Source organism: Eupeodes corollae, chromosome 3, assembly GCF_945859685.1.
Source record: "Eupeodes corollae chromosome 3, idEupCoro1.1, whole genome shotgun sequence".
NCBI classification, from domain to species: domain Eukaryota; kingdom Metazoa; phylum Arthropoda; class Insecta; order Diptera; family Syrphidae; genus Eupeodes; species Eupeodes corollae.
The window spans coordinates 135247798-135470921 of NC_079149.1; the positions used below are offsets into that span (position 1 = coordinate 135247798).

The following is a 223124-nucleotide window of genomic DNA, read 5'->3' on the forward strand; positions in this document are numbered from 1 at the left end:
TTTAAGTATAACATTTCATGAGACACGAACAAAAATTTAAAACAAATTAAAAAGGATTCTCCATTTAATTATAACACAATATGACAATAAGATTAATGTTTCATTGAGATATAATAAAGTTCGATATAAGATACTGACGGGCTGCCAAAGTTGTAGGTGGAAGATAGTATTAAAAAACGATTAAGACAAAAACTGTTGCAAAGTTATATGCTTGACAATTTTGAAAATATTTCTTAGAAAAAGCGATTTTAGTGACCTTTTCAGATCTTATGATGCTTTTAACGCAATGTTTAGAACACCAAAAGCTTAACTTATAAACTAGTTTCAAGCTTACTAACTTTCATTTTGAGATGAAAATCTTATTTTATTGAACTTACAGAACTATCAATTTATTTTTAATTCTGGAATATTAAGAAAAAACTAAAAAAAAACTTCGTTAAATCAAAAACGTTTTGAAATTTTTAAGCCTTTAAATCCCTCGGTTGAATTTGCAATTTATCTAAATGCCTTTTGTGAAGGCCCATATCCAAAAAAACAACCTGAACGAACTTAATTGATAAACTACATGATTTCCCCGAAATCCAGCCAATATTTTTTAATTTATTTTGTTGTTTTATTTTATTAATTTTATTTATAAAAAGTGGTATCACTAATTTGTATTATGAATTCCAAATTCAGAAACAACATTGCTTTGCTGTAAAGATTCTTAATTGCCTTTATGGCCACCACCGCCGCCCCGCCTGCCACGCTCGCTCCTCTGTTTACATTTCCAATTCAATACTTCTACGTCTACCCCACTAAAAGTGTAGACTGGAAGTTACTATTCGAGTAATTGACATTCCTTAAGCACTCATAACGTTTAACAAAACATCAAAAACATTACTTTGTGAAATGCACAGCAATCATGTAAAGTGCAAGCTTATACATTTGTTCCATCAGAGTTCTTTGATGAACCATCTTTTAAAAAACCAGCATCTATGTAGGGTAGGTAGGTATACCAAACAGTAAAATCCAGTTTTGATTTGATGGTGATCCACCTTTCAATACAGCCAAGTCAAGAACTCGTGCTCCGCTAACACTTCACAACATATACCTAGTATCTACCTATTTTTGAGAGCAACAGGCTTCGTGACATACATAAAAATGTGCATAGTAGTTGAAGCTTGTTCCACAAAACAAATCTCAAACCGGCCTTCTTCTTCTGATGCATTGTCCAATCTCCAATGCAAAAAAGATACTCCAAAACTCCAAAGTATCTATCTTTTGGTCTAATGCATTTCAAAGGTGTACCATCATCATCAGCTGTAAACCTGCAGTGAGTATATCTGCTCTCCAATTCCAATCCTAGCGAGCGCTAATTCTAAACCCATTAATCTAACTGATATTGGATATACGAGTACTCGTAGCGTTCGCTCGTAGTATCGAAAACTCTCCACTCACTTGTGCAGCTTGGGTAGATTGGAATTGGAAAGTATCTATGATTTTTGTTCTCTCTTTTGTTGTGGATAAATTTTAACTTGTATCTGAGTGAGTACTGAACTGACTTTGGCCATCATCATCATCATCATCATCTCCACCAGCCACACAGCTCCTACCATCCTATACCTTACTATAGCAATAGCAAAGCAAGTCCAAGCAGAAGCACTGACATCGGCAAAGGCAACTAGCACTGGCTCTGGCAACTTCGACTACGAGTATATTGGCGGCGCGAAGCAAATGATTCCGATGGAGTATCTCCGACAATTTAGTCACCTGTAAAGGTTCCAACGTGCCACATCGTACATGGTGGTTGGCTCTTGCTCTTCTTTGCGTTATTCGTTCAAAATTGTGTTTTGTCTTTGGGTTTTTGTGTTCGTTTTTATCGTCTCTGTGTCGTGAATATTGTTGTTTTTATTTTCTTTAGTTTTTTAAATTTATTTAAAAAAAAACCTATTTTGTTTAAACAACTTCAATCGGGTGCTGTTTTCATACGATTGGATTCGATTTGATTTGTTTTTCTATTAATTAACGTATCATACCGTTATACCGCACGAAAGTTAAAGCGATATTATTTATAATCATTGGTGCGAGACAACTCGATTTAATAAGCCAGTCAGTCGACCAACTGCATTTAAGTGAAATTTTCAATTAAAAAAAAATGTAAATTAAGAAAAAAAGAAGAGAAAAATAATATTTATTAATAAATAAAGTTATAATTATTTTGTCTTATCATAACTTTACGGTCATTTTGTATCTTTGTGAATCCGTTAAATTTTTTGAAAAAAAAATTAGTTATCCAATTGGCCATCATCAACATCTTCATCGGTTTGTTTTTCATTTTGTTACCATTCTTCATATCTTCAAAAAATAATAATAAATTAATCTTCTTCTGTGTGCTTCTTTTTTTTCCAGTGGCTTTTGGCCTAACAGTTGTTTTTTGAATTTTTAAAATTTATTTTTTGTTTTGTTTGTTTTAAGTTTTTGTTTTTTAAAAAAAGTGCAACGAACAGGTGTCAAATTTTTTTCGTTTTTCACCTCGAATCACCCTCAACTCAATAAACCGCCAAAATAAAAGAAACCAAATTATTAAACGAACCAACGAAGAAATAAAAGAAACAGTTTATCGCTTGGTCTGTTCGGTGTATGGAACGTGTGGGCGAAAGAGTTCCCCATCATCATCTCTATTGAGCAAGGTGCGTATCTTTAGATCTGTTTGTTATTCATGGGATGTCAGAAAGGGTCAACAGGGTTTTTTGTTTTTAAATTCCGTTTTCAAATTCTTACTAAACTACGTACGTATGGGAAGTTCTATGGTCATAAACAAAAGACCCTGTTCTTAAAATGTTTTGAGGTGATGATGGTTGGTAGTTTGTGTCTTCTTCGACGGATTGTTCTGTTTATCATCATCGCCCATTCAGACAGACATTTCTTGGGTTTCCAGAGAATATATAAATAGGTGTATAAAAGGTATTGAGAGACGAATGGTGGTTGTAGATTGTTTGAAAATGCCATAGGTATAGAACGAAGACGGAGAGGTATAGAATAGGTACCTAACTTGTTACGAAAACCTGCCATCACACTTTACATTTATTTATATGCAAAGGTCATTCACTGTTTTCGGTTTTGTTTAGTTTGTCTGTCTAACTATACGACCACAATGACGCGACGAGCGATTCGGAACTCAAAGAGAAAGACAATTTTTTAAAAGCGAACATCGATTTTCGTTCCGGCTTTTTTGGTGATGCGGTTCGTTTTGTTTATACTTTTCGGAACAAAATTCGCACAAACGTTAAGTGTGTCACAGTGTCAATGCACTTGCACTGGAATTTGTCCTGATGTTTTAGGGAATCGATGCTTTGATGTGGGTGCATCTTTAATGTTGCCTTTTGAAGTTCTTTGTTGTGTGTTTTGGGTGGAGGTGAATTAATATTTAATATTCATTTAAGTCAGTTAAAAGAATATTTAAATTGGGTATTTTGTAACTAGAATTTTTTGTTTTAAAATAGTGAAGATATTTTTAATGTCAAACACAATTTCTAACTTGAAATTATCAATGTTAATGACATTGAAACGTTTATTTCAATCAACTTAAAGTTCAACCGTAAATAACCTTTAAAAAATTCTACAGTATTTTTCAATACACAATTTCTTATTGAATTGCCTGCTATTTTGGTAGCTGTCACTTTTGAAGCATTTATTTGTTTGACATTTAAATGAAAAACAACAAGCCATTAATACAAATGGAACAATGCACGCTTCATCGACGAATTGAAATTATTAAGATTAACTACTAAGATAGTAAAAATCCTATATTTTGTAATAAAAAGTTTCCTGAACGTGTCATTTCCTAAAGGGGTGATTACAATTGGCCACTAAGACTGTGATTTTTGCAAATGTACTAATTCATCATGCAACAATTTCCTGAAAAGGATGTGATGCTGCTTTTTTTTAAATATCAATTTGAAAACTTCTATCCTGAAACTGACTGCTAAATTTTTCCAAATTTACTTATTACTTGTGTTTCAAGTTATTTGTCACTTATTTACAAAATGCTTAAACTTAAAAAATTAAATTTCAAGAATTATTTTAATGTTTAAGGACAATCAGTCCTTAATGTAATCAACATGGAAACGGCTTATGTGGAAAAAAAAATTAAAAATTTGAACTTTTTAGGGCATTCAATTCCTTATACAATATTTTGAGATTTTAAAATAAAATATTGTTAGGTAAGGAATTAATTTTTTTAAGCTTAAGAATATACTATTTCTAGCCAAAAATTGGAGAAGTATCCTTAAAGTGTGTCATTTTAACAACTATGGTTCATATATAGAGAAAGGCAGAATTTCAGTTTTCCTAACCAAGCTCATAAACATAAAAATAATAGCTTCAAAATTTAATAAAATTTAATAAATTTCAAATGTCATTTTTCTAAGTGAAAAAGATGATCTTTCAATATTGGTCAAACTATGTGAGAATTGACAATTTTTTATCAATTAAAAAAGGGGATGATTTTATCCAAATATTAGAAATTTTTGTTGGTAGAAAAACGGCTAACAACTGTCCACAATTGTTTTTCTTCAAATTACAAATTGTCTGTTTACACAGTTGGTTGAAGATTTCAGAACAGATGACAGTGAATATCAAAATTTATTTTAGAAATGAAAATAATATTCATCTATGTAAATATTTCTAAATATTTTTCAAAAATTAAAATCATAAAATGGCTACTTAAATTTTAAGTTATTTCTTAATTACGGTTTTTCAAATTTTGGTTTGTTTGATTCGTTTTTCTTCAAGAACCGTCATTCGTCTGTGAGTTGAATGTGTTAATATTTTACTATTTACAAGAACGGTTTAAATACTTGGGAAACTGATAACTACTTAAATACTTTCTTTACTATTTTGTAGCACTTAATTAACATTGCACTTTAATTTTTTTTAAATAAAAAAAGCATTTAAAGGATACTTTTATCTTATAAACCAGCAAACGTAGTGCAAAATATTAACACCAATTTTAATGGAAGTAACCAAATTTGTTAAAATTAAACAACTAACTAGCTGTTCTAAAACTTTGAGTTAACGAACAAAATAATTATTTCCTTGTATTGAAAGCTGTGCATCTGAACACATCTAAGAAGTGACAGTTCACGAAAAGAACCAAACAAACCTTAATCTGGGAAACAGACCTATTATTTTGAAATGTCAAAGGGAAGCAATAACGAAGCAGGCAACGATTGTTGTGGCAGAATATTTGTTGGAGTCCAGTGAAGAGGAAGATGAGTTGCCACAGAAGAGACGTTGATTTCGTTATTTTGTTAGAAGGTGACTTCTTATTTATTTCTATTTTCGTAGTTCTTAAAAATCCTGTAAATTTTTGCTGTCCAGCTTACAGAAAATTGGTTAACATTTTAGGCGAAAATCCTTTCGATATTTTCCATCTGATCATCTATGTAAATATTTCTAAATATTTTACAAAAATTAAAATTATAAAATGGCTTCTTGATGTTCCAAGCTACGTTTCTCCAAATTTTAGATTGTTCGATTCGTTTTTCTTTAAGAACTGTCATTCATCTGTGAGTTAGACGTGTTAATATTTTACTATTTACAAGAACGATTTAAATAACCTCTAAGTTTCTAAAAACTTAGGAAGCTTATAACTACTTAAATACTTTCTTTACTATTTTGTAGCACTTAATTTACATTACATTTTAGATTAAAAAAATAAAGAAAAAAGCATTAAAAGGATATATTTAAAATCCAGTAAACGTAGTGCCAAATATTCACTCGCAATTTAATATTTATAGTTTTTACGTGAATTTTCTCAAAAATGTATCTAATATCTTCCAATTTTAATGGAAGTTAGCAAATTTGTAAAAATTAAACAACTAACCAGCTGTTCCAAAACTTTGAGTTAACAACCAAAATAATTATTTCCTTGTATTGAAAACTGTGCATCTGTACACATCTAAGAAGTGACAGTTCATGAAAAGAACCAAACAAACCTTAATCTGGGAAACAGACCTATTATTTTGAAATGTCAAAGGAAAACAATAACAAAGCAGCCAACGATTGTTTTGGCCGAATATTTGTTGGAGTCCAGTGAAGAGGAAGATGAGTTGCACAGAAGAGACGTTGACTTCTTTTTCGTTGTTTTTCCAGACAGTGACTTCTTATTTATTTATATTTTCGTAGTTTTTAAAAATCCTGTAAATTTTTGCTGTCCAGCTTACAGAAAATTGGTTAACATTTTAGGCGAAAATGCTTTCGATATTTTTCATCTGATCATCTATGTAAATATTTCTAAATATTTTACAAAAATTAAAATTATAAATTGGCTTCTTGATGTTCCAAGCTACGTTTCTCCAAATTTTAGTTTGTTCGATTCGTTTTTCTTCAAGAACTGTCATTCATCTGTGAGTTAGACGTGTTAATATTTTACTATTAACAAGAACGATTTAAATAACCTATAAGGTCCTAAATACTTAGGAAACTGATAACTACTTGAATATTTTGTAGCACTCAATTAACATTGCACTTTAATTTTTTTTAAATAAAAAAAGCATTTAAAGGATACTTTTATCTGAAAATCCAGCAAACGTAGAGCAAAATATTCACACGCAATTTTATATTCATAGTTTTTACGTAAATTATCTCAAACCTTTATCTAATATCTTCCAATTTTAATGGAAGTAAGCAAATTTGTAAAAATTAAACAACTAACCAGCTGTTCCAAAACTTTGAGTGAACGAACAAAATAATTATTCCCTTTGCTTTGAAAACTGTGCATCTGAAAACATCTAAGAAGTGACAGTTCATGAAAAGAAGCAAACAAACCTTAACCGGGAAACAGACCTATTATTTTGAAATGTCAAAAACCCAGAAGTCAGTAAGTTACTAATCTAGTTTAGTTATTTACTTATTTTGTGATTTTAATTTGAATAATTTGTTAAGAGACACTATAAGATGCTCAATTTATTAAAAATTATCAGAACCATCTTTTGTTTTCTAAGTAACTCACTAAAATGGCTTAATCATATTATATAACCGTTTAAATCTTAAATTCGCCTCAAAGTCTCTTTTAAAATTAAGCATTCTATTCGTCCTGTTTTTTTCTGGAATATTGTCAAGGCTACATACAAATTTAAATAAAAATACACCATCATACATTTTTATGCTTGGGTGTGTCATTTTTGTTTAGATAAGTTCTCTTTAACTGTTGACAAAATATCGCTCGTGCGTTTAATGCCTCAGCTTCAGCTTAAAAACATCCATATATTTTACTTGACACTTTACTTTCGCACTGGCAAAAGTTTTGACAGGACATTAATAGATATATTATTCATGATTTCGTGATGTTGGACTTCTTATATACTGTTAAGATAATTATTCTTATTCAGCTATCCAAAAGTTTTCTCAAGTAGAAAAATTGCCATTTCAATTAAGTTACACTCCGACTGTATCCTGGCATAAACATGTAGTCAAAAGATAAACTGGCTATCAAATCAGTCCAATTCCAAAACTTATCCCATATATTTATTAACCTTTCAGATGAAGTATAAGCTTAAGTAGTATATTTTATCTCATTTTAATGTTCTACATGTTGTAAATAAATATTTATCGAAGTCAAAAAACCATACTACACAAAATCGAAATAAGAGTTGATTGATAACTTCCTTTCTCTTAATTTTTGTGCGTTTTTTAAGGATCGGATAAGTTTTTGTCATTTGTTACGGTCGTAAACATAAGTTGACATAATACTCAACTCAAATAAGCAGTAACAAAAGAAACTATAGCTGAATTAATAAATCAAATATTTATGAGAATTCGATATGTTATAAAATTATGTATTATTATCTTGAAAATATATATTTTATATCATCATCAAAATAAAAGTGTGTACTTTTTCTATGAATTATATTGAAGGAGCAGAAATAAAAAAGTATGAATATTAAATTGATTCGAAATTGTATCGTTTTGTGTTCTAGTTTTTGTTTTGCTCCTCCTTTATTGTGCAGGTTTCTTGTTGCAAAATATTAATGACACTATACAAATAATACATTTGGAAAAATTGATATTTAAATGATATGTTATCGTAATCTAGGCAGCAAAGATTTTATTTATGATTAATAAATTAATCGTCAATAGTTTTGTGTCTATGGTTTGTTTTTAATGAGTTTTTAACTGCTGTACAAAAATTTGCTTTTATTTTTATATGAAATTTTAAAGTGAGCTGAGTTTTTGTATTTATTTTCAATATAATGTTCATTAGAAAGAATGTCTACATTTTATTTTCAAATCAGGATGAATAATGTTTAATCGAAAATAATTAGCCTGTTTTTAAGTTCCCATTGAAACCAAATGGAAATTTTTGACATTTCTCGACGCACGTTTCGAAGTTCCTAGAATCTGTTCGAACGTCAGGAAATCAACTTTCAATATATTTGTTCTTATATAATTTTTAATTGAAAAAATGAAAGTTTTAGTTGTATTTTAGTAACAAAAAGTAATATTTTCTTCAACATAATTTTATACTACAAAAAATAACGTTCTTAACATCTAACATTAGCCGCGTTTTATTATCACCGTGATCTGATCCGGATCAGATCATGATAATAAAACAGCATTGGATCATCATATTTTTTATTATTTAAAGTTTGGTAGCAGTGTCAAATTTGTTCTTTCAAAAGTGACATTTCGAAGCAAAAAAAATATAAACAAATACCCAAAATGGAAGCTGCTGTGGTTGATCGAAGTATTCATTTTAATTTTTATTTCTTTTCTCTATTAAAAACTTTTATAATTTGCAGTTTTTATTTGAAAGTGATGAAAGCGAAGAATCAAACAATTCAATTTTATCCCTATTGAATCTTATCGATGATGGTTCAAGTTCCAGTTGTAGCTCCACAACTTCTGAAAATGTGCAAATCACAAAAATAAAAAAAATTTGAAAATACTTTTGGCTCAACTTTCCATTACCGCAGCACGAATTTCGACTCGCGGTTTTCTTTATTCGATAGATATGTGCAAATAAATAATAACTATAGCAATTTTAGAGCGAGGAAACATTTATTTCTATTTTTAATTAATTTTTAAAGTTCACTTTTTTCCATACAAAACACTCAAAAATGGTTGATTTTGACATTTCTTTCCTGTTTTTTGTTCAGTGTTGCCATACTTGTTTTTTTTTCTTGGTAATTTCTTTTATTTTAGTGCTCAAATGGAAAAGTACTTTGCATATACCCAAACTCGCACCCACCCCAAATCCTATAGTGACCCCAAGCAGGGGGGTTGCAGGGGGAAGCATGCCCCCCCTTACAAACCTAGCTGTTAGTACGCCGTGCTATTAATTAAAAAAAACTTGTTTTAGGCTCAAAAAATGCAATACAAAAAAAGTAGGGTTAAGTCCGAAAAAGAAAATATTTTTTTTTATGACTTAAAGTTGTTTCCTCGCCCTAATATTTAAAACATGTTCTATTGAGACCCCTACCTAACTGTACAAAAAAAATCAGAAGGAAATTCGTGCTGCGGTAATGGAAAGTCGCCCCATTAGAACTCAGAACCGTCTAAACCATCTCAATAAAGAGAGTAGTTCTGAAATGACAGTGGTTTGTATGTAACACTTCAAAGAATTTCGAGAGAAAATCATACAAAATTCTTAAAAGTGTTACATAAAACCCACCGTCATTTCAAAACTACTCTCTTCTTTGGGATGGTTCAAACGGTTCGGAGTTTTAATTTATGTCTGCTAACTGATTCCGTAAACTCTATTAAATTCAAAAAATTATTTCAAAAAATTTTCATCAAAAAATTGTTTTAACTTTTTTTTTGAGAATCAAAAAATGTTGAAAATACTTTTACATGGGAATTTTTTGAAATCATTCTTTAAATTAAAAATGGTTGTAAGAAACACTTAAATTAGAACTCAGAACCGTCTGAACCATCTCAATTAAGAGAGTAGTTTTGAAATGACAGTGGTTTGTATGTAACACTTCCAAGAATTTCGAGAGAAAATCATACAAAATTCTTAAAAGTGTTACATACAACCCACCGTCATTTCAAAACTACTCTCTTCTTTGGGATGGTTCAAACGGTTCTGAGTTCTAATTTATGTCACCTAAGTGTTTCTTACAACCATTTTCAATTAAAAGAATGATTTCAAAAAATTCCCATGTAAAAGTATTTTCAACATTTTTTTCTGCTGCAGCTTTCTCGATTTTATTTATGTTTTTTGACATTTAAAGCAGGGTTGCCCATAGAACATTTTGCTCAATGATTTTTTTTGTTCCTTTTTTTTGGGGAAAATAATACCCATAAATTATGTCAAATATACATTTTTTTTGGACTTAATTATTTGAATTTCACCAATTAATTAGTTTCGTTAAAATATCTAATTATTTCATGGATTATATTCCAAATAAATAAGTATAAAGCTACTCGCTTTTTATTTAAAAAATATTTTATTTCAGTCAAATTAAAATGTTTATATGGCAATACAGGTTTTATTTAATTTGTTTGCAATGACACCAACATTTACATGTGAAATTACAATGATAGAGCGCTCCTTGTTGTGAAAAAAAGAATTAAATTTTGGATCTCAAATTGAGATCCAAACACAAAGCAGGATCTTGTGTTGTTGTTGTAATGCATGTAAATCCAAGATCCGGATCAGATCATGGTGATAATAAAACGCGGCTATTATTATCGAAATTTTTAGAAAAATCATCGAATATTGCTTGACGTAAAATAAAAACCTAAAGAGTAATACTAATACAAATTGGTAAAAAATGTTTTCTACTCAAATTTTTCATGAGCGTTAAAAGATATTTATTTCAAATTTGTCTCATCTTGTATATCCAAAATTTTTTTTTAAATTTGGTGAACATTTTTGAAAAATTTATTTGACAGAAGGAACTGATGTTATCATCAAATATTTTGCAAACAATAATCCAACTGACAGTGATTTTTGCAAAAAAGTTCTACCAAAATATACTGAGTTTGTGAAACTCCTCAAATTTGTTTTCTAAAAAATTTCTTTCAATTCCGAGTAATGTTTAATTTGGTGAACATTTTTGAAAAATCAATTTGACAGATGTTTACATCAAATATTTTGCAAACAAGCAACAAGGTATTACTCCGAATATTAAGTAAGATATTGAAAAGAATACAACAAAAAAGTTCTACCAAAATATACAAAGTTTGTGAAACTCCTAAAGTTTGTTTTCAAAAAATTTCTTTCGTTTCAGAGTAATTTTTAATAAGGAGTGTTTTTGTTAAAATGTATATAACTTTGAAGTTAAATAAAACAAAGGCAATCTTTCAAAATGTGTGAATATGGTATATTGGTAATAAGTCGGTAAATTTTGTCCTCCAAAGCGATCAATCGTTTCAGGCTTATCAGCCTAGACTTAACCATTTTTTCCACAGAAATAAAATCAAGGGGTGGTGTTAAATCACAGGATCTTGTAGGCATTTTCACGGCCCCGTGACGTGAAACTGTGCGGTTACTAAAAGTTTCCTCTAATAAATCATTTGTGGCATTAGTTGTGTAACATGCTACAACGACCGTCCTGTTGAAGCTGGTGCACATCATGGTTGTTCAATTGATGAACAAAAAAAATCAGTTTTCGTGGCTCTTAGCGGTCACAATTGAGTGACACGTTCGGGTCAGCATTTGTTTTTAAGAATAACGGACCTATTGTTCCACTTAACAGTCACTTGAGAATTATCATCACTTCAAATAAGTTTCCATTAAACCAAAAGTGAGCTTCATCGCTACACAAAATTCGCACACTACGTATATCCAACCTAACTATGATTTTCAGTATAAATTTGTACAATCTGAAACCGTTGCCCAGCCCAGGTGCAAGTTTATTCATTTGCCAAATGTCAAAACAAACTAAAAAAGAGGCTGGGATGCAACCCACACTGATAACCTTTGAAGGTTTTCTTGTGGGTTAAAAAAGTTGATAGTTGAATTATTCTAGAAAAAATTTAAAATCACCAACAATATTTTTCATATAAAGAAATAGTTTAGTTTGAAAAACTAGTTCTGTTAAATAGATTTTTAGCCGAAAACATGTTTTTACTAATTATAGTAGCATTTCTTAAATTATTACAAATTGGATGAATGAAATTAATTTGAGAGATATCAAGAACCGAACATCAATTTCAGTTCTGTGAATGTTGACTACAATATTTTTTAAAAGATAAAAGTAGTTTAAAACTTATATCTCAAAGTTTCGAAAAGATATTTGAGTCGAAATCAATTTGTATTAACTTTTGTTAAATGCTCTTTTAAATTTTAATTTTTTGTAAGAAAACTTTTAATTCGATTTTTCTCAAAATTTTACTGAATGTTTACAACAATATTTTTTAAAAGATAAAAGTAGTTTAACGTCAATATTCCAAATTTTTGAAAAAATTATTTGATTCGAAAATCAATTTTTACCAACTTTTATTAATTTTTTGTTTAGGTTTTTTAATTTTTTGTAAAAGAACTGTCTATTCGATTTTTCTCAAAAATTTTCCAAATGTTGAAAACAATATTTCTTATAAGTGAAAATCATTTGGAAGCCATAATCTCAAATTTTTGAAAAGATATTTGAATCAATTCAATTTTTATCTACTTGATTTATAAAGAAAACCGTTAATTGGAAGTTTTGCAAAAAATATACCTCTTTGATATCATGTTACAATATATTATATAAAATTAAATTCAAGTCTCTAGCGTTTTTGGTTCGTAAGATATTTAGGGTTAACCAAAATGTTGAGCTTTTTTTTAAACTGCTTTGGTAATAAAACCACGCACGCAATTTTCTTGAGAGCCCTTTTTGAATCTTTTTGCCTTATTTTCAGTATAACAAAATTTATTTGAAGTCGGTATCTCTTCTGGTTCTTAAGCTATGGACAACGAAAAAACGTCGCGAAGGTACGTACACACGCACACACAAACATCTTTCTAAAAATCTTTTATTTCGACTCTAGGGATCTTGAAACGTCGAGAAATGTCATAATTTTCAATTTTACATATAGGACCCATCACAATAACTTCCTATGGGATGTTAGTAAATCAGTTGACAGCTGTCAAGAAAACCTGCCAGCTCAAAACTATTTTCCTCTAAAAAAACGCTCGTCGTATTCTACCTACAAAAGAAGTGCATTGCACTAATGTTCTTACAAAATTTGAAACAGTCTCAAAGACTTCGATCATTTTTTTTTCATTTAAACAGTCTTAAGATCAAAAATTTTGTGTACGAACACTCCAGAATTAATTTGAAAATAAACCTCATACTCAAAATGATTTAATGTTTTTGGCGACCTGTATTATCATTGACTATTCAGTTTTCACATCAAGACAAAGTTAATTTGTTGTAGCAATCGGTTTTAAAGCCCTAGAGCAAAAACCCTAATTCTACAAAAATTCTGTATGTTTTATAAATAAATCGTATACAAGCGTATCTAAATTTAAAAGTCCCATCATTTTTTTATTTCGGATTAATCCTTTACCTAGTTTTGTTCTTTGCAAAATAAAACTCTTTTTAACTTGACATCAAAGCAATTGCTGCTCTAATCCAACCTTTTCTTTCTTTTTTATTAAAGTTAAAAGTGACATTCGAGTTATTAAAACTTTTTAGAGTCAAAAGTCCAGATTCTCAAATATTGTCCTTCTTTATAAATACATATATTGTATATCTAAGGAACATAGAACATGAGTAGCACCTACGTCAGACACATTCAATCTTAATTTTTCATATATCTTTTTATTATGGTGTGTTGTGTATATCCTGTCATCCTTATACACAAAGTCATGATATAGTTATGAAAACTTTAAAATTATTTTTCAAACAAGAGTATTATAAGTCTCTATATATCTACATACATAATCATATGTATGCACGAAGGAAGTACGTGTTGGTCTATATCCAAAAACTCGTAATAGAATCTATGTTTTTAATATCCATCTGAAAGTTAAAGTTTTTGATATATCATATATTTCTATATCTAAACTTCATGAAACTTAATGAACTTACTGGGGAATAACTTATGAACTTCTTTAATAGGTATATAGTGAGTTGAATTTGAATCATAGAATTTAAATGCAATTATTGTTCTTTAGGGTTTTAAATTTATATGAATGTAATTGTATTGTACAAACCACAAAAACACTTTTAGTGCTGATGCATATTACAGTCCCTTGTTACCGGAGGGTAAATATGTGATTTAATTTTGGTTCGAATAAATTTGCATAAGAAATGTGTCTTGTTGTGTTTAATATTACAAATTAGTGTCTTTCACATCCACAAGTTAGATTTCTGTTCCAAATTTTAACTCTCGAAGGTAGAGATTCGTTTCTCAGCCGCACATGAAGAATGCTTTGCTGAGCAACTTTATTATTATTATTATTTAATCAATCAAAGTACATTAATATCTCCTGCGAAATCCTTAACATATTAAGAGTAATCATAATACTTCAAGTATCGGGTCTTTTTAAGGATTGAGAACTTTTAATCATAATACAAGACGGAAATATTTTGTAACAATTGTAAATTAGTAGATAAATCAATATGACTTTCAGCATACACACAATTTTCCAATTGGCTACGAGTTACATTATTCATCCGATAAACCCGACTTTTCACAACTTTTTTTTAATAAATCTGACCTTGTCAATAGTTGCTTTTATATTGGTCTCAAGTGCTTCAATACCTGCTTCTTTGCAGCCAACGTGTAAACTGCAAGAAACATAAATTTTTGATGGATATGTTAGTGATTTATTAATGGCTTGAAGATTTTTTTCGCTCCATTTAATAGGTTAGGTTAGGTTATAGTGGCTGTCCAAGCTGGAAACGGACACACTTAGGCCAGTTTATTGGCCCTTTGTAATACCGCATGAATCTTGAGGCTTTCTTCTAAGCTCAATGGAACCAGTTTGAGTCCCTTACAAAAAGTGAGAGGCTGATTATGCTGATATGATTTAGACCGTTTAGATCGTTAAAGATGAATTTTCCTAGGTAATTCTTGCATTTTCGAGCCAGAGCAGGGCGTGTGCAGAGAAGATGAAGAACTTCTTCCTCTTCCTCGTCCATACAGCTTCTGCAAAAGTCATTTGAGAATACGCCTTGTCTCGTGGCATGCTTTCCTACTAGACAGTGTCTGGTTATGACACCTATTATCGAACTTATATGTGATCTGCTTCGAGAGATCAAGCACCTTGAACGTTTAAAATCTCGTGTTGGTCAGATGTTTTTTGTGACCTGACACGTGGTGAAGTTGTTCCACCTGGTGCCTGCCCTCTTCACAGCGGCTTGCATTAGCAAGAGTTTACAAGTAGCGATTGGTATGCCAGTACGTGCCAAACGTGGTAGGATGGGCTATACTGTACCGTTCCTGGCGAGTTCATCTGCCTTACAGTTACCTGGAATGTCTCTATGGCTCGGCACCGAACAAAGGTGAATATTAAACTGTTGTGCCATCTCCATTAGAGATAGTTGATAGTTATGGACTTTTATAGAGTTTGTAGAAACAGAGTCCAGAGATTTGATAGCGGCCTGGCTTCACGTTTACTTTGAGCCAGGACAAGACTTCACACTACACATCTCCACCAAGCCCTTCTTTTGTTTTTGACCCATCTGAATAAAAATGGATTGACTCATCCTCCAATAATGTCCTATCCTCCCAGAAAGATCTGGGTGGTATTGAAGGATTTCATGTACCACTAGGTTCTAGAGGAGAGAGGATAGAACACCACCTTGTGGTGTCCCTCTATTAACTAATCGTCTGCCAGAAGAGTTGCCCAGTTTTTAGTTAATTATTCTGCTAGTAAACATTAAATGAACTAACTCTCGAAGCGAACTCTCTACATTAAGAGATGTTAGTGCAGATGTGTCCACGTTGTTGAAGGCACCTTCGATGTCAGTAAAAGCAATCATAGTGAACTCTTTATGATGGAAGGAATATTACGTACTAAAGTGAGTAACTTTGTTTCCACCGATTTACCTTTACAGTAGGCAATTTGAGACGAAGATAGAAGTCTTGTATCAATACTTGCCCTTAAATGGATATCAATCAATCTTTCCAAGGTCTCAAGAAGGAATGATGAGAGACTTATAGGTCGTTGGTCTTTGGGTTTGACTTGCGAGCATTTACCTGCTTTGGGTATAAAAATAAATTTAACTTCTCTTCATGCCGAGGGAAAATGAACCGGGTAAAGACAGCTGGTAAAAATTGGCTTAAGGATTGTTGCAATTTTATCAGAAGTCTTTTGTCTTATTCCATCTGGTCCTTCAGATTTAAATGGTTTGAATCTGTTCAGAGCTCATTGTTGCTTGTCTCTTGTGATCAGACCTCGTGGATATGTTGTATTGGGACTTAAACGTATATAACTGTTGCAAGTTTTGGTAAGAGAACTACCAGGAAAATGAGTATCCAATAGTAAGTTCAGCGATTCATTACTTGAATTTGTTCAGGAGCCGTCTGCATTTTTCAAGCAGCTTGGCATCGATTTAATACTTGAAAGAATTTTCCATAACCTAGAGGCTTCAGAAGTTTTTTCTATCGTGCCACAGAAGGATCGCCAAGAAGATCGCATAGATTTCCTTAGTGCATTCTTGTAAATTCTTAGGAATTCTTTGTAAAAGTCCAAGTGAGAGGCTAGTCTTGCGGCTTTGGCTCGGTTGCAGAGTTTTCTGCATTTCCATTTAATAAGAACTTCTCAAACTAATTTTTTTTCAAAGTTAATTTCCAAAATTTGGTGCCTATTTTTAGCAGCAAACGATTCATAATCAATTGCAAAATTTTAGTGGACTGAAACTACATACAAAAACCATCGGAACATCTAATTTAACTCACAAAATACCCTTTATATTGAATTTCGAAAAAAATAGAGGAAAAATACTCTAAATTACGGTACTATTTCTTAACTATTCAATTAACTAACAACTGTCACCTAGAAACAGTTGGGATATTCACCTTCGTAAATTAACCAATTGTGTACAAAAACGATTATTCATGAACGAGATTTATTAATTTGGATAGAAGTTTTATAAGTAAATCAGCTGCTGTCATTGCTTTGGATATTTTTTTTATTTCAAAACACAACATTATTTGACAGATTACGTAAGTGGCAGACATCGCAAACTAATCTAGAATCGATCGGGGTTTTTTAAGGTTCCGCACGGAATATCGTAATTTGACATATTTCTGAACAATTCTAAATCTCAAAGTCACAATAACGTTTGAAAAAGTTTGCACAAATAAATTTAATACTTTTCCACAGCGAAATCCTTGAACAATTTAATCGAATTTACATAAATCATTTCCCAATTATTATTTGACAGTTCATTAACAAAATGAAAAAACTTATCCTCATGTTTAACTTTTTTATTGCAATGTCTTCTCAAAGAAATATATGTAAGTCTTTAAATTACCTACAGAAAGACCCTAAAGCAAGTTGTATAAATTATTATTTTTAGAAACCTTATTGAAATTGGTCTACAAAATAATTACAAATGTATATGAACCCCTCGTCCTTATGCCAACAAGTTCATAATACTTCAACTTTTGAAAAACTAACTCAAATACGGGTGAGTTAGTTTCTAGCATTAGGTTTTTTTTTTCGAAATTCGGATTACGAGAACAATGATACTTTTTTTCCATTTTTTCCAAAAAAAAAAATAAAAACAAAACTTTAAATTTACTCACTGCCACTTGTTGCAAGCTAAATGCGCCCTAATTAAAAAAACAAATCCCTATGCTCTCTCGTTGTTTTTGTTGCTGTGGATGATGTTATTTTTCAAAGTAGACCAACCACATCAAACATAATCTGTTTGTGTCCCTAATTAGGGAAAACAAAAAGGGGCTCTCCTTCACTTCAAAAAATGTTAAAAAAAAGTCGCAAGTACTTGCACAAGAAGGTAAATAAATTAAATTAACCAAAGTGCACTGACAGTAAAAACAAAATAAAAATAAAGAAATAAATCCACGTACCTACTTAGTATACTTATACCCAGTGTAAACTAGGTACATCTACGTAACGTATACTACTTATCAGGCTTCCGAGTCTTTTATCTACGTGGGACGTATACTACTTTACGTTGAGATATTAACTATGCTATATATCATAACTCATACCAACTAAACCGTGAAAAGGAGTATTCTGCCCCCCCTTATTTGATGTATTGCTCTTATGTGTGAACCTAATTCATCCCTAGTTCCTAGAATCTGTCGCTGTTCCATATGCATTTGCAATGGTTATGAAAATGAATCCTTACAGAAAGAAATGCCTCCCTTCTCGTATCACAGACAAAACAACGTAACTTGTTGTGGAAAAAAGAGGAGCAGCATATTATTTAAAATAAAACATCGTATCTTAATAAATTTTATAATTTAGTTTTACATAAAAGTACATGTGCATACGGTTGCCGTTGTCTGTACGTCTACGAGTGCAAGTATATTTTTATGTACGTATGTACATATAACGGTATCTTAAAAATAGATTATGTCACGTTTATAATAATTTGGTTTTCGATATCATTTATTTTTTGCTGTTCTTGTTGTTGGTTTTGTTATGGTTGCTGTTTTTGCTTAACCTCACTTTATCTATCGTTTTCACTGTAATGAAATCGTGCTCCTTTGCGTCCTTTTTAAATTAAGTCGCGTTCTGGTTCGTTCCCCATTCCAACCAATCGAGCTAAAGTACATTCTATGTCACTGGATTTAAGTTAAGTTCTAGTTATAAAGCTCATTGTTTTAATTGAGGTTCGAAGTTTCTTTACTTGTTAACAATTGTCAAATTTAACAGTTTTGACAGATCTGTCAGTGCTATGACAATAGCTGTCAATGAGCTGACAGTAGCCGAATAGCACAAGGTTGTATTGATTTGTTTCCAATTTTTGCTAACACTAGAAGAAACTGTCAATTGGGCAGGTTCTGATGACATAAGTGACTTGAAGGTAAGACAAGTATTTAGTATCTGATTAGCGTGCTGCCAAAAAACTGACTTATAACTGTAAGACAAAATTGAGAAGTTAACTGGAAAATAAGTCAAGAAAAATCTTTCTTAGAATCGAGTCAAGTCTATACTTATGTAAGTCAAAATCACAGCTGATCATGTTAAGGAATTCAAATAAAAGCAGAACTTTATTATTCTGTCATTTATATGTTGTATGCAGAATTCCATTTAATGTTCTGTGTCAAAAGGTTTTTTGTCAAATTTTAAAAGAAATACAATACAAAATATAACTTTAAGGATAATATTTTTAGTACTTTTGGTAACGATCAACTACTGTAAAGTCCAAAGTTCGAATTTTTTGACAATTGAAAATAAATTTATTGGCTTGGTCTAAATTTAACTCCCAACTTTTGTCATAAACCTGCTCAATAGCTGTCAATGAGCCGAAAATAGCCAAATGTCTATCAATTAAATATTACTTATCCACACGATTTTTTTCTACTCGAAGATTTCTTATAAATATATGACAGTTAAGAATCGTTTAGCAATAAATTATCAGTTATCTTAAAGAATGACATTTTACAATTTCAAACGTCACATATCTTCTGAAAATGGCTGACAATTACGTTTCTAGAAAGATTTGCACGCAAAATTGTTAGTTCACACGATTATAAGACATTTGGGACAGTGTTTTACTGACAGATCTAGACAATATTTTATGATCTGGTAACAATTAAGAAGTGACATTTGAAAAATAGACTTAAAGGGGATTTTGTTTTAATGGAATTTTACAAAATAAATTGATGTTACAAAGATGATACTATTTATTTTAAAATGGCGGCTGTGCAGCATTGTTGCGATGACGTCTCCTTATTTTAAGGGTAAGGCTAGACTTAAAACTCCTGCAATCATAATGATGCAATGAATTATTTTTGATAATATAAAATAGCAGCTACAAAAGCATGTAGAAGTTTTTCCATACATGTATATGTGAATTGTTTCGCCCTAATTCCAATTTTAAAGTTGAATAGATTATTTTTTGAAATATTAAGTACACAAATAATCCCTTGCACTTTCAAAGACAATATTTTTTTCAAAATATGTTCAATATTAATAAGAAGTTGGTTACAAATTGTATGAGTTATGAGTTAAAAAGTACAATTATTAACGGATTTGAAGTTTTGAGTATAAGAAAATCGTGAACAATTTTACAAAACCATTAATATTTAAATTCGAAAACCAAATTTTTGGAGTTCTTTTCTTTTTGAGGTGAAATTGAAATTGAAGGCGGGGGAATAGAAAGAAAGTGGAACGATTATGTTCCGAATTATGAAATCATAAGGGACTGGCTTTCATCATTGAAACCAATCATTCGTATTATTTTACTGGTTGGTTAAAGGTATCATTTAAAGTTGCTCTCAATGAACAAAAATGTCCTCATCGGAATCAAGGACTTCCTGATTTAAATGAAGTATTTGAGGGAAGAGTTAATCATTGAAAGTAAAACTGACAGCTCCTAAACTGAAACGCTTTTAGTTGAACGATTTTCTTTCGAAATATGAACTGAAAAATTAGTTCTTCATTTAAGAATATTTTATCATTGAAAAATTCAAAATTAATTTGAAGAAAAGTTTTGGGTTAAAACAATTTTGTTTTAGTTAGACAAAATCTACAACTCATTAGCTTCATTTTGACATCAATCATTTTGTTTACTCTTTTAATTGCTCTGAAATCTCGAACCAAAATTTTCAATGATAGCTAAAACTGGCTCTTTACGATCACCAATGATTTCACTTAAATTCAAATCACAAAATACGAGCTCTAAACTTCAGAAATAACCTAAGTCTTTTCGAGTTTCTGACATTTCGAATAAATAGGTCGGTTCAACAGATTTAGGTTTGTTTGTTTTGTTTTTTATTCCCAAAATGTCACTTCTTAGACTTGTTCAGGTTTATAGTAAATCAAAATACCTATTTTTCTTTTTAGAAGTAGTCACTAAATCAATAGATGTTCAAATGGTAGACATGTGCATTCACTAAATCAATAAGCCCTCAACAAAAGGTTATTTAAAAATGTTGCCTAGAGCCTTTAAATTCAGAATATAGGTTAGGTAGATTGTGCCAACAAAAAGAAAAGCTTCAACTTCAATCAAATGACGTAGAGTGTATTAAAATTTTTCCAGTTCCAATTCAAGGACGCGCATTTTCTAAGGATCCTTGCTGTGGTCTTCACTTCATCGTCATCGTTGTAAAGTCATAAAAGATTATTATTTTCATATAATTTTTGTCGTGTTGCACGCTGCTGGTGCTGCATCAATGTTCCAGTGTTCAGCACTGTGCCTCTGAGATGAAGATGATGTTATCTACCGTCTGATAGGGGTCAACGATTGTCGTTAGCATAAAGTTTATTTTTATTCCAATCCCTTTGCTTCGCTTCGCTTCTCTTCCCTTTGCTTTCTTTTCAGTCCATCTATGACGACAACGAGAACGACAACGCCTTCAACGTTTCACATATGTACCTTCTATAAAATGTATGTTGTTGAAGAGAACGGGGTTAAAAAATTAAAAATGCAAGGACAAGAGCATTTGAGAAGGAAATGGGACACAAAAAGCGTTTTAACATGTTTTTGTTCAAGTTTTTTAACTCAGTTTTCTTCTTGGGTTTTTATTTTTTGAATATTTTCTTTTAATACAAATTGAGTGCTGTTGGGATTTGGGTTTGAGTTTGAGTTTGGGTATGATGATGTCCTTGATCTGTGTACTGTACACGCGATGGGTCCGGTCTGTTGTTGGGATGTTACCCGGTCCTAGCTCTGGCTCATCTGCTTCTATCTTTACAAAAGAAAGAAAACAGAATAGAACTTTCGTTCGTTTCGTTGATGGACAAATGAGTTCCTATTAGCAGCACACCTGAAATCACCTCTCTTCTCTATATCTCTAGGTGATGTGACGTAGTCGTTGTTGTAGTCGTCGTCGTTGTCGAGGACGTGGACTTCCTTGAACTAAATTGTTCCCAAGTCGACAATTCATTCTTATGTTGAGGTGGTAGCAGTTGTTGTAGAATGTAGATAGGTGTATCTATCTAATTCTGAGTGTGACACAAAACTGCTACTTTTTGAATAGAAATGCGCTCAGGTTCCTTTTCTTTCTTTAAAGGACCTTAGTGATGTGGGCTTGGGCTCTGATGATGCTAGTCCTGAGAAATTTGTCACAAGTTACCTTGTGAACGAAAACGGTGAACCCCATTCACAATTGTCTGGTGTGTTACCGTTTTCAGTAATTATGGGGTGGTAACTCGCACTTTGCAGAATCTTTACATCTCAGAAAATAAAAATATTTAAAAAAGCAAGGCAAAGAAAAAATAAGCCTAAGAGATGAATAATTATAAGAGGACTTTATAAGTTGGTTCTTTTCGACTTTCGTTCTTTCTTTTTGGCTATATATTGGTGTTTTTCACATATTTTTCTAGCATCATCACTCATCTGATTTTCCAAAGTGGGTGAAACGTTTGAGAAAAAAACTTTTTTATTTAGTTTGACTAGAAAGTTTCCTTTTTATCCTCTGAGTCACTGTACTTATATTCCTATGTATAGATAGAAGGATACCTTCCAAAGTGAAAACTTTCAATTGGATAAAGAAGAATTTAACCCCACAATTCACCGAGAAAACACATCAGATAAATGCGAAGTGAACGGAATGGAAAAGTCATCAGCATCTTCCCTTATGAAATTAACATTTTAATATTTAATTAGGCAAAAGCTCTGCGCGCGAACAACGGACAAAAGTTGAACGACGAACGTGAGCGTCTTAAGTTTTTGTGCAAATATGCGCTGCAAATTGGATTTAAGGACTTTTTATTATATATATATTGGCTATAGCTAGGTTATATGCATATAGGTAGTAAAAGCCATCAAGATAGGTCATATAGGTAAGAGGATTTCTTTTTTTTCATATCATTTAGTCTCTGATATGTCCTGACTTTTGACATTACTATATGCAAGATGTATTCGACTTCGGATACATTAGTTTTATTATTGAGTCAACTTATTTGAGGACGGACAAGACGACCGACGAGACAACCGACGACGAGGGAAGTTTAATAATTGAAGGGATGGTATTGAATTGATTTCTAGTATGACCTTAAAGCTTTGACAACTTAAGATTCTGATTTATGAAGTGAACGTGAAAGAGTTAAGGAATTATTTTTTGGAAAAAATATGTGCTGCAGAGATAAAATAATGTGTTGACATAAAACATGAAAAATGTTTATTTTTTGTTTGTATTTTTAAGAGCTGTTAACGTATTGGAATCATTAAACTGATTTGAATAATCTAGACTGAAATATTCATATGTATGTATGGTTTTGAAGCTTGCCTTTAAGAATCATAACATAATTTAATTTAATAGAACATTTTTGCAGCGAAAACTAGCCATGTATTAAAGTACGTAAATTTATATGTTTTTTTGTTAACCAAATTTATGTCTAGACGTGCAAACGTGTTTTCGTTTCATGAGATTGGTCAATATATTAAGTAAGTGAGAATTTATTAAATTAATATTTATCTCGAATTAAAAGTTTAACTAGGGCAGTTATTACAAAAGAGTAAAACTTGAATTGGATTTGACATTCGCATGGTTCCTAAAATATATAGTTTATTAAGAATAAATTATATATGTATGTACTTAATATACAGTTTAGCAATTTTTATTTGACATAGATATGTAAATCTTACTGTCACTTTTGGTTTTTTGAAAACTAAACTTTTATTGAGACTAAGTTTGGTTTTGAAGGCGTTTAATGGACTTCCAAACTTCTTTCAAATACATATTTATGCAAAATACAACATAAATGACGTTCAGTTATAGTTAACATTTTTGTAATTATAGGACTGATTAAATCTTAAAGAATTAATTGTTTAAGTTTTCTACTGTCGGATGTGGTGATAAATTATAAAAATATTAATATAATTTGCTTTTTATTTTGTTCGCCAAAAATATTTGTCGCTTTAAATAAACATAGGATTCTTTTTGTTTTGTTAAAATTGGACTTATGGATACCTCTGTGAAAATAAGAATTTAAGAATATATTCTTCAATTTGGGGAATATTTATTATTTTGTTTCTATGTTTTTTTCAATTCAAGCCAAATTCTGTATTTTATCTCTTAGAAATAAATTGTAACGTAAAATAGAATGTGGATACTTCAAAAGTAAGAAAAAGTAAGTACAGAATATTCTGGCTATCCAAGAAGCTCAATTTCTCTTGGCTCAGAGAAAACCTGATATCGACCACCGATACACGTACATACTTCTCAATTTCTTAAGCTGTCAAAAAATCATGGGACTCTGGCTCAATAAACTCAATAACAGTCGAAAATCGCTGATCATCTCTTGAGGAGATGGTGGTGCAGTGAATCCAGTTTCAAAAGAATTACATCAATAAATTTAAAATTTCTTTGGACAAAGTCGATTTTTGATTTTTTTAAAGTGTCTTTCGTTGGAAAGCAAAGGGTCTGAAGTCAACAATAGTCTGTTTAACAAATCGGTGTTTGTTGGCGTCCTTGATATTTTTCTTGTGTTATTTTGCTTGTATTTGGACTGTCTACTGCTTCCATCAAAGCCTCCTTTGCCGATTAGAGTAAGATGACCTAAATCTAGAATTTATTTAGCCACAATGAAACTATATTTTTAAAAAGACGAACACGAAATTATTCTACCTCATGAGGTTTTATTCAGACGAGTGATACTATTATATTGGCAACGGAAATTATCGGTTGCAACAAACACGAAACACTTTTTTATTAACACAGCTAAAAAATGAAGGGACAAGGTTTACAACATATTACAAAAATTTGTTTTTTAATTTTTTTATTACCGAAATCATTCTCCAAATTTTCCAAAATTTATCGTTGGGATTCTACGATGCATTCAGCTGTATGATTAAGAAGCCTTTGAAGAGAAACTTTACCTAATGAATCCGATATTTTTATCGTTTGAAGTGCTGGGTAACATTTTTGTTAGGCTTTAGGAACTTGTACATAGCTTGGAAAAACATTGACTTCAGTTTTTTGGTTAACCAAGTTTCTGAAAATTTGGTATTGATGTTTTGACAATTTTGCCTCAACCAAAAGCTTCAAAGAAATTTTTTAAGGCACAAGCGATAATAGATATCATATTGTTGAATCTAAAAAAAGTGGAAATCAGTGTTTTATTGCGGGTCCAAATTTTTAGATTTGCGGCAATCTGCGCTCAAGAAGTCATATATATTCTGAAAGAAGGAAAATAGCACTAAATTTTGATGCATGACCGACATTTGATGGTTTTTTTATTCAGAAAAACACACAAAATAAGAAAGAAAGACGCGACTGAGAGCCAAAAACTGATTATTAATGAGAAATCTTACTGTCACTTAACTGTCCCGTTCTCATATATAAATTCTGCGTTAAAAATAAACAATTTGATTAACCTTTAAATTTTGACTCTTGACCTATGGGAGGAACCACAGTGCGGTGCTGATTTTGGATAGGATAAGGGTTGAGGTGTAGTTCAAAACTCATCTTGTTTGCGTATCACATATTCCAAGGAATTGCAAAGCCGACGAACTTGCAAAAAATGGACCAATTTTAACTTTTATAGGCAACAAATCCAACATCGGTATAACGCTAGCTAATTTTAAAGTTATGCTTAAGCATAGGTTTGTTTTACACCTAATGGGTAGGCAAGCTTTTCGACTTGGCGATCCAGCAAACAAGTTTTACTGAAGCTGCATGGATAGAGAAGTAGAAGAGATAGTGTCTCACTATCTATGTTCATGTCTTGCCCTGCCAAAAAGACCTTGGAGACTTTTACTTTAATGATCTAAGAAATTCCAACATCTATTGTCAGAAATGCTTTATAGCGAGCTCTAACAAGTTCAATGGGTAAGGTTGATCTTAAGATCCACGTGGACCAACTATTGGGCTAACTGTGTTTGTTTTCTCGTCAACAACCACTTTAGGCAAACCTAATCTACTATCATTATTTTTTTAAAGATACATGATTCAGAACCAATTTTAACCAATTTATTGCTTTGCATTGCAAGTTAATGATATCAGTTCGATTTGTCAATTTATTGACGTTTCAAGGTCATAGAATACATGTGTACAGGAAGTACTTTCAAAAAATTTTATTGTGGTTTTTTAAATAAAAAGTTGAAAATTTAGTTTATCCCAAATATTTTACGAATAAAAAATCATTAATGAACATTGTGACGTGATACCAAATAGAGTAAGATCTAAATAAAACTAACCATAAATAAGTAAAAAAGCTAACAGAACCATGTTTTGACTTCTAGGAAATATTTTATTAAAAAAAACAAATCGTCAGATTTTATTACAAAAATAAAAATCTAAAACAAATTCCTGCCATAAAATGGTAAGAACTGATTTTTTGAATCAAATATCTTGAGAAAAGAAAATTATTTTTACTTAAAACTTAATTCATCCTACATAAGATAATGCTAACAGTTGGCAAAAAAATATCTAACTGAAATTTATCTTCTGCAAAGACTTAAAACCTACGAAAAACTACTTGAAATTGGTAAAATTTGATTTTAAATTCAAATATCTTCAGAAGAATGAAAGTTATTGACTTCAAATATTTCATCTTGTACAAAATACTGTTTTAAGCATTTTAATTAAATTTGTTAAGAAATTCAAGTGACAGTATTTTTTACATATATTAAAGTGCTACCAAAAATATTACTTAACTAATTTAACACCTTGAAGATCACGACAGAAAACAATTTTCGATTGTATATTTTTTTAAGTACCTTAAATCGCAATTATCAGTATTTGCAAGTTTTTAAGATTATCAAATATAAATTTTTCTACCACTTTTAGCAGATGTCCAACTGGTGCCTTCATCGAAGTAAGCAAATCTTCTAACGGTTATGCTGTTTTTGTTTTAAGCTTTACTTTTGTAATGTGTTAAGTAATAACTCGGCTAATTTTTTTTAAATTTGGAGGATTAACAAATAGCATCCTGAGCAAATATGGATTTAAGTCTTAAAGACCACGATTTTCAACTTAAAAAAAAGGAACAACTTCAATAACCTCCAAACAACATTCAAAATCTGTTTATATTTACTAACTAAAGTAGCAAGTAAGCCTTTAGTTGGACCTCAACTCTTAAACTATTTTAACTACTGATAGGCCCTCAGACCTGTTAAGTCCGTTGGGGACCCCTTAAAGGGCATAGGGCCTCTACTGAGCTTACGCGCCATCGTGTACGGTTTCCGGAGATGTGTTTCAGCCCCTCCAACTCTTGCCTAGTGACGCTGATTCCGCCTCGATTGTCCTGCACCATGTGCTTCTCGGTCGTCCAGCTCTTCTTCCTTCTTGTGTGAGCGGATTCCAATGCATTGCTTGGCCTGCAAAGCAGTCGTTATCTTTTCGAAGCGTATGTTCCATCCATTGCCACTTACGTCTTCGTACTATAGATTCTATAGGTTCCTGACCAGTACTTCTATGAAGGACCTTATTTGAAATACGGTTTGGACAGAAAATCCTCAAGATGTTACAAAGACATCACGAAGGTTTGCAGCTTTCTTGTTATGGCTTAACTAACCTTCCAAGTGCTGCACCCATAAAGAAGCACAGATTTGACATTTGTGCGAAACAGTCGTAGCTTTGTTCTTAACCTGATAGAGTTGTTCCTCCAAATTTTTGCCAGCGTATCGAAAGCCGGTTTTGCTTTGCCGATGCGGCAGATGCCTTCTTGTTCGGTTCCGCCTTCAATATGGAAACGATGCTTCCAAGGTATTGAAAGCCCTCCACTTTTTCCAGCGGTTGCGAGAAAATATTTATTTGAAAGGATAGTCGGGTTCCGAAGCTGATCACTTTTGTTTTGCCGGAATTAATTTTCAGTCCACAACTTCTGCTTCTCTCTCCAAACTTTTTGCCATTTGATGCAGATCCATGATCCTATGAGAGAGTAAGCAAACATCGTCCGTCAAAGTCCATTGGATCCCTCCGCTACCTGACAGAGCTGAGCGCAGTACATCGGTTATCACCAACAAAAACAATATTGGCGACAGAATGCAGCCCTGTCTTACTCCGTTTTGGATTTCAAAATCATCTGACAATTTACCATCGTGTTGAACGCGACACTTGAATCCATCATATGCTGCTTTAATAATAGCAATTAGATTTTCTGGGATGCCTCTCCTCCGCAAAGCTAACCAGATATACTCTCTGTTAACGCTATCCAAGGCCTTCTCGAAGTCGATGAACAGCAGGTGTAGTGGTGATCGATATTCAACGCACTGCTCAATAATGATCCGCACTGTGTTAATATGATCAATACAGGAAGATCCAGCGAGGAATCCTGCTTGTTCGGCATCGAGTGTGACCTCAAGGTGTTCTTTGATGCGTTCCAGTATAACTTTTACTACTATTTTGGCAATGGCTCCTAGAACGCAATTTCCTCTCCAGTTTTCGCACTTTGTAAGATCTCCTTTTTTTGGGAGCTTACTGATAATATGCACTCTTATTATTATCTATGAAAAATTTAAATTGTAAAAAACGTATTGGTTTGAAAATATTCATAACCTTTAGTAAAAAGAAAAATAAAGAAATGCTCATACGCCACAGTGACCTTCCACAAACCAAATCTTTTCACTTTCTTAAATATTAATTGGAATTTAAGTTCAACTTAATATTTGTTGTACTTACGTATATTTTTGTAACTCAAAAATTTTATCGTCAAATAAAAGTGGAAGAAAAAACTATCACTTAAGTTCAATAAATCGGCAATCTTACTTCAATACATTTAAATTGCCACACTTATAGTTCTCTTGAAAATACACAAAACATAAAACCTCCCTCTTAACATTGATCTCTCTTATTATTCAACTACTGGAAAATAAATTCCATATTACATTCAGACATATACATAAGTTAGAAGTAGGTCAGGTTTACACATCCCTCGACACTGGCACTGGGGCTAGAATGTATAAATACTTTTTCCTCGGTTGACAAGTTTAAGTTCCGTATTTTTTCTAAAAATATATCCAGAACATGTTCCTCCTTCCTGACGATACATCCAAACATACCTAGAATATGCATAACCATGTTATGCAAAAAGAAGGTGGGAATAGTCTTATTTTTCTTTTTTACTTTTATCAGTTTGGTCCGAATTTATTTATTTGGCCCGAATTTCAATTTCACTGCCACAAAGTGGGAGGGAACACTATATTTGCCACTCCATGCCACGCCACCATTGCCACATGACATTGATTTACCTAATGCATGGTGGTGGATGGAGTCTGGAGTCCCCAAACAATTTCGAATGGTGTCACAGTCCAAGTTCTATTTTGTTTTGTGTTTTTTCTGCTCTCATAGTGAATTGAAAAGTATCAAGAGTGCTGTTGTACAATGTTCAAGTATAAAGCTTGACGAAGTTTTTCATATTGCTTTATTTTTTGCCATACATAAGGATTCTCATCATCATTTGATTGATATCTTAACTTCGACATCATTGCTTTCACCGCCCGCCGCCGCCGCACGAACCAGTACAAAACCGCATCACATCACCGCACCCGCACACATCTTTTGAATCAATATTGAGTCGATTTGCCTAACATTTAGATACGTGAAACGGGCTGATGACATCGCATTACGGCACCTAAGTTTTAGGCGGCATTTGTACCTACTCATGTATACGTATGCGGATGTGGAGTGAACCATGAAAATCGATTGTCCAGTACAGTCCTGCCTCCTTCTGACCCAGAAACCAACTAACCAACAGACGAACTTTCTCCATTACGCAATAACCGCAAAACATTTTTGGATAAAACCCCCATATCATCATGCGGGTTGATGAAGGGAATTTTTATTTTTATAAGAGCTCCGGCTATGGATAGGGCTACGGATACGGCATACAGCTACATAATAGTTGTTCATCCTGTCCACTAAATGTATTGTCTTCATATGAAAACCATGAAGCAATGACCCAAAATGCCAATTTAACTCTATTTTGCCTATATTCACAGGGTGTTTCAGTAGTATACTAATAAAAAATGTACCACTTTTCTGAGAGTCTAAAATAAAATACTTACGTCTTGATTTTTTAAAAAACAGAATTTGAATTTCTAATGTATCAAAAATAATTTATGAATTTTCCTTTATTTAAAAATTAGCCCTGAAATTAAGGATTTTGGTTTCTTGTACTAAATTTTTAATTTAGTTCTTCGAAGGAAGCTTCTTATGAAAAATAAAAGAGCCTTTAAATATTGATTCTTCTATTCAAAAATTCTGTACAAAAATTCCAAACACTTTTGGAGATTGTCGTTCGAAATTGTGTCATATATTTTTCTTTGAACATAATTTTTGAATAAAAGAGTCAAAATTAAAATTTACTAAAATCTTTTCTTACGCACTAAATTTTTTCTGTTTTAATTTCGAATTTGACTAAATGTATTTACTTTTTGGCTTTTTAGACACAATGTTCAGTAATTTAGGACAGAATATTAGAGCAAAAGCATTTTTAGTTGTTTGTACTAAATTTTTAAATTTAGTCCTTTAGTGCAAGAGATAAAGTTTCTGATCTTCTTCTTGAATAGGACTAAAAAGAATCTTCAAATTTTATTTCTTTTGTTCAAATTCTGGCCAAAATAAAGAGTTCCAAATTTGGAACTGCAAACTTTTTTTTTTAGAATTTAAAAACACTACGAAGTCAATTTTAAAATACTTTAATGAAGAATCAAATTTACAAAGAATTTTTCGAGCACATTTCCAAATAGAAATGCTAAAACTAAGTCCTTGCTTACTAAAGGGTGTTTTTAGAGGCATATAACTTTGACATGAAATTTACTTTATAAGACACATAATTTTTCTGGTACTATGATTTAAATTTGTGGTCCGGCAGATCACCAACATTGCTGGTTTGGAAGCAGTCTGATTGTTGATGACTTTTGTAACCGAATATTGATCCATTGTTTTAGGCTTATCGGCGAAAAAACCAAGCTACGTTACGTCCTTGAGGCCATTTCCAGGTTTTTTAAGGAATTAAGAACCGATTGTTCCATTAACTCGTTAAGCACATAAAAGAGTCGGATTTTGTAGATGATATGTACACTTGAGGATTTTCATCAGCCAAAGTCAGGCAGTTTTGTTTTTTTTGACGTATCCAATTCAACCAAAATTTAGTTTTATCGCTAAACTTAATTCACGTGATACGTTTTTCGAACAGATCCATGATTTTCAAAATAGAATTGTAGCTCAGGCGTCAGTCAATTCTTGTTGAAATGCCAAACTAAAATTAAAATAAATCACTAGACAGTTGACAGTTCTATAACTCTAAAAATAATACCTTTTGTACCAAATTATAAGTCAATTCCTTGGTAACTTCTTACCATTTGATTCCATTTTAGAAACAACGATGAATTGGAACACGTCTAAATAGCGACAGTTCGTGAAAAAAAGGAAATCAAACAAACCTTAATCGGGGGAAAGGGCTTCTTAATTTGAAATGTCAGAAACTTAAACGTCATTTGAAAGATACGGTAGCCATTTTGTTCAACTTTAAAAAGTTCTAATATCACTAAAAATTAGTACTCCTATTTATTTACTGGATTTAATACCAAGTTTAAGGTGATATGATTTTGAAAATCAGAAGAAGGATAGTTCAGAATTTTGTTTATAAAATGATCCATAAAATAACATAAGGTTATTTAAATTTTGGACATCCTGTAGAATTATGTTGTAATCTACGGTACTGTAGCTAAGCAGCCTTTTACACCCGACGACGACGACGACGACGTAGACCAAAAGGCCTAAACTAACAATTTTATTTTGGGCGACACGTCGTCAATTGGCATACGTGCAATTACGGTTTCAGCATTTTCCCCAATGGAATGTGTGTGTTTGTGTGTGTGTAGTTGTCGTCCTCCTTCTATTTTCTATTTTACTATGTTTTTTCTTTCTTTTTGTTGTATTACAGCCAACTAGTCGATTCGTATGGGTCTATATGAGAATATATCCTTTTGGTCCTTTCTGTAACGCTCTGGTTTTCTTCTATTTTTATGGTTCACTTTGGCATATCATACAGACACAGACAGAGAAAGAGAAAGAGAGAGAGACAGGGAGGAAGAAGTGGGAGCTACTGTGGCTGTGCTATAGTGCATCTAGAGATTAAGTACCTCCTGGCTCGTATAACCTTCTAGAGAGCTTTTATCATTGTATAGCTGGTTTTTGATAGGATATATGAGTAGATAGGATAACGTCACGATTCGGTTTCTTTTTTATTTTTTCGTATGTCCTTTTCCTTTATTTTGCTTTTTTATTTTTGTTGGCAATTTCGCTGAGAAAGGAGGAAACGAACTTATATTATGATGATGTTGTATTACATCTTTCATCGATTTACTTTGAAAACTGCAGGAATATACTATCCGCGAGTTCTTGAGCTTCTGAAAACAGATATGTGATCTGATCCGGGTGCTCTGTCCTGATGCCGCTGCTGCTCCTGCTGCATTGGCGAAAGGATGCATTTATTGGTTATAACCTGTTTATCACTATATACCTTTTATAAAATGGGTGCTCATAAATATTTTGTATTTAATTTAAAATAATAAAAAAAAACCGTTTAGGTTCTTTTTATAGACTTGATATATTCTACTAAGGTAGTTGTCAAAATATTAAAATGTATACGTGTATCTAGTTATGAAAGTATGAAGTGTTATTTGATGGATATAAGGATAAAAAAGTTGAGTACTCATATGAGTAGGTGAAGAATTTTTCTTTACCATTTTTCTTATCATCATAATATGTGAGATGATAGTAATTTTTGAATTGAATCATTACTGCTTGAGATATTGTTTTTTAGTGCACGTAAAACGGTTCAAGAAGTATCGGTTTTTGAAAGAAAGTGCGTTTGCATGAAGGAAACTATTTTTATAGCCCGTATGTATTTTTCTGAATATGTTTCTTGGAAAACGTTAAATATTACAAAATGATAAATGTTATTATAGTTAAAATATCAGAAACCGATATTAAAGTTTAAGTTTAGCACATAAGAAACATTTCAAAATTAACAACAAAATATTAATGAATGTTAATAGAATGTAATGTGTGTAAAGAGGTAGCAAAAGCAGCTCATATTTCAAATAAAAACTTCATGAAATAAACAATTTGAAAAAAAGTAAAAAGAAGGCTTATAATTTTCCATTGTCATTAAGGAGGTTAAGCCATTCTAGAATTAATTATTCCCCTTAAACCTCAAAAGTTGTGTCCCAAAAAATGAGTTGTAGGAGCACCAGCCCAGATATGGGAGTTATACTCAAGCTTTGGACGTACATTTATAAGTCTTGTAGATAACAGCCAGATCAGAGGCCGAGAAACAACAACCCAATGCTGCTTTAACGATACAAGGCAGCATTGGGTTTTCGAAGCATTAAATTCCACGCGGTTTCTTATTCCCCATTGTTCAATGCTGTTTAGGTAGGAATTTTATGAGATTATCATATTTTGTCGTTGCATGTGAATCTGAAATGAAATGACGAATATGAAAAGCTAAAAGTACTATCGTCAGCGAAACAATGTATTGGATTAGAAGTTGCAGACAGGAGATCATTAATAAAAATGAGAAAAAGTGTAGGAGATAGGACAGAGCCCTAGGGCACACCAGCATCTATTTAGTGGTTTTCAGACTTGAATTCATTCAATACAACTTGTATTGAACGATTCGAAAGGTAATTACTAATTCAATGAAGGAGGGATTCATGAAAACCGAAAGCACGCATTTTCGATAAGAGAGCCTGATGCCAAACCCTAGCAAATGCTTTTCAAATATCAAGTGCAATAATCTTACTTTCCTGCAAAACGAAGTAAAGGTTTGCTCTACTGATCGGTGAGATGAACCACGCGATCTCCAGTGGACCTATTGCTACGAAAGCCGTATTGTCGGTCATTAAGAAGCTTTCGATCTTCGAGATATTTCTTGAGCTTATAATTGATCAGCGTTTCCATGACCTTGGAAAGAAGGGACGTAAGTGCAATCGGTCGGTAATTAGACGGTAAAGAAGATTGGCCTTTTTTGGGAATAGGCTGGAGAAATGCGGTTTTCCATCCGCTCGGAACGAGACCTGAGGAGTAGGACAGATGAAAAAGTTTACGCAGTGATTTTGCCAGCGTTGAAGAACATCTCTTCAGAACAATAGCGTGGATACCATCCGGAAGAGCGGATTTATGTATATTAAGATGTTATATATTATATATATTATTGGCGGCGAACTTCCTAGCAAAGAGATTTGCTTTCTCTAAAGGGCTAACAAATGGAGAGTCATTCACAACAAGCGTAGGAACCGACGAAGAGGAAGAATTCCTAATATTTTGTACAAATAACCAAAAAATTTGTACAAATCTGTACTGCCTTTGGGATATGCAGTATTTTTTGCCGTAATTTTTGCTCATGTAAAAATTTGGTTTGTCGAATATGGGCGTTGCAGGCCTTCCTGGCTTGCTATTGCATTAATAACCTCTTTACAGCTCGCATCGAACTATGCGTTTTTCTTAGGTCTGATAATTTTAACCCAATTCGGAATAAAAGATAAGTTGTAGTTAAAAATTATTTGGCCTTTCTTGCAGGCATATTTTTAACTTTCCTTTTAGGAGGGTGATTTAGCCAAAATTCAATAAATCGTTAATGCCTTTTCTGCAATCTCGATATTCTATTAGTAGTATTTCTAAAAAAACTATTACCGAAAAGCACTTTTTTGGGGTTGTAACTTTCATTAAAATTTAAATTATTGAAATGAAGAATTTTGAGTTCAAAGTGATCATCAAAATTAAATACAAAGCAAGTGGAATTGGCAATAAATGATAGACTTGTAAGAAAATGCAATCATTATAATTCATTTATTGAATTTAAATTAAACATTGCATTCACCTAAAGATTGGGACATCAAATTTTGCAATAACCAGTCATTTGACTTGAAAAGACTGCAATAGTTTTTTTTTTCAATCATTTAAATGCAATCAATCGATTACAACTCTTTAAGACTTCATTTATTCTTTGCATTCATTTAAAGTCTTTTTGTTCTTTTGAAGTCTTCGCATACTTTTGAAGTCTTTGCATTCTTTTGAAGTCACGCACATTTTAGCAATTTTAAATGACATTTCACTTGATAATGCAAAGACTCCAAAAGAATGCAAAGACTTCAAAAGAATGAACGAATTCTCAAATGATTCCAATTATTTAATTGCAAACAATTGATTGAGGAAAAAGAAGACTGCAATCTTTTAAAAGTCAAATGGTTGGTGTTTTTAAACTTTAAAGTTATATTGAAGTCATACAAGATTGCATTCCCAAAAAATCCTATTCTTTTACAATAATTGAAGTGTTATAACATAAACTAAAATTGGCATCATGCATCAAATTTTGTATATGAGTTTTTGTTCCAATTTTTTTACAAGAACAATAATCTATTGTAAAATTGTTAAATGAAATATAATCAGCACCTAAAATAGTTGTTAGTAAAATAAAATAATTTTAAAGTCAATATTATTGTTTAAATTCAAATCACTAAATGTTAACAATAACATTTTTTTTAAATACAACAAATTTTAATTTAATTTGGTTATTTATTTTCAAAATTCAAGTCCCAAAACTGTTTTTTACCAATGTTTACGTTATAACTTTTAAGGTTTTAAGATTTCCGCAGTAGATTCATGACATATTTTTAAATACTCGGATTAGCCGCGTTATAACACGTATTTTAAGATGTGTCAATTTCTAAATTGTTATTTGTTTTTGGAAAAACAAACTGTCACTAAATGTCTAAAATGTCTAAAAAGTAATTCCAGCTGAAAAATATTTGGTACCATTTTCTTCGTCCAAAAAAGTCAAAATTTTAATTCGAAAAATGAGATGAATGAAAAAGTGAAGTGGCATAATAGTTAGATTTTTTCATAAATGGGATAAAATACTAGAAAAGTCATTTGTTAATATTAAATATTTCCAACTTTAATTTCACCTTCAAACTCGAATTCATAGTTCCATAAAATTCCCGGCAAAAACCAACAAACCGCATATCAGGCATGGAAATTCATATGTCTGTGTCTGATGAGTTGAGCCTTTTTTTTTGTTGGCTATAAACTTGTCAAATCCTAGCCACGACATATTTTTTGAGTAAAAATATTTTGTAAACATTTCGTTGACAATGACAATTGCTGCAATTTATTGTTTGAAACTCGTCGTAACATTTTATCCTTCATAAAGTAAAAAGTTTATGGTTTCTGATTAAAGATGACAAAAATAATGAAATATAGCTAGACAAATGAATCTCTCCTCAAATATAGCTTTTTTTTAAATAAATTTACACAATAGCAAAAACTAATGACCCTAACCATATTATTCCTTGGTGGTGAAGCGGCCATAAGTTTCTCATTGAAAGTTCAAAGAAAAAAACAATATGCATGCACTACCAAGTATTAAATTCAATTCAATTTGCATATTTTTATTTATTGACTGCCATTTATCGACATACACCGGGTCAAAGAAATCAAGTTCAATGATTTACAAAAAGGCTTCTTCTTTTTTATAGAAGATCCTAGACGTATAACGTAAGATTGAATGAACTTACAATAATATTATCCCGAAATACGTTAAACCTCGCTATTGAAAGTCCATATACGTAGCGTAGGTAGATTTGATACACTCTCTGTATAGGAACAATAGAAAAGAAAGGTTATTGAATTCTTGCATCACATAAATAATCGTCGTGCTTAAGCTCTGAATTAACTCAAAGTCTACAAACCCTGTCGCTTTTATTTTTACTTACATAATATTGATGTTGACTAATAGCTTCATATAGCAGAAACAAAAGTCTAGGTTTATGCATCCATATAGTGGGTTGTAATCAGAAAGTGTTGTTTTTGCTTCTCTACATAATTAACCTGATCTGCCACCCCCTTATATATATATAAAAAAAACATCTACACTAGAAACATTGACGTACAGGAGGTATGAATAGACTTTTACGTGCCTATAACAAACATTTAAGAAGCTCGAAAACTCAAGAAACTTTCTGTGTAGTGTCTGTCTTCTTACACTGAAGGAAAAACGTATGGAATCAGTACATAAATATATAAATTAGGTGGCGTAAAAGTCCGTAGAGAATCAGGGCCTAGTGACTTACAACACTGAACCATTCCGGTGTGCGAGTAATTGCAGGGATGGAGGGGACCTATAGTTTCTTTTTCATGACAAGAATTACACTTGGACAATTTGTAAATTCCTCGCAAGAGGCAGTACCCGTCTATAAAACTTTAGGTGGCACAGGCAGGGATCGAACCCAAGACCTCTCGCATGACAGTCCAACGCACTAACCATCATGCAACGAGTACTACAGGACATACTCTTATGTAAAATTCTTGTACTAGATTTAAAAAAAAATGGTTACTTTTAACATGTGATGGTTACATTTTAATTAATGTACTAAATGAAACCTCCATTAGTTGAAACAAATCTATGTATTCAGTCTTTTATACGTTTTTAACCTTTATTCAAAACAAACGAATAAGATACGTATTATGTAATGAACAAAAACAACGTGTGTTTTATGTAAAATTTTTATAAATTACATAAATTTATAATATGAGTGCATAACTTTTTACAATACATATTTATGTAATTAGTACATATACTCATTTATTAAATACAAATATTTATGTAATGATTACATATATGTTTTTAAAGACTGCATATAAACTTTACTAACTACATGGTCAAGGATTTATTCTGGATAAGCTAAGATAAATGTGTGTAATAATTATAAATAATACTTAAAGTTATGTAATGAGTCTATAAAATCTATTAAAAGTTAATAAACATGTACTCACCTCAATTAACTGGTATAGTGTTTAATTTAATAATTTCATAAAGCAATTACACACTCATTGATCAGTGAATAGGATTATATATAAGAACTGTACTCATTATATAATAATATTAGAATGACAGATTGTTGATACTTTACGATATTTTATTTTATTTAATCAAAGACTAGTAAACTTTTTTTAGATTAGGCGTTCTTAAAATCTTTAAACGTTACATAAACGCTTGTAGTTAGTAAAGATTTTATTATGTAATGAATACAAAAGTTATATTTGCAAAAATCTAAGCGAAATAACCTTTTTTTTTGTGTTATGACTGTAGAAATTCTTTATTGGCTCCAACAATTTCTGTTGTTAGACACGATTTAATTTTGTAATGTATAAAAACATTATGTGTGTGTGCTAAGTCTGCAAAAATGTTTCCTTCAGTGTAATGATAATATTGTCTCTATTTAAGCAAATTCCGCATCCTGAAACTCCAATGCACACAAAACAAAGTTTAAATGCCAAAATGTCATCGTCTGAGTCTTCAGTTCGAATGCCAAGAAAAAAAAAAAACCTTAAAACTTTATAAGAAAAACAAAAAAAACAACACATATCAACACATAAATAAATGCATATGTATGTATTTTTATATGTACATAGAAATTTTCTAAATGCAACTAACAATAGCCTTACCACGTGTCCTTGTTCCTTTTCTAAATTTAGACTTCATCTGATGAGTATTTTAGAGAGTGTGGGTTTTATTTTTTTTTTCCTACTATCTTGAAGCATCATAGAGGTTAGATACATTGGGATGGGAAGAGATAGAAATTTTCTCAAACTTCTTTTGTGTGTCTTTTTGTTGAAACAATAGCTCGCCCTTAGGAATATTTTTTGTCTGTAGAACCGCATGTCCCCAGCTATCCACCCGCACATCAAAGGTCACACGTGAATTAAAGAGAAGGATCAATCGACCTCCTCACACTTAACACACATCCCTCAATTTATTATTTATACAATAAAATGGTTACATAGACTAATTTATTGATTTATTTATTGTATTCTAGAAAACCAAGGAAAAAAAAATAAAACAATTTGGTCAATTGGGTTATGCATATATTGAAGACCAAATAATATAGATCTAGGTAAAAGGTATTCACTTGGCACAAATCTCATTCAATATTGTTTCTTTGGAATTTGAAAATTTATTCATTATTTAATTTTGTTGAAAACTATCAATGAAATATAAATAAATAATAAAACAAGTCCTCCTTGTGAAAATAAAAGAGAGAAGACTTGAATTGAATTTCTATAGAGTCCTTATTCCAAATAAGGCCAAAAAGTGGTCAACTTTTTTTGTCAATATCTTTTCCAATCATCAAAAAAATGGGCTAAAGGACATTACCATAGTTCTGAAAAGTTAATTTAAATACAGGCACGTGCCTTTAAGTTTGGGGAGGTGATTCTGATTATGAACCTCACTTTTGTCAATTATCAATTAATAGTTGAAAAAGAAATTCTTACCATCCTTCAAATAAATATTTTAAATGTTATTTTTATTCACAACTGTCTCAATTATTTTCATGTTTAAAAGAAAACATTGATAAATAAATATCATTAATATAATAGATGAATAACAGGGTTATTTGAGTAATCTTCCAATTCGAAATCTTGACAATTGCTTTCGGTTCTTAAGAAAAATACATTGATAGACGAATCTAGATATCATATTTACTTTATAGACAAGGAAAAGTTTTACTATGTTTTTTAGTTATAAAGTCTATCAAAAATGACAAAAGCTATTGATTTTGTATTAAAAATTGACACTGATAAATTTCAATTTGAATCACAAACTAAAATTGTAACTTTCCTTATAAATGAAACAAGGTAAAATTATTCTTGGTCCCAAGAAATCGCAGTCATTTCTATCAACAGATTATCATCAGTATCTTACCATGCCTATCTTAAGTATTTTAGAAACCCGATGCCAGGTTATTAGTATCAACAAAATTTGTTAACTCAAGTCCAGTCTATATTTCGGGAACATCATAATTGTTTCCCCACTGTTGTTAACATTTTCGGTGACTTCAGTATGATATTGGTGCTTTATAAGCTTATTATTTGCAAGGCTCTTGATAGGGTAAATCATGAATTATTATGTCAGAAGCCAAGATCTGTTCCCTATGAAACTACCTTTTCCATCGGTTCAAAAATTTGCTAATGATGGAAGAACTACTGATTTCAAAGCGTTGACTTTAGGAGTGCCCCAGGGTTCAGTAATAGGAACAATTTTATTTTGTTCATGATCTTCCTAGCTTTTGCTTAAGTATCAGACTTTGGATTTCACTTCTCTTTACATTGAAGAAAACAAAAAGTGTTGACAACATTAAAAAATCTTTATAAAAATGTATGTTTTGATTCTCAATCATCAATCAATCAAAAATCACAAAATGTCTTCTTTAACTTTAAATCATTTTATAAATCAGTATAAATTCTGAATTTCTGACATTTAAAAATAATGGATCTGTTACCTCTATTTAGGTTTGTTTGTTTAGTTTTTCTTCAAAAAATGTCATCGTTTAGACGTGTTCAGATGCCTTATGAAATGTCAATTGCTGAAGCATCTTGTTTTCTTTGATGAAAACTTTTATATTAAGCCTTAAATATGCTCATATAGATATCTGGTAATTTATATCTAGAACAACGCCTTAGTTTTCATAGTGCAGAAAAGATTATATGATTGAATTAACTTGCACGTTTCTCTTTAAAAATTAAAAAAAGTATTTTTTGTGTAATTTTTTAAACATTCTTCAACTTGTATGTCCATCATCACGCCTCAATCATTTACCAGGTTATCTCAATATTTGCTACTCACCAAACCTTTTCTCATTACCGCCGGCCGCTCTTTCTGAAAAGCTAACAAATTCAACACCCAATTGTAAATGTAGGTTTAACAAAAAACATCAATTCAAGAGTATTATATATCCCCCCGCATCAATCAACTTTAAATTTCAAGTCACGTCTTTGCGCACTTAGCAGTTTTAGTTTGGTTCAATAAATTCGCGGTGTCTATTTTCACAAGCATCACCACCACCGTACCGACCAACCGACACCTCACCGTTCCGAATGGCTTTAAGTGTATATCTAGGATGTATGAGTGTACCTATTTAAAATGGTTTATTGACGATGCTCAACATTCTTTACCAACGTCTTCACATAAAACAATCATAACAACGAACGCCATGGAAGAATTCAAGGACACGCGGTCATAAACAACTAAGTTAAGAGCTATATAAGATAGACAAAGATACAAAAGATGCTCTGAGAATGGGAACTATGTTATTAAACTATAGAAAACGACAGAAAGGAACTTAACTATAATATCAAAGCTTGGTCTTGAAACCGTCATAAAACTAAACCAAACAAAACTATGAACCAATTCATGCCTCAGTTGTTTGTGTTGGGGATGTGCGTTTGGTCTTTTATAGATAAAACAGCGAATATTCCCAGCCATAAGGTAACCGCCCTGAAATTAATTGCCAACAGCTATTCCCCAGCGATACCTATCCAAAGTCTTGATGCCTGATGTGTTGTGTACTAGTATATGTAATAAGAACATGACGATGAATTGTATAAAACCTGCTAGACAGAGTCGGAAGAATCAGGAATTATGTCTGCTACTTATGGCCCTTTAAACATATCCCATGGACACAGGTACGTCCTGCTGCAGCAGTTTCTCTGATTCCTGATTCCGGCTGACTCAAGTGCAATTAATAAAATTTTAATTGAACACTAAATTGCCCCTGCAACTTACCTGCGCTATAGGGAATACCATCCTTTAGCAAATGGGACTAAATCAAGGTACATTCTAGCGTTCCCTGCTCCGTAACAAGATAAGACACAAAAACTGAAATGATTCTTTTTATTTCTGGCGGCAGGACTCACCAAATAAAAAGAAAAAAAAAAGGAATGAAATGCAATTAAACTGCAACTGACTTCACTTTGATGCACCCGCCTGAAGATAAAGCGATTGGAACCTTTTATTCTCTGCTCGATTCTCGCCCGCAGCCCAAGAGTGTTCTAATTGCCAGGATACAATTTCTAAAAAGATATTTATTTATTGTTTTCGCATTCTCCAACCAAAGAGTATATAAAAGACTGAAGTCATTACCTTCACTTACCTCGATGCCGACGACGACGCAGTAGGTAGTGTAGAGTGTTTTACTCGTGTTCGGTGGCAGCTTTGACGCTTTATATTATACACAGATTCATCGTCGTTGTCGTTGTAGTTTTGTCGTCGTCTTTGCAGAGCAACGGACAATTGTCCTGGGGATTAATTCATTGCGCCTGGGTGGATTGGGCGATTTAAAGATTTCACGTCAGGATAATTAGTCTTCAAACCACAGAGTCGACAACAGAAAGGAAACAGGAGCCAGCCCACTCAAACAAACCCCAAACCCCCAGAGAGTCAACATAAAATGCTGTGCATTGCATATACGGTATACACCTTTATCATCTACCCAAGGGAGTGAGATGAGAGTCGGAGGACTCTGGATCGGGCTCAGGAACAAAAGACAAGGCAATAAAAAAGTGGAACATTTGTGGTACAGCGAGGAGATTCCTGCTCGTAAAGGATGTCAAGATGAAGTAAACGTCGATTTCGACTAGGACGACTACGACGGAATGGACTACCTTAACTTTACCCCCACCACCACAGAGGAAATATTTTTCACTAACAAACTGTTTAAAAATGTTGAAGACTATAAAAAAAGAAAAGAACAAACAGAATTGCAAGTAAAAATTGGAGCTTTAACTAGAGATGCAGCAGCTGCACTCAAGCTATAGTTGGCTTGGTTTCGGTATGTTCCTGATTCTGCTCCTGCTGCTCCATTCCTAGCATTGTTACTGACTGTGACGACTGTGTGTTTAAAAAGAAATAGGGAAGAAAAATGTATTATTTCAGCTTTTTAGTGCAGAACTCCAGATACCTTATGTAGGTTGAGGAAGACATAGAAAAAATGGCACCATACCAGTATATAGACAGGGAGCTTCATCTGCTACCTTACCTACACTGCTTCTGTGATTTTGCACAGAATTTGCAATTCTTTTTACAACTCGCACACATCCTGTGTGGAAGCATCCAAATGACTCTAATGAAATGTGTCCCAGGAATGCATAACTATAAAGACTGGAAACATAGAACTATGTCAACGCGCTTTTGTGTCATTTCAGTGGAAATAATTTTCTTTTGTTTGAAAATATTTCAAACGTAAAATCTACAACTATGTACTTCTCATACCACCTGATTTACACCGCAACACTCCGTTGCTGGTTCTGGTGGTGGTGCTGGCGCTGCGCTGCGCTGGCTGGATCCTAAGAAAACACAATTAAGATGCCTGAAGCTATAAATTCTCTATAGGAACATAATGTTTTGCTTATATAAACATAAGACCTTAAGGGTGTTAAACAATTTGCAGATGACGGAAGGTATGAAGATTAAAGGAATTTTGATTCTAAATTTAAGACTTTTTGGGTGGTAATTTTCTGGTCCAAAAATCAAGACATAAGGACAAGATTGAAGTTACACTCACCCAGCTTGATAGTTTTAACAGAAGTGAATTCAGAAATAAGTGTGACATTAAAATACGATTTCTAAAGTTGACCAGTATCTATTTGTTCTTTTGGCGAAGGACCACGTTTCCAGAAATTCTGTTGACTTAAAGAAAATTAAATGTCAGTGAGGAAGTTAAATGTGCAATAACTCTTGTCATTTACTTTCTCTTTGAAACAATAAAATAAACGTTGGAAAGGCAACTACTTTTTTTCTGACAGTTCTTGATTTAATCGAAAGAAAGAACCAAAAGGATGGATACCTGAATCAAGATGAAAGATGTTTTTTCTTCTGAATTCTAAAGAGTTCTTTTAAAGGTCATGGAAATTACCTTATTAACACTTTGAATCGAACGTAAAACAAACTAGAAGTGATTTTTCTCTCAACTGAAGGGTCGAGGATATTTATAGAGAGTTAAAATTAGCAAAGCTGTTCAAGTGGAAATTTTTAAGTGGTAAGATGGCAAAATATAAGTTTCTAAGGAAATCATTAGAGACAGTGTTGCCAGAAATTTTAGTTGTCCAAAGTTAAGTTTGTGGAAAATAGTCCTGAGTGGAATTTTAGGATGCTATACGACCGTCCATCGAAAATAAGTTAACATTTGCAAAGTGAGCAAGAATAGCTGGCTTAAGTGTTGAGAATTGCCGTTTTTTGCAAAGTTAGGAAAAAGTTATGGCATTAGGATCAATTTGGAAAAGGTAGCGAGTCGAATTACTATTTTTCAGAATTATGTATGATCAAAATTCTGAATGATACTGTTTAGTCATGGATTAAGTGGACAGAAGTCCCGGTGCCTGCACGAACGGCAGGCTCCACAGTGACACTTCGGAAAATTTTTGTTTCAAACTCCTAATAATATTAACCTTAAATAACAGAAACCATTGATCTACCAATCAGGCAATCAGTGAAATATCAAAATCATATGACAAACTGCAAACATGAGTGGCAAATACAAGGGGATGCAGGCTCTTATTTTGGAGAAAAATCATTTATCGGCGTTCGTACCTTATTGTGGTCATTCTCTAAATTTAGTGCGAAACGCAGCTGCTAACACTTATCCATCGGCTGTTTAATTCTTTGATATCGTGCAGAATTCATACACGTTTTTCACAGCCAGTACAGATCGGCACCGAATTCTGATTGAGAAATTATTGGAGAAGAAAAGCGGCCAGTTTTTAGTCTTGAAAAAGCTCAGCGACTCTCGTTGGCCTTGTCGAGCTGAAGCTACGAAAGCCTTAGCCAACGGCTATTCGGAAATCGAAGAAGCTCTAACCAGCATATCTTCCAATAAAGATCAAAAAGACATCGTGAGGAATGAAGCAAGGCACCTTCTACAGAAGATGAGTGGTCTTCAAAGCGCTTTGTTTAAAACATTTTGGAACGATATCTTGGAGCGATTCAAAGCTACAAACAAGATGTTGCAAGACCGAAAATGATTTTTAAATGGGCAATGCAGTGTACTAGAATCATTGAAATTCTTGGAATCCAAGCGAAATGATTTTGATAAATACGAGGAAGCAGCCAAAAAAATATTCCATGCTAATGAATATTTACAATCATGCACTCGCACCACAACCATAAATGTGAGGCTGAATCCGCTTGATTAAGGAAAGCACAAGACGCAAATCTGTCACCCAAGAAAAAATACAAAGTAACCGCCTTTATCCCAGTCATTGACCAGCTATCCGTTTGTCTTACTGAAAGATTGCATGCCTATGAAACTGTACGTTCGAGATTTGGATTCCTGAATCACATCAAGAAGATGGATGCTGAAAATTTGCACGCTGCAGCAGAGGCATTAATGAAATTGTATTGGGATAATTTAGAGCCTAGTCTTGGTAATGAGTTGGTTTAATTTGTGTCTTTGATTGACACACACAATCAAAGGAAAGGACTATTGAACAGATCAATCACCGAAACTATTTTACTACAAAATTCGCGAAAATCAAAATTTCAGAGCTACATTCCCAAACCTCGAAATTGCATTGAGAATGTATTTGGTGTTGATGGCAACAAATTTCACTTTAGTGCGCTTATTTTCAAAAATGAAAATTATAAAAAATAGGCAGCTTTCTCTTCTGAGCATTGAAAGCAATTTACTCCAAGAACTGGAATTCAACGATTTTTCGGCGAAAAAAGCTCGAAAGGTTTCTCTCGTTAACCCTTAAATTTAATTTCAGATAATTCTTTTTTCCGTTTATATTTATATGTGTTTGTTCAATACTAAAAGAATCTACTTGGTTTCACAAGAAATTATTTATTGAAAAACTCGAATGAAAAAAATGGTTTACTTTATATTGAAAATAATTTGGGGCCAGGGAGTCTCCGATTATTTATTGCCCGAGGCCTTTGGACCTCTAAATCCAGCCCTGAGTTTTGTATGCCTTTCAAAATACCGTAAACTTAGACTGATGTGTACCATTTACCGTTAGAACGAAACATTTCTCCTAATTTTGTATCACAAAATATTGTGTTTCTACAAAGTAAGTTTTGATATTTTTCTTTATGAACTATGTTTGGTCAAAAAGAAACAGCACTTGATTTAGTATTATTTTTCGAAAATCAAAACAATTTTTTTTTTCTGAATTGAAGAAAAAGTCACTTAAAACTTGTAAACTTCAAACTTTTAAGGAGCACACAAAATGCACGTTTATTCAAAGAATATTGGTACTTGTTAGTGTCTTAAAATGTTTTGCTAAAGTAGGGTTAATGGAAATAGTAAAGTTACATTAATATTTTAAAAATTAACTGCTTCAAAATGATATAAAAGGACTAAAAAAGGACGAACTTGCTTACATTACCAACACGATTTTTTATTTTTCAGGCTAACCAGAATTTTGATACGCTGTATTTTGAATACAGTTTTATGACCCAAACTGTATTCTGATCTCTGGAAATATTTTTAAATGCATATTTTACTAATTTGATTGAAAATTCAAATTGGAAAGAACTCGAGAATTTGTTTTCCATTGTAAGAAATTTGTAATGATCGTTATAACCGTTGAATGGTGAAACTACTTTAAGTTTTACTTATTTCTAAATCTTTGTAACTTTTCAAAATAATAGATTTCAGCACAAAGTTAAGGTTTGTTTCATTTGTTATTGGTTTATCACCAAATGTCACTTTTAAGACGTGTTCAGATTTACTGTTTTTAATAAAAGGAAAATACTTTTCTTAGTTAAATTAAAAAATTCTTTAAATGTATGATAAACAGCTAACAAAAAAAAAACGTTAAGGTCTCTGGCCAAGCTGGTCCAAGCAGAAACATTTTTTTTAAAAGAAATTTGCTTTCATAAACGAAATGTAACTACAAAAGCTTGCTTAAAATAATTTTTTGAAACGATTTATTTTTAAATGTTGACAGGCGATGACATCTTCCGAGTCCACGACCAGCACCAGTAATTTTGTAATCAGAATTAGGAGTTCTTGTAATTGTAAAAATTACAGAACAGAACATAAATAATTGGGTGAATTGAATTTTAACGTTGAAATTAAATTTGAAAGAAGATTCGCATTAGGTTTTTGTTTCATAATTTCTAACACTAAAAACGGCCTAAAGATTTAAAATTTTTTTTTCAAATTTGGTTTTCTTTACTTGTCTTCTTTCAATATGAGCAACATTTTTTTATTGCACCATATTACTCTTATATTTTTCTACGTATAATCGAGTGATCAAAAATTTCTATTTTACATTCTTAATAAAATCTTACTTTTTTCAAAATTCGTTTTCTCAAAAACGGTACCGTATTTTTAACGAAATTAAAATATAAAACGTATATTTATAAGCACCAAAAATATTTGTTATGTATATAAAAAAATTAATTCAAGGACCATTTTAAGGATTTTTGAAAAAAGTCGTAAAATAAGTTTTTTTTTTTAATTTATTGACATTTCAATTTTTGTAGATTAACTCAATTGGTATATTTTTAAATTTAAAATATAACTACTATTTCTTAGCAGACTAAGAGTCTTGAGCAAAGTGAAGAACTTGCTTAAAAAAATTGTAAGGTACTTCGAAAGGAAATATTTTCTATGGAAATTACAACCCAATCAGTTTAAATTTCCTGAGTTTTGAGACCGGCTAACTTAAAAAAAATATTGAGAAAAACTGGTTTCAAGTTTCTAGCAGTAGAAATAATTTGTAATTTTGCAATATTCGTAATACTTAAGAGGTTTAAGCGGCCATTATATTTTGTGGAAACTTTTAAATTTCTTTTTTCTTATTCAAGGGTGCCTAGGGCCTTATAAGCAATAAACAAAAGGTTATTTATAATTTTACTCCGATAAAAATACATTAAGTACAGTCTTCAAATCAGGTCTTTTTGCCTACCCTTCACTGTTATTCCAAAAAACAATTACGTTGATGTACTTTGTTTAAATTGAGGATAAATATTATTTTTATTTGTTTACTTATTTACGAATTTTTATAAGACTTATATATAAACCTCAAAGTTTGACGCGAGCCTAAGGCTTATCATCAAATATTTCAAAACTAATAGGAAACAATACAAATAATAATAATTATTATTAACTTCTGAAATATTTCATCTTAAAATACAAAAAGCGTCACCATCAGCAGCACCTTCCTGTCTATTTCTGTCTTCCCACAGTTACTAAGGACATTTCTATCGACCAAAGTTAATGTTCACTTAATAAGGATGCTTCTTTTTCAAATACTTTTTATTCCTTTTTGCTCTAGTTACACACCAAGTCGAAAGTCGAATCTATGAATTACTCGTGCGGGTACTCGTATATACCTACAACTCTCCCTTGCAACATTATTGTGGCAAACTAAATGAGGTCGGATTACATCCATCCATCCGCTTAAGCCATAAGCGAAACATCATCATCATCATTGTTGGTTGTTGTTGTAAAATGTATCTAAATATACATTTATATCTTTTCATTTCTTTGTGCTTTAGCAAAAAGCCCCTAAAGTTATAAATTTTTACGACCGAATCAAGGAAGGCCTGGAATTTTTGTCTGGATGGGAAATGTAACTGCCAGATTTTTCCGTTCTTACCATTAAAAATACCTTGAAGCGGTGTTCAACACATTCTTTAAACTCTCTGTGTGTTGTATAGAACCATTGTTTTCAGTGTTCCCAGAATTCTCTAAACTCCAACCAACAACTCTATGGGTTATCCTTACACAAAACGACACACAAAAACACACTAATTCCAGCTTGAAAAATAAAAAAAACAAGAAAAATGTAAGTCAACTCCATCTGAATTACATTCTTGGTTGAGCGGGTCTACAGCTACTCCACTGTATGTAATATGTACGTAAGTTTGTTGCAAAATGTTTTGAGAGAATTTTATATGGTATATCCATGACCCTTCACAATATATAGTCTTGCTGCCTGCTTGTAAACGCTTGCTCAATGCGATGCCAAGGAAAACTTAACTCGCAACTTCAAAGAAATAAGGAATTCCATTCAAAGTGCAGTGATTTTGTAATACTTTCCTTTCCATACAGTACTTTCGAGTACAACCCCAAAATTCAAGACCAAGAAGTATATATGTATTTCCCTATTTTCTACACATTATACGTACTTACGTACTCTCAGGAATTACATATTCAAATTCTTTTGCATCCAGACCTAAATTTTCTTGTATAGATACAAATATACATAAGTATCTATAGGAGCTAAGCATCAACTATGGGAGATGAGATAGAGTAAAACTATTTCAAGAATGTTTAATGTTAAATGACTTGTTGCCGAAAACGAAATCCATACATACATATATCGTTGTCGTACAACAAAACTATGTTCGCACAGGACGAAGGACCTTTTTCTGTCTCTATAAATGAATGCGAGAGTGCCGAAAGATACTTAATAGATTACGACAGGATTAAGGTTTTTTTCTTAACTATTTTTGTATCTTTCCTTGTACTGTAACTAGACTATAATGTTAAGCCTGCATTGGGATTATACAAGATAAAGAACATTTAATCTTTCTGTCTATAGGAGTGCAGAAAGAGCAAGTATTGAGGTCGTAAAAAATGTCTGTATAGGTACCCGCCTTATTTATTATTTATGTTAATTGATCTTGACGTTTATTTTTATTTTCATGTTAAATTAAAGAAGATAATTTTTAAGATAGGTAACATTTCATATTGGTCATTGGGGAGGATGCTGCTTAACGATAAGACATAAGTCTTTATCAATAACTTTGATTATTTCAGAAACATCTGACTATATTTTACTCGGAGGTAATCTAAAGGGGCATATATTAAATCAGGCACCAAAATTTAAATAAAGTTCAAACTCAAGTTTTTTACATAACATTAGACTACAAAAATAGCAAAACGACATTTGTTAAGTCACCTTTAATTTTGTAGTTCTATGTTTTCTATATTTTGGTTATTTTTGTTTAAATTACAAGCATAACAAGACATTTGTAATTTCTTTCAAGAAATACTTTATTAATTAATAAATTGTCGTTAATTATAAGTGGAATATTTATAACAATTTAAATTTTTTTGTGCGATGTTTTCTATGTTTTTAATTTTTTTTCCTGCATAGAATTACAAAACTTGTTTATGTTAATTGAGTTATTGACCAAAACTTTCGGACTTAAAATGTTAATAAAACATGATATTATCATGGTAAAAAGTGGGTTCCCAGATTCCGTCTGTCTGTCCTCGCCCCTGCAGCCCAAACCATGGGATCGATTTACTTCAAATTTGTAAATTAAAGTTTTTAGTTGATTCGCGTTTTTATTTCTTTAAGACTAAAATTAACATTTGTCCCCATACAAATTCTTTGTTCAAAAATAGAAAATCCTAATTTTCTTAAAAACGAATCGATAGATTTTTAATAATTTTTGTTTACATTTTTAACTTTAGGAAGTTATTGCAATGGGTCCGATTTGTCAAATTGAACATTTTGACATTTCTCGACGTTTCAAGGTCCCTAGAGTCGAAATAAAAGATTTTTAGAAAGCTGTCTGTGCGTTGTGTACGTACGTCCGTACGTTCGTGACGTTTTTTCGTCCTCAATACCTCAAGAACCAGAAGAGATATTGACTTCAAATAAATTTTGTTATACAGATAAAAAGGCAGAAAGGGCTCTCAAGAAAATTGCGTGGATGGTTTTTTTACCATAGCAGTTTGAAAAAAAGGTGAACATTTTGGTTAACCCTAAATAGTTTACGAACCAAAAACGCTAGAGACTTGAATTAAATTTTATATAATATATTGTAACGTGATACCAAACAGGTATATTTTTTGAAAAAAATCAATGTAACGGTTTTTTTTATAAATCAATAAAACTGAAAAAAAAAATTTGTAACCTCCAAAATTTTACGACTGAAATATGATTTCATCTATCAAACAATTTTGTGCAACGAAGAATAATGTTTTTGACATCTAACAAAATTTGAGAAAAATTGAATAGATAGTTTTTTTATAAAATTATTTTTGATTTAAAAAAAAATTAAGAATTTAAGATTTTTTTCTTTGAAAGTCGATTTCCCGAAAACGCGACACACTTTAACGATTTTCAAATAATAAAATTAAAAAGTAAGGTTTTTTTGAGAAATCTAATGCCATTTTACTTTTAGAAACCTATTTTTCTTGGAGGTACATTTTTAAATCTTAAAATACAGACATTATTTTTAAACAGACTCTTTGCAATCCAGCCGTTTATTTTATATCACACTAGCAGCCCGTCCTGGCTTCGCCCGGGTAAACATAAATAGGTACAGATTTTTAGTTATAAGCATGCCAATTAAAACACCATGAATCACTAAATTAGAAAAAAATGTATGCTTATCTTAAAGCCTCCCTGTACACTACGTTGGCTGTGGTGTTTGTTGGTGGCAACAAAACGTATTGATTTTGAGGAGATCTTACTCGAAAAAGTGCCACATGCAATTACCCGTGGGAAAAGCACTCTTTCCTCAAGTCGATACCAACAATGGAAAAAGTATGTCATTAAGATATATTTATTGTTAGGGTAAAGGATATTTTTAAAGAGAACTGTAACATTTTAAAAGATATGGGCAAATCAGTTAGTATCATCGGGATTCGCGGAACATGAGCAAGCTGCCCGGCCGCAGGACCCGTAATGATAGTTGCTACAATCATATCATCTCTTAATTCTTTGATCAATAGTTTTTTATTCTATAAAATTTTTTTGTCCTATCATTAATACTCTTCGCAGCGAATGCGATGAAAGACATTTGCTGGCTTATTTTTTCACACCTTCGGTTGGTTTTAATAGGAATTTCTCAAGATTGATAATGTAGCTTACTAATGAAAAAAGAATTATTAAAATCGGTCCAGTACCTTTTTAGATTATATTTGTTATATACAAAAATACACTTCTTTCCTCTTTATAATATTAGAGTATATAGCATTAACTAAATGAGTCTTTGTTTTAAATTTGAAGATAAATACCTAGGTACAAGCGGGTTTCATATTACTTAATAAGGAGGCGCTTTTTCGTGTCTTACTGTTCAAAGAAATCTTCGAAATTTCAAGTCAATCGATTACAAACTGTCTGAGTTGTTGGTCCAGTCAATTTTAAAATAAAAGGTTTAATAATTTTGCCATGTTTTAATACTAAAATTCAAAGAACCGGGTAATTCGAAAATCAAGTACTTAAGGGTTTTCCCGGCCTAAAAGCCTTAAAATTAAAATGTATTGCTTAGTAATTTGAGTTTACTTAAACTTTATTTAGTTGATAAAAAAATGTTTTCTATGTTTTTGTTTATTTCTTAGTTTTACTTTTACAAGTCCAGCAAATCACCCTTCTAAAACATGGTTCAAACTGTTTAGATAATTAATAATAAGTTAACGGTAAACCAATAAACCATAAATATAAAAATAATTAGATATTTGCTACGTTAGCATAAAGCTGACGAAAATGTAAAAATAAACATAGAAAACGTGAAACATAAAAATTATATTTGATTTAACATTACTATTTTACGGTAATTTAGAAACAATTTTCAAAGATGGAAACATTTTTTAGATTACTTGGGGGGGGGGGGGGGTTACTTAGTTGACATAAAATTAGCAAAGCAGAAGCACAAAATACGTCATTTAAAACATGACACGATAAATTCGAAAAACAATCTCATAAAATATTTATAACAAGAGCTTTAAACCCGTTTTTCAAAGAATACTTAAAGCATAGAAAACATAGAATGGTCAAATTTAATCTGTTCCAATTATGAAAAGACGTATTATATTCAAATTATACAACTAATTACTTTTCGATGTAATGTAGCACTTAAATTTTCTTCACTTTTGCCTTTATCCGGGATGATTTTCTTAATTGGGGTATTAATTATTAAAATCAGTTTACTTGACTTTAAAAATTATTCAACCACTGTAAGTTCAAGTATAGCTACTCAGGCTCATAAAATCTTAGATTTCTCAGTTTTGTCAGCAACATTTCTCAATTCTTGTTTACAATATTCATTGGGTTGTACACTTATTTGACGTTGCCGAATACTTTAATTTTCTGAATTCATCTATTTTTGTTTCGCTATTGTAAGGATACTTGGAAAAAACTATAAAAAACGAGCAAATGCCATTTTTATTCTCAAAATACCTTTTTTAAAATATTGATATGATTCCAAGAATCACAAATTAGGTATTTAAAATCCCTTAACCGATATTAGATAATTTCCAGTGTATTTAAAAATTCATTAAGGTATCATTACATTGTATTTAATATTTCCTCGAGTTCGGTGAATTTCCTGAACCGTGGTGTTCATTGCCAAATACTTGGAATCCAGATTACCTGGTATCAGTTACTGTATATAACCTGACCTTTGTTTCGATCATTTCTAATAATGGAAAATCAAAGGTCTGTTAATGATGTTTTTTTTTTTTCTACACGCTAGGCATTTCTCTTCTGCGGAAGTAACTTTGAGATTTGTTTCTTTGTCGTGAATTAAGTGTTTCTTATCCTTTTTTTAATCAACGTAGAATTCTTGAGAAGTTAGTGCTACATGGAGAATAAATCTATACTGAGTGCATCCGAGCTTATGATTGGACTTCCCGAACAGGAATTTGGATATATTGGCAGTCAATTCCTTGATTGTTTGTTTCTAAACATTCTTGCAGTTTTGTTTTGAACTCTCAATTTTATTTTAAAATCTCAGTTCTGGCCGAAAACACACTTCACTGCATATGTGCATATTCATCCCACGTCCCGCACCTAATCAGCAAGTTCATCCGACCTACTTGCACTTATAAAGTTGTGTCTTCAAAGGCGGTTTTTCTTTGAAAATTGTTCACACAATGTTGGAATGCAGGGCTTGAAAAATAAAATCATAGCAACAAGAAGAAGATGATCCAACATTAGAAGAAGAAAAGAAAATTAAAACCAGAAAAATTCAGTGTGACAATCCTAGAAGTTCGCTTCAAGTTGTCGGCATTTGTTTTGGTGTTGTGCAATTTCATTCAAAGGGCAGAGGGAATTTAAGTCAAGGAAGGGTAATCAAGTTGTCGCTTCGCTACAATCGACATGGAATTCCTTCGGCAAAAGGACAGAAGACTACGGCAACGACAACGACGACGACGACGAGTGAATCGAAAACGAACAGTAAGAGGGACATCAGGGAACTCCTTTATTAATACATGCTTTGCTTTTAGAAGTCCAACCTAACAATGAGATGGTTAAATCGGTTCATCGGACGGTTTTATCTTTTTCCAGAGCTTGTAGAGTAGGTGAGTCTTTGGGATAATGATATCGTCGCTCGTCATGTAAGCGGCACGTATGCAAAGACACATATCTTGGAGGATGATTGTATTTTAATAGCCCAACGCTTCTCTACCGTCCTCCGAGCTGCACCGACTGTGCTGCCGCCAAACGCCGGTGTATAATGGATTCATTTTTTGACGCTGAACGATTGCGATAATGATTTCTTTTGTCGGCGGCGGCGTCGGTCGCCGTTCATCGTTCCCCCTCGTCATCGTCGTCGTCGTCTTCCACGAAGACACGAGCGTTGAAATCATAGGTAGGTAAGGCAGGGTGATTGCAGAGTCAACAACAAGGAGTTACATATCTGGTACATAACCTTAGCCAACTCTGATGTGTCTTTGGACGTAACGTAAATGATGAGAGTCTTTCTTGGCCTGAATAGAAGAGGAAAATTAATTGCATTTCCTCTTTGTTTTTGTTTAGCTTTTGTTCTTGTTCCAATTTTGAGCAATGTTACATATTTATATATATAAAGACTTATATGGTTTGTTGCGTTGGTGTATAAAGGGTATTTTTTTGGAGGTATAGGATTTTGAATTGAGCTGATTTATTTAAATTAACATGATATTAACTATATTCCAAAAGGTAATCTTCTGCCATTATAGTTCAAATATTATTGACATATGACCGCCAAGACTGGCTCGGACTTGTTCTAATCTGTAGGTCTAATTTTCGATGACTTTTTCCTTCATTTATGATCAAATGCTAAAGAATCAGTCTCAAACCATTTAATTTGAAATGTCAAACTAAAGTAAAAATAAACACTTGACAGCTGTCAAATAACGGACAGTTAAAATAGTGTTACCAACTTTGAGTTCTATGCCTTTAAAAAAGAAACACCCTTTACAATGCAAGTGATGTGCTAGAAATATGTTTCACCTAGCTTTAGGTCAAAAAAGTTTATTTCAATTTGTGGTACCGCGTGCGTTTTCTACCTACGTACCTAGCACAACCAGGTATGGATAGGAGATATACCTGCTTGCCAGACTTTAAGTATGTCTGTATATTCCACACCGCATCACACATGATGATGGTCTTGAAATTGGTCAGCACAGCACGATATAGAGAATTTTTGGGTTAAATCATTTAAAATTCTCTCTGATAAGAGTTTTAATTAAAATTTAACTCCCCCCTTAACACACCGCAAAATGAACAGAACAGAATAGAACAGATGACGGACGCCTCACTAAATACCCATAGTATCTAACCTCTATAGAGCTGAAACAATATATGTTGGTCTTGGTATACAGAACAATTTGAAGTGCAAAAAGTATCTAATGTAATGTAGGTACCTACTCCTACGAGCATATTGTTTCTATATTCCAAAAACCATGGTTAGACCATCATATGGTGGCAGAAACAATTGTTTTTCATTGCTTTTATTTTTAGAAATTGTAGAACGTACATATATTAGGGAGGAGGAGGGTAGGGTATATGTGAGTTTTTCAAAAATTGAAGTTCATTTTTTTCAATTAGTTTGTTTTTATTTTTGTTTTGTTCTGTTAATCAACACGCATGTGAAGCTTTTGTGAAAACGAATTGCTTCTTTCTATGTTTTCAAAATGAAAGAGAAGAATAACAAATTGCCTCCAGGAAGGATACAAATTTGGACAGTTGTATTGCTTAGAGGAGATGGAGACCTAGCCTGAGTTCCGAGTCTATTAGAAATAGGCAGTAGTATACAATGTTGTACACACTCCTCACAGAGGTATTCACTTCAACTCTGAAGATATATGAATATTTAGGAGAAAAAACGCACAAATTGCTGAAGGTCACAAAGTAAATTGCTTTGTGGCCTTCCTTCTAAATATTGATTAATGTATAAAAAGAATTTTAAACGCATCGCTAGAAACCCGCGATATTATGATTAAAAAAATCTAATATATCAGAAGTGTTCAGGTCGAAATTGGTGGCTTATTCGATTTTGGGAAAGCCACTTTTTGTATATTATTTTAGTACGCAACGACTGTTTTATTTGTGACCTTGCGTTGAGTGACAAATTCATTTTTATCTCATTGATTTGCAAACTCTCAAAAAAAAACAGTTCTCAAGAAATGTTTAAGGATAGATTGTGGAATCTTGCATCACATTTAACTAAAGTTAAAATAACAAAGTGCCTGCTTTTAATTTTGGTTATTTTCTAAATCCATCCGACTTTTGAGTTTTTGGCAGTTGAAATGATTGGTTCCGTTTCCCATATTTAAGTTTGTTTGTTTATTAAGAACTGTCACAGTTAAGGCGTGTTCAGATGAACCCTCGAGGGAAACAGTACTTTGTACATATACGGCATTTTGATCGCTCAAAGCTTCAACTTCTTGTTTTTTTTTAATTCTGAACATTTTCAGAGCGCGTTTTGTGGGCTCAGAATAAAATAACAGAGCAAACAAAGTTAAATGCTGAACACAAACAATTTGATATTAAAAAGCCGAGAAATAAAAAAATCATCGTCAAAACAATCAAAATCATGATAGTTTAGTGCTCAAGTTGTTTCATAATTAAATCAGAAAGCTCTAAACATACTCTGCTCAGAACTTTACTCTGTTCGTTCAGACTTTGCTCAATGCTCAGCTCTGAACTAAAAAAGAAATATTTCACCGCAATACACTTAATTTCTTCTTCTCGAGTCAAAAAACAATTGTTTACCAGGTTTTATTTAAAAAAAAATGTAAAATATACTTGTTTTATAAATACAAAACTAATGGTTAAAATTACTTTTTTCAATTCATATTAAATCTGTAGTAACCGTAGCGTGATGGTTAGTGCGTTGGACTGTCATTCAAGGCGTCTTAGGTTCAATCCCTGCCTGTGCTACAAAACTTTTTCCACGGGTACTGCCTCTTGCGAGGAATTGACAAATCCTCCAAGAGTAATTTTTGTCATGAAAAGTGCTTTCTCAAATTAGCCAATCGGTTGAATGGTTGAGAGCTGTAAGTCACTAAGCCCTGGTTCTTCATGGACTGTTGCGCCACCAAATTTATTTATTAAATCTTTAAAACGTTATGATATGTAGAGCAAAATTCAATTGATGCCGGTAGAAATATTTGTTCGTAAGATATTTGAGATCAACCGAATTTTTCAATTCTTAACTTCAAATTGAAAGTTATAGCATTGTGTTCAATTCGGCAATTTGAAAACTTTGACCTTTTTCGGCGAATTAAGTTCCCTAGAGTCTTAAAAAATCTTTGCTCGACCTCCAAATCTCAAAAATTTGCAGAGATATCTACTTCAAAACATGTTTCTCTTAAATATAATGGCGAAAAATGTTAAACGATTTAGTAAAATGTAAAATTAAGATCTTACTTTCTTTTAACAATTTTCTTAAGTTAAAATCTACTTTAACTTTTACCTATAATATTATAAGAGCAGTGGATGAAAATTTTGAGTCTTCATTTCGGAAGTCAAATTTAAATGTCCGTTTAAACATGTTTGCTTTGTTTGTTTTCACGAACTGTCACTGTTGAGGCGTCTTCGGATGCTCGTTTTTAAATAAAAGCAATTATGAATTTAATAGTAAGCAAAACGAAAAGTTTAAAATTTTAGATTCACTTAGTAAGTTGCTAAAATTGCTACGTGGTAAAATTTTGAGAATTTAAGTAAAAAAAATAAAGCAAACTTTTTACTTGGAATAAATAAAAATCCTGAGAAGTCATTCCGTAATTTTCAAAAAGGTAAACTTCAAACCGATTATCATTAACGATATCGTCAATAATTTGCTTCGCGTAACTTTGTCACTATCATCTCGTCTATAGTTTTAAGTACAGCTAATGCTTGTCCGATAACTTGAAAATGTTATTAAACTTGGTTTTTGTTGTGAAAAGTTGCAACAAATTGCTTTTTACCGAACTTACCAACTAGTAGTAGTAGTTACACGACATTCGTTAAATGCCGCAAATATTTCGACAAAAATGGCTTAAGTTTCAATTACTAATTGCATTTACTTTTCGAAGATCCTTTAATGAAAATTGGGCTTTTTGCAAACAATAATATTGCAGGACACCAACGTTAAGTTATCAGTCTATTACAATCAATTATGTAAAATAATTTAAGTCGATTTATTAAACGTTTATTAATTTGTCATTTTCAAATTGAAATTAGATAAGTCTGTTAATAAACTTATTGTTGCCTCTGTGAAATGACAAGATTGTCAACTTTGTAAAAACATTACATCAAAAAACTTTCTTTAGATTTCACTTTTTTTTGCAACGCTAAACTGTAAATAAAAACAATCTCAAGACTCGTTTAAGTCTAACCATAGACTTACCTAAGCCTCTACCTAATGCATACAAACCATAATTGAAATTTGTCCAAATTTGGAACCTTGTTCCACACCACAAAACATGTCTCAATTTTTATTGGTTAATATCAATTGAAAACAGAAAATACCATTTAATTCAATTTATGAGCGACAAATTAATAAATACATCTTTTTTATTTATCGAAATATAAAATAACTTAATCCCGCAATGATTCTTGGTTTAATTAAACTTAAATTTGTAAAATAAACAAAAGCAAAAAACAAAAAATATAAACAAAAAGAAAAGTCCCATATGAATTCCTAGAGACTCGATGTTCCAATTAAAATTCAATTCATGAGAATGAGATGAGTGGATAATGGAATAAATTTTTAATTACACATAAGTACCAAGAGACGTCTAAAGGTATATTACACGAGCCACGACGATGACGCTCATACATACATATACCTATATATTGGAATTAAAATCGATGGGAAAATATAAAATATATGCAGGTAAGTATGGTAAAAGCTTGATGGCCACTCGAACTTGGCCAAATGATGGGGTACTTGACTGAAGGATATTTTGATTTATCTTCTCTTCTTTTTTTTTAAACCTCTTCCTGTAGGAAATCGATGATGTAAAAAATATTTGATGATGTTTATTTATTGGGGTGATTTAAGGCATAGGGCATAATTAAGCTATATACCCACAACATTAGGTAGAAATAAATTTACGAAATGTAGGTGAAGTTTGTGTTCATTTGAATTCCAGGTTTAAGGTGGATCAATGAAGTTTTTCTTCATCTAACCTATCTACTACCTGGCCTAATCACTTATACCCAACTAAACAGCAATTAAATGACTATCATCCAAATGATGAGGAACACCTTCTTTACACATAGATTGCATGCCTTGAAAAATATTTAAGGATAAGCATGTTAATTAAGTATGAAGTTAGGATTTTATCTATCAGTTCTGTGGGTAGATGGAAATTGAGTAAAATTTAAGAGGTTTACTTAAAGAGGATTAAAATGACAGGAAAAGTTTTCTAGACAATTTAATAAGCCGTTCAAGTTTTGACATACCATCGATAAAATGACTATATTTTCAATATTTATGCTTCGAACTCCCTTTTAACAGAAACTCTTTTTTTACAAAAACAAATTTAGCCGATTTCAGTACAACCACTTCTCCCACACCCTTCAACTTCAGAACCAAATTACCTAGAAACTCTGAATTTTGTAACACTCCTTACTAAGCTATAGCCAATGATTGCACCCTACCGGAATTCAGCTCTGTGACCAAAAGAGTTTCTTAGATACAGCACTTTAAAAATCTCAAAAACCGTAATTGACTGACTCACCGACCATCAAAATTATGAAGTACTTCACACGAAGATACCATTTATAGTTGAAGGAAATTGAAAAATCGAAAAAAATGTGGGTTTTGATCTTAAGACTATACAAGACATGAGTTAAAAACACTCCTTCTGAGAGTTTTAGAATAATGAAGTTAAGCAAAGTGGAAGAAGATTATACTGCGTATACAAAGAAAAACATCTAAAATATAAGGATATGCACTAAGGGGGTCATCCGCCTACTTTACATGTATTTGATATAGTTTATATGAAATACTTCTGAATATTACAGAATAATAATATTTATTAGAGTGAAATTCGTTGAAATTGGACGGACTTACTTGGCAAGTTTATTAATACTTATATGTATATAATAGTAAAGTGCCAGAAAACTTCCTTAGTACAAACCTATTCACTTTTATCCGGTAATCATTCAATAGCAATTATCTGTCTTTAAAAGTTCTTTCCATATAACCTTTTAAAAGATTCAAATTCATACTTAACCTTTGTAAACATAGAACTTGGCATATTTTTAGATCTTATTACTGTTCGTAGAGGACTTCTCGCTCAGGTTGTTTGAATGCAGTAGAACTTGGCCCCCTCTTTTTAGCATCTATTTTTTTAGTGCAATACATTTATCTTTATCTTTCCGTTGAGTATTTTTCTTTAAGAAGACTTAAAATATAAACTTAACCCATACTTCTGAATTTACTTTGCACTAAAAATATGATTCCATTCGCTTTCAGAGTTTTTATTTTCTACCAAACGAAGATAAAACCTAAACTCGTTAGTGTTGTATTTTTGAAGTTTCTTGTTTTCTTTTTTTTTCTGCTGATGGTGTTTTCCAGGAAAAGCTAAGAACTTTCCTTTAATGATTGGTTAAACTATTTTATGTAGTTTTGTCTTCTTTTTCCTTCAAAAGGTTCATCATCTTATCATCAGGCAGGTAAAGGAATAAAATACTCTGTCTGGGTGCTGTTGGCTGCTGCTGATGATGATCTGATGTCGGACGAAGTTAACACTTTTAAAATTAATTTTGAAATAGTAAACTTCTTTTGGCATTACGATTTGCGAAACAAAGGATTGAAAATTCCCTTAGGGAACACAAAGTTATATCATTTAAATATATAAATTCTCCTTTGTGCTACGAGTTAATGTATATATGTACATATTTATGTGTGAATGTATGTTATTGAGTGAAAATTTAAATTTAACGCCTAAGGAAAAGTTAATTTCAATCTTTACTTAGCTCTTATGAAAATCGAATATGTACATAATATGTGAATTTAAAATGAATTCGATATTATTCTTTATTGGGTAAAGGGTCATTTAAATTTAGACAACATTTGGAAACACCTCCGAATGAATATTTAAGGCCTTATTAAACTTATTTGGAACTTAATCCTGTTATTATAATACTTCGAAATTATTGATTGAAGGATTATTCTATTGGAAGTTATCGAAATTCAAGCCATTTGACATTACTCAAAGTTTCAATGCTCTTACCATTTAAATGCATAATTTTTAGAAAGAAAAATCTTTAATGATTTAAGCATGTCTTTTTTCTACATCCATGTCTCTGGTGCAAAAACAGTTAAGTAAGTTAAGTACTCTACACATAAAATACTATTTAATTGTTATTAAAGACTGAAACTTCAATTTAAGTTTGTAGGCTAACTTTTCGAAGGTTCTAACATACAAATTTTTGAACGCTAATCGGAATTTATCAGTCTGTTTTCTTATTATTAAACTTAAAAGGCAATTCTAGCTGATGTAAATTCAAATGGTAGACATGTGCATTCAAGAGGACAAAAGCTTTTCTCAAACCCACCTCTGTATGTACTAACTCCTACTCTCACATCCCCGCGGCGAGTATCGGGCCTAAGACCTCAACTGAAGATTGGTTTCTAACCTGAATGGAAAGTTGTTGGGGACAGCACACGAAAGAGGGTGGGAGAGTTATTTCCACTAAGGAAACTCTCCTTATCCAGGCAGCAGCGGACAAATTCTTTAAATGAAATCAACGGTGCAGCTCCAGTAAGGTTGAACTACCAAGTGAACACCATCTAGGGCTTCTACAAAATATTCGGAGCCCAGGCCCATAAGGAGCATTTCATCTGGCTCCCAGTCCTTGGAGTTATACTAAGGTAACTTCCTGACGACGTAAAAAATACCTTAGTTGCAAAGCACCAACAAGCCTCGGATACGTACGGATTTACTGACAACCCAAGCAAACAAAATAAGGACAACGAACTTCGGATCTGTGCGTGGAATGCTAGGTCCCTTAACAGACCACGTGCAGCCAAACAATTAGCGGAAGCCCTAAACTGCTGCAAGGCAGATATTACCGTCATCCAAGAAATGCTATCGATGGAGAATTGAAGAGAAGATATAACTGTACGGGCTGTTCAGCGACACTGACCCAGCTAACAGAATTAGTCCAACGACTTAGGTGGCTAGGTCATGTAGAGCGAACGGATATCAACGCTCCAGGCACACACAGGTGGGTGAAGGCCTCTACCAACTTGGCGTGCGAACCGGACACAGCTAGCTAGGGACCGAGAAGGCTGGAGACGCATGTTGGTTGAGGCCCAGGTCCACCCGGACAGTCTTAAGTAAGTATGTATAAGTAGATGTAAGTTCCCAAATAATGTAACGTATGGAAATATATCCCACGAAGTTATTACATCTTTCGATTGTGGAGCTTTTTTTGTTATTACATCAACTTATTCGAAGAGTTACTAAACAAAGGTAGAAAATCAAGTCTTTTAAATATTAAGTTCCTATTTATCTTCAGAATTTACTAAAAACTAAACAATGGTTTTGGGATATAAATTTCGCCTTAATTAACTAAAAACTTTTATAAATAACTCCTATAAATGTTTTTTGTTGAAAATACAACAAATTGTAAGGTTTGCCCAAATTAATTTCTAGATACCTTTTTTCTTGTACAATATTCTATAAAAACCATTTTTCTAATAATAATCTCAACATCTCTAATAATGTCCACAATAATGGAAGCTTTGTTTAGGTTAAAAGGTACCTACTACGAGTACGAAGACACTCCTACCTATGCGACAAATTTAACACCTGGAAAACAAAAGTTTTTCTTATCCTTTTCTAAAGGGATTATAAATGAATGTTCTTAATTTTAAAGAGAGACTTCACACCACTTTATATAAACAATTTACACCACCATAAACTCAATGGTCCAAACAAACAACAACAACAATAAGAACAACAACATTCTTTTGTATATAATATTCTTGATGCCGACAAAATATAAATCCTACGGGGTGATAATAAGGATAATACAATAAGAACCCATAGCATAGCGCAAACTGTGATGATGTAGAAAAAGAAGTACATATAAAAGACTAAAAATCTATAAGGATTGTAAGGACGAGAGTATAGGTACGTACCTAGAGCACGAAAAATAAGCTCTTAGCAAAAACTAAAATTATTACACGCCCTGACATCCTGCCGTGCTTTTTTTCCAACCAAAGCAGTTACTCTTTTTTTTACTCATTTCTGCGATGAGATCCTTGTTTTCCTATACCTATGTGTCCTTTCGTGCATTATATACATAAATGTTAAATATATAAAAATAACACTGCACAATATATTATAGGGATATAATAAATCATCCATTTAAAAGTCCTGCTTGACATGGCCTACCCCACTCTCTCTCTCTAAGGACTCTATATATGCAAGAAGGTTAAGTGAAAGAATCCTTCTTGTCCTTTGCTTATTTTGAACCAAAAACAACAACAACCTTGCGTTTTACACTTTGAAGCTAATTAAGTTTTATTTTCATTTTAATTTGAGATCCTTTTTTTCTGATTCTGATGATGATGCCCTCAGCCATAGCCAGAGCAAGAACCAAGCCCAAACCATTGCAACATATAATATTTTTTCCTGTCGTTGTTTTCTCGGTGCGCACTTGTTGTCCTTTACGTTAGCAATTTATACAAAAGCGGGTTTGCAGCCACCTGTGGTTTTTGAAAAAGGTACGCGACCTTACTTATGTATACCTAGGAGGAGTAGGAGCACAATCAAACTCAGCGAATTTACTCGAGGTCCTGGAAACTGTTTTTTTTTTTCTTTTTGATGTACTTAATGGAAAGGGAAACTGGGAGGTGTATCGTATCGACCTACTTCACGTACAATTAGAGTGGATGAACCGTTTCCCATTAAGGCTGTCAAAATAAACGTGATGGAGATGGAGTACCGAACCGAGTATCAAACCTACCATCATCCAACCAACTCCAACTGTGTTAAGGTCGTTCTGGAGGGGCGTGAGGGGGTGAGTGGTGTGTTTTAGGGGAAGGTTATTTTGTAAAATCCCGCCCTTGTCAGGATAAACTATACAAAACCAGCAATTTGTGAACATTTTGCCGCTCATTTAAATGCCTGTTTGGTAATTTAGTGCGTCAAAATATAGTCCTTCACTTGTTTTGTCGTTTTTGTTTGGCTGGTTCTTGATGATGATGAAATTGATTGATTGAATTTACCAACCAACATAACATATCCTGATCCTGAATTGCTTTGAGTTTTATTTCGAGAGGGATACAAATATAAAGGACACAATACTTGGTAGGTATAGTCGCGTTAGGTTGGGTATTTGTATTTTGTTTATTTTATCAACAATAGAATATCGTTGGCGGATAATTTTTGTTTTTCTATTTTCACATCAATCCATCTCTGAAATTAAATTTTTATTTTTTATTTATTTGTATTGAAGTTATTTTAAAGGATATACGCACTCAACTCATAAACCAACAACAAAACGCAACGAAACAAAAATTAAAATCTCCATTTAATCATTGTTTACTTTTTGGTTTGTTGAAATTATGTCAAGGACATTCAGAGGATCATGGCGAGTCCTTTATGATTGATGATCAAAATATGAATGAATTTATAGAAGAACATTTGTTTTTTTTCATATACATATACAAACCTATAAGTATATATGCTTGTATGTATTTTGTAAGTAAATTGTAATATATAGCTTTTGTGTTAAGTTATGTGGAATAAAATAAATCGTATATGATTTACTGAGGGCAGACCTATGAAATTATATTATGGATGTTTTTGAGCTTCATGCTTGAAAGGATTGGGAAATGTCTATTGACATAAAGCATGTCCTATGAGATTATTATTATTATTTTCATTCATATCGCAATATCCCAGAAATATATAATAAATCGATTGAACTCAGTGATTTTTTGACTATTTGTTATTTTATTTCATTTTTGTATTTTGATTTCATTCAATTCAATTCGTTGGTTTTTGTTAAGTTATTGAAGAATATTTATTATGATAGTCAGTGTAATTCATATGACCTACACGTTAGTGAAAATTTTTGTATATTTTTGAACAAGGAAGATAAATATTTTTGTCAGTTTTAAGTTATTTTTAAATGACAATTAATGACGGATTGAATCTGAACTTATTGGAATTTATATTTTTTAAATGAATGAAATAAAGTTTAACGAATGTTATTGCACTAATGTGATCATTTAATTTTTCTACTTAAATCAATTCTCGACAAATAAACGGTTAAAACTAATTAAATAAATTGAATAAAAAAAGGTTGCACATACAATTTTTGTTTGTAATAATTTTAACTGTCAATTCAATTTAAAGAACTTAAAAAAAATTAACACTCAAAAGTTAAGGTTAAAGATGATTAATGTCGAGATATTCGAGACGTTAAGCCGCAATCCAAAGTTTTTACCATTGTCAATTGGATTTTAATAATACGTAAGCATTTGCTTATATCACCTTTTTATGTCGTAAAATTTGCAGTTTAAATGTAATTGCTTTTTTTCAAAGATATTTGAGTATTTTTTTAAAAATGTTTGGATGTTTTTTTTTAAGTTTTTCCATTTGATTGATTTTACATATATTTAATTTGTTGTAAACATTTTAAAACTGAATTTAATTGTTTTTAAAACTCAAACAAATGAACAAAAACAAACATCTCTCTAAAAATTGTGAATTAGATTAAGGATCTTGAAACGTCTAGAAATGTTAAATTCCCAATAAAAAAGTACAGGGTTTTCCAATTTTTCATATCAGCTATCAATTATTATTTAGAATATTTTCTGGATTTCGTCGATAACTTAACTACTTCAATTTTTAAGGAATTGAGTGGATTGTAGAGCCTTGCCATATACCTTTAAAAAAAAAGGTGATCTTTTCCTTGAGAAAAAACACGATCAGGAACCTTTCCTTGCTAAATTGTGACTGTTTCGTTGTAATCGCCTAAAACGGTGAATAGAGTTCTTTAGTTGTTTTTCCTTCTTTAGACTCAATCTACTCAAACAAATCTATTTTTGTTAAATTATAATAATTCTTTGATTTTGTCTTAAGAAAAAATATGATCGCTTATTTTGAAAAAAAATATATATTTTTTTTAAAAACCCCTAAATCTACACTCTTAGTAGTTATAGAATAAAATTACTAATAGCTTTTTGCTTAAAAACCGTTGAATATAATTTAAAAAAACTTCTTCATCAGGGTTAACAAAAATCGATAACTCAAAAAGCTCGAAAATATCGTTGTTTTATATTTGTTGTTGATATTTTACCGTTCGGCTCTAGAGATGGGAAATTTGGATTTTTGTCTAGGTCAACATCATAAATAAGAAACCAAGAGATGAAGACATCCTATTTAAATCATGGGCTAAACTATTGATTTTAATCGAAATTTTAATGTTTAGTTAGCGTGTGTCGCGTTCTATATTTGCTGCCGTGAAATATGAAGATTGTTTTTGATTTGCGTTGTTTTTAGCTGGACATAAATTTAGCCCGTTTTGCAATCAAAGAGTATATTTTTAGTTGTTTAGGTAATTAAGTATTACATTAAAGAAGTCTGATCTTGAAAATGAAGTCAAAAGGGTGGACGGTAACAGACATTTCTAAGTTCTTAAAATGCTCCAGGAAGCTGGTTTATAATGCCCTTTGTCATTTCAATAGGTTTGGAGTGATTGAAAACGTTAAACAAAACCCCCGGGCCAGAAAGACAACTACAAATAAAGATAGAATTATTTATAGGTTATCGACCAAGGATCCGTTTAAGACCTCCAGTGCCATTCGAAGCGAACTTTCAACGAACTATGGAGCAAATGTTAAGCACAATAAGATGCCGATTAAATGAAAATAATCTACATGGGTGCATTGCTCAGAGAAAACCGCTTGTATCAAACAAAATACTGAAGTCTAATTTACAGTTTGCCAAAGCTCACCTAGATAAACCAATTAGTTTTTGGAAAAACTTGTTCTGGAGCGATGAATCCAAATTCAAAGATCATTAAGACGGTGAAACACGGTGAAGGCAACGTTATGGTCTGGGCTACATTATCATGGCACGGCGGCGTTGGCCCCATCGTAAAAATTGACAAAAAATGGACCAGATCGTGTACAGAGATTTAATGTTGGATCATATGATACCCCACGCAGAAGACTGGTTTTTTATGGCGCTTCATGCACCACAGCGACCCTAAACACACTTCAAAGTTAGTGAAGTGTGCCTTAGAGGTGAATAAAATCGATGTTTTAAAGTGGCCAGCACAATCACCCGATCTTTATCCGATCGAGAATTTGTGGAATGATGTTAAACATCACATTGAGCAAAAAAAACAACCAATTTGACACAATTGTGGCTTGACATCAAAATGATTGGTATGCAATTCCAAAGTCACGATGTTAGGCTTTGGTTGAAAGTTTGCCAAGAAGAATTGCTTCTGTACTGCAAAATAAAGGGTGCCCTACCAAATACTAAGAAAAACTTAGAATTGATAACGGTATAATTTCAAGAGTGACAATTGCTCAAATAACTAGTTATTTAAAATAGAACCTCTTGTTTGAAAACATTTTCTTTCTTATGAATAAACTAAAGTTAAAAATTATTTACATAGTTATTCAGAATTTCGCTGTACTTTTTTTGACACTAACAAAACATCGTGGTTTTGAGCATTATCAATAAATAACAAATATATTCAATCCTAATTTTAACGGAAAAAAAATAACTTTGGACCGCTATATGCAGGGTCCGCCATTTAACGTTTTTATTTTCCAACTAGTGCATATTTCGTGAATGGTAGCACTTACATACATAGCTCATGTATGATTTGACACATAATAAGTTTTATCCTTCCGCTGAAAGAATATGGTTGTGTATACGCTTGAACAACGCTGGGAAATATTGCCTGCGATCGATCTAGAGAAGATATTTATTTTGCCAAAAAAATCATCTTTTCAGATTAAGCTCATTTTGATCTTGGAGGGTATGTAAACAAGCAAAATTGTCACATTTGGGGCACAGAAAACCCGCACGCATACATTGAAAAGCTGATACACCCAAAACGAGGCACTGTTTTTGGTGCGGATTTTTGTCCAGATGCATAATAATGCCATTTTTCAAAAATGAGCAAGGAGAAGCCATTACAGTTGAACGTTACGGTTGAATTGAAGAATAGGATATTGGCAACATTTGGTTTCAACACACAGCTGAGCTACACTCGATTTTTTGCACCCAAAAAAGGTTATTTTGTGGTCGCTTTAGCTTTAAATCAAGTTAACGTACTAGTCTTGCGGTCGTAGTTGAAGTGTTATTTTTGGAACTTAATTTCCGAGTTTATCCGAAACAATTTTGGGAAAAATTAAACATCACTGAAGTTAATATGGAAAATAGAAAGAAATAATTCCATCAGTATTTCGGAACATTCCTCCGAAACATACATAGTTCAATTTTACAATAGAAACATATTTTCCAAACATAACCCAAACAAAAAGTTCTTCACCAAAAACTTGATAATATTATTTTGTTTAAATAAATGTTCTTGAACGTTTTTCACAATGGATTTCAATATATTGTTCTTTCCATTTTTAATGAAAGGTACTTGTATCAGATTTTTTTTATCAATATCTAATTTTTCTCGTCTTATCGTAAATCACTGTACTTTGTTGTTCGAAAGAACTTGTAAAAAATATCAATTTTATTTTTAAATCTTAAATCAAAATAATTCAAAATTTTACTAACAATTTGTCTATATTATAAATTTCTTAAAAGGAATAGTGCTGTGTCTTATTTGACTTGTGCTAATCTAAGAAGATTGCAAAAATATGGTATATTTCCAAAATTTTGATAATCAATGTTAAAATAAAACACCTTTACAAGCTCCTTCCCTGCAAAGTTAGCACTTTATTTAACTAAACATTGATATTTCTAAAAAGTCTTCTCACCTTGTCTTTTAATGATCTCTTGGGCAATGTACAAAAAATCAATGATTATCATGAGTTTGCCACCGTTCGCGCGTGACCTTACCACGATTCACGATTTAATTTATTATAAACAAAACCACAATTAAAAAAAAACTATCGAAAACAAACATCCTCATCACTTAAGTATGTAAATTGCTTTAAGCCATAAGCATCACATCACAAAACCAAACCAGTTGACATTTAAAGTCTATTTAGCTTTTAACCTTAACTTTAAATCAAGTTGGATGCTTTACAATTTGTATAATTTTATTTTTCTTTACATTTACAGATTCCATACAAATTCTTCAATATACTACTGCCATTTATTGGATTTAATTTAAAAGGTAAGATAATAATTTATTTTCTATTGTATTATGTAAATTTTGGCTATAAGTTAAATTATAGGTTATTCGAGGGGAATAGGTCGTTTAGTAAATCAATCAATTTGGTAAAGTTCAGAAATACATTGTTTGTAAATCAAACATCAACAAGATCCATCAATACCTTAGAGTCGATCTTGTAGATATATGTATGTTTAAAATAAGACTCGTAAAAAAAGAGAACTTTCTCTTCCCTCGCATCACCACCAAAAACAACAAAAACAGTGAAAATGAAAAACAAACAAATTTAATCGTCAGAAGTCACGGTAAAAATTCTTTCAAAAAGCCTATCTATTGGAATCCGTATATTATATACCTATGAAGAAGGTAGAAACAAGTTTATTGATATTTTCACTTACAACTGGAAACATCAGCGGTACTAACAAAAAAAATCCCGGTCTCCTTGTAAACGACCATAGCTAAGCTATTGAAAAAGATGGAGCTCTTTGATGGTTATATGGTATGGTATGGTAAAAGCCAGAAGGCCTGGGGGATAACCTATTTGCATTCAAATGAGAACCACAAAAGAAATGGACTGCGACGAGTCAAATGGCAGACTTTTAGTTGCGAATATAGTTAGGTAGCAAAGAAGAGGATTGAAAAGACCCAATATTTGAAATACAGGAGCGTATTTTATTCTATGATCTACCTTAAAGATCACCCACGTACTCCTTTTATAGATTTTAAAACTTTTTGATGTAATAAAAGAACGCAAAGTAGCTATAAGTTGACATCAGCACTAGTTTTTTTAGTGATGATAATCCTCAATTGTGTGTTGAGACTTGGTTACATCCACTGACTGTGGAATAATTTGCTCCGAACTGCTTTGAAAACTATGCTGTCCAAAACGTTAGTCAATAGTGACCGCTATAGAGCCATCCTTACAATATAGTTTCATGTTACGGACCCATGAATTAAACTCAAGGATCTTCTAATTTAACTGCTCTTGAATTTTGTCTGGGGCGATTTATAAAGTAACCGATACACACGAAACGATTAATCCCTTGAAGGACAACATTCGCCGCGTTATAACCTATATACGGCACAAATGTTGAAAAAAGTCATCGAAGATTGGATCGCCAGCAGTAGCAGTCATAAATCTGAAATCTTTTTACAATGCCAGAAGATTATCTTTCGAATACAGTAAATTTCATGTTTATTTAAAGTCTAAAAACATAATTTTTTAAAGCTTTTTTAGCGTAATTAAGTTAAAAACCTAGTTTTCCTCTCAATATTTTTTCTAAAAATAAAACTACAACTTCGCTATTTTCACTTTAAGAACAGTTTGCTAAGATTATTTTTGACAATTCAAAAATTAGGTTTGTTTGATTTGATTTTTTTCACGAGCTGTCATTTTTTAGACTTCGCACCCAAGAAGAATTTAATGGAAGAAAAGAAGTTTATTATTTAGGAGAAAAGGAATTAAGTTTTGAAATGGTTAAATGTTTCATATTTGAATAAAGTAAAGTTAAAATGTATTGGTTTGAGTCTTGTAATCCTATCTTTACTTGGATTTTTAAAGATTCATCCTAAACTTCTAAGAAATTAGTCCTATCAAGTTAAACCTCTCTATTTAAGGAACTCATTTTCAAGCGCCTTTAAGACTTCATTGAAAAATTGGTGATGAAACAAAAATTAAATACGGCCATGCTTGATGCACTCATTGCACCTAGTGTCCGATTTGCTGTGTGCACATTTAAGTGACCATATTCCGTTAGAAAAATGTGTTGCTGTAGGCTTTTAAAAACATATACCAAAACAGATGATTCTTGTATGCTACTATTTTAGATATCATCAACTAAATGGACGTTAGACTTTTCAGGCAGAGGCGCACTTTGCGTGTAGTATATGCACCTTAAAGGTGCCAAGAGTCTCTTTTCTGAATTTTCACTTCTATACGCTTGCTTATTCAACACAACTCATCTTCGTTCATTGCTGAGGCTTATAAACAGAGGCTAAAGCTTAAGTTGCGGCCTAAAGAAGAAAAAGCCGAATAGCTTTTGGAAGAATATAACTTCTAAGTATAGTAAGTTGGGACATGGGAGATGAAAGGTAAGAGATTGGTTTTATTTTATTCCTTGTTTCTGTTTCTGTTTTTATATATTTCTGTGGCATCATCGGGATCGGGAGCATGTTGTTTATTCCAATACTAAAGTATGCCAAGCACCTTTAGCAGCAGCACTATTTTTGCTGGAATGGTTTCGTGCCAGATTGAGATTATTTTATTGCAAAGTTCTTGAGACTTCTTATAGTTCTTATTCACTTCGTCTTCGTCTTTCACTACTTCTTCTTCATCTTCTTGAAAACTGAACACGAACTGAATGAACATACCAGCTCCCCCTTCACCCCCCAGAATATGTAATGACATGTGTGGAATGACTGTTAGATAATGCTATTGCAACTTGCTGCAACTGTATATAGTTGCTTGCAATTTTAATTTGTTGATGCTTTTCTATAGAACAAGGACAGCGGTCATTAATATTAACTTTTTCTCTTTTGTCCTCTATGATGTTGTCTTCTAGTGTTTTAGTTTTATTTTTCTGTGGTGAATAATGTTTTCAAGTGGAATTTTGACATGATGAAGTGTTGAGCATCATGGTGAAATTTAGAAATAGACAATTTGGGTTTTTTTTGGGAAATTTTTTAATACAACACAAACATGTTGTGTTTGAACTTCAGATGCTAGGTGTAAGAAATGATTAATTAAAATGTGATGATATCAAAGTATGAAATCATAAATTAAACTTGGATGGCAGGTGGTTTAACTGTTTTAATAGTCCATTCAAGCTGTGAACGTTATACTACTCGTATGTCAACGGTTGCTGCAAAAACAGGTCTATGAAAAAAGTTGGTTGGCAGAAGGTATTTGTTATTTTTATATAAAATAAACTTACGGTAGGAAAAATGAAACAATTTAAGCAGATTTGTAAAAAAAATACTTTTAGTAAGAAGTCATGAAAGAAACCATCGAAATCAATCATGTGCTTGTTGATACTTCAGAAAAATGTGGCTAATATAAAATACATAAGCAATATATTGCCAGATGTAAGAATTTGAATTACCGAATTTCATTTAAATAATTGTACACGTCTTACAATAAGATTTTTCATTTGGAACAGTCCGCTATTTGGGCAGCTGTCGCTTTTGAACCTGTCATCTTCTTTTGACATTTAACAATTAAAAATGTAACGATACATGCTTCAACAAAGCATTTAAACCTTCAAAATTAATTAAAGTTAAAGCTATCATCGGTTTTCATCATTGAAGCTTTGTATCAAAATTAAGATAGTAATCTGTAGAATTCTTTTCTAAAACAATACTTTATTAACTTCCCATAGGAATTTATTGCAATGGTCCGATCTGTCAAATTGAAAATTTTGACATTTCTCGATGTTGCAAGGTCCCTAGAGCCGAAACAATAGATTTTAAGAAAGATGTCTTGTCTGTGAGTGCGTGTGTGCGTATGTACGTTCGTACATCCGTACATTCGTGACGTTTTTTTCGTCGTCCATAACTCAAGAACCAGAAGAAATATCGACTTCAAATGAATTTTGTCATAAAGATAATAAGGCTCTCAAGAAAATTGCGTGTGGTTTTTTCACCTTAGCAGTTTAAAAAGGAGAACATTTTGGTTAACACTACATATCTCACGAACCAATGACGCTGGAGACTTGAATTAAATGTTATATTATATATTGGACCGTTATACCAAACCAACATAATTTTGGAAAAATCTAATGAACGATTTTTTTAATTAAAAACCGAAAAAAAAATGTTCACCTCGAAAATTTTACGAATAAAATATGATTTCATCTCCAAAACAATTTTGAGCAGTGAAAAATAACGTTTTTAACATCTGGTAAAATTTTGATGAAAATATAATGAACAGTTTTTTTATAAAAAAATAAAAACCTAAATACAAAATTAATAAAAGTTGGTAAAAACTGATTTTCCACTTAAATATCATTTCAAAACTTTGAGATATTGGCTCCAAACTACTTTTATCTTTTAAAAAGTATTATTCAACATTCAATAAAATTTTGAGAAAAATCGAATTGACAGTTTTTTTTAGAAAAAATTAAAACCTAAACAAAATAATTATTAATAGTTAGTGAAAATTGATTTTCGACTGAAATATATTTTCAAAACTCTGAGATATTGGCTTTTAACTACTTTTATCTTTTTAAAAATATTGTTGTCAACATTCAGTAAAAATTTGAAAAAAATCACATTGACAGTTCTTTTACAAAAAGAAAAACTTAAACGAAAATTCAACAAAAGTTAGTAAAAATTGATTTTCGACTCAAATATATTTGCAAAACTTTGAAATATTGGCTTAAAACTATTTTCTTGTGACTCAAAAACCTTTTAAAAATTAAAAATATTGTCTTTAAACTCTTTTTATTTTTCGGTATTCAGTAGTTTTTTATATAAAAATAAAATCTAAAAGAAATATTGTTTTGAAATTTGGCAAAAATTGATGTTCGGTTCTTGATATCTTTCAAATTAATTTCATTCATGCAATTTGTAAAAATTTAAGAAATGCTGCTTAAACTGGTAAAAATTTGTTTTCGACTGAAAATCTATTTGACAGAACTAAATTTTGAAACTAAACTATTTCTTTATATGAAAAATATTGTTAGTAATTTTAAAATTTTTAACAATAATTCAACTAACATCTTTTTTAACTCAACACGAAAACCTACAAACTTTTAAGCAAGACAAATCGAAAGACGGGATGGAAAGTTATAACAGCTTTTTTTTGGAAGTATTCTGGTCCAATAAATATCCAATAAATCCATATATTGGGCCTTCTTCGTTTTCTTGCAAAGTCATATCAATCAGCCAAACTCCTTTAAGGAAATGTTTTTGAAGGCCCAAACTTTAAAAAATATGGAAAAACGATTTTTCAATTGTCTAGATCAAAAAACTCTATTAATCTAGAACTGTTGCTGAAGTTCATTTTCACTTGCTTAAGGAACGACTAATTTTGCATTTTATAATTCGGAACAAAATCATTCAACTGAACCTGTCATTTTCGTTTTCAATGATCAAATTTTACCTGAAATGCTTAGTTTTAATGCGGAACATATTTCAATGATTGCTATAATCTATCAAAAAATACCAATAATTGATTTCAATGATAGGAACCAATAACAGCTACAATTACCCTCTTAGACTTTTCTATAGGCCCACGTGAAAGAATGCCAATGCTCCACAGTCGATTGAAGATTGAGTTGGATAAGTTATCAAATACATACATATAGCCACACATGTGATACTACAACTTGACCGAATTTTTCCAAATTGTATCAAAAATTGAAAAATGAATAATGATGTCAAAAATATCCTGTAGTTTTTGTTAAAGTCAAAAGTTTCGTCTGTCGATATTTCGAGCTGTAGTTTTAATAGGAACAATTTGACCTTAGAACTTAAATCTACTTGTCAAAAGCAAGGTTTGTATACGAAGGTAAGAGAAATTCTAAAAGAATTAAAGTAAATGAAATAGAGAAGGCCTTTAAGCATAATGGCACCAAAAAATGTTGATATACGATCTTAAAATCTGAACCTTTTTTATCAGAATTGTTAATTGAGGTGCATTTTATATAGATTATTTATGCATTAAATCTTAGACTTGGATCCGTAATTGATACTTGAAAATTACAGACAATTTTTACAAAATTTAACGATAATGATAATGACAATGATAACAAACACGTTTTTTTTAATTTCCTAAACCAAGTTAAAAAGAAAGAACAAAGAAACATGCTTGTCGACATTTATTTTTATTGTTATTTTATTGTGTGACCAAATTGATTTGTCTATCATATTGTCAACATTCCAAAAATAACTTAGAAGGTAGTAAATTCCATAGCCAAGCCAGTCTTGTTTTCGTTTTGATAAATACAAAATTTCTTCTTGAATTCAGGTAATATTATTTTAAGAAGGTCTTCAATGAGTAATTTGATGCGCAATGCGATCTGATTAAAAACCAAAACAGCTATCGACAAGTTTAAGTTGTATTCATTTTGATGATTTACTCAAAAATATACAATTGAGATGTATTATGGATTTATAAAGATATATAAATTTGTATAAATGTTCGTAAATTGATATTTTAAAACGTAGTAAAAGCCAGAAATTACCGGTTTTGTGTGAACGCAAAAATTTAATTAAATGTAAATTTATGAATGCAAAGATTTATGTTATTATGAGTTTAATTCCAACTAACCAAGGTCATGGATTTGGATAAATATTAACATGGTGTGAATACATATGTGAATTCAAAAACTTAGTTCATAAAAGTATTTTTTTTAAAAATATGAAAGAACTAGTTTGTTTTTTGTTTTTACAATGCGATGTTTTGCGAAATATTTGAAGTTGAACAAATTATTAATATGGGTTTTCTCTTTCTTAACAAATATTCAGAAATTAATGCACAAAAAACATGGTTTTTATTATATTATAACAGAATTTTAAATAGTTAAGTGAAATTATTCAAATATGATTTTTAAAATTTAATTTTCAATATGTATTCATAACTTATTGTTCCGCTTATGAATATTTTAGCAAATCTTAAACTTGTAGTTTAAATGATTTATTCTACTTGACGAATAGAAAAGTTTTGAGAAATGTCTTAACTGACCAAACATTTTCTTTTGATCGTTTTGTTAATATTTTATTCTATGTTTTTTAAATATTCTTTGAAATAACCAATGCTTTCCGAAGTCATGATACATATATGTACATAGACATCTGACTTTAAGGTTATAAAAAAAATACAAAAACATTATCAAAACCAAACAAATTTAAGATGCCAAAGAAAAGTTCCAAGTCCTTCAAAGCCTCAATTTCAACTAAAATGTGCATTTTTGGGGTAGTTATAATATAATTGTATTTTTGTAGATAATTTTTAAGTCTTAAGTTAAAATCATTTTGCAAAAGAACTTAACTTAAAAATAAAACAAACAAACCGTTCGAATTCGGCTTAAAACTGTAGGTCCCTACCATCCCTGACAACAGTACTCTCACAGAGGCATGGTTGAGAGTTGTCAGTCACCAGGCCCTGGATAACGCGATCAAAATGCTTACGTACTCGAAGCTCTAGTATGTCTAAGCGTAGGGCGTTCCATAGTCTGACAGAACGAACAAAGAATTGATGCTCAGAGGCAGAGCAAGTGAATCTTGGTTGAATAAATACAAAAGATCGTATGGATGTAGAGAACACAATGTTTATTATAAAGATAAGATGGATCCTTGTTTGCTACGATGCCATTACAAGTCTTTAAAGTATTGTAATTTAGATATGCGTTTAAGGTACAACCAAGTAAATTTTTTTTATTCGCCGAAACATGATCATAACACTTAAGATTGTACACGTATCGAATTTTGTTGTTGAAGGCAACATTTTGGTTTCTTTTAGATTCTGAGCTATGACTGCAAAATATCTGGCATCCGTAAGTAATAGTCGGGATAGTTAAAGTTTTTGCTAATAAAAAAGTCTAATATCTTTTGGCGTACGCTTCTGTGTGAAGGAAACACTCCGTAAATTTTTCCTATAATATGTTATATGTGACCATCCCAACTAAGTCTGGAATTAAACCATATACCAAGGTCCTTCACTCTATCAACGTACTCGATTACCTGGTTGCCAATTTGTATGGGTGGAAAATAACTGAAATCAACCTTATGTTTAAAAATAACCATACATTTAGATCTTGTTGGGTTCAACATCAAGTTATTCTCCTCTGACCAACGATAAATTCTATACAAGTCTTCATTAAGTAGGTAAGCACCGTTTTCATATCATGCCCAATTGACAACTTAGGCGAATCTGGACATCGTCTGCATATACTCGTAAATCCATGGACGAATAATGCACCTCGGTTTTAAGGTCATTAATACAAATAGTGCAAAATAGCAACGGTCCTACTATTGATCCCTGGGGAACTCCGGAATAAAGATCCAGCAATCCTAAAGCGTGTTTATCTACAATGACAGCTTTTTTTCTCACAACAAGGTAAGAAAACATTAAATCGGATGCTGAATCTTTGAATCAGAACAGCCTTTTTATTTTGGTAATAAGAACACTGTGATTAACCTATCAAAAGCTTTCGATAAGTCAAGTAATCCTAAAAATGATACTTGGTCATGGTCAATAGCACATCTTAGATCATCAGTTACTTTAATGATAACAGACACACAACTGTGATTTATTCTAAAACCGGATTGGTTAACACATAAGAGATTGTTATTCTTTTTTTAAATTCGAGATCTGGCTATGTACAATTTTTTTAAAGACTTTTGAAATAAATGGAAGAATCGAAATTGGTATTTGGGAGATGTTAAGCGAGTAGTAGGTTTCTTGATCACAGGAAGTACTTTTGCAACTTTCCAGGTATGAGGAAAAGACCCAAAATGCAATTAACTGTTTTAACTGTGCCACATCACAATATTTTCTCTAGTTTTTCAAATGTAATTGGCATACAACTTTTTTCACCCTCTCTGCATTTGAATTTAGGGTAGTTTTAAGAACGTATTAAAAAATTGTAAATGAAGTTATTCTTTAAATGTTCTGTTTATTTTTAACTATGTTTATTGCTTTAACTGTCGAAGAACATACAAAATGACAAAATTAATCTTAAAACAGTAAATTAAAAGATTAAAATAATCAATAATTGATATAAGTTGGAATTTAATTAAACTAGTTCTTTCCAAGCATCATAAGTATCAAACAAATATTAAAACATAGAAAACATCGAAATTAACTTTTATAATCTTAACTACTTATTTATTTAGAACTGTGTATACACTTTGCTTTAAAAAAACAAACCCTAAGGAGCCAGTAAAATCCTTGAACTGTTTTCGTTTTCTTTTATTAAAAAAAGTGATGTGATGCTGACACTTCTTGACTTTATTAAAAAAAAGGAGATAACATTACTACCTTCACATATAATATTCACTCAACAAATCACAAAATATTTCAAGGGTGTTATGTGCATTCGCTTTTTGTTTAAGAAAGACAAATCAAAGAAACTAGGTTCTTCCTTTTTTCACAGTCATTTTTATTTCATTCCCTTAAAAATCTAGTCAGTTAAAAAAAAGGAAAAATATAACTTCTTGTGTCATGTGTTTTATTTAATAAGAGCACCTATTTTCTATATCTCTAATATAAATGTCTACAGGTGAAAAAATAACAAAACTATCTACAAACTTGTAAAAGATGGCAGGATGTTCGAGGAGATATGTAAAGGGTGTTTTTTTTAGAGGAATACAACTTTGAAATAGAATACAAACTGATTTTTTTTTTAAATTGACGTGAAATTTACTTCATTCAAAAGATAATCTTCTTTCAATTTACTTTATATCTTCTTTTAACATTTTTTCTGGCATATGAGCTCCACGTTAGTTATTATTGACGTTTCCATTGAACTAAAAGTGAGCTTTGTGGCTAAACAAAAATCTCGCTATACGTATTTCGAACAGAACTATGATTTCAAAACAAGTTTGCACGATTTGTAAGCGTTGTTCAGGCGTCAGTCTATTTATGATGAAATTGCAAATCCTACTTAAAATATATCAATAGACAGATGTCAAAATGGTTAAAGTTATAAGCCTTTGAAAAAACACCCGTTTTAAACCTTTTTACGTTAAGTACAAATTTTAAGAAGTACTCTCGTATTCTTTTGTGCAAAAAAGGAACTATATATATAACCACCTGCTACTGATTTAAGGCATATAAGTACGTAAGACACCTACATTCGAATTTGTCTCGTAGCTTATTCACAGGCATTTATTTTATTCACCGCCACCTCCCATCATAATATTCATATGTGACTGGCTGCAAGCAAGGACATTGAACACTGAACAGTGGAAACACTCCAAACTATAAAAATCCTTGTTATAATACAAGGATGAATGAGTTTTTCATTTCTCGTGAGATATTTTTTGGGGAAATTTAATAAAAGTTCTGTGTTCGGTCACATGGATGAAAACATGACACTGCTTTTCTTCTTTTTTTTTTCTTTTGCTGGGGTCGTGGACATGAGAACTCTCTGGTTAGTCAACCTCTGTGACCGGGCTGATGAAACTTGTGCCGTTCCATATATACTCTAATTCAATTTAATTTTCGATTTCACTGCTAAAAATCATGATATCCCCTAAGAGAGAGTAAGGGAAGAACAGGAGTAGGAAAAGTTGTAATGAGAGATCTGGGTTGAGGGTATTGAAGAATTTGAAGCTCAGGGCACTATCAGTTTTGTAGGGTGGTACGATATGTGATGGCTAAGGGGGTTAGGTAATATCATTGTATTCCCAAACTATGTGACAAGCATGGTTATAATGTTTACATGGACATTAGAAGAGAAACGCTCTTGGGAATAATTGAGTTGCATATTGCAATTAAATTGGCTAATTATGGCAGAGAAGCAGGTGGACGGGTGGAATATTTAAATTTCTATTCAAATTTAAGCTGAAATCGGTGTAAAAGTTCAATGCATCGAGGTGGCATAGAAAATGAAACTATTGTTTGTAGGTAATGTGGTTTAAACCCCTCGTTAGACGCCATTTAAATAATTTTTTTTAATTGCAGTTTTTTTGTGTGATATTCTAAGAACAGCTTTGAAAAACTAACCGTTGTCTTTGACTTAACTTACTTAATAGAGCATAAGAGCTTAAGGGTGTACAAATAATTCCTTTTCGTGTTTCACAAAATTCTAACATATCACTTTTTATTGGAATGTGAACGCTTTCAAGAGCTGGAAACATTAAATATTAGTTGAGAACATAAAATCTAGTTTTGTTGTGGTTTAGATCATATCACTTAAACAGTTTAACCGTAATACTAGCACTTCTAGGAATGCTCATCAGTATACACTCGAGCCTAACTTCGGTCGTACTGTGAAGTACAGAGATTCGTTCTTTAGCCGTACTACGCGAATGTGGAATGCCTTACCACACTCTGTTTACGTTTGAATATGAAGGTTTCTCAAGTTCAAATAATTAAAATTAATTTTCTGTTAGTAGATTTTCATACTAAATAACTTCTTTTGCTTTATTTCTTTTGTTCACATTGGGCGCCATTTAAATATGATATTTATTTAGTACCCACAGGAATGTTTGTATAATTTTATTTGAAGATATTAATGTCCAGATAACTTTATCAACAGAGTAGTTCTTGATTTTTCTTCCAATGACAGCATTTAATTTCTTTGTTTTTTTAGTTTTCGTATTGATGTAAACAGTTTTTTGTTTAGCGAAAGTATTTTGCTTTGTATCAAAAGTTTAGCGGTCCTGATTTTGGTAAATCATCAAAAACCTTCCGTTTCATTTACTTCAAGCATAATATAGCTAAGCAAAATCTATTGAAGTTAAATAAGATATCGTCATGGAGGTCCATATGGTTTTATATACCATGCATTCCCGTCCATACTAAGCTATTAAGGTTTAGATTTTTATCAAAGCTTTAACAATAATAAGTTGATGTCTACGCGTAAATACCAAAGTCAATTAGCACATACTATCATAAAGCTCCATTGTTTTAGGTATTCCCTCTTTCCCTTTTTACTACAAGAATTTATGGCATTGACATCGACATCAACATCATCACAATGCACAAAAGCTCAAAGCCCAAAACACGAAACCACCATAAACCCAACTAATCCGAAACGGATCTAATTTGACACCACATTTATGCAAGCCTAAATATATAGCTTACACCCACTCTTCGGACTGGGGCTCCCTCTGCTGTGGAAGAACTGTTGCACACTCCAGTGACTTCATTTAGTTTTCCATCCATCGTCATTGCTCCAGTTTTGTTGTTCTACATTTTTTTTCTAGCTTATGAATCTCAAATTTACTGTGACGGAAACACATTATGCGTAAATTTGCTATTTCTATCGTGTGGTTGTTGTCGCATAAACGAGGAATGAGGAGGGATATGTGTTTGGGGAACTCTAAAACAAAACAATACATTTTACGAAGTGCGAAAATATTTTCGATACAAGATAGAGTTATGTCAAAAGAGATATTTCATCACAAGCCGAATCCATTCCACATGCAATAATTGCTTTTGGTTGTCCGTCGACTGTCGTCTGTCGTCCGTCGTCCGTGATGCCTCATATCGCGTTGTCTAAATACGAACACGAAATAAACTCGTATCGTAAACATAACGTAAACGGGCCTAATGGAATGGAATTGCTAAATGAGTTAATTTTGATTCAGAAATTGTTGGACTTGCAAATAGCTGATGGGACAATTTATTCCAGGACAATTATTTATTGTATAAGCCATCATCGGAGATCGCAGTTGCAGCGCAGGAATGTTTATGGAAGCCATAAGCCAATAAGCATTGTGATGATGCACTTTGGTTTACATACCACAACTTTGTAAGAGTCAACAGTAAACAGTGAGCTTGAGGAGCAAATCAAGTTCTAAACCTGGTTCGGTTCCAAAACCTACCTAAAATATCATCAGAGAAATGCACAGACAGATTTTTGTACCTGATGGTATACGAGGAGAAGTATTATGCGTTACGTATACGTTAATAAACTTGTAGAACCTGTCCCCCAAAGCCGGAGGAGTAAACAGCTATAACGTTTTCCTGTGTGACGACGACGACGGCCAATTGATTGCCATTTTTGGAACAAGTTCTCGATATATAGGTCAGCGTTAGATGGGAAGAAATGCACTTGGCCAAGGCAATTGGCAACGGACCAGTTCCGTATTTGGTTTCTTTTTACGTTATGTTGCGATAACGATGACGCTGAGGGTGACGGAAACGACGAATGGTGGTGTTGCCTGATAGTGAGATGGGATAATGAAGGTTGTTCTGCCAGTGCCCGTTGTTTTTGATTTCTCTTTTTGGTCTTTTTTTGCCTTGCGTTGCGTTGCGTTACAGAAGCTCTGCAGACGCATCATGTGTGTTTTTGTTGACTCAAGTTCCACAGTTAATTTAAAATTATCGATTGGTTCTCATGTACATATGTAAAATGAATCCCATGTGGAGTTATGCCAATTTGAAGTGAGGCGCGTCGTTCTCGCTCGAATGTTGTGGGCCTGGGCATTTTCCACCCAAATCCAATTTAACCGGTACTTTTGCTTGTTTTTTAATTGAATTGGTTGTTTTTTTTTTGTTAAATTTGTTTTCTGTTTTTTAGTAACGAATTGTATACTTACATAGTGTAAACAACCCGCTGCCGCACTATTCCGCACACAGTCGTGAATAAACCACGAAAAATTTTCTGAATGAAGAGGAATTTTTCTATAGATTCTTAAACCCGCATCAGTGCGATGTACGTACGTAGGTAAGGTACGTGGAATGGCTGCGAAAAAAGAAGCTTGAATAGCTATTTACTATGTAACATCAAAAGAGTTGAATGCATTACGTTATAAAGTGAATCAGTATTGTAGCTATTCATTCGTATAGATTGTAGGACTGTTGGTATAGCTTCAGCTTTGTAGCTTCCAAAAGGTGCGGTTTTTATTATTTGTTGGATGGAATTTATTTTTTTGTAAGGAAGGTTCACTGCCCTCTGAGGAGAATAACTAAATAATTGAAGGCTTTGAGTGGAATTTCGGACGTGGTTTGATGTAATTGTTAACAAATATTTTAACTGTTAATTTCTGAAAAAAAAGTTTACAGCGTTTTTGGGTCATATCTTCAAAAAAAAACGAGTTTCATGCAAAGTCAAGTGATGTAATTAAGTAAATTTATGACCCAATCAATAAAACTTGTAATTCAAAGTTATTTTAAAGATTGAGAGTGAAAGTTAGACAATTTAATTTCAAAGGGATTTTAATTAAATGTTAAAGGGCAAAATGCCAAGATGAAATTGCCAATTGCGAGTTGAATTTGTAAACAGACATACAACTTTTGACAAAAGTTTTAGGAAAACAATTGAATCGGGAATAAGGTGATTTAAATGTTATTCAAAACTTTAACATTCGAATTGGCTTTTTAGCACATTAAGAATTTTATGGTTGATTATTATAAGAAATTAAGTTGCGAGTAAACAATTTTCTTTGTTTTTATTTTGATATGAAATGCTTTTCCCAACATCATCAATTTACGAGTGCACTTTCACTTAATATTATTTGTGTAGATAATAAAGTTAAGAAAACAATTATGGAGTGAGTAATGGTTTTATTTGAACAATAAATAAGATTGAAATCAAGATTGTAATGATATAGTGACAAGGCTTTAAAGTATTTTGATGCAAAGTTTTAAATCGATATTTTTATGTGCATGGCTTAAAATAAAAAAAAAGGCAATTAAATTTCCAAGCATTTTCAATTAATTAATTAGTTTATTTTTTTCATAATTTGTAACAGTAATATAATATATCGTAACGTGTTTTTCATTGCGTTAGGCTTACCAGGCTTATTGATGATATCGACAACACGAAACTCGAATCAGAGGATTTTCATTTATTATATCAAGAAGAGATCATTGGTCTGCAATCTTTTTTAGTTTAATTTTATTATAAGTTCAGAAAAATTAGATACAAAAGTTACTCCACTTTGAAAAAGCTGAACATTGAACATTTCCAAAGAGTTCTTTACATTTTTGGCGGAAAAAAATAAAATACTCAGAAGCGTGAAATCTTGGTATTATTCAAAATACTCGAAAACTTAATATTTTTTAGTGAACAAATCTATTAGTACCTTAAAAATATCGGACAAAGAATGTAAATCGACTATAATATTGTATTCATTACAGAATCAATTTTAAATACAGAAAATATTTTTATTTTAAATTCAAACTTGTTTAAATTAATAACAAAAAAAACATGAATTTAATAAAATCGGAATTATATTTGAAATTTGACTTTCATGAAAATTCAAATGAATTTTGTATTAACTTTTTAGTTTTAATGTTTGCGACGCATTAACTTATGATACAAAAATATTAAAAATTAAAACAAAGCCTTTGAAATATCGACTGGAAAACTGAATTTTTAAATTTAATCTTGAAGGTATCTTTAATCATTTTTTGGGATTTTTACATAATGCCTTCAATTTATTTGTTGCAGCTAGATTAAAAAAGAATGTCTCAAAGCCTCAGTGGTATAATAAGAGGCTGGCTCAGGAAATCCAACGATTTGAATGACAAAATCTAATTTTTTAAATCCAACGATTTGAATGACAAAACCCAACTTTGTAAACTTCGTAAAGAATTTATTGTTTTCAGTAAATTCTCGCACAGAAATTATGTCATCAACGCTGAAGTGAACTTAAAATGCGACCCAAAGCGGTTCTGGTCTTTTATTAATTCTAAACGGAAATCAATTGTAATTCCTAACTTTATGAATTTTAAAGGTGAAGAATCTACTGAGACAAGCAAGACACTTGACCTTTTTGCTCAGTATTTTGAATCCATATACTCTAAAGGTCAGGAAAATGCCAAAGTGGATATTGGGTCTATACAGCTTAATTCTGCTGATGTTTAAGAAGGATTACAAAGTCTCAAACCCAACGTTAAACCTGGTGTGGGTGGCATTCCTGCTCTCTTTTCTACCTCTACTTATTATTTTGAACAGTTCTTTGTCTTCCGGAATATTTTTGGACGAATGGAAATCATCTTTCTTGATACCAATTTTTAAATCGGGCTCTAAAAACAATGTGGAAAACTATAGGGGAATTTGTAAGTTATCTGCCATTCCTAAACTTCTAGAAAGTTTAATTAAAATAAAACTTGATTTTCTTGTGAAGGAACGTGTTAGTAGTGCCCAACATGGATTTATTTCTGGAAGATCGACCGTTTCTAGTTTATCTTGTTTTCTTCTTTCGTGGTTGAATCTATTGAAACCCAAAGCCAAGTTGATGCTACTTATACTGACTTCAGCAAAGCCTTCGGTTCTGTGTGTGACAATAGATTGCTTCGTAAGCTTAAAGTATTCGGCATACAATCAAGTCTACTTCAGTGGATCGGCTCAATCCTTATTGGTAGAGTGCAAGAAGTAAAAATAGAGGAATATACTTCAAGGCCTATTAGACGTACTTGAAGCGTCCCTCAAGGTAGTCATCTTGGTCCTTTGCTGTTTATAATATTTATTGATGATGGATGAAATCAAACTATTTTTGAAAGTAACAAGCGACTACGACTGCATTAAACTTCAAATGGATTTAGATAACTTTTACTGCTGGTGTAAGTCAAACAGCCTAAACCTTAACGATAAAAAGTGCTTTGTTATTTCTATCTCCAAGAAACATTTTATTTACGAGTTTCCTTATTCTTTAGGATCCAGCCACCTTAAAAGAACTTTTAAAGTTAAAGATCTAGGGGTTATATTCGATCACAAATTTTCTTTTGTTATACATGTTGATGCCATCGTCGCCAAAGCTAACTCAATGTTAAGATTTATAAAAAGAAATTCAAATAAAAAGGTATATACCACTGTAAAAGAAACATCTTGTGGTAGTTTTAAAACTCATGTAATGAGACCAATTTTTGATTTTGAAATTTAGAAATCTTTACGCACTAGATAGAATTTAAATTTATCTTATTTATCATGAGTCTTCATTTGACACTATTTATGAAGGTGTAAAAAACATCATGAATCTTATTCTTTTTTTTTCTAAAAACTCAATTTGTTGTCAATTCTTTAGCGTTAAATAAAAAGATCTTAAGTTCGAAAATTTCATGTTAGGTTTTTGATTTAGTGAACGGACTTTTTTTCATCAAATTCGTTTTATACTAACAACTTGAGTCTTGAACAAGAACAACTGCTAAATATCATATTTAATTTAATCTTTAAGTAAGACAGTAAAGTTTATATTTGTTTTGATATTTACGTGTGACGAGTTTCTGACTTATGTAAGTCCTTTTTGCATAACGTCAAAGAGTTGTTGGTGTTGCTTTTGAATCTAAACTTTAATCATATATATCAAAAACGCCCGTTTTCAATTTTGTTTAATATAATCAGTACCTTTATTCAAAAATGTATTCGTAAACGAAATTCAATACTTTTCGCTTTTTCTGTAAAACAACTGTTCTGCATTTCGTAAGTTGGTAAAATTGGTGAAGGACGATATCAATATTATTTTGTAACCTAAATGCAAATGGCTACTGTTATGACTATAGATTTGAAAATCAGCACAGACTTGATTGGAAAAGTACACTTCATGAATTTATATAGCTTCGAAAAAGCCTAATTTACTTAGGTTTTTAATGGTTTTCTTCGAACTGAAGAGGTGATATTTCAAAAATATTAGTAATTTTATAGTCAATTTCAATTCACTGCTTGTTAGAAATCCTTTTAGTCTAATATTTTTTTTGAAGGAGTGTGGAATTTCCTTTCCAAAATGTATTAGTCTTGAAATTATATTTTAATAGCAAATATTTTTGCAAACCTTATCTAAAAAATTCATACTAGGATCCATTTCGGACTTCATTGAGTGTATTTTCATTTTTCTGGATTTTTGGCCGAATCCGTCCGGTATGGTAACCTAATGCTTCAGGTGTATAGGTCTACGCCATTGCAACTTCTTTGATCATGCATGCCACCTGTCCAGTTCATGGTAGACTCCGCTTTAGCATTTTGGCAATATCTGCTTCACATTATATTGCGTAACCTCATTGTCCAGTTATCCTTTCTTGTCTTTGTTCCCTCCTCTCACCCCTCTAAAAATTTAAAGACGAAGCTGTCTTTAAAACTTTAGCATTTTTGGACTATTTTCGAAATGGATATATAATTTGTCTGTAATTTAGTTCAAAATATAATGTAAAAGAAAACACTATAAATATTTGACTATCCTTTCTAATTCAACTTTGAAACTTGAAGTTACAACCTTTTCTGTTTTTGGGTTGAATGTGGCTCCTTTAACATCAAAAATGCATGTTGTAATTAAAACAGCATCAACTTGTCTACATTTCTTCTAATTTTCCTAAATTTATGGCTCTTGTTAACATTTTTAAAATGGTGCTAGAATTCTGTGCCAGAGGGAAGCAGGTATTCGAACGACTTTTAAGCTTCTCGAATATTTTCCAAAACTATTTCTTGTTAATACTAAAAAACAAAATACAATGTAATACATATTGCATTTTTTTATATAAGTCGAAATTATTTTGTATTTACTTTTTACCGTGGTGTAACAATATTTTGTTGCAACAAAATACTAAAGAGGTTTGAACTATCATATAATATTTCCTTTTAAATTACAGAACCATATAATTAGTTTTACAAATTATTTCCACTTAACAAATTCATTTTTCCATGTTCTTCCAAAAACAAAACTATTCACTTCACCAGCTGCAAATGCAACTTTATTAATCCAACTACAATAGTGCCTGATGTTAGCCCAACCCTATATTCAAACCCAAACCATAATTAGACAAAAAGTAAATAACTTAACAAAGAACTCCATAACTGGGTAATTCTTGCAACATATTTTTAAAGCATTAACAATCTTGAAACCACTCGCTTATTTTCAAAACATTTCTGATGTCAGTTGGTTTGTTTTAAAGTGATGTGTGGTCGCTTGCAATAACATACAAAAAATAAACTAAAAGTAAAAGTATTTCAATAGCCCACGACTGACCAGACCACATATCCACGCTTAAATGTGCAATTCACGCCACTATAGCTGATGGTTGCCTTGCAATTAATCAACACTACTTGAAGCAAATTATATTTACGCCACGCCATTGCCAGTTCATACAGACCCCAGTTATCGCCTTGCCCGCCATTCAACGCCATTATATACGGATTCACGGATGCACGGATGGTAGGTAACCTACCTAATAGATGCGATCATAGCTTTAGCTATATCTTCATGAACCCTATATGTATATATCGTGTGCAATGGAGATTTTGTGGTCTTCAGTTGGTAATTATTATTATTATTATTGCATATATCGCCATATGCATAAATTAATGCATATTAATAAAACAATATTCACTGCAAAATGATAAGGTTCGATAGCTCTTGAAGCTTTGAGAGATGAGATAATAATAAAATCCCGCAGTTTTATACGAGTACGAGTTTATTGCATCATAGGGATATATTGTATATAGGGAGAGAAGTGCTCTATTAAGCACTTTTCAGGTTTAAATGGCTTCGCCTTTTCCTCATTTTAAATCGAATTTTTAAATGATATTTTGCTTATTCTAATTAATCTCATCAATTTCGTTCGTGAAATGAACGTGAAATATTGTTCGACAACAAAATTGATTAATTTCATTATTTGTCTGTTTTTCCTTTTTTTTATTTTCTGAAAAGCCGAATTTATTTTTTTAATGTAGTTGGAAAAAAAAACTTTAACTTTATCCCCATATTTTTATAATTCATTTTGATCAATTTCAAACAATTAATTAAATATATTAAAGCGTTATCAATGTGAATTGAGCAGAAGTATTTTATTTATTTTGATAAATCAATTGAAATATTGAACTTAAATAAAGTCAAACATATCGTTGATTTGATATTAACACTGCAATTTTAGTATTAAGTAAATTAGCTTTAAAAAGTATAACCATTAACCATTTTATTGGTAATTAAATTTGTTTTGAACGTTTATTGGATATTTTTTATATATTTTTTTTTAATAATAATCTATATGTGGATAAGTTTTTGTGTTGTTTGTCCTACTTGACAAAGAGACCAGCAAAGCCCTAGATTGAAATGTTTATGTTTTTTTATTTCATTTATTTCTTAAATCACAGACATTGCAATTATTATGAACAGTGGGACATTTTTTATAATGTTATTACATCAAAAGAAACATTGAAATTCCATACAAAGATATGAAGGCTAAAAATTTTAAAGAATTTAGTAAAGTGTCAAAGTTTCATTTCCGTAAAACATCTTAATATCACTAAATGTTTGTCTACAAGTTAAAATTAGAGAATAGCATCTTTCAATTATTAGTTACTTACTAATCCATATGACATCTGACTTTATGATACTTCAAATAAATAAAGCGCCGTTCCCCAGATTGTTTAATTTTTGTACAACCTGTTAGGCTTGTTCAGATGCAACATTTTTTGTTTATAAAACAGAATTATTATTTAATCCAAAAATCGTTCACACCAAACATTTACACGTTTTTATTTGACATTTAAATTTGTTCAAAACCAACTATCAAATTTTGTATTGATGAAAAAATGTATGAGTAAAAAGTTATGACTATTGCTTCTTATCAAACTATTTGTGAAAGTAAAATGAATTCTAACCAATTCAAATTGAGCCGCAGAACATTGGATATACTCTGCAGTGAACTAAAGGATCTGGAAATGCAAGATCGAAGAAGAGTTTCAACTGAAGTTCTGGAGTCGGGTGGAATGGGCTCACGACATAACCCAACAAGAACTACAAACTCGGTCCGAACAATTCAATAAGGAGAAGCTAATTGTCTAGGAAATATATCATAGAATCAACAACAAACAAAACTGTTACAATAAAAATTCATTTTATTTAAAACATTTTCTTCTTCTTTCACAACAAATTCAAACCAAAATACTGACTTCTGTTGGCCAAATGTTCTGAAGGCACATCGCCATATATATTGGCCTCCAAGAAACTTAGAAAATTCTGAACGATTTTGTGTAGATCCTTATAGCCGGAGCAGAAATGGTCAATTCCTAGTTCCAGACTCGTACCAAAATCACACTCATCCAGAGCGATCACTGAAGCTGTTATTATTACTTATTTTCCTCCTTGTAATTGAACGGAGTGACCGCAAAGTCTTTCTCCAGGTAGTAAGCAAAAGCGTCGAACATATTTGTGTTCGACGAGTTTGAAGACGCATCCCTTGGAAACGTCATTCATTACGAACTATGAACAAGTTTACCTAGTCCTTTGGGTCGTCTTTGTTGACAACAGCTCCTTCAAAGATTCTTGTTTTTGCTTCTCTTCCATATTTTGTAAATAAAAAACAAAAAGCAATAATTCTTATTTTGTAAGGAAATTGTATAACCACGACCAATTTTGTTTCAAAATGAAATATTTGTTTTGACAGCAGCCATCAGCTGTTTTGTTTTCATTAATTTGAGCGCTTAATGTTTCGAAAGGTTTGTTTGTTCAGTTCAACTTAGAATTGCAACTAGTTTTAGAGAGGTTTAATATAAAACTTGTGGTTTACCAAAAATGTATGGGAAAACTTGAATTTTCGATGAAGGTTTTCGGCCAAAACCGATAATTTCGTAAGAACCGGGTTTTGGACTTGGTGTGAGAAGCCTATAAGATTTAAAATCTTGGAATACACTTAAGGGCATAATGTTTTTGAAACTACTTGACCGTAAAGTGTCATGTCTTTTATATTCAAAAATAATATTTCCAGAGATTGTTTTGGAAAAAAATAGCAAACAAATTAGTGTAACGATTTTGCTAACATCTCTACTTTCATGCCTTAGTCTCTTGGTTTAAGACTTTAAGATCCTAGGAACTGAAGTCTCGAGAAGACTTTTTTGTTAGTTTTTGTTCGAGTTCAGGGGTTTTACTATTAACTCGACTTACATACGTTTGATACTATTCGAAAGTTACTTCCTATTCTACTTTGGAAAATGTAAAAAATGTAAAATGGAACTATCTATGAAATTCAAATCGAACATTTTTTTTAAGATTTGTTGAAATTCGAACGAATTGTTTGGCAAGACTCTTTCTTTAAAAACAAAATATCATATTTATGAAAAGAGAGAAATAGTAAAAAGAATAATTACATAAATTAAGAGCTTTAAGGTTTGGTTTGATTAAAAAAAATATTAGAAACAAAAGGATTGGTAGATTTTGGCCAGGACATACTGTCGATAAACTGGTCTTATTTTGCTTGTATTCTTAACACACCATACCTGAAAAATGAGCAAATATTTAGAAAGAATGGTACCCTTAAATATTTTACTTTCTGGTCGTATATGTAACTGACCACAATTTCAAATTTTTGTTGGTGTTAATATTTTTGTTCATTGCTTTTTTATAAAAAGTTAAGTTCAGCGATAAATTTAAACGTTATCAATCGATTTATTTACATCTACTAACATTTTTGATGCACACAACATTTTTTAGATTTCCGTCGCAAACAAATTTCGATATCGAGTGAGTTAGAGCGAATTTCAACGATTTTCGAATGAGGGAGCTCTCCGAGTATTAGAAATATATGATTCAAATCTTGACACCACTCCATCAACTCCATTTTTTTATGTTACAATATTTTTTAAAACTTTCGTAGTACTGATTATTCGAATTCGAAACATATTATTTAAGAATACAATTTGTGTAGTTTGACTTTAAAGCTCCAGTTTCATAAAAGACATACAAAGTCTCCACTTAATATTTACAAAAATATAACGTTCAAAGCATTATTACCTTTGTTGACAGATTGTACATCAAGAATTAACAACTCTTTGACCCGATTGTATCTACAGGCGTTAACAAAGTGTAATTAATTCTTTTAAAATTTGTAGGTAGTTTTAGGAATTTTTAATGGGACTAAAATTTTAAAAGTTTTAAGTAAATTTTAATCAATAATGTTATATTTCAATAGCATTCGAATATAATTTTTTCTTCGACACTTTTATTTTTTGACATTTTAAAGGTCAATTAGCTCCCAAGTAACTTTTACTAAAGAAATTGAACGTATTTTAATGTAATTCGTCCCACTGTATGATTTATGAACTCAATGTTTTTGCTGTTAAGTTATTTTATTAGACATTTTTATATAATGTGGCGCGCAATTCTTGAATTTGTTTCTTTTATTTTTCTTTATAATATAATATTATTTTTATTACGGTTAATGCATTGGAACACGAATGGCATTCTTGAATTGAATTGATTTGTGACCACTTGCTGTTGCAGACAAATGACCATAAAGGGAAAATAAATCCGATGGCGAGCGCGATGATGATGGTGAGATTCTGAGATTGTTGATATCAAGTTTTTTATTTAATTTGTAATACTCGTGGGGAATTATAGAATTATGTGTGTACATTGAACATAAGTACTTTACTTGGTTACAAAGGTGGTTTAATTAAATGCACTATAAATGGCATGATGCTATGATAGTTGATGTTTATTTAGCAAAGAAAAAAGTAAAGAATCGATTTGTAACACAGGTTATAGAGGAGATTATGGACTAACAGTATAAATTGTCTTATTTCTAATATTGCAAATGTTTTTTGTAAGATTGAATAGGTTTTTTTTTGTAAACTTTAACCTAGTTTTAGAGTTGTAAGTAAATGGCATTTAAATGGCTAATAAAAGAGACTAAAGTGCCTTTTAACCGCCACTTTTGTAATGTGAAACAGAACTTCAGTCGTTTGTAATTCATTTTAAGGTTCGAAGCATATATAATTTTGACTTTTATACTATTACGCCTTATTAACGACCTTAGTCTGTAAAAATGCTTTACAATATTTTTAATGGCTTATGGGAGTATAATTTACATAGCCCTTTTTACACTCACTTTTACTAAACAACTTTTTTAACAACGCTCTTTTTCATTTCTAATGAAAAGCTATTGTAATCATTTCAATTTGTAGAACTGAAAATTTGATGTTTCTCGACGTTTCAAATTAAAAAGTTTTGAAGAAATGTCTTTGTGTACCTTTTTACCAACCATATCTCAAGGACTCGCAGGGATATCAAAAGTTAACATTTTGACATCTGGTAGAATTTTTTTAGATCCAATAGACTATACATATTCTTGTCAAGGATAAAAATCTAAAAAAAAAATACTTTACAAAATTGTTAAGAACTTATTTTCGACTTTCGTAAATAATTCCAAAAGATTTCAAAATTCTTAAAATCTGATAAAAATTGCTTTTCAACTAAAACATGTTGCTCAAAGAAAATATAATAAAATCAAACTTATTATTCTATCACAAGAAAAGTATTGATTTTAACATTTGGTTAATTTTTTAAGAAATATGCAATTGAAAACGTTTTTTAAAAAATACGAGAAAACTAATAAAAAAGTGCTTTTCAATTTAAGCATCTTGAGAACAAAGAAAGATATTAATTTCAAACGTTTAACCTTACACACAATTTTGTTATTGATAGCGTGGTGGCTTTGTTACAAAATCAGTCTCCGAGCCATGAGCCTGGCCGGAAAAAAGTCAAAGATTAGAAATGTGGTAGTGACTGCCTCGAAACTCAACGAACCATTCAGGGTGTCTGAGTTTCAAGCAGTCTACCACATTACTAATCTTTGACTTTTTTCTTGCCAGGCTCATGGCTCATCCGGCTCGAAGGACCAATGTTTATTTTGAACAAGAATTTTTCATTACAAAAATTAAGAAAAAAAGGACAATTGAATAAGTTAAACCACAAAGTTTGAAGGTTAATTTTCGTATAAGTTTATTACAAAGAAAAAGGTAGATTATAATATATATCTTTACGTTAACTTTAATTTGACATTGACTTCTTTTAATTTTTTGATAAGTTTATTTAAACAAACAAACGTTGGCAATACTGTCTTTAAGTTGAATTTACATCGCTTTTATTTAAATTTGATTAATTTTATTACTTTTAATTATTTTCTTTTTAACTAGTTTTTGTAAACGCAGAAACTGAATTCTTATTATAAACAAATTCCAAGAGATACTTTTGAAATTATTCACGTTTTCAGTTTTGGAAAATCTGAACAATTTAGTAGAAAATTGTATTTACGAAAGCCCCCAATAATTCAAACTTAGCAAATTAAACAAAATGATTAAAATCTTCATTTAATAATTAAAATTTTTATAATTTTCTTGAATCACATAATTTCTCAGATTTTGACATTTTAAGTTAACCTCAGATATAGGTTTTGTTTGCGTCATTCTTTTTTCACGAACTGTCAAAAAGTTTTAACTAAGTTTGGAATAAACAGTAACTGAAAAATGTTTAGAAAATTACTCAACAGTAAAATAATTAAACTTCAATAAATATTTATTCCACATTTTGCACAAACGGTTGCTACTCGGGTTATTGTATTTCTTTTTTCAAACCAGAATTTCAAAAAACCCCTAACTAAGGCTTGAATTTCAACACGAATTTTCATGTATTTACTAAGTTCCCGTTTTTGAAGGCAATAAATAGTTTTGTTTAACTTTCATGTATTGTTAGAAAAAAAAAAACATTCATATTCTAACTGAATCAAGTCATTAATGAATAAATTAATATATGATAATAAGTTCCGCATGCATGCAACAATTTACCCTTGTTTATATTTTCTGTCTTTTTATGCAAATTGCTTATGAATTATGAAAAAAAAAATATTTTATGTGTTGCATAGTATTTTTTTAAACATTCATAACAAAATTGATATTATCATTGTTTTTATTATTTTAAGAAATTTTAAGGTTCAACTTAAAGTCATTCATAAAAAGATCCGTGTTTGAATTTTTGATTTACAATCTTCAAACCAAACCTCGAAATATTTTTGGATTAGGGTGTGCTTAAAGCCTAGTAAGTCTACACTAATGAGTTGATCTTGATTCGTAAGACCTGTTGTTTGGTTAGTCATGTTCAGTGTCACTTTATTTACCGACTTTTATATTTACATTTTAATTTTGTATATAAAATTCCATGGTATGAAGTTGGTCTTTTCGTAAGTCTTGAATTCAAAAATCCGGTTTCCATGTTTATTTTTATTTATTTCTTCAAAATCCAACTCAATAATTATCACCAAATCATTATGCAAATAAAGTTGGAATGTTTTCATTTGGCAGCTTTTACTTCGACTATATAAACTTAACCGGCACGCATCACCCACGGCTTTTTTATCCGAGAAGGTTAGATACCAACAACCTGCTCAGACTTTATTATTTATGAAATATAATAATCTGGTAGAATATTTTGGTTAACATTTAGATTTAAATAAATTTACTTGGAATTATCATCGGATTTATAAACATTTATAAACGAAGTGTGTGTCTCATCATCTCTTGCTTAATATATTTTATCTGAGTCATTTTAAAATAAGTTTATAATTAATTCGTCTTCTTATCTTCTTCTTCTTCTTCCAGGTGCTGAGATTGCATTAGATGCGAAAAAAAGGTAAGAATTATACAAAAATTAAATTGAAATTTATTTCCCACGAAATCAATTCTTGAATTTCATAAGAGATGTAACCCACATTTTCGTCGACAGTTAGACTAACTTCTGTGTGGAAGACAACGAATAACGAGCAATCAATTTATAGGGTTGCCAACTAATGAAAGAAATGTATTTTAAACACCATTATTATTCGAAACATTTTTTAATGTCCTTAATTCATATTTAAACCTTATAATTGTTTTTCTCAAATGCTTGATAAATGAGCTTAGCCGTCATTTTTAAAATGCATCAATTTAATTTTCCCTCAAAAATATTTTTGACAACTCTTTTCAGGCATTCAAGTTCGATTTAGCACAACAGTTTTTTTAGTACAAACAATCAATTTGTCAATTCTTTGCTTGAAGATTTGTTCTTTAAGAAAATATTGCCAGTTTAAAAATCTGTAAAAAAGAAGTGCAAGATTATTCTTAAGTAAAAATGTCAAAATCACAAAATTTCTACTTTAACTTTAATTAAAATGCTGGATCTTAATGACATCTAATATTCTGACAGTTAGTGTCAATGTTGCCATTAAGGTTTGGTTTTCTTCACGAACTATCACATTTAAGACGTGTTCACATAAACAGCTTTTAATAAAAAGAAAATAAGTATTTTACTAGTGTATTCACGTTGAAATGTCAAAACAAAAATAGATAACTTGACAGGTGACAAAATGGCAGTCAGTAAGGAAAGTGATGCCAAATTAAATGTACTATATCTCTAAAAAAAACAACTGTAAGGCCGCGTTTCCATTTGCAAGAAAACTTCTGCAATAAATGTCCGATAGTCTGTCCGACAGTGAATTGCAAGTGGAAACTACCAATCAATTTCTATCGCGACAGTACTTTCATAACTTCTTGCGAGTATTTGCAAGTGCAATTAATTGCTAGTTTAAACACATTTGTATCGACTCGCGACAGTTCTTGCAGCTTATCGAAACAGTTTCGTATATCTCGCGCAAGTAGCTGGTTGACGTCTTTGCTTTACACATACAAAATGAGTAAATTAAAAGGTCGTGAATGGGCTCGCGAAGAAGTTATGCGTTTAATTGAAGTTTACGAGTGTAATCCATGTTTATGGAATAACCGGGATTCTCCAAAATAGCTCACAGTTTAGAGTATTTTCAAGAACATTAACTCTACATGAAATAAAAACGTTGTTTTATTATTTATCAATGTTTGACACAAAAATAAATTAGAATTTATTACTTGTAATTGTCCCCGACAACGTTTTATTTATGTTGATATATTGTTTAGAATATAATAATAAAAATCTCTGTTCAAATGTCGTTTTTTTTTAATTAGGAACAATTATTTAAAGAATTTTTGTTTTTGTTAAAAACGCTTTTAAGGAAACAAATTTTAAAAGAACAAATAAGTTAGGAAGTCAGAAAGAAAGAAAATTGCTCTCATTTAAGAATAAAAATGAGTTAAAGCCAGTAATTTTAAAAGTAATTAGATGCCAGAATGGGTTGTACGAGCATGCTCTTCAATGCCGTTTAATTTAAAAAAAAAAACATTGTTAATAAACATTTTTTTTCGAAAATTGTAAGGGCGGTTTTGTTTCTAATATATATACACTTATTATTAGAAATAATTCTGGTAATTTAAATATATACAACGAAACCTTAAACTTCGTTCCAAGATATTGCCAAATTTTTAACATATCACAATTTTAAGTAAACAACCAGATTTCTTGCGACATTAATTGCTCTTCTGGTGTAAATACATCTGCAATAAATTGCGACAGTATGTTGCGCGAGCTTCTTGCAAGACATTTATTGCAGAAGAAATTGCAAGAATTCACATGACAATGTAAACGCGACTGCAAGAAACTTCTGCAAGACTTCCGCGAGTTGACTTGCAAGTGGAAACGCGGCCTAAGATAGGATAATATGTTATTTAAAATGTTTCACATATCTTCATGAATTTGAAATTAGTGACATCCTGACCAATTTATCAGTTTAATTGTTGATGGCAACCCTATGCGAGTGTCTTCATCAAGCAAGTACATTCTCCATTGGTCTTCAAAACTCATAAATATTGTTTTGCCACAGTCCACAATCAATACTATACCAATAGTCATTTTTATAGGTATACGTATATGTATTGTATCTTGATACTTGAAGATGGTTGGTTACTTGGTCAGTAGCTTAGCTTATAGATTGGTTGTAATCTATGAGCCTTGCGAAAACTTTAATTTTGGTATTTCAATTTATTAGTCACGCTGGCTGGAGCACTTTTGATTATCTCAGATGGGGCAACTCGAGTGGTTTATTGAATGTTTTATCACATCTCCCATGTGAGAGAGGGGCAAAGCATAAACAGTACACGATACTCCTAGTATTGCCATCAGAGTCATCTGGAAGCGAAGGCAGCAAGTCGGTAGTAAGTTCCTATAGGGACTATTTATATATTTCCTGAAGAATTTATAACTTGTTTCGATAGCTTTTTTATACACATACTACTCCTATGTTTATTTTTTTGTTGTTTCGTTGCCGCTGTGTGTCGGTATGGTAGGTCTAGGTATACGTTGCGGCACCAGCGGCAGTGGCACAAAACTAAGAAGCACTCTTGGGTCTTGGTTTATAACTAACCATATGCTGGCAGAGAGGAAATCTACTAGGACCGAGTACGAGTATCTTGTTGTAATGCAGTTTATCGTCGTTGTACTATTTGCTCAAAGTTCCAATTTCATTAAGTTTTTAATTGAGGTATTTACTGACATAAAAGAAGTTTGTTCATTCTTCTAATGGGAAAAAGTAAAGAGAAATGAGATATATCTACGTATACAGAAGCTGTTGCATATCTTACCAAAGCCAAAAGGGGGTTGAGGGTTGGGTTCGAAAAGGATACACATTTAGCTTTTAAAGGAAACGAAAAACTATCTTTCGTAATTGTTTTAGTATTTTATTGTTTCGAAATGCGAGTTGAAAGTTATTGCAAAAGTTTTTTTTTTGTTTTGTTTTATTCTTATATAACTTAGAGTACTCCTGATGATGTATATTTTGGTGGAATAAGTGATATTGTCTCCACCGAGCACCGCGCCGAAAGGAAATTGAAGAAATTTTATTTCATGCGAATGAATTGAGAAATAAGACTTTTATGCGTTATGTATATAGTTTTTTAAGAACTTTCTGAAGGCTGTTAACGTAATGGGAAATTGAAATACTTCTGAAAATACAGTACTAAATTATCAAAAACTTATGCATATGAACAATACACATGGCAATATTGTTTAATAAGAAGATACAATTTACGCATTATAATTCATTTGAAAACGATGTGGGATTTTTATTATTTTGTTTAAATGCTGCACATGATGATTCCCGGAGGGTATACAATTATGTTTTCTTAGTTTGCAATTGGGAATTTATTTTTTAAAGTGTAACTTTTTGATTTAAGTTAAACGGTTGAACTTATTTGACAAAATAATATAGTTTAAACTTGTTTTACATCTACGATTCTAACAATAATACTGCTTAGCACGGGTTTTACATTTGTAACTTTTACTTAATTACATTTTCCCATTGGATTAAAATAAGTTAGATCTCTTCGATTCAATTTTTTCCTTAGCGCGTTGACTGATGGATTTCACTTTAAATATCATTTATCTGTGACTCAATTATAATTCGTGTTGGTTCAATATGTAAATGTTACATATTTTGATATTTTAAAAATGCTATGGGTTGCTACTAAATTTACGTTATCAAGCAGTGAGACATGCCTTCAAAATGGTAACCAAGAGGAGGTTTAAGCTGATTTTGCCTTTCCATTGAGTTATTGTAAAGGATATTCCATTAGAAAGTTTCAATTTGATAATTAAAATCATCCAACAAGCTATTACAGCTACGCGTTGCAGCACCAGATTAATTGCATATTTGCTTCAAAAACTTTAATTTTAAGATATCTAATTGTTAAGGTCAAACCATCAGATCATCCAATTTAAATCATTTATTCGATAAATAACACGATCATGAATTTTATTCTGCAAAACTGGAAACAGTGGCTTTAAAATGTTTTCCGTTTTTGAAGTCAAGCTTAACATTTTTAATGCACTGAACAGGCCTATTACATTACATTTTCAGTAATAATATAGTTTTAGTTGCGAGATGTTAAAAAATAACATCTCGAAAATTGACTGCTGCCCAAGTAATGGGGCATTGAAAGTGAAACCTCTTATTGGAAAACATGTCTTTTCTTCGTCTGGTTTCAAATATTTGAGTTTCGTTTTATTCCAAAATCAGCGATTTCTTCCTTTCCTTCCCATCCTTCGATTCTACCACTGTGGAAAAGCTCAAAGTCTTGCTTATATATATATCAGAATTTTTTCTACAGAATATGTCTATCTTTAACCTTTTTTTAATGCTAACCTTAAATAAACTAGTATTTAATTCATGCAGTCTACTATTTTTGTTAACCTCTTAATATGTTTTTAGGTCCAGGAACTCCTTTCTTTGCTGATAACTTGAAAGTCAAATTGTCATTAAGAGAACTTCAAAAATCATTCATCCCAAATTTAAATGTTACGAGGTTTTTAAAGCAATTTGTTAAAATGTTTGTAGTTTTTTTATTTGCACAATTCCTGAAATTTGATTTTTATATAAAAGTAAGCATTAAATTAAAGCACATCCGTAGTTTTTTAACAAGTTATTTAAATCTAAATCAATGCTTGCCATTTTTTATATTTTTCCAAAAAGTTCTTCACATGAAATTGTGACTTTTGGCCAATTTAATTCTTGTCAATTTTTATAAAAAAAAAACGTTTGTATATCGTTTAACAAAAACAATAAATTTGCTTTCTGGCATAATTTACAACATTTACGGATTAGTTTCCAATTTTTACACATTTTTCTAAAAATATTATCTGGGCCCGGCTTTACCAAACACTGTGTGCAAAACTTTTATTTGCAAGTTAAGTTTTACCAAACGCAAATTTGCAAATGCAAAGTTTTTTATATTTCGAATTTTGCAAAGCTTTTCTGTAATATGCAAAGAAATTTATGAATTGCTTTTAGAGTTAACGAGTTGATTTATTTTAATTTCAAAAATGTCCGATTTTGTAAAGGTTTTCAATCCCTCAACATTGTTGCCATCCTTCAATGAAGCTTGTAATTTTATAGCAAATAAACGTTGCTGTTGAAAAGCTGTTGTAAATAATTTTCAAATGTTTGAGTAGTAAAACTAAGAACTAACATTGATATCATAGACAAAAGAGAGTTTTCGACTAACGAAAAGTCCCATCATATTTGTGGTTCTACAATTCAAAAGCCAAGGAAATATATTTTCAAGTCTCTAGCAATAACTTTTGTGTACACTAGATTGAGCTTGAAATGGAGGCCAACATTACAGTGTTGCATCTAAGCACGAAATAAGAAAAGCAACTTTCTATACAGTAGTGTATCAAATGTTAAATTAAAAAAAATTGTGTCGTTGTTTCCGGTAGCTAAAATAAGAACTGTTAATTCAATGTTTCTAAAAGTTGTACCAATTCTCAAAAAGGATTTTCTATATAATTTTTATATTTATAAAATAGAAAAACATCCATTTCCAATGGCAAGTAAACAATTATGAAATCGCTAACTTCAGCTCGTCAAGAATTCTTCGATTATGTTAACAACAGACCCTTAACCTTATTGCACTGGTGGAGGTTATATATAACTCTGTATTTGCTTTTAACTTTATTCTCCATTACAAATGATCCACGTCCTTATGCAGTGCAATACTTAAATTAAGCTTTAATAAATTTAGATATCTGTTTCTTAATTTCCCAAAACACAAATACATTATAAAAGACAAAATAAAGTTTTAAAACAATACACAAAAATTAAAACATGACAAATACCTTTTATCTGCCACAAAAAGGAATTATGCAGGTTGGTACCCAACCCATACCAATCTACACGTACCTTCTTCAAATATTTTACAACGTATAATACTTAAATTGTGTGCATTTTGAAAACCAAAAACATGTTAAATTTATTTGAATTTTAGACAAACCAAAACTATAATTAAGGATTTTCTAGACAATAGCCTTTCAATTTGTCAAGATAAATGATTATTATTACCTAAAACTATGAGTATCTTGTGTTGTGGATCAAAACGATTTAAATCTCAAACCATACACTATTTTGTAGGAACGTAATACAAGTTGAATAAATAAAGTATATAAGTAAATCTTAAATGGACTGAATTGATGTTTTCTTTTGTAGACATAAACACATGTGGACATAAAACATTCCTAAAATAATTTTATATGTTTCAAACAGACATATGAGGAGTCACACAAAAACTAAGCTCTCTTATACTTAGAAACAACAATCTGACAATAATTTATGCAGATTCACTAAGATTGTGCAGAAAATTTAGTTATGATGGAATTTGACAATTCGAATAAATCGACATTGCTGCTATCTGCAGACAAAGGGCGTTACAATCAAATTTGCATCCTTTTCCAAGCAACATAAACCTTATAACGACTATCCCCAAAAATGTACATATTTCACTTCTCTTCAACAATGGTTCCAAGGACTTCTTCGTCTTCCTTTACATATATGCATATATGTATAGCTAAGTGAAAACAGGAAAAATTGGAAACAAATTTACAGAAAACTGGTGACAGTGTCTCACATTCTTATGCCAATATTTCGTCGCGTCATCGTCATCGTTGTCATCGAGTGACGACACGACAACGACGACGTTGTGCTAACTTTTCACACTGAAATCTCCTTCGTCTCTGCAACATATCTCCAACAGGAATTTAATTAAAATTCGAAAATTTATTCAGATTAATTGAAGACACATAGTGAATTACCTGCCAATGGGAGGGCGAAGAGGAAGCGCCTAACGTACCTAAACGATATTATACATATTCAGAAGTGGGATTGTCTCTGAATCTGTGTCTGGCTCATGGATCTATGTAAGAAGAAAAATGAAAAATCAGGAAAATTACAAATGTGGACACATCCCATTAGTACAAGTGTCACATTGATTAAAATTCACTCCAAATTGTATGTAATATGCTCGCTCTGGTATACGAGTTTGCTTTGCTCCACTGATGTTGATATTTTGCAACTTAGTGCCGCCAACACAAATTCGAGGGATGATATGGGCTTTTTCAGACTTTTTCAGGCATTTTCATACATCCTGGAAAAGGATATTGGTTTGGTATTCGAATTTTGTTTTTCTTTCTTTTCAAAATTCAAACCTACGACGACGATGATGATGATGATGACGACAAGCTGAATGTTTGCTATACACGCAGTTTGTGTGTTTAATGATTCTGTGTTGTAAGCTTATTTCGAGCTTCCATGTTCCACAGCCACAGCATAGCACAGTATAGCTCAGCAAAGCACATACCAGACCCACAGACTATACTCGAAAACTCGAATACCTGGTTGTTGTGCTATCAGCCCAAGGCTAAACATTTTCAAGTTTTAATCCAACGGATAAAGGTGGTATACACTTCGACTTCGGTTGTACCCTGTTTTGAGGTATTAAGGGGTTGGGGTGTTGACAATAATAGAGTTGGTCGTTGAAGTTTTGTGATTTTCTTTTTTTTTATTTATTTATGGATGCTACTCTTGCCTGTGGGTTTTGGTTCTGGTTTAATTGGTTTGTTGTCGATTATAAAAGGATTGTAGTGAAATTTCTGGGATACGATATGAAATTAAACGAATTGGATCATTTAATGGTTGTGTTTCTTTTTTGTTTCAAAATGGATTTGACCAGAAAATAAGTAATGCCATGACAATTGCCCTCTGGGAGTCAATGGGAATGGAATTCAATTAACACCGAAAAGTAACATAAGAAATGACACGGCTTAATGTTGTTATTTTTTTTCTGTTGAATGAGTTATTATACAACATGTTGAGTTTAGGGCTATCAAATTGGAAAACCAACAAAAACACACATACTTTTTTGTGTAAAAGTTGAACAAACTAACGCGAATGGTGTAAGCATGGAAATGGCAATTAATACAACTTATCATTAAGTCAATTCAACAGCAAAAAGAGTTACAAAATAGGTTTATGCACAATAGGTCTACGATATTTATCCATCGTAATCGGGTGAATGATCATTTTATTCTGACGAAAAAAAAGGCTGAAAAGTGATCCTACATAAGCAAGAAATCGGATAGTTTTTTTTAGCACTAGTATAAGAAGTTATCAATTTTAATTAATCGATGAAGTAAATATATGTAATCATACTTGTCAGTTTGGCCTTTAGTTATGAATACCCTATGAAAAAGGAAGTTTTCAATTTGTATTATTAAGGAATTCGTTGAATATTTTGTCTTAAGATTTTCAAATTTCGAAAATATTTAATGCAAAATAAAAAGAAAAATATTTTTCTACAACGTTGCCTTTTGGTTTTTGTTTTACAAAGTCCCTAATTTTATAAATATATATCTGTGACATATTAACATAAGTTACATTCGCAACAAAATATAAAAAATAATTTGTTTGCATTTTTGAATATGAAAAATTATATGTTTATATTATAACTTTAAGTTTTAAGCAAAACAGACCCATATTATTGAGTTTCTTCAAAATTAATTTTGTACGACTAGCAAAGATAGTTTTAAAGATGTTTAACATTATAGGTTTGCTTTTTTTTTAAGGATTTGACTTTTATGTCAATTTAATTTTAATGTCAGTTTTTGTCAGTCAACTAAAGTGATTCAGTACATCGTTCTGAAGAAAGTAAGATTAATGCACTTTAAGCATCTTGCACATGAGCTACGAACTACGAACTGCGAACTGTGGATGTTCGCAAATTTTGACTTTTCTTTCGCAGACAGCGACGAATTTAATTACCCTTTTATACATATTTTCCTCAACCATGATCTTTCACACAAAAACAAAACAAGAGTGGTAGAATTTTGAGGTTATGTTGCACGCCAACAATTAAGTCGTTGAAGTGTGGATGGTATGTAGAACGCGAGTTTGACAGTTCGTAGCAACCTCAGTGCAATTCGTTACTACCAAATTGTTTTTAAGTAATTTTCTTATTTCAGAGAACAAAATGCGACTTTTATCATCCCAACATTACTGCCAATTGGTTTCTTATAATTAAAATGTGTTTTTGTTTGAATTTGGCTTTTTAAAATGTGTAGAATCACGTTCGTTCGTCCATTCGTTGTTCGCTCTCATGTGCGAGGCCCTTTATATATCAAAGCAATTTGCTAGAGTTTGGCACCAAGCTCTCTTATGAAAATACTTGAATTTGGTATTGATGAATCTCTTCTTTGTTGAAATAGACATTACCTTTCAAATTGCTCAATTCAAGTAATTTTTTACGGATTCAAATCTTATGCCCACAAAATAATTGCTGGTGTTCCCTACGGCTCCGTTCTGTCTCCGACTCTCTTTCTAATTCTATATAATGATCTTTGTCTGAAACTTCTGACCTACTAAATTGTTTCACTGTTGGCAGTACAATCAGCTCTTCATGTTCGTTTTAAGATTGGTATCCTTGTTCTTTGGATGTGGTATACCTTCTAAATTCTGATATTGATATCATTGAACTCTTAATGCTGTCTACTGTCGGAAAAGCGCAAAATTCTATTATCCATGGGTGGTACTGCATCGAGGAGACTAAACAACTTTCAATTTTAGGTACTGTGCATCGCAAATCACATGTTGTGGGGTGATCACATATTCAACATCACCAATACTGCTGCTTAGTGTTTATGTTTTCTCCGACGATGGAAGAAGTTTTTTACCGCTTTTGATTTGACTATAATTTACAATAGCTTAATCGTCTAAAACTCGAGTATAATTCTCAAATATGGGTTGATTCCCCAGTAATGTACTTTAGTCTTTTGGATAGAAAAAAGCTTTGAAAATGATGATCATCGTTATATTTCTGACAAGTGTTCGTGTCTTGAAAACCGCCGCAAGGTTTTATGCCTATCATTGTTTCATCGATATTTCTACCAACAATATTTTAGTGAAATAGCTTGTTGTGTTCCTCCCCTCAAACAATTCAACCGTAATACCCGTTCTTCCAGGAAAGCTCATCAGTTTACCCTTAAGCCGAACTTCGGATGTACTATTTAGTATATGGATTCTTTCTTAAGCTGAACTACATGAATGTGGAATGATTTACCACACTCAATATTTCCCACTCATTTACAATGTGTAGGCATTCAAAACTAATATATTCATCGGAAACTCCCTTCTAATACTGTTCTCCTTTCCTATAATTGCTCGCATTGTGTTCAATCATTATAAGGGTACTTATAACCCTTTTAGTACGCGCTCAATATAAAAGAAAATACTCTTAAATTGCGACATAATGCCGTTAATGATCTAAAATAATATGAATAACCCTATTTCCATTAATTTTTCGAAATCATGTCACCGCATATTCTTGCAGGAATTGTATTCCAGTATTAAGAACCTCCCAAAGCTTTTCTGCGCTATCATAAATTTTGAATATTTTGTCGATTAAAACCAAAAAAATATAACTCTTTTTTATATTAATAATATTTGTTTTTACCCCGTGAAATAATGTGGATCATGTTCGTGTAGTTTTTACATTTTTGTTTTCAAAATAGTTTGCAACTAACAAGCTATACATATTTTTCTCAAAACCTCGATATGACTTTTTTCCACTGAAATTCAACATTTTTAAAAATAACTTAATTGTTTTTCCACTTTATTTTTGTTTTTCTGCAGAAAATCTCATTTTTTCTCGGATTTTTTTTTTCTTTTTTTGTTATTTATTGTTTATTTATTGTCAGTATAAAATCTCCATTTTTCAAAATATATTACAAACAGAAAATTAGTTGGAAAATAACTGATAAATAGTTAGAAATTAACTTGTTGCCTTTAAATCATATGATTTCAAATTGTAAAAAGTCAATTAAAGTCCCATTGAAGCAGTTACAAAATTGGCTGCATTTATTCCTGACAAATTACAAATTATAGGAATTTGCATCAGTGAATTATAGAAATTTCACTTCCAACTGCAATTTATTGGTCTCTTTCTTTAGAAAAAATAAAGTATTTACCATTTTCATGAGCTGAATATAGTCCGCAAAAAGAGAACTTTCCATCACTTCCAATTATTTGGTGTTGAACAAATTGCAAATAGTAAAATAATAAGCCCATTGATTATATACAATTATTGTCTGACACAAATCTAGACTACCATTGAGTGTGTTATTTTCAAAAGAATTTGTAGGTGAGGTATCACTCTTCTCCATTCTCTCATCAGTCTTTTCACATTTCCATGAAATCTCAATTTCAATTCCGCAGGCCAATGTCACTCATAGTCGCGTTCGTAGCCGTACACTATCTGTCAATGATTGATGATAGTTATGATGGGATAATGGTGACTTTGACTATGTACTCTTTTTGTTTTTGTTCTTTTTGGTTCAAAGCCATAGGCATGGAGTATGTATAAATGTATCTTTATGAAGAAGGACAAGAAGGTAGAGCGGGACTAACATAACTTCAGAAGACGTGCCAAGACTTCTCGAAAATGTTCATTTTCATAAATTATTTAAATCGTATTTGCTACGTGACAACTGCCCGAACGAATAAATTGTCCTCTGCAATCTACATGAGAAAAGTGCGACGACGACTGGCCAGGCTGAGGTTGTCCAAGGCGGAAAGCAGTAAGGGCCGGTTAAAGGCATAGCATCTTCAGTCAGATAGGTTAAACAACCCTGTATGAGCTGGTAATTGTCTAGTTGTGCGAGATACTTGTAGTTTTTGTTCCCTTTTTTCTGGGAACACTGTATCTATACTTCTATGCTCTGTGAAAGATAAGGGATTTTTTGTGGAATGTTTAAAATGGTGCATAATCGCTGAGAATCTCAATGTTTATCATTTGGCACACCTGATTCAACACAGCGATAAGGTTACATGGAGAAGACAACTCTTGATAAATGCATCTTTCTTATGTAGTAGACCTACCTGATGCAGATATACATGCAGTACCGCGGCCGCACCGCCATCCGCTGCCATTACCGCCTAGACGATAAAAAAACGAATTCTCTGACAAATGGTGGCTATAACAATCTGTGAATTCAACAGCCTGTGACAACAAAAACAACAACAACAACTATCATTAAAATATCAAACTTATTTATAGACGGTGGTACAGTATACAGACCTCTCCCTAGAGTACATTTGTTGTTAAAGGAAAGGTCTTATATTTTTTTAGGCAAACACATCAAACAATATCAAAACATTTGCACTTAACTATATAAATTGTAGGTATCGCATCATAGCATAGTCGTATCTGGAGATTGAGAGTGTTGTTTTCATTTCATGGATGATGTTTGATGTGTGTTATATACCTCTAGGGGAGGTAATTTTACCTTTGTTTTAACAGAGCTTTGGGTTAGAAAATGAAAAATTTATTAATTTCTGCATTTAATGATACAATTTGCATTGAAGTGTTTGATATTGTTGTTGTTGTTGTTTTTATGAGTATAAAGGTAGGTGAACTTAGTAGGTAAAGGTACAGTTTACATATGCGTAGGTAGGTAGGAAGGTATAAATTTGTACACCATACAGGTATGAATATCTGAGAACTTTCCCTCATTTGAATTTCAGATGGAATGTATTTTAGTTTTGTAAAGTGTTAATTAAATTAACACTACCTACATGTGTACAATAAATATTATATAAGAGAAGTATGGACCTGGTGTCCAAAATATGTACCTATGATTTTGATACTAGTAGGTGAATGTACCTCTGCTTGTATTTTTTTTTTAATGGAACGTTTATATTAAATTTCATTACATTCGAATAAAAGTAGACGTACCTAAACATTGCAGCGTTTTTATTGCATATAGTAAAATTCCTAATTATTGTTAACGTAAACACAAGAATATCCAATTTAAATTTGTCTGTTAATAATTAGAAAGACCCGGCTTACATTTTCTAGGAATGAATTTGAAAAGAAGTTTATTTTTGATTATTCACTGAAACTTAAATACATCTCAAGGCTTTAAAAATATATTTATATATACATAGATATAGTAAATAAATGCTTGAAAAACTTGCATGAAAAAAATTGTCGCATGGACGAATTTTCACTGTTCCTTTGATTTGTAAAAATCTGTATAGTGAATTTTGTTTTCATTGTGGTTGAGAAACTATTCGATGAGAATCAACAAGAACGAAAGTTTGTTCTGTTTGCAATTTTAATAGTTTTTAGACGCACTGTTTTTATATTGTTCCTAATAACCCCTGACAATCACGAAGAAAGACGCGACAAATTTGGCCTCGAGTTTTAAGGATTTAAACTCATTTTTTAGGGGGTTTCAAACCTGCTCCAGCTATTACTTTACTCCGCTAAGGATACGTAAATTTGAAATGCCTTCAACTACATAAAAAAATTTGCAAATTTCGTAGTCGGATGATTGAGTTGGTTGAGAATTATTTGTGTTTGAAATTTTTGTCATTTCGTAAACGTCTTGTAGGCTTGTCAATATGAGAATATGTTTTTGGTGCATGAAATTTGCAATGTTTTTTCTTTAACTTTTCCTATTTTGTCAAAATAAGTGTCAACAAAATGGCTTTAAGATTCAATTGTAGCCTTATCTATGAAAAATTACAGTTTCCTCCCTAAAACCATATTTTTGTCTTTTTCCTTTTTTCTTTAACCTTTATTTCTCATTGAAAATCAAGCTTTCTTCGTATTTTTGTTTCAACATAAATTTCCAAAACGAAATAGGATAACAAAATTTTAATTTAATTGCCTATTATATCTTTACTTCCATATTTACCATATTATACATACATAGCTTCCTTGTATATCTGGAAATGCTTTTTACAAAACTAGAAAATAATAAACGATAAATCAACAACCATCAACAACAACATCATCATCATCATCTTCGTCTTAAAGTTATTCGTCATTTTGTGGGTTGTCGTTTAGATGCTTCTGATGATGATGTCGTTCTATTAAAATTATTTGGTGATCACTCAAATCTCGATTAAGCTTCATTTTTTTTCTTCACCTCTTTAATACAAATACAAATCTGAACCCGAACCCAAGAACACACCCATTTTCTAAATCAAAGACATTTTGACGCATGATATAACTGGAACTCGTACAATTTTGCAAGTGATTCATCTTCTCAATATGCGGTGTCGCTTGTGATGTGGTTTTGGTTCATACAGATGACAGTTTATGGCAGCTTAAGATACATGTGAAGATACACTAAAAATTCTTCGATTAGATTCACTCGACATTTTTCCTTACATATTTTGGATCTTATGTGAAATAATTTCAGTCAGATGTCATGTCATAAAATATGTTTAAAATAAAAGAAAAATTCAAATAAGACTCAAGAACCTGAACCGTACTGTATCATGTGCATATTTGTGTCAAATTTGTGTATGGCAATGGCACACCTGGATTTTATTTTGAATCCCACATTCATTTGTCAGCACACCTTAATGAACGAAAAACAGAAAACAAAAATAAAAACAAGGAGATTCAATCTTCGGCAATGTGTTGGCTTTTTCCCTGGGAATGTCAATTAAACAGGTACTCCTTCAATTACGGACCATCATCAAAATGCCATTGGCCACAACACTATCCAAACCTGATACATGGTGCCTTCTCTGTGACTTAAACTATACAATACTTCTTCTTCTTTGTACAGCATTCCATTTTCCCATTGTAGTTCTTTTTAAGATTTAAAAACTATAAAAAAAAACCCTCTCTCATGTTATGGTGATGAATCCAAAGATCAAATCGAACGAAACCTTACAACTATAAAATTCCAAACGAAGAAGACCTAAACTTATGCATTTTGCATGCAACGTCAACGTCGTCAGCGTCGTTGTCGTCGTCGTCGGTCGAAGCAATGGTGGCTTAACTATAGTTTCTTGTTTCTTTTGGGAATAGTTAGCCCCCTTTTGTGTCTCTCACCAAATTTTCAAATGAATTTGAGCCCAAATATAATCTGGGTACGTACTAATGTAAGAAATATATGTACGTGATGATGAATGTTGCATATTTTCACACAAAATCCAATGTACTGTGGCTATAGTCCTTTAACTTCTAGGAAAGGCATCACATTCATAAATTGCTCACAAAATCACACAATTAGACAAATAGAGTCCGATAGTTAGGTATGGATATAAACATAGAGATGCACTTTTTCAGGAGATGGAGGAAACGTTGTCTGTGTTGGGTGGAAGACCATGAATCTGAGACATGGTTCATTTTATATATTTGATGGTAATTTTTGGTTATAAACAGTGGTAACCATGAAAAGTGGACAAGTGTTCGAATAAAGCCTCCAAAAAATTACAAACAAAATTCATGCTTGATGAATTACTAAAAAAATTACGTTTGAAGTGCATTTCTTAAAAACACAAAACTAAAAATTGTGATTGAACACTGCTGATTTGAAAAGAATATACTATTAAGTTACTTAGTATATTCTAGGAGTCAAACAGTTAATAAAAAAATTGATCATTAAACCTCCAACTTTTCCACTTATTTCTTATTGTTTCTGAACTACGTCAATAGGTAAACAGTAAAGATTATAAGTATTTGTACTTTTGAAACAGAAATTCTCTTAGTTTTTGTTGATATATCCCTACTGTAAAATGCATTCCCAAAAACCAGATTGGCAGAGAATGTTTATTATGGCCTATAGAGAAAATTCAAAACCACCACTGTCAGTAAGTCATATTTCAAACTCGTTACATTTCGTATTAAATTGACGTCAGACAGAAAAAGAGAGAGAGACATAGAGAGTAAATGAAGATGAAAAGAATATTTTTAAAGTCCTGTGTATAAAATCCAATGATATATTTTGAAATAATGTTTCTTGTACTATATTTGCGGTTCCTATAAAGTCTTTCGAATGCAAATTACTTTTAAGCTATTTATAAATGAATGTATATACAAAAACTCTAGAACTCAAGTCATCCCTAATATATGAATGTACTGTAAATATACATAAATATATGTTTGATGATTCTATTTCAAAATTCCTTATTTTGTATTTATCTAAAAAATAAATTAACAAACTTTCGAGACTCTCATACTCGTATTATGTTTTTATATCGGTAATGAAGATATGTATGAGAAATATAACTTATTACTGCTGAGGTTTTGTGTCTTATCATTCATATTTTGTTGTATTCAAAGTCTAAAAAATAATTAAGGAAGTTTGTCTATACCGAAATCGTATTAAAAATAAAAAAAAATATAAATATGTGGGTAGAGAATTGAAGAAGAAAAAAAGGAAAAGTTAAGGAAATAAGATACATGTGAATATTGCGGTAAGCTCTGCCAAGTGTGATTTTTTGTATGTATGGTGTAAACTCATTGAAAAGTTTTGTTTCCTTAATTTTTGTTTGTTTTTGCTTTTCCTTAAATTTCATTAAAACCAACTTCATGTCTCCAACAAAATAGACGAATATTTGTTAGCAATTCAATAACAAACAAAAAGTGCGTATACGCTTCAGTAAATTATTATTGTCTCTTAATCAACTCAATTATTGATATTTCATATCATATCTTGATTATATTGTCAATTAAGAAATTAATACCAATTAAAGCAAAGAAAATATAATTCATCTCCACGAAATTGAAAAATGAAAAAATATGTGTTTTATGTTTTTGGAGCGGGTCAAAATAATATATTAAAAGATTCCATATGACCAAAACTATGTATGATAAGTTTGGCAAAATTACTGTGTTCCTGAGATATTTTTGTTTCAAAATACTGTTTATGAAAATTCTAAATCAACATTCTGAATGTAACTCTGAATAAACAGCATTTAGAAGAATTCAATTGGTTTTACACCTCGGCTTATATTCAAATTTGGTCCTTCGCGCCGGATTTTAGTATTTCGTTGTTCTTAAATATTGATTTTTCTCCAGTATTTGATCATTTAGAGAACCATTAAGAAGTATCGAGTTGAATTTACATTCGACTCTCTGTCAGGTTTACAGAATTTTATTAAAGAATGGTCCATCGATTCGGATTTAGTACTTTCAGTTAGTTTTAAAGCCGAATTGTATTCATCGGTCATTCGAGCCGGAAGTTAACTTTTAATAATATTAACACACCGAATTTTACCCAATACTCTGTCATTCAACTTTCAATTGAAATTATGCACTGACTTTTATTCAACATGAGCCATTCGAGCCGATTTAAGAAGCATTCAATTAGACTCGCATCCCCAATTTTGTTAAACATTGGTGCTTTGATCTGGATTAAAAAGTATTCAGTACTTATTGAACATTGGTTCTTCGAGCCAGGTCTGGAATTATTCAGTTAGATTTACACTGAATTTTTTACTTATTGCTCCTTCGAGCCGGATGTAAGCATCTAATTGGACTTACAGCCCGACTCTTACTCAACATTTGACAATTCTTAAAAGTATTTAGTTGGAATTACATTTGGCTGGTATTCTAATAATGCTTCTTTAAGTCTATGTAAAAAATGTCTACCAACGAATTTTTTGAGTTACAGACATTTGTCTCGAAGTATTTTCACCATGCATTATGTTGTACATAAAGAATTTTGTAATTTAGTATTTTGACATACTAACTCAAGCCCCACCCTCTATTTACACCCTTGTATCAACATTTGAGAGTGCTCCATAGAAAATTCTCACCGGATTTCTAACCGAATTTTCTCATTTCCGTTCAAGTGTCATTCATTCTTACCAAATCTTAAAATATTTACAGACCACCCAATTTTTACAAAAACAAAAAAAAAATTGTTTAAGCCAATTCCTATCCTTATTTAATATTTATTTGTTTTTATTTTTGTATCAAAACAAAGTGCATTCTAATCTCAAAAACTCGTGCATCTTAGATTAATTCTGTCAAATACAGTCAGGCAATTTTGTTCTTTTAAAAGGTGTGTATCTTTCGAAACTTCCGTTTCCTCCCAAAACATACTCGCTTATACGTTCAAGTACATACATCATTCAAAGTCATCCTTCATTCAAACCACGAATAGTATATTAATAAAAAAACAAAAATGTTTACAAAATGTATTTCAGGATTGTACCAAATTACTTGAGATATACTCTCGTACATACACTATCTACTTACATATCTATGAAGGAATTCCGAAAAACATCGTATAATGCGTATATAATCTAAACGCTTTTATCCTGTATGATGGCGATGAGGTTTATTTCCTCGTCCTCGTCCTCATACTCATCCTTATCCTTTTCATCATAATATTCTTAGTCGCGTGCTAAAAAAAGAAAACAACAAGAATGAAAAGTATTTCCTGTTTGACAGACTTTACCCAACATGTAATCTCAAAAAATTCTGAAAGTCATGCATTAGCAATAACGCAACACGATAAGGGCCAAGGACGTTTTAACATGGAAGAGTGTGAAATACATGCTTCTATTTTACAGGGTGTCTTATCGTTACCTTTTATATATAAAAACTTACTTACGAAAAAAGAACCTGTTTCTTTAAAAAAATGTGTTGATTTTGGCATAACATTTAAATTTAAATTTTACCAATCAGCAATTTCTAAATATGCACCAATTTATTAGCGATTCCAAAATTTGAATCCTTCTCATTTCCTTTTATTAAAAAAGAACAAATGAACAGGTCTAAGAAGTGACAGTTCATAAAAAGAACAAACCAAAAAAAACATAAATCTGGATAGCGAAACTATTTATTTGAAATGTCAAAATATCAAAATTGAATTCGATTTAGCAAATTACTATAAACGTCAATGTAGAAACTTTAAGTTATAAAACGGCTGAACATTAGAAAAATATTATTTTGAACTTTATAATTTACGACAATGGGTTCAGAAATGTTTCTAGATCCTCTTAAATAAGGCACCATTCACACTTTTATCTATACTATAAGAGCAATCAAAAGAAATCCTTATTCTGTCTTTTTATAATTTAAACTGTCGGTTTCTTATTTTCATCCATAAATTCTAATGTCGTACAATTTTTTCTATACGTTCATTCAACAAACTAATCTGACAGATCTCTTTTAGTTTTGTTTTGTTTGACAGTTACTGAAAATACTTTCGATAACATTAAATTGCATTGCTAATGTGTCATTTTATTTTATTAGTTGAGATCATTGTCGCATACAATAACTTTATATTAACTTCATTTGACAGATCTTCTTGTTTGACAGTTGCTGTTAAGAAAGTATTGATAATATCAAATGTCATAGCTCCTGTGTTTTGAGTTTTCTTCTTATAGTCTGTGTATATGAGTAAGGTTTAAAATATGTAAAATGAAAACGGTTTTAGTTTTATGTTGGATAAACAAATATTGATCTGAAAGATCTTAAAGTTTGACAGTTATGGTCAATAAAGTGTCATCATAAAAATTAGTAATTCAAAACTGTTGCAACCATTATCATATGCAAAGATTTGTAAGCTTAAAACATATGACAAATATTCTAGGTTGACAGATATTGTCAATAAAGTTTCAAGGACATCAAATGTCATAGCTCCTGTGGCATCATACAATTTTGGGTTCCATCATACTCAGAACTTTTTCAATATGATATGATTTTTCCATCAATTTGTTTTGGGTTTGTGGAACTTAAAAAAACACCCTTTATACAACTAAAAAGAATACGAAAAAAAATAAAGATACGAGATTGGTTTATAAATTAGAAAAAATCTGCCCCATACCACAACACTACTCGCATATAATGTCAAGACACCATCATAAGGACGACTTTTTGTATCCTTGCGTTGTTCTTTTTCGTTCGCTTCCTCTATATTTATGTATGATACTCATCTGTCTCGTAATATGAGATTTATGTTTGCTTAATATTTCTTTTGTCGTCATTCTCAATATGACACGTCTCACAAGTCCTTCGAGCTCCTCAAAAAAGCAAAACGTTCAAAGCTCCCTATTGATTGCCAAACCTTCCATTCTTAGTCCAATCTCTGATGCCCTTCCCATATGAGAACCTCAAACCAATCAACTAAGCTGCTTCAGTGTCAACGGATTCGTCGATTTATGTCCGATAGCTGAGGCACTTAGGCCAAAGCTTTATCTGGTTCCTTTCATCAATCGCTCTTCTACGAACATAACAATTTTTATTTCTTTCTTCGGAAATATTAGGTATCGTTCCGATGGATATGCGAAGAGCTCGAGTTGAGTGTCATTCCGGGTCTTGAGCAAGTTAATCAATTTAAAAGTAAATCCCGCGCCGACATATAAACTATATGATGGAATTGAAGCAAAGTGCTTGTCAGACCTTCAAAGGCAAAGTTAAACACTTTTATTTCTTAGTCTGAAGGGACATCAATGGACCCCACCGATGATGACGCCAACGACTCCCGAAATGATGATGCTTTGTGCCTTTTGTGAGCTCTCTGATGATGGTTATATGGTGATGGCGGTGATGAAGGCGGTGGCGATGATATAATTAGCTGAGATATTCGATTCGATGATAGATAGAATAATGATGTCCTTACATATTCGTACGTTTATAGATTTATCTATACTTCACGATTTATGAGAGCACGAGGTCCGGGGAAAGATGGATATTCATTAATGGGCCTCCTCTGCTCCTCAAAACCTTTCATCTGAGATTGATGAAGTATCTAATGGTGTCAATACATGACGAATGTGTGTAGATTAGGCGCAAGTCATCAATGAATATGATGTAGATGATTTCCCATCAACCGGGTATACGATGATATTGTCATTTTGAAAAGGTCAAAGATTAAATGATTCCACAGAGATAGAGAGAGAGAGAGGGAGTGAAATACTAGAAATAAATTAATCGTAAAGCTTTATCCATAAGTATAGAATAATGTATGTTTTATAGGGATATTTACTTTGGGATATTGGTCAAGAGCTCGTTGATATAATTATTATCAATCTAAGGTTCGAGTTTCAAGCTAAGTTTGGACGTGAGCACTTACTCACTTAAATAAGGGAAGGACGGGATTAATTTATAAATACGTCATACTTTATGGGATAAAAGTCACTTGACATTTTTAACCGACATTTTTATTTCTAAATGTCAATAGTCTTTCCGCAGTGAAATTTTTGTTTTATAGTGGTACAGAATTTGGCCAATTTGACAGCTTCTATCAAATGATTTATTTTAAGTTTGATTTGATATTTCAGCACTAATAGACTGAAATCTGAACAACGTTTTTAATTTTTTCAAATTTATTTTGAAAATCATGGTTCATTTCAAAATATGTATCACCAGAATTTTGTTTAACGATGAAGCTCACATTTCGTTGATAGGATACATCAATCATTTAAACTGCCGCATTTGGAGTGGGTTGAGTTCATGGGTTGGTCAAACAGTTGTTCCGTACTTCTTTAGAAAGAATGCTGTCAACAGCGGTATATTCAATTGTTCAAGAGCTATGATTACTGACTTTTTCGTTCATCAACTGAACAACCATGATTTGCAAGAGCTGTGGTTTCAAAAAGACGGCTGGGTTCGAAGGAAAAGAAAACGCTTTCAAACAGCATATTTTGAGATACGGTCCTTGAATTGGTCTTTAAGATCGTGCAGTTCATTTAACGCCGTGTTCATTTAGGCCAGTGAACTCGAAAAAATTAACCGCTTTTTTTCCGATGTAAGGCCACAAATGTTGACCACTAAATCTTTTGAATAAAGTAAATTTTATGTTTAATTTAAGAAAAAAAGTGCTATACCTCTAGAAGAGCACCTTTTACAAATAAATAGATTTCCAAATGTTTCCTGTTTTGTTTTCACTTTATATTTTCTACCAAATTTGCATTTTTAAATATCAAAAGTCTACATATTAAGAAAGCCCTTATCTCAGCTTTAATTATTTTGTGTAAAGCCTTTAACTTTCTTAAACAAGACCCTTTCACTTAAATTCTCTCACTGTCTTTTTTAAATTATTCAAAAACTCCAAATTAATTTGAAGAGACGAAACAGACAAAAAACTAAACAAACGGTTCTTTAAATTTAATATTACATGTCCAACTTAATCCAAATAAAAACCCCATTACATCCGGAAGATTTGCAAATTCGAATTTAAATTCCACTCACCAAACACTAATTTTTCAGTCATCGAACTACACTACTAGCTTTGGCACCTTACAAAATACAATATAGGTACGAATAGCTTTGTAGGTAAGTAAGTACTCTGCAAACTACCTAAATACGGTAAGGAGGTTAAGCCGTGCCTTGAATAGAACAAGAACAAGGTAGAATAAATATTTAACAGAAGTTAAAAAAATATATAAAAAAACTTCTTTTAATCCGAAACAGTAAGAAAACGCTGTCACAAATTTGTGTTCCTTCTTTTTTAGCAACAATGAAATTAAATGCACCTTCATTGTGGTCAAGTGGGCAGAATAAAAGATTCTTTTTCTTTAAATCGCCTCCTCCCCAATTTCAATCGCAATTCCAATTTCCAATCTCAATTCAAAAAGACAGCGGAAGACGACTACCATCATCATCCAATCGAATCGAATATAGAAGAAAAAGAAGAGAGGAGTTACAAAAGCTCATTCTTCTTTCAATTTGAAGCAGGTGAAAAACCTTAACGGTCTCTTGGAAATCTATCTAGCACAATGATGACGAAGACGGGTATGATGACGATGAGTCCGACACAGCGACGAACAACGGACGAGCGACGACGTTCATTGGACAAACATTATCGTAATCGATTGAGTGCCTTTTGTATTAGCACCTTTGATGGTAGTTTGCGCGCGGTTAACCCACCTGAATAAATTTCTTTTACATAATCGCGCTTGGCCGGAGGCCGACAGCGACAGTAGCAGCGGCACGGAGTAGATGGTAGTGAGCACGATGGACTTAAGCTGCTAGTAAGTATCTGTGGTATGGTTAAAAGTAGGCAAGTGTAAACACATTTTTTGCTACCCCACTATCCCACCATACCATGTTGCGCCCGCTTCTGCTTCTGACCGAACCATGCTGTGTCGGTAATCGGTTAACCTAGCTTTGCCAATGATGTCGAAAGTATTATGCCTACTGTTTGCATTGCATGGAAAAACTTAACCTGGAAAACTTCAAACAACCAACTACTATTAAACAAAAATAAGTCAAATAAAAAGATGGAATTTCGAACTGTTGACAAATAGGTGGCGCAAAGGTAGTGTGCAAATAATTGTCTATCACATGGAAACTCCGAGGTTAAATCGTCTGCCTAAGACGAAATGTATTCCTCAAACTCTTGTTTGTGGTTTTTACGTTTATAATTCTAACAAACTAACAAAATAATGTAGGTGTACGAAAAATAAATTGATTTAAAATAAACACTTGTGATCATATTTTGAAATCAAAGAGAATTCGAGGTATCACTTAAATGTCACCTCTTAAATCTTTGCACTATTTAATTATAAATGCTGCCTATGAGAGACAACTTCAAACTTTATTCTTTCCATCTTGGCCACAAGTCATTATGGCTAAATCATTAAATTATTACGGTTTAGGTCAGTTAGGGTTATAACAGGCTTCTTACCGACTTTACGACATTTTAAGATATCATGTGTCATTTAGCGCGACCTTAGGATTCGCAAAACGTAATTTAAGATGAAAGTTAACTTAAGCTTACTTGTATTTTTTTTTATTTACTTGTTTTCATTTTTTTTTAACAAATTTAACAACAGAATGGACAGACCCTGGTGCCTCAAACAGATTCTGAAATAAAACAAACAAAATAGTAATGACAACACATTTTTCAGCTGTCAAATCGTTACCTAAACCAAAAATAGATCTATGGAGGCGTTGCGGTCGGGTACACGGTATATTTACGACACTTCAAATCAGTTAATTGTGTCTATTTGAGTTGTCAGATTCGCAATAGAATTTTTGAAAAATCGACTTTCTTAATAAATAAATGATCAAAAATATCATCTTTTAAGAAAAGCCTCAAGTATTAATTTTTCTAATGTTAGTATTAAATTTATTACACACGGTTTTGTATTAATCAAAGTTTCAAACGCGTTTATCTCAATATTGCATGTTTAAGCTAGACTTATGTCCTAGGCGATTTTCAATACTTCTTCCTTTGGATCATATAAGTTTGAAAATATCACTTTGATTTTGTCACTCAAAACTGCCTACAATTATATTTTTTATTGATATAAATGATATCCTTGGGTAAATCTAGCTCACGTAAAAATCAATGATGCGAAAAACTTTTTAGTTTTTCAACTCAAAATTCATTTCCACGCTTGAAGACTTGACATTTGTTTTTTGGCAATGCCTCTGATACCAGTTTCAAAAATTACGTAGTTGTACATATGTATTGAGTGTTCAGACCATGCACAGCATTTTCAAAAAAATATGACAGGACTACGTCAATGCTTTCTTGAATATTAGCATTTGACTCTTCAAGAGTTTTTCATTTTTCAACATTAACTAAAGACTGTACATAAGGCAACAGAACCACTTCTGGAAATTTTGCATCTTTAAGGGCACTGTGAGTGGTACCCGTGGCATGATGGTTAGTGCGTTGGTTTGTAAGTAAAAATAAAAAAGGATATTGATATTAGTTTTTTTTTCAAATTTTCTAATAAATACAAAATAAGTAAAATTTAAATGAAGTAAAATAGATCTTAGGGCCGAAAGGCATTAGTTTTTAGTGTTATAGTTTAACTTAGAGTGTCCGTTTGGGACCATTAAGGGGGTATTCTGGTCTAGAAATTAAAAAAAATCGATTTTTTTTTCTTTTCATATTTTCATAGTTTAACTATTTAAGAATATGTCTACTAGAGGATTTTCCCAAATTCAAATTATTTTCGGAGAAATAAGTATTTTGCTGAGCAGCCATTCAAATCGGTTGGGCTGCAACTAATAGAACAAAAGACATAATGGGGTACTTTAAACGCGTTTTTCTCAGAACTGTCTTTTTGAATCTGATACCCACGATTTCTCAGGTTCTGCCGAACCGATTTACTTGAAATTTTAAGAAAGTCTTCTTTAGGGACTTGTCTACGTCCGGAACTACGGCCATCCCCAAATTTTTATTTTTACTATTTTTAACAAATCGAAGAATGTTCAAAAAAATGGTAAATTTTTTGTATTTTTCTTTAGACAGCCGCCATTTTGTAAAAAAAAATGTTTGTAACTTTTCCGTAGTTCCAGACATTGCGACATTATTGTAGATTAATAATCTTTTTTAGTTTTTGATTTCAGATTTCTAGGAGAGTTAAAATCGTGGGTATGGTCACGCACCAAATTTTTGAGACGCACTACTCTATCAGCTGATAACTAACGGAATTTTTATTTTTTTTTTACTTTTTTATTTTTTTTTGTATGCTTCTAATGTGAATAAATAATGTATAAAAAAATTGATGGTAAAATTGTAGCTTGCTTTTTTTTACAGCACTTCAAAAATTACATAAAATTCATGTCTCTAGACCAGAATACCCCCTTAAGTTAGTTGTAAGTTATGGATAATTAGGCTAGTTTTATGAATTTTTGTCTAGCTTTAAGATAGGTTTAAGATTGAATAAATAAAAATGAATTTTAAAAAAAAAAGTGCGTTATACTGTCATGCAAGGGGTCTTGCGTTCAATCCCTGACTGTGCCATCTGTGCCTCTTGCGAGGAATTGACAAATCCTTCAAGAGTAATTCTTATCATGAAAAAGTGCTTTCTCAAATTAGCCGTTCGGATTCGGCCTAAAATTGTAGGTCCCTTTCATTCCTGACAACTGTACTCGCACACAGGAATGGTTGAGAGTTGTAAGTCACTAGGCCCTGGTTCACAACGGACTGCTGCGCCAACCAATTTAATTTTTTATGGGCACTGTGAAACTTGTCGCATCATCTTGTTAAAAACAAATATTGTTAAATTAGATAATTAATTTTTAGAAACAACAAATCTGTCAGTATGGCTCGAAAGCACTTTCCCTAAACCGTATTCCTTACTCAATTCGAAAGAAGTAAGGATCGATATTAAAACGATGGTTAATGGATTGTGACTTTTTTAACTATTCTTCGGTAAAAATATTCTACGTACTTCGCGAATAAATGTTTCTTTCAAAGCAAATTTCTTCAATTCGTTTCAAACCGTACTGAACAAAAAATTTTGACATTCCTAACTGTCAAACCATTGACAACAAACAATCAAAACTTCTCATGCAGCTAAAAATACACCCCATTTGACTAAATACAGTCTTGTTAAAACTTACCAATTAAATTCGCTTATAATAAGTTTAATACACGTTCAAACGTTAAATTTAATATTATGCCTTTTTCGAGCCCTTTTAAAAACTTAAAACTAGCTTTGACACTCTTACCCCTGTCTTGTTTTTGTTGTATCGTACAGGGTACTAGCTAAGAAAGTAATAAAAAATGTTTTTAATTTTTAAAGACGACATCACTGATTTTGTAACCCCCTTCTGTTTAAGAACCGACTACTGCGGGTCAATAGTGTTGTAGATATAAAGAACATAAGAACCTGGTTTGTTCCATGATTGAAACATTCTTCTTTTTTTCATTATTGTTGTATATTTATTTTTCTTTTATGTTGTTCTTTTTTATCGGTAATTAAAGTTTTGCGGTTTTGCAGCCTATAAAAGTAGTATCAGCAAAGCAAAGGTAAGGCCAGCATCGGCACTTGATTGAATTCCAATTCAATGGTTGCAAATGAATTTCCGTGAACATACATACCTACCTGCATGTAGTTATTTAAAAAAGGTATGCCCAGCTAGGTATTTATTGTGAGAACTGAGGAGTGGTGGATGGTGCGTGGTGAATGCATGGTGGAAGGTGCGAGCCACCGACCACCCATCATCGTCATCAAGAAATCTTTGGGCGGATGTTTGTGCCATATTTTTGTGATGGGTGTTTATCCCACTTCTGACAAGCGTCAAGGTTCTGCAATCAGCAGAACACCTTCATTGTAAACAAAAGCATTACTCAAGAGCTCAGTCAATTAATTACAACTTCACACCTTTGCATGCACAAAAAGTTAATTGAAAGTTCATGTACACATCAGCAAAGCATCTTCATACTCAATGCTGCTGAAGCTTAAGATAGTTGTTGTTGTCGATATACTAGACAGTATAATAAATTGTACTTCATTCAAACAAGATGTTGGGCTCTTTTAAAAGACACACTGAGACGGGAAAGGAGAGTCTTGTAAGCTCCAAGGCAAGATGCCGAATCTCACTTATCTTCTAATATTGTACCTTCGAGCTGTACAACACGATGCACGCACGTCAAATGTTTACACTATGCCACCACTCCGACTCCTACTCTATAGCAACTTTTCGCTTTTACATGAAAATGAGATATTGTAATTTTCGATCAATTCGGCATCTCCGTTGGTGCTGATGGCGCTGCAGGCGCTGACGCTGGTACCTGCACAATGTCAACAAGACCTTGGGTTTATTATTTCTTTTTTTTGTTCAAGTTTGTCAAGGTGTTTTGTAATTAACTTTGGCTTGACGCTTGAGCTTCAGCTTCAAATGCAGCTTCAGGTGGTGCTGCATCATAAATAGACAAACAAAACGATGTTGGTTGCGACTTGAGAATGACCCAATAAATGTTCCTCCTGCCTTACCGACCGACGCGACGACACTATACTTAGAGACTGTAGGTTAGGTAGGTATGTTAAGGTGGAATAATGATGCAGATGATAATGGTGCTGTGAATTCTTCTTTGTTTTTATAATTTTCTTTATATAAGAAGTTTATTTTGCAATAGTTTCTTGTGGATCTTTTGATTTTAATAACTATATTTCTTACCTACCTTTATGTTTCTTGTGATGCCCCATCACAGAGTAATAATGTATATTTGCTCATTAATGATGATGTCTGAATATAATAAAATTATTTCTTTCGTTTCAGATAACCATCGTCATACTATCTCAATGAAGTGGTAAGTTGGAAGATAAAATATAATTACATAATTTTCTGTTTGAATAATTTTAAACGATGTCAATTTAATTCATATTTGTTGTTTTTTTTCTGTGTAACGAAACCGGGTCAATGTTAAAGGCGGAAGCTGCACCCAATTAAAAGTTGTTTCTTAATAAAGTGATTAAAATTTCCAATCATCGTTGGTATTAAATGGAAATTACATCACTACGACTATAGGTTTAGGTTTTGTCCATAAGTGGGTTTTGTACAATGCATTAAATTGTGATGTACTGTAATGACAGTTTAAACCAACCCAAACCCAGTCCCATAATAGATGTACCCTCACCTTAACCAATTATAGGTAGGTAAGGTAGTTTAGTAAGACCACAATTACCACAAGCATCCTGTCAATAATTTTGGAGATAGAGCCCAAAAGCTATTTTATAGTGAACGTATACAAAACCCTAGGCTCAATTCAATTACCTTATTCTAACAGGGTTCAAAATTAATGGAAGAGAAGTGACCATATGCCATTATGCCTCTGTCTTTCATTTCTCCATTGATCTCATTGGAATCTTTGTCGTATTTCGATAGTAGGTACTTATTGCATTTCGTAGATATAGGTTCTCGAGGAGATAGTTTCATCTTACCTATAATCATAACAATGATCCCTCTCACCTTTATGGAGTCTATATAGTATCATTCTGGTATAGCTCTGGTCTATGGACTATCAATCGAAGCCACCGCCATCGTCGTCTACGATGTTGTTCTTAGTACCTAACCTTCCCAACTAATTCTGCGTAACAGATTCCAGTCATAATTTCCCCATTCCATTCTAGGTACTCTGTCCTGTCCTGCCCTGTTTATAGCTAGCTGTTTACTATAATCGCCGAAAGACTAAAACTTGAAGCTATATTATAAGAGAGGTCGTCCGCGTTCGTCGTTGTCGTCGGCGTTCTCTACAACGACGTCGTATATCTATAAGTACGTGTCGTTGGTAATATTAATATGTAATTGTTCAACCATGGAATCTTATAAACACTACTAGATCCCATCCAGCAAGTGAAGTTATGGTTCACTCGAAGGTACATCTAGGTACACGCCGTCTAATTTCAGCTCTAGCTAAAGATTTCAGAAGCAATTAATTAAAATGAATACCGTGTGTGTGCATCAGTTGCAATGTTACTATACTAAACCCTACAGAGCCGTTTCGTATCATCATTATCAATGGTTAATGAACTTGAGCAGATAAAAATGAAGAATATGATTGCCAGATTTATTTTTTTAAATTTTATTTGGTTCAACTTTTTCCTTTAAATAATGTTTATGTATGATTTAAGGTTGACTTCAGAAACCTTGGCCAAAATTCAAGGTTTTTAAAGCTTTATTGTCTTGAGAACTTTAAAGAAAATTAACACACTATTGTTTACGCGTATTTGAACTGAATAATTTACTTCCAAATTGGTTAAAAATGTATTCATTGAGGGCCTTAAGACTCATGTAGAAAGACAAGATGGTGAAGTGAAGTGACGACTAGGGTAATTAAGGGCCAGTTAAAGCTGTCATTGAAATCTCGAAATCTCGACAAATTTTTTAATCGATGTTTGACGGTGTTGAACTTGAAAATTATAAACTGATAGTTTGGAAATCATATAAAGAATTGTGTTCAAAAAAAAAAAGCAATTGCACATTTATTTTTCGCTAAAAATTTATTTTTCTATTTTCCGGAGGGAAATTCATTTTCCTGAATAGCTGATACTTTTATGTTCAAACGAGAAACGAATCGTTCCACTGATTTGTGTTCCAATTTCACACAATTCCAATGACATATTTCTGTCAGCAATATTTTTTCGGTGGTTTCAAGTCAGGACATTTTTTTCAATGACAGATGTTTTTAATGATCGCTATAAACGACATGTCGAAAAAATTCCAATTTTTGTTTTCAATAATGAAAACCAATGATAGCTTCAACTAGATGCCTTGAAAAACTTGGATTGACTGAAATCCACCGGGTTTTTATTTCTGACAGTAATCTATCATTGGAATTGTATAAAATTGAAATAAAAATCAGTGAACGATTCCATTAATTTTTTGACATAATGGAACAGAGCCCTCAGAGTTGAAAGAAGTTCGGTTTTAGTTCTATGAAGTTTAAAAAATGTTATTAACTGAGAAAATTATGTTTCATACTTTTCAGAAAGACATTGCTAATTTTTTTAAGGCAGAAAGGAAATTATTTCCTCACAAAAGAGGCTGTTTGGTCAGCCAACTTACAACCCCCGACAATTCCTGTAGATAATTGTATTATGACAGAAGTAAGGGAGACTTAAATACTCAGTCTGTTTGTGAATACAATTGATACGCGATAAACATTAAAGTTAAGCTTTTATTAGAAGCTAATTGATATTGAACTCAACTATTAAGCGGTTTTTCAATAAAATGCTGCTCTATTTTTAAAATTAATTTTTCCAGGACTAAATTTTAAAATGTATCAACTGTCATTTGATAGTTGAAACACGGAATGAAGTGTCAATTATGGCTGAATCACAAACACGCTTCAGTTCGGCTTCATCTGCGTTACGATGCCCATGCTTCGAGGTTGCTTTGAATGACATTTCTATTATTTCATCCCTCCAAAGATCAAATATTTTGTTTGTTGACATTTTTTTACAGGTATTGGGTTGTCAGACAAAGCAAATGTCCAGATAATTGAACTAGAGCTTTCGTTTGGAGTCACATTACGTTACATTACGTTCTTTTCCTTACGATTGTCAAACGGAACGTGAGGTAGAAACTCCGTTGTGATAGCATGCATTGAATTCCTATGGCTGAACTCGTAAACGTTAAGCGAAGCCGAAGCTGAAGCGTGTGTCTGTTTCAGCCATTATAGCTATAATTGATTTTCATAAATCGTTGTAACGACCTTGCAAAAACTTCAATCATGGGTTTCATCGAGGAAAACTAATGATATCAATATTTGGCCCCCTATCATTGACAGTAAAACGGACAGGTGTGAATGAAAAGAAATTTGAACGCATTCAAAGGAACTATGAAATCAAAAATCACAATCAAGTCCACACGATCATTGAAACATTAAAATTAAATAAAAGAAAAGTTCTGAATTCCTACAACTAATTATCTTAATCATTTTGAAAATTAAATTAAATGAAGTTGACTTTCTTTATCCAGTTTTTAATCTCGAAACAAAATGTTCAATGATAAAAATCAATGACAGCTAATTCTGGAAACTAAGGGGCAATTTTGTGTCCACTTTGAGGGCTTAATGACAGAAGCACCCATGCATAAATATTTTTATGACAAACTCTCACACAATATTGAGGAAGAAATTAAAAATTACAAATGACACGGATTTACTGTGTTAAAGTATTTTCTGAACTGATGGTTAGATCACTCTTAAAGCTTTTATAGACCACAGAAGTCACTGACGTTTAATATTAGGCTCTTTCAATGCAACGCGTTCAGAAAAAAAATGATTTAAGTATGTTTAACTATTTAGACAATTATTTTTTAAGCAGGCTCATAACTCTGTAATGTCTGATTCTATAATTTTGTAACAAATCTTTAAGCTGTTTAAATAGAACCGCTAGAGAGACGTGTCGATTTGACAGGTGTCATGTGACTTTCACGATTTATTTTTGTGCTTTTTTGTATTTTCGATTATTTGTAAGTCCAATAAATTCGGACGGCCTCAAAAATAAAGAATTTATAGAAAAGTTAAAAATGTAGGTTCAATTGATTCGCAGTGGCTCAAAGCCAAATTGTTCGGTAGTGTGTGGACAGCCTAAAGATACTTAAATCAAACACACATTTTTCAAAGGATTGGATTCCACCAAAACATAAACTTCCATTCCTTACCCTGACCTGGCAATCATAAACCAGGTTACTGTTTCGCAAAACTCTACGCTCCCACTTCAAATAGTTTTTATTATGGAGTCCAGACCCGAGCTCTGCTCGCAAATTCTGTTTATCTTAAGTGGCTCTGGCTGAACATATTGGCGTGGAGCGGTTATGTTGCGTTAGCGTGCAGTTCAGCATTACTCTACTCATACTCAGTGTTGTCGTCTGCTGCTGAACTTGGTTTAGACGTTGCGGTGGCATGCGAGTTGAGTGCGCCATTAAGTAATAGCGCAGTTATTGATATTTCCAATGAAATATACACTGAACTATGAGATTGAATAATTCATCAGCTAGCAGCCAGCAGCGGTAGCGTGACGTTGTGGCAATGGCTGTCCTGCTCATTGTCATTGGCGTCGCAGTTGTCAGCGTCATCGTCGTAGTCGTCATCATGTGCAGAGTTGCCCCGCACAGCATAGAACGCATCCCAGAGAGCAAAACAATCCTATTGATATGCAACAACGTACGAAAAGGATTCATCTTCGAGTCGCGCATCCGTTTTCCGTTCGTTTTTTTGCTTTGATACAGGGCTGAATAACTGAAACGCTATTTCTTGAGTTCACTGTATTTATGTACAAATCTAGTTGTGTTTTGTTGGAATTCGAGGGCGGAATGGAGGTGAAGGTGAACAAAAACGCTAGATTCCTCATTATACATGCGAACTGGCGGACGGCGGTGGTGGTACCGGCGGGCGTGGTAGCGTCGCATGGTGGTCCGTTTCTTTGATTCTTGGTTGAAAGTTTCATATAATATATGTACAAACCTAGGAATAGATATGCGACTACGGAGTATGCATAAGTCTCACAGATGAGGTTAGAATTCCTTCCAAAAATAGCCAAGCTATGATCTGGAAGGGACACAACATGACGAAGACAAAACGACAGAGTTAAGCGATGATGATGCATGGAATATTTTAGCATACAAAGTTGCAACAAGATCTTCGTTTTAACAAAAACAACAAAAATTCTTCAGTGGAATCTCGAGCATCGCGTTGATTTTTGTGCATCACATGATTTCGCCTCAAGGGTTGAAAATAATTTACCACATTGTCAAGACTCCACTATAGGGACTACCAAGAGGAGGGATGATTTTAAAGAAGGAATATAATATGGTAAAAGAATCCCTATTTTAGGGAACAAAGGCGACATAGTGGTAGGTAGAGGAATCTACACCAGATGATTGGCAGTAATAATATGTTTTGACAGGAGTGTGGTTTTAAAAGATTTGTTTTTCGAATGTCATTCTATTTTCATAATATTTGTTTCCAAACCAGAACAGTTAAAGATACGAAGGTACATAGGTACGAGTATAAGAAGGTACTTTGAATCGCATGGCATTATTTTTTATTTTGTTCTCCCGGTGGATTTTTATATGAATATTTTATAACTCGAGTGAATAAATCAGAATAAAAATCTGGAATTGAAATGATTCTTATTTGTGATGTAGAATGAATGAATGTGGCAAAAATAGAGCGGAAAACAGTCACAAAAGATTAGGATAACGGAGTGAAAAATAAATAAGTACTAAGAAAGGATAAAGATCTTTCATGAAAGAAAGGAATTTTGGAAACTTCTAAGGAAAACTATTATTCTACTGTAGCGGACGCAAGAGATATGAACAAATATTTCTGGTCTTGGCTTCGTCGAACTTGAAAAGTTTAGGTCTTATTTCGATATCGATTCTGTATTGGGTCAAATATTTAAATGTTTGGATAAATTAGGAAGCTCTCTGAATCCTTATCTCAGATAGCCTTTAGATACTCGGAACATTCAGACAGAGAAGTCTATGTCTTGATATCTTTGCTTTTCTGTTGTATTCTATTTTTATATTGATGAAATTCGACGATCCAAGCGAGATTCTTATCGAAACTAAGCTAACAAAATTTCGAGGAAATGAACCGGTTTATTTTACTTAGGAGTCGAGGTTTTTCTAGTTTGATTTTCCATGGTTACAGCAAAGAAACGATGTACAACTTTTGTAACGGAAAGGTCATAATACGTTATCACCATTTTGTATTTTAAATTAATCTTATCAAATATTTGCAGCAGAAAAAAAATCTCTATGCATGAGAATTTGTCTTAAATTGAGTCGGTGCACATTGGTTTTGAATTCCTGAATATTGCTATGACTAGGAAATACAGAGTGTGGTTAGGCATTCCACACTCGGCTAAAGAACGAATCCCCGTATTTGACAATGCCGAAGTTGGGCTCGAGGGTATACTGATGAATATTCTTAGAAGCGAGAGTATTACGATTGAACTGTTTAAGGGGAGGAATGCAACTGGCTATTTCACGGTAAAAAAGGGTAAGACAAGAGACCTTACGACTATGTTCAAGCGATATAAATGAACTTATGATGATATTATCATCTATCAATTTAAATGCTCTACGTTCAATGCTATCCAAGAGGCTTAAGTAAGTTTCAGGAGCACCAGCCCAGAGATGGGAATTATACTCAAGCTTTGGACGTATATAAGTCTTGTAGATAACAGCCAGATCAGAAGTAGTGAAATATTTCTTGCATCGCCTAAGGAAACTCAAACACCTTGCGGCATTTTTGCCGACATCACGTATGTGATCATTCCACAAGAGGGGGTTGGTGACACACATACCGAGAATATCGGAGTGTTTTGGTCTAATTGATGCAAGTGCCATCTATGGATAATGGCAAGGGGGGTATATTTCGCTTTAACGATACAAGACAGCATTGGGTTTTCGAAGCATCAAATTCCATGTGGTTTCTTATTCCACGTTGTACAATGCTATTTAGTTCGAAATTTCATGAGTTTATCATATTTTGTCGTTGCAGTTCAACATCCGAAGAAGAGGGATGTGAAACTGAAAACGAATATGAAAAGCTAAGAGTACTATTGTCAACGAAACAATGTATTGGATTAGAAGTTGCAGGCAGGAGATCATTAATAAAAATGAGAAAAGTTGTTAAAGATAGAACAGAGCCCTGGGGCATACCAGCATTTATTTTGTGATTTTCAGACTTGAGTCCATCCAATACAGCTTGTATTGAACGATTTGAAAGGTAATTACTAATCCAATGAAGGGTTGATTCATGAAAACCGAAAGTACGCATTTTCGATAAGAGAGCTTGATTCCAAACCATATCAAATGCTTTTGAAATATCAATTGCAATAATCTTAGTTTCTCCAAAACTATGAAAAGATTTGTTCAACTGTTCGGTGAGATGAACCATGAGATCTCCAGTGAACCTATTGCTTCGAAAACCCCACTGACGCTCATTAATAAGCTTTCGATCTTCAAGATTTTTCTTGAGCTAATAACTAATCAGCGTTTTCATGAACTTGGAAAAAAGGGACGTAAGTGCATTGGGTCGAAAATTAGAGGGTGATTCGCCTTTTTTGGGGATGGGCTGAACAAATTCAGTTCTCCATCCTCTCAGAACGAGACCTGAGGAGTAGGACAGATGAAAAAGGTAACGCAGTGGTTTTGCCAGCGTTGAAAAACACCTCTTCAGAACCATAGCGTAAATACCACCGGACCAGCGGATTTATATTTGTTTAGATTGGTCCCATAGAATCACTAACTCGCCCAAGTACAGGTGGAGTCATATCATAATACTCTAAATCTAATCTAAAATCTAAAACTCACTGGCAGCGTAGAATTGGCGGCGAACTGCGTTTCAAAGAGATAAGCTTTCTTTAAAGAGCTTACAAAAGGAGTGTCATTGACAACGAGCGTAGGAATCGATGAAGAGGAAGAATTCCTCATGTTTTTTACAAATGACCAAAAATTCTAACTGCCTTTGGGACATTGCAGTATTTTTTGCCCAAAATTTGTTCATGTAAAAATTTGGTCCGTTGAATATGGGCGTTGCAGGCCTTCCTGGCTTGTTTGAACTTTTTCCGGCTTTCCTCAGTACGGTTGGCTCTATAGCGAACATCAAACCATGATACTTTAACCCTTTTCTGTATATAAAAGTTCTCATTCCCAAGAGAATTAAACTTGTGATCATATCAGCGCTGGCGTCAACGTCACTATCGAGGAAGCAAAGTGACCAGTTAATGATCCTGAAGTACTGTCATTTTAGTTTGACTAAAAGCTAAAACGTCAATTTACACGCACACATTTAATAATTGCATCAACTCAACGCAAACATTGAAAGTTTAAATTAGTTTTCACCGAATATATTCATAAAAACTCATGAGAGTGTTCAAAAAGTATGAAAATGAGAAGAACGAATTTAAAAGTGCTTACCTAACCAAAGATTGACAAGTTTTTTTGTAATAACTTATTTATATGGAGACATACATAAAATCTTATTTAGAACGTGAGGGTGAACTAAATAGGAAGGTTTGAGATTTCAGTTGATTCTGTTTGAACGATTTTTTAACATTATATTATTCTAGGGTTTCTTAAAACAAATTCAAATCTTTTTCATGTATGGTATTTGAAAACAGGAAATATAAACATTTGATTACAATCCTAAGAAAGTGAACTTAGTATGTATTAATTCCAATCGGAATAATTTTTATTGGACTCAAGCCATTATTCTTCAAGACTATTTATATATTGACTAATATGATCTATGTAAGGACGAGAATGTCATTTCCAAAGAAATATGATATTTTTATCGCAGTAAGAATAGCTACCCGACGCTTTTCTTGCTTTAAAGGTTATGACTTAAGAAGAAATAGGGATATCCTTTTGAATTTGGTACTATTATTTCAAAGTTTTACTGAAAGTTGGTTTTAATAATTGAATCACCCTACGAAATATTACAATCACATCATCCAGTTCCATCTCTACAATGCAACTACATTTCAAAGTTTAAAAAAGAACAAAGTATAAGATTTGAAATTTAAACAAAAACTCAAAAAATGTTGTTGAAAAGATTTTTTTTTAAAACATTACTATTCGTATTACTTTTTGTGTTCATAAAGTTTTTATCAAATTAAATCCTCAACTTCTTTATTTATAAAGTCTGTTCACACCATAACAACAAGTATTTGTGGACATATCCCTAATAATAATGAAACTACATTGGGTTCGATCCCTGTCTTTTCCATCTAAAGTTTCTTTCATGGGTACTGCCTCTTGCAAGGAACTGAAATAAAATGGAAAGTGCTTTCTCAAATTAGCCGTTCAGAATCTGCTTAAGACAGTAGGTCCCCTCCATCCCTGACAACAGTACACAGGAATGGTGGAGAGTTATAAGTCACTAGTTCTAGTTCTCAATGGACTGTTGCGCCACCCAATATATTATTTTTTCACATTGCGCACTTCAAAACCTTAACAACAAAAAATTAAAGTTTAGATTGTGGGATTCAAGAGAAAATGTTTCTATTGACAAATCTGAAATTGGCGAAAAGCACCGGTTGGAAAAAAGTGTTACTCTTCTACTTCCTGAAAATAGGGAAATAAAATGAAAGGTACTTCGTAAAATTCTTTGGTTCTATCACCCTAAGATTCAACTCAAAGCAATAGGCCCACCGTTTTTGATTTTGAACTGGCATTTCACTTTTATCTTTAAAAACCGTCAATAAGTCGGATTCTTGAAAAAACACTCGTTATCTTTAATTTAAATATCAACTTTTCCGAAATCACAATACTTCTTTGATAATGCTATGCTAATAGACCAAACAAAAAATGAAAATCTACAAAATTAGTTTCATAAATTGAATTAAACATTAAATCCTCTCCCATTAGGTTAGGCAAATATGGACCTCTGAAATAAGCCTATGACCATCATCATTCATTCTCTCTCATAAACGTCATGACGACATCCGTCAATTCTTCGTTGTTGTATTTTTTAACATAGGTACACATCAGATATAAATTCTTATTCAGAAAAACCACTTCATCTGCATAAATGCCAAATCAGCTTCCTCTATACGAATTATACAAATATTGTATACCACCTACCCATAGTTTGAATAGCTTCATAACGAATTTTTTATGAGCTAAAAACTTCAACCTAAATTCAAGCTTAATGCGATAAAGTACACACAAAAGGTTATATGCCCTTATGAATCGTCGGATATGGTATGTGCAGTGCCGAAGCCGAAGCCGATAATGCCTTTGGGAATACAGGAGAACACACAGAGAAACTTGTTCAATATATTCCCAATAATGAAATAATCAAGAATCGACCTATTCAAAAGTTTTTGTGTATTTTTCACCCTCTATCAGAGCCTCTATCAGAGGCCTCAGGACATTAATAGAACTCCACCCCTACACCTAATTACACAAGGACCCTGTGGATATATGCATGCATATTCTATTACATTGGATCATAGTTCGATGATGTTAGAGAAAAGAGCAAAGGTGGAAGGCGCGGTATGTGGCATGTGGCACTAGGAACTCGGCACTTGGAACTTGCCACTTGGAACTCGGCGCACTTGTAAAAATCTTTCAGATTACTAATTAAATATGTTTACTATGCAGTATGTTATATGAAGAATTGCAGACACGTAAGGCTCAAACCTGAATAAGGTGATCGATTGCTATTCTATTCAGGAGCACCTTTTCTTTAGATGAAAGGAAGGAATTGGCGTTTTTAGTCTCCAGTCTCCATTGATGTGCATAATTATTATATTCATACTGCACACTGAACATTTATATTGAAATAAACTGCTTGATGTCCTTTCCGGGTTCCGGGTGCTGCCAGAAGCAGAAGAAGCAGTCATCTGTGAGCGTTGATCATAAAAATTGTATTCCTAGTGGGATTCAACATAATTTTGAATAGAACCGAAACAGTGCGATGGACTTTTGCTTTTTAAATTTTAAATGCGCAACATAAAAATACTCGCTACACACTTCCTAAACCTTCTTAGACGTCTGTCGCTCGTCCTTATACACATCAAAATCAGAAAGGCGAATAAGGAATGGGATGGGATAGCAGAAGTACCGCAGAGTAGGTCTGGAGGGTGTCCAATATCCTGACGGCATCGTCAGCTGCTCTGGGAATCGGAATGGTGGTTGTGGGACTTGCGATGCCATGGCGGGCGCTTCGCTGATGCTGCAAAGCATTAAACTGTTTAATATTTAAATATAGAATCAACCTCAAATTGAAGATGAGTATATAAATAGCTTCATATAGTTAGCTCGAAATGGTTGTACTGTACATACTGGTTGAATAGTTGAATGGCATTTGGAAGAGAGAACCAACCCCGGCAAGACATTTTTCTTTTTACTCCGGTTATTTCATTTTCCGTCTTACCAAATGGGAAATTTCCTTAATTCCGAAGCATAAAACGAAAGCAAAATCTAATCTTTGCATTCGTTCCGTTCATCTTACGAACTTACATACACACGAATATATATTTTATGTGTATAGTACCTTTTTTGAAATTATTTCCTTACCGTAATTTTGTGCATCAACCTTCGCCTTCGTCGTAGAGTTTGGTCCTTGATGATGGCAGCAGAAGTCCTTGGTACCTATATTTACCTAACAGATGATGCTACTGCTGCTCCTTCAATTCTTTTCACTGCAGGCATATCGTATCGGGTATATAAAGAGAAACGAGGTTTATCTTGTGCTATTTTTGATTTTAATTTAAACAGAATAAAAACGCATACATCAGGACACCAAAAAATATATAGAAGTCGGTATAAAGGTACCAAAGTAGAAAATGAAAGATTTGCATGAGAAAAGAAAACTGGACGTGGATTGATTAAGGATAGAAAAATAACTGAATTAAGCTTCAAGGATTAGGTAATGCTATGAGAAATTGAACATAGCTTGACTGAGAAAAACTTCAATTCCTCTACTATTCTGCTAGCTGTATATAAGGACAAGTTAATCTCTATGGATTGGATTATATATCCTTATATAGGAATCAAAAAGTTAATCCAAAATACCTATTTTAATGAATAAATATATTAAGGAAGGTATTGCGATACTTTTCATTCATTGAAAAGAAAAGAAGAATTGCTTAAATATCGAAGGATATAGTATTCGCGGGTTCTTTGTTGATGAGTTTATTGAATTTGTAAGCTCTTTGATTCATAGAAAACCTCAATTAATTTAAATGATAATAGAAATTATAATAAAAGCTTTTCATTCAGTTCGAATCCTGTAGAGAATATGATTTTATTAAAGAGCAATTTTTAGACTGTTTAATCCTTCCTGTCACAAATATTGTCACTTGGGATTATTTATAAATACAAACCACAACTTAACTCCAAGAAAAGCTATAGGATAATTAAAGGAGGTCTCTAAATGTTCAATAATCCTCCAATAATTTGAAACAGTAATCCCTTTTTTGTGATTGCCAAAGACGGAAATATAATTGCTTACATTTTTGATCATAAAAGCGGAGTTTTACTAATCAACGGTTTTTCAAATAAAAGGTTTCTTTTTAAATATCCCAATATTTGGACATCTGTCATCTTTTGACATTTCACAAAAATATTTAAAAAAAATATCAAAATTTAACGAAAACCGCTTCAACAAAGCCTTGAAATTTGGCAATTGCCAAAAAGTTGCCTTCCAATTTTATTAACTTTATTGGAAAGTATATTGAAAAGCTAGCCTTACTAGGGTTGTTTCCAACTTTTGACAGACTACCAAAAGATGGTGGAACGGCTTTTTATCAAATATTGTCTCAATGTGAAGTAAACCATACAGACAACGCTAATAACGATAAATGTACGTACCTCAGTATGACATTTGGCAGATTAACAATTTCTGCCCAAAGAAATTTCTTGGGCAGAATTTGTCATAATGGGAAATTATTTTACTCTCTCGTGAGCGCTCTTTCTGTCCAAACCACCCAATTGTGAAGTGTGGAACAGCATTGTTGACAATTGGCAGTTTTGGTCAAGAGTGGGAACAGACCGTTGTAATTACATAAATTTGGTGGCGAAAAAAGCTTAAAGATTTTAAAGTTCAGTTAACAGAAATCTTAATTATTATATCAACAGCAATGCCGTTTCTTCGCAGATTATTGCGTCTTTGAAATTCATTAAAATTTTCGTTGAAAAAAAGTCTTAGGAACTATCGCATTTATTGCTCGGACGATCGAAGAATTATTGGGAAAACTTTTTCCATCCTCAACTTTTTGTCCTGTTTTATGCGGTTTCTTGGCTAGCGGTTCCGACTTGATTGGATCTTACTTATTTATGTTAGTATGAGCCAGTTGCAATTATTACGGAGAATGGGACCATGGATTTTCAGGGCTGGAATTGGTTGGAATTAATGAAATTAAAAATGAAAACAACGTCTATTACCAACAAGACGAGGCTACAGCTACATTAACCACAAATAGCGAAACAGGGAAAATTTGGGAAGTAAAGATTTTTAACTATGTTATTTCTCGAAGACGAACTCCGTTTCGCCACCAGATGGCTTCGTTTTTTGTAACATTTCGTTTGGGGATTAAAATATGAAGAAAAATTAGTTTTTTGTTTTATATTTGAAAAGGAAAAATTGTATTTATTTTCACAACAGTAATGAATTCATTGAAGTGCTCTTTGGTAAACAACATGTTTTGTTTTTTGGTCTGACGTTAACAAAAACAAAGCGGTTGGTTTCCCAACTCGTAAAGACGCAACGTATAGCCCATGTGAAAAACAATAGTTTTCTAAATTTATCCCGCAAACACTAAGCGATTGGCGTTGCGACTTGTTAATTGTCATTGCGAACGCAATGCTAAGCGGAAATTCCAATCGTTTGAAGTCAAACGGAAGATCAGTCGGAATCATTGGTACTCGAGGAATACATACATTTTCACTTGCGTACTTTCCGTTAATAATGGTTGCCTCAATCAAATTCGGCATAAGTCTTTTCACCGCAAGTCAAGTTCCGTTGCAAAGTCGCGGTGGATTCAAATTACGCAATATCATAATAACTGAACCAACTTTTAGTTGCAAGTTATGTTGTGGAAATCCTGGTTACTCCAGAGAGTTCGAAAACTCCGTTGGATAATTTACAACATCATCGTCCTTTGTTATGGAATCATCGTCCTTTGTTATGGAATCAACGGAGTTGTAAGTCACCAAATCGCCATATTGGATGAATGGTGAAATTCAGTGCGTGTACATCATTATTCTTTTTCGGCGAAAGTTGCTCGTTAACTTAACCAAGCACAATTCTGATAATTCTCACTAATGTTTGATTAATTGAGAGTCTAAAAATCGGCAAAAGTCGTTATTAAGAGTAATTAATCAGTTGTCGCATCAACTGGCACTTTTCCATTTCCAGTCAACAATCGTTTGGAAAATTGTGCAGCACTTTGATCATTTTGAAGTTGAACTCTCATATTAGTGGTTAGCGATAATATTTAAGCGTTATTCCACAAAAGTAATGTCTTCAGGCAAGCATTCAATTCATACGCAGACTTTCCACGGGGAATTACTGGCAACGTCTGCCTGAAATCGCCTGCCAAAAATATTATCAAGCCGCCAAAGATGTAACTCCGTCGAAGATCCTTCAGTGTTTTCTTATGTGTCCTTAGCCCAAACAATGAACTTGCATTGCATCAACAATTTTCCAATCGGGAAATATGGCATGTTGGAATATCAAATGTCTTTAAATTGAGGGGCAACTTAAGCGCAGAATGTGCAGTACGACCGCCATCTAGAAGAGTTGCAGAAATCCCGGATGATACTTACGCCAAAGCTATGTCACATGATTTGATTGGCGCAATCATTCCTACTTCAATCAGTTGCTTGTTTGCAATAGTCAAGCATTGATCCTCAATCAGAATCATTCCTTCATTGTACTGAATTTTGTCTGCTATAAATCTCACGGAGCCCGAGACCTTTCCAACGAATGCAAAATCCTCGAAATCGGTTCGTGCGTTTTGGTAACTCAACCCCAAATATTTATATATACATATGTATTATATACATATGTATGTACATACATATGTAGTAGATGAGGAGTTTAATGGTTCTGATTTGGTGTAAATGTCAAGAAATAATGAAACCTGTAGGGCCCACAACCAGTGGAAGTTTCTAGCTTGTGTCATTTTTGAATTCAGCATTTTTGATCAATTCCTACTGTTTCCAAGAAATCACAGAGTAGCAAGCAACAAAAATTAATTTTGCTAATTTTCGAAGACGATTCTACAGAAAGAACCTTAACCAATTTGTTCATTGAAAACAAACATTAAAAAAATGTTCACAATGGGTCAACAATCCTAAATGCCATTTGGACAAATTGATTGAAAAATAAAAATTAATATTAAATTAATTGATAGGTAAAGGATTCAAGACCTTTAAAAATTCCACTAAAAGGAAAAGATTCAGCAACCGTTGCATCGGTATCCATTTGGCTGATGTCGTTTTCCACTGCCAAAAATTCTTATTTACAGTAAACATCCATTGAACACTCCCGAAAAACTGTCCTTTTTTTAAATATAAAAATGAAACCTTTTATCGAAAGGTTCAGTCAAAATATGTTAATGAAAGCATAAAAAGCAAATTAAATCTCTTTCACAAACACATTAATTTCATTCTTACAATTTATTTTCCTAAAATTAACAAATCCCAGTCCCAGCAGCTCACATATAATATCTTGATAATTTTATAATCATTTCGAATTACAGAAATTACATAGTACCATGCAAAATTATACATCTTCTTTAATTTATTCTTATTCTTTTGCCAAGTTCCAATTATTGTTATTATGGCACTTAAACCGTTACGGATGATCATTATTTGTGGTTTAATGAAACTTTGCGCACGCATTAATATGTAAGGTACCTCGAAGCTTGAATGTCTGGTCGGATCTATGTACCTCTTTAGTCTACATGTGTGGAGTGGATGTCTAGTCATCAATATAAAACGTTCAACTTTAATTCTTCCCTTAATCTTCATATCATAGTTAACTGATGCTTTTATGAACACTTTCACTATAATCATACACCACCCCCCCCCCCCCATTCCCTCAGCTTTTAAGATTTAATCCAAAGTTCCACTTTCTGCATCCTCTATGTCTATTCCATCAAAACATTGTGAAATATAAATGTGCTAATTATATAGCTAGCAGCTTGCGTGTACGTTAAGATAAAACGAAAGCACCTTCCTTCTATAAGTTGTTCCCCTCATCTCATTTATCATACCCCCAATCATATGAACATAGTGAGTGGCATATTGTTATTCAAATGCTGCTTCTACAAATCTTTACTGGGTTTTTATGACGACATAAGTGGTGGATGGGATGCTGACGAAAGCAACAAAGTCTTCGTAGTAGCAACTCAGAGTCTTAGTTTTTGTCTCAAGTTAAGTTTTATTTCCAACCAATCACCATTACATAGTTTTAAGAAATAGAAGAGGAATACATTTTTAAGCTAAAAATAAAATTGAAACAACAAAAAACTTAAACGAAGGTCGTATTCTCAGAGAATGCTCCACAAAGTCTTATACGAGAACCACTGGATATAGCTCGCAGGAATTGTGGTCCACTAGAAGAAGATTCACTCTCAAGACGAATGACATACTCCTTGCTTGCTGGATCCGGAAGGACCTTTACAGAAAATAAGAATGACATGACATGAAGGTCGTTGAATTTTATGTATATTTTTATACCTTTCCACTGTCTGAAGAACCCACTTCCAAACGATATTTCTCAAGAATTCTTCGTGCGAAGGTATTTTTAGATGCTCCTGGCAGTAGAACTTCATCACCTCCCAAAGATAAAACCATGATCTTCTTCTCTTTTTCGTTTGGTGGACTTTGAGGGGGGAAGAGTTTTTCGAGATTCTTGTATTGAAATAGTGATGTCTCGAGATTTTGGATTTTTCTCAAAAGCTCGAAAACTGAACCATCTGGAATTTGATCGTTGTCGCGGGATAACTTGCACAGATCAGAGAGGATTTCTTCGATTTGATTGTTGAATGCTTCGAGAATATTGGAATACATGACGATGTCCTGAAAGAAAAAAGACCAGTTTAAGTGACAAAAAAAAAAAACTGAACCTGTAACATCAAACCTTTAGCTTTAAAACAGCGGAATGCAGAAGTGCTACAACTGTGAGTTCGTAGAGTTCACCAATGGTACGAGTTTCCAAATAGTGAAGGACCTTCAAAGCTTCATTCGTATCATCAAAAAGTCGTTTCTGATGAAAGAAAATTAGCTTGTTAGAAGAGGTTTAAAAAAATTAGTACTAACCTGTCGATAAGCCGGAATTGGTTGAGCTTGTTTCCAGACATTCTGCCAAGTATTGTCGGGAGCTGTCATTCTTGTGCTTAGTTTTGCAGTCACTTTACCATCCTCTGAAGAAAATTAAAATTGGAAAATGTGATACAGTGTTTTGAAATGCCTTTCCAACTTACCATCAATTTCCTCTTCCCAGTCGCGTGGACTATACCACCTTATAAAGTCTTCTATCTTCGCAGTTGGGTTTGCTGCCTTGAAACTCTCCATATCAGATCTTAGAGAAGAACACATCATTTGTGTTGAGAGTCCTGAAGAAAGACAAAAGTCAAAAATATTCAGAAATTTTCAAAACAATGCATACTGACCAGAACCAGGTCCAAGTTTCAACATAACCTCAGCATCATCCAATAGCTGATCTTCAGTCTTCGGTACGGGATCTTGTGTAGCTGGAACATACAAGAACTCATCGGAATCAATCAACTTCATATCTCCCAATTTAGACTTTCTTCCTTGAGGCTTCGAAGGTCCACTGCTTGTTGACTCTTCATCGGAACAATCGAAGAACTCATCATCAGTTGCTTCGTCTTCTTGGGTCTCATCTTCTGGATTCAGAACTGAGACCGCCGCCTCACCTTCAGAGGATGCAAATGGCATACCACACTCCCGAATACGACGTCTTTCCATGCAAATATTAAGCATCTGAAGTTTTTGATGCAAAAGACATGTGCGCATATCAGGAAATCCTGAAGCAATCCTGAAACACAAACAAAAACGAAATAAAATAAATTAATTTCAAGACTATTACGTTGCGTATGTAAATCAATCAAAAGTTCCAAGATAAAATTAAAGTCTTAAGGTTAATTCCGTGCTTTCAATCAAAATGAATTACAGAACTTCCTTGCCGCATTATTTCACACTAAACCGCCAAAAGGAAAGGAAAAAGCCACCAAACCAACACCAAAAAACACCATCTACGAGGCTGACGAGATGGAAACGACTTCGTCCTTAAACCAACCACTATGCAAGTTGAAGGTACTATTGCATTTGTTGAACAGGATATTGCAATCTAACTCAATTGACTATGCGACGACAATGTGCCAGGCCAGCCAGCAAATACAGTAGAGCAGAGAGTATAGGTAATTTCAAAATGACGTTACAGAACAAGGATGTGAATGGCAAACTTCCTTCCTTCCACACAGGAGTTTGGTGCGCTAGGTCATTGGAATTTTCATTCATTTCCATTTGCAAATTAAACACACAGTTTAAGGCGCGGCTCGATGGGGTACGATGATAGAGACAACTTGATGCGGTTTCGATTCGATCCGCTCTTAGGCAGAAACAGAAAGCACTAATATCGCACCACAAATTGAATTGGAGCAAAAGCCAAGTATTAATCCATTTGCCATTGTTTGATGGCAACCAAAGATAGGCAAGAAAAAGTTAGATACAAAAATAATAATAAGGCGGTGATTAATGAGGTTTGTTCTGTTATTATGATTGTGGGAGTCAAAGTGGAGCATTTTCAGGACCAACTCTGATTCTAAACAAGAACATTTTAATATATGATGCATTGTTTGAAAGTGACAAATATGAAATTACTCCTGACAATGACGTTTCTTAATGATTTATCAGCTCCAGTTATTTTATACCTTTAAGTCTTTTTTTTTTAAATGGGGTTTTAACAACCTTTAAGTAAACTCTAGAAAACCCTGAGGATATTTCTGACATTTTTAATAAAAGAAACTTCGTTTGAAGTCAATAAAATCCTTAAAAAAAGTTTGGTATCACTGCAACTAAAAACAACATGAGCGAAATGTCAAAAATAACCGTGATCGTAAGTGTCTTATGACTGACACTGACGCAAGTATATAACTTTAGCTTGCATGAAGAACTTCAAAATAATATCATTTCAAAAATAAAATTAAACTGCTTTCTGCTTAAATAAAGACCTTAATTTTGTAAAATTTTTTACAAGGACTTTAATTCATGTAAAAAAACACTGTCATTTGAAATTTTTTAAGAAATTTAATCAAACGTCAACGACAAAAAAACTTAAGGTTGACAACATTATTTTATGGGTGGTTTGACATTTCAATACGAATACACTAACATGACACTTGAACACCGCTTCCAAAGTATGCAAATTAACGTTACGTTACGTATCACCCGAAGCTCAATTTTTGTTAAATGGATACATTATTAAACTTACGAAAAACCATCACTTTAAAAATCATGGATTTAAGTTTTAAGAACATATCGATAAATGTCAAAAACAATTACAATAGGAAGTTAAAAATCCAACAAAAAAACAACAATTTGGCATCACTAACAATAAAATGTCAAAAAAACCATTGTTAAAAAAAAAAACATTCATATCAAGCGAATTAAACAATTAGAGTTAGAAAATTGGTGTTTTGCTTAAAGAAAGTTGTGCCAAAGCTTAAATTTGAAGATAATACTTTAATGGACAAAGTTTAGGAACTCTGACATGACATTTCAGAGCTGTTATTTGACAAGCTGTCATATTTGAATTACACTTTAATTTTCCTGGTTATGTCATAAGAAATAAAATGTTTCAAAAACATGTTGTTTAAATTATTTTAAGGATTCTAAGAAACACATTTTGAACCAATACGAGTCTTTCTTGCTTTAATCCCAAAACACTTAAGCTTTAGTTTTGAGAAATTCTTGTATATCAATAATCTTTAATTCAAAGTCAAAGAATTATCAAAAAATCAATTCGGACGTACACACAAAAGTAGAAAGAGATATAGAAAATTTTAAAAGTCAATTCCAGGTATAAAGATGTCTTAAAGCATACAAATTTTTCCCCAACACTCACTTAAACATTATACTTCATATCTAGAGCCAGGTCATAATAAATAAAACACTTATGTGGATGTTGAGAATTCTCAATGGTTTTTCTGTTATATTTGCACTCTATTAAACTGTCTTTGAGGAAAATCCTTTATATAAGAAAACATTTTACATTTGTATAATATTCTCATAAACCAATGAAACATCAGGGTCTTTATGGCAATAATAAAAAATATACATATATGTATAAATATATATTGAAAGCAAAGACACATTCGATTGACCATAACACCCAAAGAATTTGCTTGATTAGTCTCTCTGAAAAGCATCGATTTTATTAATCTACTCCCAATGATTAGCCTTTGAGTTTAAGTGTGCTTAGTCCTTGTACCTAAATGCACAGATCCCGTTCCAATTATTTTGGTCGAAAATAAAAAATATCCTTGCTGTTGCTGTAAAATGTTTCCACAAAGATGAAGATAGAAGCAAATGCTTCGGTAAGAGAAGCACTTTTTCTTTAATAGCCCATGTGGATAGATAGATGCGGGCAAATAGAGTGAAACAGAATGAATGCAGACTCAGGGGGAGGGCAGCACAGCACACGAACAGTGCACCGCCATATACCGCACATATTAAACTTTACGACACTCGTAAAACAATATTCTAGGAAGGCAACAAAAATAAAATGTACTTGTTATATCTGTCTGTCTTCTGTCGGTCTCGGTCTCGGTCTCAGTTTTGGAATAGTTTTACCTACTCTCGTTCTCGTATATGGAAAGCTTGGCACTTTTGAGTAAGTGCATTCAGAGAGCATCCGTTGAGTTAGAGTACCAGAATCCGTTCAGACATCCTTAGACAGAGGAGGTACCTACTTAACGTTGAGATAGGATGGTTAGCTTTTTTTCTAGCTCCTATCCTATACACCACAAACACCCACAAGGGTTATACACGAATTCTAAAACAGATTGTTGTCCTTTGGCATCGGCAGCGACACGACGAGGATGAGGAATATCCCTTTTCCACAACTGCAGGAGCAGAAGAACCAGCAGTGGCAGCATCATGCAAGATGGAAAAATTATTTATATTCGTGTATTTTATGAGCTGATGCAAGGATATGGTCTTATGACATTTACAACATATCATACAACCATCCGCCATTCACCATCTACAACTACGATAATAGATAAAAACCGACAAGGGACCCAAAAGTAAATTATATTTAAATCCCTTAGAGTGGAAATTGTGTTGGAAATAGGAAACTTATACACACTTTCATTCATTCTTTCCATTTTATTTTTTTCTATCAAATACTCGTATAATGGATTTTGAGGTAGATTTCAGGTAATAAGAGCGAAGTTTTATTTTTTTGGCATTCAAAGAAGTTTCGTTTTACACCGTCCATTTATTCAATTTGCGTGATTTCAAAAAGGATAATATAGAAGTGGTTGTATTATTTCTTGAAATATGTGTATGTAATTGGGTTAGAATAAGCGGGTAGTATTTCGAAGGAAATTTAGGTCATGTTATACTGTTTTTACTTTTTGTTTCAGTCAGGATTTCACTTTTAGTTGATTCCAATAGAATTTAGGCATTAAATAAGGACTTCCAAATTATGGTTTGAAACTATCACTCACAGCTCTGACTTAAGCCTCAAGGTCACTAGATCTCGATCTACAAGTCAGTGTGATTTGTTTATATTTTCATATTTTGAAAAATCAGAAGTGCACTCTAGCGTATACGCACTTTTCTTATTTTATTGTTTAAAGAAGTTTTTTTAATTTTTGCATCGCTCCTTGTTTTATGTGTTGAAGAATCTTCAAATTGAAAGGCAGAACAACGTTTAAAGGGTCAGCTAGTATCTAAGTTGAAGTTTTTTTAATAATTGAATTTTCGGCTTAAATAATTCCGAAGTTAATGTCCAAATTTGAAGCTTAAAAATACTTTTAAGTCACAAATGTTTAGATTTTGTGACTTTAACAGTTGATTTGTTATTTAGAATTCTACTAAAAAAAGACAATTTGGAATTCTTTTTTAAATTAACTTTCGGCTCATTAAAGTCACTTTTAAAAATTAGTTTGTTGAAAAAATAAATTCAATTGCCAGAAGTTGTAGCCTTTGAAAACAAAATTTGTTGCGTAACCTGAATTTTGTAGCTACAACTAATGGCATTTTTTTTTATTAAAAAGATAACTTTTAAAATTTGTATTTATTTGATTATATGAGGAAGTACACGATTTTGGGAATATTCAAGTATTTTGAAAAGAAAGTTAACTTATAGAAGCTTTTAAATAAAAAAAAGAGAAAATCAAATTAAATTATTTGCTGGCATTTGCAGATGGACCAGAAATTCATCAGTTTTTCCCTGCAAAATGTTTCAATGGATGAGCTAGACTCTCCTTTTACTACCATGGTTGAGATGTTGGCATCTCTAAGCAGAATGAAAAATAACAAAGCAGCGCGTTTGGATGGCATTCCTATCAAATTCTATAAAAATTCAACTCCTGAATTTCTTTTACAGAAGAAAAATTTCCGAGCTATTTTCGTCTGGCTACAATATTTCCTTTAGCTAAAAAGGGTAATCCGAGTTCACCAGAAAATTATAGAGGCATCTCAGTTCTGAGCTCACTAAGAAAACTGTTTGCACAAATGTTGTTGCTGGTTTCCGGGTGGGCCTTTCAACGATTGATCAAATTTTTGCTCTTAAGAGCGTTGCCAGGCGTTTTATCGACAAAAAGAAGCCCCTATACACTTTTTTCGTCGATTTAAAGCTGCGTTTGATACCATCAACAGAAGGTCACTTTTATATAAGCTAGCAGTTATTGGTCTTTAAACCAAATTTATTCGGAATTATGAACACTTTTTGTAATGGTATATCTATTTAAAAATCCTTTAATACCGAAACCAGTGTACCACAAGGCTATATATTGAGTCCGCTGATGTTCGTTCTTTTTATCAATGACATTGAAAATAAATTACCGGTTCGTGGGATCTCAAAATCAACACTTCTTAATTTAAAATTATGATTTTTAAACCCCAGAAACGTTCAGATAAAAATGTACGAAATTGGACATTAGATGGTACCACTATTGAAGTTGTCAGCGAGTATTAATATCTTGGCTTTACTATCACTCACAATTTGAACATCAAACATCATATTAAAGAGAAATTGGTACAAGCCAAGTCAGCTATTAACTCGATGTGGTCACATTTTTTTCAAGAAGCTTCGTGGACCTTACATCTAAATTAAAGGTCTTTGAGGCTACCATGAACAGTTGCTTTTTTATGGGAATTAAGTGTATGGATATGGATACCAATTTCTATAGGAAATGGAAGTTATTCAAAGATACTTTTTCAAAATCTTCCGGCTGCCGAATGTTTTCGTGTTTTGAAAGGGGAGTATGGTTGGAAATTGTTGGTACGCTATGTCTACCATGCAAATAATTACAGAAATTCTTGTTTGAGTTTTTTTTGAAGTATCTTCTTATATGAATACAAAAAAAGTGTTTTTTTTAGCTAAACTAAGAGCCCCAATATTCAATTACTTGAACCTCTTAGAGTTCGTCTTTTTTTCCGTTTTAACCAAACATAAATTCCATATTATCTGAAACCATTTCACTTCTTCGCCATCTTCATTTTTGTTAGATCCAATGGTAGACTTCCGGTTCTTTGAAGAAACTTAAACAAATTTTAAAAGTGTCGGCCAAAATGAGAAACTTATATTTCTGTCTATAACCAGCAATTTTCTAAAAATTTATTAATCTATTAGGTCCTCTAAAAACCTTAATTGCTTTTCCAACTAGATAAACAATTCTAATTCCGTTTTATTAAAAACTGTTGATCTGAACACGTCTTAATAGTGACAGTTCGTGAAAAAAAAAATCGAACTGACCTAAATTTGGTAAATTGAACTATTATAGTAATTTAAACTGTCAGAAAGTGTCATAAAGGCATAAGTGATATGTAAAGTACGTAGCAATATTCTGATTTTTATTTTATTAAAACATTTAAAGATAGAAAGATACTAAATCGTTTAAAATGTTGCGCCCTTATTTTCACTTTACTCTCGAAAAGCCCAACGGAACATCTGAATGCGAATGACAGTTGATGCAAAAAGCAAACAAACCTTAATCTGAAGAACAGAACCCTTTATTTTAAATGTCAGATGTCACAAACACTTATGATATTTCTAAAAGTTAAAGTATCCATTTTGAAATTTTAGTTTTATCAGAATATTACGAGATGCTTTTGCACCCTTATTTTCACTTATCTCACAAGTGATTAGACCATAAAAATAATCAAATCTGACAATAAATAATTTAGCTAAATCAAATTAAAAGAAAAAATAACCGCATCTAATTATCTAGTTAAATTTTCACTTTACACAATGACACTTTCAGTTTGATTTGTGTTCTTTATTTTTGGAAAATGATTAATTCGAAAAACCATTTATTGCTCAACAAAGTCTGCCTACAAAATAACCACACACAGTGAGTGACTCATTTATTTATACAGAACATATATAGTTGCATATAAATAAATAGAATGTAATGGCGATTCTTTCAATTAAATCCCGCGAACGCAAAACTTTCCGTCATTGCGTCGCGTCATCGTCATCGTCCTGGTACTGGCCCTAGCTCTGTTCCTGATCCTGTAGTACTATAAACTTTGCCTCGTGCTGTGCGAATAAAATTGCTTTTTATTTAGCCATCAATTATTCGACTAATGCAGCGCAAATATTTCCTTTTATATGCCAGAGACCGTGTATTTAATTGCACTGGACAATTAAAAGCCTGGCTAACCATCGTCGTCATCGAGGACGTCGTTCGCCGTTCGACGTCGTCGTCCACTGTAAATAATGATTTTTGCCGTCAATTTTCCAAAAACAAAAACAACAAATAAAACAAATGCAAATATATAAATAAAATGCGATTACCAAATTTCTTTTTTTATACATTTCACTATATTTTACCACCAGACAACGGAGAAGTCGATGGTAGTGTCCTGGAAATAAAATCCAAAAATGATATTTAACCACGATAATGTCTTTCTGGAGGTATACACGCTTTTGTTATTTTTGTTGGATTTTTTGTAGACAAAAGGGATTCATTTTCGGGAAGCAATTAAATGTGCCTGCCACCACAGTTACCGCCAAGATAATGATAGATGAGCGTCGGAGCGCCTGAGCGCCTGAGCACCACAGCCCTAGCCTTAGCAGGGATTTAATGGAAACCCTTCCCTTATCGGTTTTTATTTTTTCTTATTTTACAACCAAAATGTTTGCCCGCATACACATTTATGGTTGGAACCAAAAACCAATGGCTTCTACCATTAACGAAAAATAATGATAATGATGAATATTATATGAAATATGCATCAGATATGTGTATATATAAAAATCCAAATGAACCACTAAAAGCCCCAATTTTCAAAAGCCCCATATGCATCTAGGTCACATTATTATTCGAGGCACTTATAGTTTGGTGCAGATTTGTGTCCTTTTTTCGTCGTATACTTAGGTGTATGTAGGTCTATAGAAGTTGATGTCGTATATAAAACAATAAAAACAAATCACTACACTAACAAGGCACCATCCAGCAATTTGTGCCATGAAATGACGTTGCCGGTGACACCCTTCCTATATCCGTGTATACGGCTCAAATGTCCTGTTCTGCCGTATCCTATCCACATATCCTAGACAGGTACAGGTGCTCATCAGCATATTTGGCTGAAAAGCCTCATTGCAAAATGGTCTAAGTGAAATGCGAAACAACCACGAATTATTAGGTGTGGATGGACACTTGTGTCCTAGAAGCGAATTTCCGCTGTCAAATAAAATGGCCCACTCATGGGAACTAAGTGTGACCAACCTCTTACCTAAAATATCAAACTTGTGTCAAATTGAAACTATATTCTAAACAAAAAACTGAGTACCGTGATGTGAACAGCAGCGAGCCGAAGGCGTTTTTCTTTTTAAGCTCAGAAAAGAGTTCTGAACAGTGTCCGAGCTTATTTTTGAACACACAATTGATTATTTGACATTTGTCAACTAACTTGTCATTTTCTTCAATAAAAGAAAATGACAAGTTTAGAAATATGATTAAATAATGAAATTATTAAGTGAAAATGTTGAAACCTTACACATTTTTATTTTGCATTAGGCCGACATTTTACTGTAGTAAAGCGCCATTTTTATTTCTTGAGATTTTTGTTCAGTTTCACCTGTCAAATGCTTGTGTTCAGCATTCAATTCGGTCTGCTTAGTTATTTTAATCGCTCTGAAAACCATTAAAACTAAAAAAACACCCATTTGAAGCCTGAAAGAAACATACGTTTTTGTTTGACAGTTCAGGCTCTGCTCTGAACTAAAAAAGAAAAACTCTAAAGAAACTAATGACACTAAGTAAAGGTGTGGTGAATTTTATGCTTAAATGTCAATTTGATTTGAGGCGAGTACAGCTGATTTTTACAGTCGGTTATGGTTGAAAAACGGTTGAAAAACTTTGAAGTGTCAAATTATTTTTCTGATTTAATCTGCATCTGCGCAGAAGACTTATTATAAATATGATAGTGAACAAATTGAACGCAAATTTCAAAACATTTAGGACAATTTTTACTAACAGATTTGATTAATAATATTGTCAATCTGTCAGGAAAAATTGTCCTAAATGTGTTCAAATTGCTTAAATTTGATTTGCATGACGAGTGACGTTTAAGACATTTGAAATTTGCTTCCAATTTTCAATTCGTCTAAACTAAGCCTAAGGACATTTAATTCATTACTGCTTACTGATTTTTGAAGATTTAAAAACCTTTTTGTAGGTTATTTGCTGAAATTCGCAATTCGGCAAAAAAAAATAAACATACCTTGGCCACACCAATTAAAATTTATTCAGAAATTGTATACCTTTTGAACATTGGAGGTATACCTTCCGGAGATAATGATCTATACGCTATGACACACCACCGACGACGAAGAAGACGCGACACGACATGACGCGGACGGACGGATGGACTCAACGCAACGACCCATATCCACCCGGCCAGTCAGGTCTCGCAGGTGTCAACGGAACGGAACAACACACCACCAACAACGGAAATCGATTATTTTGGCGTGGTTCCAAGTCTGTTTTCAAAAACGGTTTCGAACGGTTTTTCATTTTTGGCATGATTACTTCGTGTGGTGTAGCGGTTAGCCCGCATTTAGAGACTCGTCGTCATCGTCATTGGCAGCGTTCCCGTCACATACACGCCATTGCCATCTATACGACAATGGCACGCTTCTTTGGTTAATTTGATAGGTAGGGAGTAGAGAGTAGAGGTACACATAGTTTAAGTTGTGTTCCTGTCACTGTCACCACATGAATTTCAATTATGTATACAGTTAAACCGAGTTGGAAGTCTTTCTTTTGCTGTTGTTGTTGATGATGTTGAAGCCCTGGCCTGGCCAATATTCTTTGTGTCTTTAATCATAGGTTGACGTTGGATAAAGGGTATGGCTCGGGTGTGTAATGCATTCCAGTACATAATTACAATCGTAAAGGGTGCATGATAGAGGCGCATTTAAAATTCTTAATTGCGTGTGAAAACATACAAAAACGCAAAAACACATAGAGTAAAAGAGGTAGAAAGAGAGAGAGAGGAAATGAGATGGAAACTTAATCAAAAAAGCTTGCAAATTCCATAATTGTATATAGGTCTCCATCTCCATACGTGTGCTTCTGTTCATTATCATTAACGGTGTAATTTATTGGGAGCAAATGACCGGAAATGGGTTTCATTATAAACGTAAAATGAAATGATGTAATTGCATTTTAAATCAGCCATTTTCTGTCAAGTCACATATACATTTTTTTTAAAACAAAAACAAAAACACCACAGATCCAAACCCCGACGAAAAGTCTTGTTCCCCACAAAATAAAAATTAAGAGAAAAAAAAGAATAACCTGCCATGAGAATTTTAATTTTAAGTTGAATTTATGGCTAAATTTGGTAACACTGCACTTAAGGTTTTAATCTGGGAGTCACAGAAAGGTGTTTCTGGTGTTTAATTGTTGTGCGTATTTATATAAATGGATTACGGCTAAGTTCTATTGTTTGGAGATTTTTCAAGACAATGGAAATGGGTGTGAGTTTTTACTTTATGTAATGAGAACAAGAAAAGGTGGTCTACATTTTTTACATTTATTTTATTTTTAAAGGCCATAAAATGAAGATTGAAATTAAGACAAATCGCTGTGAGAAATGCATTGTTATGTATTTATATAGTATTTTTTTTAGAAACACATTTTAAATCATTTGAAACCATAATTATTGTCCGCGGAAAATTGTCCAAGGAAAGAAAGAGAGAGAGTAAGAGAAGGAAGTCACATAAATAAGATTTAAGCTTAAGGCGATGTGAGCACTTATCTTTATTATGTCAAACCACACTTTGAAAAAATATCCTTATGAGGCCAAGTACAAATATCAAAGTTTTTTTGAGTAATTTTTCAATGATGACAAGTGGCAGAAACGTCATATTACATAAAGTTATTTTATTGGAAAAATACAGTTTTGTTTTTGACAGTAACTTTCTAAATTTATTGGCAAAATGGTGAATCTGAACATGTTTAAGAAGTGACAGGTCGTAAAAAAATACCAAAACAAACAAACCTTAATCGGGGCACAGTGCATTTGAAATGTCAGCAATTTAGAAGCCATTTTTGAAACATATTTAAACCATTTGCAATCCTAGTTATTGTCCGCAAAAAAGTGTACCGAGGTAGAAAAAAAGGGAAGTTACATGATTAAGATTTAATCTTCAGGTTATGTGAGCAATTATCTTTATTATATCACAAATTTCTTTGAAAAATTATCCTCAAGAGACCAAGCACAAATGTTGAAGTAATTCGTATGAATCTGTCAACGATGATAAGTGACAGCAACTTTTGTATGCTTATCTTTTTAATAGAAGTGCACACTTTTTATTTTGACATTACCTTGCTTAATTTGATTGAGATACATATTTAACAATTCAACGGATTTGCATTTTAGTAAGCATTTTTCTAAATACTCAGTCATTAATTGCGTTTCAAAACATACTAAGAACGGAACATCTGAACATGTCTGAAAAGTGACAGTTCGTGAAGGAAAAAAAAGCAAACAAACCTTAATCGGAGAAATGTGAATTTGAAATGACAGAAACTCGTAAGTCATGTGGAAAAAGCTAAATATGATACTTAAAGTTAAAGTTGCTATTATTTTGATTTAACCATTCCTTAAAGAGCATCCAATTAGTTTTGAATTATGTATTTTGATAGTTAAAATAAAGTAGCTGTTTAATGAATGGTTTAAGAGTTAATTGTCTGTGGTTTTTTAAACTTAAATACACATTTTAAAAATTTGTAATGAAATTTATGATAAATAAGCACAATGTGTGCGAATGGTCTATGGTTTTTTAATTTTCCTATAATTGATTTAAAACCAATTAAAAACCACATAAAAGTTGCAAAAAAAAATAAAAAAAAAACTCAGCAAAAGCGAAACAAAGCAAACAAAAATAACTGCAACGCATTCTCATTAATAAAATGTGACATAAACTAGTTAAACCTGTCAACTTTTATATATGAACAATAAATCAGAAAACCTATCTATTGACAAAACCATAATTTATTAAGTTAAACAAACACATCACATCAGTATAGCTCCAGGCTGTTAGGTAGGTATAGAGGTAGGGAATGTAGTATAAAGCTCATCAAACCCTTCTTGGCGCTTGTTGGCACACATTGCCGCCGCACATCACGCAGTACTTAACCCACATCATCCCATCAGTGAGTTAACTAACTAGATTGCCTGCATCATGGATAGGAGCAGGAGGATGACTTCTTCTTTGCTTCTCAACTCAACTCAATAACACCACCCATATTAAGTGACCTAGATTCGGGAACTTGCATCGCATAAATCGTGTCATTGATCAAAGTCAATTTACAATTTTTATCCTCGTGTAAACCTGTTAAACTGTTGGAACTGTTGGAACTCTTAGCTTGGCATCAGTGGCAGTGGCAGTGGCTGTTACTAGTTCCAAAGTACTCTCGTATATAAATGGATGCGATCCCGTTTTGTTCTACTCTAGATTCTATTGCCACATGCCAATCGATTCCAACTAGCTGGAGCTGGATTGGATGCGATTACTTAGATAGACCTGGAAACTTGTCTTTGGCTCCAACAAACAGTACCATCTAATGTCCATTTTCTAGTGATGTTGTAAGGACAACAGAAACAAAAAGCACTACACGCGTTTCATAGAAATTGCACTTGTAAGACAAGTCTTCTTTTGTTTCTTCTTTTTTCCACTGCCACTGCCCCATCTATTGCTTGCCACTGCCACATGCCACATCCAATTCAAGAGTTTATGTTGAAGAAAAACTACAACAGTTTTCTTGCAAGTTTTGTTTTACATTACCATCACTTTTTTTATAGCTTTTAACATGCCTCCTCGTCTTCTATCGCGCAAATTACAACTTAATGAGTCGTCACATACATATGTTGCATGCATCATGCAGCAGAAGCATTGTGCGAGGTTATTGAATTTAGATTTTCTTTTCTTCATTTTTTTTTTCATTTAATTTTCAATGAGATGGTGCAGCACCTCAACTGATTTAATTTCGACAAAGCCATAAACGTTCCATTGAAGCAAGATCACGCTAAACTCGTCGTCGTCGTGTAGCTCCTCTTGGTGATAGAGAAATATCGATATAGAAAGGAAAGGAACTGCAACTTCAAGTTCAAAGAAAAAGAGTATTTTCAAACGCGTACGTATTCAAAAAGACGAATCTACGTATATGTACGTGCAACAGAAAACACTAGGAAACTATTAAATTTCCATAACAATAGCAAAGTGGGTTTTGAATTGGAGTGATGCAGGATGCCAAAAGAAGAGAGAAGTCTTCACGCACGTTTCAAAATATAGCATCCTTCGAAAATTTCACAAAAGCTAGTGAAGAGTGAAGAAAAAGAGCAGATCCACTTTACTGGCAAAATATTCGGTCGGTGTTTGTCCTTTAGTAACATTTTTTTTTTCTGGTATCTTTACGAAATGGTTAGCAGGGCCGTGTATTCGATACTGTTTTAAAAAAGGGTCTGTCAAAAAAAAAAGAAGTTATAACTGTCATTAGTCACTTTAAGTAGCTAATCTGATTGATGTAATTTTTTAATATCTTTACAAAGTTAGTATTTTACGCACTGAATTGTTTTGCAATTTCATTTTTAAAGCCTTAAAGGGGCCTGTCAAAAAAATTGAAAGTGTGAACTGTCAGCTGTCACTGATTTTTGACACTTCAGCCAACGCTGATTTGATTCCTATGACATTCCACGGATTATCTTTGATGACAAAATAAAAGCTCAAAGAGTTTGAGCAGAAAACCCTTTTCTATAACGTCCCTGTCCTTATCCCAGTTATCCTTCCCCAAAGTGATATTCTAGAGGATGGATTTGTGGACATATACTAGAATATAAGGGTGTATGTGGGTTGGTCGAGATGCATTGAATTTCAAACAATATAAATAACCAGATGAATATCACCATCATCGTCGTCCTCGCTTCCAATTTTTGTTTCGGTTCGAGGAAATGCGCTTACTAGACTAGAGGACTCGACGGGCAAGTATGACAATAATATTTGAAAAAGTTTGTTCAAAAGAAAATCCATTTTCACTTATTCCGTGAAGTTCACACGATTTTGCTTTAGCACCCTATACCCTCCCTCCTCACCCTGCGTCTGCACCCCACTAACAAACAACGCAGCTCAGAGGCTATATGACAGCAGAAACGAATAGTTTTTCCAATTTTGGACAGTTTTACTTCTTTTGGTATTTGTTTTTTTTTTTACTGCAGTTTTAGATGTGCATTTTTGTCGTTATAAATGTATGTAGCCTCTTGATGGGTGACATACCAGTCCCTCTTGTAGGTTTTGAATTGGGTATATGAGTACGGATTGTTGGACAGAAACTTTTATTTTTCAAAAAAAAGCGAAAAAGAGGATACGATTCTTGTAGATGATGACTGTTATTTGAAATTCATATGAGAACAAAACAAGCATCAGAAATAAAAACAAAGTTTTTTATTTTTATTTTAAGTACTCTTTTCTCTTTCGCACTCGAGTGTATCGTATGGGAATGGAATTGAAAGGCACTTACATAAAACTAGAAATATTTTCACGTACCAAATCGAGAGATACCCTTTTGAATACTCGTACTCGTGTCCTATTCAGATTTGCAATTTTTGTATAGATTGTTTTTATTGTTTTATGTGGAAATTTTGTAAAATTTTCAAATAGTGTGTAAACCTTATTTCTACACATACACATGTTGGTAACTATTTTTGAACAGTTAAATGAACGTACAAAATTCGGCAAATATATTGCTTTTATTGTCAGTAAAAAGATTTTAATTAAAAGAAAATTTTCACTTTATTGAGACATGATTTCAATTTAGAGAAAGGATTATATAGCAACTGCCAGCTGTCAACTTGAATGTCATTTATAGTGTCACTAATATGAAATGAAGTACTGAATTGATTTCGTTGTCAAAATCGAAAGGACTGGTTGACAATTTAATTGTATCTTACGTATACAAAAAATTTCGGAATATAATACAAAAAATTAAATCTCAAAACGCTAAGGTTATTTAATTAAAAATGTTTTATGCGTCATATTTTTCAAGAATATTTTTATTTAATCAAATTATAATTAGCCATTAAAGTCAAGAGGTGTTTTTTTTTCAATTTTAAAGAGTACGTAGTTAAAATTAAAAAAATAACTTAGTAACTTGGTTCTCGAAAATTTGAAAACACTCATTTGATTCTGAGATGAAGTTTTGAAAAACCTTTGATTTTATGAGTTTTGTGGTGATTTTTAATACAAGTTTGAAAATGCTAATATATTTTTATATTTTCTGAAATATAACCCAAAAACTACCTTGCTTAGAAGACTTATTGTTTCAGCGTTATAGAGCACCGACAAACTAATAAGGATTTTTTTCAAAGTGAATAAAATACTAAAAATATTAGATCGGAATATGGAAGATCTAAGGGACAAGCTACAATGGACTCTCAATAGCTTCAAACTATTTTAAATCTACAGGAATAGATGGAATAATAACAACCGAGCTATAAAAGACTTCTGACACAATTCCACCAATCCTTGAAGCAATTTTTACCAGCTGTCTTTACCTGGTCCATGTTCCCTCGGCATGGATAGAAGTTAAAGTTGTTTTTATACCCAAAGCAGGTAAATGCTCCCAAGTCAATCCTAAAGATCTACGACCAATAAGTCTATCATCATTCCCTCTTAAGACCTTGGAGAGATTAATTGATATAAATTTAAGGGCAAGTATTGATACAAGACTTCTGTTATCGTCTCAACATGCCTATTGTAAAGGTAAATCGGTGGAAACACCGTCGAATATTCTCTCCATCATAAAGAGTTCACTTTGGTTGCTTTCCTTGACATCGAAGGTGCCTTTGACAACGTGGACACATCTGCAATGACATCTGCACTAACATATCGAAATGTACAAAGTTCGCTTCGGGAGTTAATTCATTTAATGCTTACTAGCAGAATTATTAACTCAAAACTGGGCAACTGTTCTGGCAGACGATTCTTTAGTAGAGGGCCACCGCAAGGTGGTGTTCTATCTCCTTTCCTCTGGAATCTAGTGGTAAATGAAATCCTAACTAGTCTGGATGCGTAGGCCATCAGAGTGATAGCCTATGCGGACGACGATGCTATAGCAGTTTTAGGAAAGCATCTTAACACCTTAAAGGAACTCTTACAAAATGCCTTAGACAGACTAATACTTTGGGCTGATCGGTGTGGGCTGGGTTCTAATCCACATAAAACCGATTTAGTCTTATTTTCGAGGAGATACAAAATTCCGTTTGTCAACCTTCTCTATATTAAAGAAATTCAATTAAAATTCTCAGACAAGGCTGATTCCCTGGGTCTTGTCTTAAATAAAAAACTTAATTGGAAACGCAACGTACAGGAAAGAGTCAAAAAAGCTACTGTAGCTCTGTTTTCTTGCAAAAAATCTTTTGGTATTAAATGGGGCTTACAAACCAGAATCACGCATTGGCTATAAACAGAAATAAATTAAATAAAATTCAACGTTCAGCTTCGCCTGAAAGCTTCATCACAGTGGACTAACAACAACATTGGGCACTCCGTAATTCTTAGGTATTTAGAATCAATTCCAAAGCACACACACTACACCCCCCAACTGCAATTCGACAGAAATTTTCAGATTTATATACCTCCCAGATCTTTTTGGGAGGATAGGACATTCCTGGAAGATGAATCAATCCATTTCCATACAGATTGGTCAAAAACAAAACAAGGGGTTGGTTGTTTCCACCTTCCCAATCACTGTAGCGTGTTCCAGGCGGAAGTTTTGGCGATAAAAGACGTCTTGTTCTGGCTTAAAGAAAACGTGATATCAACATCTGATATCCATATTTTCTCAGATAGTCAGTCTGCTATCAAATCTCTGGAATCTGTCTCTACAAACTCTATAACAGTCAATAGCTGTCGATCATCTCTAATGGAGATGGCACAACAGTTTAATATTCACCTTTGCTGGGTGCCGGGCCATAGAGACATTCCAGGTAGCTGTAAGTCAAATGAACTCGCCAAAAACGGTACGGTGCAGCCCATCCTGCCACGTTTGGCTCATACCGGCATACCAATCGCTACTTGTAAACTGTTGCTAATGCAAGACGTTGTGATGAGGGCCGGCACCAGGTGGAACAACATCACCATCATCAAGTCACAAAAATCATCTGGCCAACACTGGATTTAAAACGTTCAAGGTGCCTGCTCTCTCTAAGCAGATCGCATATAAGCTCGATAATAGGTATCATAACCGGACACTTTCTAATAGGAAAGCACGCCACTCGTCTTGGCGTATTCTCAAATGACTTTTGCAAAAGCTGCATGGACGAGGAGGAAACAATTATTTATCTACTCTGTACATGGCTCAAAAACTCAAGAATTTCCTAGGAGAATGCTTCTTTCACTATCTAAATCATATCAGCATAATCAGCCTCTCACGTTTCGTAAGGAACTCAAACTGGTTTCATTTAGTTTAGGAGAAAGCCTCAAGATTCATGTGGTATCACAATGGGCCATTAAACTGGCCTAAGTGTGTCCGTTTCCATCTTGGACAGAAACTTTTACCTAAGTTAATATGGAAGATAAAATAAATTACCATGAGTTTCATTTATAAATGTCTATAGCTCGAAAAAAAACTCGGAATTCAAAAGGGTATTTCCTCCAATACCTGACGCGATAGAATGATTTTAAAGTCCATTTCCAACTAAGGAAATCAAAAACCTAAGTAAAAGTATAATTTGATAGCCACTTACAAAACCTTGTTGGTCTTTTAAAGTAACTCTTTGGAATAATCATAGCTCATAGCTTTTTTCGATTCTTTTAGCCATATTGTAGGCCAACAAGTTTGACTTTACCTGTTTGGTGTCGTCCTGCTTAAAATCCTGATCTCTTTGCTTCACCCAACACGACTTCTGGAGTCAGCATAAAACTGATGTATTTATAAGGTGCAATTAATTTGACACCAAGAAGTAGAACATAAATATTCTAATTATATCATCAATGGTACACTCAGGCGTATACGTACTTTTTTGTTTTTAGATTTTAAACTAATTTTGCTTAATTTTTGGTTGAGGTGTTTTGCACTTTGGTTTTAATTTATGGCCACATTTTTAAAGAAAGTTGTATTTCCAAACTTATTCACACCTAAAACACACATCATATTTCGAAACATCACTTCTTTGTTTTTTAAACTTCCTCTCCGAAGTCTTTTAGAATATAACAAAGCCTCCACTAAATTGGTGCACATTTAACTCTTTTTCCAGTCTTATTGTTGTCAAAACCAAAGGTTTTTTGTATGAAATTTTCCCCGATTGCACAAAATGCACAACTCTTATATCTATCCTATCCTATCAAAGAAAAGTCGACTTTCAAAACCCAAAAAAAAAAAATAATTGTTGTCGTAGGTGTTTGAAGTTTTTCAGGCGAAAGGCTAAAAATGATTTTCTTCTTTCGAATGTTTGTTGGTCCTTTTTTAAGGATTTTTTTTATTTTTTTTTCTTTTTCCTCTACTTTTGTGGGGTAGAATGAAATAAATAATTTAGTGGATGGGTTCAACATGCTTCCGGTTTGTTGTTGTCCTTGTTGTTGAACCCTTTAGGGAGAATGTTTTGTTATCTTTGTTTTTTAAAACTTTTTTTTTCATGATTTTACTCAGCGGGCTTTCTGTATGTTTGAACTAGGCGACATGGTATTTTCTATTTTAGATGGTTTTATAGTTTTATATCGTCCTTTTTAACCAAAACTGCATTAGGCACACATAGAGCATCATCACAAAGAGAAAAAGAGACACAGTCACAGACCGCACACCGTCACTGACATTTTAAGCGGCACAACGGACTTGACTCACATACTCGACTCGTATGCATCATGCTATAGCCGGAAAGTTTCAATTGAATTTTTGCTCTAGGGTCGGGTCTTATATATGTTTTTCCATTGGCATTATACACGTACAAGTACAGAGGTGCATATATATAAGGATAAACTTGCCGAGAGAAGGAAAGTAAAACATTTCTATAAATAAGTTAAAATGCCACAGATAGTTTTTAGCAGCAGTTATGTTTGAACAACCAAATGTGAGTGCAAAAGTGTTATATATGTAGTTAGCCATAAAGTCTAAAGGGGTAGGTGTGTGTCTTTATAAACAAGGGTGGATATGTTTAGTGGCAGGTAATGGAGGTTGCTTCTGTTGGGTGGCAGGATCCATTCGTGTGTGCTTGCATACTAAATTGCTGTCTGAATTTTTGATAACGTATTCAATATTCTTTTTATTTTATTTAATTTTATTTTATTTTTATATTGATACACAATTTTTTGGTTGTATAATTGAAATTGTACTGTGTATCGGATGTTAACTGAATTGATTTAATCAATCTGTCCCAATTGATTTGGAATTTTTTATTATTTGTTGTTTTTGATAAACTTTTCATTATGACTTTTTTGTGTTTGTATGAAATTGGTGACCGAAAAGATTACGTTGATTTAAGGTTGTCTATTTTTTAATGAAAAGGATGTAATTTTTTGGGTTTCTGCTGGACTTTTTTAAGTCTTTATACATTGCAGAAAATTTGAATTTAAGATTCACAAAGTGACTTATACTAATACTAAAATTGTATACATTTTAAATAGGATTTCTCACACGAGTTTTGTTAAAATAATGCATTGGTAACCCTATTTTTAAACATCCTTCAGACTGCTACGAGTTATAGGTTCATGGCGTAATTGGTGGCTTGAATATTGTCTTCGTAATTTGTCATAAACCAATGACTTCATATAGTTCTCTTATTAATAATCGAGAGGAATCAAGTCGTAGGAACGAAAGGTCCAGTAAACAGGAGCTTCATCATTAAAGGTTTTGGTTTTAAATGATTCAAAGCGAAATAAAAAAAGTTTACAGAACAGAACAGAATTTTCAACACGGTTTAACACTCTCAACTGTCAATCCATAGAAAAGCATCTTTAAAAAAACACAGCCAAGCACGTTCTAAAAGGTTTAAGCTCACAAAATTATTTTTTTTAACTTCCCATAGGAAGTTATGGTAATGGGTCCGATTTGTCAAATTGAAAATTTTTACATTTCTCGACCTTTCAAGGTCCCTAGAGTCGAAATAAAAAATTTTTAAAAAGATGTCTGTGCTAATAAGGCAGAAAGATGCAGAAAGGTTTAAGATCTGGTAAATTAAAAAAAAAAACTTCTAGACAGTTTTTTTTTATAAAAAATAAAAACCTAAAAAAACATTACTCAAAGTTGGTAAAAATTGAATTTGACTTAAATATCTTAGCCTTAGATTATGGTTTTTAACATTCAGTCAAATTTCGAGAAAAGTCTTATTTACAGTTGTATTTACAAAAAATAAAACCTAAAAGAGAATTTAACAGAAGTTGGTAAAAATTGATTTTCGACTCGAATATCTTTTCAAAACTTTAAGTTATTGGCTTTCAACTACCTTGATCTTTTAAGAAATATTGTTGTCAACATTTAATTAAATTTTGAGAAAAAGCGGATTGACAGTTTTTTTACAAAAAATAAAACACTAAACAAAAAATTGTATAAAAGATTGTAAAATTTGATTTTCGACTCAAATATCTTTTCAAAACTTTGAGATATTGGCTTTAAACTACTTTAATTTTAAAAAAAATATTGTTGTCAACATTCAGTAAAATTTTGAGAAATCGAAGTGACAGTTTTTTTACAAAAACTTAAAACCTAAACAAAAAAATTAATAAAAGTTGGTAAAAATTGGTTTTCGACTCAAATATCTGTTCAAAACTTTGAGATATTGGCTTAAAACTACATAAATCTTTTAAAAAATATTGTTTTCAACATTCAGTTAAATTTTGAGAAAAATTGAATTGACAGTTTTTCTTACAAAAACTAAAAACTTTAAAAAAGTTTAACAGAAGTTGGTAAAAATTGATTTTCGACGCAAATATCTTTTCAAAACTTTGAGATATTGGCTTCCAACTACTTTAATCTTTTAAAAAATATTGTTGTGAACATTCAGTCAAATTTTGAGAAAAAGCGGATTGACAGTTTTTTTACAAAAAATAAAAAAGTAAACAAAAAAATTAATAAAAGTTGGTAAAAATTTACTTTCGACTCAAATAGCTTTCCAAAAATTAAAAATATTGTCTTCGAATTTTTTAATTTAACAGAAAATATTGTTTTCGATATTCAGTAGTTTTTTATAAAAATTCAACAGTCCATATTTTCATAAAAAAATACAATTTATGAAAAATAATACGCAAATTCGGTAAAAATTTATGTTCGGTTTTTTATATCTCTCAAATAAATTTCATTCATCCAAATCCAAATTTTTAAAAATTTTAGAAATGCTACTAAAATTGGTAAAAATTTGTTTTCAATTAAAAATTTAACAAAATTAGATTTTTAAACTAAATTATTTCTTGATATAAAAAATATTGTTGGTAATTTAAAAATTTTTAAGAATACACGAAAACCTTTAAACTTTTAAGCAAGACAAATCGACACACAAGATGGGAAGTGTGGGTCGCATCCCAGCCTCTTTTTTTCCCGGTTTATCTTCGTTTTTATAGCCCCAATGATATTAACAACTTCTATCAGAATTATCAAGCATACGATTTGCTTCAATTTGTATCTAAGATATTTTGTCATACCCTGAGTCGTTTCAGAGATATGTAGATAAAAGTAAGTCCATAGTGCACAACAATTTTTTGAGAATAAATCGATAATGAAAAAATGTAAATCTACTTTTGTATTTAAATGTAAAAGCTTTTAACTAATTATTTAGTTTATATTAACCGTGTCTATTATAAAATAAAGTAAGAGGAGATGATTGAGAACCGTAGAAATTGAGCGTCTATATCAAAATCAAACGATAAGCTTCATGTATGAGAAAGTTTTGCTTCACAATAATTTCTTAACATTGAATGACTATTTATTTACTTACTATCATTTCAGATCAAACTTTCTAAAGTAATATCGTCAAAAACATTCTTTTTTATAGCACAAATAAATAAAATATTGATGAAAGGTAAAACCTAATAAAATTAACACTAGAGAAAAGGAAAGAACGAAAATGTTAGGAAAGTAAGGTGAGAAAAAAACTTTTGCGATATATCCTTTTATCGAAGTGTAAATTGAAAATCACATTTAAAGTAAAATTCTTTATACTCAAAAAGAGAATCAGTCTTCGAAAAGAGTTGTTTTTCTTCGTTTTTGGTCAACTTACTTTGAATTAAAAAACTTTTACAACATAAACCAGAGTTGCTAACCTAACGCCAACGCCAACGCCAACGCCAAAGCCACCGCCAACACCAACACTCTGATGAAACTTAACGCAACACAAATCAAATTGAATGGCATTGCATTAAGTTCAGTATATCCTTCAGCATAGAGTTTCTAAAAGAACACCCCAACATGAGTATAGAGTATGCGATAGTTGGTGGGAAAATAAAACTCTTACAACCTTTCAAATCATTTATAACTCAAATAGGGTACATATGTCGGCCCTCACATAACGTACGCAAACATAAGTACGTATGTATACGCCAAGTCTATAGCTGCATCATCAGCATCTCATTTTTTGTTTTTTTTTCTTTTGTCCTTTTTTCATAAGGACTTTGAGTTTGAAGACTTCTCTACAAATGGGTCAGATGTAATCGGAGGTTGGTTAAGATAATCTCTTCACTGACATAAGTCCTTTAACTTTTCTTCCATAGCTTTACCTTTAACTACCTATACCTACCATCTCCTTCTTTTTCTTCATCTTCACATCCTAGAAAGCTTACTTCGAAAGTGGTTTTGAGTATAGAACTCAAATAAGGAAAGAAGGTAGATCCTTTTCTACAATTTTTACTTTAAAGTGCAGTTAGTTTTAGATAATTTTTGTGTGTGTGCAAAAGATTTTCAAAGAGAAAAATGAGATTTCAATAACCTCAGGTGTATTTCAATGATGATCCTTGCAAAAAGGACAGAAAAATATCCCACCAATGCTATACTCGTTTAGGTACCATCATCATACTCTATTCCACACAGTATTGGCGGCATCGTCTTCGTCGTCCTCGTCTTGGTCTTCGTCTTCGTTTTCGTTTTCGTTGCCATCTTGTCGATTCCATTGACAGCGCCAAAAATAAAAAATGTCACATTTATTTCTACCGGCAATAAGGATTTGAAACAACCCAGCCAACCAAAATGCTTCTTTTGCACTCATACTCTTGTATGAGACTATTAGCAGTTTTTTGATGACATTGTAAATCCTCTTCTTATGGTTTTTGGCATTCCAACTGGCATGGCTATGGCGAGATATCGGTGAGATGGCGGCGGGCGTCATTTATATCGGCTAAAATTCCTGACAGTGCACTTTTGTACGAAAGCCAATTTGAAGGTTATAAATATTGGGTAGAGGAATTTAGTGTTCGATTAGATTCACAGAAATATAAAATAAATTATAAATCTTTTTCGATATGATTTTATTTTATTTTTTCTATCGCTCAAATTATATTTTTGAGAGAAAAGATGGTGGTTATAATGAATTTAATCAAAATAAAAAAAGATTCAAGAATTGAGAATTATTTGCTTTTGTACATGACTTTTTGAGTTTAAAGAAAATACATTAAAAACTCGTTTATAAGAAGGCTTTATCAATACTCTAAGTTCCATCAGGCTTTTCATATAACTAAAACACTCGTTTTTCTAGAATTGTCGGTAAAGAATACAAAATGACAAAAAGCATACATCCAATATTTGCAAATATTTTGTTCTTACAAATACAAATCTTATAATCAAATAATTTGTCCTTCGCTAAACATACCCTTAAAGCAGTTTACATTTCGGTTTGACATTTCATTTCATTTGACATTTCAAATCAACCGCAACAAACTTCACTTTGAATTCATTCAGTGCACCTGCCTTTTCCTACTATTTTTATTTAGAAAAAAATACCCGTGGCATGATGATTAGTGCGTTGGACTGTCATGCCAGAATTCTTACGTTCAATCCCTGCCTATGCCATCTTAAGTTTTTTTGACGGGTACTGTCTCTTGTGAGCAATTGACAAATTCTCCAAAGACTAACTCTTGTCATGAAAAGAGCTTCCTCAAATTAGCCGTTCGAATCTTGCGTAAAACTGTTGGTCTCCTCCATCCCTGACAACAGTACTCGCACACAGGAATGGTTAAGAGTTTTAAGTCACTAGGCCCTAGTTCTCAATGGACTGTTTTTTATTTATAAAAAAGAGGCTGGGATGCGACCCACACTGATAACTTTCCATCCCGTCTGTCGATTCGTCTTGCTTAAAAGTTTGTCTATATGTACTCGTATCAATTTTTACCAAATTTACGTACTATTTTTTGTAGATTTTATTTTGTATGAAAAAACAGACTGTTGGATTTTTATATACAAATTACTGAATATCGAAAACAATATTTTCTGTGAAATAAAATAAGTTTGAAGCCAATATTTTTTATTTTTGAAAATCAATTTTTACCAACTTTTATTAATCTTTTATTTTGACTCTAGAGACCTTGAAACGTCGAGAAATGTCAAAATTTTCAATTTGACAAATCGGACCCATTACAATAACTTCCTATAAACATTTTTTGTCTCTATTTATCGATAAATCAAACTCTTTAGTAAAAAAAAAAATGAATCGAACAGATCGAAAAATTAGCTAAACACTTTCATTTCTTCTTTTTGTTTTTCACCTTTACCACATTTTCACCACGAAAGTGACATTTGAATTTCTGAATTCGTTACAAACTTTAATTTTTATTTTTAAAAATAAATTATTTTTGGAAAAAAATCTATATTTTATGTTCAAATCAGGCTAAGCAAGATCAAGCAAGATTCGTTTAAATAATAAACCCACTTAACAAAAAAAAAAGTACGACGTTGACATTTCGTCGTCTTTCTTAAACGAGATTTACTTTTGTCAACTAGTAAAGAAGCCATTGGAAATTAAAAGTTAGTCAGGCAGTAATATCAGCTCTTTCTGTCACAATTAGAAAATTTTGAATAAAACATTTTCTAGGCAAAAAGTGTTGAGTTCGGAGTAACCAATCGCAAGATTGTTTGCAATGCTAGTCAAACAGTCTATTTTTCGCTCATGTTGTTGAAGAATCTTAAACTCTGTTTACATTTATGACAATTGCTCATGTTGTTGAAGAATCTTAAACTCTGTTTACATTTATGACAATTGCATTGACGTCAAACTATTTGACAGTGTCAAATAAATTATTAACAAGTGTTCAGATTTAGATGGGATTGAAGATCCTATCTTCGTTATTTAAAAATCGTTTACTTAAAATCGTTCAAAGATAGTTATTTTAATAATCTTAAACTTCAAACAAGTATACCTGTCATAGTTTGTAAACAGAATTAATCAAACACACCTTTCAACTATTTTAAATGTCAAATTAGTATCAAAAAGTTCTCTGCACATTCGATGATTTGTGTGCTTCAACAAAATGTTCTTAAGTTTTAAGTTAAATTATTAAACTTAATTAAATTAAATGCAAATTTATCTTGAGTAAGTTGATAGCAATATTTATGTCAAATACTCAGGCATCAACTGAGGTTAAAATAATTATAATCAACTTTTGAATTTTATGTTTGTATCAAGGTACTGTACAAAAGTGCATAAACACCTTAAACACACACTCTTAAAGCTTAAACTCTGGATGGATATAGACTGAATTTTATTTTAATCTCTTAAAATCCAATAACGTCATTCATATTCTCGAACAGCTTTTTAACACCCATCCAGCCATCACCCAAATACAAATATCTATGTAATAAATACAATATATTCGAGTATGTGCAAGTATACAAACAGTTGAGGTCAAAAAAATAGCACCACAGAACATTATCAACTTTATAAGATAAAGCACTAATTTGGTACTTTGACTGCAGGTCAATCTATACGAATTTAAACCTTTTAATTATTATAACTACAAAAACTTGATTTCAAATTCAATCCATTTTGTAAGATTAGTCAATTTCCAAGACTTGTCAAAAAATACCACCTTATAACATCCCATTGGATTGAATGAAAATTAGACATAAATTTAATATTTGGTATTAATTTGGTTTAAGTCTTCAAACGTTTTCAGAGTTTAACTATGGTCCTATTTTTTTGACTTCAACTGTACAGAAATATATTTAGTGAGGGTAAAAACTTTCTAGCTAGGTATCTCTATAAGTAAAAGAAGAACATTTTATTAATCTTTTCGTATACACCTCTTAGAGCAAGCTTCATTTCACTGACTAAGACTGACTGCACTTTAGACTTGCTAAATTAATGAAACCCACTTAGCCGAAGTGAAATTTTTTGCTTCTTTTACTCCCTTATACGCGATTCACTTTTTACTTCACATCTCTCACAAAAACACAACAAAATCCAACCCCCTATACCCACCCCCACTCTTTTGAACAGGAAACAGTATATTTTTATATATACTCGTATCTCGTATCTATGTTACTCGGAAAAGTCTTATAGTAAATTAATGCAATTAGGCTCAAAATATTTCCAACCCATGTTCTGTGAAGGATCTTATGTGAAATGGGATTATTCTCTCGTCTTATTTTTGTTCTTATTTTATTTTTAGTTATCTAGTTTGGGAAAAATTAAATTCCTGCAATCAGTTTTGGCGTTGTTGTCCTTTTTTGGATGCATATAAAGGTGTCTCCTTGTTTTGTTGGGGGTGTTGGTGTTGCTGTTAAAGATTGTTTTTTATTTTGTTCGTTTTAAGGAAACAAAGAAGCTTATTTCATCTTGGAATTGGTGGAATGTGGTGGGGCTTAGGTGTGTCCTTGATGTGATGGGATGTATAGTGTCAGATGAAAACTTTTCTTATTTTGCATCCCAAAAGCAAATTTTAAATAAAAATAAAAACAAAACCTTTCTTAGTTCCTCATCTGATGGCATCACTTTATATGTACTTGGGTACGTTGTTTGGTTTTGTTGCACCAAGTTGATGATAGTGAGAATGGAATTTAAGTATTAATGTTATGCCAGACATTCCAAAGGTATTACCAAGACCCCAACCAACCCTCGACTGCAAAACTTGAAATGATGTTTTCTCTGTTATTGTTGTCTGTTGTTTGTTTATTTTTTTGCTTTTAGTCTTTGTATCTTTTTACTTAGGCAGAGTTTTCTCTTAAATTTGAATTCAATTAAAAATTAAATCATTTTTTAAAACTAAAAAACAAAAAAAAAGATGTTGCAACTTAAAGAATGCAACATTGTAGGAGTGACTGACACCCACCATTGATGTGCTGTAGAGTGCATTGATGGCGTTGTATGTACGTAATATGGTTAAGTTATTTTTTCGAGATGAAAAACCTTCAAGATGCAAATTTTAATGTCGGTTAAGTACCTGAAAATGGAAGTTGTGTTTTTAGTTTAAATGGTGTGATAATATCGACCACATTTAAAAGTTTTCAGTACCATTAAACTTCAAACTTTAAAAAGTGTTAAAATGCATTCTCTCATAACGTTTCAAACTGGCAGGTGTGATGGTGCTCATTTTAAAGTTGGAAAAGATTTTAATATTTTAAAATTTTAATGTAATCTTTTGTTCTCTTTTGTCAATTTTATATAAAGTATTCAATTTTTGGAAATGTTGTGGATAGAACGAAAATTTGACAGCCAGTCAAGTGGTAAATAATGACAACACTGACAAGACATCAGTGCTTCACTATATTTTACAGTATTCTGTGGAAAAAAATGTGAAATGTCACACCACACAACTGACAGTTGAATATTTATCATGTCATTTTGTATGAAATTGGTAAATTTTATAAATTAACTTAGTTTCAGAAATGGTTTTGTTAATTCAAAACAATCTCTACAAAAAAAAGTCTACTAAACATTAAATGGTTTCCTATATCCATTTGACAAATGAATTTCTGACATTTTACATTAATATGACAGTTCCTCAGATTAAGGTTTGTTTGTATTCATTTTTGTTTTTCCCGAACTGTCACTTTTAAGACGTGTTCAGATTAACCGCTTTTATTTACATATTTAAGTTTTTATTAGTTAGAAAAGGATTCAAATTTTGAAGCTATTAAATTGCTAACTTATTCAAAATTTTGCAGTTCTTAATTTATCAATATATTCTGTGGAAAAAAATTCGAAATGTCACACCGCACAACTGGCATTTGATTACTTAGCATGTCATTTTGAAAGAAATTGGTAAATTTTAGATATTTACTAAGTTTCAAAATTGGTTTGCTAGTTCAAAACAATCTGTACAAAAAAATATCTACTTTAACCTTTAATGGTTTGCTATATCCATTTGACTTAAGAATTTCTGACATATTAAATTAATATGACAGTTCCTCAGATTAAGGTTTGTTTTTTCTAAACTGTCACTTTTGAGATGTGTTCACATTAACCGCTTTTATTTACATTTCTAAGTTTTTATTAGTCAGAAAAGGATTAAAATTTTGAAATAGCTATTTTATTGCTCACTGATTAAAAATATGGCAGTACTTAATTTATCAAATGTAAAATGTTACACCATACAATTGACAGTTGACTGTTTATCATGTTATTTTTGTATAAAATTTGTAAAGTTACTAACAGCCTTATTACGGTTGTCAAAGATCAATTAATTGACAATTGAAACCTTTTTTCCAATTAATTGATAAATTTGTATTATGAACGCGAGTTGATCATTTTTTGATCCATTGTGAACAAAGGTCAAAAATCTATTGTGAATAGGGAATATTTACTTTTGACGACAAATGACAAATATTTGTTTCCAAGTCATTTAAAACTTCTTTAAAAACAACTGAAACCGTTGGTTGGTTGGTTGCGCCATACCAATGTTAAAATCATTCCCAACACTCAACTGGTAGCTTCCTCGCGCAAGGAATCTTAATACAGCTGCAAATTTTAGTATGTTTGGATTGGATTGTTGTCTTTCGTTGGTTTTAACTTGTCGTTGATATCTAAAAATACATTAAGGAAGGCTTCTTTCTAAAGTCTAAAGTTTTGAATGAATCTAAAAGTGAGCCAAATTAGATTTTGTAATGTAACTAAAAGATCTTTTATCTACATACATATGTTCAGCCAAATCCATCGGATTTGAAGCATCGCGTAGTTTTCTTTGAATCTTTGCTTGCTCCAAAGTATTTTCTTCTTCAATTTCATTTTCACCAAAAATAGTTCAATAGTAGACATGCTTTTGGCTTTCGCGATCCGTAAAATATTTTATCAACAAGGAACTTGTGATTGACTGAAAATTTGATAATTAACAAATATTTTGACAACCATAATACCAAGACTGTCAATTTGAATCATTCACAATAGATCTAATTTCAGAAGAGCGTTCACAGTTTATCAAAAATGTTGATTGCTGACAACGATAATACCAATTCATCAATTTCATTGAAAAATGTCAACTAGCGTATTGATAATTGACAACCGTAATAGGGCTGTAAGATTCAAAAATAGGATTGCTAGTTAAAAACAATTTCTACAAAAAAAGTCTACTTTAACCTTTAATGATTTGCTATATCCATTTGACTAATGAATTTCTAACATTTTAAATTAATATGACTGTTCCTCAGATTAAGGTTTGTTTGTTTTTTCCCGAAATTTCACTTTTAAGACGTGTTCAGATTAATTGCTTTTATTTAAATTTTTAAGTTTTTATGAATTAGAAAAGAGTAAAAATTGTGAAATAGATTTTAAGTTGCTTACTTATTCAAAATTTTGCAGTAATTAATTTATAAAAAAATTCTGCGGAAAAATGTGAAATGTCACACCGCACAACTGACAGTTGACTATTTATCATGTTATTTTGTATGAAATTGGTAAATTTAAAAAATACCAATAGGTTTGCTAGTTCAAACAATTTCTACAAAAAAAAGTCTACTTTAACCTTCAATGGTTTTCTATATCCATTTGACTAATAAATTTCTGACATTTTAAATTATTATGACAGTTCCTCACATTAAGGTTTGGTTTTTCTAAACTGTCACTTTTAAGATGTGTTCACATTAACCGCTTTTATTTACATTTTTAAGTTTTTATTAGTCAGAAAAGGATCACAATTTTGAAATAGCTATTTAATTGCTTACTTATTAAAAATATTGCAGTACTTAATTTATCAAAATATTCTGCGGAAAAAATGTGAAATGTCACACCGCACAACTGGCATTTGACAATTTAGGATGTCATTTTGAAAGAAATTGGTAAATTTTAGATATTTACTAAGTTTCAAACATAGGTTTGTTAGTTCAAAACAATTTCTACGAAAAAAATCTACTATAACCTTTAATGAGTTGCTATATCCATTTGACTTAAGAATTTCTGACATTTTAAATTATGATGACAGTTCCTCTGATTAAGGTTTGTTTGATTTTGTTTTTCCCGAACTGTCACTTTTAAGACGTGTTCAGATGAACTGCTTTTATTTATATTTGTAAGTTTGTATTAGTTATAAAAGGATTACAATATTTAAATACTAGGTGCTATTAAATTGCTAACTTATTAAACATTTTGCAGTATTTAATTTATCAAAATATTCTGCGGAAAAAATGTGAAATGTCGCACAGCATAACTGACAGTTGACTATTTATCATGTCATTTTGTATAAAATTGGTAAATTTAAGAAATTTACGAAGTTTCAAAAATAGATTTGCTAGTTCAAACAATCTCTACAAAAAAAGTCTACTATAACCTTTAATGGTTTGCTATATTTATTTGACTAATGAATTTCTGACCTTTTAAATTATTATGACAGTTCCTCTGATTAAGGTTTGTTTGTTTTCGTTTTTGTTTTTCCCCAATTTTCACTTTTAAGACGTGTTCAGATTAACCGCTTTTATTTACTTTCTTGAGTGTTTATAAGTTAGAAAAGGATTAAATTTTTGAAATAGCTATTTAATTGCTTACTTATTAAAAATATGGCAGTACTTAATTTATCAAATGTGAAATGTTACACCATACAACTGACAGTTGACTGTTTATAATGTTATTTTTGTATAAAATTTGTAAATTTACTAAGATTCAAAAATAGGTTTGCTAGTTAAAAACAATAATCTCTACAAAAAAAAGTGAACTTTACCTTCAATGATTTGCTATATCCATTTGACTTAGGAATTTCTGACATTTTAAATTAATATGACAGTTCCTCAGATTAAGGTTTGTTTGTTTTCGTTTGAGTTTTTTGCGAGCTGTCACTTTTAAGACGTGTTCATATTCAAAGCTTTTATTAACATTTTAAAGTTTTTATTTGTTAAAAAAAACTAAAATTTTGAAATAGCTATTAAATTGCTGACTTATTAAAAATTTTGCAGTACTTAATTTATAGCCTTCTCTTCAGACTTATTTACTAATTATGGTAAAACTAGATACAACCAAAACCAACATTTTTTAAGATGTGGGTTGGACAATAATAAAGATAAGTGGACAGATCTCTTAGTTCATTTCTATAATCGGTGATTCTATGTAAATTTTTTAATGATTCCATTTTTCAAAAGTTGGAAACCTAAGAACCTATACAAAATACCATTGCATTCATCACCTTTCCATCGATAATTATTTTGTAGATATTCAATAGTTTTTTAAGATTTTTTTTAATGATAAAAACCTTGACCAAATTATATTGAAAAGCTCAAAACTATTTTTAAACTAAAAGTGATCCAAATTTAGATGATTATAAAAAGAGCCCTTCCCTCGTCTTGTGTCTATAAATAAAACTTCTCTCGTTTTGACATCACACTTGAATGAGAACGTCGTCGTCGTCGACGCCGAAACGACTCGAGTATAATATTTTTGTTCCAAATAAAGAACTTTATTTTATTTTTGATGAAGCTCTTTCAAAATGACGATGCCGATGACGTTGAGAATGAAATGTATTTTCAACTCATGCGAAAACTTTGTGCAAATCCCCAACACCACCAATCCTACCTTTTTCGAAATGGACGAATAAAAATCATAGGACACAAACAGAAATAAAAATCTCATATCGTAAACCATCTACTTGCATTATTTCACCATCCATCCTAAGCCCGTGCAGCTCTATTCGTCCTCGTCATCGTCCTCGTCAAACTATTCCCATATTTACAACTTCATTGAATTCAAAGCCAAAATATATACAAGCCACATCATCTTCTCTCTTCACTAAGAAATCAATTTCCAGTTGAACTTAATTCACCTTCGAAGCTTCAAACTTATCTCCTATATTGCTATATCTTTGTTTGAATGCGCTGCCATTGCTTTCGCCGCTATTCAAACTTTAAACCAAAAGGATGTTCCATATCATAGGGACACATATATCGACAGGAGTAAAAGATACAAAAATAGGTTAAATTCATTCTTTTTCTTTTTATTTGAATTCGTCCTTTTTTCAAAGGATATCGTGTGCATTGGGGCAGAAATGAAATCAAAATCACTAGTGTCATTACAGACAGGATCCTGGAATCTTTGCCCAACAGGCTTTGGTGATGCATCGCACCGTACATTCAGAGTTTCAGTCAGTATAGTCAGTGATGATGATGATGATGATGCTCTTGTCATCGTCCTTGTTGTCACAATCGTCATTTTATCATCCAAGTGTCTCCAATAACTCCAACAACACTACAAAAACAGCGCAACTATTACAGTTGTGTCAATAGGTATAATGTGAAGTTATCCCTGGAAGAACTTTCTAAAGGTAGATTGTTAATGTGCGTCCGAATCCGAATTCAAATCCGAATAAAAAAAAATATATATCTTTAAGGAAAACTTCTTCCTTTAGATTCTTTTTTTATCCTTCTTGTCAACTTTATTTCTTCCCTTCAGGTTTTCTTTTTGAAGTTTCAACTTGGTTTTATTGAAAGAAAAACAAAACTTTTTGTATGTTGGGCATCCATTTGAAATGATAAATTTCCATTGGATAGAAGAAGAATCTGTCGAAACGGTTCCAGCACCAGCAGTATAATTTGAGTTTATTGTCCTTTGGATGGATATAGTTTTTCTATTAGGTTTTGTTTTTCTGTTTTGTGACAATAACGAAACGACGACGACGATTGTGGATGGTGGACAAAGTGAGCCACTTGACAGACAGAACAAAAAGGACATTATTCCAATTTTAAAGTTGGTTCCAGGAGAGTTTGGTGTTATACTCGTGTAGTCGTATAAAGTTGTTGAGTTGTTGAATTGGGTCAAATAAATAAATCTGTCAAATAGTGTTATTTCTTCACCATTTTCTTGGTTGTCAATGCGGACGCTATAAAAGGTGCTTGAGAGTTTTATGAAAATAGACACTGAGTGGTTTGTTATGATGATCGGAGTTCAGGTAATTCTTTATTAGACTTCTTTTTTGGTAGGAAAATAAATAGTTTAGAAAATAATTTGCACCGAATAAAAGAACAATAGAAAAACAATAAACCCGCTTTCAAAATGTCTTCGTAGTCATTTAAAATCTTTGGAGACAAAGTTTTTTAAATCATTTTTTAATGGAAAGAGAAATAGCAAACGGAAGCTAGGAACAGGAAAGAATTTTTGAGAGATATTTATTATTGCTTTTTTTAACAGTTTGGTTCCAAAAATTGTGAAGTGTCAATGCACCATAAAGCGAAAATTTAAAAGTAATTAATGAAACAAAATGGTTATCATGTCAATTATGGATGAATAAGTTGCGATTATATTCGGACTTTGATTTAATTTTTGACAGTTCTGTACAGAATGTAGAAATGTCAGAACTGACACTTGGTTTTGTGAAATCAATATTTTCAAATTTTGTTGCGAGTTTTTGTATTTTTGAAATAATGCTTTCATTAAATCGGCATTGATACCTATTTGTCAATTTGTGCTCAAGGAACGAAACAAAAATTCTCCAAAAGCCTTGAATTTTTCCCAAAGCATTCTGAAAACAAATAAAATGTCAAAATGTTTGTTTTGACAAATTTTTGTATAACACACTTACTTCCATTTAGAAGTAAAACAAAAAAACAAAGAAATGTCTTATTTATAGAAACACAGCGGCTCATTAAATTTAAGGCGATGTTCACATTCCTCTCTTTATCATTTTATCGCACTCACTCTCATTTTATTTTTATTACAAAATGTCTTAAATACCTTTCTGTCTCTTTTTGACTATCAAATGTCATAAAGAGTCGCTTCGAATAGGTCAAATCTATATACAAGAACCATAAAGTAAAACTGAAATGAAATGTGACATAAACTTATAACCATTTATTACGATAACAAAATGCGATGAGTTGGTTGCAGATGAAGGGATTTTTTGACATTTTTAACATAACAGAAATGTCAAATTGAGTATTTGATGTGATTAATGTAAAGTTATGACGCAATTCGAAAACACACATTACACTATTTTAAGTCACTTATTTTGACACTTCATGTTTCCATCTCGTTCCCTTTTTGTTACAAAATGTCTTTCCAAGAATTCTGTCTCTTTTTTCTTATCAAGCGGGATGGAGATACAATTATGAGAACTTATGAACAACCCGAAAGAACAACAGAATTATGAGCAACGCAAAGGAAAACTGAAAAAAGTATGACGTTTCATGGTAGAAATGTCAAAATTGATATTTGATTATCTTCAAAACTTTTAAGCGCATGTTTTAACATACAAATTAGATGAAGATACAATTATGAGACATTCAACTCAAATATGAATAACGCAAAAGACAACTGAACAAAGTATGACGTAAAGTCGGAGTGATTTTTTGACATTCTCTTTATGGTTGAAATGTCAAAATTGATATTTAATTATCTTCCAACCTTTTAATTGTATTTTAAACAAAAAAAATAGAACAGTTGTTTTTTTGCATTTTATATATTACTATTTTGAGGTGTCACATTTTGACACTTCATGTTTCCATCTCGCTTTCTCTCATTATTCTTTTTATTACAAAATGTCTGTCCAATAGTTCTGTCTTTTTTTACCTATCAAGTAAGATAAAGATACAATTATGAGACATCAAATTCGAATGTGAATAACGCAAAAGAAAACTGAAAAAAGGATGACGTAAAGTCGGAGTGATTTTTTGACATTTTTTTTGTATGGTAGAAATGTCAAAATTGATATTTGATTATCTTCCAACCTTCTAGTTGCATTTTTAAACAGAAAATTAGAACAGTTGCTTTTTTTGCATTTTACATAACACTATTTTGAGGTGACTCATTTTGACACTTCATGTCTCCATCTCGCTCCCTTTTTGTTACAAAATGTCTGTCTAAGAAATCTGTCTCTTTTTTCTTATCAAGCGAGAGGGAGATACAATTATGAGAACTTATGAACAACCCGAAAGAACAACAGATTTATGAGCAACGCAAAAGAAAACTGAAAAAAGTATGACGTTTCATGTTAGAAATGTCAAAATTGATATTTGATTATCTTCAAGACACTCAAAAGTGAACGCAAAAGACAACTGAAAAAAGTATGACGTAAAGTCGGAGTGATTTTTTGGCATTTTTTTTTATGGTAGAAATGTCAAAATTAATATTTAATTATCTTCCAACCTTTTAACTGTATTTTAAACAAAAAAAATAGAACAGTTGTTTTTTTGCATTTTACATAACACTATTTTGAGGTGTCTCATTTTGACACTTTATGTTTCCATCTCGCTTCCTCTCATTATTCTTTTTGTTACAAAATGTCTGTCCAATAATTCTGTCTTTTTTTACCTACCAAGTGGGATAGAGATACAATAATGAGACATCAAATTCTAATGTAAATAACGCAAAAGAAAACTGAAAAAAGTATGACATAAAGTCGGAGTTATTTTTTGACATTTTTTTTACGGTAGAAATGTCAAAATTGATATTTGATTATCTTCCAACCTTCTAATCGTATTTTTTAACACAAAAATTAGAACTGTTGTTTTTTTGCATTTTACATAACACTTTTTTGAGGTGACTCATTTTGACACTTCATGTTTCCATCTCGCTTCCTCTCATTATTCTTTTTGTTACAAAATGTCTGTCCAATAATTCTGTCTTTTTTTACCTATCAAGTGGGACAGAGATACAATTATGAGGCATCAAAATCGAATGTGATTAACGCCAAAGAAAACTGAAAAGAAGTATGACGTAAAGTCGGAGTGATTTTTTGACATTTTTTTATGGTAGAAATGTCAAAATTGATATTTGATTATCTTCAAACCTTCTAATCGTCTTTTTAAACAAAAAATAGAACAGTTATTTTGTTGCATTAGCTGTCAGATGAATGGGTGCGTTCAGTAAAAATCCAAAGAGTTAGTTCAAAGATCAATATTTTCAAACGAATATTTTTTGTAAAGCTACGATCGCATCAAACAAACATTTTGTGTAAGGCCGGCTTAAGAGAAAAAAGATACTGAACACAAAAATCATAGGTATGGTCAGGTCAACTTATCCCACAACCTCGAACAGACACAGATGTTGCTAATGATCCAGTTAAACCAAAGAAAATCAAAACACATGGCTGTATAATTGCTTTGAGGTTAAATTTTCAATTAGATTAGATTCATAGAAGAAGAAAATGTTAAAAAAACCTTCAAACTAAAATTTCCTTACCACAAGAAATTCAATTACATTTCTACTCATAGACATCTCCCGAGCCATCACATCAGAACCCTCTCATAACAAAACATAACCTTTTTTTATTTTGCTTTTATGTACACAGAAGCAGATTCAAGAACACTCGTGCAACCTCTGTTATTGTTCAATTATGCATCTAAACCAGCTCCCATGACAATTCTCAGTGTCATTATCATAATGTCAAGACCACCTTAATGACCATTCACAATCGTCAATCAGTCGTCCGTTCGTTCATTCGCACAAGCAAAACATAGATATCCACTTGTACAAGATACAATACATTGTTGGTTATTCTTGGGCTTGACTTCTTCATTTCAGGGTGGTGCTGTCTTCGGTATATACCTATATAATAAGAGCTCCTCGGCACTACTAATAACAACATTCATACAATTAATTCCAACTTACGCAAAGCACAACGTTCTCCTCGAGATAGTCGTAAATCCACACGGTGGAACATAGAAGTAGTCCACTTCATGTTTCATTGGGCAATCAGGAGTGATGCGCGTCTTTCGTCGGTCGGTCAATTGAATTATCTTATGTCTCTTTCTCTCCTTTTTCTCTTAGAGGATAATTACAAAAAGCAAACCTTCTCGTGGCGTCCTTGTCGTCGCTTTCGTCCAACCTTTAGGTGACCTACTCCGACATAAACATAAATCAATCTCTCTCCACTTAGCAAAAGACATCCTTCTTAATTCAAGGTCTTAGTCCAGAATCAATTTCAACATGCCCATTCCAAAACCTATCCATTCCAACCTACCACACTGTTACCACTTGTCTCAGAGAGGATAACATTTATACGGGCGACATTTACCTTTATACCTTGTAGACCCACCTTTAAGTTAGACCAAAGTCGTTGGCGCCAAGCCGGGTGGTTCGCTTCGGTTCGTATACATCATTCGTTGCTTTTTAATTAATAAAGCTTCTTGATATAGCCATTAATCAACTTCTTGTCATTATATCTTTGGATGGTGGATTTTCATGAGAGTTATTCTTCTTCTTCTTCTTCTTTTGCTTTGCAGATACTTTACGTTTCTATACAAACTACTATGAGACGGCAGCAGCAGCAGCAGCATACGTGTATAACAATGGCAACGACGACGAAGACAACGAGGAGAAGAAGAACCGGCAGCGAACACAGGAATTGGCTACTTCAAATTGTGGTTATTCTTGCGGCTCTGGGTTTAACCGCAGCCCAATGCCCATGGCAAAGGGAACTCCTCGAACTGCAAGCGACGTGTATATGCTCATACAATCTGGGACGAGAACTATCAGTACAATGTGATCAGGTAAAGAAGCACTTAGCAACTCTCTCCCTCATCCCATCTTCAAGCTCCATCCATCTGCATGAATGAAGAAGAGGTTAAAATGTGAACATCACCAAGTTGGAGAAGACTCACTTTGAGGAATAACCAACTGAAGGTGTTCCACAGTGTCTTCACTTCATTCAAACATTTTAAAACTATTTCACTTGGTGAAATTCACATTTTAATGCTAAACGGAGTAGAAAATTAATTGCACTTCATCATTTCAGGTTGAATTCCCACTTTTACTTGATGCCTTAAATAAATATGCTCGTGACAAGCCCATCGACCTGCTTTATGTGAACAACTCTACGATAGAGGAATTGCAGGATGAAATATTTGTGAATCTTCGTCTGCACAATGTTCAGTTGAGCAGTTGTAAGATAAAGCGCATTGAAGATGGAACATTCAAGGGTCAAGAGAGCGTTTTGAAGAATCTCAATCTTCAGGATAATCTGTTGGAAGCTGTGCCAATTGGGGCACTCAAAATTCTGACTATTTTAAATTTGTTGGATTTGTCGAAGAATCGAATAGTTTCGATACCGGAAAATGCCTTTGAAGGGCTAAGTAAGTTGTCGACGTTGAAGCTGAATGATAACAATGTGACCATTCAGGCGGGAGCTTTTAATGGACTAGAGAAGAGTTTGAAGAATTTAAATCTCAAAGGGACACGACAGCGACGTGTTCCCGAATCCATTCGTGGCCTTAGATCCTTGGCGTTCTTGGATCTCTCACTGAACGGTATCAAAGAGCTTCCTGGCGTTGGAGGTCTTCGGACTTTTGAAGGTTTAGATTCTTTGACTGCCCTTAATTTGGAGAGGAATCTTATCCAGAATTTGGGTGAGAATGCTTTCGCGGGAGTCAAGAAATCCCTCAGCTCTTTAAGCCTGCTCAACAATTTACTAGCCGAGTTCCCTGTGGGAGCGGTTCACTCGTTGAGAGAACTTCGCGTGCTCGACATTGGGTTCAATTTGCTGACTGCTCTCCCAGAGGGCGCATTTCGTGGAAATCCTAGCATCACTCTTTTGGCATTGGACGGCAATCCCTTGCCAACAGTGCCAGAGAAGGCCTTCACCCACTTAAACTCCACCTTGCGAGGCCTATCGCTCGGTGGACGGTTCTTGCACTGTGATTGTAAGCTCCGATGGGTCGCTGAATGGATCAGGAATGGGGACCTTCAGGTAAGAAATAAATAAGAAAATAATCCTTGCATCACAAAGTTCACCCATCACTTATTTTTTTATAGGTCACATCTCGCGAAAGAAATCCTCAGTTTTGTGGGACTCCAGGTCGCTTCAGTGACCGCGGTTTCTATTCAATCCAACCGGAAGAACTAACCTGTCCAGAGTCAGAGGTCGATTTGAATGGCCCTGTAGGAGTGGTTGATTCATTGATTCCACGCATAAAGCCAACAATTGCAGCTGCATCATCGACTCCCCTCGAAACCACCGTCTCAACAACTGCGAAAGCAACAACCCCTCAAACAACAATCTCAACTACTACAGAAGCTGTGACTGCCCGGCGGACATCGAGCACTGCTCCACCACCACCGCCATCACCTCCATCGCCATCGCCGTCAACCACAAAAGAGGTTCCTGCGCCACCAACGGTGCCATCAAGCACATCGACAGCTAGCACCACTTCAATAAAGCCTCCCTCTTTGGCCACAACACAATCAACCTCCACAACGGTAAGTTCACAATATAAAGCAACTCTCCAGAAACCCACAGTTCAATAGTTTTTTTTTTTTTTTTCTAGTCAAAGACACCCTCGAACATGCAACAACATCAATCCACGTCTTCATCTACCGGCACTGCACCGATTGCCACTAAAAGCCAAGCACCACCCCCATGGCGTCAACAGCAGCCAGGTGGACTCGGTGGTGGTGCTGCTGCTTCATCAGCTGCTGGCATACCACACAAGCAACAACGCCCGCCACTAGTATTGGGTTTCCCACCGCAGCGAGGCACCCGCATCGACGATGCCAACGAGGTGCAAGTAAAAAATGCCTTCCGCCAGGATAGCTCGGTCATAATTCAGTGGGACTCCGATACAGCGAACATCCTTGGCTTCCGAGTGGTATATCGATTGTTTGGCGAAAAGAGCTTCAAGCAGGGCCCTCCACTCGAGTCCAGCGAACGTGAGTTCAAGATAAAGAATGTCCCCTCGCAGGAGTGCATCATCGTGTGTGTCATATCACTCGAAGAGCTGCATGTCACCCCTGAGACCGTTCCGTATCAGCAGTGTCGCGAGGTGCGAACCGTTGCGTCGCAAACATCGAATATGGACAAAATAACAATAGCGGCCAGTGCAGCCATCTGTGGGACAATTATTGTAGCTGTAATTGTGTTCATTGCCGCAAGCAGGTTAAATTAATTTTAATTAGGACACAAGTAGTGTCTGGTTGGACATTTTTCATTAAACGAATGTTGTTGTTTTTCTTTTTAATTTTTCCAGGCGATCGAGGAAACTACAAACCTCACAGCAAAAGAGCCCCCTGCCAATGGGTGGCTTACCTGTCAATTGTTGCGGACCAGCAGGCAGTCCGGGTCCCCTGGGATCGATGGCTACGTTGTCCGCATTCAATAATCACAAGGTGAGTTAAGGACAATAATGGATGTTTTCGTGTATCCTTCACAAGTAGCATAATATTGGCTTAAAGAGCTTTATTCTAGTAAAAAGGTTGTGCGTGTGTTTCTTTTAAGCGAATAATCCTTTGAGGATTGTGAAACAATTATTATTTCAGAAATCCCCGGATAAATAAAATCTTTTTAAATAGGGTTAAGTGCATGTTTTATTAACAGGGTTAAACAAATAAGAAAAGCTTTGGGGTTAAAACTTCTTCTTTTTTTTTATAAGGACTTTCATAAAGTTTGTTGACTTTTTATTTACAAAGGGGAATAATTAATGCATGATAAAATATTTAAATAATTTTTGTCAAAGTCACAAAAGAAGTATAAATAAAGAAAGAAACTATAAGGTAAGGGGGATTTCAATTTCATTATGAATAAATAGCTGTCATTTTTGAAGCTGTCATTTTTTGACATTTTTATTTTGAATAGACAGCTGTCACTTTTGACATTCGTCTATCGTCTTTTGACATTTGACAAGTGAAAACTACACCTTAACTAAACAAATTAAGATTGAAGTTCATTGACAGTTCACAAAACTAAAGTACATTTGGGTCGCCCTGAAGCTTCCTATTTGACATTTTTAACACTTTTTTCACTGTTAATGGAATACATTCTTTTTTACCTTAAAATAAAATTCTTGTTTTTTTTTCATATCAAAACTAAAATTTGTACCTCCCAAACAAATGCACGCATGCAATCGGAGTCGGTACAACTCCTTAACTGTGTAAACTCTTAGAATCAAACGTCAAATGTTCAATGACAGATTTTCTTTAAAAAAGAAAAGAATGTTATTTATTTCAAGTGTGATTTACATAACCAACGAAAGTGGCAAAACTACAAATTAAACTTATTCAGAAATATAGAAGACTCAACATCATTTAGCAGAAATTGACTCTTTTTAACCAGAATGTAGGTAAACACCATTAAAATCTAACAAAATTCATACCTAGTCATGACACTACGACATGACAGTCACCCAAAACAAACATCTCTATAACCACCATACAAGAGATGTCAATTTTCCACGCGAAGAAACACCTCGACGAGCGACGGCTCAGCAACATGGCGAATAGCACTGTTCGTGTATGTATGTTTGGTGTAGCTCGTCGTCATTCTGACATTCTACATAAATATTCGTACCTATAGATTGTACGTATTCTAATTACATTTCAAATCCACATCCACATGACAGTCAGTGAGTTCCTGTTTTGTTCACTTTTGCTCTTCAAGCTTCAACGTTAACGTTGTCAGATTAAAGAAACCACCTTTCCGATTTGTGTGCAAATGCATGTGTTTTCTCCCTTTCGATTTGTCTATAACTGACAGCGAGAGAAAGAGAAAGGGAACAAAACAAAATAAATCTCATCCAATAGGTTATAGTGAAATATACATATTTGCATGGTGTTTTGCTTCCTTAAAACATATTTGGAACGGAAAAAAAGAATACAAAATATAAAACACGGTGAAATGGTAAACAATGAATTCACGTTTTCACATCAGTTATTTGTCTAAAGGGTGGCTTCACTTTGACATTATGTAGATGTAGATACCCCCTTAAACCAACATAACTTTTCTTTTTCTTTTTTTAATATCATTGAGCTTTGATTTATTATTATACGATGTGTACGTTTTCTTTTAAATTAACAGGAATGGGATCAAGTATCAGCATACAGCAGTAGATCTATTCCAAGACCAAGAATTTATCCAATGGATAATCAAGATGATTTAAGGAGCCATTTCTCTGGGATGCCAGGAAAAGTCAGTAAAGCAAGGTAAGTTAAAGGTGTTTGTTTGATTGAAATTTGAATACATCGTGGTTTGGAGTATTGATATCTAATATAACTACGAAAAAGGAAGTGATTTTTATTTATCATTTGGTTTTTCATGAGTTGTTTTTGTTATTTTTAAGTTGATTAATACACAAACACATACAAACATAGTTAAAGAATATGTCAAAATAAATGTATAAGCTTTTGAATTCTGTCATCAGCTGTCAAATGTTTGCAATTAAAATTCATTTTCTTAGGCAAGCCTGTCAAATCAAAACATTTTTATATCCATCCAAAATTATTTGACAGTAAATTTGACCAAGCGTTCACAATAGCGAAAGTTCAAATTTTCAAATATGTTTGACAGATATAGTTTGATGTGTATTAAATGGCTTGAAATTATAAGTTTTCGCAATTGCGTATATGATGTCAAACATAATTTGATTTTTGACCATAAATGCAAGTAAATTCTAAAAGAATTTGCCTTTATTTATATTTTTCGAGATTTCAGAAAATGTTTATTTATCCCTGAAATGTCAATAAGGTAAAGAATGTGAATCCACCTTTATCTGAAACAATTTTAAGAGTGTTCACTTGAAAAACAAAGACAGTTCTGATTATGAATTAAAAGCATAATCGGAATAAGAAACACTTAAAAATTCATTTACTTAAACGTCAATTTACATTAAATTGCGGAGGGAATCGAAAGTTAATTTTGACATTTCTACTAAAGGCTAACTTTGATTCTACTTGCAACTTATCTATCGAGTTCTGTAAAAGAAATGATCAATTTTAATGAAATGAATAACAAAATCCGATTTGTGTCTCGGATGAAATAGTAGTGATTTTTTAACATTTTAATATTAATGTCAAAATTGACATTTGGCAATTTATACAAAATTTAAAAATCATCAGAATCAAAAAGTATTCAATTGGAATTCTGGGTGGGATGGAATTTTGGAAAGTTTAAAACATTTGACAACAAATTCAAAAAGTTTATATGCATTTTCTTTTTGGTATATTCTTGTTGTCATTTATATTCACCACTCTAACTCATCACATGAACAAAACAAAAAAAAAAAAACTTTACTTCAGATCCATCGCCGATGGCCAATCGCAGCACAGCTTTTCTAACAATTCACATCGCGGATATCTTGGTACAGCATTTCCCACAAATTTAGTTAATTCACGACCGGAACTCCGGCAATCGCGTCAATCACTGGCAGCTGCATCCGAACGTATGTCGCGTGCCTCATATGCCGGCTCAATTCATGGTCCAACAAGTATTGCGTCTAGTTCAAGACGGTCACGGCCGCGATCTAGATCACGAGACCATTTAAATGGACCACATATTCACAGTCATCGACCAGGAAGCCGGTAAGTGGGTTAAAAAAAAATGGATGGAGAAACAAAAATATTTGAAGACTAAAATAAATAAATTCTGCCGTGCACTGCCTACAGCCTATGCCTATACAAACTAACTTGCTTCAATTTCGAAAAAGAAAAACAAAACATAAATGCCACAAATTACATTTTTGTTTTAAATGGAATTAAAAAATAATAATTAACAACAATATTTCACGAACTAACATTACCTGCCTCTACTGTTATCTTTTGTTTATGTTCTATTAATTATCTACGCTACTGTTTTGGTTTCATTTTATTCTTCTTTTTTCACTCTTTATTTGGTTATTTTTAATTGTTCTTTCACTTATTTTTATCTTTCATACTTTGTACATAATTATAATATTTATAATTTTCATTTGAGAGGAGACACTTTCGATTCTGTACTTTTTGTTTTTAATCATTTATGTAAAGGGTGTTTCTTTATGATAACAGAAAACGAACCCTGCTGACTTCCTTTTGACACTTCTCCAAATAAAACATCTTTTATTATTTTTAAAATAATTAAATTAAAAAAAATATATTTTTTAAAGATACTCGACTGCTGGATCGACACATACCCTTAATAACTATTGTGACACGTCAGATAATTGGACTGAGAACGATATGGAAATCTATATGGCTAGAAATCCGACAACACGCAATGGATTGGTGCCATTATGAGGGCGGGTTTTTTTGTCCTGATATTTCGATGTTGTATTAAATTTGGATGAGATTTTCTGACGGTACGTTTCTCGGCCACGATTACACGTTCGGCCATATAAGGATTATAATCAGCAACAACAACAACAACAACAAGTACAACAAAATCAACAACAACAACAGCATCATAATGAACCTCAACGATGGAGACAACGACAACAAGAAAGGTTTCATCGTCGTCGCTTCCATAACCATCATCATTGTAATCATCAACACCATCTATACCAGCATCAACAGAACCAACGACATTCCCATACTCCATTGCCAGCTCGTTGTACATCACCACCAGATGTCGTACCACGTCCTGGATCATTCACAATAAGTCCTAATGCTACTACAAGCAGTAGTATAAATTGTACAACTATTCTGACAACTTCAGGACAACGTCATAATCAAGTTGCTGGTGCTGGTGTTGGTGCTGCTGCTAATAGTCTTTTAGGTGAGATTGTGGTCGAGAATTATTTCGATGAATATAGTAGACAGGAAATCCGCCATTCACGTGCGATACAATTAAAAAGGTTTGACTCTTCAACGACAGAGTCACACTATAGTAATAGTAATATAAATAATAATAATAATAGTGCTAGTAGTAGAAGTAGTAATAGTAATGATAATAATGAAAATAATAATTTTTTGCATTCCGGTACTAATAATATAAATAATATTAGTAATAGTAATAATAATAATAATTCAAATGTCACTTATGATAGATTAGGAAACCTCAATATAAACTTCGAAACCGTTAACGAAAGTAATAAATCAGATTTGAACGAATTCAACGATGACAGTTATATGTAATTTTTATTGTACTACAAAATATTAACTTTAAACAAAAGAAAACAAGTGTGCAATTATAAATATATTTGTTATTAAATTTTGTATTGTTTTCTAAAGCGCGAATAGTCTTTTTCCAATTTTTTTCATAAATGTCAATTTCGGCTTAGATGTATCAGTTTTTGTTTGGAATCAACAGTTTTTGTTTGGAAACGTCAGTTTTGGTTTGGAAACGTCAGTTTTTGGTTACAAACTTTTGTTTTTAAGTAGAAATGTCAATTTTTGTTTAGAAACGTCACTTTTTGTTTAGAAATGTGAGTTTTTTAAACATTTATGTGTAGTTCACATTGGGAAGATTCAGGTAGTATAAGGGACTTTATTAGAAATCAACTACAAAGTTGATATAGCTGTCAAAATGTTAAAACAACTTTCAGCTGTTAACAAAAAAGCCTGCAAAAATTTAGATTTCGATGTCCAAAATGAACGTAAAATTAAATAACAATTTTGACAGAAACTCAAAAAGTGAAACAAACCATTCCTCTGATTTGTGTTTCAATTTAATACAATTCCAATGACGGATTTGCGGTGGATTTCAAAATGGAAATATCTTTTAATGACAAAAATTTGCATTGATCGCGAGCTGTCAAATAAATTTTAATGTATAGTCTAAATGATGAACACCAATAAATTGTCACCTACATTTCCAGTCAACTTTCCAAAAAAGGTGCCTTCGGTGCTAGTTATAGGTATCATTGGCTTTCATCACTCAAACAAATCATTAGATTAGATGACAGGTCGTTGTTAATAGCGATCCTTGGAATTTTCTGTCATTGAAATTGAAAACCACCAGTCTTTTTTTTCGGAAAGAAATCTTTCATTCGAATTATATACAATTTCCGGAACAATTCATTTTTCATGAAATAGAACCACCGCGAAAATGAATTTCTGTCAGAAAGAAAATGCATTTTAAGCACAAATTACTGTGCAATTACTTTTTGATATTATAAAAATAAAACGAAATTGTTTTTTAATTTTGGAATTTGACAGTCAGTTCATTAAAAATTGTCCACTTCACATATTTCTATGATCACAGAGTTTTCTCATTTCTCAGAAATATGAACGAAACCTCACATACAAATTTTTCACTTTTGCTGTCAGAAATCTTCGAACTGAATTTTTATTATTTGATTTACTAAGAAATCTTTGTCGTAGAATTCAAAAAAGTATAAAAATAAATTCAAAGTTCATTTTTCTGCTAGGTGAGAATGAATATTGAATTTTGCTCTGCTTCGTCTGAGAAAATTAGAATTAGAAATCTTAGAAATATAAACTGGCCAAGTAGTTCCACTTTAAGTGTTCTATTTTCTTTGTATTCTCACCTGTCAATTTTACTTTCAATGATCAACTCTAACCTTAAATACTGACCTGTCAAAAAAGTTATAACTATAGGTTACAATGTTGAAAACCAGTGATAGCTGACTTCTAAGGTGCCAGTTATAGCTATCATTGGTATTCATCATTGAAAACAAACATTGTAATTTTTTTGACGTTCGTTTATAGTTAATAAATAAAGTGTCTGTCATTGAAAAAAATTTTCTGATTGAAATCCACCGAAAAACTTTTACTGACAGAAGTCTGTCATTGAAATTGGAACAAAAATCAGTGAAACCATTCGTTTCACTTTTGAACATAAAAGTATCAGATGTTCAGGAAAATGAATTTCAGTCCGGAAAATAGAAAAATACAGTTTTAGAGAAAAATAAATGTGCAATTACACTCTTTTTCCTCAAAAACATTTTTTAGGTGATTTCCGATCGATTAGTATATAATTTTCATTTCTAATCGAAGAAAAGCGTAGTCAAATATCGATTCAAAAATTTTACCGGATCGATTTCAATGACAGCTGTAACTGGCTCCTAACTGACCTGTCAAAAAAGTTATAACTATAGGTTTCAATGTTGAAAAACAATGACAGCTGACATATAAGTAGTCTCTTATATCGTCTGAACCTGTCCATTGGTTTAATTTGTCCCAAGCTCTAAACAAATGAATAAATCACAGGTAACAGATATTCCCTGGAAATCTAGTTTCCTCCAAGGTCTCAGCAAATTTTTGAAGCATTAAATTGTTTTCTGTTTTCAATCTTGATTTTCTTTAAATTCCCAGCATTCGAGCTTTGTATAAAATAAATCATGTTGCTCCTCACAGTTTTCAAAAAACAATATTCTAACATTTATTAATCTTTTCAACCATAGAAAATAATAATCGACAGAAAAACTTGATGCACCCCAAAAAAAACTGCACTACAAAAACTTCCTTTTTGAATTTCGTTCGAACATATACACAAACAAAAATATATAAATATGGTTTATACAAATTAATTTAAAAATTAGAAACTATATTCTAGCTGCAAAAACATTGTATTATAAAATTTAAGAACATATCTTAGAACATTTAAATAAAAATAAAACTAAAAAAAACACCATAAACATATTCAAACTTAACATGGTTTTAAATTTAAAAACAAAATATAAACAAAAAACTTAAACAAAAATATGTAGGTGCTAAAAATTGTTAACAATAAATATAATTACAAATATTATATTGTTAACATTTTAATTAAAATGCAAAAAAAACTGTACTTAAAACATAAATCAATTAAGTCAAACCATAAAACATAAACATAAACTTATAGATTAAAAATAATGTAAAATTATACTCTGCATATATTGTTTTAATTTTTGTATTGATTTTATGTTTTATTTTAACATTTATTTTTTTTTCTTGTATAAAAATAAAGTATTTTTTTATTAATAAAATTATTGTTTCTTTTTTTATTTTTTATTATTAAACCTGCCTCTTAAATATTTTTGATAGACAAGAATAGTTTTGCACAGTTTACAAGTTCGCACACAAATTTCCATTTCGGAGGACACAATATTTCTTTATTATAGTTTTTGAAAAAGACAAATTCGTCCTGAATGTTTGCTCATTTTTGTGCATAACAAAAAGAAAATACAAACATTTGTTTGTATGTTGTGTATTTAGTTCAAAGGAATTCCCATTAGTCCTTTTTTTTTCTTGTGTCGGCCAAAAAATATCTCTACAGAAAGGACCTTTTTTGCATTTACAAAAACTACAAGCGACGACGCACGAGGATAACGACAACGACAACAACGACGACGATGATGATGATGATGATAATAGAACAAAACTTTTCACTTCGTTGGATACTTTAAGCAATGACACACAACAACGGTAATAAAGAGCAACACACACTGAATATATCCTGAAAAGCTCGAGGACACGAAAGTCGACGACAACAGCGCGAAGGGTTGCTAAATACAAATAACGACAAAAATAGCAATTGAAATAAATGTTAATAGGGATGCAACTGGAGAGAAATTATGTTTTGCAGCTACACATTTACGGTCCCAACTTTATAACTTTTAATTTTGTTTATTTTAAACTTTTTTTTTTGATTATTTTCACAGTAGGAAAAACAACAATGTATATATTTAACAAAAACAATAGAAACAAAAAGAAAAAGAAAATTAGGATTAAGTGGAATCGATGGGGCATGTGTAGAAAAATGTCAGCCCCAAATCGCATTCAAAAGCAAATGAACACAGTTGAGAGTTAACGTTAACATTAAAGAATATAGATATAGTTGAAAAGATTATTTCTAAAAATTGTATATTAAGAAAAAAAAATAATATAAAATCACATAAAAATACCGTTAGATTACACAGAAAATTATATACGCTACTATTAATGGGAACAACTAAGCATAAAACATTAAAATTGCTACAAAATAAAAATTATTAGATGCTAAGAAAACAGAAATAATATAAAATAAAAGGCTTTGTAAATATTTAAACAGAAAACCAAAAAGAGTTTTAAAAAAAAAATAGTTTAGAATTTAACTTAGATTAAGTTAATTAATTATTATTAAAATAATATATATGCAAAACTGCCTTAGCACGAAACTTAGAAATTATTATTAAACATAGAAATAGATAAATACGAGTATACAACAAAAACACAAAAATAAATGCATACTATTGTTTGTTGGGTTTTATTTTAGCTACTTATATAAACAAATAATAAAAATATAATATTGTTTGCTAAAAATGTTATAAACATTGCACTAAAATGCATACATGGAATTTAATATACGATGCTGTGTAAAGTAGTACATAATATTATTGTAGGGTTTTAGATATTTCGTGTATGTAATTAATATTAAAAATATATATTTTTAATAAAAAAAGGGAATATTTATTACTTTAATTAGGTAATCTCGTGGGGGTATATTGCAGCTAGAGGTAAGTAAGCACTTTTTGGTAATTTTAAGCCATTTATGGATAATGGCAGATGAACCATGAGATCACCATTGGATCTATTGCTTCAAAGCCATACTGTCGGTCATTAAGAAGCTTCCGTTCTTCAAGATATTTCTTGAGCTGTTAATTAATCAGCATTTCCATGACCTTGAACTTAGACGGTGACGAAGATTCGCCTTTTTTGGGAATAGGCTGGACAAATGCAATTTCCCATCCACTCGGAACGAGACTTGAGGAGTAGGACAGATTAAAAAGCTTACGCAATGGTTTTGCCAGCGATGAAGAACGCCTTTTCAGAACAATAGAGGGGATACCATCCGGACCAGCAGATTTATATTATGTTAAGATCTTTTAGGACTCTCGCTACAGTACGAGTGCGAAAAAAGATTTGCCCCGTAGAATCATTAACTCGATCAAGTACAGGCGGAGTCATAACACTCACTGGCAGCGAACTGCCTAGCAAAGAGATTTGCTTTCTCTAAAGAGCTAACAAATGGAGTGTCATTCACAACGAGCGTACGCACCGAGGAAGAGGAAGAATGCCTCATATTTTTTACAAATGACACTGATAAGTATTTTTTTCCGTAATTTTTGGTCATTTAAAAATTTGGCCCGTCGAATATGGGCGTTGCAGTTATTCCTGGTTTGCTTGAACTTATTCCGGTTTTCCTCAGTTGGATTGGCTTTAAAAAAAACGGAAACCTACCTTCTTAACCCTCTTTACAGCTCGCATCGAACCATGCGTTTTCCTTAGGTCTGATGCTTTTAACCCTATTCGGGATAAAAGTTCACATTCCCAGGAGAATCAAACTTGTGATCATATCAGCGCTAGCGTCAACATCACTATCGAGGAAGCATAGTGACCAGTTAAAGATCCTGAAGTAAATATTGAGACCGTCCCAGTTGGCTTTCTCGTATTGCCAAACGGTTCTCTAAGGAGCTCTTTCTTTAACTGGAGAGTTTTTACGCGAGATATTTGCTGATATGACACAATGTTCAGATGTGCCTAGAGGAGATAGAACACAAATAGTTTACTTATCAGTGTCAGAGGTAAGAAACAAGTCAAGAGTGTTTTCTGCTCGACCTACCAAGTCCGATATTCGAGTGGGCTTGTTGACCAGCTGAGTTAGGTGGTTTAACTCTGCGAAGATCTCAGCACACACTCCTTCTGGTGTTGACTGGCCCGTATGATGAAGCCCCGAAGAATTGGGTACATTGAAATCTCCCGTAACAACGATTTCAGTGGGACGATAGGACGAAACAATTCTTTGGATGAAATCGGACAAAGCATCAAATACACGAGAAGTTGATACTCTGTCTAAATTTGGTCTTCGATAAAGGAAGCAGTAGTGAATGATTTGCTTATTCACGGAAAATTTAAACCACATAAAATTGAAAAAAGAATTGATGCAGAGACCATATTGTGGCAAAAACTGATAAGCAACATCATTCCTAATGCACATGGCGGGACCATGGTGGGAAAAGAATAATGGCACCAAGTTATACCCTTGAATAAAGAATTGCCCACTACGTAGCCACTAGCTTTGTGATTGCGACCATTGAAAACAAACATTGGATTTTTTTTGACAGGTAGTTTATAGTAATCATAAAACATTTCTGTCATTGAAATAAAATTGCCTGCTTGAAATCCACCGCCAAATTTTACATGACAGAAATCTGTCATTGGAATTGTGTGAAATTGGAACAAAAATCATTTTGTTTCACTTTTCAACATAAAAGTAAAAGTTCAGGAAAATGAATTTTAGACTGGAAAATAGAAAAATACATTTTTAGAGAAAAACAAATACGCAATTGTACTTTTTTCCTCAAAAACATTATTTGGGTGATTTTTAATCGATCAGTATATAATTTTCATTCTTAATCGAATGGAAACATAGTCAAATATCGATTCAAAAATTTTCCGTATCGTTGGAGACTATTATTTTTACAAAACCTTTTTTTTAAGGTAAGTTGAATGTTTAAGTGCAGTTAAGCGGTTTTTTATTACTACATAACTGCAAACTTGTCTATGAAAGGGGAACACTGAAGTTTAGGCACTTATCTTAGTTCAAATTTTGGGGATTTAAACACTATTGTAAACTGAACTGTAATTTTCAAGGAACACGTTTATTTGTTTATTTATTTATTTATGTAACCAATCTACGAATTTACATTCAACAGATTTCAAATTAAGTACATGTATAATACAATTCAATTTATAAATACATATTATTACATATTATATATAAAATTAAAAAGTAAAAAAATTCAATTAAATAAAGTAAACAATCGACTTTTAAATAAGTTTCTGGACATCGATATATCTAAACTAGAATAAAACATATTAAATAAATTATAACTTGTGGAAATCGGTTCCCGTTGTCCATATAGCGTATGATGGGTATCAATTGAAAAGAGCAGTCTGGCCCTTAAGGAAATTGAAGGATCATACAGTTGCAAGCAGTTAAGCAAACTCTCGCAATCAATAGTTGAAGTCAAAATATCACGAATAAACATGACACTATACATTTTTCTTCTCGACTCAAGAGTTTGTATTCCAAGTAAAAGGCATTTCGAATTATAAGAATGATGGAAACCTTATATATTGTTTTCATAAATATTTCAAAGAGCAAATCTGAGAAATTTGTTTTGAACATTTTCAATTCTCTTTTTATTAAAATCAGTTGTAGAGCTCCAAACAACACAGTTATATTCAAGAACAGGACGCACAATACTGCGATATAGAGATTTAATAGTGTATTAAAATTCCAATGAGTTTCTTTTGACGAATCCAAGTAAAAAATTTGCTTTGGATACAATATAATTATTTTAAAGTTAAATTTCAATTTAAAATCAAATATAACGCCCAAGTCTTTGAACTTTTCAACAACTTGTATCGGAAAATTATTTAATGAATAGTTTTGAATAATATTTAACAAAGTTCTATTGTAGGCCATACAATCGCATTTGTCAACATTTAACAACAGATCATTTGACTTGCACCAATCAACAAATGAATTTAGATCATTTTGAAGCCGAAGACAATCATTTAAATTAGAAATTCGAGAAAAGAACTTTATGTCATCAACATACATTAGGCATTGAGAATTTTTAAGAACACTTGAAAGATCATTAATAAAAAGTAAGAATAATAAAGGGCCCATATGACTACCTTCTGGAACACCAGAAGTTACTTTAATCTCTTTTAAGAAAAAGTCCCCGATCTTTACATATTGTTTTCGACCAAGTAAATATGAAGAAAGCCATTGAAGTAGTGGTCCATGGAAGCCATATGCTTGAAGTTTCTTTAAGAAAATGTGTAAATTAACCCTACTAAAGGCTTTTACAAAGTCTGTATAAATCACATGAACTTGATTTCGATTGCCCAGAGTATTAATGATAAAATTTGTGAATTCTACTAGATTAGAATTATTAGACCTACCTTTCCAAAAACCATGTTGATATTTACTTACACGTTGCTTTATTATAGATTTAAATTTATTTTGAACAAGGCTATCTAAAAGCTTTGGAACAACAGGTAGCTTAGTTATTGGTCTATAGTTCGTTACTAAGTTTTTTGATCCAGATTTAAAAAATCGGATCAATGATAGAGACTTCCCACTCATTCAGGAAAATACCATTGGAAATAGATTCATTGAATAGTTGTAATAGGGGAATAGAATGAGAACTTGCACAATAAAGAAAAACAATAGGAAAAAATCATAATATATCTGCAGTTTTTGTAGGTTTAAGTTTAAGCAAAACATCTTCAATATCAGTTAAGTCAAATGATATGCTAGAACAATCAAAAATAGATGGCAAGGCATTAATATATTGATAATTTATTTTTGAAGATGTAGAAGTGTTATAAATACTTTCAAAAAACTGTCCAAAAAAATCTACAATCATTTTCGGATCACTAGTTTTATTATTACCAAAAAACATAGTTGTTGGAAATCCAGTAAATTTCCAAAAAGATGTTGGAGATTGCTTTAGATTACTTTTAACAGAATGAATATAATTACAATAAAGAAATTTTGAAAGAAAGACAACCTTTTTCCAAAGACGAGAAAAAATTTAATAAGAATCATGGGAAGGTTTTTCTTTATATTTTTTAAACGCTGCATTTTTGGTATTTTTCAAATTTAAAATTCGTTTATTATACCAAACCGGATGAGAGCTAACTTTTCTGTTATACATACGTATACAATCATTTAAAACATTGTTAAAAAAGAATTTAAAATATTGAAACTTTTCATGTTTATTTTTATCCAGAAACTCATTTGACCAGTTAATATTACTAAAACAATTATTTATCAAAGATAAATGTTGAACAAATGTTTTAAAGGCTTCTAAATTACTTAAACATAATAAAACAAAATTAAATTGGGTGGCGCAACAGTCCGTTGTGAACCAGGTCCTAGTGACTTACAACTCTCAAACATTCCTGTGTGCGAGTACTGGTGTCAGGAATGGAAGGGACCTACAATTTTAGCCCGTATCCGAACGGCTAATTTGAGAAAGCACTTTTTCATGACACGAAAATAAATATTTAATATAAATATTTAACTCCCATAGGAAGTTATTGTAATGGGTCTAATTTGTCAAAATAAAAATTTTGACATTTCTTAACGTTTCAAGGTCCCTAGTCAAAATAAAAGATTTTTAGAAAGATGTCTTTGCGTGCGTCGGTACGTACGTTCATACGTCCGTACGTTCGCTACGTTTTTTCGTCGTCCATAGCTCAAGAACCAGAAGAGATATCGATTTCAAATAAATTTTGATATACAGATAACAAGGCAGAAAGATGCAGAAAGGACTCTCAAGAAAATTGCGTGGGTGGTTTTTTGGTTAACTCTAAATACCTCACGAACCAATGACGCTAGAGACTTGAATTAAATTTTATATAATATATTGTAATGTCAACCAAACAAGTATATTTTTGAAAAAAAATCCAATTAACGGTTTTTATAAATCAAGAAACTGGAAAAAAATTGTCACCTTGAAAATTTTACGAATACAAAATAATTTTATCTCCAAAACAATTTTGGGCAACGAAAAATAACGTTTTTAACATCTGCTAAGATTTCGAGAAAAAGCGAATTGACAGTTTTTTATAATAAAAAATAAAAATATAAAAAAGCATTACTTAAAGTTGGTAAAAACTGATTTTCGACTTAAATATCTTTTCAAAAATTTGAGGTTATGGCTGCCAACTCATTTTATCTTATAAGAAATATTGTTTTCAACATTCGAAAAATTTTTGAGAAAAATCGAATTGACAGTTTTTTAATAAAAAATAAAAACCTAACAAAAAAATAATACCAAAACTTGATAAAATTTTACTTTCGACTCAAATGGCTTTTCAAAAATTAAAAATATTGTCTTCAAACTTTTTTCTCACCGAAAGTATTGTTTTCGATATTCAGTATAACAGTCAGTTTTTTCATGAAAAAATACAATTTACAAAAAATAGTTCCCAAATTAATTTCATTCCCAATTTGTAAAAATTTTAAAAATGCAAATTGTTTTCGACTAAAAACTATTTAACAATCTTGTTGTCAAACTTTCAGACAAATAAATAAAAAATATAAAAAGAGATAATTTGCCAGTTGGCTTAAATTTTAGTTTTGTTCTCGCTCAAATTGAAATTCCGTGTTGCCTTCGACGCCGCCGTTATTCAAATGCATAATTATAAAGTTAAGTCCGGTATCCGCAAACAGGCTTGCCAGATTGGGCTATTTATCGGATATTGGGCTATCTTTTTCCAAAATTGCCGACAGAAATTTCAGTATGACAGCCCAATCATAATTGGGCTATAAGTAGCCCAAATCTCAAATTCAAAATTTGGAAGAACAATGGAATAAGCTCCCTTTATTCGATTAGAGTCCATTTTTTCCCTCTAAATTTCCAACTAAATTGAAAGAATTTTGGACAAAGTTGGCTCTGAATGTAAAAAAACATTTCGGGTGAATTAGTTTTCGGGGATTTAGCGTATTTCGTAATGCAATTGTTAACTTTACCTGTGAGCAACGCTGTAGTAGAAAGAACATTTTCTTTCATGAATTGTGTAAAAACAAAACCAAGAAATCGATTGACTACAGCATCACTCGATGCAATTATGCGCTTACGTATTGATGCTACAGTTAAAAAAATTTGTTGTAAAGATATTTTCAATCAATGTTCCAGTGTGATAAAAATGCCCGTGACGATGACGATAACTCTGATAAGATATCGCTTTTCTAGACTGATTTGCAGCAGTTACCCTAATATGTTAAATGTGATAATATGTTAACTTTTCTTTTTTTATGGACTTATGTTTCTTTTTTCGTTGTTTTTTTTTAATATAAAAATGTATTTTAATTTTTTTTTTTAATAAAAATGAATTGTGATTGAAGTTATAAGAAAAGTTCTGTTTTTTATTGGTATTGGGCTACTATTTGGGCTACTTTTTCGGCTCCGATTTTGGGCTACAAAAATTTTTAAATTGGGCTATGAAACTAGTTCTAAACATAGCAACCCTGTCCGCAAATTACATATGTAAGTAAATAGACACATATTTGTGAATGTATTCATAAGGAATGGAAAATGGCAGAAGCGAACGGAAGTAATAAATAAAAATGGTAAACTAATACTCCTGTCAAATAATGGCCGTAGCCAGGCAAAATATTCTAAGTGGTTATATTCAGTGCTCTTTTTTAACGCAACTCGAAAACCTACAAACTTTTAAGCAAAACAAATCTACAGAAGGGATGGAAAGTTATCAGTGTGGGTCGCATCCCAGCCTCATTTTTTGTTTTGTTTTTAGCACATCTTAGAGGCATGGAGACAATTAATTAATTATGATGTTTGGGATACTTTCCCAAGGCAATTAAATTTGATCAAACAAATCGTTTTTACTATTGCAATTAATCTTAACTGAGATCTGGGGACTGTGCTGGCCATTGTAACACGTCAATCAGGTTTTCTTGAAACCACATCTTAGCCGTATTGGCCCTCAAAAATGTCCGCATGTCCATAACATTATCTCCTCCGTAGTGTAACGTGGATTAAGCGCCTCTTTGGCTGGTCTGCGAACACGACGGAAGCCATTGGAACCTTTGAAATTGAATTTTGACTCCTCCAAAAAGAGTACGTCCCTCCATTTTCTAACGTGCCAGTTGATGTGGTCATCAGGAATAATTTTTTTTCTAGCCAGCTTGTTTTTGGTGGAAATGAAAGGCTTTTTTACAGCTTTGAAAGATTTTAGTCTACCATCAACAACTCGTCTCCGACTTGCGCTCAGTTCGAGTTGGCGTCGTATTTTTTTTCATGATATAAAAGGGTAATTTTTTAATTGATTAAATTATTTCAGAATACTGCCATTTTGTTGTTTTTCTTGGTCTACCACTTCGAAGAATCGTTTGGAAAGACTTTTTGGATTTGTAAAATTTAAAAATCACTGATGTTGGAATGGAATATTTTTCCGATATTTTAATTTGACTCATTCCACTTTTATTTCAAGTTTGAACTCAATCGACCCAATGGTTAGGGCTGTAGGGGCGTGGACAAACAGACAGATGGACGGAATGAGGGTTCCACTCTATAAAATTATTTAATTATTAAAACAAACAATAAACTCACCCAGGTATTTGCAAACAATTATCCAATCGATATCGTAGTTCTTCAGTAAAGTTAGCCCAGAGCTGAGCCATTCCACTCTTACCACCAAAATGTGCATTGCAAGTGGCCAACAAACAACTCAACCTCGCAACCAAAGAATCACATCCTGCTGACTTAATACGGAGTGGATCGAACTTTAAAAGAAAAATAAACATTTCAAAAACATGTTTTCCAATAAAAGTGTTCAGAATTATTGATTTACCTTGTTCTTGGCATTCTTGGAATATGGAAACAAAGCTTCTGCTTGCATATCCGGGAAGATATAACTTATCATTTGCAACAACTCGGCGTCCTTGATGGGTCCAGCGAGTTTCTTTTGAGGTGACCATTTCCTGAAGGGCGAAGCAGTCACATCAAACTTCGACTTGGTAAGTTGATCCAAGGGATTTGGTTCGTCTCCAGTGGCACTGCCATAACTCCGTCCAACATAACTCTCTACCGTTTGAATGCTTTTCTGGAGATCCAAATAATCGTCAAGAGCACTTGACAAATAGCTTCTGGCTCTGGTTTTAGCGCGAACTGACCACGCATGAGCCTTCGATGCCACAAAGTCGGTGTAGTTGGCCGTGTCAAGAGCAACATTCTCGGCAATATCTGGCCAGCAGCATTGAACCAACAATTCGGTCTTTGAATCACTGAAATAGCCATATGGCAGGGCTACAAAGTAAGTTCCCTCCATTGGAGTCTCATCTAAAAGAGATTCACTTTCCGCGGCTGGGTTGACAAAAAATGGAACCTTCATTTTGTGGGTGTACTTTGTGATGTTCCCTAGAGCGTAAGTTTGACGAACCGACACCGTAGCTGGCCGATTAGAGCCTCCGTTTCGCTTCTCCTTGAAAAGGTTCAGCAGTCCAGAAAGGTATTGACATGAGGGTAGAGCATTTTCCAAAGCCACAACATCAAAGTTGATCCTCACGGATTGGCCAACCCAAGATCCGAGGAAGAAGTTCCATGACGGATTGAAGACCGGAATGAATATGGGAACGGCTGAGTTTGACTCCGCTGCGACGACATTGGCCGAGCTTAAAAAGAAGCTGCAGTCATTTGTATTAGAGATGTATCCATGAGCTTGCTCCACCAAAATAAAACGTCTCAAGCCATACCACTTGGCCAAAAGATGAGTGTCATTAGTGTCCGAAGGACAGAATGTATTCTCGAGACAAGTGAGGTCAGAGAATAGTTGTGGTTGCTCCGGGATCGTAGATTCCTTGGTCTCATCCTCCGGGATTTCAGCTTGATAATAACTGACAATGAATTCTTTCTTGCCCAACTTCAAAGTCTCGGTTTTGATGTTCCAATTGGTATTGAAGAGTTGGTCTTTCTTGAGTGGTGGACCCTTGTCTGGGGCGGATAAATTCCAATCTTGAATAATCTCTCCTAGTTGTGCGTTAAATGACTCCCAGTCGGATTTGGTACTGAAGTCTTCACGATAGAAACCATTTTCATCGATTTCTTCAGCCATATTTTGAAATTATCTCGAGGAACTTATTAATATTTTGATTTCTTTATTTTTTGGACAAAAATTCGCGACGATAACACGACGACGTAAATAAAGGAATTTTTGAACTGTCAACAAAACAAAAACAAAAAGACAAAAACAATGTTGCTATAAAAATGGGAATCACCAGTTCAGGGAATGAATTATGGGAGGTGATTGGTAAGGCCCCTTTCATACGAAGAAGGATACAATTAATGGCGGATTAACATGTATTGTTTCTATAATCGCGAAGAAATAGAGAGCAAGGTAGATTTATATAAAAATCGGAATGTGTAATAAAGAAACTTTACAAAGATGAGCATGATCTGAATTATGGTGCTTCCTACAATCTGTACTAGATTTTTAGACTACTATCACTATGCTGCAATTACACGATGAAATTGGATGCATGTGACACTTCGAACAACATAAGTGCAAAAGAGAAAAGAAATTTAAAAACAAAAGACGGAAGAAAATTAATAAATGTCACCATGTGTAAAATGTTCCGTGCGTCTATTTGACTTTTCTTACTGCTCTTGTCTGTTTTTTTCTGAACTGTCAAAATGTATTCCTGAATATACTTTCAAAAGGATGGAGTAACAAAAATCATTTCTATATTCTTTTTGTGCAGATTTAAAAGAGAAGATTAATGTCGATCCACCATAAAATATCTGACGATTAAGAAAATTCTTATTTGCGCTAACAATTGATTGTAACTTAATTTTTGCATTTGATACATTTTTGTAAATTAAGATCGTAAAGTTGTCTGTTACAAAAATCCACTGCTGAATGGAAGAAGAGATTAGGAAAAAATAAAAGGTTAATTTTGTCTTATCAATTCGTAATTTAAATTTAAATTGATTGTGAAGAGTGGAGTTTATTTCAAATTGGATTTACGCCCTTTTAAGGCTGTATGTATAGGTTTCTGTTTACCCATTCCTAAACACGTTCAAAGATGTCAATTTTCTTCCGCTTGTCCTGCTATAAATATTATTCAACAAACTTTTTCCAAGGATATGTAAAAACTCTTGCAGGATTCGGCTTTTATTTCTCATCCTCCTTAAGCCTAGTACATACTTCCACGTGAAGTGAACGTTCGCCAGTGGAGAAAGTGAACTTTTGACATTGCTCACTGGTACACACTTGTGAGTACACGTTGTGAACATGCGGAAACCAAATGTCAAAGCTTCACCAACAGTTCCCGTACATTTTGCACGTGAATTGCCCGTGAACGAAAACTCTCCACTTTGTTCTCCACTCAGCTTCACGAGCAAGTTCACGGGTGAACCAAAAACTGAAATTTGTATGGGTTCACGAGATGGTTCACAAGTATGTACTAGGCTTTATCCTTAAACACGTTTTGAGGTGTCAATTTAATTCTGTTGGTCCTCCATTGAATGTAATTTGCAGAAGTGTCAGTTACTCCAAATTCAAGTCAAGTTTATTGGAAAGTGAAATGTTCCACATTAAATCCAAAGATAATTGAATATACAAAATTCTTCATGTGATGACAGAAAACATGCGTTAACCCTGAAGCCTAGTACATACTTGTGAACCATCTCGTGAACCCATACAAATTTCAGTTTTTGGTTCACCCGTGAACTTGCTCGTGAAGCTGAGTGGAGAACAAAGTGGAGAGTTTTCGTTCACGGGCATTTCACGTGCAAAATGTACGGGAACTGTTGGTGAAGCTGAAGTCAAATGTTCACAACGTGTACTCACAAGTGTGTACCAGTGAGCAATGTCAAAAGTTCACTTTCTCCACTGGTGAACGTTCACTTCACGATGAAGTATGTACTAGGCTTGATAAGTCAGATAAGTTTATCGTGACTGCAACTGTCAAAATTTGTAGATTTAGTTCATGAATTTGATGTGGAAATTAGAATTGTAACCCTGTAAACTTAAAATGTCAGTTCTGTGTTTAATTTGACATTTTATACAAAATACTTAAAAACTGACAACAAATGTCACAAAGAAAAAAAGCAAAATGTTAATAAATTAAATAAAACAAGAAAGTTGTTTGAATTTTTCAGAAATGTATTTAGAAAACGAACAGGAAAACAACTGCGCATAATGCACGTACCACCACCGGCCTGACCGGTTTCTATCAGAGAAACTGCAATTTCAGGTTTGTTTCTTTTGTTCTCCAAAACCACATTAAATCACTTAATCGAACACATCTAAATTCAGAGCGAACACATCCCTTGGAGATTTGCGCGGCGGCCATTTTTGTACAAAACCCACACTTGACAGCTCCAATGTCAAAAATAGTTTTTGTAGAAAATAGATTTTAGAGTTTATTTTCCCAACCAGAAAATTTGTAAAATAAAATTTTAAAAAATTATATTTTTCTAAAACCAAATAATGAAATAGATTGAGCCAACTGAATAACGAACAAAAACCAATCCGAAAATTAATTGTAAGTATGAATAAATTGCGTTGCTCCGCACTCGGGTGACTCGGGTGTTAGGTTTTCGCGCCCAACCCCCCGGGAGACGAAGACGACCGATGGTCGTGTGTGCCGTCACCGTCGTCATCCCCCCTGCGCCAACGCCAAAGCCATCGACGACCATAGGCAAAGGCAAAGGCGAAGCCAAAATTCAAGTCTAAAAATGGACGCGTGCGTTGCCTCTAGCCATCGCTGCCGCGCTGTGCCCTGCAGCGGGCGGCCGTTCAATTTATCCTTGATCTTCACTCTTCCATCTAATTTTTTCAGGTGGTGACGCAGGCATAATGATCAAATCCTCGCAGGAGCAAGGCTTTCGTTTGCGACCCAACGAAACAACCATTGCCGCAGTAGACACCTTGAAAACGTCTTTTCTGCCCAACCTCAGCATAGACGCGCACTTCTGTCCTATGTGCGGCCAGAGCTTCCCACGGCAGAATATACTCACCGAGCACATGCACGCCTGTCACCCCTCTGAGATGCTCTTCGCCGCCAGCAACCTCAACCGCATCGAGTATCCGTGCCTCAGCTGTGATGAAAAATTCTCTTCCGGAACCGAGCTCGATGAGCACAATCGCGTCGCCCACCAGGCGTTCCGCTTCACCCGGTGCGTGTCGTGCGGCCTCTATGGCATCACCACCATCGACGGCGACTACAAGTGCGTCCATTGCGGCAATACGTGCGGCGTATCCCCCGCCAGTACGATGGCTGCTGTCGGCCAACCCATCTATCTGGAGCAGCCCCAGCCGCCAATGCAGAACAATTATCCACCAATGGGGGAGGACGATGAGGATGGCGACGTCGACATTATGCCGAAAGTGCCTCCCCTAACGATACGACTGCCCAAGATCAAAGAGGAAGCAGCCGACGCCAAAGAGGAGGCATCATCAGTGATTCAGGAGAATCCGTCACCCTATCATCATCTTCCGCTTTCGCTCCCGCCTCAGCCTCGGAGGGAAGAGAACGATGTGAAGCCACCGCCGCCGGTGTCGGGGACAGGGCCACATCCACCTCCTCCTCCACTCAACGCCAACGCCAATACTAACAACAAGATTCGACACAAATGCCCAGAGTGTCCGCGTACGTTCAAGACCCAAGGCACCCTGGCCATGCACCGCAAGATCCACAGTGGAGAAGCAGAGTGAGTTAGGACGAACCTCTCAATTCGGCCCCAAAACAAACCAATCTAACTACAATTCTCCTTCTTGTTCTCTTTCTTCTCTCTTCTCTTCCACAGTTACACGCCAAAAGAACGACCCTACTCGTGTTCGTACTGCGGCAAGTGCTTTACACAGTCGAACACGCTTAAACAGCACACTAGAATACATACAGGTGAGAAACCATTTAGATGTGGATATTGTGGCAGGGCGTTCACTGTAAAGGACTACCTGAACAAACATATCACAACTCACACGGGTGAGGATTTATTCAAAAATCAAAAAATCAATCCAAACAAAATCTAAAACATTTTTTAACCAAACAAAAATGTCAACCATTTTCTTATAATTATGTGTCGTTATTTTTGTTTTTAAACAACAAAAAAAAAAAAACAAATTTTACTTTTTTTTAACTGTAAATGACAAAAAAAGAAGGAAAAAAGTTAATTTATGACTAAACCAATTTTTCGACTAGAGAAATGGGGAGGGGGAGGGGTGTTAAAGTGTGTCATTTGTCTTATTCATTTTCGAGTTATCATCGTTTATTGCATTGGGAGTGGAAATTCGCTTTGTTATATAAATTAAATACAACTTGCTCATTCTCAGCTCATGGTTCGGTGGGCAAACAAAACCACTCTCGCTCATTTCAATCATTTTATTTTATTCAAAACAAAAAAAGAAATATCTAATGATTTATCGTAGGTCAATGTTTTTTTTTCTTCTTTCTGTCAAGGGTCGTTTTATGCGTCATCCAAGTTGATAGTCATTTCTAAGTGACCTTCATTGTCTTTTAGGAGATGATAGAGAGGTGACATCTCTTGTGCAGAAGATTGTGGTTAGAGTTGTAGTTTTTTGGGATTATTTTAAGTCCCAACATACCCTTTCAAAAAGTATATACAAATCGAATTCTTGTCAAGAAACAAAAAAGATATATTTCTCACATCTTACATGAAATGGTGAACTATCAGATTCGATGGAAATCGAATTTTAAAAATAAGTACATTTGCTTGCAGTATTCCATTTTGAAATTGAAGCGTTTGGATGAAGAAGGGGGTAAATGACATTTGCAACATTTCGAGATATAAGGACTTTTTTTGTTGAGAACTTTTTTCGTATTCCAATTTTTAACAATGTTACTTTTATTTCATTACAGTAGCTTGGTATATTTAATAAAACAAAATTGTTCAGAAAAAGAGCACTTAACTCTTTCTTGCACAAAAAGCTTAGGTAGGTAGGTAGAAATGGCGATCTCAAGGCAACCTAGCCTGAGATCCAATTAGCGCTGTAGTGCGCCGTTTTGATACCAAAAACTCGTTTGACCTTTGATTGAAAGGGATAGATTAATAGAGAAGCTTCATAGCGATAATGTTAGAGCCATTTTGTCGCATTGAGAAAAAAGGTCTCTAATCTTTGTCTCAGATAGCTCATCGAGTTATTGAAAGAATGTTTTTCCAAAGCATTTCATTCTGGTGTTTGCCAAAGCAGGACATTTGCAGAGGAAATGGATTATCGTTTCACTTTCTCTTTGGTCACTACAGCTACGGTAAAAGGTGTTGTAAGAGATACCCAACTTCTCTGCATGAACTCCTATAGGCCAATGTCCGGTTCAAACCGCAACAACCCTGGCTATGTCTTGCCTTGGCCTGCATAGAAGAACGTCTGTACGGGTTTTATTATAGGTGGGCCATATCTTCCTTGATATAATGCAGTTGGGTAAATTGCTCCACCTTCGGTTTGATTCAGTTTGGTAGATAGAAAAGATTTTACCCTTCATAGCACCAAGAAGAATGTTAACCATTTCCGCAAGTGAGCTATTAAGGGCCGATCCTTGCCTGTCTAGCTCGTCAGCCCGTTCATTTCCCACGATACCACTATGGCCCGCCGGAACCCAGACCAGGGTGGCACCAAGGTTAATATTCAGGCTCGCAAGCTCATCGCGACATTGCTGGACCAATTTAGATGAGGATATGGCCGAGTTAATGGCTTTGACAGCTGCCTGACTGTCTGTAAAGATAGCCGCATTTCGATTTTGGTTTGGGTTTTGTTTAAGTATCTTACATGCCTCCCTTATTGCCAGCAGTTAAGCTTGAAAAACGCTAGCAAAGTCAAGAAGCCTAAAGGATTTGGCTACATTTAGGGACTCAGAAAAGATCCCAGAACCAACTCCGCACTCCATCTTTGAGTCGTCAGTAAAGATGGTTGTGTCGAAACCTATCGACCAATGTCATCCTCCCAATCTTCTCTCGATGGGAAAATAACCTTAAAACCCTTACTAAGGTTCAAAGTAGGAGTGCAGTAGTCAGTGTCTATCCAGATAATATCTGAGGGAATTAATTTCGTAGTGTTGCTGTGACCATAAGGTTTTGACAACCAGCTATTTGATTGCTTCAGCCTAATAGCGCTGCAGGAAACTATGTATTTAATAAAAAGGTCGATTGATAGAAGATCCAAATTAACGTTTAAGGCGTCCGTTGGGCAAGTACGCATGGCTCCTGTGGTGCCCACGCAAGCTGTTCTCTGAACCTTCTTAATGTTATAGGCTTTGCTAAGACCAGGCCACCACACAATCGAACCATATGTTAAGATAGGGCGTACTGAAGTCCCCACTTTTTGGCGAAAGTGTTGCTGCAGGCGTAGAAGGCTACACAGGCCTTCTTAACCCGTACTTCAATAATTAGTTTCCAGTTTAGTTTAGGGTCGAGTATAACTCCCAAATATTTTGCACTAGAAGACAATGATAGGATTTGACCGTTGAGTCGAGGTAGCGTGAAGGGCGGTACTTTAGTTTTGGTGGTAAAGAGCAACAGTTCAGTTTTACTTTGGTTAACTCCTAGTCCACAACTCGTGGCCCAGTTGCTAACTTTCTTCAAAGCTGACTCCGTGATTTCACTAATCACAGAGGTGTACTTTCCTGACACCAATAGCACCAAATCATCCGCGTAGGCTACCGCCTTCACTCCACATCTCTCTAATTTAACGAGAATTGTATCCATGACCAGAAGCCATTGAAGAGGCGAAAGAACACCACCCTGGGGTGTTCCCCTACTCACGTGTTTTGTTGCGATTGTATTGCCTAGAGAGGCTCGAATCAAAAAAGCTTATTAAGTAACAAAATTCATTTTTTGATCTTTTTTATTTTGAAAAGTTGTTTTTTTGTTCGCATGGTTCCGAAAAAGCTTTTTCATAAAACCTGTGGTGTTCCCTTGTTATGAACATCATTTGTTCCTTTAAATTTTTATTTTCTCAACAGAAAGCTGCTTTATCTTTTTTCCTCGGACGAAAAAGTCTTGGTTTTTATCTGGAACTATTCGGATGTTTTTTTCTAACAAGTGACCACACAAAGATTCCCATATTTCTTTTTTGTCTCGCTCCGGTGATAACACTGCTATGACAAATTTGTTTTCATTTGTTATCAGTCGTCATGGATAGTTATACCAATAAAGAACGAGCATTTTGCTTCGAGTTATATTTTCGAGAAAATTCGTATGTAAAAGTACGACGTGCTTTCCGGCGTCAGTTCAAAGTTCCTCATCATAAATGCGTGCCTTCATGGAAAACTGTCAACAGATGATTTCAAAATGTTCGTGAATCCGCCAAGGCAACCGATAAGAAGCTTTCGGGCCGAGAACGGTCCGTACGGCTGAAAACATTGAAAGAGTCCGTAAAGCGTTTCAGGTTAGTCCGCGGCGTTCAGCGCGACGACACGCTTCTTCTTTGGGCCTAAAAAGGAATCAGTGCGTAAAATTTTGGTCAAAGATTTGAATTTTCACCCGTACAAGCTCATGATAACCCATGAATTGAAAGATACCGACTACAGACAACGTTTACTCTTCGCTCAGATAATGCTTGGAAAATTGGCAGATGGTGAGATCATTTTGGGTAATCTTTTAATGAGCGATGAAGCTCATTTCGAGCTCTCCGGCGCCGTAAACAATTAAAACTTCAGGTATTGGGCCGAAGATAACCCAGTCTGGATACACGAAAAGCAGTTGTACAGCCAGCATGTGACGGTTTGGTGCGCGGTAGCGGAGTGGGGCTTTGTCGGTCCCTAATTTTTTGATGGAACGGTAAACGGAGAGCGGTACAGAAACATGTTAAGCAACTTCCTTCCCCCGAACTTCGCCGTAGACGTCGTTTGAGTCGGACAATATTCCAATAGGATGGTGAGACGTGCCATACTGCCTGCGAAACGCTCGCTCTGTTGAAAAAAGCGTTCGGTATTCGTTTACTCTCTCGATCGACAGATTTCGCTTGGCCGGCTCGTTCTCCCGATATTACGGTTCCGGATTTTTTCCTCTAGGGATATTTGAAAGGACGTGTCGACACGACTCGTGTACGTGATTTGGAGGATTTAAAAGCGCGCATTCGACAAGAAATTTCTGAGATTACGCCGGAAATGTTAAGAAATGTCTTCGAAAATTTTGTCAAAAGATTAAACAATTGTGTAAGCCAAAACGGGCATCATTTAATGGATGTAATATTTCATAAATAATTTGTGTAAACTGAATTTTCGAATAAAATTTGTATCGTTGTTGTACGTGCTTTGGTTCTGGAGTTATTTCAAAAAGAAATATGGGCATCTTTGTGTGGTCGGTCACGCTGTATAACAGCTTCATTGAATAAAGCATCTTCCTTGTAGCATTCCTTATTAAAAGAGGATCCATATTTGTTTATTCTAAGTCATTTAACGCTATCAACGAAATTGATTTTTTCATTCGATATGTTTTTTGTAACATTTTCAACGTTTAGTTTTGCTGGAAGATTTTCTAATGATCGAAAGTGGTTCTCCATGTCAATTATAACGGTATTTTTTTTGCTGGCACTTTTTATTATGTGTCGGTATTGCTCAGCAGTGTAAATGGTTTCGTTTTTTCGTAACTCTTTTTCGATTCTTCCAAAATCCTTGTCACTGTCAAGATAAGTATGGCCAACTTCAGGAAATTTGTGGTCAATCAGATCAAAATATTCCGTCTAAAAAAGGACTCACATGTTTCCTCTTTTTGGCAATTTCACATTCTTGGAAGACTGTATACAGTGCACTCATTACCTCGATGCTTCCTCTGTCTGTAACATCTTCGGTCCAGGTTAACATATACGACATCATCACATCGGAAGTAATGACATGGATTCCTAGATTATAAAGCCACATCTGCCTCAAGTAAAATGCCTTAGACGTGGTTAATTTTGGTAAGGGCATTGTTTGCCGGAGGTCAAATGTAATATATAAGACGTTAGGATCGGACCGAGCCTTTTTCGCGGTCAATTTTTTGACTTTGGAATCCGGACTGTTTTGGTGTTTAGCTGAGCTTTTGCCAGAGTCACAAATGTTACAAGTGTCACTTCTTGGTAGGCGGAAAGCATGATTGAATTTCGTGTTAAAAATTTGTCGGTAAAAATGTTAGCTAACAAAATATTGGAAATTTTTCTCTTTTCAATGTAAAGGTTTTCGATGTAAAGGCTATATAATTTAGATATATTTAAACAAGGTGAGAGATAAAGTTTATTTGGGTTTTTGTTCCTTGAGTAGAGCGATTCTTCGGCTGGAAATTGGTTAATATGCTCCAAAATATAGTCGACTACATGATCGGATATTTTGTTTGGTCGTTTGAAATGCTGACCTCTTTTATCCGAAGGTGGAGCGAACTCACAGCTGTTCATATTGCTTTGAAGTACGTCCAATTTTTTCTTTCCAATTTGAAATAAGGAACACATTGCACTTTTGCAAACTCGTATGGAATTTGTGCCGACTGTAACATGGTATTCATATGGAAAGTTTCTTTGCTTAAGGGTATTTTTCTTAACTCGATTTGTTATGCTTTTAAACAGTAGAACGTTCTTGGCATTAATGTCGAGTGAATAAAAGCTTTAAAAAAGTGCCAATCCTTGCCCAAAATTTATTTTTTCGGAACAAGAATAACGACAGTTATCACTTCCGCACAAGTTTCCAGAAATAGGTTCCTTTTTTTTAACAATACTCCCTTTTGCTATGATATATTCGTTTCCCTGTTCGTTTTCATTTGAATGGATTTTTAATTTTTTTTTTTTTTGGCGACTTACCACTTCTATCATGTGAGGGAACTTGCGTGTTAGAAGGTTCTTGATTAGAAGTTAGTAACCCTTTTGTACCAAAAATAAAAGCGCTACATAAGAAAATACGAATCGTAGCGCAACGTAGTTTGGACAGAAATTTAAGTTTTCGCAAGGCATCCTCATATTTCGAAAAAAACGAAGATCGAAAAAATGTCACCTACCGCCTTCTTCATCCAAACGCTTCAAGTGATTTTAAAAAATTCCCCAAACCGTTGAAGCAAAATCAAAAGGAGCTTTCATAGGCATAAAAAGACGAAAAATCAATCGCGTCATGTTGATTTTCTCAACTTTTTTATTTTATTTCGAAAAAGACTGAATTGCAGATGCCACTTATATATTCAAGACTTGGGTTTGTTCCTCTATTCGTTAGTTCTGAATTTTGTATGCCCAGTTTTCTCTATTTTATTTTCGATTTCTTAAATTCTTGAATATAAATTGAAACGATGTTTTGAGTGGAACTTAGTTAAGGATTTTGCAAAAAGTTCGTTCCCTAGGATGTTTTCCCAATTTCACACATTGAGGTCCATGCCTCCTGCTTCTATTAAGAATATACAATTTTTAACAACTTTCAGTTTATGACTTTATGAGCCCTCGTTAAGAATAGCGAATTGCGTGTTCGATTCAAAGAGAACATCAAATAACTCAAATCGTAGCTTTTGTGTTTATGGTCACTTCAAAGGGAAAAGAGATATTTTCTTTGCTTAAGCACTGAAGTCTACTTTTCTAAATATTACGACTTCTTGGATTTTTCTAAAACTTTCGCTTTAAGTCGAATGTTCAATATGCTTATGCCCAATAAATTCTATAATCTCCTCTTAATGTTTTTGCAAGTGAATTAAACAAGAGTAACATAAAACCTTCTACACACTTGAAGAGATATGTTTGGGCATTTTAGGTGTTTTTTTTAGCTTTTCTTAAAACTATTTGTAGTTTACATTTCTATGGCAGTGGTCAAGTCCCTGAACCACTCAAAAATATAGACGGTTTTTTTTTTCTTGAGTATTGCCACGTCTTTTCATGACAAGAATACTCTTGGAGAATTTGTTAATTTCTTCCCGACAAAAGTACCCGCACACCGGAATGGTTGAGAGTTGTAAGTCACTAGGCCCTAGTTTTCAACGGACTGTTGCGCCACCCAATTTATTTATTTTTTTTCCACGTCTAGATTAAATTTTCCTCTGCTCTCGATAATGGTTACCAAAGTAACGTTTCTGTGAGTGCCTATTGTTTCGTTCTATTTGCTCTGCATTTCGTTATTTTTTAAAATTTTGTTTTTGGTTAACTTCGTTTTCCAAATACTTTGAAATACGATCATTTCATTCTTTTCGTATTTTTGTACTTTTTTTTACGGCCCTTGAACAATTTGTTAAAAATTATTTCCAAAATGAATCATCATTGAAAAAAGTAGAATTAACGTTTGCGGATCATTTTCGAAACAATATAACAGATCCTTACAATTTCTGCGCCATGGCAAAAACAATGTTTTATTCAAATATTCGGTACTCGCACTTCCAGAGATGCTGATTTGCTAACCCTTGAACTTATACATATGTAATCAAGTTGAGAATGCGATCTTAGTGTCGTTAAAAAGATTTTTGTATTGTTTCATTTATTTTTGTAGTTTGCAAGTTTTTAAAATAACGTCAATCAAATGATGTCCTTTTTTTGATACGGCAGCTGTTTTTGTTTTTCAAGCTCGGAGGAATCAAAAAAATATCTGGGGCGCTACTATGTAACTTGATTCTACAATGAAATTGCTCGAATTCGAAAAATTGGTACTATGTATCTATTTGACTACTTTCGAACCAAAAATCGAAAATCGAATAGTTCTAGTAGTGCCAAATATATTTTTATGAACTTTCGAACAATTGAGGAACTACGTTACTCGAAAGTAGAATTCAAAACAAGGCAAAATCGAAAACAATCACCCTACATCAAATGTGCTTGCGAGTTTAAGTAAAATGTAGAATACACCGGGAATTCGTTATTTTTGCCAAAAATAGCGTTTGCACTTTGTTTCTCTTCCTCAATAATTTCAAAACTCTGCATCAACGGGTACATGACTCTTTTGATTGAAGTCAAAACTTCAGCAAGTATTTTTGACATGGTTTGCTGTGCAATTTCAGTGTTCTTGTCACCACCGATTTGGTTTCGGTAACCCCTCCTGTTGCCAAAGAATTCAATGCTGCTGATAACTTAATGATAATCGGAACAGCATTTTGTCTTCTGCGAATAGTGATGTCGGATGATATGGTGTTAAGTAAGAACATAAAATCGTCTTTAGGAAGACGATAGATCTTAAGAAAACAAAAGTTTATTAAGAATACGTTGATTTTTTAAAAGCTATAGGAAAGTTTTTAAAACAAAAAAAACACATACAAATCAGAAAAATGCATGAAATCTTTATTTGAATCGATAGAACGGTCCATATCATTCAATGTTTGAAGATTATTTCATACAAATGTTGACCTTGACTGCGTCTCAAATGGTACAACCGTTTAGTCTAATTTTGCCATATTCTTTCCTACATTTCGGCCGGTATCTCAGAATTAAATGCATTGGTAGCTAGCTTTAATGCTTCTGGCTGATATTCACTCCAAAACCGACAATTCTGCTTATTTACGTATCCATTAACCCAAACAAATTTCGGCAAAAAAGTGGATCTTCGGCCAACTTTCCAAGAGCCCATTTACCAAATTTTACGCTGCAGTAGGTCGTTTGGCTTCAATTCTTGCAGCAGCTGTATTTTGAAAGGCATCACACCTATGTATGTATATCCTTCCGCAAAATTTTACACGTTGTTCGCACTCTATGTAAGCGTGTTGGTGGTTTATGTCCAAAAAATGTAAATTTGGTCCGAAATTTAGTCACAATAGCCCGAATAGCCGCTTCTATGGAAATTATGCAAATTAAACCAAATACCACCGGTGTCCATTTTTGTAATAATTATTCTTATCGAAAAATTTGATGTTTTATTTTTGTTTTGTTTTCAAAACTGTCAAACAGCTCGATACTCGTTCGAAAGTACAATTTAAAAAAAAAAAATAAGTTGGTATAACCGGCATCCGATTCTACTTTCATACGTAGTACGATTTGAAAGTAGAATCGGAAACGAGTTTCGAATAGAATCAAAAGTAGAATGGAGTTACATAGCAGGTCCCCTGTGACTACTTTTAAGCTCAAACCGGTAAACTGTGTAAAAATGTGTAAAAATCAAAACAATTTGGATTTTCACTCAAGTGTACCTATTAAGCGTCGTAAATGAGCTCTGAATGAAGGCCGACCAGATAAAGTAAGGAGCTGACCGCTGCTAATTTCAAAGCCAGCGATATCCTTCCTTTTTATTTAGTAACGAATAATAATTTAGTTATTGGCAACGGCCTAGTCACTGATAAAGCATCGGTTCCCATTGATGACCGAAATTAACAATCAGCCGTTAGCAGACGGATGATGGACTGTCTCGAAACCTTCCGCCGCGTGCTCTTGTCATGTGTTCTTTCTGTCTGTTGTTCTTTCTTCGCTGTTCTTCTGTTTTGTTGTCAGTTTTACTCTCATGTATGTTTCATAAATGAGAATTGTAAGTCACTAGGCTCTTTTTCTTCTCAATGGATTGTTGTGTTACCTAATTTATTTATTTTCTTATGTTTCATAATTAATTCGGGGCACTCTGATCCAACTCTGCTGAGAGCATACTCCACATGCTTAAGCCCTATTCTGTGCTCTGCTCAAATTTAATAACAAGAAAAGTGTCTAGTTACGCAGTCTCGTAATGTTGATTAATTTTTTTTTTTTTTAATTCCTTCAACCTTCAACTAGCCACAATCGTAATCATTGAAGCCTGTAATGAAATTACATGCAACTAGTCCGTATGCTTGCACCAGAAGGTTTTTCTTTAACCCTGAACCGGTTTCCTAGAAATTCTGTATGGTTTTTGACGGATAACACGAAATGTGTACCAAATAAGCGTACTTGGCAAATTTTAAAATCCTTTCGATGCAAAAATTGCTCAACGGTTTAAGCATATTCTTGAACTGAAAAGTAAGCGGTGAATCTTTATGTTACCAAACCAAGTATGCATTTTTCCCCTCTTAATTGAGACCAGTTTTGTTTTCCTAACGTAACTATAGATAGTGCTAGAATTATTTAAAAAACAAGCCATTTCTCTACCATGCATTGTATTTGCATCATTTCCTAATTTCCTGTCGTTTGCGCTTTGCTTAGAAGTGTTAGAGGTCTATTTAGTTTATTTACTTTGTAATTATTATTTATTTATTTCTTTCATTCGATTAAGATAAATTGTTATTTCGAACATTCAGACCCAAATAGCACTCTCGTCCCTTTTTTTCAAGTTCATAGAAACGCTGTTTAATTATCAGCCCAAAAAATATCTCGAAGAACGGAAGCTTCTTAATGACCGACAGTATGGCTTTCGTAGCAATAGGTCCACTGGCGATCTCATGATTCATCTCACCGAACAGTGGAACAAATCTTTACACTTGATATTTCAAAAGCATTTGATAGAGTTTGGCAACATGCTCTCTTATCGAAAATGCGTGCTGTTGGTATTGATGAATCTCTTTTTCGTTGGATTAGAAATTACCTCTAGCCGTTCAATACAAGTTGTACTGGATGAAATTCTTAAAATAATGACTCTTTCTTATATTCATAAATGATCTTATGTCTGCTTCGAAAACTAAATGCTGTCTCCGGTCGTTAAAGCGTAACACAACCCCGATGCCACTATCTATGAGTGGCACTTGCATCCAAGAAACTAATCAACTATCAGTACTTAGCATGTGTGTCACAGATCACCTTTTATGGAGTGATCATACATTTGATATTGCCAAAAATGCTGCCAGATGCTTAGGACTTCTCCGATGGTTCAAGAAATTTGTCACCCCTTCTTATCTGGCTGTAATTTACAAAGCCTTCATCTGTCAATGCTGGAATATAATTCGCATATCTGGGCAGGTGCCCCTAAAACAAGTTTAAGTCTCTTGGATAAAATACAAAAAAGGGCTTTAAAAATGGTAGGCAATAGAACTATAATGGAAACATTTACATCGCTAGAACACCGCCGCCGCAATGTTTCATACCTTTCGTTGTTTTATCGATATTTTTACAAACAATGTTCTGTTGAATTAGCCAGTTGCATTCCACGACGATTCAGCCGTAATACTCGCACTTCCAGGAATTCTTTTCAGTTTACTCAATTTCGGGCGTACTGTCAAGTATAGAGATTCTTTCTTAAATCGCACATCGAGAATGTGGAATGCTTTAGCCAACTCTGTTTTTCCCTCCCATTTTCAGAACTTTAAGACCAATGTGCACCGGTATCTCCTTTTAAATCCTTCCCTATTTTCCTAATGCTCGCACTGTGTTAAATTTAAACATATAAAGGGCCTGTATATTATAAAAAAACAATAAAGAGCTGTCAAGCAAAACTCATATCAATGAATCTAATTGCTAAATTAAGTTAAGTTAGGTTGAAATTGTTGAAATAAGATGAGACATACTGAAGCCATTTAGCGACTGATTGTTATACCATATTATTCTTAAATATTTCTTTAAGCTTACTGTAACTTATAAAGAATTCTGCTAGAAAAGTAAAGAGAAGCAAGGAATCTCGTTCAATCCCCTACTTTTTTGAAGCACCCAGAGGATCAAAAGTGTCTTTTTAATTCTATAAAACTAAGTTTATTAGAGCTTTTTATATTATAAACATTTTTCCATAACTTAACCCAATTGAGGATTTATCCATTAGATCCACCGAGAAATTCAAGGACTTGCTAAGTTTCTTGAAGAAGTGAATTATGTCATTATTAAAAATCATTATCATACCCAACATCGTAGACCATTGTGTTACAAAACCGGGATTGTTTTTAATTTTTCTCTTACATTTATAAATGTTCTTTCAAATATTAATTTTCATTCAATACTTCCATCAATTTATTTCACTTCATAATTATTCATTTTCAAATCTAAGTGTCGAGAACATCATTAATGTACCTTAGATACAAATACTTAAATTTTTATATTTGTTGTATTTTTTACAGGGGAGAAGCCTTTTCGATGTGTCTATTGCAACAAGGCATTCAGCGTCAAAGATTACCTCACCAAACATATTCGCACCCATACGGGAGAGAAGCCATACGCCTGCCCTTACTGCGACAAGCGCTTCACCCAACGGAGTGCCCTCACCGTACACACGACCAAACTGCATCCTATATAATATATGAATTATATAGACAACTTTACTCCCTCAAAAGAATCATGTTTTACCCTTCAATTATGTTTTTTCTTAATATAAAATACCTATACTACAATTAAAAACAAAACAAAAACAAAAACCTCCAAAAGACTGTCCAGTAGTTTGAGGGGGGGTAGATTCCCATTAACAAAACAACCACACACTTAAATTGCACGCAACCCAAGTGGGGGAGATCTTTGTACAGTTAAACAAAAAAAGAAATTGTGGATATCGAAACGGATGGACCTGGAGCTTGGAGTAACAAGAATGACGGTGTGGAAAATAGATCTAACATTAATTGTGTTTTTTTTTGTAAGAATTTTAAATTATTAACTTTTTTTTGTTTTTTTTTTATAATTTTTTTTAAATTAAAAATAACTCTGTTTAATTTTTAATATCTTCAAATACTTCTCTTTTTCTTTTTACTAAAAGTAAAAACAAAAAAACAAAAACATTTTGTGAACAAAGTCATAATTTTATATATTTAAAGAAAAACAAATTCTAGAAAAAAAAACAATATCTAGCACAATATTATTATACATTATAACTCTTAAGTTGAAAAACAATCAAATTTAAACTAAATAAGCAAACTAATGAGATTTTGTGAAAGCAATACTTAAAGAAAAAAAAAAAAAACAAATTAAAAATATTTAAAGAAATAAAAGAGGTATAAAAAAAAATATAATCTTTCAAAGGATTAAAAAAAAAGACTTAAATGTGTTTTATTCATTCATATTTTCAATTCTCTTCGTCCTCTACTGAATATGCAATACAAGATAAGGTAAATAACACAATCATGCCTATTACTGATGTCGTCTCGATTTTTCGACGTCTCCTGTTTTCTCTGTCGTGTCGTTTTTTAAGTGGCATTCCAGAAGTTCTTGGACACGACGAATTTGTAGCAGATTTTTAAACAATGCAAAAGTATTTGCGATAGATGAAAACAAAATATTTGTTCACATTTGCAGTTGAAATTAACAAACCTCGTTGATATAATGGAGAGCAACGAGCACTTGGCTAGGGGATTTTTTTAAGGGTATCAACAAAACTGACATAAAAAGGGAATGGAATTCCATAGCTGAGCAGCTGAACAGCAAGAGTCCTACAGTAAGAGATGGGGATGGTTGGCAAAAGGTTTGAATCGCTTATTTCATTAATGTAAAAAATGTTTTAATGTTTACTTTAATTAGGTTTCTGCAGACTTAAAGTTCAGAGTGAAGAAGAAAATAATATACAATTCAAAATAAATAAAAGCAACTGGAGGAGGTCTAAACCAATTGCAAACTTTATCTCCGCTGAAAGATGCGGTAGCAAATTTGCTTAAATACAAATAGTGGTTAAACCCAAACGGAAATCCAATTCGTGTATCACAGCCCAATTTACTTCCAAATACTTTGACGACTACATCCGGACATACATCAACACGAACTCAGGCTACAGATGCAGGTGTAGACGCAGACGCAGAAGCCTCCCTTTCCTATTTAGAAGCACTTCGCACATCACCTTCTTCATCATCATCACTATCGCTATTCGTGTTGTAATACATTTCTATACTTATCATTTTAATTACTTATTTATTTACCAATAATTTAATAAAACCGCATCTGTTAAACATTGAACAATGATTTTTTATTTAGACTTTAATTTCATTTTGACAAATGCTACAAATTCGTCGCGTCGTAGAACTTATGAAATGCCACGTAAAAAACGACACGACAGAGATAACGAGAGTCGTCGAAAAAACGAAACGACATCGGTAATAGGCATGATGGTCTTTCTAAACCTCTTAAAATTATTTAATTTATCGCTCAGTCTTGGTCAGTTCTTAGATACTTTGAAAACTTCAGTCATTACGCCAATTCATAAAACAGGCTCAAAGCAGGATGTCTTTAACTACAGATTGATTTCAAGGCTTCAAACTATTCCAAACATTTTTGAAGCCATTGTCAAAAAAAGGATTTATGAAAATATGAGGCAAGGGATTTCAGGCAATCAACACGGGTTTGTGAGTAAACGGTCAACTACAACTTACTTGTCTCTTTTTTCACACGTTTGAAACGAAACGAAAGCAAGTTGATGTCATATACACCGACTTTTCAAAGGCATTTGATAGGGTAGAGCATGACGTGTTATTAAAAAAACTAGACCATCTTGGTTTTCATTCTCAATTATTAAATTGGTTAGATCAATATTTAACAGATCATACGTAGAACGAATTATAACTTTTCAGGGGTTCCACAAGGAAGCCATCTCGGACCACTTTTGTTTGTTTTTTTATAAACGACCTTCCCAAATTCGTCAAATTTTCTGAAAATTTACTATTTGCTGAAGATTTGTAAATTCACAAACGTACAAACTTGATTGCAATCTTTTTGCAAGATGACCTCAATTGTATTTGTACGTGGTGTTAAGATTACTGCCTTCATCTCAATATCATCAAGTGTAAGCAAATGTGTTATAGTAGATCACGCAACCCTATTCACTTTGAATATAAGGTTAATAATACAAGCCTTGATAAGGTTTCGGTTTTTAAGGATTCAGGTGTTGTTTTCGATAGGAAGTTAACTTTTAATGATCACTACGACTAATGAGAAATTCAAAGGAATTTACTGATCCGCGTACTTTAAGAATGCTTTATATCTCATTGAGGCAACGGCCTAGTCACTGATAAAGCTTCGGTTCCCATCGATCACCGAAATCAAGCATCAGTGAGCGTGGTTAGTAGAAAGATGGGGGACCGTCTCGAAACCTACTGCGTGCTGTTGTCATGTGTTCTTTCTTTCTGTTGTTCTTTCTCTTCTGTCCTTCTGTCTTGTATTAATGTCTTGTGTTGTTATCACCTTACATAGCCTTAGTTGCTCAAGGTGCTGTGTTCTCTACTCTGCACATTTATTTGCAGAGTAGTGTGAAATGTAATGTAATGTAATGTATATCTCATTGGTGAGATCATCGTTAGAATATGCTAGTTTCATTTGGTGAACAGTATATGCAGTAAGCATTAATAGAATAGAAGCTGTTCAGAGTAAATTCACTAGATAGGCTCTACGTAAATTGAACTGGGTAGATAATATTATGCCCTCCTATAACCAGAGGTGCTTACTTTTAGCTTTAAAAACTTTTCAAATAAGAAGGAAACAATCTTTTATTCTTTTAGCCAGAGATGTTATATGTAACCATATAGATTGTTGTATGCTGCTTGCATTTTACCCAATGCATGTTCCTTTAATACCTTTAATAAAATCTAGACGGATAAACTGTTGCTCGGGTGATACAGAAGGCAGACACGAAAAAATGAAGAAAAAAGTACCATTGAATGTTGCACGCAAGAGCCAACGCCTTCATTTTGCTACAAATCACATACATAAGGTGGAATCGAGCGTACCGTCGTCTTTTCCGATAAAAAAATACATATATGTGGACTGACCTGATATACATATATAGTTCTTTTTCCTTGATTGAAGAAAGGAAGAAATCTATCTTGAAAAACGGCACAGCAAAGGAGGTAGTTTAATGGTTTGGGGAGCAATCACCTTTTACGGAACCGTGGAGCTGGATTTCTAAAGCTGCTTTTCCGCAGTTTTTTTGAATTATTTCGTAGACAACGATGGACATTTGATATAGTATCCTGCATTTATTTTCAGACGTCCAATGACCAGTGGTCCATCTCTTTAATTAGTTCCAAAAGGCTATTATGTTCGAAAGTGCCATTTGTTTAAGTTTTGATTTCGTACTCATTTTTCAAAAGACAAACAAAATTAGTTTTCAATATTTTCTCTTTTAAAGATAATTTTTTTTTAAGTATCGCCTCATTTCTTATAAGATTTTTTAAATGAAATTAAGAAATCATGGTGAACTGTATGTTCCTTTAAAGTTCTTAAGGCAGGGAGGCTATTAGAACCAAATAGGATATTAAATACTTTGCATGTCAAATAAATAAGTCCGAATTCTATTGCAGGAGTATGCAACGAGATACAAAAAATAGTGTCCATAACAGAAAAATGCTTTTAAATGCCCCTTGGCAAAATCGGGATTATTATTATTATTAATATTTATTAACAAGCAATTAAAATTACAAGCTAATATAAAATTTAACAAGCCTAACTGCAGAGACTATTGGCTTATTTGCTTGAAAGTTCAAGTTACAATTTGTTTTTTTTGAGAAACTCAGTAATATTATTTATATTTGTTAAGCTGGGATTTTTGAGGATTTCATATACGGGAATATTTTTTAATTTTTTTTTAATTATGGGCTGCGTCAACAGACAATGTACCAAAATATGTTTTAGATCAAGGTGGGTGTTGCAAGTGGAGCAGGTTGGAGGGTCGTTTTTGTTGAGGAGGTGTTGGTGGGAAGCAGTAGTGTGTCCAAGTCGAAGTCTAGTGAAATTGGTTATTTTTTGTTTCGAGCAGTTAGTAGGGTAAATCGGCGTAGATTTTAAGGGGTTTATATCCTTGTAGTGATGATGATATAGGCTCCAGTCGTGACTATTTTTTGCAGAAGATATCTTTCTGGTATGCTTGAGGAGATCGGATTTGGTGAAAATGTTGAAGGTGAGTACAGGTGCGTTTTTGGCTGAGTTCGCTGCACTGTCGGCATATAAATCGGGATTAGGACACATAAATTCCATTAAAATCTCAAATCGTTTTTGGTTAGTGTGCATGTTTCAATTGAAAGAGTCCCTTGAATTTATTTGTATGTAATTCCTATTTTGAAAGATTTAGTTTTTATTTCCAATTTAAAAATAAGGAGTTTTTCGTTATTCATCTTCGGACATTTTCATTTTGTGTGAGGAGTACTAACCTCGGCGGAGGTTCAAGTTTCATTCGCGGTATCTTTTATCTCAGCAATGGCACTAAGTTATATACAAAATCGTAAGATCCCAAAAAATGTTGTGACCAATTAGTATAACATTATATCCGATAAAAGCTCTTTTTTTTAAATTTAAGTATTGCAAAATAATTTCTGATTTGCCTTATCTAAATACTGAATATTTTATTACCTGTACTTAAAAATTCCAAAATTAAGGCTTTTAACAATTTTTAAAGCAATATGAGTAATGAAAATTTAACTTTATATTCTCGTCTTCGGAAAGAGTATGTTTTTCTATAAAAATTTTGTTTCAGTAATTATGTACATTGTGAAGCAAAACCCAAAGAATTGGTTTGCTGAATTTTTTCAAAGTATTTACAGCACTACAGATTTAGTTGTCGGCAATAACTACGATTGTAACTCTATATTGCAAATAAAAGATTGTTGTACTTTTCAGTGTGAATTAGAAGATGTTTCTACCGCTTTACTTGAATTATTTCCATCTAGATCATCACATATTCATGATGTTTTTCCAATTGTGTTAAAACACTGTTATAGTACTCTATTTGTACCCCTTCAGATTATTTTTAACCAATCTATTTCAAATGGTATTTTTTTTTAGATAAATGAAAAGTGTCTTATATTAATCCAATATTTAAGTCCGGAGATAAAAAGTTGGTTACAAATTATCGCCCAATTAGTAAACTTTCAAATAGTAAAAAACAATCCATATGCAATAATAAAATATCATATCTCTAAATTTCAACATGTTTTTTTAAGTGGTCGATTCGCAACTACTAATTTGGCTTGCTTTTCTTTTCAGTGTTATAACGCAGTAGAAAAGCATTCTCAAATGGATGTGGCTTATACCGATTTTGTAAAAGCATTTAGTAGAGAAAATCACCTCATTTTAATTAAAAAATTAAAAAGCTATGGTTTTGATAGCAACCTACTAAACTGGTTCAACTCCTATCTTACTGTTAGAAAACAAATTGGTGACTTGGAGTCTAGACCGATCTTAATTTATTCAGGTGTTCCAGAAGGTAGCCATTTGGGACCACCATTATTTGACTTGTTTATTAATGATTTTCCAATAGTTTTATCAACAGCCAACTACCTAATATAAGATGATATACAAATTTTTAAAATTACAAATAATTATAATATTGTGTTGCATTTCAGCAAGACATTTTAAAGTTTGAAAGTTGGTGTAAACGAAATGATCTTGACCTTAATCTGTCCAGCTGTTCTGTGTTAACTTACAGTCACTTGAAAAACATCAAAGAAATCAAATTATTAAGAGGCGTAGTATATTTGAAGAGAATCTTAACTTTATTTTACATGTTTAATACATTGTTATATAACTCTATGCTAGGTTTCCTTAAACGGAATTCTTCTGATTTAAGGACCCATACGCACTGAAAGTTATTTTTTGTTCACTTGTTAGACCATTACTGGAGTATTGTTCTGCCATTTGGAATCAGGATACTAAAAAGTTGATAACAAGAATTGAAAATATCCAAAAGAATTTTTTGAGATTTTCTTTAAGAAATCTTAGTTTAAATGTTTACTTAAAACTTGATTATAAATCTAGATGCCTTTTGTTAGAGATGCAAACTCTTGAATCAAGGCGTAGAATGTTTGGTGTTATGTTCCTTCGTGATATTCTTTCAAATGAAATTGATTGCAACTTTTTGCTTTCTCTGATTAATATTTATGCTCCTAGTCGATCTTTAAAAACTAGAAAATTCATATTTGAATATCAGCGTGAACCTATTTCCCACTGTTGTAGTACTATAATGAACTAGATATATATCTTACAAGAAATCAATTAAAAAATTCATTATTAACATTAATGTATAATAACTTCTCTTAATTGTTCCTATTTATGTAAATTAATATATTTATTAATATTTAATAATTACAACGAAATTGTGTATATTTTATAAGCAAATCTGTGGATTAAGTATTGTAGATTGGATAAATAAATAAACATTGTAGGCTATATGTAGACCAAAAAAAAATGGTACAATTTTTAATCAATTGTACAGAAATTTTAAAAATCTTGAAAAATATATTTTCTTTTTTTGTATTGCACTCATTCGAGAAGCTTTTGATTTGGCCTACAGGCAATATACCATAAAAATCCTACGCACTTCTATAAAAGCTATTACATTATGATCAAAAAACAGGAGTTATTAATCCGCAATTAGTAATCAATTTGAAATAAATCAATTCAAAAAACAAAATATTGTAATGAGTCACATATATATGTGAGAGTATAATTATAACTTGGTTTTTGTAATCTCGAGTTATTTGTATATTTCTGAAAAAAATCCCCCCAATAAATTCTATTTTTTTCTCACCTAATGGTCTTATTATTTAACACCTCAATAAAAAATATATTAAAAATTAACATTATCATAATAAACTAAAAATAATTATAACCCATTAGAGATAAGCTAAATGTATTAATTAAAAATGATTTGTGTGAATCGCAAATAGAAACCGAAATCTTTGAAAAAGAAATAAGTACATGCAGTAGAAACTTATTGGCAGTCATTTTTGATTAAGATCTTTTAGTCATTTTAACTGAATGAATTAAATAATATGAAGATCTTTTTTGCAATAAGTTCTGATCCTATCTTTTGACTCATGCAAATGGCCTGAGATAGTTCTTCTATTCTTTAAAATTATTACTATTTTTGAAGTTATAACGACAAAATCCAATTATCACTTGAATATTAGAAAGAATAGGAATGATTTTGATGTATTCAAGTAAACGAATATTGAAGAACATCCAAAAAAGCACGTATACGCCTGAGTGCACTCAATAAAATTAAATTATATGACTTGTTGGCTTGAGTTTACTTTTCAACATTGAAATTCTAACATTTTCATTCCCATTTTTGAAAAAAAACTTAACTATTTAACTGATTGGAAGTGTATGATTTTTGAATCTAGAGCCTCATATCGCTTAAGCCACTTAAATTGCACCTTTTCGATGGGTTTTTCATGGTCATAATTCAAATCCGAGGTTTTTGAGAAATAACTTTTTAAAATTCGAAAAAAAACACATAAGGCTCGAAAAAAACGCTTAAGGCTACCACAATTCAAGAAGTAGTTTTTTTTTAAATAAACTTCTAAATATTCAGTT

General features: G+C 32.7%; 3 protein-coding genes across 9 annotated transcripts; 2 read left to right on the top strand and 1 right to left on the bottom strand.

Annotated features, from left to right (window-relative positions):
- Positions 1 to 1614: 1614 nt before the first annotated feature.
- LOC129952884 (TLR4 interactor with leucine rich repeats) lies at positions 1615 to 185740 on the top strand. Of its 6 annotated transcripts, none has more exons than XM_056065810.1 (13): positions 1615 to 2304; positions 2392 to 2672; positions 69270 to 69324; positions 95304 to 95334; positions 123156 to 123186; positions 178166 to 178432; positions 178678 to 179628; positions 179694 to 180137; positions 180206 to 180813; positions 180905 to 181043; positions 182728 to 182852; positions 183945 to 184226; positions 184787 to 185740. In XM_056065810.1, exons 6-13 carry the CDS (start codon positions 178193 to 178195, stop codon positions 184914 to 184916), a joined length of 2919 nt encoding a protein of 972 aa, XP_055921785.1. In that variant the 5' UTR covers positions 1615 to 2304; positions 2392 to 2672; positions 69270 to 69324; positions 95304 to 95334; positions 123156 to 123186; positions 178166 to 178192; the 3' UTR covers positions 184917 to 185740. The 6 variants fall into 6 exon arrangements, with proteins under 6 accessions (XP_055921785.1, XP_055921787.1, XP_055921786.1 ...); XM_056065812.1 differs by having other exon boundaries at positions 2458 to 2672; XM_056065811.1 differs by having other exon boundaries at positions 1615 to 2139.
- LOC129952885 (rab3 GTPase-activating protein catalytic subunit) lies at positions 139270 to 199305 on the bottom strand. The gene is made up of 8 exons (XM_056065816.1): positions 197940 to 199305; positions 197699 to 197871; positions 140528 to 140916; positions 140339 to 140470; positions 140175 to 140278; positions 139996 to 140121; positions 139593 to 139934; positions 139270 to 139530 (listed from the first exon to the last, which is right to left on the bottom strand). The coding sequence occupies exons 1-8, from the start codon at positions 199197 to 199199 to the stop codon at positions 139384 to 139386; spliced, it is 2673 nt and encodes an 890-aa protein (XP_055921791.1). The 5' UTR covers positions 199200 to 199305; the 3' UTR covers positions 139270 to 139383.
- A 2152-nt stretch (positions 199306 to 201457) lies between these two features.
- Positions 201458 to 215379, top strand: LOC129951466 (chorion transcription factor Cf2). Of its 2 annotated transcripts, none has more exons than XM_056063615.1 (4): positions 201458 to 201633; positions 201931 to 202801; positions 202898 to 203076; positions 214964 to 215379. In XM_056063615.1, the coding sequence occupies exons 2-4, from the start codon at positions 201948 to 201950 to the stop codon at positions 215137 to 215139; spliced, it is 1209 nt and encodes a 402-aa protein (XP_055919590.1). In that variant the 5' UTR covers positions 201458 to 201633; positions 201931 to 201947; the 3' UTR covers positions 215140 to 215379. The 2 variants fall into 2 exon arrangements, with proteins under 2 accessions (XP_055919590.1, XP_055919591.1); XM_056063616.1 differs by having other exon boundaries at positions 201459 to 201633; positions 202898 to 202992.
- The last annotated feature ends 7745 nt before the right edge of the window (positions 215380 to 223124 follow it).

What these genes read in the sequence shown, in the direction of transcription:
- LOC129952884 (XM_056065814.1), top strand. Translation starts at nt 178,193, where the DNA reads ATGAGACGGCAGCAGCAGCAGCAGCATACGTGTATAACAATGGCAACG. An exon ending in GTGTTCATTGCCGCAAGCAG is followed by an intron (nt 180,814 to 180,904) that starts GTTAAATTAATT and finishes TAATTTTTCCAG; the next exon opens with GCGATCGAGGAAACTACAAA. An exon ending in AGTCATCGACCAGGAAGCCG is followed by an intron (nt 184,227 to 184,786) that starts GTAAGTGGGTTA and finishes TATTTTTTAAAG; the next exon opens with ATACTCGACTGCTGGATCGA.
- LOC129952885 (XM_056065816.1), bottom strand. Translation starts at nt 199,199, where the DNA reads ATGGCTGAAGAAATCGATGAAAATGGTTTCTATCGTGAAGACTTCAGT. An exon ending in CTGGGAAGAGGAAATTGATG is followed by an intron (nt 140,279 to 140,338) that starts GTAAGTTGGAAA and finishes AATTTTCTTCAG; the next exon opens with AGGATGGTAAAGTGACTGCA. An exon ending in CCGCTGTTTTAAAGCTAAAG is followed by an intron (nt 139,935 to 139,995) that starts GTTTGATGTTAC and finishes TTTTTCTTTCAG; the next exon opens with GACATCGTCATGTATTCCAA.
- LOC129951466 (XM_056063615.1), top strand. Translation starts at nt 201,948, where the DNA reads ATGATCAAATCCTCGCAGGAGCAAGGCTTTCGTTTGCGACCCAACGAA. An exon ending in ATCCACAGTGGAGAAGCAGA is followed by an intron (nt 202,802 to 202,897) that starts GTGAGTTAGGAC and finishes TCTCTTCCACAG; the next exon opens with TTACACGCCAAAAGAACGAC. An exon ending in ACATATCACAACTCACACGG is followed by an intron (nt 203,077 to 214,963) that starts GTGAGGATTTAT and finishes TATTTTTTACAG; the next exon opens with GGGAGAAGCCTTTTCGATGT.